This window comes from Miniopterus schreibersii (genome assembly GCF_964146895.1).
Source record: "Miniopterus schreibersii genome assembly, chromosome: 22".
Taxonomy (NCBI): Eukaryota; Metazoa; Chordata; class Mammalia; order Chiroptera; family Miniopteridae; genus Miniopterus; species Miniopterus schreibersii.
This window is the reverse complement of record NC_138124.1, coordinates 935613-1223970: the sequence shown is the minus strand read 5'-3', so window position 1 is coordinate 1223970 and position 288358 is coordinate 935613. Positions and strand designations below refer to the sequence as shown.

Below are 288358 nucleotides of genomic sequence, written 5' to 3'. Positions count from 1 at the left end.
CTCTGTGCAGGGCCAGGTGCACACACACCTACATACCCGCCTGCGCTCATGTTATCACACAATCCAGCAGTTGCCCTAAGGGATAGAGGTACATGATAGACAGATGCAAGGCTGACCCCGGGAGAAATATTGACATGGATATCTTTAACCTGAGATTCTGGGTATGTTACTCAAATGTGCATGTGATTTCTCTACACTTTCCAGGTGGAGTGGCCATGGCAGGCTCACCATTAGCCATGAAGAGATGGCCTTCCTTTCCTTTGATGGCCAGAGGTGGCCTGGAGTCCTGGAGGAAATGTGCCCTTGGGTGTGCAGAATGCCTGTGGAACATTCAGGAAGGTAAGCATCCCTCTGTTCCAGTTCTTGTCCATCACTTTAGATTTAATAGACTTGCTGGACATGGCCTGTCTGTGTATCCCCAATGGCCTATGGCTCTCCCTCCAAGAGTGGATTGATGCTTCCTCTTACTTGGTGGTGTGGATTGTGATTGTGCAGGGCATTGGGGGTCTCATATCATTGGCTTACCCAGTGGATTGCCCAACCTGCCCTGGTCAATTATACAACATCTCAGAATGTGCTCGGATCAATGATGACTCCCTCCAATAAGCATTCCTTGGAAAAGCTGAACAAAATGAGTGAGAACTTCAACCGCCGTTCTCATCGGATCTGAGGTCCAGCACGTCTAGTGCCCTAGGAAGGTAGAGTGAGGGACAGCTTGCCCTTGGTCACACTCATGCACACACCCAGGCTCTCAGGACAGATGCACACCTTCCCACCCCCCTACACAGTATCTCACACGCCTGCAGTCACTTCTAAGGGATAGAGGTACATGACAGGCAGGTGCAAGGCTTACCCCAGTGAGAAGTTGGTCTGGATCTTGTTACCTGGGAACCAGGGTAAGTTTCTCAAATGTGCATGTGATTTCTCTACAGTTCCCAGGTGGAGTGGTCATGCAGGGCTCACCATCAGCAATGAAGACATGACCTTCCTTTCTTTCGATAGTGGGACGTACGGCAGAGTCCTGGAAAATGTGTGTCCCTAGGTGTGCACCATGCCTGTGGATCACTCAGGAAGGTAAGCATTCCTCTGTTCCAGGTCTCTGCCATCACTTTAGATTTCATAGACCTGCTGGATGTGGCCTGTCCACATATCCCCACTGGTTTCCCTCCAAGAGTGTTTCTCTTGCTCAGTAGCTTGGATCTTGGTTCTCCCCTGCATTGGAGGTTGCAGATCATGGGCTTACCAGTGAGCTGCCAGCCTGCCCTGGTTAATTATACAGCATCCCAGAATGTGCTCGTATCAATGACGACTCCCTCCAATAAGCATTCCTTGGAAAAGCTGAACAAAATGAGTGAGAACTCCAACCGCCGTTCTCATCGGATCTGAGGTCCAGCACGTCTAGTACCCCAGGAAGTTAGAGAGAGGGACAGACAGCTTTCCCTTGGTCACACTCATATGAGTACCACCCAGGGTGTCAGCACAGCTGCACACCTGCCTTTCCTCACGGTATCTCACGCCTGCTGTCTCCCCTGAGGGATAGAGGTACATGATAGACAGGTGTAAGGCTTACCCTCGGGGAAAGAGTCTGCATATTGTTACCTGAGAACCTGGGTTCATTTCTCAAATGTGTGCGATTTCTCTACACTTCCCAGGTGGAGTGGTGATGAAGGTTCACCATCAGCCATGAAGAGATGACCTTCCTTTCCTTTGATGACTTGAGGTGTGCAGGAGTCCTGGAAGATGTGTGTCTCTGGGTGTGCCTGTGGATCGCTCAGGAAGGTAAGCTTTCCTCTGTCCCAAGTTCTCCCATTTGGTTGAGGATTTCATAGGCCTGCTAGAGGCAGCCTGTCCACCTGTCCCCAGTGTTATGCTGGGTTTTGCTCTATGAGTGGATTGACTGTTCTTCTGCCCAATGGCTTGGATCCAGATAACTTTGAGGTCCTTGGCTCACTAGATGAGTCTTCTCCCTGCCTCACCAAAATGTCCTGCATCCCAGAACGTGCTCGGATCAATGATGACTCCCTCCAATAAGCATTCCTTGGAAAAGCTGAACAAAATGAGTGAGAACTCCAACCGCCGTCGTTCTCATCGGATCTGAGGTCCAGCACGTCTAATGCCCCAGGGCCTGTAGGAGTGAGGGACAGCTTCCCCTTAGTCACACTCATGCAAGCACCACCCAGGGCATCAGCACCACAGAGCCTCTTGACTTACTGTCGATTACCCTCTCTGAATTGGTTGAGTGTTAATGACCAACGGTGTTTGGGTGAATTGTCAGTCTTTCTGGCTTGTCAGTTAGGACATACTTTAGTCCTAACAGTGGTATCATGTGGCTGTGGCACAGGCCCATTGACATCATTGAATGGAGTTTTTCTGGCCTGATTCTTGCTTTGGATGTAGCCCTTGGCAGTCTGTGTTTGGAGCCTGAGAGGAGAAGCTCTCATGGATTTTGATGAGAGCCCCAGGTCTTGCAATTTGGGATCCTGGTTTTTTGGGGGTTTTTTTGTTTTGTTTTGTTTTTAAATATATATCTTCATTGATTTCAGAGAGAGGAAGGGAGAGGGAGAGAGTAGAAACATCAATGATAAAGAGTCATTGATCAGCTGCCTCCTACATGCTCCTGACTGGGGATCGAGCCCACAACTCGGGCCTGTGCCCTGACTGGGAATTGAACCACAGTCTCCTGGATCCTAGGTCGATGCTCAACCACTGAGCCACGCCCGGCCAGGCTGGGATTCTGTTTTTCTCTTTTTACTCAGCGAGGATGATGGAGGTACCATGGGATTGGCAGTGTAATTCAGCTACTTGCCCAATCCACATGCACTGTGGCGAACCGTGAACTGTGCTGTGGAACTAGTTCTAGAATGATGCTCTCATTGCTGATGGTCTAGACATGAATGGAAGGTCACAGAGAGGATAGGTCATAGTGGGGTTCCATGAATTTCCATGGGACATATTGTCTTTTTTGTTGCAACCAAGTTCAACATCACCAGATTTGAGGGCCAAGTTCTACCTGGGAGGTTGGTATTTTCTTGGCATAGATGTCTCCTATTTTGTTTAGAGTGGTTGACATTTTACAGTGGAGGCCTGTGGGTATAGCACAGACTGTGGGCGCTTTGATCCCACATATACTTCTGTGGACATATTTCTACATTGGAAAGTGTTCCTTGCCTTTGTTCAGAAGATGTGTCTTATTTTAATTCTTCCTTCTGTCTTTGTGGATGAAGTATTGGAGCTGTGAGTGTTCATTAGCGATGTCCCATGCTGATGGAGGGGTCACATTTGCACCCCACGGGGTCAGTGTATGCAGTGCCTCTGCAGGACATTTCAGCCTAGTTTCGGTTGGGTTTTTGTTCTGATCCTGGTGGGTGACACTCACAGATACCCCTCCGGGTTCCTTTTACTTACTGAGAGCTCTTGGCTTAGCACAAGCAGGTGCCTGGCCTGCAGTTGCTTGGCCATTTAATACTAGGAGAGGGTACTATTGCCCTGTAGCTCATATGCTAACGGGGCGAGACCTCGTGTCAGTGTATTTGGATTTTGAGGTGGTTGGTATATTCCTGTCAAGTACGGTTTACTTGTGACAGCGAGCGGAGACCAAATGTCTAAGCTGCCTTCACCTCTGTGGTCAGTAAGTGTGTGTATGGAAAATGGCTGTGCTTTATTAGTTCAGAAATGGCTCTAGAGATGGAGATTTTAGCCTGTTTTGTCAGCCCCATGAGATCAAAGTTTTATGATTTATTTTTTTATTTTTTTATCAAACGGGTGTTCTTTCAATGGCTGTTGGGGAGTGTGGCCAGGAATCAGTGCACAGGGTTTGTTTTTTCCATTGCGGAGGCCTCTACCCACCAACCCATGGATACATATTTGCGGACTGACCTACAGGCAAGGAATCACATGCCTGCAGTCATACCTTAGGGACAGAAGTACGTGACAGTCAGGTGCAGGGCCTACTAACGGGGAGAGGATGACATGGATTAATTACCTGAGGACCTGGGTACATTACTCAAACACACCTATGATTTCTGCCCACTTCTCAGGTGGAGCTGCATTGCAGGCTTCTTCACCGGCCCAGAAAAGACCTTTGTCTGCCTGGTTGACCTGAGGTTCACGGAGACCCAGAGGAGGTGGTGCTGAGTTTGAACTGTGTCTGAAGATCACACAGGAAAGTAAGTGTTCCTCTGCTCTAAATTCAGACATTAGCTTTTGGACTTTGGAGCTGATAGAGGAAGCTTGTTTGGGTGTCCTAAATGGCGTGTGGGGTTCCCTCCAAGACTGGACTGAATTTTCCTTTTGCTCAGTGGTGGGACTTGGATGCTCCAGGTCTCTGGAAGACTCTGAGGTCATTGCTTGACCCAGTAAGCCACCCAGCCTACCTTGTAAACTTTCTAGAGTTGCAGAACATGCTTGGGTCAATGATGACTCCCTCCAATAAGCATTCCTTGGAAAAGCTGAACAAAATGAGTGAGAACTCCAACCGTCGTTCTCATCGGATCTGAGGTCCAGTACGTGTAGTGCCCTAGGAAAGATAGGAGAGAGGGACAGCTTCCCCTTGGTCACACTCATGCAAGCACCACCCAGGGTGTCAGCTTTTGAGCGCCTCCTTCTGAGGGTCAGTGGCTTCACCTTGTTGATCGTCCATGATTGAAAGTTCTGGTTTGAATGGTCAATATTTGTTGACGTGGTGACCATCGAGCGTCTCAGTGTTAGGAGCTGGAGAGAGTGGCGTTGGCCTTGGCCCAGTGACCCACAATATGGATCTGTGTTGGCCATGTTTTTTGCTACAGTGGTAGCCCCTGCAGCTCTGGCTTGGGCACCAAAGAACAAAACTTGTATGGCTTCTGATTAGATCCCACTACCCAGCAGGTAGCGATACCTGTTCTTAGCTTTTGACTTGGTGAGAAGTTTTGAATTGCCCAAGGTGTTGGGGGCAAATTGCAGATGTTCGGCCATGGAAGCTCCTATTTGTAACACACCCTGTTCACACACGTGGGGTCCAGACATGGACTGTGCTATGCTCCAAGCTGAGTTGAAGATGCTATGATTGTTGAAGGCTGGACAGGGAGGGAAGGTCCCAGAAAGGAATGGTCTGAGTGTGAATCCATGGGGTTACATAGCTCCATACTGTTTTCCTCCAGTGGTGGTCATCAGCTTCCCACAGACTTACCTAGGCCCTGATGGGGCTGCCAATTGGTGTCGCCAGAAAAGATTTAGGGCCCTTTTATATGGTCCTTTCTGGTGGGTGAATGATGTTCACTTGACAAATCCATTTTAGAGGATTGAAACTCAGTGGTTTAACTTATAGTACCTTGAGGGGTCCAATGGCCCATGCCAGCTGGCACGCCCACTCTGGTTTCGCTTGCTCAGGCTCACATTGTCTTTCACCCTTTACCCTGAGGTTTCAAGGTCAAAGTATTTCTCTAGGCTGGCCCTATTTTCTTGGCACGGTGTCTCACTGCTCCACGTTGGGTGTGGCGACGGAGGCTCCTTTCTGGGACCATTCCTCGCAGGCATGAGGAAGCTCTTTTGGTCGAGGCAGCCAAGTGTTGCGGCCTTGAATCTCCCTGGATGAGGAAATGCCCAGCCCCTGGAGGGGAATGTGGCCGAGTTCATGTGGGTTTATGCTGGGTCATGGTGGCTGAAGAGGGGCAGTTCCTGTCTGAACACCTGGTGGCCATGAGGCCAGTGAGTTTCAGTTAGCAGAAAGGTTCGTGTACGGGAACTCTTTGGTCACTTAAGATTAAGGTGGGTCTTCTTGCCCTGTAGCCAGGGTGCCAGTGCTGCAACTGGTGCCACCCATGTGGGTAACTCTTGTTATTCTGTCAGTCGCTGGTTTCTCTCAGGTGTGTTTTACTTGCGACTGTTTGTGGTGATACAATGTCCAAATTGACATCACAGCCGTGGTCAGGAAGAGTGTGGAAATAGAATAGTCGTGTGATTATTTTTTTTTTTCCAGAAGGAGATGCTGTGAAAGAAGGAGTCTGTTGACTATTATAGCACCTCCCTGAGTAGAGCTTGCAGGCTTCCTCTCAAGGCCTCGTCTCTTTTTTCCAGAAGCAGGGTATGATGCTAGGGATCTGTGCCTGAGATGTGCCTGCTCAGGTACTGAGTCCTCTGTGCAGGGCCAGGTGCACACACACCTACATACCCGCCTGCGCTCATGTTATCACACAATCCAGCAGTTGCCCTAAGGGATAGAGGTACATGATAGACAGATGCAAGGCTGACCCCGGGAGAAATATTGACATGGATATCTTTAACCTGAGATTCTGGGTATGTTACTCAAATGTGCATGTGATTTCTCTACACTTTCCAGGTGGAGTGGCCATGGCAGGCTCACCATTAGCCATGAAGAGATGGCCTTCCTTTCCTTTGATGGCCAGAGGTGGCCTGGAGTCCTGGAGGAAATGTGCCCTTGGGTGTGCAGAATGCCTGTGGAACATTCAGGAAGGTAAGCATCCCTCTGTTCCAGTTCTTGTCCATCACTTTAGATTTAATAGACTTGCTGGACATGGCCTGTCTGTGTATCCCCAATGGCCTATGGCTCTCCCTCCAAGAGTGGATTGATGCTTCCTCTTACTTGGTGGTGTGGATTGTGATTGTGCAGGGCATTGGGGGTCTCATATCATTGGCTTACCCAGTGGATTGCCCAACCTGCCCTGGTCAATTATACAACATCTCAGAATGTGCTCGGATCAATGATGACTCCCTCCAATAAGCATTCCTTGGAAAAGCTGAACAAAATGAGTGAGAACTTCAACCGCCGTTCTCATCGGATCTGAGGTCCAGCACGTCTAGTGCCCTAGGAAGGTAGAGTGAGGGACAGCTTGCCCTTGGTCACACTCATGCACACACCCAGGCTCTCAGGACAGATGCACACCTTCCCACCCCCCTACACAGTATCTCACACGCCTGCAGTCACTTCTAAGGGATAGAGGTACATGACAGGCAGGTGCAAGGCTTACCCCAGTGAGAAGTTGGTCTGGATCTTGTTACCTGGGAACCAGGGTAAGTTTCTCAAATGTGCATGTGATTTCTCTACAGTTCCCAGGTGGAGTGGTCATGCAGGGCTCACCATCAGCAATGAAGACATGACCTTCCTTTCTTTCGATAGTGGGACGTACGGCAGAGTCCTGGAAAATGTGTGTCCCTAGGTGTGCACCATGCCTGTGGATCACTCAGGAAGGTAAGCATTCCTCTGTTCCAGGTCTCTGCCATCACTTTAGATTTCATAGACCTGCTGGATGTGGCCTGTCCACATATCCCCACTGGTTTCCCTCCAAGAGTGTTTCTCTTGCTCAGTAGCTTGGATCTTGGTTCTCCCCTGCATTGGAGGTTGCAGATCATGGGCTTACCAGTGAGCTGCCAGCCTGCCCTGGTTAATTATACAGCATCCCAGAATGTGCTCGTATCAATGACGACTCCCTCCAATAAGCATTCCTTGGAAAAGCTGAACAAAATGAGTGAGAACTCCAACCGCCGTTCTCATCGGATCTGAGGTCCAGCACGTCTAGTACCCCAGGAAGTTAGAGAGAGGGACAGACAGCTTTCCCTTGGTCACACTCATATGAGTACCACCCAGGGTGTCAGCACAGCTGCACACCTGCCTTTCCTCACGGTATCTCACGCCTGCTGTCTCCCCTGAGGGATAGAGGTACATGATAGACAGGTGTAAGGCTTACCCTCGGGGAAAGAGTCTGCATATTGTTACCTGAGAACCTGGGTTCATTTCTCAAATGTGTGCGATTTCTCTACACTTCCCAGGTGGAGTGGTGATGAAGGTTCACCATCAGCCATGAAGAGATGACCTTCCTTTCCTTTGATGACTTGAGGTGTGCAGGAGTCCTGGAAGATGTGTGTCTCTGGGTGTGCCTGTGGATCGCTCAGGAAGGTAAGCTTTCCTCTGTCCCAAGTTCTCCCATTTGGTTGAGGATTTCATAGGCCTGCTAGAGGCAGCCTGTCCACTTGTCCCCAGTGTTATGCTGGGCTTTGCTCTATGAGTGGATTGACTGTTCCTCTGCCCAGTGGCTTGGATCCAGATTATCCAAGCTTTTGGAGAACTTTGAGGTCATTGGCTCACTAGATGAGCCTCCCTCCTGCCTCACCAAAATATCCTACATCCCAGAACGTGCTTGGATCAATGATGACGCCTCCCTCAAAAAGCATTCCTTGGAAAAGCTGAACAAAATGAGTGAGAACTCCAACCGTCGTTCTCATCGGATCTGAGGTCCAGCACGTTCAGTCCCCCAGGAAGATAGTGTAAGGGACAGCTTCTCCTTGGTCACACTCATGGATGCACCACCCAGGGAATCAGCATTAGAGAGTCTCCTCTCTTAATATCAGTACTTTGATGGCATCAGTGGATTTTGTTGGATGGTCATGCCTTTCGTCATGTCAACCAGCACATTTTCTAAATTTCGCATTTGAGTGTGTGGCTATGGCAGAGGTCCACTGAGCACATGGCATGGATATATCTTTCCCAGTTCTAATGTAGCCCGTGGAGGTATTTTTCTAGTAATTGAAGATCAGAAGCCTTCATGGTTTCTGATTGGAGCCCTAGTCCAGGCAAGTTGTGAACTTGTTTTCACCTTTTGTTTTATTTAGAAAATTTGATTGCAGTTGCGTTTGTGGTGGGTACAGAGGGATTTGGTCGTGGTGCTTTTGTTAGCTCATTTATTTCAAGTCCTGAATCAATCCTCATGCAAGGTGACCAACCATTGACTGGGTTCTGTATTTTGCTCTGAAGTCAACATGCTATGCTCTCTGACTCCCAGGACAGGAAAGGAAGTTGAGGGAGGTGAGGGAAGTGTGATTCCATGAGCTTCCATTGCATGTACTGGCTCAACAGAGGTCACTGGCTGACAGCAGTGTCTTGGGTTCTCGGTTTGGTTGCCAATTCGTGCCGCCCAGGGAAGCCTTCTTGGTTGTGTCCATGGTTCTGTGGTAGGTGCCCTGTGTTCACTTGGAGCTTCCATCCCAGAGTAGTGGCTCTTCTTTGTTCTTTAGCTATTGCCTTGGAGACTTGTCTGGACCCCTGACTGACCTTCTCTTTAATTTTTGTCCTCTAAGGTCATAATTTTCAAGGTCAAGGTGTTTATGTATGATGAGTTGATTTTCTTGCTCCTGGCTGCTCTCATTTTCTTCAGAAGTGTTTAGATTTCTGACTGGAAGAGTCTGGACATGGCAGGGACTTGGCGTGCTGTGACCCAGGCCCACCTCCATGGACAGATGTCTGCTTTGGAAAACATCCACGTTTCCTTGAGTGGCAGATGTGTTCTGTTTCCATTCATCCTTTTGTCTTTGTTGATAAAGTGCTTGAGTTTGTTGATGCAAAGCTGAAATCCTTTATGGCCGTCCTCCCTGGCATTCCCACCCTCCATGTGGATGGAGCTTTTGTTGCTACTTCTTGGGCAAATCCAGTGCAGGCATGAGGTTGCTCCTTTGGATGTGGCAGCCAAGTGTTGGAACAACATTTTCTCAGAGGTCAGGGCCTTGAATTTTGTTGGCTTGGAAATGCCTGGTTCTTCTATGGGCATGTGTCCTAGTTGCCATTGGGGGTCTTTCTTTGTCATGGTTGGTGAGTCTACCATTTCTCTTCTGGGGTCCCGCTGGCCCACCTAGGGCATTTAGGGTTAGTTAACATGAGCTGTCCCCTGTCTTGGACTCTTTTGGCAACTTAAAATATTAAGATGGGCTGCTACTGGCCAGTAGCCAGTGTCCCAGTGTTGCCACCCTGGACGTTGGTGGTGTCATTGGTTGGTTGGTTGGTTGCAAATTTCCCATCAAGCGCAGTCCACTTATGACAGCCTTCAGGGACACTGCGTACAGGTTGACATCTCATCTACGGTCAGGAAGAGGGTGTACTTGGTGTCGGCCTTGTGCTTTGTTCAGAAGGAGTGTCTGTGAGAGACAGAGTTCATAGACTGTTCCAGCAGCATCTAGGGGTCGGAGTTCACATCTCTTTTTTGAAGGTTCTGTCTTCCACCATTGAAGAGGGATTTGTGCAGAAGGAATACTTGTTCAGGTGCTGAGGCCTCCGCACACACACACATGCATACCTGCCTACATGCCTGGAATCACACATGCCTGCAGCCACACCTGAGGGATAGAGGTGCATGACAGGCAGATGCAGGGCTTACCCCAGGAGAAAGCTTGGCATGAATCTTGTTACCTTAGGACCTGGACACGATTCTCAATCCTGCATGTGATTTCTTGACACTTCCCAGGTGATGCCACCAGCAGACACGTGCCAGCAAGGATGTCCTGCGAAATCCGTGACGCTCGCTGGTGGGACGGAGCCCTCTGACGTAAGCGGTGCAGCGTCTGGGGAATGTTGGCGCACCCCTTGGGATGGTAAGCAGAACTTCTTTGCCAAAACCACCATTTTTTTTCTTTTTTAAGTGTACAGTTCTGTAATCCGTCTTCGGCATACTGTATTGTGTGTTCACCAGCCAAAGTCAAGTCTTGTCTCCTTCCATCGCCAACTGTCCCCCTTTCCCCTCTCCTGCCTCTCCCAACCCCTTTCCCTCTGGTCGTTTCCATGCTGCTGTTTTTGAGTTGTTGTTTGCTTAATTCCTTCATCTTTTGTACCCAGCCCCTCAAACCCCTCTGACAGCTGTCAGTCTGTTCTCTGTATCTGTGAGTCGGTTTCTATTTTGTCAGTTCATTTTGTTCATTACATTCCACATACAAGTGAAGGTAGGATTTTTTTCCTTTTTTTACAGTCGTGTAGTTAGTAGTCCATTGAGTTACTGCACCACGGCTTTGTTATCCACTCATCTACTGATGGGCACTTGGGCTGCTTCCAGATCTTGATTATTGTAAATAATGCTGCAGTCGCCATAAGGGTGCATATATATGTTCTTGCTGATTGGTGTTTCGGGATTCTTAGGATATATAACAACTGTAATATAACCACCCTACGACAGTGTGTTAAATTAGATCAAGTAGCAGCTGTCGTGATTGAAGGGTTAAAGGGGCAAATTCATTGATAAAAACTGGGCTCTTCAATGCCTAATTCTTAGTCATTGAAGACCAGTTAGACTACGAGTCAGTGTGGTTGTCAAGAACTTGAACAATCTTACCAACCAACCTGACCTGATACATAGAGAACATTCCACCCAACAGTAGCCGAACCCAAATTATTTCTGAGGACACCTGGAACACTCTCCAGCGTGGATCATCTGCTAAGTCATAAAACTGGACTCAGTGAAGTTAAGTGGATTGAAATTATGTAGAGTACACTCTGTGACCACAGGAGAATTCAATTAGAAATCAAAACTGGAATGAATCTGGGAAATGGCCAAGTATTCAAAAATTAACGTACTTTACAGAACCAATAGGTCAAATTCAAGACCATAAAAGAAACTAGAAAACATTTAGAACTGAATGGGATACAGTGAAAGACATGCCTTTGGGGAATAGAATGGCTTTTATTATTGAATTTATTGGGGTGACATTGGTTAATAAAATTATATAGGTTTCAGGTGTACAGTTCTATGATACATCATCTGTATATTGTATTGTGTGCCCAGCACCCCAAGTATCCTTCCATCACCACTGATCCCCCCCTTTACCCCTTTCTACCTCCCCTGCCCCACCCTTGTTTAAAATTTTAGTTGCCCTTAAAACTTGGCAAAGCACCGTTGATGTCAATGTTGATCTCTTGACAATATAATGCCACGTATTTAAAGTTGTCTGTGTTTCTGGCCAGTGTTTTGGGGTTTTGTTTGTTGAGTGAGTAATTGAATCTATTTTGGGGGCCCTCTTGTAGGCATGTCAGATACATACGTTGATAACATGGTGAGTTCAGTGTGGCTTCCATGCCTGTAGTCTGGGACTTTTGACATTTGCATGCTTGGCTGAAAGCATCAAGACATTGGGGATTACGAGTGTTTGAATAGCTTCTTTCTTTTCAGGAAGGAAGATGATATTGGACCCAAACAAGGTACGTGCCTGAGAGACTGTCCCCGGGGCCTCAGCAGTGTGTCCTGTGGAGTGTGCGCGTTGGAAGAGAAGGGAAACCTGCCCCAGACCCTCCGTGATGGGCTGGAACACGCTCTGCACTCCTTACACGCTTAATTATTTTTCTCAAGTTACTGTACACAACCCGTTCTCAGTATCTTTGATAATATCCTCCTGGGGTGAAAACCGGACCTGGGGGAGTAAAATAATCGTGTTACAGTGGCTCATGGTCTTCCCAGCAGCCGCTGGCCATAAGCAGAGAGACAGCATATTCGTGGTACTAACATTTGGAGGGAGAGGTAAAAATGAGCGGAAATGTCTAAAAAGGTTGTCCAAGCCTAAAAGGTGAAGAAACACTGTGGTTCACGTATAAATAAACTAATCTGTGTCTGCCCCCAACTCTAACAGTCAGGTGTGACATTGGCCAGAGTGGCTGCCGAGATTCCCTCAGTACTAGCAGGTTATTTTTTAAATACTTTCGTATTGATTTCAGAGAGAGGAAGGGAGAGGGAGAGAGAGAGAGAAACATTGATGAGAGAGAGTCATCAATTAGCCACCTCCTGCGCGCCCCCCGCTGGGGATTGAGCCCGCAACCCGGGCATGTGCCCTGACCGGGAATCGAACCCCGATCGCCTGGATCCTAGGTCGACGCTCAACCGCTGAGCCACACCCGGCCGGGCCCAAACCTTTGTTTAACTGGAACCAAAGTTCTATCGGGCATAAGTTATCTAGAGCTATCACGTGTTTGCCAATATACAGTAAAAGGTGTAGTTACAATAGAAACCACATCTTTAAAATACCTGTAGTTGAAATCTTAGGTAACACTAAGGGAAATATGTTTGAAAATAGAATTAGAAGCTGCCACACTGTTAAATATTTCTAGATTTGTTTATGGATTTGAGAGGAAACAAGAAAATGAAATAAAGATTTAATGGTCTGGTAGCGGTAGTTTATATTGAGAGAACAAGTGCACGTTTTACCAACTGTGTGGTTCTCCCTAACTTTCCTTTGATGTAAAAGTAAAAAAAAAGTAATAAAAATAATAAAATGAAAAGGTAAAAGAGTTAAGCCTTTACAAACATACAGAATTTCAAGATATTTTAATGATCGACATGATCGTAAAGGACGACCTGTAGGTATATTTGATAAATTTATGACGTGATGTTGCGCAGGTGACCTCGGAAAGAGAGTATTAGGATATTACTTAGGGCTACACACGCGGTTTCACTTTCTCACTGAGGAGTCGACAGTGTTGAGATCAGTAAGTTGTACAGACGCCATTGTTCTGTGCAGTGTTGAGGACTCTGAAAGTAATGATCAGATGTGCTCTTTATTTGGTCACATCGGACTTAATAGTCACATTGAGGTGGTTTAATGATGATGATTTACAGGAGACTCTTCAAAATCACCAGTTCACGTGTCGCCCTTTATGGGCGTCTTTTAGATGAATAATCATTGGGACACTTCCAGTTGTGTCACAGAAAAGGCGTCCTTTCCTTAGATAATTGCTTTGGGGCAAATTTTAGACTGCTGTTTAAAAAAGGGTAAGTTAGTTTCATCCAATTTTTCTAGACCCTTAGATATTATCAACATGCATATTTTTCTCAAAAGTTGGTCTTATAAAAATCGATAAGCTAGAAATGGTGTGTTTTTTTTTGGCCGATGACATTGTTAGGTGCCTCTCTGGGACTTCAGCGGGTCGTCATGGACAAAACATGTTTTCATTGATCTGTATAATAGCAAAAAACTGTTTGATAATATTTAGCCTTAGTAGGGTTGAAATCGTCGATCTTGCTGACATAATTGTCTTCCTGCCGCTCTCCGTGTCTGTCGGCCCTCGGGGGAGGCGCAGCCGGGCGTGTGAGGCTGTGCAGGTCACACACAGAGAGAACTGAGCACAGGGCTCCCACGCTTCACAGTGCTCCGTGTTAAATGAGACTCCGTGCACATGTTTATGCAGTTTATACGCATAGAGAGGTACATTTATATCTGCATGTATTTTCTCATTATATTTTGTTTTTTCCATCAGGTGATGATAGCGCCATAAGGGGAAGGAAACTGTCCATGCCTTTGCCTCGACTCTCGAGAGTCTGTTCCAGACACCGTCCATCGCAGCTGGCGGTGCCCCACGCCGGCCTGTGGGCTTCGGGACACCCTTGCAGGTATGGCCGTGCGGGCAGGGAGTCGCGTGTCTGTCAGAAAAGGGCCTAGGATGGCTAGGGCTTGATAGGCTTTGTTTTCCCAAAGCTTGGTGGCGCTGGGTTCTAGCTAAATGCCGTGGAAAACCCGTCTGAGAGCCCAGTGAGAATGGACACAGTGACTGGGAGTCACAGTTGTGGGTACTAATAGACCTTCGTAAATGGGGGTCTTTTCTCCACAATCCCATCCTGAAACTGAGTCTACCTCCCTAAGACCATTTATTAAGTTCTTTCTCAGCTCTCTATATGGGTGACTGGTTTATCACGTGGACTTTCAATTCCTTATGGCCTGATGGGCTGCCAGGCATGAAAGGTCCTCAGTAAACTTGGGTGGAGAATAGATACGTGAGTGCATTGTTTTGAGTGATTCTGTAAATAACCCGGCCAAGTCAGCCCAAAAAGGGAATCAGAAAAAGAGACATCCTTTTATGGGAATCAGGTGGTCCATCGGGTCTTGGAAATGCAGGGAGAGGAGCTCTGTGCCAGGTGCTGATGTTGGCATGTTGGGCCAAGGAGCGGGTGGCTGTGGGTCAGAGCTGCTCCCAGGGTGAGCCCCTTCCCGATGAAACCCACGTGAAACCCACGTGGGAAGGCTGACTTCCTGGCACCCAGCTGACTTGCCTTTTTCACTGGAGGTGGTGTTTCTCATTTTTCCCCCTCAGAACCTGTGGTCTTTGGGAGTGAATGCCACCAGTGAGTCCCTGAGACCGGCCCCTTTACACAAAGCCTTCACCTGCCTGCTGTCCAAGGGCCACCGGCTGCAGGTAAGATTTTGTCAGAGCAGTTCCCGCTTCCTGGGAGCCCCCACGTCCGGGTGGAAAGGTAGATGTTAGCTTCCTAACGACGGAGGACTTCGGGTTGCACTCTAGTCGACTGCAGGGGACAGACTGCATGGTGAGTGAAGAGATACCGCTTTTCCTATGTATGTTCATAGCGTTTCTACATTTCCTGTCACTATGAAGGATTTCTTTAACTCTTTTTAAAAAAAAAAAAAAATGTTTTTATTGATTTTTAGAGAGAGAGGAAGGAAGAGGGGGAGAGAGAGAAACATCCTTCACTTGCCTCCTGCACGCCCCCTACTGGGGAAGGAGCCCACAACACCCAGGCAGGTCCCCCAATGGGGACTCGAACCCGTGACCTCTTGGTGCACAGCCTGACGCTCAGTCAACTGAGCCACGCTGTCAGCAGATCAGTGTTTCTCTCTCTCCCTTTCTCTGTAAAATCAATAAAAACGTATTTTTAAAAACATATTCCTTACCCTTTCTTATCTCATAAACTGAGCTGCTTCTCAGCTGGATCCATTGTCTTCCCAGTGGATCCCGACGCAGAATTGTTTATGGATCAGATACAGTAGGTTCCCAGTAACGGTTAGACTGCAGGGCAGACAAGTGGTTTTGTCTGAAAGAATTCATCTGATGAATGAGTGACCTAGACCTGGAAGAGGGGAAGAGACAGATACCAAACTGAGATAGTTGGAGAGGCCCATGACTTTGTAGCCCAACAAAGGAGAAAAAATAGCACTGCTTTTGGCATTTTTTATTTTTCTCTGGCCACACCATGGACCCAGCGACTGAAAACGTGGTGCGCCCTGGGTCGTTTGACCCCAGCACTCGTAGAAGGGTGTGTAAGGATGTCATAGACTCCTGACACTGGAAAATGTGTTCCTCACCTCTGCCAACTTCCCCACTGTGTCCCTGCAGGTGGACTTGTCGCCCTGGGTGCCGTTGCTTCGCCATCAGCTCCGTCCACACGGCGATCCAGCCTTCCGCCTGCGCGGAGACGCCTCTGTCCTGTCGCGTGGACACCTCCTGCAGATAAGACATGCTTAACTGAGAAATGGTCATGTTGGGATGTCATCGATGAGACTTTAATTTGGGCCTGGTGACTGTTTCCCTTGCTGCCCCTTGACTCAATCCCAGGAGCCTCAGTAGAGGAAATAGCATTTGCACAAGCAACTCAAAGCGACGGAATTCCTCCGTGCTCCCGTAAATATCAGTTGAGAATTTTCATTTGCCGGGTGGTGCATTTAAAAAATTAGGATATATCACAAAGAACCACTGCATGGCATTTCCCCAAAATTCAAAGCATATCTAAATAATATGTAAATGAAGCGCCCTCCTCTCTCCTAATTCCGTCTCTATGAAGGGAGTTGTGTGCAGTTCTTACGTGCTTAGAGGCACACACAGACACAGACACACTGTTTGGGGAGGGGATCTGCAGGTGGGGCCATCGTGTTCTTCCATACACTGCCCTTCATCTAACAGCTTTTCAATGCCCTGTTCCTATTTCAGTCGCACACACCTGTGTCATCAATTAAATGCCTGCACGGCTGTTGTGTAGATGGAAAATAATTAAATATTTTCAGCATTTCTTATTCATACGTGCTTACGTTAGCCCCAGATTTCTGTGCAGTGAACCTCTCTCTGTGTTAGTAATTTTGCACCTGTCTAGTATATCCCAATAAATTACTTAGCAGCTGAGATACTGGGATTTAGAACACGCACATTTTCAATTTGGAAAACTATCACGAGATTTCCTTAAAAACAAACGTGGTAACAGCTCTGTTCTCCAAAGGCAACAAATAAGACCGCCAGCTTTCCCCCGGCCTCACAGATCCTGGGTTTTATAGATACTGACGACCTTTGCCAGTGTGATAGCCCAGACTATTGTCTTCAATTGTATTTCTTTCGTTTTTGAGTTTGGTCATTTCCTCATATGTTTATTAACCATCTGTATTTTTTAATTTCCTCTTTGTGTCTAATTTTGGTGGCGGGAGATGCTTTCGTCTGTTTCTTATTTCGAAGAGCTCGTTTACTATCGGGACAATAAGCTTTCGATTGTCAAGCATTACAGATATTTTTTCCACACCTTCCAAACCTCATTTTTGTTACGAGACTGTGTATAATTGTTATATGTCCGAGTGCAACCGTGTTCGCTTCTCTGGCTTCTGTTCCATGTCACCCTGGAAAGCTATTTATGCCGATTCCATAAAACTCACCATCTGTGTTAACTTCTGGTCCTTTTGTGTTCCTTGGATTCAAATTCTTAAATCACGAGAAACCTTTTTGATTTGAAATCTCGAAGTTGCCAAGCTGCTTGCCATGACTTGCGATTATTTGCCAATAATTGCACGTTTGTCTGTAATGCCATCCTGCCCTGTGCTGTACCGTCTCCTGTGACCGGCTCCATCGTAGTTCTGTGGTCCCTGTGTCTCTTCTGCCTCCTGTCTCATGTGTGTGCTCGTTGGAAGAAATTACAGTTTAGGCTGCAATTTCCTCAGCTCTAATAAATTAACTTGTGGGAGAATTGGCTTTTAATAATGTCAGTCTTCCTATCCATGGACAAGGTACGTCTTTCTCCTCATTTGATAATTCTTAATTACGGTTAATATTTTCACTTTGTGGTGGGGGGAGTTATCGTTTGTTTATTTTCTCACTTGATTTTTTTTTTGTTTCTGAAAGTTCTGTTTCGGGTGGGGGGGTAAGTGACCATATTTCCTCTTTCCTGTGACTTTCCAGATTCTTTTCAAAGTACATACTAGTTCCTCTACAAATACCGGCACATTTGATCCCCCCCACCCCCGCCCCAGATGATCTGGATTTGAGTTATGTTGGTAAATTTTTCACCCACCGGTACTTTCCGACACTTAAACATTTGTGGAAATATTACCCACCCTCAGTTGAATCCGATTTTCATGAAATCCTTCTTGGATTTGACCAGCCCATTATTGCTAATCTATTATCCAAAAAGACTCCCAGAACGAGCTCGAAGCAGAGTCGAGCTTGAGAGTTTATGAAACCTACCGCAGCAAGGGAAAAAAACACCACTTTGACGAGGGCGGGACTGTTCCGAAAGCAGGATGCGGTGGCGCTGGGGTCCGGGCTGACGTGATTTAACTCGGGCTTTTCATAGCCAGGAACTGGTCACAGACAGACAGAGTTTGTCACGCCGTAGTCAGGTTGGTGCAAGAGTAAGGTGAGGGCCTCGATGTGAGTCTCGATGATCAGATTTCCCTCTGATACATGAACCGTTTGCCTGCGTGAGTAAGATGTTGTCAGTGAAAGTTTCTTCCGTGAGCAAACTGTGCACGCGTTGGTTCACAGTTCTGTCGTGTTTATAGGACTTGGCCGGGGTGCAGCCTCGGTGCCTGTAGGTAAGTTATTCGCAGGTGGTCGCAGTCGTCAATGCAAGATGCTCGTCTTGAATTTGAGGTATTTTTGTGTATCGTCAGAACAGTCTCTGACCTCTGATCTGTTTCTACCAATTTTTAATCAAACTCAGGTGGTCCATCTAATCAAATGCTTTTTGCATAAACAACTATATTTTTTAGATTTTCATTATTGTGAAATAATTCATTTTCTATTATTGAAATTTCCGTTTGTTCTTTGAAGGAACAAACCTATTTGGTTTTTTAAAAAGTGTTTGAGTCCTGGCCGGTGTGTCTCAGATGATTGAGCGCATCCTGTGTATTGAAAGAGGCACAGGTTCGGTTCCGGGTCAGGGCACGTACTCAGGTTGCGGGCCCGGGTGTGGTCCCGGGTTGGGGTGCGGTGCAGGAGGCAGCCCATCACTGTTTCTCTCTCCCCCTCCCTCCCTCCCTCTCTCTCTAAATTCAATAAAAACATATGATCATTTAGTTTTAAGGTGGTGGATGTCAGGCTTCTCCACTGCACAGCGACTGTTATCTCTTTGTAATTAATACAGATTTTGGGAGGAGATCCTTTGGACCTATGCAAATGCTATTTTTCATACACTCACTCACCGTTTTACAGTCACCCGTGGATGATTCTGGCCTTTAGCAATTACTGCCGTGACGTTTGCCTAATGACGGTTTCCTGTTTCCACGACTCTTTTTATACTCATTCGTTAGAATTTGACTGTAAGGAAGGGTTGTCCTTCCCCTACCCCATTTATTTATGTATTATGTTGTTTCTATGTATGAACATATAATATTTAATTTATCCCATAGTTTTTTATATATCGCAATAATTATTTATTTTTATTCCTAACATCTTCCAAAAATGGACCATTGAGGCTGGCCCCTGTGTTCTTTCAACGTGCTCACATCATTTTTCGAGCGCTTCCTTATTTTCGGGTCCCACATGCTGTTCAAGACTTACCTTGTATTTTCCTTCCCCAAACCTGGGATCAGCCATTCCTCAAGGAACTCTGGTTCTTTGTATTAGAAAATAGTATTTAGAAACCAAAATCTGACTGTAAAGTGCGCTCATTGCTCCTGGGATGTCATTTCCTGGGAAATAGTCTAGGTTTACACAGACACCCGTGCATACGTCTAAATGATCCCAGTGTCCGTCCATCTGAGTGTGCACCTATGCACTGTTATTTCCTGCTGCAAACCAGAATCCCAGGGCTCATTTTATTTGTCCTTTCCCTTATTTGTACCTCCTGTCTTCAACAAGAAACCTACCTTTCACTACCCACAATATATTTTACTTTCTCAATCCAATATGCACATATGTAGTTTAAAAAATTGCTAAACCATACCCCTTAAAAAAAAAAAAAACACTAACAAAAGCATAGTATTTACATATAGTTCTTTTATCTTTACCCTCCCAGCATCCAGTCAATCTGCTGTGAGTTTCACTGAGTATAAACAACTTTGTAAAGGTCAGAGGATAGAATGAAGGAAGCGTATTTGAGGTGAATATCAGAGATGTGGGCGGATGTGGCTTAGAGGGCAAAGGGCCCTGACAGCCACACGCCGACTGTCCGCCCTACACTCAGCTCCCTGGAAGCGGCCGAAAGGGCTGTGCTCTCCTTGGTTCTGGTTCAGAGCCCAGCAGCGTTGGCCTGTTGCGTGGATTAGCACCCGCACGGATGGCTGAGTGGGTGGCCAAGAGCACCTGTTCCACCCCTGCTGTGGGGAGTTTCTTGTTTGCACCTCCATGAAGGAGGGAGTTCTGTCTGGAGAGAGCCCCCGGCTAAAATCATGACAAGATTTACTCTTTGAGGACCTTGTGGATCTTTTTGTTTGTTTGTTAGTTAATGCTCACCTGAAGTTATTTCTTCCATTGATTTTTTAGAGAGAGTGGAAGGGAGGGAGGGGGAGAGAGAGAGAGAAACATCGGTGTGAGAGAGACACATGACTGGTTGCCTCCTGCACGCATCCCGACCAGGGCCGGGGCTCAAACCTGCAACCCAGGTACATGCCCTTGACTAGGAATCGAACCCGTGACCCTTCGGTGTGTGGGCCAACGCTCTAACCAGTGAGCCACACCGGCCAGGGCTCTAGCACGTCTTCAGTTTGGGCTTGATTTAGATACAAAAGTAGGAGTAAATTGGTTTCCAAATTATCTCTGGACGTTTTTGGAGGAGAGGAGAGCTCAGAGACTGGAGGTCCAGGCCACCCAGAGAGTGTTCCGTTCGCAGTTCCATTTGTACAGCAGATTCCTACCTATCAAGTTACGGACACGGCATGACAGTGGAGGAAGACTGTGATTTAGGTCAAGTCAGAGGGTAATTGGTGCTAGGCCGGGATCTGGGGAACCTCTGAGGGTTGTAGTAGAAATCGGACACCTGAATACTTTGCCGTTTCTGAGGATGACGTTGTGTAACAGTGGTCGGGTTTCAAATTGATATTGTAGCCCCCATATCAGTTGTTTAAAATGGCAGGTTAATCCTTTGATCATGAAAGTTTTTCTTTTAACTTGAAGGGTAAAATGGGTGATCAGATGCTTGATACCTATTTGAACATCTTGATTGATTACTTTTTTTTTTTTTATTAAATGTATTGGGGTGACATTGGCCAATAAGATAATACAGGTTTCAAGGCTACATCTCTGTGACACATGATCTGTATATTGTACCATGTCCCCACCACCCAAAGTCAAATCATTTTCCGTCGCCATTTATTTGGCTAATTTCCCCCTTTAGATTTTCAGGTACTGCAGGACAGTTATTTTCCCAATGCTCTTAATGTTTAACGGTGTCTGGGGTGGGTGGGATGAAATTTTGTCTCTAGTTTGATTTTGCTTTTATTAGAAAACTGTTCCAAAATGTTTAGTGAGGTGCTGGAGTTCTGATAATGTGGCTGTTTCCAGTTCTGTTTTTTTCTTGCATATTTTATCTTTATTTCTGGTTTGTTTATTTTTATTCCTTTACATGACTTTTAGCACTTATCATCTAACATGAGATATAGGATTCAATTTGTTGTTAATTCTCACCTGAGGACATTTTTCCCATTGTTTCTTAGAGAAGGTGGAAAGGGAGGAAAGGAGGGAGAGAGAGAAACATTGATGTGCGAAACACATTGATTGGTTGCCTTCCTCATGCACCCTGACTGGGCCCAGGGATCGAACTTGCCACCCGGTAGGTGCCTTTGACTGGGAATTGAACCGGCCACCCATTGGTAGCCAGGCCAGAGCTCTAACCATGTGGCCACACTGGCCAGGGTGATATTTAATATTTTTTAATGATCACGAACTTGCATTAGAATGTAAAGATGCTGAAGACAGAGGTGTTTGTGTCTGTCTGCATTAATACCAATTCCCTGACTGTCAAAGAAGGAAAAAGGAACAAGTTTGAAAACCAAGAGCTAAAATTACTCTAAATTATTGCTCTGGTGAGGGTGAACCTGCGAGAGAAATTTCAACTAATTGCTTGTTGGAGAAAGGAGCAAAATAATAGAGAATTTTGAGGCAGGGTGGAATCGAGGTTAAATTTATACTAAGCAGGAGTTTGGTTAGAGCAGAGCAAAAACAGAGCAGATGGGATGGTGTTGATTTGATGGAAGCCAAGTGGAGGTGACTGGATACAGCAGAGAGCAGGTCAGTTCAGGTTCATGTGGTGGTTGCTGGCTGTGGGGGTTTAGCTGAAACCAGTTTTGGCCAAGTTGGCATCTTCCTGGGTACTGGGTAATCCTGTCTTTTGGGGGAGAGTGGTATTTGCCGCTACTTTGTACACGTGGACTGTGTCTCTCAGGCAAGGCTGACATTTTTCATCTCACCATCAAAACCTGGAAAAGCACAGGGAACATGAAAGTGCAAAGACAGAACAGTGTCCATAGCCTTCCAGATACTCTATTTGCCTTTACCATTTTCCTAAATGAAAAATTTAAAAATATAAAAAACATTTGAAGAGTAACTTTTCTGCCAGTCATTAAAAAATATTGATGAAATGGGAAAATTCCTTAAAAACGCAACTAGTGAAAAAAATCACAAAAAATAGTAAATGTGAATTGTCTTGTATTTTGGTAAAGACATTGACTCCATGATGAAAATTATTCCAAACACGAATATTCCAGGCATGAGTGTTCTCACTCATGGATTTTTTACAAATACTTAAGGAAAAATAGACCATTAACTCTCATTTTCTCAGAATAGCTTCAATCTAGTGACCAAACCTGATATGACAATGTAAAAATATGAATTTACAGAATATAGCTACTATGGATATAGATACAAACATCCTAAACCCAATTATAGTAAATCAAACTGCATAAAATATTTAAAAATACATTAGGACCATTTGGGGTTTACTTAAATAATTAAAAGTTATCTTTTACATTCAAAAAAGTTATTGAGGACAAGCCATCATTTCTTTCCTTACACGATAAAGTTGGACAAAGTGAACGATCGGTGATTTTCTTGGATCTGCCTGAGACCTGCATCTGAAGGGCAAACTGCCCCCCCCCCATCTGGGGAGGCAGACCCGTCCGTTGAAACGCAGGCGAGATCCGCTTGGCTGAAACAGCAGCCACAAGTCGGTAGAAACACTTAAATGGCCATTGAATTGAACAGGCAGACTGAATGTGGGCTGGAGTAAGAGGGAGAGACTTCTGGGGACCCCAGTTTTGTGGGCCTTACCTGCAAGAGCCTCCCAAGTTTCTCCTGGTAAAGATTTGAGAAAGAACCCCCCTCGTGGCTCTGGGGGTGTGAGGAAAGGACAGATCATTGTGATACACGCCCAGAGAATTTCCATAAAGAAGGCCTTGTCTCCTGGGAAACATTTAAGCCAGGCCTTCTCCAAGTTGGGGGAGATTCCTTCCTCTCACTTCAGCCACCTCCAGCCATCCTGCATTGCTAATCAGAAAACGCACACGCACGTCAGTAGGGGTCAGTGTTTTAAGGAAATAGATTGGGAACCACCAGAGCTAGGGGAAAGAAGAGGGCAGGGGAAAAATCAGTTATGCTGCTGGAGAGATACTGGTGGAGGTCACAGCCCCCAAGCACAGGCTCATGAAAACAGGCTTATTTTAAAAAGCTCTGGATCTCTGAATGTCCCATCAACAGATTACTGTCAAAAGAACAAGACACCAAGCTTCTCAGAGGCAGAGGACTTACAGAAGCCCAGAGTCAAGAGGAGAGACAAAAACAAACACACTAATGGAATGTGACCCTAGTGATAACTCCAGCAACAGCAAACATTAAATGGGACACAACTAGTCACATTACCATAAATCTCACACGCAAGGTCTGTTTATCTCAATTTCTAATATCAGCTATAACTCAAAGAATTTCAGTGCAAGTAAAAGAACAGTATGAAGAGACAAAACGATTAAGTGGAACCAGAGTCAGGACACAGACATTGGAATTGTCAAATAGGGAACTTACAATAACTGTGATTGATATGTTGAGGGCTCCTAGGGGAAAAGAAGACCTCATTCAAGAGCAGATGCAATGACTAGGAAAGTTGTAAACGTGGAAGATAGTTATCCAAGAAATTAATCATTTTAAGTGTGAATGGTTTAAATGAAAAGAGAGAGAATGGATAAAGAAAACAAGACTGAACTAAATGTCTTCCAGAAACCTTTAAATTGAAATATTTAGATAGGATAAGTGTAAGATGATTGATAAAGACATAGCATGCTAATCAGAAGATAGTTGGAGAAGCTTTATTAATTTTAGGTGAAGCAGACTTCAGAAGAAGGTGAATTGTCAGGCATGACCAGTCTCATTGCAGAATAATGAAGGGTCATTTGTTCAAGCAGGTATAGCAATCATCAACATATATGCCCCTAACAACGGAGTGTCAAGATCCATGAGATAAAAGTTGAAAGAAGTAACAGGAGAAATAGACAAATCCACTATTACGTTGGAGACTTCAGCACGTCTTTGGCAGTAATTGATTAAGGGGGCAGAAAAACAGGAAGGATATAAGGAATCTAAACAGAACTGTCAGTTTGTCTTTCTCACACTTATAGACGACTACATCCATCAACAGGAGAATACACATTCTTCTAAATCTCCCATGAAATAGTCACCAAAGTAGATCTTCTATATGCCATAAAGCAGACTTTAACAAAGTTAAAAGAAAGCATATAAAGTAAGTCTGTAGGCAACAATGGAATAAAACTAGAAATCAATAAGGATATAGCTGAGAAATCCCCAAATATTTGGATTAAACAATACATTTCAAAATAAAAGCTACATAAAAGAAAAAGTCATTAGAGATTAAAAATTAATTTGAACTAAGTCCAAATAAATTATAATTGTTTACAATTTTTTCCTAAATTCTAATATATTAGGAAAGATATCTAAAATTCATAAGCATACTTATGCCTTAGAAAAATAAAAAACACTTCAAGCCTATAGCATATAGAAGAAAATAAAAATAATTAGATTAGAAATCAGTGAAATTTAAAACAGAAAAACAAGAGCTAGATCTTTTAAAAGATCAATAAAATCGTGAAACCTCTAGGCAGACTAAGACAGAGAAGACACAAACATAGTATCAGAAATGAAGTAAGAGTCATCAGTTATGATCCCATGGATATTAAACAGAATACTAAGAACAACTTTGTGCCCCCAAATTGGATAACTTAGGTGAAATGAACCAATCCCTTAAAACACAAACTACCAAAACTCACACAAGAAGAAATACATATCCTGAACAGCCCTAAATTTATTAAATTGAATTAATAATTAATAACCATCTGAAAAAAAGCACCAAGCCCAGGTAGTTTTACTGGTGAATTTTATCAAACATTTTAAGGAGAAATAATACCAATTTTCCACATTTGTTAACTCATTCCATGAAAACATTATAACCCTAACACCATAACCAGGTAAAGGCATTACAAGAAAGGAAAACTGACCAATATCAGTCATGAGCATTGACATAAAAACCCTCAAAAACAAAATATTAACAAATCGAGTCCAGCAATGTATAGAAAACTATTATACAACCAAGTGCGATTTATTCCAGGTGTGAAAGATGATTTTTGGAGACTTTATTTTTTAAAATATTATTATTTTTCATTGTTGACACTATTACAGATATCCCCATTATCCCCACTTTTGCCCACCTCCACCCAGCCCCTGCCTCCCCTTCCCTCTGGCCATCACCATGCTGTTTCCTGTCTATGGGTTATGCCTAATATGTTCCTTGGCTAATCCCTTCACCTTCTGTCCACCAGTCAAGGCATTTTCAACATTCAACCATCAACGTAATCCATTACATCAGAGTGCTTCAGAAGACAAACATATGGGCAGATCGGTAAATGCTGTAAATATATTTGACCAAATTCAACACTGATTTGTGATAAAAGCCCTCAGTAAGCTAGGAATACAGGGGAAATTTCTTAATTTGATAAGTAACATCTACAAAAAATCTTATAGCTAATATCATACATACTGGTGAGAGACTTCATGCTGATTTCACGAAAAGGCAAGGAGCTCCTCTTGCATCACTCTCATGCAGCATAACCCTGGAAATCTTAGCCAGAGCAATAAGACAAGAAAAAAGACTTAGAGGCACACAGATTGAAAATGGGGAAATAAAACTGTCTTTAACCAGAGAAGACATGATTGCCTATGTAGGAAATCCTAAAGAATCTACAAATCAAAACTAAACAAAAACCTCCTGGAGCTTAATGCAGATAACAAGGTTATAGGATAGAAGGTTGATAGAAAAAAATGTGAATTGCTTTTCTATGTACCAGTAATGAACAATTGGAATTTCAAATAAATTTTAATAAACCACCTACATCAAAGAAGATGTGCATATATATACACATCACATATACGATCTAAATGCAGAAAATACAAAACTGATGAAAGAAATCAAAGATTTAAATAATTGACAGATTTAAATAATTTTGTGTTCATGTTGGCTTGGAAGACTTAATATTATTAAGAAATCAGTTCTTCACAGCTTAGTCTATAGGTTCAATGAAATCTTATTGGAAAACCCAGCAAGTTATTTTATAGAATTCAACAAATTGATTCTAAAATTTGTATGGAAAGACAAGTGAACCAACAAAATACTGAAGAACAGATTAGGAAGACTCACACCACCTTATTTCAGAACTTTTGCTATAAATGTACAATAATTGAGACAGCATGGCATTGCAAGTGACTAGACACATAGATTAATAGTTGGGAACAGAGAACTAAGAAGTAGCTACACACAGGTATAATTAACTGGTATTTGACAGGAGCACAGAGGAAATTCAGTGCATAAAACGTCTTTTCAATAAGCAATGCTAGAACAATAGGATGCCCATATGCAAGAAGGGGACCTAGACGCAGACCTTACGTGTGTTCACGATGGATTGGAAGTTAATTATAAATTATAATTGGAAGTTAATTATAAAATTACAGTTGGAAATTAATTACAAAAATTAACTCAAAGTAGACCACAGAACTTCATGAAAAAAGCAAAACCTTAAAACTTCTAGAAGAAAACATAGGAGAAAATCTGTCACCTTAGGCTTGTTTATGAGTTTTTAGATACAACACGGAAAGCACAAATCATGAAGAAAAAATAAGGTAGACTCTGTTTTGGTAGAAGACACTGTTCAGTTGATGAAAAGATGACACAGACTGGGAGAAAATACTTCCAATACATACCTGATAAAGGTCTTCTATCCGAATGTATATAAGGAAGTCATAAAACTCAGCAATAAGAAAACAACCCATTTGGAGATGGGCAAGAGGTCTGAATGTACACGTCACCACCGAAACACACAGATGACAAATAACATGACAAATAACCATATGTAAGGATCCTCTACATTGTCTGTCATTAGAGTGATGCAAATTTAACAAAAAGATACCACTACACCCCTGGGAGAATGGCTACAAGCCAAAGAACTGGCAGTTCCAAGAGTGAAGATCCAAGCAGCAGAAACTGTCGTTGATAGAAAGAAAAATGGTCCAGCTGCATCGGCAGACAGCCTGGCAGTCCCTGCACGCACCCGGCCACTGCCCGCCTAGGCCTTGACCCAACAGAGGTAAAAACTTACATCCAGCACATGAGTATTGCTAACAGCTCTATTCATAATTCCCACAAACCAGCAGAAACTCAGCTATATCCTTATATAAGTGAATTGACTGGAAAAACACACACACACACACACTGTGGTCCTTCCACATGGACAAAGAGACACAGGTGAACCCTAAGTGCATTCTGCTCAGGGGAAGAAGCCAACCCAAAAAGGAGACGTACAGCGCGTCCCCTTCAGATGCCATTCTGGAAAATGCAAAAGTAAAGAGACTGTAAACGCGTCAGCGGGCGGGTAAGGGCTGAACAGATAAAGTGCACTGGCTCTATCCTGTGTGACACTGTGACGGTGTACGTGTGACAGTGAACTTCCCCGAACAGAAAGGGTGCTTAAACATACACAGATTTTTAAAAAATTCCTTAGGGGGCTGGGGGAATCCCAGGTTGGAATAGAATCTGAAAAAAGGAATCTACTGCATTATCAGCGTATGAAGCAACCTCACTGATGGGGCTGGAAAGAAAAGGTGTTGGCTTAAGTGACCAGGGGATTCGTGGGACCTGTGAGACTAAGGGCAACGTGCGTGACTGGAGTACTTCTCTGATTGACAGAGTTGTTTCTCGTGGGCGTGTGCTGGCAACTCTGGGATCACTACCTGTGGGTACCGGAAACGCACATTCGGTAACCGGTTGGCCGAGGGTGCGTGTTTCTCGCTGTTGGGGCGAGAGGTTGTAGGTAAGCAAGGGCAGGGCAGGAGGATCCATGTGATGATGGGTTAGAGTTGAAAACGTCAGCAGGAACTCGTGTTTAACATCTATACGGATATATATTTACACTTAAATACTGGTCGATGTGTGTATAGACCCAGGGATTGGACGCATCCGCAATGACATTGCAGTAACAACAGGCCCTGGAAGCCGTATCTTGGTCTCCAGGAATACAAACCAGGGGCCATCTCAAATTAGGAGATTCTATGAATGGGCAGGAAATATAAAGGGTGAATTGGGGCTATTTTGTAGAGCCAGGAGGTGAGAGAGGGACACACACACGCGCGCGCGCCAAGCCAAACAAAAGAACTGCCAATGGCCAAAGCTGGCGCAACTTGAACAAAATAAATAGCTTAGCATTGGGATATAACCCAAAGGATAAAATCAATATTCATGACTCCACAATACTATAAAAAACTGAATAAACATATCGGGGAGAACAGGCGAAGCTCTTGTGCAGAACAGTTTGAAGTAATCTCTGTAGATACTTTGGCTTCCGGGAGGGGCAGCAGCCACGTGTGGGCCGAGCGTGGTGACCTCCAGAGAGCAGAGTGTGACAGAGGCGGGTGGGAGGGAAGGCGTGGCCGGTGCTGCTTCAGACAGGTCATCGAGGTTGACAGTATGTACCCCTGAGCTGACACGAAGAGGACACTACTTGGCCTCTGTGGTTTTCCTCCCCAGACCCACATCCCCAGTATAAAAATGAGACAATAATTAGATCCCACTCGACAATCTACAAAATGCAGGACCAGTTGTCCTCAATACTAGAGGGGCATCAAAGCAAGAGAAATGGGGAAAAGTGTCACAGTCAGGAAGATCCTAAGTAAGATGGTTGAATGTGTTGTGGCATCCTCTGTGGGGTCCTGGGACAGCAGGAGGACATTAAGGAAAAACAATGGAAATCTCAGTGAAGTGTAGACTTTATAATAATTGGTTGGTTGTGTGACAAATATGCCCATTAATATAAGATGTTACTAAGTGAAATGGGGTGGAGAATATTTGGGAACCCTCTGTGCCATCCTCACCATTTTTAGAAATCTAAATCTCTTCTGAAATGAGTCTATTTTTATTTATTTTATTTTATTTTTATTTTTTAAAAATATATTTTTTATTGATTTCAGAGAGAGGAAGGGAGAGGGAGAGAGAGAGAAACATCAATGATGAGAGTCACTGATCGGCTGCCTCCCGCACGCCCCCTGCTGGGGACCGAGGAGCCTGCACCCTGGGCCTGTGCCCTGACCGGGAATCAAACCTCGATCGCCTGGATCCTAGGTCGACTCTCAACTGCTCAGCCACACCCGGCCGGGCTATTTTTATTTTTTAAAAATATGTTTTTATTGGTTTGAGAGAGAGAGAGAAACATCGATGAGAGAGGCATCCGTTGGCTGCCTCTCGCACGCCCAGTACTGGGGATGGAGCCCACAACGCCCCCACCGGGAATCGAACCGGTGACCTCTCGGTGCCAACTGAGCCACACGGGTTGGGCAATGAGTCTATTTTCAAAAGGAATTTGAAACCATTCACTGTAATTCATTACAGTAACATACGAGAGAGGAAACATTAGTCGATCGTCTCAGACATAAAGCAAAGCATTCAATAAAATACAAAACCCATTTCTCATAAATCTCATGGGAACTAGTAATTGAGCATTAAACACACACACACACACACACAAGATAAAGGGGTATTTACCAAAGAAATTAACTGCAAAATCACTGATATTGGAGATACTAAAAGTTTTCCTCCCGAGACTGGGGGTAAAACAGAACATTTGTCGTCATTTCTAATCAACACCATACTGGGCGTCCTGATGCAATAATTCATGGGAAAGGAACAGACAGTGTTATAAGGATTAGTAATGAAAAGGGTTACATTTTATTATTTACAAACAAAGTCGTGTCCATATATACGTGTGTGTTAGTATATTTTATGCCTGTAGCTACCTACCTATATGCTTCCAAGTAATCTGAACATAATTAAAATAAGGAAGCTAATTTAGCAAAGTTATCCCATAAGCAAATAAGTACAACAAAATGTATTTCTGTGTGAAATGAGTGAAAATTTAGAAATATAACATTTTCAGGAACATCAGAAATCGTGATTACGTAGGAAAAGATCCCACAATACTATAAAGCATGAGTGATAGGAAGTGATACCTTACAAACCAGGGAATATTACATATTCAGGTCGGCAAATTCAAGTACACCTAGATGTTAATTCTGCCCCCATGTCGTTGTAAAGATTTAATGCAGTATCATTCCAAATATTACGCCATTGGGTTTCTTGGAAATTGTCAGTTCGATTTCAAGAAGCATAGGGTGTCCCCGAAAAATCTATATACACACTTTGAATGATTACAAAGGGCAGCGTTTATTAAAATACATTTTATTTTCAAAAGTGAACTATCAGCTCTTAAAGTGTGTGTACATTTTGGGGGGCCACCCTATATATAGGATGCAAAGAGCAGCCGCCAAGGTCGCCTTGATGAAAGTAAAGTTTCATCACAAAATTTCAAAGCCTTTTATAAGGTTACGGCCGTTAAGACTGTACTGACAAAAGATTGAAAATTAGCTTCATAGGGTAAAAATAGGGACTCCACAAACAAATCAGCAGATATATGGTTACTTGATTTATAATCGAGGCTCCACAGAGGGCGATCTGTTCAGTGGTTGGTGGTAGGCATGTCGGACATCAATATGAACAAAATTTTTAACACTTTTTAAAACCACACAGAGAGCCCTGGCCAGTCTGCTCAGTGGTTAGAGCTGTGATTGCCGGTCAGAGGCAGGTACCTGGGTTGCAGGTTTGGTCCCTACCCCGGTTGGGGCCCCGCTGGTCCTTGTGTCTCTCTCCCGTGGATGTTTCTCTCTCCCTCCCCCGCTTCCTTCCCTTCCTTTCACTCTCTCTAAAGATCAATGGAAAAAATATCCTCTGGTGAAGATAGAAGAAAAAAAAAAAAAAAGCACCACACAATAATTTCTAGGTGGAATGGAGACCTATTTGAATTCTTCTTGGGCATAGCACAGGAAATGTTTCCATTGTTTCAGTGACAGGAAAGGATTCCAGTTAGACACCAAGAGCACCGACCACAATGGGAGACATTGAAGAAGGTTTGCATCAGAATGAAACCTTTTGTTTGGCAAAAAGGGATATTCAATGAAAGACCATTGTCCAAAAAGCACAGTAAATCTTTACCTTTAAAAAGGGGGACAGAGGCATGAAAACAGGTGCCTCCCAAAGGAGGGTTTTCCTGGATATTAAGCATATGAAAGGTTACTAGCCAGGAGGGGAAGGGTCTTTCCAGCAACAAACACTTGCTAGAATATATATTAAAAAAAAAAAATTGAAACCTAACTATATGTGTGTTTAGAAGACTCATGCCCACTACCCTACTCCCAGGTGCACAGTAGACCAGAATTCATACATGTGCACCCTAAAATACGTATACCCGAGTGCTTGTGGTGGCACCATTTCTAACAGCAGAAAATCTGAAACCATAGCGCCCATCCAAGGTTGGAGGGCGTATGCTCACAGCGAACCAACGGGAGATGCCGGGGCGGTGGAAATGCAGAGCCTGCCGTAGCTTGTAGCTTGGGAGCCTCGCGGGGGGAGCTGTCTTTATGCTTCATGCCCTTGGCCTTACCTTGGGAATATGAAATGGTCCCAGGATGGCAGGGGTTTGAGTGTATAAGCTTCGCCCTTGCAGGGGACTTCTTGGGAAAAGATGAATGACCACAGACAAGAGTGACCATGTTAGTTGGAGCTGGACCAATAGGCAAGATGCTGCTCTGTTAAATTCTGGGGGGGGGGCACAGGGCTGGGTAAGAAATACCTAAATAGTGTAGAATGAGACACTAAAGAGCTAAGCTAAAAAATTCTTCAGCACAGGAGAGGATCATCGGTTTACAATGTTGAGTTGAAAGAGGAATCTTTGGTAAGATCAGGTATAAAACAACAGGTAGAGGGAGAATTACTAAAAATAAAATTAATCTGGCATTCCCCTCCCTTCAATGGTTAACAGAGAGAGATACACAGTTGACTCTTAACCAGTAGGGGGTTAGGGCCTCAACCTCTCTCGCAATGGGAAATCTGCATAGAATGGCCCGGCCTTGGGCCCCTTGCATATGAGGATCCTCGGCCTTGAAGCCGACTTTGAAAAACTTGCATGTGAACTGCACAAGCCAATTGAAAAAAATCCAAGTATAAGTATAAATCCAAGTAAAAACTCTTGCAGTTTAAAGCCGTGTTGTTCCAGGGTTAACTGAAATTCCAAACAGACCTTTGGACGAATAAATCCAGTCTCTACCTTATTTAGGTTTATTCTTTAAGGAAACATGGATATTATCATGGCTAATTCTTTGCGAGTGACTCAGAAGATAGGAGCCTCATGAGAAAAACTTTTATTTTATACCTGAGCTTTGCTTTCAATTGAGACATCTTCTGATTAGTTGGTATGTAATTGGTTAGATCTGAATTCGTTTCTGGTAGATGATTTTGAATTTGCTAAGGTGGTGTGGTAGTTGGGTGTCATAAATGAACTCCTTATAATCAAAGGACCTGCAGTGGGAGCCAGAAGTTTGAGATTCAGGTATATGCTTTGCTCATTTGGGAGACTGAATTAAAATGATGCACAGCCTGATACCTGACATCTAGCTTTTATTATTTCAGGAGGGGAATTTCAGGCTATGAGCAAGGCCACGCTTTTCATCTCTGGTTTACTGGAAGATCCAGCCAAGCACTGGTTCGTAGTAAGATCTTGTTTCCGTGTAAAATCTGATGTGTTCTTGAGGACAAGGAATCCGAGTTGCTCGGACTTGACTGTTGGGTGAATCGCCGGCCCGTGTACTAAGGGATGCGGCTGTTCGGAGTTAGGCAACATTCCTCATGTCGGAGCTGCAGAACCACGAGCAATGCGGACACAAGAGATGGAGTGCTCACCTTTGAGTACTGTCCTAATCTTGTCCTCGGTGACAAAAACGAATGGGAAAGAGGACCCTTTATCCCACTCCCCCGGCGCCCCCTTAACTACCTAGTCCTGTGGTGAGTCCCTCAGATCTTCAGTACCGTTGGGACCAGAGATTAAAGACGCCACCCCCTGGTGAGACATCGCAGGGCAAAGAAGGTACAGCTGTGGGGCTGCCGTGGTTTGAGTGAAGGACCAGATCTTGTCTTGAGATGTGATGACGTAAAAATCATGCTCCCCAGGATGCCCCGGGGCCCAGCCGGGGTCACCACCCCAGATGGGGGAGCAGGGAGAGTTTCCTAACTTCCTTAGAGTAGAAATTCTGCGCCTGGGCTTCAGATGATTGTCTGCAGGAAACTGTGCTTCATCTACCTCTGTCCCCTTCCCAGTGAGCGATGCTTTCATATTAACCAGATTTTCACGTTTCCTTCTCATAATTTTTAGGAGTTATGTGTCACTTCTTGTTTTAAATCTTGTATTTGTGGAACATGTGCCAGGAGATGCCCCCTTACCTGGATTAGGGCTGCCTTTGGTAACTGACAGATCCCAAATGGCCCCTCGAACGAGGAAAGACGCGCCTCTAGGGGATGTGGGTCCCTTCTTTCAGCCCCGAATGTCACTGTGGCTGCATCTCCATGGGCGATGCCTACAGTGTGACCCTTTTCAGAGGAGTTTCGCTTCGCGCCTAAGCTTGCGGAACTTAAATCCGGCAGTTTTATGATTCCATGGTATTTTTATGGTGCAGTATTTCTTTGGGTCTAAATCCCCAAGTAGATTCAACCCTGTTCCATGACTTCAGGTTTTCCATGTTATATTTGTGAATAATTTGGGGGCTGGGAGTATGCCAGGATCCTGGCTGTCACAGCCAGAGGACTGAGATCAGATGTTTATTTGCCCCTGAATGTGAAAATCAATAAACTTAGGAGCTCCCTGGTATCTTATTTATTTTTAGGGATAGTTCCCATGAGATGCAGTTGTTTTTTTTTTCTTTTTCTTAAAAAAATATATATTTTGGCCCGGCCGGGGGTGGCTCAGTGGTTGAGCATGGACGTAGGATCCAGGTGATGGGGGTTCGATTCCTGGCAGGGCACATGCCCGGGTTGTGGGCTCGATCAATGACTCTGTCATTGATGTTTCTTTCTATCTCTCCCTTTCCTTTCCTCTCTCTGAAATCAATAAAGATATATTTTTTAAAAAAATAATAAAAAAAATAAAAATATATATTTTGATTTCAGAGAGAAGGAGGGAGAGGGAGAGAGAGCGAAACATCGATGATGAGAGTCACTGGTCATTTATGTTGCTCTTTGGATCCCACGCGCAAGTGAGGTCACCCGGTGTCTGCCTTCCCCTGACCGCCTGCTTTCGCGCAGCGCCCCCCGGGCCCCCCACGCCGAGTCCGGGGGTCGGTTCCTTCTAAGGCCGAGCAGGGTCCCTCCTGGTGATGCGCGGCGTTGGCGGCCCCCGCTTCCCCCCCGTGTCCCCGCTTCCCCCCCTCCGCCGGGTCCCCGCTTCCCCCCTCCCCCGTGTCCCCGCTTCCCCCCCTCCGCCGGGTCCCCGCTTCCCCCCTCCCCCGTGTCCCCGCTTCCCCCCCTCCGCCGGGTCCCCGCTTTCCATTCAGGGTGCGCGCCGCCTCGCCACGTGGCTGGTTCAGCCGCCTCCACAGGCAGCGCGGTCCCTCCTGCGCCAGCCACGCCCTCGGGCCAGGAGGCGGGGCCCTGGAAGCCCCGCCCCGTGCCGGCCCCGCCCTCCCGCCGGCCCCGCCCTCCCGCCGGCCCCGCCCTCCCGCCGGCCCCGCCCTCCCGCCGGCCCCGCCCTCCCGCCGGCCCCGCCCTCCCGCCGGCCCCGCCCTCCCGCCGGCCCCGCCCTCCCGCCGGCCCCGCCCCGCCTGGCTGCGTGCGCAGGCGCACAGCCGCACGCTGGTGGTTCCCTGCGCATGCTCCGGGGCAGCGCCGACGCTCCTGCAGGGTTGGGGCACAGAGGCTCCGGGCACCTCAAGGTGGGGGCGCGGCCGAGTCCCTGCAGCTGGGCGCCGGCTTCGGCCGTGGGTGCTGCCGTCCCCGGGGTGGGGTGGGGGGGGCGCCGCGCTGGCCTCAGGCAGCGGAGCAGCCGCCGCGGGCCCTCGGGCCGCAGCCGCCGCAGGCCCACCTGCAGGTAGAGGGCCCCCAGCGCCGGGAGGGGGGGCTGGGGCGAGGGCGGGGGCGAGGGCCGCCCTGGGGACGGCCCGGGGACCGGGTGGAGCCCGCGTGCTCCCCGTGCTCTCCGTGTTCCCCGTGCTCCCCGGGGCCTGCGCGAGGTAACCGCGGGCGCCGCCCTGTCCCCAGCCCCGGGCCGTCGCCCCCCGGGAGCGCCCCTGCTTCCCGCCCTCTCGCCCTCGCTCTGTTGTTTCACTTGTTTTCACGCGTCGCTTTGCTCCGTGGAGGCTTTTTCGCAGGTACGACGTGGTCCCGCTTGTTTGTTGCTTTTGGTTCATATCCAAAAAAAAACCGAAAAACCCATGGCGCAGACTCAGGTCAGGCTGGGGCGCGGTTCGCGCGCTCGCAGGGTCAGGTCTTCCACTGAAGTCTTCAGTTCGCTTCGAGCTGACTTTTTGGGGTGCGGCGTGACCTGCGGGCCAGTTCCGTTGTTTCGGGCACGTGGGTGTCCCGTTTCCCAGGACTGGCTGCTGGGGAGACTTGGCCCTGCCTCGCGCCGGGGGCCCCCGGGGGAGGAGAGCGGACCGCGTGTCCAGGCGCCTGGGCCGGCCGGCCGTCCGTCCGTGCGTCTGCTCCGGGGCCAGCACTGCGCTGTCCTCATAACTGTAACCTTGTGCTGTAGTTTCAGGTAGGGACATGCAAAGCCTCCAGCTTTACTGTGCTTCCTCGATATTTCTTTAACTTTTTGGGGCCCTTTTTTTTTTTTTTTTTTTGATAGAGGTTACATTGGAGCTGGAGATCTGCTTGGGTCATTTGAACGTTTTATCAACATTAATTCTTTCATTCTTTTCATTCTTTCAACTCCTCAACTTAAGACACATTTCCTTTCTTTTTTTTTTTTTTTTCAATCCTTACCCGAGGATTTTTTTTTTTTTCTTTGTTAAATATATCTTTATTGATTGCAGAGAGAGGAAAGGAGAGGGGGGGAGAGAGAGAGAGAGAGAGAAACATCAATGATGAGAGAGCCATCAATCGAGCCCACAACCCGGGCATGTACCCTGACCGGGAATCGAACGCAGATCGCCCGGATCCTAGGTCGAGGCTCAACCGCTGAGCCACGCCTGGCCGGGCAGGATATTTTTTCCATTGCTTTTCGGAGAGAGTGGAAGGGAGGGACAGAGGGAAACATGTATGTGAGAGAGACACATCGACTGGTTGCCACCCACACTTGCCTCTGAGTGGCTTGAGGATGGAGCCTGCAACCCAGGTACATGCCCTTGACCAAAATCAAACCCAGGACCCTTCAGTCCACCAGCCGATGCTCTAACCACTGAGCCAAACCAGCCGGGGCGAGACATATTTTCATATAATGGTTTCATCTTCGATTTCTGTCATAAACATTTTACAGTTTTCAGTGTACAGACCTTTTACTTCCTTGGTTAGGTTTATCGCTCTGTATTTTACTCTTTTTGGTGCCGTTATACATGAGATTGTTTAACTTTTTTATGGAGAGCTCATTGTATAGGGGAACAGCTGATTTTCCTATGTTGCTTTGGTATCCTTCACCTTGACTGAATTCCTTTATTAGTCCTAACAGGTGTGTGTTTTGTGTGGTTTTTCGGTGGAGTCCCTGGTAGTTTTTACCTGTAAATCAAGTTATCTGCAAACAGAGACTTTTACAATTTTTCCTTTGTAATTTGGATGCCTTTATTGCTGCTGCTTGGTCTAGAACCTATCGTTGTAATGACAGGGATGAGAGGATGGCTTCTCTTCATCGCTCATGACAAATGCTATGTGTGTGTGAGGTGAAAATTGTGTGATTATAGGTTGCCATGAATCACCAGTGCTCAGCCTAATATTGGTTTCTTTCTTTATGCTATGATTTATTTATTTTTTTAATTTATTTACTCATTCATTCATTTATTTATTCATTTATTTTTGGAATAATCATGACCTCATAAATAAGCATGGTGCATTAGCTCGTGTTCCAAGAGGGAGGTAATAGGTCGTCTAGAAGTCATCTTCCTCGTCTTTCTCCAGGTCATGTTGTCCCCCAAGGGTCTTCGTTGGCCTATTGCTTCCTGGGCTCTGTGTGTCAGGCTTCTTTCCGAGTTGGAAGTATGCGGATGTCAAGGCCACCTTGCTCTCCTCACTCCCAGGAAACATCTGGTGAGCATGGGAACGTGCCACTGTACCGATACCTGCGAGGTGCCTTCGTTGGGTCAATGATGAGAACTCAAATAGTCTTGAAGTGAGATGATGACTTAAAAATCATGCTCAATAGGATTACGCTGAGGCCCAGTGTAGGTGACAATTTGGTGGCACCATGTTGGGGAGCCCTCTCCTCCCCTAGAGCAGTGGGAATGGGTTCTTGAGGCAAGCAATTGCTTGAGAGAGTCCCATGTGTGTCTCCCCGATCACCTGTCCTTGAACACAGCCTGCTCGTGTTCTTAGGTGTTTCTGGTGCCTCCTAGTTCCTCTGAGAAAAGGCCCCTTTGGAGGCCAGTTTTTCAAACGTCTCTTCTCTCGTTTTCTTGCAGTGGAACCATTTGGCAAGATGGTGGTCGTTGCCTTCATGTTGAAGGTGAGTGGATGTCTTTTGTTTTGTATAGCGACCAGATAGTACTTTAGTCTAAGCAGCATTCTTGGTCGTAGTAAAAATGTTTGTGTGTTGTCTGTAAGTCTGTCTTGATAGTGGATACATTCTTTTGCCCTTTCAGTTTTTGGGATGGGTACCTAGGATAGTCTTAATAATTTTTTATAAAATTAGTCCAAATATAAGGGGGTCATTTAATTTTCAAGGGAATTCTAGGCCACTGTAGTGTCAGATTTTATTGAGCTTGAGGCCAATAACTCCTGTATTTCTAATAGATGACAGTTTTCATTTGACTTCGATCTTTCAGGACTCTTGATGTCAGGCTTCTCTAGGAATTGGAGCTATGCAAATCTTAAGACCACCTTGCTCTCCTCGGTTGCAGGAAACATCTCTGGTGAGCATATGAATGTGAATTTGTATTGATGCTTGCGAAGTGCCTTCGTTGGGTCAATGATGAGAACTCATAGTCTCGAAGAGAGATGATGACTTAAACATAACTTTCAGTGTGAGTGTGCTGAGGCCCAGTGTGGGTAACAAATTGTGGCACCATGTTGGGGAATCTTCTTTTCCTTCAGAGCAATGGAATTGAGTTGTTGAGGCAAACAATTGCTTGAGAGAATCCCATGTTCTTCTCTCCATTCAATTCCATGTTCATACATGTTTCTGGTGCCTCCTAGTTGCTCTGAGAAGGCCATACTAGAGGCAATTATTTTAACTTCCCTTCTCTTGTTGTGTTTTGCAGTGTCAATCTGGCAAGGTGGTGCTCGTTGCCTGCATGTTTTAGGTGAGTGGATGTCTTCTGTCTTGTATAGAGACCAGATAGTACCCAAGACGTTGCTTTCAGGCAATCAAGGCATTTGTGTGCTCTCTGAAACCTCAATATCCACAGAGACTACAATATTTGTGACAGTCAGTCCACGGGCATGGGAGCAATCAAAAGCCAACAGTTTCCCTCCTATCTGAAATGAATTAGACTATTAGGGTCTAAGTTCTTATTCAGTGGGATTCCGAGCAACTGTCACATGAGTTTGTGCCGAGCTTGCGGCTATCACTCTCCTATCCTTAATGGATGCTAAATATTGGAATTTCACAAGATCTTTGTTAAAAACGTTTATTTCATGGTGTCCATTGATAGAACTGGCTCAGTGATCCCTTCCCATGGGTGTTGGTTGCCAAAAAGTGTTGACCTTTTGATAACTGAATGTGATCTCTTACAAAACGACAAGGTTTCACCCTGTAGATTGACATGGTTGTTGCCTTTTTTATACCCAGTTTTTTATTGGTTCATTGACCTCTTTTGCTCCACCATATTCAGGCCACTTGTTTAACATTGATAGTGTTTCCTCTGTGGTTATGGTTCCCCTAACCTATCCACACAGATGCACCTTTGCACCAGCAGTGATAGGCACAGTGTTGAGAATATTTCTACATCATGGTTGCATCTTCACTGTGAACTCAGTTTGCTCATAGTGAGATGTCCAGTTGTAGCTACTGTGGAGGGGACACTTGTATTGCTTCTTGAGGGATGTAGTCAGATAGGTAAGTAAGGGAACTCTGACCTGAAAGTATATGGCTGGTGTTAGGCCCCAGCTTGACGTTTCTCATTGTGGGTAGGTATTGCCTGAAATACAGCATGTGATTGAAATGGAATGTGTCCAAATGTCCCTGTGCCACAGAGGAAATCATGTATGACTTCATGGTGTCATTCTCTCTCTTAGCTCGAGCAGTAGGCTTCAGCCAGTGTTCCGTTTAAAATCTATTTTTTTAATGGCAAAGATTACGAGTGTGGTTTCTCTTTACCATTCTTGAGAAAAGAATATGTGTGTGTGTAGTAATAATTTGATGCCTACTTAATTTTTGTGACTTGAATCAATAGCACAAAGCCTTTCATTTTTTTTAATTGTTTGTTATGCATTTATTTATTCACTTTTTATATCACAATGATCTGGTGATCATTTTGGAATGCATGAGATTCAGGTCCAAGAGTGATGAAATAGGTCATTTAGAAGTTTTGCTCTTCTTTCTCCAGGTCATATTTACAAAAAAGATTTTCATTGGGCCTGAACTTCCTGTGCTGTCAGTGTCACGCTTCTTTCCGAGTTGGAACTATGCAGATCTGAAGCCCACCATGCTCTCCTCAGTTCCAGGAAACATCTCTGGTGAGCATATGAATGTGTAGTTGTACCGATGCCTGCGAGTTGCCTTCGTTGGGTCAATGATGAGAACTCATAGTCTCGAAGAGAGATGATGACTTAAAAATAATCCTCAGAATCAGTGAGCTGAGGCCCAGTGTAGGTGACAGACTTGTGGCACCATGTTGGGGAGTCCTCTCCTCCTCCAGAGCAATGGGAATGGGTTCTTGAGGCAAACAATTGCTTGAGAGAATCCCATGTGCTTCTCCCCGATCACCTGCACGTGAACACGTCCTGCTCGTGTTTGTAGGTGTTTTCGGTGCCACATGGTTCCTCCCAGAATCCCATACTCAAGGCCAATTTTTAAAACTTCTGTTTTCTCATTGTGTCTTGCAGTGGGACCATCTGGCAAGGTGGTGGTCGTTGCCTTCGTGTTTAAGGTGAGTGATGTCTTGTCTTGGATAGAGAACACATAGAAGGTGAAACTAAGCAGCGGGCTTAGTTTTATGTAGTAAAGATGTTTGTGTGCTGTTTAAAAACTCTGTATTGATACCAGCAAAATTTTTTTGACTGCCAGTTTTTGGCATGGGCACTTACAAAAATCCAATAATTTCCTTTCTATCTGAAATTAGTCAGAATATACAGTGGCTAATTTATTTTTCAACTGGATTCTGAACAGCAGTTATATCAAATTGTGTAGTACTTGAAACCAATAACTCTTACATTTTTAACAGGTGAAAATCATGGCCATTTTCAAATTTCACACGATCTTTCTGTCAAAAAGATACAAGCCCATGTCATCCACAAATTGAATAGCAGCAATGATTTTTTTCCATTGTCCTTTGTTGCCAAACGATGTTGAGCTTGGGATAACTGAATATCATCTTTTACACAACCATAGGGTTTCCCCATGTCCATTGACAGTACTGTGGGGTTTTGAAAATCCTGTATTTTTTTTGTTGGTTTTTGGCCTCTTTTGCTTGGCCAAAATGAGGCCACTGGTGCACCATTGATAGTGTTTCTTCTCCTGTTTCCATTGCCCTAACTTAGATGTCGGATCAAAATCCACTTTTGAAACAATGGTGATAGGCAGGATTTTGACAATATTTCAAATCATTGTTGAATCTTCTGATTGACTTCCAGTTGGGGAAAAATGAGGTGTCTTGTTTTATTTCCCAGTGAGGATACTTGCCTTTTTTGTTTGTTGATGTGACTGTATAGGAAAGCGATTCTGAACAGAAAGTATGTGGCTGGTGTTTGGGCCCAGGATGAAAGTTGTCATGGTGGGTAGGAATTGCCTGGAATTACTACAAGTGAGCAAAATTGAAATAGCCCAAGTATCTCTGTGCCACGGAGTAAATCACGTGTGATTTCATGGTGTCATTCTCTTTTTTAGCATAAGCAGGAGGCCTTGCACATGTTCCGTACAGAACTTATTGTTTAAATGCCACGTTGAACAGTATGGCTTCTCTTCACTTTTCATGACAAATGCTATGATAGTATGTGGTATAAATCAAATGACGTTATTTTTGTGTGTCTGAATCAATAGTGGAAAGCAAAGCATTTTATTGGATCATTTCTTTATTCTATTATTTATTTATTTACTCAGTTTTAGAATGATCATTACCACTTAAATTAGCACCATGCATTAGCTTCTGTTCCAAAAATGATATAGTAGGTCGTCTAGAAGCTGTCTTCCTCGTCTTTCTCCAGGTCACGTTGTCCCACAAAGGTCATCGTTGGGCCTGTTGCTTCCTGGGCTTTGTGTGTCAGGCTTCTTCCCAAGTTGGAACTATGCACATCTCAAGGCCACCTTGCTCTCCTCACTTCCAGGAAACATCTCTGGTGAGCATATGACTCTGCCATTGTACCAATGCCTGTGAAGTGCCTTCGTTGGGTCAATGATGAGAACTCATAGTCTCGAAGAGAGATGATGACTTAAAAATAAGTTTCAGTGTGAGTGTGCTGAGGCCCAGTGTGGGTGACAGTTTGTGACCCACAATGTTGGGAACTTTATTTCCCTTCAAGCACTGGTGTTGGGTTCTTGAGGCGAGCAATTTCTTGAGAGAATCCCATGTGCCTCTCCCCGATCACCTGCCCCTGAACACGACCTGCTCGTGTTCTTAGGTGTTTCTGGTGCCTCCTAGTTCCTCCGAGAAGGCCCCAGTGGAGGCCAATTTTTCAAACTTCTCGTCTCTTTTTGTGTCTTACAGTGTGACCATCTGGCCAGGTGGTGGTCGTTGCCTTCCTGTTTAAGGTGAGTGGATGTCTTTTGTCTTACACCAGAGTGCCTGGGAGACCAAGCAGGAGGCTTGCTTTCAGGCACTTGGGACGTTTGTGTGCTCTCTGAAATCTCAGTGTCCACGCAGGCTATGGGCCAATCAAAAGCCAAAGATTTCCATCCTATCTGAAATGAACCAGACTGATAGGGGATGAAGATTTCTTTCAGTGGGATCCCAAGAAACTGTCACGTGTGTGCAGAGCCTGAGGACAGTCGCTTTCCAATCCTTAATGGATGCTAAATGTGGTGGTCACTGTTGGAATTTCTCTAGGTCCTCCTGTGAAGGAGGACCATGCCCATGAGGTCGGGAGATAGAACGGCGCCAGTGACGTCTCCCATGGGCATTCTTTGCCAAAAGGGGTTGAGCTTGGGGTGAATAAATGTGATGTCTTACAAGAGGATGAATTGACAACATGTCCACTGACCAAAGTGGGGGCTTTTCCGAATCATGTATCTTTCTGTTGGTTCTTGGACATCTTCGGCTTGACAAGACCCAGGCCACGGGGGCGCCACTGATTGTGTTTCCTCTCCTGATCCCTGTGCCCTAAACTGAGGGTTCCGGATATGGAAATGCACTTTTGGACCAATGTCTATAGTCAGGATATTGAGGAGATTTCAAAATCATTGTTGGATCCTCACTTTGAAGTCAGTTTGCACCAAAATGAAGCATCCTGCTGCTGTATATGGTGGCCAGGAAACACGTGCATTGCTTCTTGAGGGATGTGCTCAGATAGGTAAGGGAACTCTGACCTCAGAGTGTGTTGCTGGTGTTTGGGCCCGGCTTGCAAGTTTCCACGGTGGGTGGGCATTGCCTGGACTACAGCAGGTGAGCAGAATTGAAGGTGTGCAGATACCCATTTGCTGTGGAATAAATCGCGTGTGACTTCATGGTGCCCTCCTCTGCTTCATGATGAGTAGTAAGGTCCCCCAGACTTTCTTCCAACGTGTTGTTTCAACCCCAGGAATGAGCATTGTGGCCTCTCTGCACCTTTCATCACCAATGCTATGGGTGTAGTAATAATTCTGTGACAGATTATTTTTGAGTGTCTTGAGTTGGTATTTGAAAGGAAATCTTTCCATTGGTTTATTTCTTTATTCCTTTATTTACTCCATTCATTCATTCATTCATTCTTAGAATGATCTTTACTACATAAATGAGCACCCTGCTTTTAGCTTCAGTTCCAAGGTTGAAAAAATAGGTCATTTAGAAACTGTCTTCCTTCTCTTCCTGCAGGTCATAGTACCAGAAATGGTTTTCTTTTGACCTAGAGCCTCCTGGGCTGTGTGTGTCAGGCTTCTTTCCGAGTTGGAAGTATGCGGATGTCAAGGCCACCTTGCTCTCTTCACTTCCAGGAAACATCTCTGGTGAGCATGGGAGCCATTGTACCGATACCTGCGAGGCGCCTTTGTTGGGTCAATGATGAGAACTCATAGTCTCGAAGAGAGATGATGACTTAAAAATAAGTTTCAGTGTGAGTGTGCTGAGGCCCAATGTAGGTGACAACTTGGTGGCACATGTTGGGGAGCCCTCTCCTCCTCCAGAGCAGTGGGAATGGGTTCTTGAGGCAAGCAGTTGCTTGAGAGAATCCCCTGTGCCTCTCCTCGACCACCTGTCCCTGAACACGACCTGCTCGTGTTCTTAGGTGTTTCTGGTGCCTCCTAGTTCCTCCTAGAAGTCCCCAGTGGAGGCCAGTTTTTCAAACTTCTCTTTTTGTGTCTTACAGTGTGACCATTGGGCAAGGTGGTGGTCGTTGCCTTCGTGTTTAAGGTGAGTGAATGTCTTTTCATGTAGCATTTTCCTGATTTCATTGAGTTGACTTTCTTTGTGCTCTTGAAACGCACTGAGATGTTTTAAAACAAAGGTACTGACTTCCCTGTCAGGTCATCCATAAAGCTCCATTTTGGAGGTTGGTTACTGACGCTTTATCTGTTTCTGGTGGTTTTGCTGGCTTACCTGACACTTAGTGATCTTTGTAGACTTGCACCGATGTCCACATGTTTTTGTTTGTTTTTAAATACTCACCCAAGGATATTTTTCCCATTGCTTTTCAGAGACAGTGAAAGAGAGAGAGAAACATTGACGTGAGAGAGACACATTGATTGGTTGCCTCCCGCACTTGCCGCGACAGGGGCCGTGGATTGAGCCTGCAACCCAGGTACATGCCCTCCGCCAGAATCAAACCCAGGACCCTTCAGTCCACGGGCCAGTGCTCTAACCACTGCGCCAAACCAGCCAGGGCTGATGTCTGTGCTTTTGAAGGAAAAAATACCTAATTTTTTCCTTTGCAGAGTGGTTTCAGCAGGTAAAGATTTTTTCCTTCCAGGTCCCCAGGTGCATAGGGCTGCCTCTGGAATTACAGGTGAGCAAGGCTGGAGCCGGGTCACATGGTTGCTCCCAAGCTTACAGTTGAGTCTATGGTTCGCAGATCTGTTATGAGGGTGCAGGCAGGCATAGTTCCCGCTGCCTCACCAGGCACATGTGACTGCCTCTGGGACCATCGCCAGACAGGGCTGGGTCAAGTCTCTATCCACACCAAAGCCGATGATGGGCTTGCTACCAGGGGCTTAGAGGGCATGTTTCTTCCAGATGCCCTGGTGGGCGGGACTGTCCCTAGACTATTGCAGAGTCGGGCTGGAATTGAATCTCAGGGCCACTCCAGGATCCATGGTCAAGACGAAGTTAGTGGGCTATTTGAAAAGCAAAGGATTCAAAGAGAAAACAAGTTAGTAAATGAAATGACAAACATGACGACTGCAGTGTTGGTGGCAAGGGCTGAATGGATGGTTCATTAAAACAGAACCGAGGCTGTGCTTGGATTTTAGTTAACTGAGTGCATCTTCTGATCTGATCTGTTTTGTTTGTGATGCTTTGCTGCAGGTCACCTTCAAAGTGGCTGGTCCTGCAAGTGAGCAAGTTACCTTCAGGGAGCCAAGGTAGCTAACATGGTGCTTTTGAATTTTATGTGTTTTATGACCAGTGATGTCAGTATTTCAGATTCTGCAAGTGCACTTTTTCAGAGGCTCGAGCATCAATATTTTTATGATAGCTGTTTTTTTGTGTGAGTGTCCCCATATGGTCCAAGGAATCCTCACTATTGCTTCATCCCCTTTTATATATATATAGGTTTTTATTGATTTTTAGAGAGAGAGGAAGGGAGAGGGAGAGAGAATCATCGATCGGTTGCCTCCTGCACACGCCCTACCCGGGGAATGAGCCCACAACCCCGGCATGTGCTCTGACTGGGAATTGAACCCTGCCATCTCGTTGTGTGTGACAACACTTAACCACTGAGCAATACTGGCCAGGGCTCTTCCCCTTTTTTTAAGTCACCTGAATCATGTTGGGGAATCTTTCCCATGTTTTTTTACCGTTTGGTATTGGATGAAAATAATCTTGTAGTGAAACCCAAGTGTGCAAAGCACTGATCTTTACCTTTATCTGGAACATCGGGAGCATAGATGCTTCTTGTATTTGTAATATAATCATACTATAGATTATCTTGCTACCTCATTTAATCTTAAAAATCGTGGTTGATTTAAAAATCTCTTTAATCATCTAGAGGGCTCTTGTCTAGATCAATGATGAGCACAATAGTCTGAGGATGCTGAGGGACTCCTAACAGATGGCAATCTGAGGTCCAGACGAGTGGCCCTGTAAGAGGACAAATGAGACTGTCGGAGCCTGGCCCTGTCTGGGGACCCCTCCGCCACAGCATGTGCAGCGCTGAGCAGCCAGCCTGTCCCTTCTCTCAGAACTGAGCCTAGTGTCCTACTCCAGACTTGCCTCATTTTGCTCACTTTGAACAGAGTCGAAGATTGATACTTGTATGTAGAAAGTATGTTCTTCAGTAATGAATGTGCACATTAAAAATATTGAATTGGGAAGGGGACGAGCCACTGGGCTGGATCATTCACGTTGGACTGAAACCGAGGGACTCCTGCATTGCCCGTTACGTACCAGCAATGGCACCAGCTGTAGTTTTTTGTGTTTGCCACTGGAGATTTTCTAAGACCCTGTCTTCGCTTTCCTTTTTGTCATTTTTGCTGAGACAGAGCGCTGAAATGAGGTCTGTCACTTCAGAGAAAAGGGGTGAGTACCCGACCAAGACCTTTGAAATTTATGTGGCGTCTGTTCTGCGGCATGTCCTGGGGTTTCTTCCCTTAACCTTTAGAGCCTTATTGAAAATCTTTTTGTGACGTCCCCTCTTCCTCATTAAGACCCTCACCAAGCTCTCCTGCGTCGTCAAATGTTTATAATTCCTTCTTCCATTTCAACTCCTTTTTGCTTTGATGGAAAGAAAAATGGAGAAATTGAGAGAATTTTTAGCAGTTTCATACTGGATCGAAAGTTACCGTAGTGAAAACCAAATGTGCCAAAATATCAGATTCGTCGTCTGTTTCATTATTGAGATTTCTGAACAGAGGCTTCATGACTCACAATGTTTTTGTGGTCACACTACCTTCTATTTCCATTTATCCTTTCCTCTTTGAAGATTAACATGGAGTAATTGTTTCTTTTTCCAGCATGGGACGTTGTATGTAAAATTTTGTTGACCTTAGACCGTGTAGTTTTCACATGATAAAAGTTGCATGTTTGAAATCCTTGTTTGTTCACTTGTTACTTCCAGTTTTATATCTCACATGAGTGACATTGTATGACTCTTGCCTTTCCATCCGACTTATTTCACTTAGCGTGATATTCTCAAGGTCCATCCATGTTTCACAAATGGCAGTTTTCCATCCTTTCTCATGGCTGAATAGTGTCCACTGTGTACATGTCCCACATCTTCTTTGTCTAGTCCTCTATTGAAGGGCCCTTTGGTTGTTTCCATGTCTTGGCCACTGTGAATAATGCTGGATAATGCTGTAATGAACGTAGGGTTGCGTATGTCTTTGTGAGTAAATGTTTTCAGATTTTTTGGTAGGTGCCCAGAAGAGAGGTTGCTGAGTCATATGGTAAGTCTGTTCATATATATATATATATATCTTTATTGATTTCAGGGAGAGGGGGAGGGAGAGATAGAAACATCAATGATGAGAGAGGGTCATTGATCAGCTGCCTCCTGCGCGCCCCCTGCTGCGGATCGAGCCCGAAACCCGGGCATGTGCCCTGACCGGGAATCAAACTGCAATCTCCTGGATCCTAGGCCAATGTGCGACCACTGAGCCACGCCCAGCCGGGCTATTCTTAATTTTTTGAAGAGCCTCCATATGATTATCTGTAGTGGCTGGACCAGTTTATATTCCCACCAGCAGTGACTGAGGGTTCCCTTTCCCCACAGCCTCTCCAGCACTTGTTATTACCTGTCTTATTGGTAACAGCCACTGTAACAGGTGTGAGGTGGTATCTCATTGTACTTTGGATTTGCATTTCCCTAATAGCAGTGACGTTGAGCCTATTTTCATGTATCTGTTGACTATTTCTATGTCTGCTTGGGAGAAGTGTCTGTTCAGGCTCTCTGCCCATTTTTTGATTGGATTGTTTGTTTATTTGGTGTTGAGTTGCATGAGTTCTTTGTATATTTTGAATATTAACCGCTTGTCGGGACTGTTGTTTGCAAATATCTTCTCCCATTGGGTTGGTTGACTTCTTGTTTTATTGTAATTTCTTTTGCTGTGAAAACCTCATAGACACAGACATGAGGTATGGTGGTTACCAGAGGGAAGAGGCGTTGGGGTACAGGGGGTCAAATACGTGGTGACGGGAGACGATTTGACTTTGGGTGGTAAAACACACAATGGAATATACAGATGTAGAATCATAGAATTGTACACTTGAAACATATATAATTTTATTAACCAGTGTCACCCCAATAAATTTAATAAAAACACACAATAAGGATTGATAACCTCAACTGTTGGCAAAGATGTGGTGCAGTCAGAACTCTCATAGAATGTTGAAAGGTTGTAACACAGGCCAACTGCTTTGAGGAAAAAAAGTTGCAATATTTCTTTTGAAACACAAAATAGTTCAAATGTCAGTACTGTTTGGGGTTAAAAAAAAAAAAAGGCTATGTTAGCGGTAGCAGTTGGAGAGATGTGGAAATATCATAATGTTATTTGTTACTGGAACTTGAAATATGCACACCTAAGAGCTGTGTTGAAGGCTGGGTGTTGCCTGGAACCTAATGATTAATGCCCTAAGGACGAGTGAGCTCTTTTACTTGGCCAGCTTGTGTCCTGGAATCTATCAAATAAATACATAGTGTTCACTTATTTCCGTTTATTCTCTTAGAACCTTGGAAGATAATTCTAGAGCACTGAGTAACAACTTTAAAGAATATCGTAGATCAAAGAGAAAATTAACTCTGCCAGATACTGACATAAGCTCTAGTACTCGAATCATGAACAAATCTTTGAGCAGGCTTAGGGATAGCAGGAACCGTGGGACGTGATTTTACTTAAAAAGCGTATTCTCACAAACCCCTATTTGTATGTTGGTTACCAGCTCGTAGACTCACAGATTCATGGAGGTGGGGTTACTGTCTCAAGTTATACAGCATAATGTATATTCAGTAAACGGCTCTATGCTTCCCCCGCAATAGTATGGGACTCAGACATAGAGGTGGGGTGACAAGAACCTTCCATGCTGCTCCTGGTCAGATGAAAATGTTATTTGAAACAGCAAATTTATTGCTGTAAGTTGGTTAGAAATGTACTCTTGTTATGGTGGATGTCTCTTTTCTTTGTCTAGATTCTTGACAAATATACTGATTGGGGGCCTTTTACAGTTTTATTATGTTGTTTTTTACTCTAAATATCCCTGTAGGCACTTTTCAGCTGCATTAGCCTAAGTTGGCGTTTTGCGTCTTTTCTGTTGCTCATGCAAATACGTTTTCTCATGTCTGTGTTGATTTATTTTTGAGTTATGGATTATTTAGAAGGGCATTGCTTAACTTCCAAGCACTTGGTTTTTCTGTTGGGTTTTATTACTGATTTCTAGTAATTCCATATTATGAGAAAACATACTTCAAAATGATTTTATTACTTTGGGATAATTTTATATCTCTGTAATGGCCTAGGGTATGGTATAGTTTAGCAAGTGTTTCATTTGCTTATAATTCTATCAGGATATAATTTGATCATGGTGGATACAGTGTCCTATTTGTGGGAATTAGTTCCACGTTGAAATTGCCCCACCCATCTCTGTTCACTAATCAGAGAGGGCAATGGGTATAATACCTTGAAAATATTGCCCTGACATCTCCGCTCAAGCTAGCATTAAATCAGGTCAAAGGGTGGGATTGGGGGGAGAAGAAATTAACAACTACATGAGTTCCCAGGGTGTGCTCTCTATCTCTCTCCTTGTAAAAATTAGCACCGAGACACTACTGTTGACTTTCAGACAGGTCCTGTCCTTGATCTGTGCACAAGATTTACCTTCTTTCCAAGTGATGGGCCCATTTGGGCTTCAGGCTTCTTATCTTTACGACTCTGTTTGATTTTGTTTCAGCGTGTCCTTCCCAGGGTCTATAGGAAAACCTCTCATCTATGAATAGAAAGGTGACTAAGTATTAAACAGCTGTGATTCTCTTCCCATTATGTGCCCTTCCCCTGTCAATAGGACAGAGTTTTCTTGGTGTCGATGGTTTTGTGCTCCAGTCATCAAAGTGGTGAATCTTGCCAATCACTTCCTGCAACATTGTTTATTCTGTTCTAACTTCTGTGTATTTCATCATCGCCATGTCCCAAACGGGGCCATCCCCATACAGAGATGTGTGTCTGCAGAAGTGTAGGAGCCTGCCTGACTGCCAGTTTCTGTGATGTGTTCTGTCTTCTTAATACAAATAACCCCTAGGCAGGTAACGCGGTTATAGACATGCTGATTGGTCAAGAACTGCTCTACCTAGACCAATGGTGAGCATAACCTCTGAGGACTGTGAGATTGTTGTCAGATATCAATCAGGTCCAGCCCCAGCTTGGTTCAGTGGGGTCCTGGCTCATGTGGCTCATTTGGTTGGGTGTCATCCCATGCACTGAAGGGAAACTGCAGGGCTGGGTGAAAAAGGTTAAGGGGTTAAGAAAAACACATACAAAAAACAACCCAACTCATAGACACAGACAACAGCATGATGATTACCAGAGAGAAAGGGGCGTGGGGCAGGTAGAAGAGGGTAAAGGGGGGATAAATGGGGATGGAAGGAGACTTGACTTTGGGTGGTGAATACACAGTACAGTGTAAAGATGATGTATCATAGAATTGTACACCTGAAACCTGTATAATTTTATTAGCCAACGTCACCCCAATAAGTTCAATAAAAAAGAAAAAACTTTTAAATGTAGTAATGGTCTAATCATAAGTGTGAATAAAATTATTCTTTCTCCCCTAAAAAAAAAAAAAAAAAAAATGGTATTTTGAACTGAATAAAGATGAAAACATAGCATATCAAAGCTTATGGGATGCTGGTAAAGATGTATCTAGAGGAAAATTTATAGCACTAAAATTGTCTATATAAGAAAGAAGAAAGATCTCAAACCAATGGCTTTACAGTTGACTCTTGAACAACACAGGTTTGAACTGCATGGATCTGCTTATATATAGGTTTTTTTCAATCGATGTTTTGTACAATTTTTTTGAAATTTGTGGCAGTCTGAAAAAAACTTTTAGATGAACTATATAGAAGTTTTGTTTTTAAAGTTAGGTATGTCATGAATGCATCCAGTATATGTACATACGAGTCAATTTTATTATTTAATACCATAAAATATGCACAGATAGATGTATTATAAAAAGTTAAAATTCACGCACACAAACATCTACAGCCCATACATGGTGCCAGCCCCAGCTGAGAGAAACACACACGTAAAGAAGCAGCGTTAGTCATAACGCATTCGATGACCTGTAGTACGCACTGTACTCATATAGTAATTGTGCAGCTCCCTTTGGAGGCCTTAGCATGATGCTGATCATCTGTGCATGAGCACTTTGTCTCTCTAGTACATTGCTTGTTGCAGTAAAAAGTGATCTCTGTGGTTCTCGTGTATTTTTCATTGTGTTCAGTGCAATTCCGTAAACCTTGAGTAACACCATGGGACCCACAGGAAGTGCCTGAGTGATGCTGGGAATGCGCCTGAGGGAAAAGTCACCACGTGACGAGAGGAAGTTGAGTTGCTGGCTGTGTGCTGTAGATGGAGGTGTGGAGCGGTGGTTGTCTGCGTGGAGCGGTGGTTGTCCCACAGTTCAAGGTAAACGGATCCAGTGCCAGGACCATGGTAAAGGAAAGGAAAGGAAACACGGGAAGCGGTCACAGCGGCTGCGTGAGCAGGCACGAAGACCTTGCCCTATTTCAAACTACGTTTTTATCTTGTATTGGAAGTACGTTTATGTGGGTGCAGGATTGCAATAAAAAGAGGCATACCTATCAACTCTGCCATGAATCCAGAAAAAGCGAAGTCGTTAGCTGACAACTTAAAGCAAAAGGGAGAGGAAGGATCTAGAGCTGCAAGATTTCAGGCCCGCCAAGGACGATTGGGTAACTTCAGAAAGAGCTTTGCTTGAAAGATGTCAAAGGAAGCAGCTTCTGGTGGCTAAGAGGCAGCAGACAAGTTTGGGAAAACAGGAAGGAAATGACGGAGGAGAAAGGGTAACGGCCAGGACGGGTTTGAAATGCAGGTGCGAGTATTGAGAAGGGAGACTGCCCAGAAGGACTTTATCAGTGTGGAAGAGAAGTGAGCGCCAGGACGGACGGAAGAAGGGACAGGCTACCTCTACTGTTGTGTGCAGACTAAGCCGGGTTTACCATCAGGACTGCCCTGGCCTGTGAAGCTGCTCACCCGAGTGCGGAAGGAGAGATGGACACCAGCTGCCAGTCTTTGGGTTGGACAAGAAGGAGACCTGGACGAGGAGAACCCCTTTTCTGGATTGATTCCTTTTTCTGGATTGATTCCATCGATGCTTTGTGTCTGAAGTCAGAAAGGACCTTGCGTGTGAGGGACTGGACTGCCTTGTAAAGTTCTTTGGATAGTGGACAATGTCCCTGGCCACCCAGAACCCCAGGAGGTCAACACCGAAAGCATCAACGTGTCCAATTCAGCCCACCGATGAGAGGACCTGCGAGGCTCATTGCGCACAGTGTTGTGGAAAGGATTGCCAGTGCTACGGAAGAGAACCCGACAGAGAGGACACCTTGAGAGTCTGGAAGGATCGATCGCGCGCCATTGAAGATGCCATCGTCGTCGTAGGAAAGGCCACGAACGCCATCAAGTCTGAACCTGTCAGTTCCTGCTGGGAGTAAACCGTGTCCAGATGTCGTGCATAACTTCTCAGGACTTCCAGGAGCCAATCAAAAATATCATGAAATAGATTGTGGGTATGAAACTAAGGCGGAGGGCAAAGGGTCTCGAGACGTGGGTCTTGGAGAAATTCAAGAGCAAGTAGGCGCCACACCAGGGGAATTCACAGACGAGGACCTGATGGAGAGGAGTGCTTCCGAGCCAGAGCCCGACGACGACCGAGCAGACGGAGAAGCAGTGGAGCCAGAGGTCGCCGCGACCTGGCCAGCCTGGCGACGGGTTCTGGTTAGTCGAGACTGGTTTTGCCTTGTTGTGTAACGTGGGCACTGAAGGGAAAGCAGATGGTGGAAGAATTGGTACTGTGTAGAAGGGTTTTTGGAGAAATGGAAAAGCAATATGCCAAACGGAAATGACCATGTGTTTCCAGAGAGTCACGCTGAGTGTGCCTGCCTCCTGCCTCTCCGGCCTCCGCCCCACCTCCTCCCTCCACCCCGACACCACAGCACCAACCCTCCTGTCTGGCCTCCGCCTCCACCTCCCCAACGGGAAGAAGAGATGATGAAAGACCTTGATGACGATCCACTTCCACTTCGCGGAGGGAGCGCTCACCGTGCTGTTGCAGGAGCGTCTGCACAGAAAGCCCAAGAGCTGTGTGGGACGTTGTGCGTTGCCATCGTTACCTAAGTGGTCACCGTGCGGAACATCGTGGGCAAGACTTCTAGGAGAGCAGATGGACTCCTTACGTAGGCATAAGGTGAGTGGCATTTGGTGTAAACTAGTAGTGTGTTTACTGTTTTGTAACTGCTTCCAGGGAGTTACATTACTAGACAGTAGGCTTTTGTCTCTGGTAATTGGGGAAACTGAGTATCAGTCTAGCATCACAGGCGTTTCTTCTAATGTAACAATGTTTCTGATCCTGTATTATGAACATGTCCAATACTCTAAACGCCATAAAATTTCATGACGATTCCTTCGTTAGTGCCTGGGCTCGGCTACTTGCAGCAATTGCGCCTGTTCCGCGAGGCCACCACACAGCGATCCTATCGCTGCTGCCTCACGATCAGTCATTAAGCTTAAATAAATACGAATTTTTTTCCACGCTACCGTTTTTGATGTCTGGTGTTAGTTGTGCACCTACAGTCTTTTGCACATCAGACAGTATTGATCCATAGACCGATGGCCTACCTTGTAAACAAATGGCATAAACTTGTGGCCGCAGGAAGTACAGTGCAGTGCCGTACGTGCAGCCTCTTCTGTACGAGCTGCTCAGAGCGGGTTCTTTCCAGCTCGCCGCGCTGTCAGGATGCAGTGGACAGTACACGTGACGTACAGGCTGTGTGCTAACGGAAGGGCCGCGTTCTCGGCAAGCCGTGCAGGCAACAGCAGGCTTTCAGTAGCCAAGTTTTGGGGGAGTCAAAAGTAACACACCGATTTCTGACGGCCCCTCACCCTCATGCTGTTCAAGAGTCAACTGTATTTTCACCTTAAACTTCAAAAAAGAGCAAGTGAAACGTACAGTTAAGAAAAGACAAGGAGGCGATAAAGATAAGAGCAAAATTAATAAAATTGTAAGTGGATGATTATATAAAGAGAAAAATGATTAGAACTGAAAACTGATAGGCTGATTAAGCAAAGAAGAAAGCAAAGACACAAATACCGGTCTCTAGAAACGTGAGAAGAGACGTCACGAGATTCTGCAGAGATTACAGTAATAATGAGAATTTATAAAAATGAATGTGCATATATATCCCCGTATCTGTGCTTGTACATTTGACAACTTAAATCCGATGGGTAGTTCTCTTAAAGGGCACGAAGTACCAAAATTCAGTCAAGAAGTAGATGATCTGAATAACCCTTTTTAATGAAATACACTGAATTTGTAGTTAAAATCCTTCCCAGAAAAAAACTCTGAGCCCGTATAGCTTCAGATTAAAGAAACATACTACAGATTCTACAATCGTCTAGGAAATGTAAAAGAATGGAATACTTTCCAACTTACTCTAAACGGACAGCATTACTTTAAAAGGGAAAAAACAGACAAAACAATTTTAAATCTATGCAACAATATCCCTTCTGAGCATAAATGCAAAAAATTATTATAAAAATTGTGAAGGAAACTGGACCATGTATAGAAATATCTCATGGCCATGTGGGGCTACCCAAGGCCTGCAAGGTTGGTTTAACGGGGTTTTTTTGGTTGGGTTTTTTTTTTCAGTTACAGTTGATGTACGATATTATATTAGTTTCAGGTGTACAACATTATGATCAGACATTGTATACCTTACAAAGTGATCACCCCCTTAAGTCTCGTATCCATCTGACACCGTAACAGCTATTACAGTGGTACTGACTATACCCCTCAGCTGCACGTAATTCCCTGGGATGATTTTGATAACTGGCAGTTTGTTCTTAATCCCTTTCATGTTTCTCACCCATCCCCTTAACCCTTCTACCGTCTGGCAACATCAGTTTGTTCTCTGTATCTAAAAGTTTGTTTCTGTTTTGTTTTTTCATTTATTTTGTCTTTTTAGATTCCCCATATATGTGAGATCATATGGTATTTCTATTTGTCTGACTTAACTTCATTTAGCATGTTACCCTCCAGGTCCATCCATGTTGTCACCAGTGGCAAGACTGTGTTCTTTTCATGGCCGATTAGTATTCCGTTGTATATACGTACCACGGCTTTTTCCTTTTGTCTATTGATGGGCACTTGGTTTGTGTCCATGTCTTGGTTGTTGTAAATAATGCTGCAGTGAACATAGGGGTGCATACCTGTGTCTGAATTACTGTTTGGAGAGTTTTTGTAGAAATACTGGGAAGTGGAACTGCTGGGTCATATTGTAGCTCTATTTTTAACTTTTTGAGGAACCTCCATACTGTTTTCCATGGTAGCTGCACCAGTTTACAAGCCCACCAGCAGTGCATGAGGACTCCCTTTTCTCCACACCCTCACTAGCACTCGTTTGTTTTTTTATTGACGATCGCCATTCTGACAGGTGTGAGGTGATATCTCACCATGGTTTCAATTTGCATTTTCCTCATTATTAGTGATACTATGTGTTCATGTGTCTCAGTCATGTGTATGTGTTCGTTGGAGACATGCCTTTTCAGGTCCTCTGCCCATTTTAAAATCAGATTTTTTTTATTTTGAGTGGTATGAGTTCTTTAGATATCTTGGATATTAACCTCTTATTAGATACATCATTTGAAAATATTTGTTAGGTTGCCTTTTGGTTTTGTTGACGGTTTCCTTCATGGTGCAGAAGCTTTTTAATTGGATGTGGTCCCATTTGTTTATTTTTGCTTTTGTTGTCTTTGCGCTGGGAGACATTGCTAAAAAACGTTGCTATGACTGATATCAGAGAGTCAACGATGTTTTCTCCTCGAATTTTAATGATGTAAGTTCTCATACCTAAGTCTTTAATCCGCTTTGAGTTTATTTTTGTATGTTGTTTAAGACAGGGGTCTAGTTTCTTTTTTGCTTTTATCTGTTCAGTTTTCCCAGCACCATTTGTTGAAGACGTGGTCTCTATGGAGTGTATATTTTTGCCCCCTTTGCAATCGTTTAATGGGTCATATAATCATGTGTTTATTTCTGGGCGCTCCATTCTGTTACATTGATCTACGTCTGTTTTTCTGCCAGTACCATACTGTTTTGATTACGAAAGCTTTGTAGTATAGCTTGTAATTGAGGAGCGGGATACTTCCACCTTTGTTTTTCCTTTTCAATGTTTGTCTATTTGAGGTCTTTTGTGGTTCCATATAAATGTTAGTACTATTTTTTCTAGTTCTGTGAAAAATGCCATTAGTATTTTGATCGGAATTGCATTGAATAGGTTGCTTTGAGTAGTGTAGACATTTTAACAATATTCGTTCTTCCCATACATGGTCACAGTCTATACTTCCATTTATTTGTTTGTTTTTTTTCAATTTATTTCATCAGTGTCTTACATTTTTTCAAGTACAGGCTTTATGTCTCCTTAGTTAAATTTATTTCTAGGTATCATATTATTTTTTATATGCGATTGTTTTCTTAATTTCTCTTTCTGATAGTTTGTTAATAGTGTATAGAAATGCAACAGATTTTTAAGTTATTAATCTTGTATCCTACAAATTTACTGAGTTTTGTATCCTGAAAATTTACTGAAGTCATTTGTGAGTTTTTTGGTGGACTCCTTAGGGTTTTCTATATATAGTATCATGTCATCTGCACATAGTGACAATATTCCTTCTTTTGCAATTTGGGTGCCTTTAATTTGTTTTTCTTGTATGATTGCTGTGGCTGTTTCTCAATACTGTGTTAATAATAGTGGTAAGAGTGCACATTCTTGTCTTGTTCCTGATGTTAGAGAGAAAGCTTTCAGCTCTTCTTCACTGAGTATGATGTTAGCTGTGTGTTTGTCATATGTCATCTTTAGTTTTTGATGTATATTCCCTCTCTACTCACTTAATTGAGAGTTTTTATCATAAATGGATGTTGATTTTTTTTTTATGTTGAATTTTTTTCAAATGCTTTATGCATCTATATGGTGAACATATGATTTTTGTCTCATATTTTATTTACATGGTGTAACATTTTGATTAATTTGTGGATATTGTACCATTCTTGCATCTCTGGAATTGATACCACTTGGTTATGGTGTGTGTATGGCTGCATTCAGTTTGCTAATATCTTCTTGATGATGTTTGTATCTATGTTCATCAAATCTATTGGCCCGTAATTTTCTCTTTTTTTGTAGTGTCTGTCTGGTTTTGGTATCAGTGTCACGCTGGCCTCATAGAATGAGTTTGGAAGCCGTCCCTCGTCTTCATTTTTTTTTTTTTAGAACAATTTGAGAAGGAAAAGTATTCTTTACATGTTTGGTAGAATTCACCTGTAAAACCATCTAGTTATGGACTTTTGTTTATTGGGAGTTTTCAAATTACTGATTCAATTTCTTTACTAGTAATCAGTCTGTTCATGTTTTCCATTTCTTCCTAACTCAGGCTCAAAATACAGGTTTCTATGTACTTATCCATCTCTCTTAAGTTGTTCAATTTGTTGGCCCATAATTGTTCATATTATTATTTTATAATCCTTTGTATTTCTGCAGAGTCATATGTTACTTATCCTTTCTCATTTCTTTTTTATTTATTTGGGCCCCTGTTTTTCTTGATGAGTCTTACTAAAGGTTTACCAACTTTTTTATCTTAAAAAACAACTCAGCCCTTAGTTTCATTGATCTTTTCCATTTTTTTAGTCCCCCCGCCACACACACACATCTGATTCTTACTTCTGCTCACTTTGGGCTTTGTTTTTTCTTCATCTTGTTCCATTAGGTGTAAGGTTAGATTGATTGAGATTTTCTTGTTTCTTGAGGTAGGCTTGTATTGCTATGAATTTCCCTCTTAGAACTGCTTTGCCTGCATCCCATAGATTTGGGGTTGTTGTGTTTCTATTTTCATCTGTCTCTAGGTGTCTTTTAATTTTGTTCTTGACTTCTTTGTTAACGCATTGGTTGTTTAGTAACATGTTGGTCAGCCTCCACGTGTTTCTCCCCCAATTTTCTTGGAATTGATTTCTAGTTTTATAATGTGATTGCAGAACATTCTCGATAGGACTTGAACCGTCTTGGATTTATTGAGACCTGTTTTGTGGCCTATAAAGTGATCTGTGTTGGAAAATGTTCCGCATGCATGCACTTGAAAACAGTGTGTTATCCCACTGTTTGGGGGTGGATTGTTTTGTATATTAGGTCAACCTGGTCTAATGTGACATTAAATGCCCATTTCTTTGTTGACTTGTTTGGATGATATACCTATTGATGTAAGTGAGCTGTGAAACTCCCCTAGCATTATTGTATTACTGCCAATCCCTCTCTTTATGTTTGCTAACATCTACTTTATGTATTTAGACGCGCCTACATTGGATAGATGTTAACGAGAGTTACGTCCTCTTGTTTAATTCATCCGTTTTTCATCTCGTAATGCACTTCCCGGCCTCTTGTTACAGCCTCGAGGAAGTGCAGTGCCTGTGGTTCCTCAGAGGTAGTTTCTGCCCATTACTTTCTTTTGAACTGACTGTACTTACCTGTTTGTATGTATGCCTTGGTTTTTTGTTGTTGTCGTTTGTTTTTTTGTTTTTTTTTGTTTCGTTTTGGTTTTGGTTTTGGGTTGATTTTTAATATTTTCAAAGACAGCCAGCTTTCCCAGTGTTTCAGCCCTTCACTGATTGAACTTAGGGATCAGTGAGGTGCAGCTTGAGGTCTTCCTTGAGTATGTGTGTCGCCTGTGCCTGCCTGTGACCTCCTTGATTCCCCTGCATGATACACAGCTCCTTTTGAATGTCTTAGTTTTCCAGGGTCTTACCTGGGGCTTGAGATGGTCTGTTGTATGTCTCCACCCATAACCTCCTGCCCCGGGTATCTGCACCACCAGTGGCTGCCGCTTTCCCCCATCTGGTACCCGAGTTAGGAAAAACTGACCAGTCCTTCAGGCAGCCCCAGGGAGGTTACAGGGTTTCAGCAGGTGTGTTTTCCAGATCCTGCTGTGAGGGAGGGAACTGGGACTGAGCTTTCTCCTTCCCAGACCAAGTCCGCACCCTGCCAGAGAGGCGGTGGGGCAAGGGGAGCAAAACAGCCGAGAGACTCCTGCCCATCTGAATGTGCTTTTCTCTTGGTTGGAAGTTTGCTTGGTTGCTAGGGACCTTTGTCTGTTTCTCAGAGTTCCTACAAGGTTAGTTTAGCTGGTTTCCGGTTCTTTTCCAAAGTCTCTATCAAGAGCAGCAGTTTGGGCTTTCATTTTGCTGATGTCACTGTTCTGTACTCACTTTTTAAAACATTGATACTTGTTTTATTGCCCAGAATGTGGTTTGTCTTAACCATGCCCTGCACACTTGGAAAATTGTGCGCATTCTGCTGCTGTGGGGAGTGTTCTAGAAAAGTCATTTAAGTCAAGTGGTTAATGGTATCGTTCAAGGCCTCCATATAACCTTGCTGATTTCCTCTTAGAAATCACTTTTAGAGCATTTGATTTTACTAATGAAAATACCATCTTTACCTTAAATATAAACAAAGGATTAGGCCTTGGTCGGGGAGGGAGCCACCTAAGTGTGTGTCCTGCACGATAGGACATTGAAAAGCGTTAACTGTGGAAGGAGAGCAAGCGTGGGGCTAAGGCGGCAAGGGGGCTTTGGTGGGGAAGGCGGGCTCGGTGGTCCGTGTTTCAGGGACACGGTGCTTACACAGAACAGGGTGAGGAGCTGGGAAACGAGAGCAAGCTAGGGTGCAGGTGGTTCCTGTCCTGTGGGGCGACCACCCAAGGACCCCGAGGAGGGAAAGGTTAGAGCTCGCAAAAGGCCAATGGTCAACAACAAACAAAAGCATCTTACTTTCAGAGTGGCTGGGCTGCAGGCGCAGACGCTTCCTGGTGGGACAAATGCCACAGCTGTCTCGAGGAGCCGTGCGAACGGGCCGTGTGGTCTGAGGGGTGACAGAGCCAGGGCTGGGAATCTGGGGCTTCTGCAGGCGCCCCCAGGACTCTGTGGCCCACGCTGCCGCCACCCTGACATCCAGGCGGGGCCACAGCTCTGGAGCTTGGCGTCCAGGACACCCTCAGCAAGGGTGTTGCCGCTCACACCCTCTCCTGCCTCCACCTCCTCGCCTTTGATTGGTGTGAGGTCTTGTCTCTGAATTAAATTCTTATATATCACAGTGAAAGGGCGCAGCCTCAAGCAGCGGACCAGCTCCATCCTTGGGAGCTGATACAGTGGACTGTCAAGTCGCTTTTCCCCCGCCTCAGGGTCCTGTTAGATTGTATTTCTAACCCTCATGTCGCTGTTAATAATCTTATGGAAACCGTCTCTGTCGCCCCCACCCGCCACTGGGGAGGTAACGGAGCCAACTGAAGGAATGTGCAGTGGCTGAGGAGTGGACCTGAGCCCAGCTCCTGCCAGTTTAGCTCCTGTCCCACAGAAACGGGGGGAGCCTTCGCACCTCCACCCCGGAGGAAGAGGGACACTTGTCAGGTAGAAGCTGGGCCAGCAGTCAACAGGCCCGTGGACGAGCCCCCCGGGCCCCGTGCTTGAGGGAAGCACATGGCACCAGTGATGCCCCGACGACCCACGGAGTTCTTACCAAACACTGGAGCCGGAACAGAACCCTGCGTCACAGTGCCCTCATGTCACCTACCTCCCGCACAGGCCTGCCAACAGCGGGGGCCGCCAGCGCCTCAGGTGGGCAGAGAGATGTCAGATGCCCAGGTCCAACTGGGCAGCTCACGGAGAAGCCACCGGCCGAGTGACCTTCCGGGCGTGGTGGGCAGCGCTGGCAGTCGGGGGAGCAGGCGCGGCTCCGTGTTTGGAGAGAGCGTGAAGCTCATGGAGACGGAGAAGTCCCTCTCGACTCTGTCCTTCAACTGGAAAGAGGAGAACCTGCTGAGAAAGAAACTCGGTTTCCTGGAGTCCATGAAGCAGCAGGAAGCCAGCGCCCGGCTGATGGAGCAGAGAGCCTTTTACAAGCGGTGCCTCTCCAAGCTCCAGCGGTTAGAGCTGGCGCACGCCCGGTTGCTGGGCGACAGGGACCTGGTCCACCAGCTCACCTGCCAAAACAGGCTGTCCTACTCCGCCAGCACCTTGGACGAGAGCGCCGCGGCCGTGAAGGCGATCGTTCAGGGCAGGTGGGGCAGGGAGAGCGGGGCGGCCCCCAGAGGCGGCCTGGACACGGGCCGCTGCCCCCTGCCCCGCCCCGGTCGGCCGCAGGGGCCCGAGGCCAGGGCAGCCCTGACTGTCAAGGCCGCCTGCAAGGAAGAGGCCACGATGACAGCCATGAACATGAGGTCGCATTCCGGGTGGGAAGGTGTGCCAGTTCTGCTTCTATCTTTAGACTCTCTGGGCAGCCCGGAGCCAGGGGCGCCACAGAGGCTGCTCCCTGTCGCCTGCAGGCCCACAGCGGAGGCCGGGGGGACCCCCGGCGGCTGTTCCCGTGGGCCCTCAAGCGCCACTCAGAGTCATCTCCAAGTTCCACCGAGAGGCCAGTTTCTTCAATACATAGTCCTCGGGGACACAGGTGTGGAGCAGCCCAAGAAGAAAAGGCCGAGGCCCAGGAACAGCCCAGGGTCCAGAGGCTGTGCCAAAGGCCCCGGCGCCGCTAAGCCAGGCCCCTGCCGCCCGAGCGCAGGCGCTCCCCGTGAGTGAGAGCCAAGTATCCGGAGGGCAGAGCCCAGAGTTCCCCGCAGCCCCCACCCCATGTTCTCTCAAGATCACTCTTCCAGCAGCCCCATGGAGGGGGGTACCGCACAGTGGTGCCAAATGGCCAAAAATCGCTCTCGAAGGGACTGGAAAACAAACTGGAAGCAAATGCATCCCCGTGGACACCCTGGTTTCTAAGGCCCCTTCCCTTTCCTGCCCCACACCACTCAGCGGTGACTCCCTAATGCTCAACGAAGAAAAATCCTACCCCGACCCCAGCCTGCTCCTGAGCTCAGGGACAGAGCTTGCCTTGCCTTCTACAAAACACGACAATCCAGTGAGGAACTGGCCGGGTCACGGCTGGCCCTGCGCCCCTTCGGACGGACACACACAGGCAGCGAGCACAGGAGCGGGGAGGGTTGGACAGCCCCCGGACGCCACACGACCTTTCAAGTAGAGCGACACCTAAGAGGACCGTGATCTGGGAAACGAGCATGAAGGACAGTAACTTGGGGGACGACAGCAAATCTGGTCCTTCAGCAGCTGGGGGAGGGACCAGGAGTGGGAGCCTGGCTCTGATGTCTGACCCTTTCCACAATGAAAGCCAACAGCCCGAGCCGAGTGCGCCTTTTCCCTGGGGCGAGCGCGGAGGTCACCTTCGGGGATGGGCTCCCGGCCAGGCCAGCTGCCCGTTGGCCTCAGAAACAGGTTTGGTCTTGCTGCTCCTGTGCCCTGAGCAACCACGGAGCACTGGGCCACCCAGCAGTGAGGGTCCTGAAGGTGGGCAGGGACGATCTCGGAGGTCATAGATGCCCCTTTCAGGGTTGTGGAACTTGTTCACTGGGCTGGTGAATCTTCCTGGATGATTCGTGCGGGGATGACTGTGCTGAGACGGGTGGGCTGTCGCCGGGCTGCGCAGAGGGCGGGGACGGCAGGGAGGAGCGCAGGAAGGGTTTGAGACACTGGCTGCTCTGTGGCCTCTTAGGGAATTGCTGGCCTTCTGCTCAGGCTCTGGGGACACAGCTGGAGCAGGACAGGCCCCCTCCTCATGGGGCTCGGTTTCAGGTGCAGCAGGTGAGGGCGAGAAGTGAACGGCTTCCCGTCCTGTCCGCCCCTGGAGTTCCTGGTGTCCCCCAGTGCTGGGCTCCCCAGGGACTTCCCACGCTCTCCTTTATCCCTGCCCCGCCCGAGGGTTCCGCTGTGATGTCTGCTCAGCAGCCACATCTTTTTTCTTCCGGGCAGGTGCTTTCTAGACCCGTGTGGTACCTGCCTCTGCACACCTCGCACCTCAACTAAAACACGAGCCCACTTTCCCTCCCGAGTACTCTCTTCTCCCCGAAAACCTGCTCCCTTCCTCTGTAGCCCCAGCAGCAGCATGTACCCAGCCCCTCAAATCAAACCTGGACTCCTCTCCCCCACTCAAGAACGTTGGACCCGTCACCCAGCCCGTCCCCGACTCGTCCTAGGATCCTCCCGTCCCCAGATGCTACATGCCTTTCTGGGATGTGGCCTTTGTCTCTGACTGCGAAGACCACATGGTCCTCCCACTTGCATCAAATACACATGATGCTAAAATGGTTCTTCGCTTCTCAGTCTGCAGACCAAGTCCAGAGCCCTTGGTGTGGTCGGCGAGGCCTCCGTGACAGCCCTGTTCCCTCCCGGGCCCCTTGGGCCTCTGCTGCTCTCTACTCCGCACCTGCCCATCCACTCAGGGCATTAGTGACAGGCAGGCATGGAAAGGTCCTGAGCCTCTGGGAGAGGTGGGGTCAGTGGCCTTCGGTGATCAGTTTGCTCTACTGGGAGCCCCGGCTGAGGACCTCAGGCTGGCCTGGGCCGCATGGGACGGTCCTCAGACGTGAGCGCCTGGCTCCAGCAGGAAGCCACCTGTGCAGGGAGTTTGCAGGTGGCTCGTGGGCCATCACTGTGGAAACGCACACCTCACCCATCACCGGCGCTGTGTCCTTCATTCAGCTGTCACAGCCGCTCTGCACCCCAGCCACGTCTCACTGGAGGGTCCTCTCCAGGGAGTCGGGTACGATCCCTGTGCCCCCAACGTCTAACAGCCATGGGGTCTAGGTCTCCACGGAGTTCACGTGAAACATCAAGACCAGGCAGAGACACCAAGAAAGCTACAGGCCAGTGTTTCTTATAAACACAGACACCAACATTCTAAACAAAATACTAGCCAGTTGGACAGTCTCCTGAGCACCGAGTCATTTCCAGTCACTCTTCCGGCTGACAAGGCGGCGGGGGGCCCGGGCCTCTGCTTCAGCGACGTCATTCCGCAGCTCGACAGGGAGAGGCAAAGATAAAACAGCCTTCCCCGCCCTCCTGCTCCCGTTCCAGGTAAGTTATTTTTTTAAAAATCCCAGTAACTTCTGCTCCTATGAGAACATGCCCACAGGCTGTACAGCGTGGGAATGCGGGCGGCTCTGGGGTTACAGACACGTTCTGAGTCCATAGTCTTTGTGGGTGGGGTTCTGAGGATGTTGAGTGGGGACACAGGGACACATGGCAAAACTGGAACACTAGGTGAGGCCTGGTCTCCCAGGGGCTGGAGCACCAGGCTTGGAGGTTTATTCAAAAGGGAACGAGTTTTGAGGCAGATAATATTAAAATTGGCAAACTGAGCCGAATGGAAAAGATTGGAAAGGGATTTAGGGGGAAGCTACTAGGAGCATCCAGGCCAGGCTAGGGGATGGGCCCGAGCGGGCGTCTGTGGAGGGTTATTGGAGAGACTTGAGGAGGGGGAGTTACTGACAGAGTTGAGGGGTTTCAGTGACGGGGTGAAAGGGGTGCTTATTAGGACAAACCAAGCAGCAGGCAGAGCTGCGAGTGAGCTTGGTCTGTAGGTGTCCTGGCTGAGGTGCCAGGAAGCTGTCCCACGGGCAGAGTCTGAGCAGGAGAGGGGCGTGGGGGGGAATCCCCAGGCGTGATCGAGGTTGAACACAGGACTGGGAAGTACAGGAAACCTGAAGCAAGGTGAGAGGAGCGGCCAGAGCAGCAGGCGCCGAGCTCAGCTGGGTCAAGGCTGAGGAGCTCCCGCGGGCGCGGTGCCAGGGCCCAGCCGGGTCAGCAGCACCTCCCCGGGGAGGCCCCGCCCACCGCGCCCATTGCAGACGCCAGCCCTCCCCAGGGAACCGTTTCCATCTCCAGTAGCTTTTTTTCAATTACAGTCACCACACGATATTCCATTAGTTTCAGGCGCACGACCCGGTGATTAGACATTTCTGTACCTTACGAAGGGATCACCCCAGTAAGTCTAGCACCCACCTGGCCACCGCGTAGTTGTCACCATATTGCTGACTGTTCCCTGCGCTGCACTTAAGCCCCGTGACTGTTTCGTAATGGCCCGCTTGTGCTTCCTGATCCCTTCCCCTTTCACCCATCTCCCCAAGGCCCCTCCCGTACGGCGGCCGTCAAAAAACGTTCTCTGAATCTGAGTCTGGTTCTGTTGTTCTTCAGGTTCCACGGAGAAGTGAAATCACCTCGCGTTTGTCTGACGTGTTTCAGAGCACAGTACCCTCTAGGTCCATCCGTGCTGCTGCAGATGCCAAGGCTGCATTCCTTTTTCTAAAATTTACTTTATTATGGAGAGTATTACACATGTCCCCCTTGCCCCCACTGGCCCCCTCCACCGCGCTCCTGTCCCGAGGCTCCTTGCGTCACCATTGATCCCCCCTTACCCTCTTCTACCTCCCCCACCCCCTTTCTGTCTGGTAATCACCATGCTGTTCCCTATGTCTATGAATTTGGGGTTTTCCTTAATCCCTTCACCTTTTCACACAGCGCCCCCACCACCCTCCCCTCGGGCAGCTGTCCCTCTGTTGTCTATGAGTCAGTTTCTATTTTGTTCGTGTACTTTGTTCATATCCCACATGAGTGAGATCCTGTGGTGGTTGTCTTTCTCTGACCGGCTTCTTTCGCTTAGGGTAATACTCTCCAGGTTCATCTCTGCCGTCACGAGTAAGGTGAGATTTCCTTTTTTACAGCTGCATAGTATTCCATGGTGTAAATGTGCCACAGCCTTTTTATCTACTCATCTGCTGATGGGCACCTGGGCTGCACTTGGGTCTTTTTTTCAGTAGCCTTTTATAACAAGCCTGGTAATGCTATTTTGGAATTTAGAAGCCTTTGGGACATTGCTGCATGCCAGTGAAAATGGGTATCCCCTTCTGTTTGTTAGATTTGGAAACCCTTACTTTTGAGTGCACATCTTTTTTTATAGTAATTTTTATTTTTCATTACAGTTGATGTATAATATTAATTTCAGTACAACTCGGTGATTAAACATTTATGTAACTTCCGGTCAGTCTAGCACCACCTGGCACCATGCATAGTTATTACACAATATCTGACTATATCCCCCTGCTACACGTCGCACCCCGTCACCATTCTGTACCTACCAATTGTGCTTCTCAACCCCCTCCCCTTCCTCACCCGGCCCCCCAACTCCTCTCCCTTCTGGCAGCCATCAGTTTATTCTCCGCATCTATGAGTCTGCTTTTGGTCTACTCATTCCTTTATGTTGTTTTGTTAGATTCCACGTAAAAGTACAATCATGTGGCATTTGTCTTTCTGCCTGACTTATGTCACTGAGCGCAAAAGCCCTCTCGGTCCATCCGTGTTGTGGCAGAGGCCGAGGTTTCGTTTTGCTTTGTTTTAAATGGCGCCGCCGTGTCCCGGTGTACGTCCTTTAGCCGTTCATCTCCTGATGGAAACTCGGGCTGCTTCGTACCTTGCTGTTTGTGATGCTGCTGCAGTGAACGTAAGGATGGGCATGTCTTTTGAATGCAGTGTTTGGGTTTCTCCCGATAAACACCCAGAAGTAGAATTGCTGAGTCCATTGTTATCTCAGTTTAAGGTCTCTTTTGTCTAATACAAGAATTGCTACCTCAGCTGCTTTTTTCCCCCCATTTCCATGTTCATGAAATACCTTTTCCCATCCCTTTTCTTTCCATCTGTGTTTTCATTTGAAGTGAGTCTCTTGTAGACACATATGTAATAAGGGCCTTGTTTTGTTACCCATTCAGCCACTATGCGTCTTTTGATTGGAGCATTTAATCCATTTGCATTTTAAGTAATTGGGGTTTTTTTATGACCCTCGGCTGGCCACTCCCTCTCACAAGTTCTACATGAGGCAGCGTTTCCCACGTGGAACTCACAAACGGACAAGGAATGGCCACTGCAGCCTGAGATCAGACCCGTGGGTAAGTAATTGTTTTTCTGTTTCTCAAAGACCTTTCACAGTTTCTTGTAATACCGGTTTGGCGGTGATGAACAACTTGAGCTTTTTTTTGGGAATCTGTCCTTTGGTCTGAAATGATGGCCTTGCCAGGTTGAGCAATAATGGTTGTAAGTCTTTGACATTTATCGTTTTGACTATTTGGTGCCACTCCCTTCTGGCCTGCAGAGTTCCTGTTGAGAAATCAGCTGACAGTCCTACGGGGCTCCCTTGTAGGTAAGTGCTTTTCTCTTGCTGCTTTTAAGATTCTTGTCTTTAACCTTTGGCATTTTAATTACAATGTGTCTGGTGTGGGCCTCTTTGGGTTCATCTGGTTTGGGACCCTCTGCGCTTCCTGGAAAGGTTTGTCTTTTTCCTTCACCAGGTTAGGAAAGTTTCATGTAGAATCCAAAAATGAGGATAGTTTAAGGGGCCTCTGGGACATCATCAGGTGTTACCAACGTTTGCATCATGGGGATGCCAGAGAGAGCAAGGAATTGAGAACCTTTCTTTTTGCTGTTCCGATTGGGTGGTCTCTGCTTCCCGATTTTCCAGGTTGCTGATCTGATCCTCTGCTTCATCTAATTTACTGGGATTTCCTCTAATGTATCCATTTCGGTTCATGTATTTCTATCTCCATTTTTGTTTCTGCTTTGTTGAAGGTCTCAGTGAGCAATGGGTCTCATCTGCACCTGGTAGATGGCTTTTCTCCACTTTGTTTAGGTCTTTCTCCAGAGGTTTTTTTTCCTGTTCATTTGGGACGTTTCCTTGTCTTTTACTCCCCCCTCCCCCGCCCCCACACACAAACTTATTTCTGTGTATTAGGTAGAGCTGCTACATCTCCTGGTCTTGCTAGAGTGGCCTTGTGTAGTAGGTGTCCTGCGGGTCCAGTGGCACAGCCTCCCCAGTCACCTGAGCTGGGCACTCCAGTTGAGTCCCTGGTGTGGCCTCTGTACACCCTCCTGTTACGTAGTTGAGCCTTGTTTAATGGGAGGGATTTACCCCCAGGCAGATGGGCTGTGAGAACTGGCGACACCCACTGTGGCGTCTGCTGTGCAAGCACCGACCCCACGGAGGACTTGCTTCACTAGTTTAGGTGCCCGCTGAGTCCACCCTGGAGGGTGTCACTCCTGGAGGTGGTTGGGTGGTGCCTTTTCATGGTCTCAGGCTGTCTGCTTGGTGAGAAGGCTCTGCAGCCTATGGGAAGCAGGCCAAGCTTGGCACGGTGAGTTACTGACTGTATCCCGTGACTGTTGCGTGACCGCCAGCCTGTGCTTGTCAACCCCTTCATCTTTCACCCAGCCCCCTCCACTGTGGCGACCAGCAGGCTGTTCTCGGTTAGTCCGTTGTCCTGTTCGTTTGCGGTGCAGCATGTAAGTGAAATTGTGTATTTGCCTTTCTCTGATTCCACTTTGCGTAATATCCTCTAGGTCCAGCCACGCTGCCTCAAAAGGTAAGATTTCATTTTTTATGGCCTATTAGTATTCCATGGTGTGTCCTCTTTCATGCACTCGCCTACGACAGGCACTCGAGGTGCTTGTGTCTCGCCTGCTGTAAGTAACAAGGTGCTGCTGTGAACGCAGGGGTGCATATATCCTCTCAGATTAGTGTTTAACTGCTGGCTCCTTAGGCAGCTCCATTTTTAATTTTCTGACGAACCTCCATGCTGGCTTCCGCAGTGGCTGCGCCCGTCTGATTTGTCGTCGGTCATTCTGACAGGTCTGAGGTGGTCTCTCGTCGTGGTTTTCATATGTCTCTTGGCCATCTGTGTGTCCTCTTTGGGAAAGTGTCTATTTAGGACCTTTGGCCATTTTTTAATTGAATTATTTGGTGCTTAGTATGAGTGCTTTGTAAGTTTTGGATACTAACCCTTATCAGATGTTATTACCATCGAGTATCTGTTCCCATCCAGTAGGTTTTTGTTTGGTGGATGGTTTCCTTTGCTATACAAAAACTTTTTAGTTTGATTTTGTCGTATGTTTATATTGTACACGATTTTTCGGAAAAAATATTACGTATATTTACTTCTAGTTTTCTGGGTTCAAGTTTTACATTTAAGTCTTTAATCCATTTTGAGTTTACTGTTGTGTGTGGTGTAGGAAGGTGGTCTAGTTTGTTTTTGCGTGTGCTTGTCCAGTGTTCCCAGCACCATTTGTCAAATAGACTGTCTACCGCATCGCGTTTCCTGCCTCCTTGGTCAAATACTGACCCCAAAGGCGCGGGTTTATCTCTGGGCGCTGTGCTCTGTGCCATTGATCCGTGTGTTTCTGTGCCAGGGCCATGCTGCTGTGATTACTATGCCTTGTGTACACTTTGGCACCAGGAAGCGTACCTCCAACTTTGTTCTTTCAAGTCCCCAAGGCCGTCCTTTGATGTAACTTCTGCAGATCTAGTTTTGTCGCGGTTTGAGGGAGGGTGCGTGCACCGAGTTCATCTTCTCTGCAGCGTTGACTGGAACCTAGACCAACACTGTGGGAGAAAGATGATGGAGGGACAAGTGGAAGCTGGGTTTTAATGCTTTGGGGGTCAGGGGAGGGGCTGATCAAGACTGCGGACACACAGACAGCTCGGGAGCTTTGGACGAGACTTCATCGCAGACCTGACCACGCCCAGGAACGCAGTGCACAGGGTGAGGAAGTGCGGCTCATGCGCTCAAGCTGCCGGGCTCCAGAAACGTCAGGTGAGATTTTCTATGTTTGTGTTTCATTTGAGTTTAGGGCTCACTGTTTTCTCTAGAGCTTCCTGGAGACCCACAGTGCAGGGTGGGAAAAGGACGTTTACGGTTCATGTGGAAAATAACTAATGAACTGTTTCACACAAGTTTCTGGGCAAAAAATGGCCTTTCCTAATGGAACTATCCATTATGGTAAAGAGCTACTATTCCCTCTTCCTTCATATCCTGGTGACAGTCTAGTAAACAGTAGGGAGGAGGGATGTCAGGGAAGTGGTGACCTCCCAGGACAACTATTAATTTCCAAGCAGCAAGAGCAGCTGGTCTGGATCACCAATAACTTGTCCTCTCAAAATACGTGTTTGTTCAAGTCTAGCCTCTCTGGGATAACCTGTACTCGTACCATTCAAAGGTTTCACACAGATGCTACAGCTGTGTAACCTCGATAGCACAATAAAACTTGAGAATGGAAGAGCACAGGTTTCCTCACGAATTTATCATATAAGACGCCCCCAGGGTTTCTCTCCTCGCGGTCATTATGCACAGAAGCCGGGGAGGCCGTGAAGGTGAGCGCGCAGCACGAGGTCCCTGGCGCCTGAGCTGGCGCAGCGCCCCGTGGCGCCTCATCACACCAGGGAAAGCACTGTCGTATCTTCAGTAGTTATGGTGAAAATGTCGCCGCTTTATTTAGCATTATGGTACACAACAGCTCTATACCAATTACTAAAGAATTAAAACCATTCTGAAAGACATCCCTTCCCTCCAGTGATTTCAAAGCTGTACTTTTCCTGCCAATTCCAAACAAATCTCCAGGCTGATCTGTCGTAGTGATTAAATCAATCAAGGCACAAGCCGAGCACGGGAGCTGCAGCTTGTAGTAAAAGGATATATATGTCTCTCCTTAGTTAAAAATACATAATCCTTTTATTATATTGCAGTAAAAGAAATTAACATCATAGACACAGACTAGAGAGGGGAAACTACTGCCGAGTGTCCAATAATTTAAGCCTATCTGTACCTAACACGTTTTGGAGTAAAATTTGATCTTTGGGGACACAGGTAAAGAGGACTGGGAGGGAGAGCTCCGTTCACTTGCAGGTCTGCTCACTGTGTGAGAGAACAAGGCACAGCAGCCGTCCTTTCCACGACGTTGCAGCACTGATCTCGTGCCTTGACGGGGGCAGGCTGCACAGGATGGTGCCGACACGAGGGAAGACTCTGGATTGTCTACTTAGAATGCAGGTGAGAGTTAAGATTTGTCTTAAGTGCACTTTCACATGCTTCGTGTTCACACACAGACCTAACCTTCTTGCAACAGGCTTCACTCACCATTTCTTTTGGCCAAATGCACTTTTCCCCAGTAAACTTAAAATATCGAAGAAAAGCAACCCCTGTCCTTCACCTACGGGACGGCTGGCTACGGAAGCGGTTCACTGCGGGACACACGAGGACAACACTGGCACAAGGTGCGCTGACCTGTGCTGGGGCTAAAGTAAACTTCTGAGGGCGGCAGGTAACATTCCAAGGTCTCCCTTCCATCTTTATTGATTTCAACATTTTGCACAGAAAGCTCTTTGGGGACTAGAACAGCAGCAAATGCATCACACTGTTTTCAAGACTTCAAGTTTCAAAAGCAAATTGTTTAAAAAAAAAAAAAAAATACAGTTCCTGATTTGAGTTAGATACAGGGACAAAAAATAGCACATACTTACTTGAAGGTTACATGGTCTACACGTGGCGATCTTGTCCTTAGGGGAGCAGTTTTGTTGGTATATGTTTTCTCAGTACTCAAAGGCTCAACCTCAAGCAGTAATGAACACAAGCAAAAGTGATTTAACCATTAAAATAAATATTCAGAAAAACCTCTCTGTACATACAAGTGAAAGAATAAGAACACTTTCACGCAGAAAAATAATAATAATAAAGGATTTGTTCATGAGTCGCTGAAATCTGCTGCTCCAGCCCAGATCCCCGTGGAGGAGGGAGGCAGGCACGGGACGCGGCTCCCATCTCAGCCTGCGGCGGGACACCACCGCCCTCCGTGGCGCTCGGGAAAGCTGCGGCCTCCGCCCCTCACAGCATGCCGAAGCCTTTGGCGTAAGTGATGGCCTTCAGCAACCGCTCTTTCAGTTTCTCTTTGCTTGAGTACTCCGGGAGCAAAAGGACATTAAAGCACGTATGAGATGTGGGCAACCTGCGCGGAGAAGGGAGAGTGGAACCGTGAGTGACGGTGGCTCGGGAGTACCGTCCTGCCGCTGCGTCTCACAACGCGGAGCTAGTGACGGCGAGGACGCTGCCTCCGCCAAGGCGCTGCTGTAGGCGCGTCACCGGTAAATCTACAGCGCGGGCGTCGGTGTCCCCACTGCAGAGCTCGTCACTGGGAACTTCTTGCTCTACCTTGAACCAAGTGCTCTTTAGTGCTCGTTAGAAATAGTATTTGCTGATAAATATTTAAGTAAATTTACATTAATGCAGGATACTAATAGAAATGTGTCTATATATTTAAGCCATTAAGGATACTGCTCATGTTAACTCATGCAATGGAGAGACCACGATTAATCGTTAAGATTATGAAACTGATAATTTACATAATATGACTTTAAATTTAAAAATTCTGTTCCAATGTGCAAAACTCCACAGCAAGTGAGCCCTGCAGTAACTCCTTGTGGCCAGTGTTATGAAAGAGGCTACTGGACAGTCCCCGCGGCGTTGAGTGCAAGCTTCTCCATACGGGCCACAGTGTGATAGTTACCGTTCCGTGTCTGGGCCGTTTTTGGCGATGATCATCTTGAGTTTCCCGAGCCCGCCCACGGGCGCTCTGTCGGTGCCCGTTGTGAACTGCAGAAAGAGTCTCTTCTGCTCATCAGTAAACGAGTGAACAATCTCCCAGAATTCCCTGAGGAGAAAAGAATCACAACGTTACGATCTGTAGCAACACCAGGCGCCCTAAGGATTCACTGCTGGGGATCGAGGAATCCCGCGTGTGCACATTTATCTGAAGGGAACAGCTTTAATCATGACATTACTTACAACAGTAAAAACTTGTAAACCCAAGTGTCCATCAATAGAAAATAATTAGGTGAACTGTGGTATATTCAAAATATATAATCAGTAACAAAACCAAACCCAAGTCCCATGAACTGAACTACTCACTCTGGATGTCCTCGAGTATATAGAGTTAAAAGAGTAACTCTGGCTACTTACACCTTACTTGGCTTTGGGGCGAAAAGGTGCTACAGATCAAGAAGAAAAGAAAACATACCAACACAAAGGCAAACAACTGTCACTGAGAGTGTGCTGGGGGAGCAGGGGATGGTTCTGTTTTCCGACTTCTTTCCTAATAAAACTTGTCCCAACGCTCCCTGCTACAGTTACTCTAAAAACAAAAGGCTCGTCTGAACATGCAGGTATCCATAAATTTGAAACATTTCTAACTGGTGAAAGAACATATTAAATTTTGGAAAGTCCTTTCTGGAATCCAGCAGAGCACACGGGTCTAGCTTCTCCCAGCACACACCTCTTACCAAATGCTGCATTTCTGTTGGTGCAGCAGATCCATCAGACATGTTCGCGGTGACCACTGACCTGCCTCCCCTCCCTTGGTTCCTGCAGACCTCACTGGCCCAGAGAAAACGGTGGAGAGATGACAACAGGAAATAGACATGGAACCTGTAGGTGCAGCTCAGGGAAGACTGGAAACCACACCACACGCAGCTCATTCCTTTCGGGTGGCCGGCAAGAAAGCATCACCCGTAGGCCTCTTTCAAGATGGAAGAGCCGCCCTGCAGGGGGGAACCAAGCCTGAGGAACCAGCCACACCTCAAGCGGGGCCCTGGGGTGGAAGAGGCAGACCCTCCAGGAAGCAGACCAGCGTGATGCTCTTTCTAAAAAAATGAAAACACTTACTGAAAAAGGTCGCTACATCAATCGCATCCCTAAAACCTACCCACGTCGGAACAGAGAGCAAGTCTGATGAAAATACCCAAACCAGGCCTGGATGAGGGGCGGGGGCCCTGAGGCACACTTGCCACCCGGCAGGAGTAGGTGAAACAGCGGGAACTAGGCCCACCCACAGGGCGGAGGAAGTACCCGGGGCCAGAATGGCAGTCTTGGGAGGGCACCACGCCTGGGAGGGATCAGAGGTGTCCTGTGAAAGGCTTCAGGCTGTAAGATAGCAGCAGCGATGAAAAGGCTCTTGCTAATTAAACAAGATGGAGCTAAGGAATGAAAGTGCTGGGCCCCAGAACCATATATTAAAGAAAATGCTGTTACCACAGCAACGGAGAGACCATGGAAAGCCACCCACACTCTGTACCGCCTCCCCATGGGATCTAATGGCAGGTCCTGAAAATCCAACCTCTAGGCACATAAATGGGAAAATTCAGTCCTGAAGAACAGAAACCTGTACTCCCAAATGAATGTGATGGGAAATGCAACAGCAGGTAGAAAACACCATCATCAAGACACAAAACTCAGACAGGTGGACAATATTCAAAAATCCTGGCCCAGCCAGTGTGGCTCCATCAACCTAGGATCCAGGAGATCGGGGTTGGATTCCCAGTCAGGGCACAGGCCCAGGTTGTGGGCTCCATCCCCAGCAGGGGGCGTGCAGGAGGCAGCTGATCAATGACTCATCATTGATGTTTCTCTCTCTCTCCCCCTCTCTGAAATCAAAGATATATGCACAGCAACGCGGAATAAAGGGAAGAATCAGTATTTGCATAAAAGCTTTCACTTGGCAAACAACCCTCTGATCAAAGTCAAACAACAAAGCAGGAGCAAGTATCTGCAACTTTATCCCAGTTCAGGTTCTAAGCGCCCTGACATATAAAACAAAGAAAATAACCAACAACGGAGCCAGCAAAATGAAAAAGACGAAGAACTACCATCAACTCTTACAAGAGAAGACGCCCACTTCAGTCACAGTGAGGAAACCACGAATGAGAATAGCACTGCGTGTCCTACCCGCAGGCAGCACCGACTTTAACAAAACATCAGGTTTGGGAAATTTTAGACGGTGACATCCTCTTGCTCACTGCTGGTGGGAGTCAGGTGCAAAATGCTGCACCTTCTGTGAAGGACAGTCTGGCAGGATCCTCACATGAGAAAATTCTCTTCTAATAGCACAATATTGGAAATATCCGCTGTGTCCATGAACATGAGCCACCACGCTGCAGCCTTACAGCACACGGGGACCGTGGGAGACCCCTGCCGTGAGAGGAGGGTCTCCAGGACTTAGTGGGAAAATTTCCTTCCTAGTTCTGTCCCATGAAAAAGGCCTGTAAGCAAAAATACTTAATAGCAAACATCACACTTTGTACCCACAATTGGCTTCTAAAAGCCATTCCTCAATAATTTCTTATAAAAATGGCTTACTTCACACCTAAAGTTAAGAATGTCCAAGTGAGCAAACAAAAAATTTAGTGGGGTCATGTTAAAAGTATAGTAGCCTTAACAATAATGACTGTGAAAACAATGTATAAAAATCCATGAGTTCGTACCAATTTTCAGAAAAAAGGCCCAAAGAAACCTACAAACTCAATGGCCACTGTAGAAATTACTGAGTAACTGCGTACGGTATTTTTATCATGCTTTGAAAAAAACAGTTCTACTGAAAATCAAAGTAAGCAAATAGCACCATTGATGAGAAAAAGAACGGCAGCTATGTATGTAGAATAGAAAAAAATTATTTTCCAAATCACCACTGTTTAACCCCCATGAAATAATGGATGCAGGTAGGGAATTAATAGATACAAAACCCAGTGAAAGACAGGTAAGGAATTGGGGGAAGATGAGCGTAGCAGTAAGACTGACTTGTTCCTGCGTCTCATTAATCCTGCCCAGCGTGTCCCATGAAAAAGAGCTAGTTGGATGGAAAAACGAGGCTTACAGACAATGCCTATAAGCTATCCCGAGGCCTCGCGTGTGAGTGGAGAGGACCCACACCAGCGGCCAGAGGGCCTGGCTGGGATCAGCCTCGGTGGGTGGGGGCAGAGGGAAGACGCTGCTGTCTCACAGCCGGGGGACAGGGAGCCTCAAACGAAAGCTGCTCAGGAGAGCACTGGCCAGTGTGGGCGGAAGCTGTACCGGACCCACTGTGCAGGCGAGTGCAAGGGGGTCGCGGCTCAGGCAGCTCTGGGCGCTTAGAGCTCTGGACCAGCGAATTCCCTCCTGAGCAAACCCTGCGCTTTGGACATATCTCCGCAGTCCCTCCTCACAGAGCAGATCAAGGAAAACAAAGGCAAAGCAGCTTTCAAAACAACATGGGCCAGGAACAGAGGAGCACAAGGCCAGGCTTTAAGGGATTTTGCAGAAATCAACGCATGGAGCCTCCTGAAGCATGAGACGCTCGCTTCGCTTCAGTCAAACGCAAAATGGGTGTGAGCACTGCTATGTGCACAAGAACAATGTTCCTTTAAAAATGAAAGGACACAAGCACTTGCCAACAAAACAGGAACACTAAGCAAACTTCAAGTTGAGCTAAAAATTTTTAAAAAGAGAGCAGGAGAGGCTATGACACAACCACTAAGCCAGAAATAGGGCAACTGAAGACAAGACTCTGGAAGATGACAGAACTAGGAAATAATTGGGCTTTTAAGCCCAATGATAAATACCAGAGAAATAGAAGATAACAATCAAGAAGAAATGAAGCCACCCATGCCTGAGACTGCTTCCCACCCAGGTGGCCGTGGCCTGGGCAGGGACCTCTGCATGGAGCCCACAGGCCAGCCCAGACACTCAATGGCCAGGAACACGAGCACGGGGATCGGGGCCCAGGAAGCAGTCTCCTGCCCCACGGCCTGGGACACCAGGCAGCTCACCATGGAGGAAAGTTCATTTTGCCCAACACCATCGGGGCCGTGGAGTGAAATAAACGAGGTGGACCAAAGAGCACCACAAAGGCTCCGAAACCCAGATCTGTCACTGGAACCACAACCCACAGAACGTGGGCCACGACCTGCATGCTCTTGTACCAATGACCAGGCCTGCTAAGGAAAATGTAAACAGGCCCCAGAGTCTAACATAACAATGTCCGGGACGCAGTCCAAAACCTCTGTCATACCAGAACCAGAAAAATCACAGTGGAGGGTAGAGAAAATCAAGTGACACCAACACCGGGGTGACGAAGATACTGGAGTCATCTGACAAGCACTTCAATGCAGTCACCACAAAGCGATTCTATGAGCAATTACACGGTCTATTGTTTCACAAATAAAATAATAGAAATCTTGGCAAAGAAAGATGTTGTAATAAAAAGGAGCCTAGTGGAAATTTCAGAACCAACAAATACAGTAAGAAAAATACCAGGAGAAGGTGAAAGAAGATAAAATCAGAACAAGAGAGGAAACAGATTGTTACAAAGACAAAGCACTAAGCACTGGTATCCATCAGAGGCCCTGAAGGAGACTCCGAGCAGGGCTGAAAACTCATTTTTGGCAAAAGACACAAACCTACAGATTCAAGAAACCAACCAAACCCCACAAAGCTAAATGAAATTATTCTTCAGGAATAAAGGGGAAACAGGCCAAGGAAAATGAAGAGAATTTGTCATGAGGGAAAGAGCAGAAATGCAGGCACGCACAATGGACTACCTTTCTCCTCGTGTCCTAACTGTACCTGATGACTAACCATGAACAGTCCAGACAGTAAGAGTTAAGGGCGGGAGAAAGAACTGACTGAAAGCAAGATCGCCGCCACACCTACTGGAAGAGATGCTGACAGCAGGGCCACAAATGCATAACATAAAATACCAACACCAACCAAAAGGACACTATGCTAAATGATACAGAAAACACTAAACATAAACCAAGAGCCCTAAAAAATGTTCAAGTAACTCACTGACCCACAGAAGGCAACAAATAGAAACAAAGAACCATAGAGGAAAGAAGAGAACAAAATGGCAGGCATAAGCCCTAACAGATCAATAATTACCTTAAATATGAATGGTGTAAATTCATAATTAAAAGGCAGAGTGACAGAATGGATTTAAAAAAACATGACTCAACTATGCTCTTTATAAGAAATTCATTTCGAATTCAGTGACATAGAGGTTGAAAGTAAAACTACAGCAAAACATAGACACACCAGATAAACCAGGAAGGGCTATATCTGACTGAGCGCAAACAAAGTTACAAGACGTGAAGATGGGTTTCACACAGCTATGAAGGACCAACCCACCAGGAGCCCAGGATTCTCAACAGCTGTGCACCGGTGACAGAGCTTCAAAGACCTGAAGCAAAACCGAGAGATAAAAACACCAGAAACAGACCCACACGCGGTCAGCTCATGTCTGTCACGCGTGGAGGAAGGAAAGAGTGGCATATCTGGAATATGCACAGAGCTCTGAAACTCAACAGTAAAAAAACTGACACTACTCCTGGCACTGATCCCAGAGAAACAAAAACTTGTTTTTACTAAAAAACTACACGTGGCTATTCATAGCAACTTCACTCACAATAGCCCCAAACTGTAAACAGCCAAGTCCTTAAACAGGCAAATGGTTAAAAAGACTGGTAAACCCATAAAGGAATAAATACTGCTTAGAAATAAAAAGAAACACACTGACATATGCAAAACCTTTGATGACTCTCAAAGGAAATTGGGCTGAGTAGAAAAAGCCATTCTCAGAAAGGAGACTCTACAGAATTAATTTCTATCACACTCTTGAAAGGACAAAATTAAAGAAACAGATTACAGATCAGAGGATGTCAGGGTAGGGACTGGGGTGGGGGAGGGTGTGTGTGTGGCTATAAAAGGGCAAGAGGGGGGGTTTCTCTGTGTCCTGACTGTACCTTAATTGTGACATTGTAATATTTTATACAGTTACTACTGAGGGAAATAGGGTCAAGTAACACAGGATCTGTGTTATTTCTTACAACTGCATGTGACTCTGATGCATCAATGAGGATCGAGTCCACAACCTGGGCATGTGCCCTGACCGGGAATCGAACCCTGGATTGCCTGGATCCTAGGCCGACGCTCAACTGCTTTGCCCGGCCAGGCAAAAAAAAAAATTAATTTTAAAAAGTGTTAGAGGTTTAATATTAATATCAGATACGATTTTGAAGGAAAAAAAATTAGAGACAGGCACATCACAATGATAAAAGGACCAATTCACTACAGAGACGTCCTGAGGCTCAAGGTGTATGTACCAAACGAAACATCTTCGAGTACACGAAGCAAAACCTGATGGAGCCAAGAGAAGGAACAGACAAATCTACAATGGCCCACTCGACACCCCTCTCTGAGCAACTGGCAGGACTGCTGGTCAGGAAATCAGAGAAACCACCCACCAGCCAGATCCAAAATTACCAACACAGATCCACAAATTCAGAAGTGAAGTCGGGGAGAAGTTCTCAAACTAGAAATCAGTAACAGAAAGAAAACAGGAAAGTATCTAAAAACACAGATATGAAGAAAAATGACAATACAACATTAAAATGTTTGGGATACAGCAAAATCAGGATGAGAATAAATTTAAAGCACTAAATCCTTGCATTAGAAAAGAGGAAAGGTCTCAAATCAGTAGTCAGTGTTTCTATCCTAAATGAGCCTAGTGCAAGAGCGAGAAAAGCCCCCAAATGGAAGAAATTAAAAGAGTAGAAAGCAATGTAATTGAAAACAGGAAAAGACTAGAGAAATAAAAAGCGAGCTCTAATAAAATAATTTTGCAAAGCTCTCAGGAAGACATAAGGAAAAGACGAGGCAAATCCCCACTATCGGGGATGCAAGGGGACGACCAGATCAGATGCGCAGCAGCAGGATGAGACGAGGCTTACGGGCTCAGCCTGGGTAGCTCTGGCCGTTTAAATGCAACGGGTCAGCTCTGCAACACAGTTTAGCAAAAAACATGTACTTACCACAGGACCCAGTGACTGCACTTCGGGCATCTGCTCCAGAGAGATGAACACCTACGTTCACATAAAAACCTGTGCCTAATGTTCGCGCGGCGCTTTTCCTCGTAGCCAGCAGAGGAAAACACGCCAAGTGGCCTGTGCCGGAGGCACGTGCACACCACGCACGGCACCCTACGCAGCAGCAGAAAGAACGAGCTGTGAACACTGCAACACGGCGGGTCTCGAGGAGCGGGGGACGGCGTGCGGCGAGAAGCCCTGTGCTGGGATGACGGCGGCGCTCGTGCAAACGCGCAGGCGTCAGAGGTGCTCAGAGCTACAGCCCAGACAAGCGCGTGTGTGAAAACTGATGACACGGGACTGCGGTCTACAGACTGCACCAACGCCGATTTCCTGATTCTCACTCTGCGTTACAGGGATGCAAAATGCTACTGTTGTGGGAAAAGACATAAGGGTGCACGTGACCGACCAACCTGTACTTAAAAAAATTCAAAACTCAAACCTTCCCACAAAGAAATCTCAAAGGCCCAGGCAGTCTCACTGGTGAATTTGATAAATGTATGTAAGAAAAGGAAATCACAAGTCAATATTCCTCATGAACGCAGATAAAAAATTCTCAAGATCCTAACCAAGTAAACAGAGCAACAGATTTATAAACTAAGAGGCCAGTTGGACTAATCCAGGAATGAAAGGCCAAGTTCAGTGGAATTAATCATCAGCCTTTGAAAATTAAACTCACTGTCACCTAAGCTGCAGTGCTGCCTCATCTGGAAAGTCGGCGGGAAGGGCACTGAGAGGCATCTGAGAGCTTTCTTACTAGCAACTGGAGACCACACAAACTGTGCTGCGACTCAACATTTTCACTTAATCTTTTTATTGTATTACTGGTTAAGTTTTAGTAGAACTGTATTTTTATAACATTAAAAATATTTAGTGGTGTTTTATATTACACTAGATGTTACACTGTTGATTTTTAGTTGAAAAGTTTTACAGTTTCATAGTTTTTTATTCATTTCATGTCAATGAGTTCTGGATACCTGACGTGAAATAAATCACACCAAGGTACCACTGGGGTTACAACCACTATTCTATGTCTCCAATTTCCTAATTGCAGACTCTACTTAATGAGTTAATATCTTCATACTTATGTTGACAAGACTAAGCGGCTGAACTTTGTTTGAAAGACTTTTAGAGCCCTGGCTGGTGTGGCTCAGTGGTTGGAGCATCAGCCTGCAGCAAGTGCCTCGGTTGCAGGCTCGATCCCCAGCCCTGGTCGGGGCTCATGCAGGAGGCAACCAATCGATGTGTTCCCCCCCCCCCCCGAAAAAGCAACAGAAAAACATATCCCCAGGTTAGGATTAAAAAAAAAGACCTTTAGGACATCACTAACGGTGGGACTGATCTGGAAGCGATTATATGCGTCATCTCACGGGACTAGTCTGCCCTTCAAACCATGTATCACGTGCTCTTAAGACGTAAGTATTAAGTGAGAATTTTATATTATAATAAAAGCTAGACAAAATTAAGACCTTGATTTAAAACATCATTTCTCCGTAAGGAACAGCACGCGGTATCCCCAACTTATAACCCAAACAAGCCAACTTAAAAATGGGCCCAGGCCTTGACACCTGTCACAATGGCTTTTACCAGAAAGACAAGTGCTGGCGCAGACGCAGCAGAAAGCAAGCGCTCCTGCACCACTGGTGGGAATGTAGAGGTTGCCAAAAATTAAAAATAGAGCCATCATGCAACCCAAGAATTCCACTTCTGGGTATTTATCCCATAAAAACAAAAACATTAATTCGAAAAGATAAATACAGCCCTATGTTCACTGCAGCATTATTGATAATAGCCAAGATATGGAAGCAGCCTAGGTGCCCATCTATGGACAAATGAGAAACGCGCAAGTACACAATGGAATATTACTCAGCCATAAAAAAGGGAACCTGGACACTTGTGACAACACGGATGGACCTAAATAAAGGGTATTACACTAAGTGAAAAAAGTCAGGCAGACAAAGGCAAACACCGTATGATTTCACTTAAATGTGGAATCTAAACAACAAACCAAAGAAAGCAGAAATCACAGATACACAGAACTGACAGTTGCAAGAAGGTGGGATGTATGGAAAATAGGAAGGGATTAAGTACAAACTGCCAGTGATAAAACAGCCATAGGGATGTAAAGTGCAGCAAGGACTCTAGTCGATAATATCCTAGTAACTTAGTTATCTGAGTGTAGTCTAACCACTAGGCTGTACACCTGAAAACATAATACATGGCAACTATAATTTTAATGTTTTAAATAAAGTGATAGGGATTTTTTTTAAAAAATTAAACACCTCACCTAATCAGAACAGAGTCCCTGGTATAGCCACCGTCATATTCTGTAGTTTCTTCTAGTGCTTGGAAATCTAGATTCTGCAAATTTAAAATAAAATACGTCTTAACATCCTCTGCACCACAGCACTGCAGACAGTAAGCAACACGGTGCTTCCACAGCCCCCGCGCTTACCCGGCTTCCACATATAAGCAGTTCGATTTCCTCCGGCCTGAACAGGTACTTCAAGGGAGATTCATTGGTCACCATGTGGAAACCCCTCCGGAAAGCCTTGAACTGCTTTTCTACCGACTTATTGAGAATGTAGTCAGAATAGAGGTTGACAAATTCCTGCGGGAACATTAACCACAAGAACTTCTTACATAACATACAAACCACACACAACAAGCTACTGAGATGCACAGCTTTTTTAATTATTTCTGTATTTTTCCAAAGAAAAAATATTCAAAAATATACAAAGGGAAATGCCTTTAACAATTTCACAGCTCTCTGCAATAGTATTAACCTGTAGATAGGCCATGTACATAAACTAATAAATTTCAATTTTGGTATTTATTAACTAGACTGAATATAAAGCTGGGCGTCAGCACAATTGAGGTTCCCTCAGCTACGTGTGCAAACCCGAGAGACATTTCGAGTGCTATGTAGTTAATTTAAGCAAACCAGGAAATCTCACGGTTTCTATTGCAGAATATTCGGGAAGCTGCTGCTGTATCAAACCCCAAAAGGAGAATGTACTTTTATGTTCTCAGTGTGTGTAATATATCAAAAATTATAAACACTTTTTTTCAAACGTTCATTGTATACTTATAACACTCTGGGTTATTCCGTTGTTTCCAGAGGTCAACAGAAACCACACACGACTGAAGGGCCCTGCCGCCCTCCTCGGGGCTTCTGCTGTGGGTCCCGCCAGAGCCACACTCGCCCTCCTAGTTTCGGGCTCGACCACGTGTTCCCGGACCACCTGCCCCAGGTCGAGAACTTGGTCGCTTCGCTTCTTGGGTCTTTGTGTGGGTTGGTTTTCAAACTCTGTTCAGAGAGACACAAAACACATGCCATAGAAACACTGGCTACCTTCCTGTTTTCGTTCGTGATGGGGATCTTGTCGCCGTTCTCTTTGAGGTCGTACATGGTCGGGTTCCCGAACAGGTCCGTCTGCGATATCTGGAAGGTGATCATCATGTCTTCCTCCACGTCCCCTTCGTACTCCAGCAAGTCCTTCAGGCTCTGAAACAGAACCTAGCAGCCGACGGAGGCCTGGGTTACCGGGGCCGCGAACCCCCAGTCTGGGAGGCTCTTCTCAGGAGAAAAGCAGCTCTGACAGTAAGACTTCAGACACAAGTAGCACCCCTCCTGTCCCCCAGACGCTTACAATACAGAAACTGAAGACCCCGTCCCTGACAGTGCCCCCCTGTGCGCGCCCGCCCCCCCCCCCCCCAGCGGCGGGTCTCACTGCGCTCCGAGTCTTGGGGTGGGCGACAGCGGACAAACAGACACCAACTATAGCCGCCCCACGCCCTACTCACGGCTGATCTGATTTCACCCGGCCCTCTCATGATTAAAAAACAAAATGTTTGAAGACACTGTCTACAGAATCAACCTTATAAAACCTGCTTGCTGACAGCAATATCCACAAAAAACTTCCCCTCTGAGGTTTCAAGTCTTCATGGTACTTCACACAGATGAAAACAGCATGATCTTACCGGGTGTAAATATGACAAAGACGCCAAGTGAAAGACTTACGGGGTGAGAGTCTCCCAAGTCGCGGAAAGTCCCTTTTTTGCCCATGAGCTTCCTGTAGACGACCATGGGAAAATGCACGTCCAGTATACAGTTGTTGTAAATCGCCAGACCCAGCACAATGCCAATCAGAGTGAACTGACCCTCAGTTTCAAAAGAAGATGGATTAAACCAAAACAATTTTGTAGATTCATCATAGGTGAACATACCTGTAAGAAATGATTGTTAAAAATATATTATTCATATTTTATTACACTGAATACAAATACAAAGTAATTACACATGTAGACTTGTAATAGGTATAGAGAAACTTTTCTCTATTACAGTAGTGTTTGAGAAACCAAAGTTCAAATATATGATTATTTTAAATTGTGGCAAAGGTAGTACTTATATATATTTTAAAGAAACCAAGGAAACAATGTAATGAAAGAATTTGTGGCCCGGCCGTGCCTCAGCGGTTGAGCAACCCTAGGATCCAGGAGATGGCAGTTCAATTCCTGGTCAGGGCACATGACCCCCAGCAGGGGGCGTGCAGCAGGCAGCCAGTCAGTGACTCTCATCATTGATGTTTCTCTCTCTCCCTCTCCCTTCCTCTCTCTAAAATTACAATAAAGACATTAAAAAAAAAAAAAAAGGCATTTTCATTAAATTCAAGTTGTCTAATCTAACATATATTAAGTTAATTTAAACTCGTACTTTACCCACCAAAGGGTTGAAAGAAATGCAAAAAAAAAAAAAAGGGGGGGGCTTTCATATGTTGCATTTATAAAAAAGTATTTAACCCACATGTACTGTTTTAAGAAACAACTTTGGATTTCATCATGGAAAGGTTTGTTTTTTTCAAAATTACACAGTGGTCCCATGCAGTGTGTCTAGCATCTTTCTAACAAAGCCAGATGGTGCCAAGTATACACTTAGAAAACTCAATATATTAACTCAGGTTCTGTCCAAAACCAAAAGGTGTTTACTGCACACACTAATTGTGCGCCGGTAAGTAAGACAAAGGTAGTTGGCATCTGCGGACCTCTTTCAGCGTCCTGTGATATAAACCCAAGCCTGGACACCTGTCTGAGTACCACTCATTTGAAAACAGAAATCTCTGGCTCTGCCTCACTAAATGACCTTTACTAAGGCAGAATGAGCTTCTTCCCTGTAGATGAACATCCAAATCTCATAACTGACTTTACAACTTTTTTTTTACTAAGATGTTTCAGTTGCTACCTGAAAACTAAAGTTTTAAGAATTAGATCTGAAAAAAGGAATTTCAGAAATCAATACAGCACATCAAGCAATTATAAGATTTTTTTAAAGCTTAAAAATACTTTTCATTTAGAGTTAAATATGAAAGGAACTTTAAAATGGCCCCCTTGATCATAAGAGCAAAAATTAAACTAAGACATTTTCCTGATAGGATGTAATGCTCATGAAGTAACAGTCTGAAGATTATCCCATTTGTGCTTGAAAAGCTTCATTTAGTTGTAAATACAGGATTAACGGGGTCAAAGCAGTCCAAAGTAATTACAATTAATAAATCTGATGACATCTCACACATGCATGCCCTTGGTCTCAGAAACAGCAAACTATAAGTTCCTCGTAATATTTATTGCACAGGTCACTTCGCTGCCCTCTGTGAGCGGGAACTGAAGAGCAAGGAGCTTCCACTTTGGACACGTTTGTTCCGGGAGCCTGGAAAAACCCGCTATAAAACAGGGTGTGGCTCGTCTAAGATTTCCTTTCTTGCTATTTCTATGCCATCATTTCAGTTACCTTACATCAAGTAGAAATGTGTAATGTACGCTTTTTCTTAGTTCTGTATATAACGTGAACATACTTTATAGCTAATGTTTAATATTTCTAGATACATCAGAACCTACTGCAAAGGTCTGCCAAACTTAGGACGCTTAGTAATTTTCCATCTCAAAAAGGGCATGGGGTTGTGTGCGCCTTGGTTTACTTTGAGCAAACTACATACAAACAACATGGTCTTCCGATTATTATTTGCTAGAACATACTCTTACCATAACTACTTGTCATGAACTCGAAATGTCTCATTCCATTTACACGCACGTATACAGATGACCGACTAAGAACAGAAGTCAACTCAGCGTACACACTGGGAATCCACAGGCAGCCTGCGTGAGGCGGGGCCCACTCCTAGATATTCTGGGGGCGCCTTCAGTCATTCGTCTGCAGCAGTGGAACCAGTTCAGAACTGTTCAGTCCCCTGTCCGAGCTTTCTTCCCCCCTTCCACTCTGCCTACCTTGCCTATCAGAGAAATTCAAATTCTTCAATATGGAGACCAGGTTTCCGCAAAATGTGTTCAGTGAAAGCTCTGCCAGGAGGCAATCACCATCAGGCGCGGGAACAGAAAGGCTTCCCCGCACTGTGACCTCCGGAAGCCTTAGTCACAGACCTAACTAATGGGCCACCAGCCAGCGCGCCAAACTCCGGGCACGATGTTCTACGAGACTCTTGTCTCAGAAACGCTGTGAATCTGATGACTAAGAGCAAAGAAGTCCTCCAAATGTACCACTCTCAAGTGTTTTCAACTTCATTTACCCGAGAGATAATCCCCGGTATTTAAAATACTTGGCTAAGTAATCTAAGTAAGAACCTGAGTAAACGAGTGATGGAATTCGGCCCCAAAGCCCACAGATTCCGTCAGGATTTGTAATTGTGGGTAATGCACCCCAAAACCACCTTTTCTGCTCCACTCCATAACTGAGAACATTTATAAACCTGGGTAAACAAATTCTTAGCTCAGAAAGACAGGACACGGCGACCCATCCCTGGACACTTACCGATGTCGGGATTGAAGATTTCCTCCACAACCAGCTGGAAGAATTCTTTGGAAACGCCTCCCTCGTCAACTCCCTGCTCGCCTTCGAACTCCACGTACAGCTGCTTCTTCAGGTCCGCCGGGTTCTCCATGGCGATCATCTCTAGCTGGCGAGCGAAGAGACACGGCAAGAAGGTGACTGCCAGGGTTAGGGCAACAGCAAAGCAACCGCACGCAGGGCCAGGGAGCAAATACAGTTCCTGACTTCTGGGTGGTTTCAAATGGAAAAAAGCAGCAAACTGATAAAAAGCCAGTGAAGACAGACTTAGTCTCATGGAAAAAAGGACAGGAAAGAAACCTGCGGAGAATTACAAACGTTACTTTCTGCGGACTATTTCTTACGAAATTGGCACACAGTAGGAAAAGTCGAATTCAACTTTCTGTTACTTATGTGTGAGAAACCTGGGCTATGGCATTAGGACATAAAAAGATGTCAGTACAGCTCTGAAGCGACCGCCCCAACTCAGTCACTTTAGCAAGAACAATGGGAAATAGGAGTTTGACTCAAAACTGGTAGCTACATAGTTTTTACATTAGACTAGAAAATGAAGAATTAAGTCCTGATATCTAAAATAACTTCAATTAAAAAACACACTAGATGAACAGGGAAGCCACTGATGATCTCTTAGAATAGCACTTAGTATAAATTGCTTTTTAATGGATTCAAACACATTTCACATCCACTTACTTTTAAAAGCAGACGAGACATGTGCTTGCTCATATCCTTCCTAACTTCTTATAAATTACCAAACTCTAATATCTACCATCTTGATTATAAATCTTTACCGATTATTTCTTTGTATCTATAAATATAGCGATTAATTTCAGTCATTATGAGACGAATCATAAAAATCACACTAGATTCCTCTTTAAAAAAATAAATCACACTATTTTCTAATGTGAAATATTTACACCGCAATTTGTTGTTTTACGTACCTGAAATTTACTAACAGAATATTTAAGGGTGATCAGGTTATTGGCAACTATTCAACTAGAATTTTAGGAATATTTTTGAGCAAGGCACAGACATCATTGGAATTTATTATAGTCCTAAAATAACTACTTTAGGTTAACAGCCTTAGTTTGGATATTCTTGTGTGTCTATATATAAATAATTTAATTCAAAAAAAAATACACATACACACACACTCATGAATCAGGTCGGTTGCCCCAGATGGATGTTTTTCAAACTTCCAAGGCCATTTGATAGTGGGGAGTCCAATCCACTCAGTGGTTTTCCACCAACGGGGGGAATCAGAATGCACTCCACACAGTAATGGCATCTACTGTTTTGTGAAAACCTTCGCTTTAATTATATGCACAGACAGACATGCGTGTGTGTCCTGGGATGCTGTGTAAAATCTCTCTTACTAGGGCTTGCAGTCAAAAAACATTTTAGGAACAAAGACCAACATGGTCTGGAAACCTTCAACTTTTGGGTCCTATACAGCGGCGGTCTCTAACCTGATAGAAACACGATGCCAATCTGTGTCAGCGTCATTTATTTTGAGACAGTGCTGCAGAAAGACGGAGTCGTTCTGACTATATGCCAGTCCCAACTAACCTATCTTTTAACCTTTAAACCTTATCAAGCAACTCAGTTAAGCCTCAGTTTCCTCATCTGCAAAGGAAAGGGGAACAGTACTGTTCATATGGCAAAGGAGCAAAGACTTAATAAAAACACGAGAGTTCTAGAGTGGGCAGCACTATGAAGGTAACGCGCCACGTCGTCGCCTTTCAAAACAACACTGCTCTTTGAATGAAAGAGTCAACTCTGATGTTAACGCCTAGTCCCAAGTTTTGCAAATAACCTTGGGGGGAAAAATCATCCCAGTTGGAAACCTGTTCCAAGCCTCAAGAATTCTGAGCACTAAATCAGAATTACCATCTTGGCGCGAGTGTGGCTTACCCAGCAGGCCACCCCCCTTATGGCCCGGGAACCATTCCCAGCTCCTCCTCCCCGCCGCCACCTGCCTCGGTGCGACGGGGTGTAAGTCAGTCCATGTTTATACACACCCGACCGCACGGAGACCAGCCTGCTTTTATCAGGTACGATGCATTCAAAGGGGAAAAACAGAACTACCTGAGAACTGCCTTCACAGCAATGTGACCGATAAGCTTTTAAAGGATTTGGGGTCGTTTCTACAGGATCCAGAGGCCCTGTGTTCTAGTCTTCCTTCTGCCTGAGATACTTCATATGACAATTAAAGCACATTTACCTTCATTCTTAATAAAAACAGTCCATGTCTGTGCATTCCCACCAATCCCCACCTTCTGCTCTCCACCTTAATGCCTTAAATTCTTTCGGCATTATGTTCTATTATAATTACAAACATAATTTTCTCGGCTGCAGCGTTAACTGTAAAATGAGCACCGTACTATGTTAATAAGCTGATACAGGAAGCGCTCAGGCGAGCCCCCTGCACAAGGTCTCACCCAGGTGGAAGCTCAAGAACTCGCTGGCGTCCGAGCTGGGAAACAGGAGACCCGGTAAGCCCACAGCGGGCGCCCAGGCACTGCGCCTCTCGGCGAGGACTAGCAGTCTTCTTAAAAAGTTATGAGGGGTCTTTATTTTCTTCTTTACGTTTCCCTGCATTTTAATTTTCTACAATAAATACATATTACCTTTAGAATCGGGATGCATTCAAATGGAAATATGTAAAAAGAGAAGCTTGAAAAACAGACAGCTGCATTCTGCTGGTGAAAACTTCCCGTTATCAGCTGTTCTAGATTATCAGTCTCAGACACAAATAAGCGGGTCTATAAAATACTGTATTGTTTACGTTCCCATGGGCAGCCTACCTTTAAAAAAATTACTTTTAATTGTAAGAAATATGGCCCGGCCGGGCGTGGCTCAGCGGTTGAGCGTCGACCTAGGATCCAGGCGATCGGGGTTCGATTCCCGGTCAGGGCACATGCCCGGGTTGTGGGCTTGATCAATGACTCTCTCATCATTGATATTTCTGTCTCTCTCTCTCCCTCTCCTTTCCTCTTTCTGAAGTCAATAAAGATATACTTAAAAAAAAAAAAAAAAAATATATATATATATATATATGGACCATAAAATTTAGCAACTAGTATTTTGACAAAGGCCATTATTACATAAGACTAATTTTTATTTTTCTTAAAAATAACCATTCAACCCATTGTTCAATTAGAGAATTAAAGAATTAAATTGTAAAGGTCTATCGCTTTATGTAATAGATACGTACCATTTAAAAGTGTCTTTTAAAATCAAAAGCTGTCTTGAATGCAGGAGGATATTCAGAAATTGGGAAAATGTGTCAATGAACGTTCTGAAAAGGACCATCTGTCTGCATCCTTGAACTGAGGTCATTCCGTTCATATAGACCTGGATTTTCATATATAGGTTTTCTTAAAGTTGGGCATATTTCATATTGACTTAATATGGAGACTGGCAACAGACAGACTGCTGGGGAAATAAAAAGTAGGCCGGATGTAAGGGCGTCTACCTCTCTTCATTAGATGACTCAAGACTTGATTTCATCACTTGTCCGATAAAACGATTTTCCATCTCTGAACACTTAATTGGTCATGATGATGAAATCCTAGAGAGATCGTTTTTTTGAAAAAGCAATCTGACATCAAAGCTTCCGCAGAATCAGGTAGAGAGGGGACGAAGGCTCAGTACGAAAGTGTCACTCTTGCCACATTTACAGGCGTCAAAATGAAACCCCCACTCTTTAAAACCTTACAGTAGTCTGGGCCCTTCCTCATGTCCAATCCATCCTTACCCCTAGTTGGGGGAGGGGGGGGAGAGTCCTTAAAGGTATAGAAATTTAGTGGGAGCAGTGCTGTTCAGATAAAACGGGCCTCTCTGAAGCTTAGGGATACCTGGGTCCCTAAGAATGGCTGCATTAAACTACTTTGGTTCATTTACTAGACTTAGACTCTCTGGGGAAACACTTTGCTAGTGAGTGCATTTCAATTGCTGACTACATGGGATTTTTAGACAATCAAGGTATAATTTTCATTCCTCTAAGGACAGATAAAGCAGTTTTTTTTACACCTTAAACCCCTGACTGATTTCTTCCAATTCTGCCATTAATTTCTGCAGGCCAGAACCTACCTCTCGAGTTTCACTTTCCTCAAGTGTCATATTTCTGGACTTTCCTATCCAATTCTACATCTCAGCCATGCCTTCTGGCCTTAGATCTCGACTCCAAATTCTAGGGCTCCCTGACAAATCTGAACCAAGTCTCACACCACCATTACCCCTGCTCTAAGCCTGCTATCCTAGATCATCTTAAAGCCTGCCGGTTTCCTCAGCATGTACTTGTATTTAAAAATGGCCAAGAAACGTGTATATATAAACTACTAGCAGCCATCTTCCCAAAGAGTCTGGCTTAATCAGAGTATCTGGGGTCCTACCAGAATACAAATTCCTAGGGATCAACACCAGAGCTCCTAACCTGAAATTTTCTTTTTAAACAGATTTTCCATTCAGACGTGGAGGGAGTTTGGGGCACCTCATGGATGGCAATACTGTCTTCCTCCATGACACACATACCCTCAATCTCCTAACATAAAAAGTAATTAAAAAAAAAGTTGATACCCTCTTTCCCTTGAGAATGCTTTGCCTAAGGAAAATAATAACCTACTTTTAAAAGGACACACAAATAGATTAATGTTACCAGTCAAGCACTGTAAAACCCTCACCGTCTCTGAGCTCATGCTCACCACTACACTATTTCCTAAGGACCAGTGATAAAAAATAGTGAGAACTAGTCACAGGGGGAGATACCCCCGTAACTAAGGGTGTGGGGTCGTTCTTACAATGACTCTGAGATGCCCATTTATGGAAAGGAAGGCAACTTATATTTTGTTATATTTCCGTGATTCTGGAATTCACTTTTCTGTGTCCACATCTCTAGAACCTGGACAATCCATACAAGTGACAGCGTCTTACAACTACCCGGCAGCATTTCCCTTTTTAGAAGCAATGAAGTAACAGTGTGTCCTACAACCAATGGTATCTTAGGCTCAATAAAATGCGGTAAAAACACTAATTATTCTGCTGTCACCACGGATAGTTCCTCGAAGAACTCTGGTTAGGAAACACTTGACTAGTCTCATCTGAATTACATGGTACCTGAAGGCTGTGTACATATTTTTCTTTAAAAAAATAACAAAAAAAACCTGTAATTATTCACTGACGTTACTACCCACCCTCTTCCTCCAAGCTGGCCAGTCTTACAACTAGTAACTGAAAATAAGACCCAACAGAAAGCTCGCTCAAGGCTGTCACGTACGTGGTAGCTCTTTCTCTGCCTCATTTATAAACCAACCAGGAGATGAATTCCAAGGCTCCGCTTAGCTATAAGGTCTGGGGTCCTACAACCTTAACTACAGCAGTACCTCGGTTTTCGAATGTGACCCGTTCCGGAAGCCCATCCGAGCTCTGAAATGTTCGCAAACCGAGGGATCCACAGCCGAGAGCTGGGCCTCAGGATCCTGCCCTCAGCAGAAGCCGCGCAGCATGTTCGACTTCCGAGGAGGGTTCAAAAACCAAAGCATTGCCGCCCGGGTTTACGGCGTTGGAAATCCGAGATGTTCACCAACGGAGACGTTCGAAAACCGAGGCACCGCTGCGCTTAACTACTAGTACTGACCTCACTGCCAAGTTTCTCATTTTCACTCCGTAGCTGAAAATCAACAGATCCTAAGAACGCGGTCAATAGGTTTATTCTGTCTGTCAAACTAAAATGAGCTTTATTTTGTCTGTGATATAAAACGAGGAATGGGGAGTAAAAAGCCAGGTAGATCCTTGGGGAATAAGGATCCCAAGTGCTAAAAACCCACCCGCACTTCTGACAGTTCACAGGCGAGGATGACCTTCAGCTACTTTTGGTGGTAAACCTACTTTCAGTTACCAACACACTGTGACTTTATTACATGCTATAAATAATCCAAAAAATAGGCCAATTATCAATTTTGACTTCCAAGACCTATTGTGATGCTTGTTCTCTAATCTTTTCAGTGTTATTTTTAGGAGGGAAGGAAAAAGGCGGGCGCTCGGGTGGAGTTAAGAGGGAGAGGTGCTCGGTGTGAGCCCCGGGAAGCCCCAGCAGCTCCTGGGGGACCAGCAGCTCGGCTCTAACAGTGGGAACTCAGAAGGGCCTCCCAGCGCTCTCCACAAAACCGCCCTCGCTCGGCCAAACGATGTAAAGTCAGTTGCCTGCTGCCTGCTGATCAGTTTATTAAGTATATTATTATTCATGCAGCTCAACACTACGGAAGTAAAATAAAAAGGTCACCAGGAAGTAAGCAACCGTAGTTACTGCCAGCAGTTAATGCTCCTTTCTGTCTCTGCTAAACTGCCCGAGAATCTTTCTTCAACACTCTAAACATATTTGGTACTTTTAAAAAACAGTAACAAAGAAAAGGGGCACAGAAACTCTGCAACTTTTACATTTCTGGCATCAAACAACTTTTTCTACTGGTTTAGTTTCGGGAATTCTCAGGTTTAGACAAACCCTGAACCAGAAAACTAAAATATATTTTACTAAGTATCACTACTTCCCAGCTGCCCGTGTCACGGGGCTCTCCTCCTCCATGAGCATAGAAGGCTGACGGTCTCTTAGTTTTGGGTGACATTAAATTTTACCTCAAGCGGATAAAAAAGCAGCAGCAATGCGGGTTAGACCCGGAATTAACTATGAATACAATAAAACCCTGTGATAAAGCACCCCGTGACAAATGTAAATTGTGTTACAACTGACGGGCAACTGGTTTGCCTTCTGGCCAGGCCCACATTCTTAAATGGGGGCAGTAAAACGTATTCCTCTGTGAAGCAGAGGAATGGCAGGAAACCCATCAGGAGAAACAGGAAGCTAGGTGGGGGGCACTTGTGTTCCCAGTGTGCACGCAGCTGCAGCTCCCTGGACTGGGTGGATGGTAACTGGCACCGTAAATTGCAAGATTCCTGAAATAGCTGTTTTCCCAGAAGCTCGGCCATCTCCCAGATCCAGCGTGGTCCATACAGATACTTAAGGGGGAGGAAACTACCGCAGCCAGGCAGTGTCACACAGGGACACGAGGGACCAAGCAGGCAGTCTTGCCAGCAGCACGCCCACCCTGCCTGGCCCGTCATGAACTTCACAGTAACGCAGCTCTGATGTTACGGGATGAGTGATCTGCACAGCACTTGTTACTTTCTGATGTGGTTTTATTGTACCACTCTTTTCCTCCCGTTTAAGACGACATGCACACTTATTATGGGCTATCTCCGCACTGCCCTGGTTCCTATGCTCTGGTCTTTCCCCAACATCCACTTACTTCTGAATGGAGGAACTTTTGGGGTTAGTTGTGCAGATCTAGAAAATCTATTCTTTTTCAAAGCGAGAAAGATCATTCATTATAAAAAGACAACCAATACTTTGTGGAACAGACCAATTAAGTTGAACAGGAACGACAGAAGTGTAAGACTTATATTTACAATGAAAAATGTCCGGAGACTTGACCTTGGGTGGCAAACACAATACAATGTACAGATGATGGAATTGTGCACCTGAAACCTACATAATTTTATTAACCAACGTCACCCCAACGAATTCAATAAAAAACAAAAACCATGCCCATGTTTCGTACAGTACGCTTATAAACCGAATTCACCCAACCGCGTCGCAGTGACCAGCACCTGCTCTAGCACTGCCTTCGGGCGGCGGCCCACTTACCCGGACAAGCGCGTCGTCTATGATGTGGTCGCGTCTGACCTTCAGTCTCAAGTACGGGTTCAGCTGCTGCCCCTGGACTAGGCTGTAGAGGACCGTGATCCGGCGCTCGCTGTACATGCGGATCCGGTTGTCGTAGTACAGCCCCAGGTTCTTGGTGACCGCGTTGAGGATGAAGGGGCAGGTCATGAAGGAGAACTTGTTCTCCGTCTCCACCTTGAAGAAGGTGTAGTCCTTGTCCATCTCCAGGACGTCGTTGAGCGGCTCGTTGACGAACTCCTCGAAGGGGATGAGCGGCGCGCGGCAGTCGAGCGTCTTGACGCCCAGCTCCGTCTCCAGCGGGTCCACGCGCGGGCCCTTCTTGCTGCGCCGCTCCTCGCCCAGCAGCTCCTGCAGCGTCAGCTCGCTCGACTCGGGCACCGGCTCCTCGTCGTCCTCCTCGTTGTGGCCCGTGTCCACCTCGCCGCCCACCACGTTCGCGTAGTAGACCATCTTCAGGCACTTGGACGCCGCCACGATGGCGTCGTCGTCGTTGACCAGGTTGCGCTCGCCGCCGAGCGCGCGGCTGTTGAACTCGTTGCTGATGACCTTGTAGGTGATGAGCTGCTGGAAGGTCTCGAGCATGCGGCGGATCTGCTCGGCGCTGAAGCGCGCCCACAGGCGCACCAGGCGGCCCTGCGCCGCCAGCGGCAGCTTGCTCATGGCCTTGCAGAAGAGCGGCAGCGCCATCTCCAGGTACTCGGGGCTGTGCAGGTTGCGGTTCTCCATGACGATGACGAACAGGTTCAGGTAGCTGGGGTCGCGCGCGTACACGTTGTGGTAGGTCAGGTCGCACTCCACGTTGGGCGACAGGTACACCAGCGCGTTCAGGAAGGCCGTCTCCACCTTCTCGTTGGCCAGCAGCCGCGCGTACACCCGCCGCACCGCCTCCACGTCCACCGACACGTCCTCGGGGCCCGGCGCGGGCGCGCGGCCGCCCGGGGGGCCGGCGGGGGCGGGCGCGGAGCCCTCGCCCTGCGCGGCGGCGGCGGCCGCCTCCTCCTCGTCCTCGTCCTTGTCCTCGTCCTTGCCCTGCGACTTCAGCTCCTCCTTGGAGCGCTGCGCGCCCTTCCGGAAGCTCTGCACCAGCGCCTCGGCGCTCGAGAACACGCGGCCCACCACGCGGATCAGCGGCGAGTAGTCCTCGCGCGCGCGGCACAGCTCCAGGATCTCGTAGACCACCTCCTCCGTCAGGTGCGTCACGTCTGCAGAGAGAGGCAGCGTTACCTCCGCGCGCAACTTCCGGGGGGCGCCCGACGCCCCTCTGCCCGCAGCCCGGCCCCAAGAGCTGCTGGGGCAGCCGCCCCGCCCCGCCCCGCCCCGCCCCCGCCCCGGGGACGCGAGGCCTCGGGGAGCCCCGCGCTGGGCGCCTCCCGGCCGCGCCTGCCCTGCGGGAAGCCAGGCTGGCTCCACGGGCCGCCTCCGTCCTGTCCGCGCCCCGCCCGACACAAGCAGCCCGAGCCCCGCGCGTGGCCCGGACGCCCCATCGTCTCGCTCCTGATCCAAGCGCCATCCCTCGCGGGGCGAAGCGCGCGTGGAGTCGAGGACTCAGAAAGAGGCTCAACAGTCCCGCAGCAGGACCGGCCGGAAAGCAGCCCGGGCCGAGGCTGCGCCCGCGGGGCTCCGCAGCGGGGCGTCCACCAGGACCCAGGCGCCGGGTCCCATCCCCTCGGGGCTGCGGGGGGCAGCGATCAGCGACTCTCATCGCCCCTGTGTCTCCCTCTCCCCCTCTCTCTGAAATCAATGACGACATATTTTAAAAAAACAAACAAAAAAAAGACTGCCACTGCTGGGCGATGATTCTCAACAGGCGGCGCGTGTGCCCAACGCCTGCGAGACAGTGAGCAAAACACGGGAAGAAGGTACCAGAAGGAAACCGGGGCTCTTTCGCAGGTGAGGTCACAAAGCCCCCGCCCCGTCAGACACGGAGGCCGCCGCCCCCCACAGTCACTCCACTGGGCCACCGCGTCCCAGTCACTCCACTGGGCCACCGCATCCCAGTCACTCCACTGGGCCACCGCATCCCACAGTCACTCCACTGGGCCACGACGTCCCACAGTCATTCCACTGAGCCACCGCGTCCCACGGTCATTCCACTGGGCCACCACGTCCCACGGTCACTCCACGGGGCCGCCACGTCCCACGTCACTCCACTGGGCGGCCGTGTCCCAGTCACTCCACTGGGCCGCCGCGTCCCAGTCACTCCACTGGGCCACCGCATCCCACAGTCACTCCACTGGGCCACGACGTCCCAGTCATTCCACTGGGCCACCACGTCCCACGGTCACTCCACGGGGCCGCCACGTCCCACGGTCACTCCACTGGGCCGCCGCGTCCCAGTCACTCCACTGGGCCACCGCATCCCACAGTCACTCCACTGGGCCACGCCGTCCCACAGTCATTCCACTGAGCCACCGCGTCCCACGGTCATTCCACTGGGCCGCACACGCACAGAACCCTCACGCGTCATTTTAAATCTCCAAGCTGGTTTCAGTCAGAAATTCTCTTAGAAATAGAGCATCTTACCTTTAAAATCATTTCTTGCTACCAATCCATCCTTCCTGTTCATTTTTACGTCGGAGCAGGAGTTCGCGGCGCCTTTGGAGTTTTCAAGGTACGCTGAGCTCGCTCCTTTCTTGGAGGGATGAGGGTCACAGAGTTTTGCATTAATCTTATAAAGCTCGAGGGCTTTAATAGCTGCTGCATTGTTATCCATACGAAGAAAAGACGGGCAGGAAGCACAGAACTCATTCGTGCAGGCCTCATTTCCGCAGCCCTCGGTTAACTGGTGGTAGTAGCGTTCTATTAGATGCTTTGCGGCTGCTCGCTTCCTGTCCGAACATTCAAACAACAGCACAGTGATTAGTAAGCCCCCAGGTAGAAAGCTCCACAGATCCCAGCGAGTTAGTCAAGCACCAAGTAATCAGCTCGCACACTCAGATGAGCTGTAGAAACAGAGGTCTACTGACAGGAGGCTTCTTTAACCAGTGAAATATTCAGTCAGTCTCCTGACATTATGATAAAAATACCAATGCTGATCAAAATCACTGTTTTAACAGAATCTGCATTCCTTTGGTTTAAAAGTGGGGGAGCCTGTTTGATGGTAAATGTAGTTAAACTATCATAACAGGTGAAACTCACAAGATTTATGACTAAGAGTTTTAGTATTTTATCACTTTAAAAATTAACATAAGAAATGAGAGTCTATTTAAAGTATCAATCCGGCTTTCCTTTATATAATCACCATTTTATTTCATCCGTTTGTAAAATACCTGCTTTATAGTTAACACAGAAGTGTTTCTTTCCAGAGAGAACTCAATTATCTTCCATATGGGGGATTTAAAAATAAATTTATGAATGAAATATCCAATACTGTGTTATCATAAATCTTGAACCGAAACATGCCATTAAAATTCCTCATTAATGTCATGCCATAGGAATAGGAAATACGTTAAATTCCCTTGGGGCAGAATTGTGTATTCCTCTTACTTTGTGAACTTGAAGTATGCAGGTTAATGTCCCATCATGGGCTCTTGTTCCAGCAGAGCCACCCACAACATTGAAGAAGGGACCGCGCATTCCGTCAAGCAAGGAGCCGGACCACGACCTATTTCCAGGTTCCCTCGGCTCTGAGGTCAGGCTTCTACTCTGACTCGAGGGCACCATAACCTGAGCCGAGCAGTCTACTGGATCCAGAGAAGCTCATTCACAGCTATTCCTTTTGGTCCCAAGTTTGCATGCACAGAATGAAAACTACAAATAATCAAAACTCTAAAAAAAAAATTTACCTAATTTAATTCTCAAACTGTCCCCACAATCATACTATTATGCAGGACTTGCTGGCAGATGGCATTAGAGTTTGCATCTTGTTAACTGTGAGATGCGTCTTGTTAATCGTGACAAACTGCACACTCACAAGAAGGCAAATATGCAGTACAAAAGGGGGGATCCAATGAGTCCAGTTTTCCCTCAAAAGTAGGACTCTGTCTCTCAGCTATCAAAGTGGCAAAAAGTAACAATGCAAACGCACCCTACTCATTCTGCTATTTCTACTCTCCAAATATACCACTCAGTGCATGCGAGCAGGGAAAAGATCCCCTCCCCCAAAAAACACTTAAAAACTACATGAACATGACTAAGAGGTATTTTATTACATGTAGCTATATACAAGCCCATGTTTGAAAATTAAAGACTATTATTTTAGATATATCTCTATGCAAGTATTAAAGTGACTGCATGTAAACGGAGAGACATGGAGAGGCTGGATTTATACCACGTGCTGGCACCCCACTTGGGACTCTCCAGTAAAGGTGGGAGGCTACTGCCAGCCTCTCAAGGGCAGGAGCTTTCTCTAGTGGGACTGTAAACAGGTGCGTGTCTCCTTTCTGGAGGAAAAGTAGGAACACCCATCAAGTCTTCAAAATGAGTCAGAGAATGAACCATGTAAGTGACAGATCCCACTTGTGGAAAATAATTGGAAATTTTTGCAAAAATGCACTGTTTTGAAAAACGCCCAAAGACACATGATTACTTAAAACAATTACCATTCACACAATGAAAAAAATAAAAATCACCAAGATCTGAAACTGGCAAGGACCTGTCTTCCTCACACAGCACTGACAAGACTCAGTTACAGATGAGCGAGTGTAGGGTGAAGGCATTGCTGTTTCAAAGTGTGAACAGCCATTTTCTCTGAATAATGTAACTGAGTGGGTCTCTTAAAATTCTTGTATCTTTCTACTTCTAATTTATTTTTTCTACCGTAAACATGCAACTTGCATAGTAATTGCTACTTGCAATGAATAATTATGGATGGAAAAAATGTTAGTGGTGTAAAAACTTTATATGCATGATTTAAGTGACCTCAAGGCTTACTATAAACAGTCAGTATGATTTTTTTTAAAAAGTACTGCCCTGGCCGGTGTTGCTCAGTGGTTAGAGCATCGGCCCAAGCACCAAAGGGTCACCAGTTCGATTCTGGGTCAAGGGCACGTACCTGGGTTGCAGGTTTGATCCCTGGCCCGGGGTGTCAGGGTGAGTGTGGGAGGCAACCAATCAATGTGTCTCACATCTATGTTTCTCTCTCTCCCCCCCCCTTCTTCCCTCCCCACCGCTCCCCTCTACTCTCTAAAAAAAAAAATGGAAAAAAATATCCTTGGGTGAGGATTTAAAAAAAAAAGTCAAAATGGTGGTCTACCTGAGAACTACCATAGCCGTGAGTTAAAGGAGTTAATTATGTAAAGTGTGTAGAACACTGCCCAGAACACAGCAAGCACAGGGAAGAGTTAGCCACTACTATTATTACAATTATTACAACCCTCACAAGTCTATAAATCAGTGCATTAACCCTGATTCTGCTGATGCTCACAGCAGTTACATAACAAGGCACACATCTAAAAAGAGATTTGAACCCAGGCCTGACTCCAAAACTAGGGCTTTTAATACCACTGAGGGGAGATTTAATACCAGTAAGGGAAGACCCAACGCCTTGGAAGTAGCAGCTGTCTCAGATGGGGCTGGAAAGAAGCCACACCAAGGCCTCCTATCAATGGAATCAAGCACAGTAAGTGTTTTCCTGTTTCCTCACTCCCGTGACACCCTGAACTATCTGTGTGCAATTCTGTGTCCCTGTGAAATTTAGAGCACACAGGTCAGGAGTGTGGACACTGTTCCTATACAATGGGAGTCAGCCAAGTCATCACTCAGGGGCCGCGTCTAGCCTGCCACCTGTTTTTATAGCCTGCAAGCTAAGGAAGGTTTCTATAATTTTAAATGGTTGAAAAGTCAGAAAAAAACACATTTTGTGACATGGAAAATTATCTAAAATTCCAGTTTCAGTGTCCACGGCTGTTTTCGCACTAGGACAGCAGAGCTGAGTAGTTTGACAGACACGCTAGGCCTTGGCCTGCAAAGCCGAAAATAAATAGCACCTGGCCCTTTACCGAAAAATTTCTCACGTCTTTATTTAGAGTCGTGCTCCCTGCCCTCCAGGGACACTTCCACCTAATCACAGGCCTCCGCACTCTCTTCCCCCCGGCAAATCCATGCAGCAAAATGTGTGCCCGTCCCAGGCAAAATTAAAGAAAAGGGAAGGAGGAGGGAGAGAGGGAGGAAGGAAGCATGACGTTCAGGGACACCTTCTCCGCCATTCTGAACCATGCCACCGAAGAGGAGCCGGCGCTGTCCGCCCCTCCTCACACCTCACCGCGTCTTCCTATCCCAAAACAAACCGGTCCTTTATGACAAGCTGGTTTCCTGTGAAAGGACACCTTCCCTACGGTGAATCAAGTGAGACTTGGGGGAGCGAGTCTCAAAGTTTAAGCAGACACCTAAAAGCGCTTCCGCACGTAAAAGGCTGCTTCCCACTCCGTCTGATTTCTGGGGCTGCGGCAGTGATCCGGTCCCACAAGCACATGTTCTATGGAGCGAATCCCGTGCGCAGGGCCAGAGCGACTCTAGAAAACTTGACAGAAACCTTTTTAAAAATGGTTTCACCTTAGGGGAGAATGTACTGATATCAGCAATTGACTACGAAATGCGTTTTAAAAGATGGATTACATGAACAGGTATATGATAAAGCAAAGGAAACATCAGCGGTGGACTCTACATGGTGGTGGGCTCTACATGGTGATGGACTCCAGATGGTGGTGGGCTCTACATGGTGATGGACTCCAGATGGAGGTGGGCTCTACATGGTGATGGGCTCCAGATGGTGGTGGGCTCTAGATGGTGGTGGACTCTAGATGGTAGGCATATGGTGTCAACTGTAAAAACTTTCAACTGGCTGCATGTCTGGAAATTTTCAAAATAAATCTCTGGGGGAAACACTGTTACCGTGTTGCAACTTTTCAGAGAGCAGGTCAATTGGCAAAAGAACTGGTTTTAGCATCAGTGGCAAAAAAGGGAAATCCAATGCCTGGGTCATCAAGGGCACTAATACCAGCACTGGAACAGTCCAGTACTTAACAAAAAAAACAAAAGCCCCATAATAATAATAATGAAAAAGAGTTATAAGTTGACCATAACTATGCACAGCCACTGAATTTAACGGTCCAGGTGACGAACACCAGGAAAGCGTGTTTAATGTCCCCGTATCGATGGCCAACCACGGGGGTTAGAACCATGGAAGTGGCTGCCAACAGCACAGGCGGTGAAAGCCAGGAAAGATCTTAAATTGACTCTACTAGGTGGCTGGAAAATAAGCGAAAAGTACAAGACAAAGATGAAGCCATAGAAATAGCAGCTGTCAGAGAGTGAAGATGTGTCAGCGAGCAAACAGCAACAAGATGCAGATCAGAATTAAAGATGACAGAACCTAAAAGAAATAGCAGCTGTGACATGCAACGTAAAGCTAACGGTGGAGACAGAAGAGCAGAGAGCAAGGCCAAGCTCAGAAAGAGCCTGTGAGCAGAGTGCCTTTAACTTTAACTAAGGGTGAAGGTGGGAGGATCAGGAAGCCAGAGATGCAACCCAAGGGCCCAAGCGGGTGTGATCGGCCCACAAGGCTGACCAGCAGCACTGCTTCTCTGGTGTCTCAACCAAGTGGAGTGTCTCTCTGTTCCCTCAGGCATGTTGCCTTTGTGACGCACCACCACTCCCCCAGTTACATTTAACGTAACAATTTTGGGAGCGTGAACAAAGGTAGCCTACATAGTACTAGGCCTTAGAGAAACAGATGTGACAAAAGTCATCTGTGACACAGTTCAGGTTTAAGGCTGGGCCTGTTACAACCCAACTGAGCGAATTACGTGAACTCATTACTACCACAGTCCAACCAACAAGACTTTAACTATAAGGTAAGATCTAGTTTTCATTAAAAATTTTTAATATAAATCAATAATTTTACTGTTCGAAATGTATACCAGAATAACCCCTAATTAATGATTTATTGATCTTTATCATCTCAATGCCCAGAGTGCTTGTTATACAGTAAATACAAAAATTGTAGAACTAAATATTTATAGAAAATCATTCATTTTAAAAAAAAAAAGTTTTTTTAAAAAGTGTCACATTTTACATTAAAGTTATAATAAAAAATATATATATACCCATCCACCTCCCTCATAATACAGTCGGCATCAGTGTAGTGTACCTGTAGATCTCTGGGACGATCGTGAAGTAAATATGTAAATATGGTCGGCATCAGTGTAGTGTACCTGTATATCTCTGGGACGATCCTGAAGTAAATATGTAAATATGGTCTTCGATGGTTTTTTCCAGATTCAAAGATAATCACAATAGAAAATGTAATTCTTGGCTAATTATACACTTGAGTATCTACCATGTTGTAAATTCTGTGATAAAGATCTCTCAGCTTATTATTTTGCTCAAGTAAAACCACAAAAGTCAGAAAAAGAAGACAAAAACGGGACAAAGAGCAAGGGCAACAAACATAAAACAATGGCGAACATGTCAGACATCAACTCAACTACATCAGCAATCGCTGTGAACACCAATGGTACAATGCACCGATTTAGAGACTTTGTCAGAGTGGGTCAAAAAGTAAGATCCAACTGTATGTTGTCTACCCTTCGATTATAAAGACACATAGAGATTAAAAGTAAATAGGAGAAAAATATACATGCTAACGACATATTTCTAAACATGAGTCAAAGAAGAAATCGCAAGAAAAACAAAAAATATTTTGAACTAAACAAAAATAACTTATCAAAAGTTGTGTGAAAGCAGTGTTTAGAAGAAAATTTATACTTTGAATACATGTATTAAAAAGATCTAAAATTAATCGTCTAAGCTCCCACCTTAGTAAACCAGAAAAAGAGCAAAACTTAAATCCAAAGCAGAAAAAAGGAAAAAAAAATCAGAGCACAAATCAATGAAACTGAAGACAGGAAATGAACAAAAATCAACAAAAGCTGGTTCTTTGAAAAGATCGATAAAATTAGTAACCCTCTAGAAGGCTAAGGAGAGGGGACGTGAGGTACTAATGTCCGAAACGAAAGGGGAGACATCACTACAGACCCCACAGGCACTAGAAGGGGAATGAAGGAACACTACGGAAAACGCCATGCCCACAAATTTGATAACTTGGATGTAATGGATTAATTCTTTGAAAGACAATCTGTGAAAGCTCACAAGAAGAAACTGACAACCTGGATATCTAATTTTAAAAAATTGGATTAACAAATAACTTTCCAAAACAGAAAGCACCAGAACCAGATGGGTTCCCTGGTGAATTTTACCAAAACTTAAAGAAGAAATTATACCAATTCTCTAAAATCTTGTTCAGTCTACTGATTAAAAGGCTCGGCTTGCCTACCCGATGATATGATGCATGTAGTACCGAGCACAGTGGCTTGTCCTATGCTAAGTGCTCATCAAGGTGGTGGGAGTACCTAAGTTCTCTAGGCTGTGTGCATACATATCACTGTATTTACAAATAAACTGATCCCAAAAAACGCCTACATTTCTGAAAGAAAATTAAAAGGGCAGAAATAACCACTTTGCAAAAGTTTAGTAACTTCGTTCTACCTAGAAAGGATGATGGTAGCCTGAGGACAGTGTCCTGGATCATTCCGACACTTACAGAAAACTAAGTGTTTATTTAAATAGCCCTGCTGAATACTGAACCATACATCACTCAATATATTTACCCTCGCTCCAGTTACTGTCTTAGTCACACACCTGAACACAGAGCCTAAGTGTCAGAGACACAGGTAGGAACAACTACCAAAGATGAGAAATATGGAGTTACTGCAAATTACTTTGAAATCAATAAGAAACAAAGAGTCTAAATTAATATGTTCAACAAGACTCCACTACATGGTGAGTGTGTATAAATTTAAACAAAATCCAGGAAGAACAGACATGCCACTAAATAAAAAATCTGCATTATTGTGTTACTTCTATTTTTAGGCTAAACTAGAAAATGACATGCAGTTGTTAAAATTTTTACTGTTTTTCTGCACCCTGGGAAATAGGCAACACTAAGAATTCCCAAAAACAAACAGGTATCTTCTTTAATTTCCTATAAATTACTATTTAAGATGTGCTCCGTGTTCCCTAAAGGGTGCCAAGTACAAATGTGTCTCTAAGTGCCCAAAAAATCATGCTTCACTCACTGTAAGACGGTGCCACTAATTGGACATCCCAGCTCACTTTTAGGTAAAACCAAGAATCCTTCATTCCCTGTTTTGTAAATCAGGACTCACGAGATTATGGTAAAACAAACCTGGACCTATTCAACTCACTAAACTGCTGCCTGGGTATGGTTTCTGCAGGTACAGGAATTGGAGGAATGGGGGCCGACATGAAGACTTAGAGCTATACTCCCATAGCAATTATGGTTAGAACCTTAGACACCTTTGTTGAGACACCGTGATAGATCTAATTTCCCGTTACTCTACCTTAACCCGGCCACATTGAACAATATGACAGCTGGCTAAAACTACCAAAACTTAGAACAAAAGCTTCATCTGCAAACTTGTGACAAACATCCTACCGTGCCTCCCATTCTTCCAGCCTTAGCTTCTGCAATGAAGTCTCACCTATGCTTTCCCATTCTTTCTTCCTGGTCCATCCCCCTAACCTGATGCACCAAGATCCCTTGGAACCCATTTCTGATGCAGGTTGTCCCCCATTTCCAACTGCTCTACACAGCGGTTGCTGACCTCTTAGCTTTCACTAAAGCCTGGCTCACCCCCAAAGCCTTTGCTCAGCACGCACCCTTTATGGGAAGGTTTCCTATACAAGTAAAACCTTTAAGTCCATCATTCTTCTTCTAACTCCTTGTATAAAAACAAACATTGCTCATCTCCCCAAACACCACACAACACAAACAAAACTTGTACTTTGAAACTCATGTCATCGATCTGAATACCTTCTTCCTTTCTTTCATGTTCTGGTACATTGTACACACAACTAAAGGCTCTACTTTGCCCCCAACTGCACCATCAGCATGGTGGCCCTAATGTTCGTGTGCCTGATCTAGTTCAACACTAACCCCAAAATACTTGACTTCCTTAACTTACACGGCCTTCACCTCCTCTCTATTTCAGACCATCGCTATCTCAGGCACAATAAACACACAACCTCTCTACCTCCTCCTCACCTATCCTTTTAAGAGTTTCACTTACACCATCTCTGACCTCTCAAGCTTTTTGTAATCAACCCAACATGTTCGTCTGGAACAACCTTTCTACTGGTGGCCACTGCCAATGACATAAATTTAAACCACTCCAACATTACCATCCTACACATGTGCCACCAGGGATTCTGTCCCATCTGCTCTACTGATCCCTAACCCTGAAACACCTTGCTGCTTCTGGTATGACAAGGTCTCTAACCTCAGCCAGCCACTCAACAGTGTGAAGACACTCAAAATTATTTGGTCCCCTTCTTGACCCATTCTGCTCAGTAGCTTTCCAAGTTTTCAGTCTTCTCAAATCCCCTAACCAAACCTCATGTTCCACAAAACACTGTTTTAAAAAACCCATTTCTTAAAAAGTTATATGATCCCACCCTGGCCAGTGTGGCTAGTTGGATGCCCCCAGTAGGGGGCGTGCAGGAGGCAGCCAATCAATCGAAGACTCTCATCACTGATGTTTCTCTCTCTCTCCCTCCCCCTGAAATCAATAAAAACATATTTAAAAAAAAAAAAAAAAAAAATTAACTTGGCCTTCCCTGGCCACCCGTTTCCCTGCCCTCTGGACTGGGTTCCTGCACACCTGAGTGCCCTGGTCCTCTATGCTCCGTTTCATCCCCAGCATCCTTCTACCACAAGGACTGAAATGATCTGCTTCTACGTCTTTCCCAAGTAGACTGTAAATTTCTGCAGGTTAGGAATGAATTCCTATGCATCTTTGTTTGCACAGCACCTGATGCCTTACACACAGAGGGCACCTAATAAATGACTGTTAAACTGAACTCTTTCCCCACCTCTCTCAATTCCTGGCAGCTACCTCTCGACTTATCTTTTAAAGCATTACTCTCGTTTGGCTGAGTTATTTTCAAATATGTGGTACCACTTAAAGCAGTCTAGAGAAACTGAGAAGACAGCGCACCAGCCACTTACATTCGGCTAGCTTCAATGTCGTCCGACTGCGGTTCTCCTGGTGATCTGCAAAACGCAAGTGGGGAAAGCTCAGCAAACATGCCACATTCCACAAAGGGGCAGATGTCATTGGGGAAGACAAACTTGGAAACAAGATTTAATCATTAACAGTTTTAAACGTAATTCAAGATTTCAACATGAGAAAAAAGTGGTCAGGTTCGACTGCCATGCAACACATTTACTGTAGGGCTGACTAATAATAACTCAGAGCACTTCTTGTTAAGGACAGAAACTGTACACACTACATTTAGATACCAACATACAAAACAGCGTAAGTCATATTTATTCACAAAGTCAAATATTTATAATAAAAACATACAACTATGAAACTTCCTACAACCAAGTATTGGCTATATGCAGTATTCTAGATATTCACTGGTATTCATAGTCCCAAACTTTAGGTCAGGGGTCATCCCAGGGGTTTGCCTGGGATGACAAACTGGGCCTGGGGCAGCTGCACTTGTCCAGCTGTGTTGGAGCCCAGCCACGCCCACTCATTTACATGCTGCCCGGGCTGCTTCTGCACTACAGGGGCAGAGCTGGGAAACGCAGACACATAAGGGCCTGCACACCTAAAATGGTTATTATTTGGCCCTTTTAAGAAAAAGTCTGCCTACCTCTGCTCTAGTTAAGTCATATTTAAACCCAATAGCCTTAGTGAATTTTGAGACAGGTCAGATTTACCATTCTGATCATGACCATCTGGGTTCAACAATGAAATTGGCGTTCCCTGGAAATACACTGGCAGGGTGGGTGCCATTGGAGCACTAATGCTCTGCTGTAGGTAACCACCTGTGACTTAACAGCAGCTACAAACAGCTGCCAGATATTCTCTATTAGTTTTTAATATACTGCTGCTAATGCATGTAGAAATACTCAAAATTCTGAGACACTAAGGGCCTTTTACTTTCATTCTGGGGCATGACCCGATTTTGCCCATCCCTACCACGCTGTTAAAGAAATTCCCTTTACAAGCAGCATCAGTCACTGTGTAGTAAGGTGGATCAACAGAATACTGATTAATAACACTTTGAAATTCTCAAAGTAAGTAAAATATACTTTAGAGGTCAAAAGCTCAATTTTCACAATGACATTACAAAAACTTGATTTGTGAATTTATCACTGACTTGAGGCTTCGAATTTTGAACTTCAACAAAAGCATCTCAAAATCAGAGCCCAGCAAAAAAGTGTTTTATACATTTCTTATCTTTAAAAAACTAATTTATCAGACTTTTAAAATTACCCCTCACTATAGGTCAGTCTGGGGGGAAATGGGGAAACAAGGGGCTCCAGCATCTATGGTAGATCTTCCCTGCAGTATATTTACATTTTTGCTTTCATACAAGATTCTATCAGAACTAAAGATCAGGGCGTGCTGAAGGTGGCAGTGACTTGGCAGTGACAAATGCAAAAATTTCACTCCACCCTCTCCCCCAGGGAGCAAGCAAATCACCTTGGTGACACACCTGGTCTCCACCAGCCTTGTGGGCAAGAACCCCAAGATTGCTTCCAAACTGGTGTCTCTCAGACAGAAGAGCTAAAAACTGATGATAACCCCATGTGCCAGCTGACTCATTTTTGAAAGTGCGACCCTCCAGCATCAGGTGTCATACTGTAAGGAGGCAGAGCAGGCTTGCAAAACAAAAAATAAACCTGCTGGCACTAAGGGAAGAGAGGCAGGTTAGAAGCTTTCAAACAGGTAGGCGGCAGAACTTTCCAAATGAACGGGGGAGGGGGGGAGGATGAGGGCACAGTGACAGGAAAATTAAAATACTCCTGCAGAGAGGGACAGACAGGAGCGAGACGGCAAGTCCGAGTCTGGGAAGCACAGTGAAACTGCCGCCGGGCTGGGATTCTGAAATGGGACAGAGGTGAAAGACATCATCAAATGGCAACGACATTCGACTTTCCAATTGCTGATCCCGAAACAAGAGACTATTAAATATTTGCATCGAAAAGCCTCCCGGCTATTGTAAACATACTAGGTTATCATTTAATATTAACAAATTAAAGCAAGCTACTAAGAACCATTATAATCAAACCAAGTAATTTAAACCAATTCAGGCTAACAGAAAAAGAAAGACTGAGAGACTATTACCCTAAAACAGAGCTATTCCGGGTCTTACACATGGTTGACACAGTTGTTCTTAGTATGTATCGGAATAAATGTCTAGATTCTGCTTATAGCATATTTCCACGGTATTCTAAATACTTTACCAAAAATATCCCAAAGTTAGGATTCCAAACTCTCAAAACCACGAAGCAGCTTTACTGCCAGGGTTTTGGAAGTAAGGGTCCAACCCGTGCTCGCAGTTTTACCACATTCAGGAGAGGTCATCGCAGGAGAAACAAAAACTACGGACTCAGGTTCACGTACGGTTGGTCAGAGTAACAAATCAGAAACGAAATTTAAAAACTGAAACAATAAGCAAGGAACATTAGAGAAGGAAACACAAGCTCGGAAGAGTCTGTTTTAGGTGCTGATCTGGCGGGCAGAAAACGAGGCCCCTGCCGCCCGCCGCCCCGAACACCGCCACAGCCCGAGCTGGAGGCGGCCGCGGAGGCTCCCTGGGCCGCGCTGCCTCAAGCTCTCCGGAGAGAGAAGCGCTCCCGCCAACGTCCAGGTACGACTCGCGCCACACAGGAGGCACACCTGAAAATGCTCATTGAGAACTTTTTCATAGTTTCGAGAATGTTCAAAATAAAACGCTTATTGGAACTTTTGAGGGCTACCTTCCTTTTATTCACACAGACAGGTCTGGGGGAGGGAAAGGCGCGGAATATTTTAGAGAGGAGAGTAAATGGAGAAGCAAATCAACTCTTGCCAACCATACATTTTCTTCACTTTTTACAGACCGTACTTTACTTTACAATGACAGCCTTTTAAAGGCTGTAAAATAACATTCAAAAATTACCTTTTACAAGCTGTGGCCATTCGTTGACATCAGGGTGATCACAGCTTTGAGTCACTGATTAAAAACAGGTTGTCACACCAGTCTAGCTGCTAACTTGATCTGAGCGTAGATTTAATAATTCTAATAAATTAAACAAATCTTTAGTTAGAACACTTTATATATACACCCGATTCACTGTTCAAAACATAATCTTCAAAGCTTCCAATGAGGTGTTAACGCAACATTCATCGGAAGAGTAATCACAGAAATTCTTTAAGGACTACTTCCCAGAACTTTTCTTAACCCATCTCTTCAGAAACTGGTAATCATCTCTTGTACTTTTATGGAGGGTCCCAGTTTACAAAGGATGGTCAGCAACATCTTGATTGACTCTCATGACAACTTACTTAGGCTCTTACCTAATCAGGGCAAACACGAGAGTAACAATTTAAAAAATAACTAAATAAGCAGCCTCAGAGTGATTAACTGACTTGCCCAAGATTTTAGAATTAGTGGTGGAGCTACTAAAACCCAGTTCTACCGACTTTCCATCCAGGGTTAGAATCTTCTGATTTGTTTCATTTTCCTACATGTTAAATGCATCATTTATAAATAAATGTAAATAAGTAAAGATTTAGAACATGGATTGGGACCCACAATTATGGTAATATTTAAATGGGACTAACAGTCACAGTATTTTCCAGGTAGCCAAACGCTTAATAGAAGAGCTATGTATGTACATATACACACATGTTCACCTAAGCCTAGCCCCACTTACTCTATTATTTAAGCAATTTAACATGAAAATGGGTTCAGCTCTTTCTCAACCATATACCCACCACTATTCAATTTCATGAGACAGGCAGATTATGAAAACATTTCCTCCTCCCTAACCTAGGGCCGCTGGATCCCCTTACTTGGCCTCAGCTAACTTTCCTGTCACGGTCAAACTCATCGGGCATCTCAATCATGCTGTAGTTCTGCAGGCATATGCCTGAGACGTCCAGTATCAAGAGCTCATTTCATGGAACCAGTCTTTCCCTTGATGATTTCCCTGCCAAATTGTGCATCCAGACCCATCTGAGAAGCCAACTCAGGAAAGATGAGAAAACTGGGAGAGAGGAAAAAAGGACCTTTGGAAACTCACACCTTCGAGTGACAGCCACAGAAGGTGGGTTACGTGAAAAGGCGAGGTAGCTGAGAACCCCAAGATTGCGTGACCCCACACCTCTACAGCCTATAAGCCTGGGCTTCAAATTCAGATACAGGTGAGGGTTGGCATAAGTACACACGTAACTTTCGGGGGCTGTAATAAATGGGACATAGAATACCTGGAAATCATTCAGTTTCTCAGGTTTTCCAATCACAGCTCCTGTCTCCTTGTAAGAACCTAAGAACATTCCTGAGGTCCTATGGGGAAGAGGCAATGGTGCCCTGAAAGGAACCAGGTCCCCTCTCGGGTTCCCACAAGATGGACAGTGTACTTGGACTTACAAGGACCAGGCAAGTCTCTCTCCCCCACCTGTAAGTATAAGCATGGGACACTCAAAATACCTTTTAAGTAATTAATTGAGGTGCATGAATTCACTACAGAGCCGCATGGAGTTTGAAAATTACTGAGTCGAGTCCCCTTCTGGCCCCTTCCGCACGAGGTCCAGCGCTCGGCAGAGCACAAGGCTCCAGAGCCGGCCGGCACTCGAGCCCGTGCGCTCACCTGCTGGCTGGGAAATCTCGGGAAGCGGCTGACTCTCCCTGAGCTGCTGCCTCATAGGTAGCGCTAAACGAACAGTGGGATCTATTTCTGAGGCTGTCACGAGGATGAGCAAACCAACACATGGAGGTTCGAACAGTGCCCCGCACACAGTAAGGTCTCAACAAATGGGAGCTATTTTTAACCCAGCGTAAGAGCAAACCTGCCGCCCCGTCTTCTCAGGCACACTGTCTCACTCCTCCCAGCACACTGACCTCCTCTAAACTCAGCACCCCCCGCGGGCCCCTCACACCGTCTACCTGGGAGCACAGTGATTCAGCACCTGGCGCGATGCTCCGAACCTGGCAGGCACCCACATCTGCTGCACGCATTCGTCATTACTCTAACCGTGCCACTCAGATACACATGCAATCTGGAATTCCAAGAAAATAAAACAGAAACATACCATATTTCGCCGAACTTCTGAGGAGCTGGTGGTTTCTAAAATCAGGATCTTACAGGGGTTTAACCTAAAATATAAAACATCTCACTCAATTTCTTTTATATAAGACAACTGCAAATTCATTTTTTATAATATTCATGAGCATCCAAACACACACGTCAAGAGACAAGAGCCCCTGCTGTGGTACGCAGGGGCATGAGGCTGGGTAGGCAGGCGTGGCGGAGGGCTCAGCTGGCAGACCCATGCCTCCCGCTGTCACTAGAGCTCCGCGCAGGCCCTCTCTGCACTCTCACCTCCCTCCGCAAGGGCTGAAAATACATCACAACTGCCTGACCACGTGCCTCTAATTCCCTCATGGACCCACAGCAGTTTAGCTTTTAACTGAACTCTGTGTGCTGAGCATCTATGTTAGGCACACATGTGGGCATCTATCTTTCCACTGCCTGCCTTGGGCAGGTCTGACCTGTGTGCCTCAGGTGCCAGGCTGTTGTACTAGAAAAAATGTTTTAAAAGTATGTGAAACAGTGCTGCCAGGTACATAATAGGGCCTCAACATGTGGTAGCAATTATTATTTTTTTTTAATTTATCTTTGTTCCAAGTATTACATATGTCTCCCCTTTCCCCCTCTGACCTCCTCTACCACGCACCCCCCATTTCTTAAATCAAATGTATCTATCAAAACTTAACTCTTTCAAAAAGCAAATTCTGAAGCTTACAGCATGCACCCAAATAAACACTGTAAATTCCTAACTCATCTGTAGACAGAGTGTCTCAGTGGAACAGAAACTGAGATCCATTTCCTTTTATTACATATGAAGAAACCAAGTCCCTGAGAAGCCCACCCAGTGCCCTACAGGATGACGGTAGAAAATGAACACACATGCACAGCTGACACTTGAACAACACAGGTTTGAACTACACAGGTCCACCTACATATAGTTCTTTTTTCCAAAAAATACTGTAATTGTATTTTCTCTTCTTTGTGATTTTAATATTCTTCCCTCTAGCTTACTTTATTGTAAGAATAAAGGATATAATACATGTAACATACAAAGTACATGTTAATCGACTGTGTTATCTGTAAGGTTTCCAATCAACAGGCAGCTCCTCCTCATTCATGGCCCCCTCCAAATTTCTATCGCTAGCCCCTTCTCTTAACCTAAATTAATTCTGTGCAACATCACCCATTCCCACAGCACCTCCACACTGAAGATCCTGACATCTTTTTAAGTCTTTCCCTCTTGAGTTACAAGCCTTCTACTCTGTTATCAATGGTGCACATCTACCTTGATCTAAAATCAAACTCAGTTATTCACAAAAAAACTCACTCCACCCTGAACGTGCCCAATCTTACAGTCCTAGTCACGCAAGAAAAAACTGGTCCATCCCCCTCTTTTTACTGAGCCTAACTACTGGGTAGGTTGATACTTGTTAACCTCCAAATTCTTAGCCATTCACTCAAAAAATGCCTACTAGCTAAAACTAATAGTACAGTGCTATATGTCAGTTACAACCCAGTAAGAAATGTCTACTAGCTTCTGTGTACCTGCTGAGTGGGTGAAGACGCAATGATAAAGAACCCAGACATGACCTCTTGTCCATGTGATGCGGAAAATGGGCACGAATAATAAAAACCACAATAGCCCAGCCAGTGTGGCTCAGCGGTTGAGCATCGACCTAGGATCCAGGAGATCTGGGTTCGATTCCTGGTCAGGGCACAGGCCCGGGTTGCAGGCTCAACCCCCAATAGGGGGCGTGCAGGATGCAGCCAATCAATGACCCTCAGCAATGATGTTTCTATCTCTCTCTCCTCTCCCTTCCTTTCTCTGAACTCAATAAAAACATACTTTTAAAAAATAAATAAATTATACAATTGCAATGCACAGTTAAGTGCTGTCAATGAGCAGCACCGGATATCTGCACACAGAGCTCCTACTGAGTGTGGGAAAAAGAAAAGAGTCTTCATGAAGTGAAATATAAACGAGCTGAGGCACGAGCTGGATTTAGCAGATATTAAGAAAAACCCACGTAGTGAGGTAACAGCAGCACTATCAGTCCAGCTGCACAAATGGGAAAACTGTGAGTCCTGTTCTGAAGAGAAGGCTTCCTCCCTCTCCTTCCCAGTAGGCACACGCTCGCCTAGTGCAGCCACTCTCAGAAATCCCTGAGATCCCCCCGCACGCCAACACTAGCTCCAATCCGTCCTCTGTTGGCTCTGAGTTGCTTCCAAAACAAAGCCAATCTCCCAAACACTTCAGATGAAACAAGACACAATTTGGCCAAAACCTGTCCTTCCAGCCTCTTATCTCCCGGACTAGACCAAGCTTCAGAGAACATAACATATGCAACATTCATTTTCTTTCTAGTGCTTGAAAATGGTAACATCTTACAAAAGAGGGGCATCTTCTGTTGGGCAGCTTGTTTAGGGCACTTACTAGTAAATACGAGACTGAGATTCATACAAGCTGTCTGCTTCCAGAGGCCATGCTCATTCCCTCTACACACTTCTAATTTATACTTGAATCCTGTAAATTTTAACTTTGAAACACCTCTTGCTTCCCCCCGCTGCATACCAACACTGTCAGACCCCCATTACTTCAACTGGTTTCCTTCTGTCTCTACCCTTGTTTCTGTTGCTAGAATTATCTTCCTAAAAACCTGAATTTGTCCATGTCACTCTCATGCTAAAATTCTTTTATTGCTTTCCCAATGCCCACAGGATAAACTTCAAACTTCACACCCTACCCGTCCGTGCAAGCCTACTGCCGACCACGTGCCATCACCAGCAGGTACCTGGGACCCAGTCCCGTTGCTGGATTATGGCGATCGTGCGCTGGCCACCTGCATTTCTGGCTCCAGCGCACGTGTTTCTCAGGACACGGCATTCAGAGATACTACCCTGTCCTTTGCTAGCCTCCACCTCACCTGTCAGGCCTTGTTAAAACTCTACTGGTTGTAAAGGCCATATCCTGCAGGGCTCTCTCAGCTCTTCTGTAAACAACCACTGTCTGTTTTGGTCTCACTATACGTTCCTAATATCTTAACAATAATTTATTAATTTCTACCCCAAGTTTGTCAGTGCATCTAGTCGTAAGCTGGCGGATGGGAGGTAGAGCTCATCTTACTCACATTTTTACTTTCATACTAATGGGGACTATGTTTTCTTTTTCTTTCCTCTAATATTCTTATTGATTTTTAGAAAGAGTGAGGGAGAGGAAGAGAAGGGAAAAAACATGGATGTGAGAGCTCAACGCTGATTGGCTGCCTCTTGCACACCCCCTACAGGGGATCCAGTCGCAACCAGGGTGTGTGCCAGGACCCGTGCACAAGACACAGCCCACAACGGAGTGACACCAGCCAGGGCAGGCCTGTGTTTTCTCAACACAGTGCTCTTACAGGACTGGGAGATCCCAAAGTTCTTCCCAGCCAGGGTGAAGACAACAGGGTGACCCTGGAGGCACTCGGAGAGTACTAAGAGGGGCCGGGCCTTTGTGGTAGCTACCAGCCTTAAACTAAAGCCTTCTCTAGGCACTCAAGCTGACCAGAGTTACCTGGGGGGCAGCTAAAACAAAGTTTAACACTCTAACAGAACAAAATGCAATCACTAGACTACAGACTATACAGTGCACAGCCTCCAGTAAGAAATTACTAAATATGCAAATAGGAAAATAGGACCCATAACCACAGAAAAACCCATCAATAAACTCTGAAGTGAAAGACCTGATGGATTCAGTGGACAAGGACTTTCAAACAACTATGCTCAATACGCTCAAGGATTCGAAGGAACACTACATGAACAAAGAAGTAGAAAACACTAAAACAAATCAAATGGAACTCTAGAAACACAAACTAAAATTTCTGAAAGTATCTGACACTGTAGGGGGAAAAAAACAGTGAAATGGAAGAGACAGCACAATGACCCACAGACACACAAGACTAAAAATAACCTGTCAATGGCCTGAAGACAACATCACACGGTATAACATACGTGCAACTGGAGCCCCGAGGAGACAGCGTAGTTGGAAGAGGGGCGCACATGGGAAGAAATGAAGAAATGATGGTTGACACTGTTTCAAAGTTAACAAAAGCAAACTCACAGACTAAAAAATAAGAAAGAACTCAACAAATCCTTATCAGGATAATCACAAAACCAGTGATAAAAAAATATTTTTTTAAAAGCCAGAGAAAAAAGACTTTAAGTACAGGGAAAGAAAAATAAGTATAACCACAGACTTTTCCTCAGAAACAAATGCTCAAAAAAACCCCAAACATGTCAACCTACAATTATCTATCAAGTGAAAGTACTCTTCAATCTATGAAGGCGAACCACTATACATCTACTACCAGGCTACATCATAAAGAGTGCCAGCCCCAAATGCTGGCAAGGATGTAGGGCAATGGAACACTGCTGGCAGGAGCATAAAACAGAACAACAAATTTGGGGAAACGATCTGCAAATGTATAATAACAATCCTACCACCCAATGATCACATTCCTAGGTATTTATCCAAGAGAAAAGAAATCACACATATCCACATAAAGACTGACACAACTGTTCACTGCAGCTTTCTTCATAACAGCCAGGCACTGGAAAGAGCCCAGGTAACCGACCCTTAGTAGAAGAAAGAAGTTACAAACTACTTACTGGCACATGCATTAACATGAATAAATCTCAAAAATATTACACTGAGTAAAAGAAACCTTATACAAGTACGTACGATATAACCTATATGAAATTCTAGAGCAAGTTAATCTATGGAGAAAGAGATCAGCACACTGGTTGATTTGGGGGGTGGAGGCAGGAATTGATTAGGAAGGGGTGTAAGGTTCTATAACTTGATAGAATTTGGTGCTGCAAAAGTGTACGCATTTATCAAACTCATGGAATGGCCTATGTGGCAGACTGTATTTTTCAAAGACGGCCACCAAAATATGACCTGTCCCACGTGATCTTCAGACAAAGTTAACACTCCCCTCTTGCAGTCTACGCTCAAACCTGGCAGTCAAAGTAATCTTGCTAAAAACCTAAGACCTCTTTGCTCCTCTTTTCAAGAAACTTCAGTGGCTCCCTATGACTCAAAAGGTAAAAAATCAAATACCTTATTATGGCCAAATGGTCTGGACCCTACATTCTGACTCTACTTCCAGTCACTTCCTTTCCTAAAGCCACACTGGCCACCTTCACTATTCCTCAGACACACCAGACACTCCCCAACCCCAGGGTTTCTATATTCATTACCCTTTGCCTGAAACATTTCCCCCACATACCCACAGGCTAGGTCTCTCCTCTTCAGTTCTTTACTCAAGTTACCATTTCAGTGAGGTTGTCTCTGGCCACCCTATAATGTATATCCATCCCCTCCATGCACAAACACTTTATATCCCACTTCCTTATTTTTTCCTTAAAAGCACTATGGAAGATACAATATATTTTATACAGCTTGTTTACAGTATCTCTTCCCCTACTAAATATAAGTCCATGAAAACAGGAGTCTGGGTGGGGTTTGTGCACTGCTGTCTCCACCAGCATCTAGAAAACTGCCTATGACAGAGCAGGGGCTCAATATACACTTGTTAGGGCAATGAGGTAGATGCACATGCAGCCATCCGCACAGAAATACTTCTGTAACATGTTATGAGAAAAACAAGTTATACGTGATACAAGTTCAGTACAAAAATCTATACACAAGCAACAAACAACCTGAAAATGAAATTAAGTAAACAATTCCATTAGCAATAACATTAAAAATAAAATTATTAGAAATATGTTTAACAAAATATAATTCTTTTGAAAAAAAGAAGTGCAAGACATGTACAATGAAGGCTACCAAAGAAAAAACACCAAATAAATGGAAAGACATCCCATGTTCATGGATCAAAAGACATAAAATTAAAGTAGCAAAACTCCTCAAATAGATTGACCAATTCAATATAAATCCTAATCAAATCTCAGCTGCCCTTTTTGCAGAAATAAACAAGCTAACCCTAAAATTCACAGAAATTCAAGAAACCCCAGAGCCAAAACAGTCTTGAAAATAAGAACAAAGTTTGAATGTTCACCTTTACCAATTTCAAAACTTACTACAAATGTACAGTAATCAAGACAGTTATGTCAGTGGCTGAACAACATACAAATCAATAAAAAATTAAGAGTCCAGAAATAAATTCTTACATTTACGGTCAACTGATTTTCAATGAGGGTACCAAGACAATTCAATGGAAAAGAACAGCCTTTCAACAAATGGTGCTGGGACAACTGGATATCTATAAGTGAGTCAAGTTGGAGCCCTACCTCTCATCACACCATATCCAAAAGTTAACTAAAAACCGATGACAGACATAAATGTATGAGCTAAAATCACAAAACTCTTATAAGAAAACAGGTATAAATCTTTATGACCTTGGATTAGGCAATGATCTCTTAGATAACACCAAAGATGACAAAAGAAAAACAGGTAAGATGCACTTCACCAAAGCTGAAAACCTGTGTACTTCAAAGCACACAATTCATGGAAGTGAAAAGACTACCTATAAATGGGGAGAAATACTTGGAAATCATATTATCTGACAAGGAACTTGTATCTAGAACATATAAAGAATACTTAAAACTCAACATTAAAAAAAAAAAAAACAGCCAAAGATTTTGAATATATTTTCTCCAAAGAAGATGACCAATCAGCACATGAAATGACACCATCAGTCAGTCATTAAGCAAAGAAAATCAAAACCAAAGAGATACCTTCGCACCCACACAAATGGTTAAAATAAAAGAGATGGGGGCGGCGGCAGGTAGAAGAGGGTAAAGGTCAATGGTGGGGAAGGAGACTAGAATCTGGATGGTTAACACACAATAAAATACACAGATGATGTATTACAGATCTGTACACTTGAAAACTATACAATTTTATTAACCATTGTAACCCCAATACATTCAATAAAAATAGGGCAAGGAAGAAATCAGAAAGAATCCTCATACATTGCTGATATAACTGTAAAATAGTGCCACCGCTTTAGAGTTGGGCAGTTCCCCTATGACCCAGCAGTTTCATTCCTTGGTCCTTATACAGATATACTGTCTGGTATTTGCCAGGCATTTTTATGTTTTTCTAGACTTAACAACTGTTAAGTCTTAGAACTTGGGTAAAGAAAAAGACGTTACTTTTATTCTTAAAAACATCCATTTATTTTCTGTATTTCCTCACTTTCAAAAGTAATTAATTCTACACCAGTACTTGGTGGGCAAAGGGGGCAACTAACAACAAAATACAAGAGGCTCTCTGAAAACAAGAAAAACGGTAGAATTCCTGATTTTATGGGATTAGTTAGGGGAAAACCTAACTATTACATTTGAGGCTGTGCTGGTAAATCTGGGCTGTATGGTCACACACACACACAGAACTTTGGGGTCAAAATCACTGTGCTCTGGAAGGGAACTGAACTCTCTAAATTGACCCTTGGCTGCCCTCCCCTCCATCTGTGTTCTGTGACCGTTTCAGAAAGTAACTCCGAATAACTACAGAAGACTCATGATCTGCCAATATTAAAATATTACCTCTTAATTAAATGTTGATTTCAGAGAGAGGGAGAGAAATAGGAACATCAGTGATGAGAGAGTCATTGATCGGCTGCCTCCTGCACGCCCCCTACTGGGGATGGAGCCTGAAACCTGGACATGTGCCCTGACCTGGAATGGAACCGTGACCTCCTGGTTCATAGGTCAATGCTCAACCACTGAGCCCACGGCTGGACAAAAATGCTATCTTTTTATTGTGTGGCTTAATCAATCTTATTTGAGAGAATCTTATGAGCGTTGATCTCAAGCGCCATCTATGGAGATCCTTTAAAAATTCCAATTTACTAAAAAGTTTATCTATTTCTTGGCTTTAATGATAAATCACTTATTCTGGTCAACAATTCCAGAAGCAAATGTGCCACACAGTCCCCATAACCTATTATTGTGAAATTTCCTCTGGGTTCCTTTTTGCACTATGGTTAATCTGAATTCAATCGCATATAGTGTCCACTGTCCAGGCTGCCCCTTAGTCCTGTCCTGTTCATACTCAGTCAGCCCACAGCAATATCTAAAAGCAGTCCTGACCTGACAAGGAAGCAGTTCACTCATCCAACACTTACAAGTATCTACAACTGCACATGAAAAATAAATGAATAAATAAAAAGACAGACAGCAAATGTCTATTACTGTTCCCACAGAATCTTTAATCCAGGAGTAAATCATCTCATTTTGGCTGAGATAAGTGACCTATTTAGTGTCCAGGTAAGGCCCATCTATTTTCAAGCTCACCCCTCCTACCTTTCATCTAGCCCAAAAGACGGAAATGTTCAGGGTGAGGGAGTGGACTGACTCCTTACTGAGTTGAATGAGACCTAAGACTCTTTTTCATTCTGAAGATAACTGGAAATATAGTACACTGGACAATAATTAAAGAACTATACAACCGTATGATTTGAAATGCTGAAATCTAGTTTTACAGCATAAAAGACTAAGGTCAGGTCAGTTTTTCTAATATAATACTTTCTAATATAATTCTCATTTCAACACTACAGTCAGTGTATCCCTACCTTAGCTACCAAACTTGATCCATTTAATTTTCTGTTTTCCCTCTCTAGTGTCTGAACGTGTTTAGTGTGTGTCCCAATCCATTCAGGCTGCTATAACAAAATACCACAGACTGGGTGGCTTATCAACAACAGAAATTTATTCCTCACAGTTCTGGAGGCTGGAAGGCCAAGATAGAGGTGTCAGCAGATTTGGTGTCTGGTGAGAACCAGCTTCCTGGTTCACAGACAGCTGCCTCCGGGCTGGGTCCTCACGTGGCAGAGGAGGGAAGGGAGCTCCTTGGAGTCTTTTATAAGGGCACTAATTCCCGAGGACTCATGGGATTAATTCATGAGGGCTCCACTCTCATGACCTAGTCACCTCCCAAAGGCTCCACCTCCTAATACCCTCATGCTGGGGGTGTTTCAATATATGAATTTCGGGAGGACTTAAAACATTCCATCAATTGCAATGTATTACAGACATGGCAAAATGAGCAAGAAATTAAATATGAATGAAGCAACTTAAGTAATTAGAAAAACTTCATTTCTTAGAGGATCTAAATTTGGATTATCTTGAACATTACAGTTTCTATTACCAACATGGAATATGACAGGTTATCAGCTCACTTCAGAGAACTATAAAAGAAAAGTGTTCCTCAATTATTCTTTGTGTGAAATAGGATTTATCAATTAGTATACGTGTCACATACAATGGGTGCCTGAAAGATGTATTTAAGTTTCCTAAATAAAAACTTTAAATATGTACACCAAAGGTAAATATTAATATCCCTATTTATGCACACTGTAAGGTTATCAATACTGACATATACACAAACACAGAGGTACAATAAACAGAATTCCTAAGAATAAAGCACTAAGATAATTAACCAGCTGGACATAGCCCGTATTTCTCCCTATGAGCCATCAGCTTTGTACGGAGAACACTGCGGGCAACTCACTCTTTCCCTTCTGAAGAAGCCGACTATGCTTTACATCTGATAAGAGACAAGGAAGTATTTGTCGGGAGTATGAAGAAAGCCCTGAGTGGTATCTGCAGCGCCAGAGCTATCATCTCTGAAGAAAAGCACATCAGTTTCGGAGGGAGCGAGAGTCCAAGCAACAAACCCTGTCCATACTGAAGGGTACGCACAGTGCTGTGATATTACTCTTCGTATTGTCGCATATTTAATATGGGGGAAATTCGGAATTTATTCAACACAAAGAATATAAACACCAATGAACCAGGCCCTAGCCGCTCTGGCTCAGTGGTTAGAGTATCGGTCTGTGGACTGAAGGTTCCAGGCTCGATTCTGGCCAAGGGCACATACCTCGGTTGCAGGTTCAATCCCTGGCCCCCGTTGGGGCGAGTACGGGAGGCAACCAATGGATGTTTCTCTCTCTCCCTCCCTTCCACTCTCTCTGAAAAGCAATGGAAAAAATATCCTCAGGTGAGGAGTAAAAAAAATAAATTAAATAAATGAGCCAGGATGGTGGCTACAGTCCACAAAGGCAATTCTAAGACTGCCTTCTCCCAGTCCGGGGGAAGGCCGCAGAGGCTTGAGATGGACGAGCCATCCCTTCTGATTCAAGAAGACAGAAGCCATCGAATGAAGGAACAGCACTGGGAGCACCTTCACCCAGGCCCCACATGTGCAGCACTACTTGTCTCAAATGTGAAAAGGAACATCGTGAATTACTGAGAGTATATACAATGGGCACACGTTAAGAACTAAAAAAGAGCTACAAGCCTGTATACCACAGAGACAGGTCAAAAGATCTTTCACATTTTACTTCTGCACCATTCAGGGATCTCTCTGTGCCTGACTAATCTTGATGGATCTGCATGGCACAGAAGAGCGACTTCTGGAACACAGTGAGCTGTCAAGTCACCACCCACATCGCACACCACAGTGGCCAGCCAAGCATTTCATTTAAGGGAGATTTTACCCTGCTTGTACCATTAAGTGTTCAGGGCTCATACACTGCCTCCATGCTTTTATTTGCAGCACAGGTCCTGGCTGTAATCAACAAAGGTTCACATACGCTTCTCTTCTATGGTCCACATGCAATGTCTTGTGTGAGATTCCAGCACGTTTCCTGCAACTGAACTTCTGAAATAATCTTATCTTGTAGATTCTACATCTCCAAAACCTCATTTCCTTTCAGGTCAACCCTATGATTCACTTGCCATTTACCAAATTAACAGGAGAGGTCAAAAGCAAAACAACCCCAGAAGGGATCTGACTCTGGATTAATAATACTGAATTATGCATCAGCAACTATTAAGATCTACTGTTTACTTCGAACGTAGTTACCAAATTTAAAATAAATTTGCCCTGGCAGGGTACCTCAGTTGGTTAGAGCATCACCCTGATACACCAAAGTTGTGGGTTCCACCCATGGTCAGGACACATACAAGAGTCAACCAATGAAGCATAAACGAGTTGGACACACACACACACACACACACACACACACACACAAAATCGATGTTTCTTTCTCCAAAATCAATAAATTTTTTTTAAAAAAACTTTAAAATAAATTCACACGCTAAATATTTCCCCAAACACTTTTCTATGAAAAGGTTCAGATGTTAATGGAGAAAGCATGAAAACATACCAAGGTTCCAATCACTGTCTACCACTAACCAACTTTTCTTGGGCAAGTCACTAAATCAGTTTTAATCCATTTTTTCCAAGAACAATCACACTTGGAAAGCATAATCCTCTGAAACAGACAAAGCAGGTAACACCTTCACATGATGGAAGGCACAGAACAAAGGCTCAGAAAGCTAAATGACCTGCTAGCTAAAGAGGAAGGACGAACCCACGATCCTGACACCTCCACACTAATGGCTCTCGGTGGCTTTTGTTCACTGAACCTGTTGAGGCTCTGAGGCACTTAAAACCTTATGTATAATCTCAGGGAGTTCAGTCACAAGGCTCAGCACCCAGCAGTGATAACTGTCAGCTGCATCTCAGGTGCAAGGAGCAGTACCAAAGAAAGGGACTAGCTTCCTCTCCCTCTCAGAGGCCTTCACCGTCTCCCTGACGTGTCATCCACAATGGTATTTACTTGTGAAAGGCAACTCCGATCGAAGCACGATAGGTGACATTTCTGACATTAAGTGAAAAGGAAGGCTCACAAAGAAACATGTATTTATTCAGAAACAATTTCTTAGCACCTTTAAGTATTCCAACCATCTCGTGTTTGGGGCATGGGATATAAGTTTATAGATTAACACTCTATTTACTGTAATTTTACTTCATCCCCTTTACCAGAAAAGCCCTATTTCCAGCACTAAATGTCCAGAACAGGTTGCCCCACGGCATCTTGTGAAGGCTGCCTTCTATCAACACTGCAGGAAATCATATCGCCAACAATGCGGGTGGGCAGGCGGACTCCTCCCCAGGTGGGACAGAGCACCAGCCCCTGCACATACGCAGGGTCCTCCACTGGAATCAGAGACTCGGCTCAGGCTCTGGCCCTGCCACCTGGTGACTTGGAGAAAGCCATTTCAAAGCTGTGCACTTGGATTCCCACGTGTAGAGGGAATGGAGTAACTGACCTCCAGGACAGTCGCACCCAGGTTTAAAACTTCTACGAATCTATGATCAGAAGACAGAATGAAAATCACACCTTAGGAAAATACCAGAGTATTTTCAGGCAACTATCGAATATATTTGTAATTTTATATACACATGGGCCAGACATTGGGTGGTAGACTGGGACCAAGACACTAAGCTATGAAGTATCTGACACGCGCCAGACATCTGTATAAAGAAAGGGGTAAAGCAGTATTCACAGGCCCTGGCCAGTGTGACTCAGGGGTTAGGGTGCACTGAAGGGTCAAAGGTAGAGGCTGGATTCCCCAGTCCAGGGCAAGTACCCCGGATGTGGGGTCGCTCCCCCGCCCTGGGGCGCGAGGCAACAGTTGATGTCTCTCTCCTTCCCTCTGAGAAGCAATGGAAAAAATACTCTCAGGTGAGGATTAACAAGAAAAACACAAACAAAAAATCAGTATTCTATAAGATTAGCAGCTGGGGGTGGGAGGGTGGGGGCCCAGAGATTTGGGAAAGGCACCCGAGAACGAGGCTCCCTTTCGCAAGGGGGCTTCACAGAAGATGGCACTATGTGCAGAAAGTCACGAGACTACAAGCTTCCAAAACAGAGCCATGACTCCTGTCCGAGGAGCCCCTGCCCCAGCTCAGCTCACGCCTGACCACAAGGTACCTAATAAATGCTGTCAGCCCATTTTACTAGTTTGCTGGTAACTGATTCATCCACATACACCCTGGTAGCACTCCCTGTAAACACTAGGAATCCTTGCCCTTAAGAGGAGCTCACAGCTGGTCAGAAAGGAGACAGCGTCAGGGATAACTCAGAATCCCCAGCACAGAAGGTGCTTTGGGATCATTCAGAAAACCTGGCCAGGGAGACTTCCACGGATGGTGACGCTTATTAAGTGCACCTGTGTTCGGCGTTTCACGTGCTTGACTCCTCCAGAAAGTTCTGAATTAGCTTCACAATTGCAATTTACTGATGAAAAAACTGCAGCTCACCAAGATTAAATAACTTGTCAATGGTCAAACAACTACAATAAGGGCAGAATTAAAAGCAAGATCTAATTCCAAAGCTATCTCCACTACATATACCACAATTCCTTCCATTTTTATGTTTTATCCTTACATTTGCAGTGGGGGGCTATCAAAACCAGCCAACACTCTTACTTGTCCTGAATCATCACGAAACGAGCGCCTAAGGCTTTCTCCACATGTTTTACTTGAAAAATCACTTGCGAACATGTGTCTTCAGTCATAAAAATCAGAAAACTAATTTTTAACAGCTGCATATGTACTTAATGTTTCTACATTTCAACCCTATGCAAGCCTAGATCCAAATAAAACTGCAACAGGACTGAAGAACCTAACCAACAATCATTTTGGAAATGGACATCTGTAACTACCATGCCAACTGCTTGGGCTGTGGATTATTCTACTGACTGTATAATGAGAGAAACAGCAAGTTAATTTTCTTTTTGAGGGGCCAGAGGATATTTTTGGAGGGGAGAGAGAAAGGGTCGTTTAGAGATGACCTAGAGTTTAAGAAATACAACTGATTAAGTATTACATGTCAAAGACGTTGAAGATATGCAATAAATCTTGTTAAATGGAGTGGACAAGTGGTACGAGTGTCTCTTCCTCACACTATTGACGGATAAGTACCCTTACTTAAGGAATTATGCTTCTAAATTTTAACCTATACACGCCCAGAGCTAAACAAAACTGTGCGAAACCCCTGAAGAACATAACCAGCTTCCAAAACCTCTGAAAAGGAGTCGAACGCTGCAATTTTGTATCACTGGGTACAGTTCCCTCCCCAGGAACCGACAGTGTCCGGGGGATGTGTACACACCAACTGCCACACCAACGCTACTTAGTAAATATTGACACGGTGAGACTGTCCTAGCTTAAGGTCCAGTTGTGCAAAGAGAGTCATTATTTCTTGCGTCTATTACTTTTGTTGTGTCGTGATTACCCGTTTCTTAAAGGGCTTCTAGCCGGGCTGCGTTAATATTGTATTCCTTTCATTAATAATGTGGTAAGTGGCTCAGATTTACAAGCAGGGTCTGATTCCAGAGTTGTTTCCTTTACACCCGTGACAAAAACTCTCCCTTTTTCCTCCCTGAATTCTGACGACAAGATAATCGTCCAACTCAGTCGACAACTCGCCGGGTCCCGAGCGCCTGTGAAACCTAACTTTCTAACAGCTGTACCTCTAAACTTCAGGTCATCTCCCTCTCAAGCCCTTCTCCCGCAAACATATTCCGGACTAACCCGCCGCTTCGCTCGGTACTGCGGGCGGTGCCACGAGTCAAAAGCAGGGACCGCGGATTCACGTGTCTCCGTGACTGGGGGCAACTTGGCCGTGTAAATAAACGCACGCTCCCGGTTTACACTTTCGCCAGCACCCCGGCCGCTTAAGAAATACCCTCAAGAGCCTCTACAATGATCCCATTTCGGATTTAAAACGACAGGACGTTTTAAAAAAACAAAAACAAAACACAAACACGCACACGGAGGCGAAATTACCTTTAGAGGGTGGCCGGCTTCATCAAACAGCGTCCGCGCTGAATGACTGTTACCGATTTCAAGGACTTTTTTAAAAAAAAGCATGTGCCACCTTCAAAGGCGGACTTGACCAACAAAACCCGCGCCCCACGGCCCGCAGCGAGTCCGTGGCTTTTTTTTTTTTCTTCTCAACTGCGGGCGGAGGTGGGGGTGGGGGCGGGGAGAGGGGCCAACAGTTTCGCGGGGGCTGCCCGGACCCGAGCCCCGGCCCACGCTGCGCCCCCGAATCCGCGAGCGACCCGGGAGCGCACCCCCGGGCGCCCTCCTCGCCGGCGCGCCCAGGACCCCACCGCCCAGGCGCCCGTCCCGGTGCTTCCCTCCGGGGCACGGGGAGCCCCGGAGCGGACCTGCCCTTGGCCGGGCCCAGGAGGGGCCACCCCCGCGCCCCCCGCGCCGGGCCTGGCGTCCCCTCCGGCCACCCAGCCCTCGCCCCGGCGCTGACAGTTACGGCGGCCGCGGCCACCGGGGGCCCGCCGCCCGCACCGGCCCCCAGACCACGCGCCCCCAACACCCGCCCTGGGGGTGGGGCGCCCCGGGCGACCGCGGGGACCCAGGCCCGTCCCCGGCCGCACCGACCTGTCGTGGCCCCCGCGCCGGGGCTGCGGCCCTCGCCGCTGCGGCCGCCTCAGGGGTCGTGGTCGCCCTCGCCCGCCGCCTCCGCCCGCCACCGCCTCGTTCCCGGTCGCTGCCGCCACCGCCGGCGCTCATGCGGGACCCGCGCGGCCTTCTCCGCAGACCGAGGCCGGCCAAGCGGGCGCCGGGGCCGCACACCGGCCCGAGCTCGTCGCCAGCCGCCCCTTCCGACGCCGCCCGTCCGCACCGGGGCTGCGGGGCCGGGCTGCGAGCTGCTGCTGCGAGCGCGGCTCCGAGGAGGCGCGAGGGAGGCGCCGCCGCCCGCGGCCGTGAGGGAGCGCGGGGTCGGCAGAGGTGACGCACCGGCGGGGGCGGCGGGGGGCGCGGGGGAGCGGGGGGCGGCGGCGGGGGGCGCTTCCGGGCGGGCGGGCGGGGGGGTCGCGTCCAGGCGCTGCCGTCTCCTGCAGTCACCCCGAGCCCAGCGCCACCATCTTGGAAAACGCGGATCTCGCGGGCGCGGCGAGAGCCGGGAGGACTGGCGGGGCGGGGCGGGCCGAGTATCCCGGCAGGCAGCGCGCGCCGCGGCCGGGCCAGGGCTCCGGGCGGGGACGCAGGCACGTCGCGCGAGGCCCCGCCCCCCGTGCGTGCCGCCGGCGCCGCGCAGGGGGCGTCGGGAAGGGGAAGTGGCTCGCGGCGCGCGGAGTCCCCCCCGGGGTCGGTCGCCATCTTGGCGCCGGGCGGAGGGGTCCGTGTCTCCCGAGGGTTCGTGCTGTCCGGGGTCCGACAGAAAGAAGGGGGCGCGCCGCGGGAACGCCTTGGGAGCCCATCCCCGGGGGTGCCTCAGGGTCCCCCCGCCCTGCCCAGGCGAGGGACGTGCCGAAACGTGGACGCGCCCCGTTTTGTCGGGCGGCGGATCGGGGGGCCACGGGTGCGGAGGGGTCGCGGGTGGCGCTGAGCCCGCAGCGGGCAGGACCCACGCGGCCCCCGGCCCCCGCCCTCCCTGGCTGCCTTGGAAAACGGGGCGCAAGGTCATCGGCGGGGACCGCCGCCAGCACGCGGGGTGTCGCCGTCCACGGAGGGCGCCGGTCCCCGCGGCCTGACCTTCGGGGCCGCGGGCGGAGGGACGCGACCTGTCGCCTGACCTCGGCGGGGGGTGGCGGGGAGGGCAGAGGCAGCTGGTCTTGAAACTTCACGACACATAAACCCGCTTAAAGCCACGCGTGTGCACATCGAGTCCCAAGTCCCCGTTTTATTTAAAAGGACTTTTTTTTTATTTATTTTTATTATTATTATTATTTTTAATGGCCCGGCCACCCTTACCGGCGAATCGCTGGCCCCCACGCATTGTGCTAACAGCTGGCAGCGCTGCGGGCGCGCCCGTGAAACATTGTATCTGACGAGCGGCTCATTCAAACTTCCTGCCCAGAAGGTGGATACAATGTATTTACTTAGCTCCCGTCCTCAGAGCCGGTTTTGTTTTTTTTTTTTACAGGGCTCCCCGATGGAACCAACAGCAGAAAACTGAACCCATTAGAAAAAATAAGCGAGAGGAACTGAACTTGATTCTAGGGCCACGGGTGATCAATCGCGTACAATTGTAGCTCAGTTCCCTGTTTAATCATTTCGCCCGTTACAGGTCCTCATTTGGAAACTATTTGCACTCAGAGTTTATGGAGAAGACCAGTTAAAATTATAGTCTTTTAAGGATTTACCTTTACATAGTATCAAACTAGGCCAATGAGAACGGGAAATCTTTAAAGAGAGTAATTTACAGCAACGTGTCACGACAGCATCCAGCGTGGGACCATTTTTTTTCAGCCATTCTATTTCCTATTAAGTAACAATTGTCTGAATAAGTAAAGTGTAATTTTATAATAACGTGCTTTATCAGGATGTGTCAGAAAATGCCAGCGTTCCAAGAAGGTTGGCTGGAAATAAGTAAAATCTGCTCTTGGAATCCGGAGAAGTCACCCGCAGCCCCTTTAGCTCATTAATATTAAATAGGTGTTGGTGAGTGACACTAATGTCGGGCGAGGCAAGCACCCACGGCGTTCCCTGCCTTATCCATATTCAAATCTCAAAATGTTTGCTGGCAAAAAATCACCAGCACGGATATTGTCGGGCATTCTTACCATTCTAGTAGCGTTCCGTCTCCATGTGTGTATATCCGTTTTTATGAATACATTTCTTTTCCCAAATTAGAGCCGTATTTTTTTTTTCCACGTGTTTTCCCAGGAAAACACCTTAGCATCTACTAAGTAGTAAAATTTTTAGACTTCCAGTCAAAATGAAACCCAGTTGTTTCTAATAATTTTCTTATCTCGGGTGTAAAGTGAAAGCAGTTTAAATTTATTTTTTTTTTATTTTAGCATCGTGCATTAATTCCTCGAACAAACTCTGCGCTTTTACCATTAACCCAGAACTGTGCCAGGCTTTGTGGGAAACAATAAAAGATTGACAATCCAGCCCGGGCCGGTGTTGCTCAGTGGTTAGAGCGCAGGCCTGTGCACCAAAGAGTCGAGGGTTCGATTCCTGGTCCAGGGCACCGACCTCAGTTGCGGGTTGGCTCCGCGCCCCCAGTTGATGTGTCTCTCTCACGTTGATGTTTTTCTCTCTCTTTCTGCCTCCTCCCTCCCTCCCTCCTACTCTCTCTATAAACGCAGTGGAAAAGATATCCTCAGTGAGAATTAACAAAACCAAAAAAAAAATTTGACAATCCCTATCACTGTCCTCACCTCACAGTCCAAGAGGAAGTCAACACCTGTAAAACTATGGACACATTTTTTTTTAATAACCCAACATTTCAGCGATGGTGGGAGCATTCATTCATTAATACGTACCTTCGAATACTCATAAGCCATTTTCCTAACGAAACAGTCTGCCTCCAAGTTGGTTTTTCTGACGGCCGCTTTGCTGCTCAAGATTTCTCGTTGACGTGAGTCACAACCGGCGGTGAATCAAAATGAAAAAAAAACACCGTTGTTTTTTTTTTTTATTACCGAGCATTCCCGGAGATCAGAAACAAACTACGAAACAGAAAAGGGTCAGGTAAGGTGGGATGGAAGCTGCCGTTGCTATTTTCAGTGTCTAAGAAAGGCCGTTGGAGCAGAGTGAGCTCCATGAAGAACATCGCCTGGCACAGGGTCCGCTGGGTGAACGTCAGTCGCTGCCCAGCTGCCGGCGGGAACCTCACACCCCCGGCCCTCTTCCTGCAGCTCGGCCTGGCTCTGCACTGCCCCGTCTCCTGTCTTGAACCATGAGCCATCCTTCCTCCCTTCCACAGCTAATTTTTTTTTTTTTTTGGTAGGCGGGAGTCTTCTCGACACTCGAATCCCTATCATTCCATCTTCTGCTTATAAATTCTCCCCCTGCTCACACTGTCCCTTCTGCCTGGACGAGCCGTCTGTACCCAAGTGCCGTTTCCTTCCAAGCCCGTCTTCAGCTACTGAGATCGAGCGTTTGCCCCCGTTTCGCCACACGCGTTGCTTGTCTGTTACTGGCAGTGACCGCAAATGGCCACACCGAAAGGCAGCTTCCCGGCGCTCGCGGTTCCTGACCTCGGCAGCCTCCCCCCCCCCCCCCCCCACCCCGCCAACCACCCCCGGAGCGGGCTCCGGCGGGCTCGGCCTTCCCCGGCCTCTCCCTGTCTCCGGCCGCTCTCCCTCGGGTCCTTCCCGCCCTGTTTCGGGGTGTCTGCCTTTGCCATCTGCATCACTTAGGGATCGGGGTAGAACCTTGAACTCAGACCCGACTCAGAAACTCGAGGCAGGCATTGGAAATCCACACTGGGCGTCTGCAGGCACCTCCAACTCAACGCGCCTACAGCTGAACTGCTGTTTGTCCCGTGTGCCACCACTCACCGGGACGGGGGTACCTGCGGAGAGGAGCAGGTCTGGGGGGGGCAAGGACTCGGGTTCGGGGAATGTTACGTGCTTGACGACTGTATCTCTGTGGTGGAGACTGGCTGCTAGTTGCCTCCTCTCCCCATGATGATGGAACATCCAGCCAGACGCTTGGTCGCCTGTAATAAACACTCGAGTGTGGTCATGTCCCTAGGTCCCGGCCTGTCGGATATGAGCGGAAATGACGCCTGCAGCTTTCAGACCCCGGAGCCCCGGTCCCCGTGTCCCTTTCTGATGGTTGGCATGTGGCTGGGAGGGGTCCCAGAGCAACAAGGTGGGTCCCTGAGGAAGTCACGGGGTCAGAGCCCCGGGGACCAGCTTGGGCTGGGGCGTGAGACAGCCACTACCTTCTGTAACCTGCCAGGGTCCTTCCGGATCCCTTTCACCACGGTCCACCCTGTAGCCCAGGACCCAGTGAAGGAGTCGGAGGCATTTGGACGCGGGCGCCTGCAGATAGGGGCGAAGGAAACCTACTCACCCTGCCCCCCCCCACGGTGACAGTCCCGATCGCAATAAGGTTAGAAGCCCTGACAACTAGGAGGCGGAGTCGCATGTTCCCTAAAGAACTCCCTTTAGAAGCGGGTGGCACAGCGAAGTGGTTAAGAGCACAGGCCCCCAGTTCCTCAGCAAGCGCAGAATGCCAGGCAACATCGTGAGCCCCTCTCTGACTTAGTTGTCTCATCTGTAAAATGGGGCTGTGAGGATGAACATCATATTAATGTGCATAAAGCACTTAGGACAAACGCTGGGTGCCTGATACAAGCTCAGCAGAGGTAAGCTTTCCAACACCCTGCGAATGCCCAGATCTAGAACCTTCCATTAAACCCTCAGTGGCCCGGCCGGGCGCGGCTCAGCGGTTGAGCGTCGACCTAGGATCCAGGCGATCAGGGTTCGATTCCCGGTCAGGGCACATGCCCGGGTTGCGGGCTCCACCAATGACTCTCTCATCATTGATGTTTCTCTCTCTCTCTCCCCCTCTCCTTTCCTCTCTCTGAAATCAATAAAGATATATTTAAAAACAAACAAACAAAAAAAACAAAACACCTTCAGTTAAAAAACCCTTTTTTCTCTCATCAGAGAAGGGGGGGAAATAATAGTACTGACCGCACAGGGCTGCAGGAAGCCTTCAGTCACCCACTCGGCGCATATTCATTGACTAGGTTGGGCCGCTCTGGGTCCCGAGAACCTGCGGCGACCCACGGCCTGCCCTCCTGGAGCTGATGGCCGGCAGGGTGGGCGTCAGAAGGGGGGAGGCGGTGGCAGAAATGCACGTCGAGGTGAAGAGAGCAGAGAACCCCACGGACGTGAGGTCACGCAGGTCGCCCGGAGGGGGTCCCGCTGGAAAGAGGACGTTGGAGGGGAGGCAGCGAGGGAAGGAGCCGCGGGCACCCAGGGGAGGAACACTCGGGCTGAGAGGGCCCTGGGGGTGCCTGAGGCCGCCTGGCACCACCCGGAAGGCCCCCGGCCTGCTGGGCCCTGCCCCTCCGCCCAGGGACTCGGGTGTCTGCGCGGGACGAGGCGGGAAGGCCCCAGAAGGGCCAGAGGGCGACCGCAAGATGCACCTTGCGGGAGTCGCTCTGTCTGCCGCGGGGAAGGACAGACGCCCGTGTGGGGCGTGCAGTGCCTGACCTATGGGAGGTGTTCAGTCGGCGGTAATAAACACCATTACTGTTATTATATTAGCTGTCGCCACGGCTGTTATCGTAACATCTGTTTCCGTCTGTAGAATCCCACTGCGGCTTCCTTCATCTAGACCCTGAGGGTTTCTTTCTTTTTGAAAGGACAGTGTATGGATTTTTAGAGAGAGACGAAGGGAGAGGAGAGAAACACTGATGTGCGATCGCCTGCCTCCTGCACGGCCCCTGCCGGGGATCGAGCCCACAGCCCAGGCACGTGCCCCGACCCGGAACCCGCGACCTTTCCGTGCCCAGGGCGACACCCAACCAACCGAGCCACACCGGCCAGGGCAGGCCCTTAGCATTTACTTGAGCTAGAATGTACGCTCCAAAAGGACAGGGTCATAGGACCTCACACATTCTTGTGTCCCCAGCAGCCGACCCAACGCTGGTCCCTGTTAGAGCAAAACAGTCTTAAAGAAACACGATCTCTTGCCCTGGCCGGTGTGGCTCAGTGGTTAGAGCACCAGCCCACGGACTGAAGGGGTCCCAGGTTCGGTTCCGGCCGAGGGCACGTACCTGGGTCGCAGGCTCCATCTCGGCCCTGGTCGGGGCTCATGCGGGAGGCGACCGATCCACGTGTCTCTCTCACATCGACGTTTCTCTCTCCCTCTCTCTCTCCCTGAAAAGCAATGGAAAACATATCCTCGGTGCCCAGCGGGCGTGGCTCAGCGGTTGAGCATCGGCCTAGGATCCAGGCGATCAGGGTTCGGTTCCCGGTCAGGGCACATGCCCGGGTTGCGGGCTCGATCAGTGACTCTCTCATCATTGATGTTTCTATCTCTCTCCCTCCCTCTCCTTTCCTCTCTCTGAAATCAATAAAGATATATATAACAAAAAAGAAAAAAAAAAGAAAAGAAAACATATCCTCGGGCGAGGGTTAAAAAAATAAATAAAACAGTGGTTCTCAAACCATTCAAGAGTGCTCGCATCCGTCCATGGCTCTGGACAGCTTTCTGGGCCTTGTCCGAACTCCAAGAACGTGGGGCCTCGGATGTGGGCCGGCCCCCTCCCCGCCCCGTCTCCGGGCTCTCCCCGCGGGAGCCCGCTGCTGGAGCCCTGCTTACCCCACTGCGCGCAGTTTCTTCTGCCTTTTAGACGCGTCCAAGCAGGGCCACGGCGGGGCCTCTTCTCCACGTCTTCTCGACCCGTCCCTTCCCATACACTGTTGGTTGATGGGCTGGGTTTACGCTTCCGTCCCCCCTTAGTTTCCTTGAAAGAGGAGAGGGCCTTGGACTTGCTGTGTGTCCCCAGTACCTTATCTCGATGGCTGAAACCTGGTCACTCCTCAGAAAGCGTCTGAATGAATTGAGCTAATGGCTCTCTCGCTTTTCAACGATGTCCATCAGAGGGGCAGACGCCTCTGTCCATCAGGGTACAGAGACGCCTCTGTATCCAATTCAATGGGGACAGAAAAAAAACAGGCAAATTAATTTACTGTAAGAAATTTGATCTTGTTGTGAACCCCAGCAACCAAGCAACAATGTATAAGGCCTTAGGATTACGATGTATAAAACCAAGATACTGAACAAGGTGACCCATAAAGCCCCCTTAAACCTATGATTACCCAACCAGTAATTTTCACTAATTGCACCGATATCCAGGACCGCATAAGAAGTTGCTCAAGCAAAAACCCTGGAAGTCCTCTCAAATTATGCTTTGACCTTGGCCATCTCGGTCTCTTTGTGCCCGCCCGGCCCCAGCTGGGGAGTGGGTGGAAAGGAGGCGTTTCGCTGAACGCCAGCTGCCGCGGCCGCTAAGCTGAGCCGCTCTGAATAAAACAGTTCCACTGCGATCAATGAAGCCACCCTTAGAAACGCTGCCTCCCCGCAAACGCGTCGCCGAGTCTTTGGAATCACTCACACTGCATTTGTATGTCTAATGCCATTTAAAATACAGATCCTACCGATTCTCCTAGGAATTCTAACAAATTAATTTTTTAAACCTAAAGAAGTGCGTCGGTTAAATAAAATCTCGGTTATTAAAATGGTGCAGACAACTACTCCCCACCCCCCCTTTCTTTTTCCCAAGGCTATCTCAGCTAAAGAAAACATCTGGCTGGGGAAGAATCATGAATATTATTTACAGTTGATAAGAAACATTGTATTTTTTATCCTTGCTTGACACTAAGAATACAAGATTATCATTTACTGCTGGTTCGTTTTGAGATTGCTTGAAACAATTTGATACCTAATGGCTGCCTTTTTAAATTGTTTGTTTTTATTTTTCTCCTGACAGTTAACTACGATTACAATGTAGAAAGACCAAGGGTTATTCAGAGACTAATTTAGATATTCATGACATAAAATATTTTATACTGTTTCTTTGGTTAGTTAGTTTGTTTCAGTGGTACTGGCTGCATCTGTCAGTCTCTAACATGACAGTTTTCTTCCACACATTGCATTTGTGGACCCATTAGGTGCTAGTTGCTTGAATGAATCTCATTAATTTTTTTTTTAATTTTTTTTTTTTTATATATATCTTTATTGATTTCAGAGAGAGGAAAGAAGAGGGGGAGAGAGAGATAGAAACATCAATGATGAGAGAGTCATTGATCGGCTGCAGCCCGCAACCCGGGCCTGTGCCCTGACCGGGAATCGAACCCTGATCGCCTGGATCCTAGGTCGATGCTCAACTGCTGAGCCATGCCCAGCTGGGCCTGAATCTCATTAATTTTTACAACAATTTTGAATGTTACCCATTTCGTGAATTAGGAAATTGAGCTTAGAATAAGTAACTTGCCCATTCTCACAGCTAAAGCTGGTAGAGCTAGGATTTAAATCCAGGTGTGTGTGTGTGTGTGTGTGTGTGTGTGTCTTCTTCTTGCTGCTTTCCAGAAAACAAAGATACATTTTTTAAAAAAATTTAATCCTTGCCTTGCTGGGATGGCTCAGCAGTTGAGCATTGACCTAGGATCCTGGAGATCACGGTTCGATTCCCGGTCAGGGCACAGGCCCGGGTTGTGGGCTCCTGGATCCCCAGTCGGGGGTGTGCAGGAGGCAGCTAATCAATGACTCTATCATTGATGTTTCTGTCTCTCTCCCTCTCCCTTCCTCTCTCTGAAATCAATAAAAATACATATATTAAAAAAAAAAGACATAGGAGCTGGGGAGCCTATGAAATCCTTTGCCTGGAGGGCCATGGACCCAGAGATCACTCTTTAAAAACAAAAAATAAATTTAATCCTCACCTGAGGATAAGTTGTTATTGATTTTTACAGAGAGAAGAAGGGGGAGGGAGTGAGAGAAAGGGAGAGAGAGAAACATCGATGTGAGAGACATCAATCGGTTGCCTCCCCCATGCACCCTGACCGGGAATCAAACCCACAACCTTCTTGGTGTCCTGGGGGGGGGGGGGGAGAATGGCGCTCCAAGCTACTGAGCCACCCAGCCAGGGCAAAGATACATTTTTTGAATTTTGAAAATATGTTTCATTAAAATGTTTCTTAATCATGCAGTCTTCCCTTTTATTCATTGCTTCCTAACAGTATTACACCAGATTAATATTGTCCAGTTGTTACCCAAGAGAAAGCTCCTTTCCCATGCTGTTTGGGTCAAGGCTGGCCTCTGAGAGCCTCAGCTGGCCTGCTCCACCCCGACTCCCTCCAGCAGCCAGTCCTCATCACGTGATCATCTTTTTTTCTTTTTTAAAATATATCTTTATTGATTTCAGAGAGAGGAAGAGAGAGAGAGAGAGAGAAACATCAATGAGGAGAGTCATTGATCGGCCGCCTCCTGCTCGCCCCCTGCTGGGGATCGAGGGGCCCGCAACCCAGGCCTGTGTCCTGACCTGGAATCGAACCTCAATCTCCTGGATCCTAGATTGATGCTCAATGGCTGAGCCCCGCCAGCCGGGCCAATTCTCCATTTTTAAAAGTGACTTATGCCAACCTCCGCTCTGGTCCACTTCATGTCTAACCCCAGAGAGGAGGTCTTAGTCTTCTCAGTCCCATCTCACTGTGCACACCAACAATATTATACCCCATTGCCTGGGCACCTGCAGTCTCCTCTCATCCAGAAGGGATTTTTTTTTAACGTCTAAACATCTTCAGGTCTCTGAAACTGACAACCCCTACTAAGCTATCAGTACCTTTCCCCCTATTTCTCTCCATGTCAAACACTTGTCACACGAAACACGCCGCAGTTGTTTACTTCCCCATTTCCCGGTCATTCTTTAACCCTAAAGAAAAGTCTAAAGACCAGTGCACTGGGCACACTATTTGCTTTGTCCAGATGTCACAATAGCTCATATTTTGCTTCATTTGCTCAGCCATCTCTTGTCTCTAACCACGGAGCCAGTCTGACACAAATCACAGGTTTCATCACACTCTCCCAAAGGTCAGCATGCTTTTCCTGAGATCAAGGGCATTCTTATATGTTACGACACCATACAACAGTCAACATTGGCTCGCTAATATCTCACACACACTCCATATTCGTTTCCCAATTGTCTCACTAGGATTTTTTTATAGAACTTTTTCATCCGAGGCTCAATGAAGTAACACACTCCTGTAGCCACTATGCTTCTTTTAGTCTTGATTTATCTAGAAACATCCCAGAACCATTTTCTTTATTTTTATGAACTTGATTTTTTATTTTTTTTATTAAGATTCCAGGGCAGAACTTTTTTTTTTTTTTCTCAACTGTTGATTTTTAGAGAGAGAGAGAGAGAGAAACATCGATGTGAGAGCGCGACATCGATGGGCTGTTTCTCTCTCTCTCTCTGCCTTCCTCCCTCTCTAAAACCAATTTAAAAAAAAAAAAAAAGACTCCTCAAAATTAATGTTGGTGAGATTTATCCATGTTGCGACCAGTATCTGTAACGTGTATCTGTCGTCGGTTCATTTTTGCGGTCACCTAAGGCTCACACCTCATCGGTCCCTTCTCCTACCCATGGCCTTTGGGGCTCCCCCCTGGTTTTGGACATAATGAATGATGCTGCTGGGTGAACTCTCGACGTGCAAAGAACCTGCTCCTGCCTGAGTCACGAACAAAGGCCTCTCCCGCCCCAGAAACGGCTCTCCAGGCTTCCTTATTACCATTCGGTCTTATGATCTTAATAGCTACTCGGTGACTGTATTTTCCCACTGGACAGTCTGATTCACCCGCATACAATAAGCTTCATGTTCTGTACTTTCCTATGAATACGTTTGCCACTGGAGAGCGTGATGAGAATTAATGAGCTTTGCGATCGCCGAAGCCCTCTGAGCCCCTCTGGAGCCACGCTCGCTTCGTGCTTAGTCATAGTTAGGGGGCCCGAGCACGGCGCGGGTAAGCGACACCGGCACCCCGGTAGGCCTCGCCTCGGTCCTACGGTTGAGTCACAGGCTATAGATTCTCCGACTTCCTCGGTAAAGCTTCTGGGAGCGAAACTAACAGTCAAAACTAGCAGGGATGTTAAACTGTCAACATCCACAGACTCGCCTGGGTGGAGCGTTGGCAATCTGCTTCCCAGGCTCCCCTCCGAGAATCTCGATCAACGGGTCCGAGGTGGAGCCCGGGAATCTGCATTTTTAAAAAATATGTTTTTATTACATTGAGAGCGAGAGGAAGGGAGAGGGGGAGAGAGAGAGAGAAATATTGGAGCAAGAACCTGCCTCCTGCATGCCCCCCCCACTGGGGATCGAGCCCAAAACCTGGGCTCCATGTGCCCTGACGGGGAATCGGACCACTGAGCCACACCAGCTGGGCAAGGAATCTGCATTTTTAACCTGCACCCGTTTGGGCCTTTCTGTGGCAGAGCTGCCAGTGAGCAACAGGAAGGAGAAATGAGGCCATGACTGCAGAAGAGACGGGAAACACACACACACACATGAATGTGGAGAGATTACAGACCAGCCAATCAGTCGTGCTCTGTGCTGGGGACAGTGCTGAAAATCGGGCTGTGGGAGGTGATCAGTGCCCGGGTTTTCCCTCGGGGCGCACCTGCCTCCCATTTCGGGGCAGCTGGGACTTCTTTCTTGCCCACGTGGGGCAGAGAACAGCAACGGGGGCTGCAACACCCGCGCTCCTAGAAGGTCACGGAGGGGCTGGGCCATGCGAGAAAAGAACAGGCCCTGGAGATGGTCTGTGTCCACTCCGGCTGCAGTCAACGTGTCTCGAGTGTCCCTAGAACTACGCAGTGAAAGGCACGGTCCCCTTTTCAAACAAGTGGGGGAGCCCCACTCGAGGACAGTACTGCCCTGGGGGAGCTGCAAGGCGCAGGATTATGTTACGAGATCTAGAAAGCCTCCTCTGAAAACGCTTAAGTGTAACCAAACGCCTCCTGCACCCGCTCAGCCGCCCCACCCCCAGTGCCTGGTAACGCCCAGCAGGCCGCAGTTTGGGGGCCTCTGGGAGGGACACTCTCAGGCGGCCTGGCTGGGTGATCGAAGACAAGGCCTGAGGTAGATCTGCTGTTCCACGGTTTACACACTGACCGGCTGATTCTTATATGTGCCCTGACCGGGGATCAAACCCAAAACCTTAGCATAGCCGGACAACGCTCTACCCCACTGAGCTGCCTGGCCAGGGCCAGGTATGAATTACTGTATTATTTTCCATATGAACAACTGTAAACCGACTTTTGCCCCACCCAGTGCGAAATGTCCCTTCAGCTGCATTTGACCCCGATGGAGAATCAGATCCGAGTCCCCAACATATATCTTAGGAAGCAGCAGGTGAGGCCGCTGAGTGTGACATGTGGCTGAAAACAGCTCCCAGGAAATAAACCCTGACATCACCGGCCAGCGCCGCTCCCCGAGAATGCCCCACGTGTCCCTGGGCCCGGGCCCAGGATCACGGCCAACCTCTGACACAGAGCCCGGGAGAGCAGGCCCGGTGTCAGATGTCCTCCCCAGCCTCGGAACTAATCCCGAAAGAATCCCAGCGGCCCGGCGTGGAGCCGCTCACAAAACAGACGGGACGGGCCTGCGGGAAGGGTGTGTCTTTGGGCACGTTCCCTGGCTCCTTACTCCTGGCCTGGCTGTGATGGCGGAAGAGGGCCAGCAGTCCAGCCACTGGGGGATTTTGAAACGGAGGTCAAGGGGTCAGTGGAATTGTCAGAAACAGAAACCCTTTTCCTGCACCCCGCCTCCTGAATGACATGGCAGCGAGTGGCCTGTGAGGCTCCAGTCGGCACAGAGCCTACAGCTTGTCTAAATCCAGGACGCTCTCAAACAAAACTCGGGCCCTGGCCGGTGCGGCTCAGTGGTTAGAGCATCGGCCTGTGGCCCGAAGGGTCCCCCGTTCGATTCCCGGTCAAGGGCATGTCCCTGGGTTGCAGGTTCGATCCCCGGCCGGGTCGGGGGACGTGCAGCAGGCAGCTAATTGATGGGTCTCTCTCACATCGGTGTTTCTCTTATGAGGACCCACCAAGACAGAGGCAGGCCCCCAGGCCCCGGGGCAGGACAAAAGGCAAACACGAGTGACTCAGTAAACTGCAGAGGGTGGAGGCGGTTCCAGGAATTAACTTAAACCGGTGGGTTTGACAAATACCAGGTGCATTCCGGCTTCAGGCGCCTGTGGTTGAGAAACATCCTGAGCCCACCCTTCCTGAAGAATTTACAACCCTTGCAAGGACAATGATTGCTTGCTCACTGTAACCCTATATAAGCCTGTTGTAAATGTGGATCCGGGTTCGAGTCAGAATTCCACTGCGTTGGATACGACCGAACCCCAGCCAGCTGGAATAAAAGTCCCTTTTGCTGTTACATTATCGGCTCTGGAGTGATTGTCTTTCCGCCGCATAGGGGATCTCATTCTCGGACATAACACTCTCTCTCTCTCTCCACCTCTCCCTCCCTCTCTCTCTAAAAAATCAATGGAAAAATTAACAACAAACAAACAATACTTGGAATCAACAGATCTCAGAGAAGGAAACTGAACGGAGGCAACAAGGCTGGCCCTCAATGCATCACCGCCCCGAGGGAGACGCTGTAAGGACAGGTGTCCCGTGGCAGGGACACACGTGCCTGGGGACCTCGCTGTGAAGGGCCATGCTGGTCATTTTGATCAGAATCTACTAGGAAGTCATCCTGGCCTCTGTTATTGATCAGCACAAGTGTCCATTAGAACACGTTAGAAGATGTGGCCCCGGCCAGGTGGCTCAGGTGGTTGGAGGGTGATCGCGTCCAACTGAGCCGCCCGACCAGGGCCACACGTGTCTTGTATTTTTTCCCCCCTAATCCTCACTAGAGGATATTTTCCCCGTTGATTGTTTTAGAGAGAGTGGAAGGAAAGGAGGGAGGGGGAAGGGAGAGAGAGAGACACACACACACGTCGATGTGAGAGAGACACATCGATCGGTTGCCTCCCGCATGCCCTTGACCGGGAATTGAACCCGTGACCCTTAGGTGCGAGGGGTCAACGCTCTAACCACCCGGCCACACCAGCCAGGGCCACACGCAGTTATTGAGCCCTCGAAATGTGGCGAGTGAGACCGAAGACCTGAATATTATTTTTATTTTCAGTAATTTCAGTTTAAACAGCCGCAAGCGGCCAGTGACTACTGCACTGGACGAGCAGCTCTAGAGTCGGGGTGTGATTTTTCTGTATCATCTTTACCAAAAATAAAAATAAAAATAAATGTTTTCATCCAAAATTTCCAAGGATGACTCTAAGAGTACATATTCCATGCACTTACAAGCAAAACACACATATCGCTATCGCTCCCCTCCGTTAGCAGGGAGGCCTCGGGAAATAGTTGAAAATGCCTTTCGCTTACAGAATCGCACTGATGGAAACTGTTTGAAACTGAGGTTGCTAAGGAGTAACGCCTGCGTGGGGAAAATAAACTTACATTTCCTTTCAACTAGGTAGTGCTATCTGTGGCTTTTAAGGCTCGCTCCGCACACACAGGGATACTGTTTATCTCTCCATTTAATAAGGCTGGTGGTTTCTAGGAGCCCAATTACAACAGTAAATACATCGGAACCCAAATGCTCCGGGAGCGGAGCGAGCTTGCAATTACCCCGCGCGCCGGGCTCGAGGCGCTGAGCTAAAGTGCACTCACGTTGGGCTCTAAAGGGCGCGGGCGGCGAATTCCTCCCCGGGGAGCCGTCCGTAGAGGGCCTCTTGCCACAGGGAGGCTGGCCACACGCTTGCAAAGACGAGTTCACAGGAAAGCAACCTGTCCTTTGTTTTCTAATATTCATCCTCTGGTCGTTTTTAAATACTAACTTTTAGAGAGGGAGGAAAACCAGGGAGAGGAGAGCTAGGGGAAGTTCATCGAGGAAAATGGGCTACAGCCAGGGCTCAGTGGCTCCGTGGGTTGGAGCATGGGCCTGGACACCCGAAAAGGTCCCAGGTTCGATCCCCGGTCCGGGCACTTACAAGAATCAACCAGCGAGTAAGTGGAATGACAAATCTCTCTCTCTCTCTCTCTCTCTGTCCAATCAATGAAAAATAATTTAAAAAACAAAAACCTTGAAAACACGCTTGCTTCTGGCTCCTAAGACACTAAATCTGCAGCTCCAGCCCCACAGCCCTGCCTTAGGCCCCGGATGTGTAGTTATAACTTTCAAAGCCGGGTGTGTGGAACAAGGCAGTTAGTTGCCTTACTTGTAGAAAAAGCGAATGAATGAATGAAGCAGCCACCTGAGACCGTGCCCAGGAAAGTCAAGAAAAGATGGACGAAGCTGGGACCTGGGCAGTGGCCCCGCGGGCCAAGTCACAGGGCACGTTTTGAGACTCCAAACAGCCCGGCTTTGCCACGTCCCCTGGAAATTCTTGGCACGAGAAGAGGGTGGTCGTTTGGGAAAGCGGCAACTGTAAGGCCCTTGATGACGGAGCGTGGGGTCCAGCCCCGGGGGGGACGTGACATTTAAGACAGAAAGTGGAAGAAAAGCCAGAAAAACAGGAAAGGTTTTAATTACAGGAGCCGAGGCACTGAGACCAGCGCCTCTGCTCCCTGGGAAGGAGCCAAGGCCAACTCAAGGGCCAGCGAGGCCCCCTGGCCCCTGTTCCCATAGGTGCTGCTGGGCCAGCAGGTCATCCGAGGGAAGCCCATACTCCCGGGGGTGGGGTGGGGGGGGTTTCCCTCGGGTGCCGGGGCCCCCTTGCCTCATACCAATGTCACTCCTGCTCTAATGAACGGGCGGAATTGAGTAACCCGTATCCCTAACGTCCGTCAGTGTCAAAAAGCCACCAAGCGCAGGAAGGTGATTAATAACAACGCTGTGTCCTGGCCGGTGTGCTCAGCGGTTAGAGCACCTAGAAGTCGAGGGGTCGAGGGGTACAGGGGTCGATTCCCAGTCCGAATTGCAGGTTTGATCCCTGGCCCTGGTCAGGGTGCGTGCGGGAGGCAACCAGTCTATGATGTTTTTCCCCCTCTCTCTCTCCCCCTTCCACTCTCTCTAAAAAAAAATCAATGGAAAAAATATCCTCGGGTGAGTATTAAAAAACAAGCACAGAAAAACCAAGGCTGTCCTGCCGTGGTACGATATTGCGCCATAGAAACCCGTAGCCAGGCGCCGGCCTGACCTGCTAGGCTTCTGGAGAATCTGCGTGGACGGCCCCGGGGAAAGCCGAGCCTTCTGCGTGCGTTAAAAGGCACGTAGGTGCCCCGGCCGCCCGCGGTTGAACGCAGAAGGCTGTGATTCATCACAGAGATGCGGCTGAACCACGGGGCCTCCCTTCTGTTGTTCCTTTTTTTTTTTTTTTTTTTTTTCATTATTGATTTTTTTGGGGACAGAGGGAGAAACATCGATTTGCTGTCCCACTTATCTAGGCATCACTGGTTGATTCCTGTAGGTGCCCTGACCAGGGATCGAACTCGCAACCTTGGTGTATCCGGACAATGCTCCGACCCCCTGAGCCTCCCGGCCAGGGCTCTATGTGTGTTTTAAAAACAACTCTGAACATGCAAAATAGTTTTAACTGAAAATCTTACTGATACGGCCATAGATTCATATGCGATTATGAGAAATAATGCAGAGATGCGATACGCACTTTTCCAGCTTTCCCCAGCGGTGATCACACTTCGCAAAGTTATAGCAGAATATCCCAATAGTATCAATTAATACTTTTTCAAATATTCTTTCAGCTCCTCTCTCTTTTCTTTTTCTGGGACTCTGATGACAGAAACATTACTGTTGTGTGTTGTTTTTTTAATAGTACCTTAGGTCTCAAGACTCTGTTCATTTTTTTAAAAAATATATATATATTTAAATATATTTTTATTGATTTCAGAGAGAGGAAGGGAGAGGGAGAGAGAGAGAAACATCAATGATGAGAGAGTCATTGATCGGCTGCCTCCTGCACTCCCCCAACTGGGGATGGAGCCCACCCCCTGGGCATGTGCCCTGACAGGGAATCAAACCCCGATCGCCTGGATCCTAGGTCGACGCTCAACTGCTGAGCCCCGCCCGGCCGGGCAAGACTGTGTTCATTTTTTAAGTCTATGTCTCCCTCTCGATCAGATCGGCTGCTCAAATTGAGCGAATTATATCCTCAAGCTCAGGGATTCTATCCATTGTCATAACCATTCAACTCCTGAGCCTGTCCCGTGAGATTTATTTTTTTAAAACTGCTGTTGTATTTTTTACTTTTCTAATTTCTATTTGTTTTGGGTTTTGTTTTGTTTTTTTTGGTTGTTTTCTGTTTGTTTTTTTGGGGGGGGGGCGGTAATTTCTATTTCTTTGCCGTGATTATGGAATGGTATTTATTTAATTTTTTAATTACAGCTGACATTGAATATCATTTGGTATTAGTTTCGGGTGTACAACATAGTGACTAGACAATCTAGACAATCATATATTGTACAAAGAGATCCCCCTAATGTTTTTGGTACCCACCTGCCACCACACAGAGTTACTACATTATTACTACGTCCCCTGTGACCCCCAGTCTGCACTGCTCAGTCCCGTCCCCTTTCTCACCCGGGCCCCAAACCCTCCCCTCTGGCAGCCACCGGTCTGTCCTCTGTCTCTCTGAGTCTGTTTCCGTTTTGGTTTATTTTGTTTTTTAGATGCCACCTATAAGTGAAGTCATACGGTTTTCGTCTTTCTGTCTGGCTGGCTTCACGTAGCATCATATCCTCTGGGTTTTATTTGTTTTAACACATCGTTTGGGGGTAGTTTTTATCGCGCGCTCTACCACCAGTCAACGTAAAACGTATAAATACGTTTCCCGCATACAATGTGTTAAGAGAACCTGTTATTGATTGTTGCAACGTTTTCATAAGAGCTGTTTAAAAATCCTTCTCGGATGGTTCCAACATCTCATCTGCCCCGGTGTTAATGTCACTAGGTTGTCTTTTCTTATTTGAATTGCGGTTTTCTTGGTTCTGGGCAGGGCGGGTGATTTTTAAAAGATTTTTATTATTGGCCCGGCCGGGTGTGGCTCAGAGGTTGAGCATCGACCTAGGATCCAGGCGATCGGGGTTCGATTCCCGGTCAGGGCTAGACAGCTGATCAATGGCTCTCTCATCCTTGATGTTTCTATCTCTGTCTCTCCCTCTCCTTTCCTCTCTCTGAAATCAATAAAGATATATTTAAAAAAAAAAAAAATTTATTATTGGCCCGGCCGGGCATGGCTCAGAGGTTGAGCATGGACCTAGGATCCAGGCGATCGGGGTTCGATTCCCGGTCAGGGCACATGCCCGGGTTGCGGGCTCGACAGCTGATCAATGACTCTCTCATCAGTGATGTTTCTCTCTCTCTCAACCTCTCCTTTCCTCTCTCTGAAATCAATAAAGATATATTTTTTAAAAATTTTTATTATTGCACCCTGGGCATTTTGGCTATTGTGGTGGGAGATGCTGGGTCCTACTTACGCCTTGCATTTTAGCAGGCCGTCGCTCTGTCTAGGGGGGGGCTCTGGGGTCCTGGCTCCCCCTTTTCCGGGCTGTCCTTCCTAATCAGCTACATTTCAGAGCCTTGGTCTGATGGATTTACCTGCTGGCTCCCCCGCTCCCTGGGCGAGGGGAGCGGGTCTCCCCAGGTTGGCTACCCAGGGTCTGCAGCAGGAGGAGGGGGGTCTGGGGCCCATGGGGACAAGAGGCCTCCTGGGCTGGGGCCTGGGTCAGGGTGGCACCCCGACCCTGCCCACCCGCCAGGGGCATTCCTGGCTGCTATTTCCCCCACACTGGGGCCCTAGAGAGGAGCTGGCGGGCTCCTTGAAACTCCTGAGTTTCAGGGCCCCTTGAAACTCAGCTCACCCATGCAGGTCACCCCCACGGTCGCCAACGCCCAGCGCCCCGGGCAGCTGGAGCCCCGGCGGCCACGAGGGTCTCAGCTGCGCGCTCGGCCACCGCCCGGGTCTCAGACGGTGGCTGCCCATCGGCCAGTCTGACCCCCGCAGACCCGGGGGCGAGGGCGGGCTCGTCGCCAGGGCACCGCCTCGCCTCGTGCGCGGGGTCTGAGCCTGGAGGCAGATCTTGGGAGCCCGGGCGGGTGCTGGAGACGGGTCCGAGCCCTGATCTCAGGACTTCCCGGAGCCAAGCATCGCATTAGCTCAGCCTGCGCGCCCGGCTGAGCAAAACCAGCGCAGCTTTGCCCGGGGGACGCGGGGCTGCGCGCCCGGCCGGGGTGCGCGCCGGGGCGCAGGGTGGGCCCGGGGACCTCGCCGCGCCGCGCGCCCTCGGGTGGGCGACAGCTGCGCCCGGGCCCCCTGCTGCGGCCTGAAAGGGGGGGACTGGCCCCCGGGGGGGGGGTCTGCGTTAAAGACGCGGCGGAGGCTCTGGAGACGCGGCCCCCTCCCCGGCCACCCCCGGCGTCGGGGACTGGGGCGCAGCAGGGGACCCGGGCAGGGCCCCACCCCAGGGCGCCACCCCACCCCAGCAGCGCCACCACGCGGCACCCGCTCTTACATTCCCAGCCCCCAAACCCTGGCACATTCATTTTTTGTTCTTTACGCGCCACCCAGTGTTGGGTAGGTCGATATACCAGCCAGAACCAACGGAGACACCACCTCCAGGAGGGCCTCCGGCATTCACCATGATGGATTGACTTCGCCCTGGCCAGTGCGGCCCGGTGGGTCCGGCATCCTCCTGGGCACAGAAGGGGTCACAAGTTTCCTGCCCTGTCAGAGCCCATGCCCAGGTTTTGGGGTTCAGTCCCCGGGTCGGCATGTATGGGAGGCAGCCGATCGATGTTTCTTTCTCTCTCTCTCTCTCTCTCTCTCTCTCTCTCTCTCTCTCTCTCTCTCTCTCTCTCTCATCAATTTTTTAAAAAAAATATATTGATTTCAGAGAGAGGAAAGGAGAGGGAGAGAGAGAGATAGAAACATCAATAATGAGAGTCATTGATCGAGCCCACAACCTGGGCATGTGCCCTGACCGGGAATCGAACCCCGATCGCCTGGATCCTAGGTCGACGTTCAACCGCTGAGCCGCGCCCGGCCGGGCTCTCTCATCAATTTAAAAAAATACAATAAAATATTGGCTTCGTGGCTCTGTGCTTATCTCTCAAGTTTTGGTGTCTGTAACACTGGCAATTTTTGGTCTTGTGCGTGTGTGTGTGTGTCTCCATCCCAGAGCCTCGCCCTGGGGTCTCCGAAGGTCAGTAACGGGATCCCTTCGGCTTGTACCAGGTCACAAGTGCAGCCTCCAGGTCGGAACAAGGCCACAGGCAGGGGACCTGGACCCCATCCTGGGGAAAGAAATCCAGTTCTCTCTCACGCTGAGGCCTCTCTCTCTCTCTCTCTCTCCGACCCCTTCCTCTCTCTAAGATCAATAAACATATCCTAAGGTGCGGATTAAAAAGAATAATAAAATATAATACTATGTGCAAACTGAAAGCAAAAAATAAGACTTTAATTTTATTCTTAACCGCTTCTCTCACTAAGGGCACGTGGGTGCACCTATGGGTACCAACAGCTCCGAAGCGCTGGCATTAGACTGGACACTTTCTCTCCACATCCTCCGGAGCAGCTACCCAAACCCAGCTTTGCAAAGACGTGGCGTCACGGCGGGGAACATAGCCATCTAATGATTTAACGTTCAAGGTGACTTACCCGGGCTAGCGGGTCCCCAGGCGTATGGCATCCTTGCGTCGCTGTGTTTCCCTTGGAAATCTAAAATATCCAGGAGTCCCGCGAGCCCCCCGAGGTGGCCGTCCCAGGACGCTGTTTGTGCAAAGCAGCGTCTCCTTGCTGGAGAAGAGGCGTAGGTCATCCCTTTCAGCTGCGTGATGATGGTAGACAAGCAGAAAACCCTTGATTGGGGCAGAGCAAGAACAAAAAGGGGGAATGAAATTAGAATGAAAAAAAAAAATCCAGAAATTTATATTTTATGCAGTATTACAAAAATAAGCTTATTTTTTTACTAGGTATTTGATATCAGAATATAATTACCATTGAGATAAATTGCATTATCGATTTGACTTTTCTATAACTTAAATACTAAGTTTATTATTAATTATTATGAATTTGTTAACCTTCATCCGAGGATATCTTTTCCATTGATTTTTAGAGGGAGTGGAAGGGAGGGAGGGAGAGAGAGGTGAGAGAGAGACATTGATTGGTTGCCCCCTGCACACCAGGGATCGAACCTGAAACCCAGGTACTTGACCCGGAATTGAACCCCGGACCCTTCAGTGTGCCGGCCGATGCTCTAACCACTGAGCAACACCGGCCAGGGCCAGCCACTGTTTTTTTTTTTGTTTTTTTTTTTTAAAAATATATCTTTATTGATTTCAGAGAGAGGAAAGGAGGGGCAGAGAGAGAGATAGAAACATCCATGATGAGAGTCATTGATGGAGCCCACAACCCGGGCCTGTGCCCTGACCAGGAATCGAACCCCGATCGCCTGGATCCCAGGTCGACACTCAACCGCTGAGCCCTGCCAGGCCGGCCAGTCACTGGTTTTTAACATCAGTGCTTTCTCAATTTGAAAACTAGATTTGTAGTAATGACCAAAAGCGTAATACATCCCAACAGTTAAGTGGTGCTTAAACAATTGTTATCAACTGAGGGTTCAATTTTTCTTTCTTCAAGAAAGCGGATACGTGGGAAACAAACTATATTCAACTACTCACTTAAGTCTAGTTAAATCCAACAGACAAGAGGGAGAATCCTAACAGATGAATGATCCTTCTAATAAAACACAGAATTGTCAGTTATAATTCGCAGTCGGTAGCATGTGACCGGTGGGCTGACAGTTGATTTTATCTAGCATGCTCAGGTAGGTGGTTTTTGTCGGATTTAACTCCATATAACTGCCAGAAGGATGGCTGGGTAACTTGGGTTTTGACGAGAACTGAAAGATGTTACAACTCAGCCCTCCGATTCTTTTTTTTAACTCTGGATTTCAGACTTCTAAATGCTTATTTAAAAAACATGTTGCTACTGCCCTCTGTTGGATGGAATGTGAGTCCTACTCAGACACATGGATCCTTGAAACACTCAAATATCTGTCCCTCAGGGCTGCTGCTTTTTTAAAAATTGATTTTAGAGGGACAGACACATCGATTTGTTGCTCCACTTATTTATATTTAATTGGTAGATTCTTGTATGCGCCCTGACCGGGGATTGAACCCGTGACCCTCCAGTGCACAGGACGATATTCCAGCCAACTGAGCCACACTGGCCAGGGCTGAATTCAAGCTTTTTTTTTTTTTAAGGTCGAGACTATCTTATTTCTTCCTTCTGGCTTGGTAAAGAAAGAAAGACTGGGATCGTTATTGAATTCAGTTCTACTTGTAGCTGTAGTTACAATTCTAGTCCCCGCTCTGTTGAAACTTACAGGCTTGTTAGCCTAATGGTATAGATACAGCCTTGATGTAAAATATATTCATTAACCACTTCACCGTTATTCCAAAACAATATTGCTCTAGTATACCATCATAAGTAGTCTCTTTTATTTGTATGTCTGGAAATCAGATGTATTTTCCTGCATCCTGAGAGAGAACAACTTAAACAGATAAACACTTTATTAATTTATCGATCCATCCATCCATCCATCATCCACCCATCCATACATTTATCCATCCATCCGTCCATGCAACCAACAAATATTTGTTGATTTATACTTAGTGCCAGATACCCTTTCTAAAGATTGAAGGCCATACAAAGGTATATATATTTAAATATATCTTTAATGATTTCAGAGAGAGCAAGGGAGAGGGAGCGAGAAAGAGAAACATCAATGATGAGAGAGTCATTGATCGGCTGCCTCCGACAAACCCCTGACGGGATCGAGGGGCCCACAACCCGGGCCTGTGCCCTGACCGGGAACTGAACCAAGATCTCCTGGATCCTAGGTCAATGCTCAATGGCTGAGCCACGCTAGCTGTGCACAAAGATATTTTTTAAAAGGCACAGCTTCTTCCCCTGGGGTGCTGAGTCTAGCAAGAGGAGACTCTTTCCACAGAGAATTATAACTAAGGGAAAAAAAGACAAGTGTTGTGGAAGCGGATGAGTTTGCAAGAGAAGGAGCCGTCCCTGGGGAGCCACAGAAGTCTTGACGGATGGGCGAGGCTTTGAAAGGGGCGGTGGGCTGGTAGAGAGGACATTTCAGATGAGGAAAGGGGCAGGCGTGGGGAAGCTGGGCCTGGCGTGGGGCTTGGGGATGTCAGTGGAGGGGAAGGGCTGAAGCAAGGTTGAAGAGGCGGCTAGGACGGGCATGGAGGGCTTGGCACCCGGGTGGGTGGCTTTGGCTGAGTTTAGTGAAAGAGGAATCTGAAAGCTTTTAGACCAGAGGAATCCGTGACATGAGTTTAACGGGAAAAGCATGCTTTTCAGAGCCAGGCAGATCCTGGGTGGGATCCCGACTCTGTCCGGTCAGCGGTGTGCACTTGGTAAGGTGCTCGCTGAGCCTCAGTTTCCACACCTGCAACCGGAAGGAAACGATGCCTGCAGTCCTGTTTGGAGGCCGATCTGAGACACGGGGAGGAATGGATAAAGCTGAAGGCGATGGGAGGTGTGCTTGTCCGAGGAGGGCGCCCCGGAGGCAGGTGTAACCCACAGGGATTCTGGGGCCGCCTTCCCGGGAATAGTCCTGGTGCCTGGTGCCTATGTGCTTAGAACAGTCCTTGCGTGGAGCTGGGCTTTTCCTTTCAAGCCGCAGGAAATTCCCGGAGTCCCTATTGTCACACAACAGTCCTGATGTCTGGTGCCAGGTTTGCAGCTTGTGGCGGCAAAGGATTTCTGTTTTCCTCAGGGCTCGATCCACACGACGTGGCCTGGCATCCTCCGGAGCAGCCAGGTTGGCCAAGAGAAGCAGCCTTTGTGTGACTCTGAATAGGCCACTGGGAGGCACGCGGCCCCCGGCGCCCGCTTCACCCCGAGCGAGCTGCATCTTGGCGGGCGGAGGGGGGCAGACAGCGCTCAGCAGGCCTGGGCTCCGCGCTTGGACACGGGCCCTCTCCTCACACACTTTGTTCCCTGGTGCAGAGCCATGCAAAACTGAACCGGGGACCAACATTAACCCGTGGCCACTGGACTGCGATGAGGCGGACGCTCCTAAGCGCTTCCCCTAGGCCTGGGGGAACTAAGCTGACATCTACTCCACGAAAAATGCACCAAGGGAAAGACAATTAAAAGTTGAAGCCAGGGCCCGGCAGGGCGTGGCTCAGCGGTTGAGCGTCGACGTAGGATCCAGGCAATCAGGGTTCGATTCCCGGTCAGGGCACAGGCCCGGGTTGCGGGCTGCAGCCGATCAATGACTCTCTCATCATTGATGTTTCTAGCTCTCCCTCTCCTTTCCTCTCTCTGAAATCAATAAATATTTATTAAAAATAAAATAAAATAAAATAAAAATTAAAAAAAGTTGAAGCCAGGGTCCTGGCCCGGTAGCTCAATTGGTTAGAGCATTGACCTGATACGCCAAGGTTTTGGGTTCTATCCCCAGTCAGGACACATACAAGAAACAACCAATGAATGCATAAGTAAGTAGAACAGCAAATCGATATTTCTCTCTCTCTAAAAATAAATAAATAAGTAAAAAAAATGAAAAATTAAAAAAATCAATTTTAAAAAAATTGGAAAAAATAAAAGCTAGATTAGTAAATCTGCTAAAGAAAGTATCAATGTATTGTCTGGTTAGACTGCATGATGCTCCAGCGGAGTACTGCTCGGCTGAAAAAAAGGAAATCTTACCCCTTGCAACAGCAGGGATGGACCTGGAGAGTATTATGCTAAGTGAAATAAGCCAGTCAGAGAAAGACAAGTACCATATGATTTCACTCATATGTGGAATCTAATGAACAAAATATTCTAACAAACCAAACAGAAACAGACTCATAGATACAGAAGGGAGGGGTTGGAAGGCTGGGTGACAAACGTGAAGGGATTAAGCAAAAAAAAAAAAAACCCAAACAAACAAAAACCCTCATAGACACAGGCAACGTAAATATGGTGATTGCCAGGGGGAAAGGGGAGTTGAGGGAGGTAGGAGAGGGTACAGGGGGGATAAATGGTGATGGAAGGAGACGTGACGTGGGGTGGTGAGCACACAATATACAGATGCTGTGCTACAGAACTGATGATGTCTTATACCTGAAACCTATATAATTTTACTAACCAATGTCACCCCAATAAATTCAATAAAAATTTAAAAAATAAAAATAAGCCCCCTCCTCCAAATTCAGTGATGCTTCAGACTAACGCTCGTATGGACATCAGGTATGAACTTCTATTCTGGGGTCTCACCAGGGGCCTTTGGGTGTCATGATGAAAAGGCTCAAAGGAATTCACCCCAGAGCCTGCGTAAAAAAATGCTTCTATATTTTCACCAGCAGATGTCACTGTTCACATATGAAATAGAAAAAGCCATTTAAAAAAAAATTCCCCCCCCCTTTCTTTATTCTCATACAAGACAAGCTTAGCCACGTTTTTTCCCCATAAAACCTTAATACGTGGTCATTTTTGTTCTGGAAGAGATGATACTGATCATCCCTTTAAAGAAAACTGTATATGTAAAGGGACTGGCTTACAGGAGACACACACATTTCATAGAGTATGCCATACTGCGAAACTCCATTAAAAATAATTGATTGAGCCCAGCCGGGCATGGCTCAGCGGCTGAGTGTCAACCTAGGATCCAAGAGATCGGGGTTTGATTCCCGGTCAGGGCACATGCCCAGGTTGTGGGCTGCAGCCGATCAATGACTCTCTCATCATTGATGTTTCTGTCTCTCTCTCCCCCTTTCCCTTCCTCTCTCTGAAGTCAATAAAGATACATTAAAAAAAATAAAAGATAAAAAAAATAAATAGACTACTACTTTAAAAAAATTAATTGATTGAAACCATCTTATGTGACAGGGACATCCAAAAAGAACTGAATGGCCAGGCCTGGCAGCTCAGCTGGCTGGAGCATCAGCCTGATACACCAAGGTTGTGGATTCGATCCCGGGTCAGGGCACATACAAGAATCAACCAATGAATGTGAGTAATAAACCTTTTTCTTTTTCAAAGTTCCCTGATGGCTGCATCTGGGGTGCACCCTGCAATTATAATAAGGAACACAAAAGCTGTCCAGCCACAGTGTCAGCTCAGGTCAGTCCGGGAAGTGACTATGGGGCTGCCTTGAGTCCTCTGGGTTCTGCTGAGTGCCCCAGGCTTTCCTAGCGGATAGCATCACCATCGACAGAATGAGACCAACACAAAACTAAATGTTTTTCTTACGTTAATCCTTACAGGGTTCCTGGGAGCTAGACATGATCATCTCCCCATTACGCAGAAGAGAACACTGAGGCTGAGAGACGTCACAGCGGTAAGTGACAGAACCAGGACTCAGGCAGGCGGATTGTCCCGACGACCCTGTACTTCAGCTCTTCAGCTCTCCTTCTCACGAACAGTGTGGGAACAGTTCAGGTTTCTAGCAGGGCCTGGGAGCCGATTCAGGTCTGCCCATTTCTACCAGGGCTGTAGGACACTGCCCCCTGCTGGTGCCCCTCGGAATTAACTTTCCTGAAGAAAGGCGTCGGTTTCCATTGCCAAGTAGGAAGCATAAGGCAGGCCCGACGCTCAGGAGGCCCCTGTTGAGTGAACTCCCGCCTGCACGTTTTCCATGGGGCTGCACAGTCTTCACCAATAAGTGAAGCTCTTAAGTGAGGCTTGGGTGGCCCATGTGCAGGTAAAACCCCTGAACTACACAGATCACCACTTCGAAGGCTCCTTAGTCCTGTAACTGAGACAGTTCACTTCCCGAATCCTATGAGAAAGGATTCTGTTTTTCTTTTTTTTTTTGGGGGGGGGGGTGTACTATTATAGGTTCCATTTCCCTGGAGGCCGTGCCTATGCCTCCCCTTATTTGAGCATGAGTTAGCGACACCCACAGACAGGCAGGGAGAAGCCCACAGTCGGATCCTGTCTCAGAGGAGCAGGGAGACAGGTAAGCGGATGGATGGCGGTCCCCATCCCCGTCTCCGTCTCCCCCCCGTCCCCATGGTTACCAGACCCTGGCTGTTGGGCAGGGATGCTACGCCTCCATCCCGAGGCACCTAATGCTTTGTTGGTGTTTCATCAGCGTGAGCGGCCATCACCGACAGGGTGCAAAGATAACGCCGGCTTCCCCACAAAACGCTCATAATTCTCTAGTTATACCTCCAGGTTTTTTTATTCTGAGCAGCCCTGAGGTCTCTAAAGGCTCCCTGAAATAATACACTGTTCCTGGAGCATCAGGCATATTTCCTGTTCTAGACGGAACGCTTTCTTCAGCGGAAGTGAGGCCGTGGGCAGGCTGGTCTGCTCAGGGAGAGGAGCCGATCTGAGTTCCCGTGTTCTCATCACAGGTCAACAGTGTCATACCCAAGGGCTTGAGATGACCACGGATGACCGGGGAGTAAGGGCTGATGGTTGACAACCTGGCCTTCCGGCCACACAGAGCTGGGTTGAAATCAGGCTCAAATCCTGCATTTTCCACCGACTTGCTCTCTGAATCTGCAAGTTTCTGAATGGATTGGTGCCTCAGTTTACTCAACTGCAGAAAGGGGAAAACAATGCCTACCTCTCGGGGTGGGGCAGAGGGCCCAGTGGGGGTGTCCGGTGAGTGGTCCTGCTGGTCAGCACCAGTCCTGTGGTTTTCACAGGGGGTGGGGGTGGGAACAGGTCTGGGGTTCGTAAATGACAGAAGCCCAGAGCGAGTCCTCTTCAGATGGCACAACTGATGACTTATTTGACCAGAGATAAGAAATTCACAGGCATGGCCCTGTGCCTAAGTGGTTAGAGTATTGGCCTGCACACCAAAGGGTCGCAGGTTGGATTCCTGGTTAGGTGCATGTACCTGGGCTGCAGGTTTGATCCCTGGCCCTAGTAGGGGTGCTTGCAGGAGGCAACCAATCAATGGGTCTCTCTCACATCTCTCTCTCCCTTCTTCCCTTCCACTTTCTCTAAAAATCAATGGAAAAAATATCCTCAGTGAGGATTTAAAAAAAAAAAAAAAAATTCACGGGCACGAACGCTGCAGCTCTGAGCACTTTGCGGATCGGTGTGCAGTAAGAGGCGGTGTTTCTTTTGTTTAAAATCCTGTGCGCTTAATTTGCATTCAGAGAAAGGTCATGCAATGTTCCAGGTCTGCTGCAAACAAGAAACCGGGATGCCAGCAAGGCCAATGTTTCTGTGAGAATGTTGAGCTATTAATCATAAAACAGCAAAACAGGGCACTCTTATTTATAGCGAACCGTTGCTAAGCAGATAATAGACCCCTTTCGGTGCTGCCTCATTTTTTTTTCGCTCAGAAGTGCTTGGCTTGGGCCGCGATTTCTCCGATGCAATAAAACCCCCCCGTGTGCACCAGCCCTGAGTGTCTGGGGTTTTAGACCAAGGTCACTGGCATCAGCGAGCCCCTGGATGGGGCACGAGATTGGAGCAGCCCTGGGAAGGGAAGCCGGGTCAAGGCTGGCTCACTTTTACAGCCCACTGGGTGATGAACAGGTCCCTTTAGATCAGAAATGAGTGAAGAACCCCCTGAAAGTCCAGATGAGCTATTGCACCTGCTCTGCTCGCTGGCTGAGACTCCCTGGGTCACCTCCTGCTGTGCTGGGAGGTGGGCCAGTGGCCATCAGTCCTGCGACTTCCCTTTCCCGGCCCCCCTAGAGGTGGAAGTTTGGGAGGGGGGGAGGTGTTCCAGTTCCAGAAAGTCCCCTTGTCCTACGTCCCTAGTAGGATGATCTCCGAGTCCTTTGAAATCCAAAGGTTGAGCTTTCGCAGCTCCTAAACAGAGCGGTATTTGTGGAATCGTACAAACACCTTGCCCCCAGGCAGCTTGCCGCCAAGTAACCACAAAGATCACAAACAGAGAGAGGGCAGTCACCCCGCAGGCACCGTCCTAAAATACTCTATTCCTTTATCCAGTTCTCCTGTTCTTTTTTTTTTTTTTTTAAAAAAAACCCCTCACTCAAGGGTATTTTTTCCATTGCTTTTTAGAGAGAGTGGAAGGGAAGGGGAGAGAGTCCCATCAATTGGTTGCCTCCTGCACGTGCCCCAGGGATGGAGCCTGCAACCCAGGTACGTGCCCTTGACCCGGAATCAAACCTGCAACCCTTGGATGTGCAGGCCGAGGCTTTAACCACTGAGCCACACCGGCCAGGGCATCCAGTTCTCCTGTTCTTGTCCCATGTTTCAGACGAGAAATCTGGGGCACAGGGAGAGGTCGAGTGACTCACTGGAGGTCCAGGCGCTAGTGAGCGGCAGAGCCAGGTGTCAACCTGGGCCGGCTGCCTCCTGAGCCCACCCCCGAGGAAAGGCAGGCTCGGGCACCTCCCGCGGGAGCGCAGCGGCTGAGAACAACGGCAATCTTTCAGTTGTTCGTGTCTCTGCGATGTGGGCCGTGCTCGTGACGACAGCTCATCTTGGCAGAAGCCGCCATTTCCAAATAATCCCCGGTTTTGAAAATTCAAGAACATCGCTCCCCTTGCCTTCATTGGGCTCCCAGAGATTGCAAACAAGGATGGAGGGCAAGACCGGATTTCCCCCTGCCTCACCCTGTGAACAACTCCTTCTAGTAGCCAAGCAGACGTCTGTGACAGGGCCCCTCGGCATGGCCGTGACCCCAGATCAGCGCTGGGTGGGCTCCGGGGCCGACCGCGCGCCCTCGGAGCAGCCTCCGGGCCCTGCACCCGCGGCGGAGGGGGGGGGGCCAGCTGCTGCGTCGCATCCCCCAGTAATTACAGGAGGAATATGCTAATGAGCAGATGCCCGCGATTAACTTGCCTTTTCTGTTGCTTGTCAAACCCAGGCTGCACTTGTTGGAAAAGATAATTAAACAGGAATCAGCGCCTGCAGTAAATATTTTACGCGCAGTTCCACACGACAATAGAGGAAGTTGACCGGGAGGTCCAGCTGCAAATTCCCGGCCTGGTCCCAGCCTGGGCGGGCCTCAGGGGGTGGCCTGGAGTCTGCTCCGAGAGCTTCTCGTGAAACAATCCCGAGCTCGGCGGTGCAGGTCACGCTTACTAGCTGATTAACGCTAGAATATCAGGGTAATGCTTACTTGCTCTCCTAAGAGTGGACAAAACTTGGAAAGTGTGAAATTCAGAGCGACTAGGCCAGCCCAGCCTTGTCCCTGCGCCTCCTGTTTGCTCTGGGTTGATGGGGAACTCGGGTCCATCTCTAGTAATTCTACAGGTTTCCCCCCACATGCATTGTTATATCACCTCACTCCGCTGGCTCCAAATTCTTGACTTTGTGCTTGTAGCATTGCTTGTAAGTCGTAAGATCCCTTTGGATCAATTTTGGAACAAGGAGATTATAAATGAACCCAACTGGCAAGAACATAACACTCTTTGTGGTGGTCTGGAAACCCTGCCTTGCCTGCTCTTCGAGCTTTCATAGGCTCCCCATTTACAAAATTAAAAAAAAAAATCACACTGTCCATTGTGTTCCAAGGTCAACACTGGACCTCTGCCCCCCAGGAAGATGGTGTAGACATACACCCCCATTCCTCCTGCTGAATACAAGTAAAATCCCTGGACATTTTATACAAAATATACACAGGAAGACCCTTAAAGGTGGAGAGAAGAGAGACTGGTTAAAGACCCCAGCACACAAGGAACAATATCGTGGTCAGTCCCCTTGGACTTCTTTTTGCCTCATATATCACAGCATTAGAGCTGGGTGCACCCAAAGACTTCCTTCTAGCGAAATGATCCAAAACAGGCAGTCTAGCCAGAAAGAAAACATTAAGATAGCAACCCCTCCACGACAGACAAACACCGTGGAAAACTGTGCCCCACCCCAAACCATTCCATCAGAGGCCTGGTGGGAAGTCTACTCTCCCACCTTTTCAAGGTTGTGACCAGATGTTCCAGCACCAGCACCATGGTGGCGTTAACAAAGGTCAGGTAGGGGATGGAGACTTTCGTATCTCCTAGGTGGCCACGCGCACCCCCTTCAGGGTGTCAAGGAGACCACACGGGGAGCAGTTATGAGTCGCTCCTACCTTTCCCAGTGAAGGATATGTGAGTGGAAGCCTAGGTGGGAGCTCAGATTCCTATCCTTACCCAGCAGTAACAAGGAGTCATTCCTTCCTTGGTTGTCAAAAGAGGGTGAGTGGGGAACACAAACTCCTACCAACACCTGTCAATAATGAGGTGGCACCTCACCCTTTCTCCTACCAGAGTGATGTCAAAGAAAACCATCTAAAAGAGGGTTTAAATAAGAACCAAGGTCTCCTAATAACCAAAATATCCAAGTCCCAGTGAGAAATCACCCATCAGACCAAGAACCAGGAGGATCTCAAACTGAGTGAGAAGACAATCCACAGACACCAACGACAAGATGACAATTCATGTTAGAATTATCAGACAAAGGTTTTAAAGCAGCTGTCATAAAATAATGCTTCAGTGAGCAACTATGAGCAGCCTTGAAACAAATAAAAAAATAGAAGATAGTGGCAAAAATACAACAAATGAAATAAAACATTCCATGGGCCAGCTCAACAACAGGAAGGAGCAGAGAGAGAGAAAAAAAAATCAAAGACTTGAAATAGAACTGAAACCACCCAGTATGAAAAAAGAGAGAAAAGTAGGAAGGAAAAAAAGAACAGAGTATCCAGGCTTTAAGGTCAAACGTTTGTGTCATCGGAGTCCCAGAGCAGAGAAGAGAGAGCGCAGGACTAAAAAAGTAATTAAAGAAATGATGCTTGAAAACTTCCCAGATCTGGAAATAGACATGGCCTACAGATTCAAGAAGCTGGGGGAATTAAAAATAAAAATAAAAAATAAATAAACTCAAAGAAATTCACACCAAGACACACCGAGTCAAAAATAGAACTAAATAGAAAAAAAAATATTTAAAAAGCAGCAACAGAGAAATGATATCCTGCCTACAGGGAAAAGCGGCACCGATGACAGCAGATTTCTCATTAGAAATCAGCGAGGCCAGAAGGAAGTGTCACAACATTTTAAAGTTCTGAGAGGAAAGACCTGTCAACCTAAAATCTTACATCCAGTGAAAAATGTGCTGTGGGAATGAGGAATTAATAAAAACACTCTCAGATGAAGAAGACAAAGACAATTTGTTGCCAGCAGGGCGACTGGGAAATGACAAAAACAGAAGGGAGCTAATGAAAGAAGGGACCTTGGAACACCGGGAAGAAAGACGGCAGCCGTCAAAAATAATGGAGTTTCTTCGTGTTATTTTTTCTAAATTATGTTTAATGGTTGAAGCAAAAATTTTAACACTGATGTAGTTCTTAATTACTATATGTATATTATAATTATAAATTATATTATAATATATATTATATATTATAAATGCCAGGGGATATGGGGATGTAAAGGGATAAAAGTTTTCTACATTTCGTGCAAACTGGTAAAATGTGACAATGACAAGTTATGTGTGTGTGTGTATATATATAAATATATATAAAATGCAACATCTGAAAAATTATACAAAGAGAGGCACTCAAAAACAGATAAATAAAATGAAATTCTACAATATGTTCACATAATTCACAGAAAGGCAGGAAAAAACACACAGAGAAATTAAAAGTAGAAAGAACAAACAGAAAAAAATAAGTTTAATGGCAGACTGAGGCCTAACACATAAATCATTACATTAAATGTAAGTGGTCTAAATATGCCAATTCAAAAGCAGAAAGTGGATTTAAAAAATGGACTGTCTGAATGAAACTCATTTCAAATATATAACAATATAAGCAAGTTGAAAATAAAAGGATGGGATAACATATATATAATGAAAACATTAGTCAAAGAGGAACAAGAACAACTGTACAGAAAATCGGGTAGGACGTAAGAGAACTCAATAAAGCCATCAACAAAAAGGAGAGAACACTCTGCCCTGAAAGAGCAGAATTTATATTCTTTTCAAGCGACGATGGGAAATATACCAAGAGAGACGGTAACCTGTGAAATGAAATAAACCTTAACAAATTTAAAAGAAGTGAAATCATACAGAGTGTGTTTTGCAACCACAAGGAATCAAACTAGAAATATAGCAGGAAAAATAGATGCAGTAGAATATCAGAAAACTCTCTGGACCTAATCCCTTGGTAGTCCTTGAGTTAAAAAGGAAACCTCATGGAAAATTTTAAAAAGTGTTAGAAAATTATAAAAAAATGGATTAGTCATGACAAAATAGTCACGGGGATGTAAAGTATAGCATAGGGAATATAGTCAATAATATTGTAATAACTCTGTATGGTGCCAGGTGGGTACAGGAACTATCAGGGGGATCACTTTGTAAAGTATAGGATTATGTAACCACTATGCTGTACGCCTGAAACGAATACAAAATAATATTGAAAGTAAAAAAAAAAAAAAGTACCCTCAATAAAAACTTGTTGAATGAAAATAAAATAAAACAAAATAAATAAAATTGCATTGAATTTAATGAAAATAAAAGTACAACATACAAAAATCTGTGAGGCTAAGCTATAGCAACACTGAGAGGGAAATTTATAGCACTAAGAAATGTTTTTAAAGGCTAAGTAAATGCAAAGCAAGTAGAGGGAACAAAAGAATCTGATAAGTTTGTTCAGGGTTTGGGGTGGGCTGTATTTATGGGCAAGGAGTGCAAAGAGGGCGCAGTCCAGCCAGGGTGAAAGAAGCAAGTTCATTCGCTTGAGGCTGGGGAAAGATTCTTGGCAGACGGTCACTGGTCAGGAGATAAGTCTCGTCTTTTGTAAATCGGGCATTTACGGGAAATCACTTACCTCCCAGTCTAATATTAATCGAATTCTATTCTTCTGAGGGCGCATGCGTGAGGCCCTCTGTGTCCTGTGCTCCAATTCCACTGTAGATAGAAACCCTTTCATACTCGGAGGCGGATATCTCTACAATACGGGACCATAAAACCGCTCTGCTCCGTCTCTGAGCTCCAAGGCTCCTTACCAACAGCCTTCCAAGGGTAGATCCCAACCAAGGGAGTCAGTCCCTCTGCTTGTAAATCACGCAGAAACCCCAGAGACACGTGGGGACTTATCTGCCAACCAGTATAACATTCAAAACGCTTTTGTGAGATTGTTTGCTTTTTTCGGGGCGGGGGGGGTGGTGGGCGGAGAGGACAGTTGAAGCTTTGCACCGAAAGGCTTGGCACAGTTCCTGGAACGTGGCGAGGACTGAATAAAAGTGAGTTGCCAACTGCTTAAAACATTTCACAATCATGGAAGTTTCTTCCAGACAGCTGATCACGTCATTTATCTTCCCTCCTGCACTTCCGTCAAATGTTCATGTCTCTGGCCTATGCCCAAAATGCCAGTATTCCAGCCGCCAATGTTTCAGCCCTGGCTCAATGGTTGGGCGTCTTTCCATGCACCAGGAGGTCACTGGTTCGATTCCCGGTCGGGGCACATGCCTGGTCTGCGGGCTCCATCCCCAGTAGGGGGCGTGCGGGAGGCAGCCGATCACATCGATGTTCCTCTCCTGCTCCCTCTCCCTTCCTCTCTCTCTCAAAAATCAATAAAAAAAATCTTTTTAAAAAACTGCCAGTAGTGTCTAGCTCCCCTTTCCTTCCTTCGTCTGCTGGCTCGCCGAGGAATCAAGACGTTCCAGAAAATAGCTGCAAGCGGTGTTAGGAAGCTCTGTGCCGTTCGCGTCACTCCCCAGGATAAAGCTGGTGACATTATCTGTGATTCTCACGGCTTTTCAGACTGCTGAGGATTCAATTTCATATATACGCGGGCCAGTCATAGCTGTAAAAACTCCGTGTTCTGGTTTATTTTATTTTTTTATTTTTATCTCGACCATTCTTTAGAGGTAGAGATTTATGTATTTTTCAAGATAGAATGAATAACACAGTGGGATTTGCTGTGAGAATTCTAAGAAAGGGGCTCGCTGGGAAATGGGTTTGGCGCAGAAACGCGTCTTTCATGCCCTTGCATTTCAACACTTAAGGCCAGGGGACCCCCCGGGAAAGGCTGGGGGGCGTTGCTGAAACTTGGATCGTAAACCAAGGTTTCTCTTCCGTCTTCGGGTCTCTTCGCTTTGTACAAGCAGAGACTTAGGGCGACACCGAGCTAGCAAGAGCCGCGTTCTTAGAACAATCTAGTGAAGGTGGGTTTTTTTTGTTTTTTGTTTTTTAATATATCTTTATTGATTTCAGAGAGAGGAAAGGAGAGGGAGAGAGAGAGATAGAAACATCAATGATGAGAGTCACTGATCAGCTAGCCCGCAACCCGGGCCTGTGCCCTGACCGGGAATCGAACCCCAGTCGCCTGGATCCTAGGTGGACGCTCAACCGCTGAGCCACGCCCGGTCGGGCGAAGATGTATTTTTTTAAATTTCTCTCCGAATCAACTGTCTCTGCTATCCTTTGCGATTCTTCCAGCTGAAGATCCAGGCAGAGGAGAGGGTAGAAATCACCAGGACAAAAACCCTCGAGGACCCAGGACCCAATCCACCTCTCAGCTACATCCCCCCCCAAACAGGCCCAACACCCCCTGCTTCTGTGAACCTTGTTAACCCTAAAGGGACACTATTTTCAGCTGGTTAGAGTTTCCTTTTACTTATTTAAAGTTTTATTAATTTGAGAGATAGAGAAACATTGACCGGCTGCCTCCCGCACGCCCCCTACTGGGGATGGAGCCCCCAACCCAGGCACGTGCCCCGACCGGGAATCAAACCGGCGACCTCCTGGTGCCCGGGCCAAAGCGCGAGCTACACGTCGGCCTTCATTGCCTCTGTGCGTGTCTGTGGGCCCTTCAGGGTCTGGCGCGTTGCTCATGGTGAGCCTGGACTGACGCAATAACCAAGCGGGTGTGACCTGAGAGTGTGGCATGTGGTTTTCATTTTTCAGAGGAAACAAGCCACACACTCTCTGAATCTACGGCCTGGTCTATTTTCTGCTCCGTTTTGCTCCAGGTGCTGCCTGGGGGTGTTGAACCCCCCCACACCCCAGGTTTCAGAAGTAAATATATCCCCTCCCAGCCACACGTTCCTGCTCACATTTTCAGGTGGTTACAGAACTTAAAACGGGCTCCTGAAAATGCATGAACCCCACACCCCAGATACGGAGCCACGCGCGGCTATTTTAGGGAGCGGCTTGAAATCTGTCCCGTCGGAGGGTAACCTTTCTCTTCCTCCCTGGCCCGCTGCATCCTATCTATTTGTTTCCGTCCTTGGAAAAAGGGGTGAGAGCTCTTCACCAGCAAAAGATCACCCTTGCCGGGCCGGGAGAGGGGACAAGAAGCCCGCAGGCCTTCAGGGGGAACAGGCCGGGCTCCTGGGCTGTGCAGACACAGTGCAGCCCTGACCGAGCTCTGCAGGTGCTGGGTGACCCGTCCGCCTCCGAGGGCCACAGCTCTGGGGTTACTCGGTGTTTGCGCCCTGGCCTCCCCACGCCCCTGCCATTCACGGAGTCCTCACGGCAGCCCACAGGCTTCTTTCTCCTTCAGAAACCTTAAATGTCTTTCTTGCAGGCCCCCTTTTCTTCCTTCCCTCCCTCCGGCCCTCCTCCCTTCCTTTAAAATTTTATTTTATTACGGTAGGAACGCTTCACATGTGCTCTTCGCTCTGAACATACCTTTTAAATTTTTTTTTAATCTTTTTTTTAAAATTTAAATATATCTTTATTGATTTCAGAGAGAGGAAAGGAGAGGGAGAGAGAGAGAGAGAAACATCAATGATGAGAGAGTCATTGATCGAGCCCACAACCCGGGCCTGTGCCCTGACCGGGAATCAAACCCCGATCGCCTGGATCCTAGGTAGACGCTCAACCAACCGCTGAGCCATGCCCGGCCGGGCTGATTTTTTTCTTTAAATCCTGACCCGACCATATTTTTTTCCACTGCTTTTCAAAGAGAGTGGGAAGGAGAGAGGGAGAGAAACATCGATGGGAGAGAGACACATCGATTGGCTGCCTCCTGCACTGGAGCCTGCTAACAGAGGTACCTGCCCTTGACCAGAATCGAACCCGGGACCCTTCAGTCTGCGGCTGACGCTGTAACCGCTGAGCCAACCGGCGAGGACTGAGCACATCTTTAACAGCACGACCCATTAGCGTTGGCTCCAGGTACAATGTTATATACATCGGGCCCCTAGGACTTACTCATCTCACGGGACCGAATCCACATGCCTGCTGACCAGTAACCGGCCACGGCCCCCTCCCCGCAGGCCCTGACAGCCACCGGCCGCTCCTCGAGTCTATGAATTGAACTATTTTAAATGCCTTATATAAATGGAATCCTGTGATATCTGTCTTCCCGTAACTGGCTTACTTTACTCAGCTTAATGTCCTCAAGCTTCACCCATGTCGCTGCAGATGGCAGAATTTCCTTCTGTTTTAAGGCTGGATAGTCCATGATATCCATTAAACTTTCTTGTATTTATTTACTGATTTTAGAGCGACGGGAAAGGAGAGAAACATCGATTTGTTGTTATTTACGAATGCATCCATTGGTTCACTTTTTTTTTTGGTTAATCTTCACCCGAGGATATTTTTTCCATTGATTTTTTGAGAGAGTGAAAGGGACGGAGGGAGGGGGAGAGAGAAACATCGATGTGAGAGAGACACACCGGTTGGTTGCCTCCCGCACGCGCCCCAACGGGGGCTGGGATTGAACCTGCAGCCCAGGTACCTGCTCTTGACTGGGAATCAGACTCTCGGGCCCTCGGCTCGCAGGCCGAAGCTCTAACCACTGAGCACACCGCGCAGGGTCCACTACATCTGTATCCTTTATCATTCATCGGCCTGGACATTTAGGTGGGTTCCATACCTTGGCTGTTGTGAGTATGTTGCCGTAAACATGGGCGTGCCGGTCCCTCTTTCAGATCCCGTAGAAGACATCACGGAGGGGCCTGAAAAAGAAAACTTGGGTTATTGTACGACCCAGCAGTCCCACGCCCGGGTGGGCCCCGCATTCCCTTTCTGTAGGAAGCACATTTAAAAACACCTTGCCCGGCTGGGCGTGGCTCAGCGGTTGAGTGTTGACCTAGGATCCAGGCGATCGGGGTTCGATTCCCTGTCAGGGCACATGCCCGGGTTGTGGGCTGCAGCCGATCAATGACTCTGTCATCATTGATGTTTCTATCTCTCTCTCCCTCTCCTTTCCTCTCTCTGAAATCAATAAAGATATATTTAAAAAAAAAATAACAAAACACCTTTACTTTTTTTTTTCATAAGACATGCCAAGTACCCCGTTAGTATTTTTGGTCAGTTTAGTATCGTGACCATTGTTGAGCTCCTACTATGTGCCTTCACGATGCCTCCTCAGCTTGCCTGGGGACTGGGAAGGGACGCGGGACCTGGTCCACCCACACGGACCAAGTCTGAATTTCCACAAGGTCATTTTAAATCAAGACGCGGAAATGTCCCAAGTGTTCTTTGATGGATGACTGGATAAAGAATACGTGGCACAGCCCTGGCCGGGTGGCTCAGGTGGCTGGAGCATCGCCTTGTACGCCAAAAGGTTGTGGGTTCCATACCTGCTCTAGGCCTGGGAGGCAACTGATCGATGTTTCTCTCTCTCTCTCTAAAAGTCAATAAAAACATATCCTCGGGTGAGGGTTTAAAAAAAAAATGTGCTACATGCCCGGCCGGGCGTGGCTCAGCGGTTGAGCATCGACCTAGGATCCAGGCGATCGGGGTTCAATTCCCGCTCAGGGCACAGGCCTGGGTTGTGGGCTCGGCCAATGACTCTCTCATCATTGATGTTTCTATCTCTCTCCTTTCCTCTCTCTGAAATCAATAAAGATATATTAAAAAAATAAAATAAAACATATGGTACATATATATACACAACGGAATACTACTCAGCTATCAAAAAGCTAAACTATCACCACGAGCTACAACATGGATGGGTCTTGAGAGTATGATGCTACGTGAAATAAGACGGAGGAAAAAAACACCAGAACCGTACGATTTCACTCATAATACGAAATACGAAATGAAAATTAAACAAACAAGCGACAAAAGGAACTCTGGTGGTTGCCAGAGAAGGGGGCTGGAGAGGGGACTAAGATTAAAGGGCGTCAAAGACATGGCGATGGAAGGAGGCTGGACTGGGGGCGGTGAGCGCGTAATAGGATATACAGAAATACTATGAAGTTGTACACCTGAAATATAGACAAGGCTATTAACTGTTCTCCCAATAAATTTAATTTAAAAGGCTGCTGCGAAAAAAGTGGAGGGGGGTAAAAATGAATCTTGAGACGGCTGATCTAAGAAAGAAACCCCCCCAATTTCCCACGTGTAACGTAGTGGTTACTGCCCATGAAGTTCCCACTGTTCCCCCTCAGCCTTTATTTCTAAGAGGACCTGGAGATTGCTGGGCTCTTCCCTTTCTGATCGGTGCTCTCGCTTCCAGCTCTTAGGAAGGAGCCGGCCGCAGGCGTTTTGCGGGCCTCTGGGCCCGTACCCCACCCTCCGCCCTCGGCCCCTGATTTCCCCGAGGCAATCGTGCCATTAACCGGACAACCAAAGGGCAAGCTGGCTTTAGGGGGCCTTCATTTCCCTGCAGGAAAAAACAGTGTCAACATATTTACAAAGCAGCTCTGCTGGCCTGAGCGTGCAGTAGCCTCTTGTCCCCTTGGCCGCCTGCTGTGTGGTCAGCGTGTGCGGTGGGTTTACTTGGAGGCAATGGGCCAGCTCCGCGGCCAGCACATCCCTCTCCGAGTAGGTCCCAGGTGATACAGGCCCTAATTCTTTTTTTTTTTTTTTTTTTAATATATCTTTATTGATTTCAGAGAGAGGAAAGGAGAGGGAGAGGGAGAGATAGAAACATCCATGATGAGAGAGTCATTGATCAGCTGTCTAGCCCTGACCGGGAATCGAACCCCGATCGCCTGGATCCTAGGTCGACGCTCAACCGCTGAGCCACGCCCGGCTGGGCCCTAATTCTTTTTTGTGCACCAAAAATAGAGAGAGCAGCCTGGGCCAAGACAAGCAGATGTTTTACCCCCAAGTTCCCCAAAGTTATTTAAATCCTGGAATTAAACAGCAAAGGGGGTGGTGGCCGGGATGTCACTCCCATCGGGTCCTTCATGAAGCTTGACAGAGGACATTGCATGGGACATACGCACACCCTAAATACTCTTTTGGTTGTTTTTTTTTAAAAAAAACAACACTATTTTTATTGATTTTTTAGAGAGAGGAAGGGAGAGAGAGAGAAACACTGATGTGAGAGCAAAACATCCATCGGCCGCCTCCTGCAGGCCCCCCCACCAGGGACTGAGCCCCCAACTTTCACATGTGTCCTGACTGGGAATCGAACCGGCAACCTTTTGGTGCCCAGGACGACACCCAACCCACTGAGCCACACCGGCCAGGGCACTTCTTTTTAATTTAAATATTTCGACTTAAATTATTTTGCAAGAGGGGAGCTGATTTTTGGAGGAATCTTACGATGAGATCTCTTCGTAAAGCAATAAACCCTTTGTTTGTTAAGCTGTAACAAGGAATATAATAGGATTATAGGAAATATAAAAAAATGAGTTATCTGCAAGCTCCTAACTCATTTCAGCCTGTCCGTTTTTGTAGCTTTGTGTATTAGACACACATGTTGTACTTTATCCGAAGATTAAAGGGTTTGCAAAATATAACCTTTCTTTACACTGGTCATTAGCAGAGCACCGCCCGCCCCCCGGCCCCATTAAGCAAGAATTTGGACCCGTGAGCAGCTCTGACCCAGTTGGCAGCAACCCATTCAAAGAACGGACCGTCTTTCCTTCGCAGAGCGGCGTCGGAGGGCGCGGGGTCGCCGTGCACCTGCCGGCGTGGGGTTTGCAACACGCACCTCACAGCGGCTTGCAGAGTGGCAGCCTGTGCCTGGTGGGGACGGGAAGTCAGGGCGATACCTCTTTTCCCCATGAAGCGAGTGACTGATAGTGGGGTTAAAACACACAAGTTTTCCATGAAGAGAGAGAGTTGATTAACTCGGAAGGAAGGAAGGGGGGAGGGAGAGAGAAAAACAGAAAACCCCCCCAAAAACCCATAGCTTAGAACTGAGGAGCCCAATCTCCTTTTCTGCTCTCGTCACTAATTATATAAACTTTAGGCAGAGGCCTCCACCTCCCAGTGCCCAGTGGAACAGGAACAGGAGAGCTTCTGTCTGAATGTGTCCAAAGGGGGCAGGGCTCTGACCTACCTGGAGGGAAGGGTTTCATTTAACATCTATCTATCTATCTATCTATCTATCTATCTATCTATCTATCTATCTATCATCTATCTATCATCTATCTATCTATCTATCTATCTATCTATCTATCTATCTCTATCTATCTCTATCTATCTATCTATCTATCTATCATCTATCTATCATCTATCTATCTATCTATCTATCTATCTATCTATCTATCTCTATCTATCTATCTATCATCTATCTATTTATCTATCTATCTATCATCTATCTATCTATCATCTATCTATCATCTATCTATCATCTATCTATCTATCTATCTATCTATCTATCTATCTATCATCTATATCTATCATCTATCTATCTCTATCATCATCATCTATCTATCACCATCTATCTGTCTCCATCCATCCATCCATCCATCCATCCATCCATCCATCCATCCATCCATCATCTATCTATCTCTATGTGCCGCAGGCTCCCGTTCCTCGGCTGTGCCTTTCTCCCGCCCCCTCAGCCCCGCTCTCCATCTGCAGGCTGCGCCGCTTTAGCAGACACGGCCTATTTTCAAATCCGGGCTGCGCGCCAAGGCCGGGCAGATGTGACTCGGGAGGAAAGCCTCCTTCCTCTTGTTTCACGTGGTCAGGCTGTAGGGGGCTTCCAAGGCAAAGGGGACACACTTGTCCACTGGCCTGTAGGCTCTGAAACAGAGCTGGCGCGGGACCCCGTCTGCTCGGGAGCCAATGGGACCTTCCATTCAAGCCTCCTCTCCGATGTTTTCTGTCCCCTCTCCCGTCAGGTTTCAGCTTCTCGCCTGTCAAGCCGATTCTCGCCTGTTTCCCTCTTTTCTCCTCTGAACCCACCCTGTTCGGTTCCTTTCTCTTTGAACTTTCCCTGTGTTTGTGCCTCAGAACCGCTGGTACCATTCCCGGGCCTCAAAGGACACGCAGAGTCTCAGAACAGGCGGGTGCTGACCTCCAGAGCCAGTAAACCAGCCTCCCCTTCCTACCGAAGGTCGTGAAGCCGGGCGGGCACCCCGACCGCCGCCCCGGGGGCATCCTGCGGCTCAACCAGAGCGGAGCTGGCGCCTGCATCTCTGCTCATTCACTCCCTCGCCCGGCGCTGGGCCCCGGCTCCCCCAGCTCCCGGATCAGGCGCTGGGCCCAGGCCCACCCTGGCCAGCTCTGCCCTTCCTCCCAGAGTCGTCCAGCAGGCCTCGGGCTTTTCACAGAAAGAGGAGCAGCAGCCCTGGCCGGTTTGGCCCAGCGGTTAGCCCGCTGGCCCGAGGCCTGAAGGGTCCCGGGTTGCAGGCTCGGCCCCGTGGGGGCGCGTGCGGGAGGCGACCAATCGACGTGTCTCTCTCACATCGATGTTTCTCTCTCTCTCCCTCTCCCCTCCACTCTCTCTGAAAAGCAATGGAAAAAATATCCTCGGGTGAGAATTTAAAAATAAAAAGAGCAACAGATTGGGATAGCGCAGGGACACATACACTCATTAAATGACTTCCTCCAATGCTCAGTGATTCAATCAATATCACAGGCGACAAAAAGCTGCTGTGAGCCCGGCCAGCGTGGCTCAGCGGTTGAGGATCGACCTAGGATCCGGGAGATCGAGGTTCAATTCCTGGTCAGGGCACAGGCCCGGGTTGTGGGCTCGATCCCCAGCTGGGGGCCTGCAGGAGGCGGCCGATCAATGACTCTCTGATCATTGGTTTCTATCTCTCTCTCTCCCTCTCTCTGAAATCAATAAAGATATATTAATAATTTAAAAAAAAAAGCTGTTCTGAGCCAACTAGATTACAATTAAATTAGGAAAGACAAGATCCAGATGGTATCCCAGTTGAATGACATTCTTGCACAGGGGACCTGAGGCCACCTTCAGAAATGTACATAAAATTCTTTTAAAAATTTATTTACTGATTTGAGAGAGAAAAAGAGAAACGTCGATGTGAGAGAGACACATCGACTGGTTGCCTCCCGTAATCAGCCCTACCGGGGCTGGGGATCGAACCTGCAACCCGGGTATGTGCCCTTGACTGGAGATTGAACCCGAGACCTTTTGGTGCTCCGGCCGACGCCCTAACCACCGAGATACCCGGCCAGGGCGTGCATTCATTTTTTATTGTCCAGTAGCACTTTGCTGTCTGGATGCACCACAATTTATCTGATCGCCTCCTCTTGGACGTCTGGGTTGTCTCCAGCTTAGGGCCGTTACAGAGAAGCTGCTGTGAGTGCGGGTGTGCGATTCTCCGCCTGAGCACGTGCTGTGGTTTCTCCTGGGCAGACGCCTGCGAGCTGGGCTGCTAGGTCATAAGGTTGGCGTGTACTTAGGTTAAGAAACAGCCAAGATGTTTTCCAAAGTGGCTGTTTCAGTTTTCATTCTAATCAGCAATGTAGTTGTGGCGGTTTCCGATCCTCGGTGGCGCTCGTGACGGTCAGATTTCTTCCCGTCTGCTCTTCTATTGAGAACCTGGTTTTTATTTGCATTTCCCTAATGGCGTGTGATGCTGAGCGTCTTTCCTCGTGCTCGCTGGCTATTTGCATATTTTCTTTGGTAAAGTGTGTGCTCAAATATTTTGCTCCTTTTAAATTGGGTTGTTTTTTCTTGTTATGAGTTCTTTATATAATTTAATAAAAGGGTTGCGTTAGCTGCAGGTCTTGCATAGACTTGGATGGCATTTTTGTAACTGTGTCTTTGAAGAGCAAAAATATTTTTATTTTGAATAAGTCCAACGTATTGTTTCTTTCCCTTCCTTCCTTCCTTCCTTCCTTCCTTCCTTCCTTCCTTCCTTCCTTCCTTCCTTCCTTCCTTCCTCCCTCCCTCCCTCCCTCCCTCCCTCCCTCCCTCCCTCCCTCCCTTCCTTTTTAAATATATCTTTATTGATTTCAGAGAGGAAGAGAGAGGGGGAGAGAGAGAAACATCAATGATGAGTCATTGATCGGTTGCCTCCTGCTCGCCCCCTGCTGGGGATCGAGGAGCCAGCACCCTGGGCCCTGACCAGGAATCAAACCGCAATCTCTTGGATCCTAGGTTGATGCTCAACCACTGAGCCACACTGGCTGGGCTGTTTTTCTTTCTTTTATACTGGGACTTCCATGTTACATCTAATATATCTTTGCCAAATTCACAGTCACTAAGAATTTTTCCCCCCTCATGAAGCTTTGTAGTTTGAGCTCTTACACTGAGGTCTAAGATCCATTTTGAGTTAATTTTTGTACATGATGTAGCAAGGGCCAAGGTTCATGTTTTATTTGGATGCCCATTTTTTTTTCTGGCACCGTTTGTTGAAAGACTCTCTTTTTTCCTGTTGAGTTCCTTTGGCATCTTTGATCGATCAGTCTCAATAAACTGACGGCTTCCACTTCTGAAACGATGGAAGAGACGTGCCTTTCTGTAGTTCTCTGGCTAAGTACTTAAAACTCTGGAAAGGTGACATGGCGGTGAGTTCCATGGGTTTTTTTTTTTTTGCCTCGTATCTCCCAGACTAGAAGCTGGAGAAACCAGCAACCCAGAAAACTAAGAGGCATGGAACAAACAAAAAGTCCCCTAAAAGCTTTTTTAAATTGATTTTTAGAGAAGCATCGATTTGTCGCTCCACTTATTTATGCACCATTGGTTGAGTCCTGTATGCGCCCTGACCAGGAATTGAACCCGCAACCTTGGCGTATCCGCTTGGCACTCTAACCACTTAGCCCCCCCACCCCACCCCTCTGCCCAAAGCTTTATTTCTAGGCACAGGATTAGGAGAGAGGCAACTGTGCCAGATAAAATAAGGTTTAGACAGGAAACACTCTACGGCAATCATACATTACAGGAAAAAAAAAATGAGGCCCCACCACTACCCTTATCAGCAGATACGGAATAAAGAGTCTGGATTTGCCATTTGCATCAGGACACCGAGGAGGAAGCTGGATCCCCACGGGCTTTATTTCTAGCTGTCGCTTTCCATTTTAATTTTAGGTCATCCTTAAAGCGTATACTTTTACCTTTACTGAGCTGACGATTGCAAAAATGTAACTAAAATAAAAATCGAATCCTACATTTTTCAAAAAGGTAAATAGGTGTTAAAGAAAGAAAAAAGCAAGAAATTCAGACTCAGCTCCCGGTTCCACCACCTCCCTGGTCCATTGACTCAGAATAGCCTCAGGTACCGCTTGGCTAATTCCAGTCCGAGCAGCGGGGTGCTAGCGGCCTGTGTTGCTCTATCATATAAATTCCACATTCACTCCCTGTGATTTGACCAGATCCTGAATGAGCTCTAGTTAAAGCATGAATGAAAATCCTTTTGGACAGCAGATCTTGAAAAAAAGAAATGGCGAGGGTGTAAAATTTTATTATTTTTGAATGCCTGTGAATACCGCATTCTAAAAGGGGGTGCCGGGGGACCCCCAGGGTTGTGCTGGGACAGAGCTGGGCCTGGGGATCTGAGCCATGGTGATTTCCAAAAGATTGAGCACCTGAATACTTGTGATATTGTAGAGCACATGGACTTATGTAAGCAAGGATTTAAGTTATTTTTTCTTAAGCTTCTTTCTCCTAGGCCTTTGCACCCTGCACTCCCCTGGATCCAGGCCTGAAGCAGTTGAGGAGGTGGTGCAGCTGCGAACAAAGGGTTAAGATATCACCTTATGGAGACCATCCCCCAGGCAAACAAGATCAAAGGAGTGAAGATATCACCTTATGGAGACATCCCCCAGGCAAACAAGATCAAAAGAATGACTTCCTGCGCTGGCTACTTTCCATTCCCAGCCTCAGTTTGCCCTATTTCCCTGTATAACCCGATCCCTCCGGCCACTCCTTAGGACAGGTTTTGGATGCTCCTCTGCTCCTTGTCTTCTTGGTTGGCCGGCCTTATGTGATTCAACCCTGCCTACGTTGACTTGGATACAGCGACAGGCAGCCCAGAGCCCCACGGGGGTTTTGGTAACACTGGGAGGGTGCTCCTGAGTCCGGAGGGGGTGCCCAGGGAGGTAGGGGCTCCGCTCCTACCACATCGAGGATGCGAGGGGGGCGTCCCCAGGTGGATCAAAGTGACCCCACTTGTAGGAGTGAAGTTGGTAGAGTCGTAGAAAAAATAGGGACCCTGGGGCTGGGGAGGGCGAGCCCCCAGTGATAAGTAACCCGGCTCCCAAGGCAGGGGTGGGGGCGCCCTCCCTGTCCCTGACACCCCCCCCTCTTATTCTGAGGCCATGCCCTTTATCAGCACACCTGCATTTGCACAGGGGCCCAAGGATGGGCGGCAGTGGGGCTCCGGGAGCGCAGGCAGGACGGCAGGACGCCCTCGGTCCCCGCGGGCCTGGGTGCGGCCGGGTGCACTGCGCCCCCGCCCCCCGCAAGCTGGGCTAAAAACAGCAGCGCAGCTGGGGGAGCCGCGGGGGCTGTGCCTGGGGACAGGGACGCAGGACCGGGCGGGCGGGGTTCGGAGCTCTGCGTCCCGGGTGTCACAGGCCTGATGGGCTGCTCCTTGGGGGACGCTCTGGGCTCATGGGTCTTGACACTCTTCTTAAAAGGCTAATGGCAGCAGACAGAGGCAGCCACCCTCTCGCTCCTGAGACGTGTAAAGGACAATTCAGGCAGACACGGGGCGCCCCGAGCCGCAGCAGCGGGATTTAGATGTTAATTTTACCGTAGTGGATGCAGAGTGAGGGTAAAGCCCAAGCCCCGAGCATCCCGCCACATGGAGCGCGCGGGGCCTGGAGCAGCAAGCGGGCTCCCGACGGCTGGGGCTCTGTGTGGTTCTGGAAGAGGGGCTGTCCGTGGGGCCCCCCAACAGCCCGCCGAGACAGAGGTGTGGGCCTGTGTCTGTATGCGTATGTGTACGTGCATTTGCGTGTGTCTGTGTGTCTGCCTGTGTATGTGTCTATATGCATGTGTGTGCATGCATGTGCCTGCTTATATGCCTCTATATGTGTATATGTGTATGTGCGTGTATGTACATGTGTCTGCATGCACACATGCATGTTTGTATATGTATATGTGTGCATGCATGTGCCTGCTTATATGCCTCTATATGTGTATATGTGTATGTGCGTGTATGTACATGTGTCTGCATGCACACATGCATGTTTGTATATGTATATGTGTGCATGCATGTGCCTGCTTATATGCCTCTATATGTGTATATGTGTATGTGCGTGTATGTACATGTGTCTGCATGCACACATGCATGTTTGTATATGTATATGTGTGCATGCATGTGCCTGCTTATATGCCTCTATATGTGTATATGTGTATGTGCGTGTACGTACATGTGTCTGCATGCACACATGCATGTTTGTATATGTATATGTGTGCATGCATGTGCCTGCTTATATGCCTCTATATGTGTATATGTGTATGTGCGTGTACATACATGTGTCTGCATGCACACATGCATGTTTGTATATGTATGTGTGCATGCATGTGCCTGCTTATATGACTCTATATGTGTATATGTGTATGTGCGTGTGTATATACATGTGTCTGCATGCACACACATGTTTGTATATGTATATGTGTGTATGCATGTGCACGTGTGTGTATATATGTGCAGGCATGTGTCTCTATGTGTGCATGCATATGTATATACACACGTGTTTGTGTGTCTATGCGTGTTGATGTGTCTGTGTGTATGAGTGCATGTATGTGTGTGTGCGCTTATGACAGTTGGGGCTGGTGCCAAGGATTCTTGCTTTTCCTTCTAGCTCCCAATTCTATGGCTCTGACCAGCATTTTCACATCGGTGATTCCCAACCGAGAGACTGAATATAAAAGGGAAACGTCCAGACCATATATAAAGCTAGAGCTCCGCCGCCTAACCCGCCAACCCCCTGCTCTACAATAACCAGCAGGGAAGCCGGCCTGCTCTCAGCCAGACCCACCAGAAGTCAGACTGCGACCTCGAGTCACCATGACAACCCAGGAAGCTAAACAATCATTTCGGCAACAATCGGCTAAAATTAGCCGGGACTCCATTAACAGCTAACAGCTTCCCCAATGTTTGCCCCCCTCCGCTTCCAACGTAGAACCAGCCAGAGAAAACCAAATAGACACCCCTAACCAGTCACACAGGATACCCCACTTCCGGTCGGCCCGCCTCCAGCCTCCAATCCAGTTAACGCCAAAAGTCTTCTCTTTTTTCCCATTTAAAAGCTTTCCCACTCCCCTGCCTGCCTTTGAGTCTCGGCCAAGCTCAAGGGACGGTGCCTGACTCCCTCGCTCTAGCCACCTAGAGAACCAATAGGTGGGAATAAATAGGCTGTCGTGTTTGTCTGGTTGGTCTTTAGTTTCACAAAGCCCACGGCTGAAGGACTCAGCCGTCATCTGGTCTTCTCCCCCCACCCCACCCCGTGACGTCAGTCCTGTTTACATTCCTTCTGCTTGTCCGAGGCCCAGGGCCCTCATGTCAGCCTCAGGTGCGCAAGGAGCGAGGCTCTTCTCCGAACACGTGGTTGCTTGGAACGCTTGGGTCCACTTTCTGGTTTCAGTGGGCATGACCTGTGGGCATATGTGGTCTGAAACCAGGCATTTCCCGTATCGATTTCTCAAGAGGTCTATAATTCTGATGGATGGAAACGTAAAAGGCAATAACGAAAGCGACTTGTTTGTCCCTCCCCCGTCTTCGCCGCCGGCCTGTGGCCCTAAGGGCTCCCACGGGTCTGTGCAGCAGTCGCTGGTCTTCGTGGGACAAGCAAAGAGGAGGCGGCTTGCATGCCCTTCAGGGCGGGGCAGCCGGGTCCCCCGCCCCGGAGGTCTGCTTCTCCGGTTCCAGCCTAGCTGTGAGCGCCGGCAGCGGGCAGAGTCCTTGCTGACACCCTCACTGCACATTTCCCCCGTCGTAACAGTCCCGACACATCCCTGAGGTCGGGCGTCCAGGGAGGACGACAGGAGTGGGCCGGGATCTGAGGTAGGTTGTGCAGCAGTGAGAGCCACGCAAACGGGGGCCGGGAGCCCGGCCGGTGGGGCTCAGTTGGTCCTGGGTACCAAAGTGCGCCAGGAGGCCGCCAGTTCAATTCCCGGTCAGGGCACATGCCCGGGTTGCGGGCTCGATCCCTAGTACGGGCCATGCAGGAGGCAGCCGATCGATGATTCTCTCTCATCTATGTTTCTCTCTCTCTCCCTCTCCCTTCCTCTCTCTCTAAAAGTCAATAAAAACATTAAACAAAAAAAAAAAGCGGACAAAGAGACGCCGTCTGTGATGAATCCCACATCAGTGAAGGCACTCTACTCCTGGTGAGAATTCACACATTTGGGGCCTCTGTGACTGCCCCTAATTCTGCGGTTCTGTTCTTTTGCTCACTAACAACCAATGGAACCTTTAAAAATTAACTTTAAACACCGTAGGCTCGGTTACAATTCCTGGGAAGTTTGGGAGGTGGTATTGGAGCAGGGCACTGGCAATGGGCATCTTAGATCTGAAGGGTGGTTGGCCCTTCCCCACTGGGCATCGAGACACACTGCCGCCTGTTGGAGGCCTGGGCATCCGGACAGAGACTCGAACTTAAACCTAACGAGACAAAAGACAGATGGGTGCCTTTTGACGTGGAAATGGCTCCATTTGGCCTAATGGGGCTGCTCAACTTACAATGATGTGAATGGGTGAAGATGCCACGGGGTGAATTCCAGGAGCAGAAGACCCTGCGGGCAGCGCCCTGTGTTCCTGCAGGAGGTGTCAGCTCCTAAGGAGGAAGCCAAGCATGCAAGCTCATCCCCAATCAGTGTCCTGCAGGGGAGCACGGGACACCATGCAGAAGACGGTGGCCGCGTTGGAGACACAGTGGTCGTTTTCATGGCCTGAATTCCACAACACACCCATCGCTTACATACGCCGCCGCCTGGAGAGCTCATCACAGAATCTCCCTCCTTTTAAGGCAGGTTTGCAAGGGCCTACATATATTTCTGAAGCTAAGTGGGAAGAAAAGGCATAGGGGAGAATCCCAAAAGACACTTTCACATGCTCCCTGCTACGCATTTCCCTGGCAGCACCGGGAAGAGAGTGTCCCACTCGGAGCCAAGGTCATTGCCGGGACAAGGCCAGTCTTGGCTAGAAGGGGGCACCGGTGCCCAGATATACAGGCGGACAGTGTGTCCAGGTGCCTTTCAGGAGAGACTCAACCCAGCCAGCAGACACTTCACCTCCAACAGAAGGGGTGTCTTTTAAATCTTGATTTGGAAAGTTCAATTCCTTGGCTGATCACATACAAAGTAATTCGGGGGGCGAATGAACTGCTGGGCCGCATTCAGAGAGGGGCGAGTGACTGATCGGAGGAGCCAGTGTGTATTTCTGAAGCTCGGGGCCCTGCTGCCAGGACTTTATTTAAAACACGTCTCAGAATAGGCCGACGTGGGCGCCGGCGAGACCCGCCTGAGAAGGCTCTGGAAGGATCCCGTGCTTTCATGGCCAAGGCTGTACATTTTTGGACGCGGGTTTCTGTTCAAAAGGCGTCACTGCGACCTGCAGGCCATGCTGGCTCGTGGCCACTGCCGATGCCACAGTGGCCAGGTTTTCTCCCCGCTTGGGAATCCAGAAACGGGCGCCCAGCTGAGCTGTGAGCATATTGAGAAATTTCTTCACCCTCTGAGTGAAAATGGTAGCAGTTGTTTCCATTGAGATATAAGACACTTTCGGTTGAAAGTAACCACGTACGTCCGGCTTTCAGCTGCATAGGCCATAAACGGGAGTAAATTGGCTTGAGTGACAGCCTGGGGGTTAAGGAGAGCAAGAGACATTCCTAGCACGTAATTTTCCTTTCCAGACATGTGACCTCTTGGTGTGAGGCATGTCACATGAATGACAGCAAATGTGATGCATGCTTACTCCTGGAGGAACATTTAGGAAGCCTCACGCTCTCTCCACGTGCCAGGCGACTGTGGAATGACGTGTTCATAGGGTGGTTCTGCCACCAGAGGATGGCTCTCCTGGACTATGACCTAGACCCACAGCCGACTGTGAGTGAGAGATCAGCTCTGGCAAATTGGCACAGAGATTGTAGTTGAGGATGAGTCCGTATTCTTGCCCAGCCTGGCTGGGACAGTCAGTTTTGAGGGTGGGCTTAATCCAGTGACTCAACAGTGTCATCGTGGCAGAATGCCTGTTGGAGTTCCGGACTAAGTGCCACCACCCAGAAAGTCCCTCCCAATAGCCCCCCTTCCATGGCATTGGCACAAAATGGGTTGTACACTCATTCCTGAACCAGGCTTGTTGTCCTGGGGATGCCATAGGTGACGGCAAGGGGCCAAGCCCTAGGCAGGACCCATTCTACTAACTGTTAGATTAATCAAAGCCAGCTCCTGGAGCTGGGCATGCAGAGGCCCTGAAGCATGCGGGAGACGGAGGGAAGGATAAAGGGAAGGCGAGGGGTGAGCCCGAGTCCCTCGCGGGGTACATGCCTGGTTAGCGTTTAGTCCAAGGTCTTCCTGACTCCCCTGTAGCACATACTGATTTTTCTCAATATTCATGAAACAGCAAACTTCTGAGTTCACAGTACAGAATGGAACTAGAAAAACAAATGCTCTCAAGTCTGTTAAGAAAATGAGAAAAGCCCGGCCAGGCGTGGCTCAGCGGTGGAGCATCGGCCTAGGATCCAGGAGACCGCGGTTCGATTCCCGGTCAGGGCACATGCCCAGGTTGTGGGTTCGATCCCTAGTTGGGGGCCTGCAGGAGGCAGTCGATCAACGACTCTCATCATTGATGTTTCTACCTCTCTCCCCCTCTCCCTGAAATCAATAAAGATATGTTAAAAAAAAAAAAAAATTGGGCCCTGCATGTTTTTGAAAGGGTGCCATATGATAAAGTCTTAACAGCGGTGCCCATTTTAAGGTACTGGTGATGTAAAGATAGGAAGGATAACAAACGAGAATTATTCATGTAGCACTGTTATACCCATTGAGTGCCTTGGCATAAAATGAAAGATACTTGTTTTTAGAATACTACCGTGAATACCTAGACACCAATAGGAATTTCTCAGTTTTAGTCCTGTAGGTTCTCTCTCTCTATACCCTTCCTTTATCTGCAGTCTATCAAACTCTTCAGTGACTCCTTTGCTAGTGGTCTGTGTTCTGCAAGGATCTTGAATTGTACATGAACTCACATAGTAAGAGGTGTGGATGGTTCCAGGGTTGGTTCAACTGCAAGTTCAAATGCAGACAAAACCGGATCCTGTCTCAGAAGCGGGACACTGGGCGAGTGCGTGTGTGTGGGCCTGTGTGTGTATAGAGTGGAAATCATGCCATCATGGTGTTCAGATTCTATGGCCCAGGGTTGGGTCTCATGCCCGTGGTCTCGCTGCAGTGGGGCAGTGAACACGTGGTATTTGTATCCTTTCTGGTAGAAGGTGGGCTCTGGGCAGAGGCAGAGAGCCCACCCTACTAGCATTTTAATAGGAACCCCTCACTTCTAGGGGGGAAATTATAAGCAGGGGAGGGAAAGAGCATTGTTGGGGGGGGGCCTGCCTTGCCAGACTTACACTTCTGGGCAACACCAATGGGTCAGAGCTCCACGTCAGTGGGAAAAGTGATACGTTCCTTTTCAAATTGTCCCCTTCTGTACTCAATACCCTCTTTGGTCTCAAAGAACTCCTAATGTCCCCCAGATCTCGGTTCCCATAGGGCTTTTAGGATCACGCAGGCTCAGCGGAACAACCCGACCGCACCTTCCTGGCCAGGCACGTGCGGCTTCACGAGGTTGGGTGGCCGAACGTGCCAGTGGCCTTTGGAGGGCCTGCTTTACCTGTGGTGACTGTGGCCCGGGGAACGTTGGCACTCCCTCCCTTGCCTGCCTTGGCTCATTTTTGAGGTCACCACATTTAAATGTCTCAAGAATAGCAAGTGCTTAAAATATCAAGATCTCTTTTCCTTATATCTAAGGAAGGGAGGTGGGTGGCAATGCTTCTCTCGGTGCGTCCTTATGTGACGTGCACCATTTCCGTGGGATCCTGAGTCCCTTCTTGGCCGCCCAGCTGCTGCGTCTGATCAGAGCTGTCCTGACGTCGCCTTCACGTGCAGGTGCAGAGGGAGACAGACAGTGTGGGGGTGACAGCCCACGGGAGCATCTTCAGCGGGCACTTACCCCTATTACCTGCTTCAGCAACACTGTTTATTTTTTAGCCAGGGACGTGGGATGCAAGACACGGAGGTCACGTGTGCCCTGGATGTCGCTCTCATTAGATGGATGGAAAAAACCACGATCACAAACTGGCCTCAGCACATGTCCCCAGCCTGGGACGCTCTCTGTGGAAGCGGTTGAGTTAGTGCATATGGGCCCTGACTCATCAGCAAGTCTGGGGGGGATGAAGGGGAGGCCACAGGTGTCCCCTCAGGGCCGCTGGGCACAGAGCCATCCATGCACCATAGTCCGAAGCTGTCCCTGACACGGGCTTAGAACTCGAGGACGTTTTCCAAATAGAGAAACAACTGCAGCCAGTGGAGGCCGTGCCCTCTCTCTGCTCTGGACACAGGATACGAGCAGAGGTCCTGGGATGGCTCCAGCCACATTGTCACCAAGAACGGGACCAGCCTTGGGCCAGAACTGACCCCAGAAAGCCCAGGGCAGGGAGAAGGGGGAAGGCCCGGGTCGGAGACGCTGAGCTCAGCCACCCGAAGCCACCCTCTCTCCCGCTTTGCAGGCAGTGAGCCCTGCCGGGCGCGCTGGGCGCGGGGACGGCTCAGTCCTGAGGTCCTCCGCCCTGTCACGGCTGTTCTCCAGGACAGGCAGCCACGGGGGCCCTGCGTGGGGGGCACACCCGGCTCCCGGCGGGCCCCCCGGCGGCACTGAGCAGAGAGGGGGCTCTGAGGGGAAGCGTGCCTTGGATTTTTATCAGCTTCCCCTCTTTTTCTCTGTTTAGAGGCACAGGAATAATGACTCCCAAAAATGCCTAAAAATGCACATTTTAAGAAGCCTAGTCTGTTGGCAGGAGGCGTCGGGGGCGCTGACGGCCAGGCGCAGGGAGCTGTGGTGACACTCAGTGTCACCGTGTCACAGCCCGCAGCCCCCACGTCCATGTCACCAGCTGTTTCCTGCATGGCGTCTAAAAGGGGTCACACGTGGAAGGGGCCTGCGGTGCTCAGAGCCTGCTCTGCGGGGTCACGCGTTCACAATTTCACGCAACAGGGGCGGCAGGACACGCTCCCTTTGCCAAGTGAAGGCCGTTTATCGCTTGTTACGGTGCCGACAGGCCCGCAAGGCGATCGTCAGGGAAACGCCTGCGCAGAACCGAGCGTGGCAATGAGTGCCACGCGGCCGTTTTCCTTCAGGTCTCACTTTTTCCCGGGTGAAGCGGCGTCCCCACCCCCACAAGCTGTGCAGATCGGGGACAGGGCGTGGGGGACCCGCTGCCGGGGGTGCATCCCGGCCCCGGTCACCTCCCCTCACTGCGCCCGCCCGGGTCACCACGTGCACACACGTGGCGCGAGCCACGGTCACGCATGCCGAACAAAACCAGTCACGCCGCGCTGGGACAAAATAAAATCGAAACACGCTTTTCGAGGGTCGTTCTTCTCCAAACCTTTATATACTTTAAAGCTCTGACTCTTCTCTTTCCATATATTCTAACTTAGAACTTTTAAAAAATAAACTTTTGTTTTTGGTACCTCTCGTTTCCGGCGCGAGCCTGGGAAACCTATAAAATACATCTCACCAGGAAACCTCCTTCTGCGCAAATAATAAACATAAATAATATCAACATCTGTGTTATAAAAAAAAAAAAAAAAAAGGCCATCTGAAGGTTTTCGCCGCCCCCGCGGCCAGCTGCAGCCCCGGACCGGGCTCCTAGAAGTAGTCGGTGGCCCGCCTGCCCACGCCACACAGGTCCCGGTCGGGCGGCGGGGGGCTGGGCAGGAACTCGGCCTCCCGCTTGTCCATCTGTAAACTATTCCGGGACAGCTGCAGGACGCTCCCCAGCCCGCTGACCAGCGACAGGGAGGAGATCCAGCTGAGTGAGCTGAGGTTGGGGAGACTGAGGATGGATGACAGCGGGGCTGTCCTGCTGGTGCCGGCGGGTTTCGCCCCGGGGTCCCCAGGACACGTTTCCAGAACGGCATCCCCGTGGGCAGAAGAGCCCGGGGCCTGGGTGCCCGACGGCTCCCTCAAGGGCATGCCCACGTCCACGGCGCCGGGCTCCTCGCTGGCCTCCGGGGAGCTGGGCGGCCGCGGGGTGCTCCAGGACACGTGCGAGGCGCAGTCCCGGGAGGCGGGTCCCGAGGCGCCGACGCAATTCCGTTCCAACGGTTCGGGCCTCAGTTCTCCCGCGGGGCGTCCCTGAATGTCTTTGGGGGCGCTGAGCTTCTCGGGGGATCTCTTGGCCGACTGGCGAGCCAGCTGAAGCTGGGTGGGAAACAGGCTCCCCTGCAGGGCTTTGAAAAACAATCTGCAAAGAGCAGACACGACGCAGTCAGCCGCCGCCAGGGGGGGGTCTGCCTTGGAGCTTTCGGGTTTGCACGGGGCAAGGACGCAGCGGCGAAAGATGTTCCCCGGGCTCCCGGAGGGCTCGGGGGCAGCGTCCCTGACACCCACCTGGGCAGCAACGCCGTGACGGGCGCGATGAGACAGGTCAAGTAAAACACGGGGTCGCCCGTCAGCGTCTGCATGGTCCAGTAGGGGTTGGAAGGGGGATAGCACGTGGCGCAGGAGCCGTTGTAGATGAAAGCCACCGTGAAGAACAAGAGGGTGCTGAAGCCACACGCCGTCCAGTTGAGCCAGGTCTGAGGGGAGGGGGAGGGAGAGAGAGAGAGAGAAAGGGCCATGGTTTCAACGAAAATGCGCCAGTCGCCGCGAGTGGCTGTGATGTACGAAGGGCTCAGTGAAAACCGGGCTCTTCGCCCTGGCCGGTGTGGCCCAATGGTTAGAGCACTGAAGGGCCACGAGTTCGATTTCTGGTCAAGGGCACATACCTAGGTTGCAGCTTTAGTCCCGCAAACTGGAGGCAACCAATCTATCTGTCTCTGTCTCATTGATGTTTCTCTCTCCCTCCCACTCTCTAAAAAACCAATCAATGGAAAAATATCCAAAACAGGGCTCTCTGGTGTGGGTGGTGGAGGGGGCCTGGGAACCTGTGGACCAGCCCGGACACAGGTGGGGACACGGAAGTCACGGGGAGAAGAGCAGGTGGGGAAGGAAGGAGCCAGGTGCTGCCCGGGAGTGCGGGGCGTGGGCTGGGGCAGGGGCTCAGGTGCCCACGGCCGGCCCCGGATCTATTTTGCTTCTTGGCACGGCGAGGCCGGCTTCAGGGCCCCGGTTGCTCAGAACCTTCTAGATCTCACGGGCCTGCCTGGAAGCGAGGGGGCCGGGCCCGCAGCTCTTACCCAGGTCTTGGTTTCAATACCCAAGTGCAGGAGGAAGGTGAGCAGGGCGATGGCCGTGATGGGCGTCCCCCAGGTAAACACGTCGGCTTCGGAGTCGTAGTAGGCCTGAAACACAGCGGCGTCCTGAGCCCGCGGGTCGCGCCGGACGGAGCCGAGGGGCAAGCCGGCCGGGCGCCCGCTTCGCCCGCTTACCAGGTACGGGATGAAAAAGCAGACCAGGCTCTGGAAGGCGGCATCGGCCATGTTCCACCAGAAGGTGCGGGGCCGGTATTCCTGAGACACAGAAGCAAGAGCGGGTCGGGGAGGGACTCGCCTCTTCCCACGGGGCCATCGACGACGTTGGCCCAGGTCAAGCTCCCCGGGGGAGACGTGCTCATTCGGGACTTTTGCAGAGAGGTCCAGGGGGCTGGCGAGAAAACACTGCGCAGACGCCAACGAGAGCAGCTGCGGTGGCCCTGGCCGGTGCGGCTCAGTGGGCGCAGAGGCGGCCTGTGCGCCGAGGGGTCGCCGATGCCATTCCCGGCCAAGGGCACGTGCCTGGGTTGCAGGTTCGATCCCTGGCCCGGCTGGGGCGCATGCGGGAGGCGGCCAATCAATGCGTCTCTCTCACATCGACGTTTCTCTCGCTCTCTCCTCCCTCCCTGCCTTCCCCTCTAGAAAACTAGCAAGAGTTGTTTTCTGGGTCAATCTAGCTCTTCCTTAGCGTAGGAAGAGCTAGGAATTCGGGGGGTCCTCCCCCGTGAGTTCTTCCAGTCCTCTTGCCTCAGGGTTTTGCCTCCCTCGGTGGGTGGGTCCCCCGCGTTCCTTCCAAGTCGCCTCTTAGCACTTGATCACTGATGTTTCCTAATGTCGACGTCGAAAAGCTGTCCGCCAAGGGCAAAATGACCCCGATGGGGACCCAGTGAGTCTTTGTGACCTGGGCGGCCCTGTGGACTTGACCCTGTGAGCTCCTGAGCCGGGAACGCAGAGCAGACGGGAGGAGCGTTTACCGAGCACTTGCGTGGAGGGGGCAGGCTGGGCCCTGCCTGCCGGAGGCCTCACTCCACAGGACAAACCCCTGCGTCTTAGTCCCACGGGGGGGCGGGGAGGGGAGATGAGGCCGGGCTGAGAACAGGAATCCCCCAAGGTGACCGGTGCGAGCAAACAAATTCTGAATTAGAGGCCACTGCGCGCCCAGCCGGGGCGGTTCCGTTGGTTGGAGTGTCCTGTGCAACGAAATGCTGCCAGTTTGATTCCCGGTCAGGGCACACGCCTGGGCTGCAGGTTCGATCCCTGGTCGGTCCAGGCACATACGGAAGGACGCCAATGTTTCTCTCATACATCAATGCTCCTCCCTCTCTCCCTCCCTCTAAGTCCTCAGGTGAGAATTAAAAAAAAATAATAATAAAAAACAGAGACTACTGAACACACACAGTAACTCGGCACCTCGAAGGCTCCCTCTGCCGGCTGGATCTGGGCAGCTGGCCATCAGCGCGTCAATCCACACGCCGCATTTACATCTATTTACATCTGTTTGCATTCGCCTGTTCTGTCAACAGCTTCCCTACGCATTCATCTTCCCGTTAATTCCTGAGCAAAATAACTCACATTTCTGGGGGGTTGTTTTAGAAAAAAACCCCGAGCTCGGGCGGCTGTCACCGCGACCCTGACTTAGATGCCCAGTGGGGCTTCTGGAGACTCCGGTGTGGAGACAGTTCTGCCATCGCCACGCCCGTCCCCGCACTTAATGCGACGCACGGTCAAGTAGACAGAATTCGTCTTCTCCTCGCACCGTCAGGCTCTAAGACTTTTTTGTTCAGTACGTTTTTATTGATCTTTTAGAGAGAGGGGACCGGAGAGGGAGACGGGAATAGAAACATCGATGAAAGAGAAACAGTGATCGGCTGCCTCCCGCACGCCCCCTACTGGGGGATCGAGCCTGCAACCCGGGCATGGGCCCCGACCGGGAATCGAACCGGCGACCTCTCGGTGCACAGACGATGCCCGACCCACTGAGCCGCACCGTCCAGGGCAGAGTCTAGAATTTGAAGAATTGGTCCCAGGGAGGCCCGGGGACGGGCCCTTTGCAGAGGTGAGTGGACGTGGGGGGGGGGGGGGAGCCTCACCTCCATGTTCTGGCCGCTCCTGTAGAGCTGCGGCCTGGCCAGCAGCACGTGGGCCGGCACGTCCTTGTCGAGCACCCCAGTCACGAGCTGGGGGAGCGACGAGAAGAGCAGGTTAAAGAAGATCAGGTACCACTGGTCAATCATGGCGGACGCCGAGAAGCCGCAGTAGAACTGGAACCAGAACAGGAGGCCCACGAACATCTGGGATCAAGAAGGAAGAAACGGCGAGCGGTTCACGGGCGCCCCTGCGGGTTCCCGTCCAAGGGGTGCCGGGGTTTCTCCGCGTTTCACGGCAAAGGCTGGATTTATAGGCAGCAGTTTCCTCCCGGGGGCCCCAATCTCGTTGCCCTCGGTCTCTCCCTCCTCCTGGGCCTTTCTTGGGCTGACCCCTTGAGCCGAAAGGATGGGCCGCGGGAGCCAGGAATTCCCAGGAGTGGCCCTAGAAGGAATGAGGTCTGAGGCAGGAGAGCCACAGGTCATTAATCGAAAACAAAACCAAGGCCTGGCCGGGCGTGGCTCAGCGGTTGAGCGTCGACCTAGGATCCAGGCGATCGGGGTTCGATTCCCGGTCAGGGCACAGCCCCGGGTTGCGCGCTGCAGCCAATCAATGACTCTCTCTCTCTGCCTCTCCTTTCCTCTCTCTGAAATCAATAAAGATCTATTTAAAAAAACAAAAAAACAAAAAAAACCCCAAAAATATGTTTTGCCCGGCTGGGCGTGGCTCAGCAGTTGAGCGTCGACCTAGGATCCAGGTGATAGGGGTTCGATTCCCCGTCAGGGCACATGCCCGGGGTGCAGGCTCCTCGATCCCCAGCAGGGGGCGTGCAGGAGGCAGCCCATCGATGACTCTCATCATTGATGTTTCTCTCTCTCTCCCTCTCCCTTCCTCTCTCTGAAATCAATAAAGATATATTTAAAAAAATAATAAAAATATGTTTTTATTGATTTCAGAGAGAGGAAGGGAGAGGGAGAGAGAGAGAGAAACATCAATGATGGGAGAGAAACACCAATCGGCCGCCTCCTGCACGCCCCCTGCTGGGCATCCAGCCTGAAACCTGGGCATGTGCCCTGCCCGGGGAATGGAACCGTGACGTGACCGCCTGGTTCATGGATCGATGCTCAACCGCTGAGCCACACGGGCCGGGCGAGCCTTCCTTTTGATGAGGAACGGCGGGCAATTACTGACTCCCACGGGGGAAGGACACACGCAGGCATGGTAGCCAAGGCGATACTGGCACCAGCACCCTATCCCTGACCGATCCCAGGTATCCAATGGGCACTTGGACGGCGGGTGACCTACAGGTATTGCCACTGGTCCTTACAGCTCCCTGAGTTTTGCCAACAGGGGGTGAGGCCAACAGCCTCCTCAGGCCCATGCTCAGTAGAGCAGGAATTGGGTGGGTCTCTTCCTACTACTGCTTGGCCACCGATCACCGGGGGCCTGAGTGCTCTTACATGGGGGGGGCATGGCAGTCTTGCAATGGACAAGCACTCACAGCCTGGCACGGGCCCTGAGCCCCTCTCTGCTTCAGTGTCCTCACCTGTGACCTGGGCACAGAGCGGGGGTCCTTCGCCATGGGGCCGTCGCGAGGACTACTGAGCTAACACACTGACAGGGCCCACGAGCGCCCCGGGACACGGTAGGAGCCCACCCACACTGTCTGTGTCGCCGTTTAACAGCACAGTCATCTCCTTGGATTGTACATCAATTTACCCCATTGAGAGAAAAGGAAATTGCCGGCCAAGATCTTCAATGACTTGAGGACGGTCATCGTATGAGTCACAAACGGAACTCGTTCAACTCCCAGTGGGTCTTAGGCAGTCCCAGGAGGGAACATGGGGAAGGACGGTTCCTCGCTGGGCACCGCGGATGCTGGCTTAGGCTTTGGAGACGTGTCACTATCTGTCACCATCTCCCACTCTGACCTTGACTCAGCCCCTTAACGTCTCTGAGCTTCAGGTTCTTGATCAGACAATGGCCTGTTCTGAAGACCAGATAAAATGGTCTGTACTGATGCAGCCTCTAAGGACACATCCTCCAAGCCCTGTTCCCACCCACGTGTGAATGTGACTCCCCTCCGACAGGGAAAACCAACACGCTTGGCCTTTTCATTGACTCTCCCCTCCCTCCCTCCCTCCCTCCCTCCCTCCCACCCACCCTCTCCAGCCTGTCACCCACCAGCACAGGCTCGGCCTCACGACTCATCAGTGAGAAAGGAGCCCCAAGAGAGGGAGGGGAAAGAGCACTGAGAGAATGGAGGGGTGACTTTTTTCCCCCTGTGGTACCAAACGCTTTCTTCCCAAGCCACTGTTGCTATGGAAACGTAGGAAGGCCAACTACTCCTGAACCTGATGCATTCCTCCCTGTGCGAGGGAGCGCGGTTATCCCCGGACTTCTCAGGTGGATCAAGTGCTTGTTAACAGGGATCCTGCGTCTTACTCGGAAAAAAGACAGGGGCCCACCCCTTCTCCTCCCCATGCCTGCCCCCCGAGGGGACAGGGTCCTGGTGCCAGGCCGGGGTCTGTGCCCACTCCAGGTGGCCTCTCTGGCCCTCCTTTGCAACTGAGCTGCTGAATACCTTCCCCTCAGTCTGGGAAATTTTTATTTTTATTTATTTTTATTTTTTAAAAATATATCTCTATTGATTTCAGAGAGAGGAAAGGAAGGGGAGAGAGAGAGATAGAAACATCAGTGATGAGAGAGTCATTGACCGGCTGCCTAGCTCGCAACCCGGGCATGTGCCCTGACCGGGAATCGAACCCCGATCGCCTGGATCCTAGGTCGATGCTCAACCGCTGAGCTATGCCCGGTCGGGTGGAAATTTTTATTTTTTGTTAATCTTTGCCCGAGGACATTTTCTCAATTGATTTTTAGAGAGAGTGGAAGGGCGGGGAGAGAGACACACGTCGATTGGTTGCCGCCTGCATGCTCCCCAACCGAGGCCAGGGGATCGAACCGGCAACCCAGGTACATGCCCTTGACCAGGAATCAAACCTGAGACCCTCAGGTGCAGCGGCTGAGGCTCCAACCACTGAGCCACACCGGCCAGGGCCAGTCTGAGAAATTTTCATTAGCAATTACAGACAGCAGAGCTCAACGCTCATGCCTTCAGATGAAAACCACCACCACACCGCACACGCCAAGTCCACAGAAAGCAAACGACTTGCTCCGGATGGCACGATGAATGAGTGACAGACACCGGGCTGGGGCGCCACCCCTCCCGCCCATCTCACCTTTGCTCAAAGCTCTGTTCACCCTTCTGGGAGCCGGGTGCAAGGCGAGGCCAGGACAGGGCAGCCTGCCTTGGACAGAGTCCCCGGGCAGAACCTAATCTGATGAATTTCCCGAGACCCGCGGCGCCCAGCACCTACCGTGTTTTTGTAGAAGAAATAGAGCACCATGTTGGCAAGTCGGGAGTAACACCAGTGTCCGTGAACGATCAGCAGTCTCTCGAGGTAGCGGAACCGGGGCACCGCGAAGTCGCTGGCCATCACTGCCTTGAGAGGGACAGGACGTCCGTTACTGGTGGCACCTCGCTCTGCCGAGTCTACCTCCCCCCCCAAATACAAGGCAGAACCCCCATGGAGAAACCCAGTTTTGAGCACAGCGTGGGTGACTACCACCCCTCTTTTATCTCCTTCAAGGAAAGAAAAACTCTCTCTCAACAAGTACTCTAGTTCAGGGGTGTGAGTTGACGACTCGTTTAAGATTTTAAATATATGTCACGGACGGATTTTTAAAAGATTTTTTAAATTGATTTTTAGAGAAAGGAAGGGAGAGGGAGAGAAACAGCGATAGGCTTGCTTGTTGCAGGGCCCCTGCTGGGGATCGAGCCCGCACCCTGGGCACGTGCCCTGACCGGGAATCGAACCTGCGACCCTTCGGTGCCCAGGAGGACACTCAACCACTGAGCCACACGGGCCAGGGCTCATTGATGGATTTAAAAAAAAAAAGTTTGCCTTTTCTTTCCTGCACTTTATTTACTTATTTATTTTTAAATATATCTTTATTGATTTCAGAGAGAGGAAAGGAGAGGGGGAGGGAGACAGAAACATCAATGATGAGAGAGCCATTGATCGAGCCCGCAACCCGGGCCTGTGCCCTGAGCGGGAATCAAACCCTGATCGCCTGGATCCTAGGTCGACGCTCAACCGCTGAGCCACGCCCGGCCGGGCCCCACAATTTCTTTAACAAGCCAAAACAAACAAAAATACGGGGATACACGCGGTCTCGGAGCTGTTCTCTGCCCTCCCATCCTTTGTCCATCAAAATCACGTTGGGATCTCAAACCATCGATGGACCACAGCGGCCCCTTCTGTAGGAATGAGACAGCCGGCTGGCCTGGGAGGTGGGTTTTGGGTCCTCCTTGGAGCCGCTGGTGAAAAGCAAGGCCGGGCCCCCTGGATATCACCGGGGCGAGTGGGGGACACCGGGTGTCCTCCGTGGACAGAAAGATGACTGGGGCGGGGGAGCTTGGCTTTGCTGCATTAAGTATCATTCTGCACACAGTTAGCTAACGGGGCCGGACACGGGCCATCAAAATGACACCTTTGGTGCCCAGAATAGCTTGGAACCCACCATATAATAAATGGCTCTATTTGGGGGGGGGGGGGAAATAAAAAATTAAAGAAAACGTCAGGACAAGATACACGTCTGCTCGTCTTCGGAGGAAAATTCCCCACAAATATGTACGTCTGTGTCGAAAATGGAGCTGATTTCCCTGCATTCAGCTGACACCCAGAAGAGCAGGGCAACGTCCTGTTGCTGCTTCGGTGAAGGAGACGAATGTCATTCATTACACGGGACCGGAAAGCCTGAACCCTGAGGGCGTTCGCTTTCTGGGTCACAAGGACCCTTTTTTTGTTTTATTAATCCTACCCGTGGTTATTTTTCTCCATTGCTTTTCAGAGGGAGTTGGGGGGGATGGAGAGAGAGAGAGAGACATCGATGGGTGGCCTCCGGCATGGACCCCAAGCGGGGTGGGGGATCGAGCTTGCACCCCAGGTCCGTGCCCTTGACCGGGAATCGAACCCGCCTGCTCGGGCCAACACGCTAACTGCTGAGCCGCACCCGCCGGGGCACAAGCTAAGGGTCTGCAAGCAAATACTGTTTCTATACTCCTTCCCGCCACATATAGGAGGTTGACGGGCATCGAACGTTCTTTAATCCCTCCTTTACTCCATTACTGATTCCCTCAAAAGTCACTTATTCAGCCCCCCTGTTGCCTGGAACAGACTCTAGGACACAGACACCAGCAGTCAGGGTCCCATTTCTCAACAGAGTCCTTCCAAACACTCCGCCGAAGGGACAACTGTCAGAAAACGCCGAGAGGCCTACGAGGGAGACCCCAGGCTGTCTCTGAGGAACCAGCCCCAACCCTCGAGAACCAGAGATAACCCTCTCCCGGGGGGTCCTGTCCGCCTCCCCAGCTTTCTGCCACCCCCCTGCTCCCGCCTCCAAATCCAGGCCCCAAACCCACTGCTGTCTCTGTGTCAGGGTGGTTTGTCCCAAATGCTCCCAGCTCGGGTGGATCCTCCTGCGAAATACTCAGCGTAGGAACTCGCGTTTCTCAGCCCGGACCGGGTATCTCGGTGGTCAGAGCTTCGTCCCAATACGCCAAGGTTGCGAGTTCGATCCCCAGTCAGGGCACATACAAGAGCCAACCAATGACGTATAAATAAATGGAACAAAAAAAATCAATGTTTCTCTCTCTCTCTAAAAAAGAAAAGAGCCAGGCCGGGCGTGGCTCAGTGGTTGAGCGTCGACCTAGGATCCAGGCGATTGGGGTTCGATTCCCGGTCAGGGCACAGGCCCGGGTTGTGGGCTTGATCAATGACTCTCTCATGATTGATGTTTCTGTTTCTCTCCCTGTCCTTTCCTCTCTCTGAGATCAATAAAGATATATTTAAAAAAAAAAATGTTTCTTGTGCTTCCCCAACGTGGAGAGGCAAGGAGGGGTCTCGCCTGCACCCCATTGCCAATGGAGGAAGAAAAATCCTACAAATAACACAGTGACCCAGCTGGGACCTTCCACCTGACTGTTCTTTTAATGCCAAGTGAGAAAAGGAATGGGCTGTGCATAGGCCTGGCCCACGCTGGTGCTAATAATACACAATTCCTGACTCGGTGCATCAGCGAATGAATGAGTCGATGACAACTGGTGACCACGTCCTGCTCGTTAAAGCGAGAAACCTGCGCAGATGGCTCCCTGCTGTCTCCGCCAAGTTAAAAAATGTTGTGACTCCAAGTTGATCAAATGTAGGCAATTGTCGTAATCACTAAATGCAGAAGCAGTACATTTAAAAAAAAAAAATTACCCGAGGATACGTTTTTATTGATTTTTTTTTTAGAGAGAGAGAGAGAAACTGATCAGCTGCCTCTCGCATGTGCCCTGACCGGGAATTGAACTGGTGCTCAGTCAACTGAGCCACCTGGCCAGGGGGAGAAAAGCAGTCCTTTCTTCTTTTTTTTTTTTTTTAAATATATCTTTATTGATTTCAGAGAGAGGAAAGGAGAGGGAGAGAGAGAGACAGAAACATCAATGATGAGAGAGTCATTGATCGAGCCCGCAACCTGGGCATGTGCCCTGACCTGGGAATCGAACCCCGATCGCCTGGATCCCAGGTCGACGCTCAACTGCTGAGCCACCCGGCCAGGCAAAAAGCAGTCCTTTCCTAATGAACTCATTTGTTCAGCGTCTGGATCACGTGTTGGGGTGACACAGTGACCAAGGACAAGGGCAGGGGCGACTTTTCATGAGTCAGGATGGCTACCTTCCCGTTTATAGAGCTACCAGGTTCAGCTACAGGGAGCCCGTTTCTCCAATGGTCTCGCTCGTGTCAGGAACGGTCAATAGTGCCGCCCGAGGGTGAGGCAAAAACAGCCGCAGAGGAGGCGGCGACTCACCTTCACTCTCGGTTCCACTATAAATGTGGAGTCACGGTCACCTTACCTTTTCCGATTGGCCCAGCATCAGCTGTGTCGACGGCCGACCCTCTAGCTCTGAGCCCAGGGGCGGCGAGGGTGAGCCTCGCGGCCCCCTGGGTCCTTACCTGCATGCCCTCCTGGCCCGAGATGCCCACGCCCACGTCGGCCACCTGGATCATGCTGACATCGTTGGCTCCGTCTCCTGAAACAGCACAGGCAGGAAGGGTCGTGTGAGTTGAGACGCACAGGATATCGAATCCGAGGGATGGGCCTCCGGGGGCCCCACCGGACCGCGTCCTGGGGAAGGATCATGGGAAGAGCGAAGGGAGGCCCTGGGAGAACGGGGTCAGGGGGTCGGAACCGCCGCGGGCTGAGGTCCGGAGCTGCCGGCTGTGCCGAGAGACGTTTCAGAAAACGGGCTGCTGAGTCTTTTTTTTTTTTTTTTTAAATATATCTTTATTGATTTCAGAGAGAGGAAGGGAGAGGGAGAGAGAGAAACACCAATGATGAGAGTCACTGACCGGCCGCCTCCCGCACGCCCCCAGCTGGGGATCGAGCCGCACCCTGGACATGTGCCCTGACCGGGAATCGAACCGCGACCTCCTGGATCCTAGGTCGATGCTCAATCACTGGGCCACGCCGGCCGGGCGTGGCTACCTTTTTCTTTCGTATTAACTCTGCGTGACTGCCTCCTACACGGACAGAGCCCCACAGAGCCCGCAACGCGGAGCCTGGGCCAGTGAAAGATGCTCTCCTCCTTCAGCATCACTATTTCCCGACCCGGCGCGGCCTTTCTCGCACGGATGTCATCACATCAAGGCTACTCCAGGTCACACGCGCCCGGAATGAAGGAGGGTAAGTTCTGCCCAGGACACCACTGAGGTCCGTTTGCACGCACGACGCTCCGGGTCACCTCTGCGCCTCATCACGGTGCCGCAGAGGAGCCTTTTTATTCATTGAGTCAACTGCTGATGGAAAATGCTCAGCCACACGGGCCCAGGCTGGGGCTCCTGAAACCCTCGGGGAAAGGCAAGCAGGGACTCGGCCGCTGTCACTCGCCGACAGGGACCATTTTCGGAACAGGACGCCAGAAGGGCCTAGACCACGGAGCGGTGACAGGTTTCAAATACGCAGACAAGCGCCGATGCACCAGGTCCCGCGACTCATCCCGCGGCCGCCGGACGCCTCTCTCCTGCGAGTTTTCTTTTCTTTATTGCTCGGGGCCCAACGCGGGCCGTGAGTCAGTATTTGTGGAACTGAAATTCTCTGTGGCTTTTCCCAGAACGCCCCGATCAAAACGAGACGCGGCGGACAGCGACGCTCCGGGACTAACCTCGGGACACCGAGACCGGGTCACACGGACGCCTTCATCACGGTCCGAGAAATGAGCTCCGGTTGTCATCACGGGTCACGACTTTCTCTTTTGATTCTGTTTTTCTTTTCTGTTTAACCAGCCAAAGCTTTACCCCTGCAGCCCGGCACCGACCGGGCTGTGCAAACGTGGTTTATCATTCGCGCCTCGTAGCAGCCTTCCTAGGGGACACTGTCCTCATGCCGCCGAGGACAGGAGCTCAGAGGGGCGAGGTCGGTGCAGAGGGTGCAGAGCTCAGGGAAATCCGAAGGCCACTCCAGGCGCACGGGGACAAGGGTGGTCCTGAGACTGTCTCCCTTGGGAGGGGCCCGTCCCTGGAGGGGCTGCCTGTCGTCCCGGAGCCTGGACCAGGGAGCCACTCGGCAAGGTACCCACTGCTCAGGGCTGCGCCCACCTCCGTCCCCTCCGCGGTTACCAAAGCCCTCAGGATGTGCAGGGGGGTCTCCACGACAGCCAGGCTCAGGCCACCCCACTTTCTATACCGGCCTCAACTCTGTCCCTGGGGCAGCGAAGCAACCCCCACGTCACCACCAAGCACGGCTGCAAAAAAAATACTGTCATCATGACCGACTGGCGAGGATGCTTCATCTCAGAGCCAACGCTCACCCACGCGCGGGTTCTAGATGCAGGAAAACCAAACGGGTGCCTGGGGGCACGGGGTCGCCCCTTCCCCCCGAGCGACCTGCGGTCCCGCCCGGTCCTCACCAGCAGGGAGCTGCCGAGTCCGAGTCCGAGCCTGGCTCAGGCGGGACCAGAGCCCGACGTGGGCGGGGATGGCCCTGGGAGGAGGCGGGTGAGAACCAGGGAGCACCGGAGAGGAGCCTAGAAGGCTCTCCAGGCCGAACATGCAGGAAAAACCCTCATGGGTCCTTGGGAAATTACGTAAAAATTAAGCAAGTATTCGTGTCTTACGAGGAATTTGTTTAATTAGATGCTCTCTTGGGATAGTAAAGTTCAGCTGACCAGAGGCAACGGGCATTCCGATCACGCCCTAGTCTCTGGGTCCTCCTGGCACGATGGTGCCCTGGCCCCCAGGCAGCTGGCAGAGCCCAGGGCCCCTGCAGAGACCTTCTTCCTGAGTTGCCTGGGCTAAGGCTGAGCAGGGCCTTAGCTGCAGCCAGGACTCCCTGGGACAGGCCGATGCTCATCGGTCTCCCGAAAAACAGCGTAAGTCCATCTTCTTAAACCACCACCACTGTGTGACTGACCTAACACGTGGCTATAACCGTGGCCCCCATACTCGTGGCTTTCTAGCCTAAGCGTTCACTGGGGACACGTTACCGCTTCATCTCGCTGGGTGTGATTTTACAAACAGAATAAAGGCCGGGGAAGCCCTTCCCCATCTCACGGCGCGGCGTGGACAGGCGGGGGGCTCGGGAAGCGGTGAGAGGGGAGCAGGCGCGCGAGACCCGCACTTACCTATGGCCAAGGTCATGGCCTTGAGCTTGCTCCTGACCAGCTTCACCACCATGCTCTTCTGCAGGGGCGTCGAGCGACAGCAAAGGACCGACCGGCACTGCTTGGCGAGGAAGAGGAACCTGTCCTCCAGGCTTTTGTCCAGGGCGTAGGCCAGGCTTCTCCCATCGATCACGAGGCTCAGGCAGGGGCCAGGGGCGACGGGCTCGGCGGGCGGGCAGAGAGGGGGGAACCCCACGCTCACGCTGCCCGCGGTCTTCTCTGGGGCGCTGCGGGGGCCCCAGGCCTGCACGTAGTGCAGACACTGGTCCAGCAGGGACGCACACGCCTCCTGAAGTGGACACAAGGGGGCAGTGCTGTCACTTGGCTCCAGTACAGACCAGGTCACCCCCCAAACACACGTGGGTCCCATGGTCTCCTGGGCGCCAGGCTGCAGGCTCTGCCCAGGTTCCCTCCTAAAACTGGGTTAAAGAGAGTGACTTCTCTGCCCTGGCCGGTGTGGCTCCGTGGTTAGAGCATCTGTGGGTAGCGGGTTCGATTTCCGGTCAAGGTTCAATCCCCCTGGCCCCGGTCGGGGCAAGTTCAGAAAGCAACCCATAGACGTGTCTCTCTCACGTCGATGTTTCTCTCTCTCTCCCCTTCCCTCCCTGCAACTCTCTCTAAAAATCAATGGAGAAAAAAATCCTCGGGTTGAAGATGAACCAAAACCAAATAAAAAAAAAACAAAAGAGGACTTTTCACAAGAGAATGAGCGCGTCTCGCGTTTCCGTGAATGTCCACTTGGCTGCGCGGAGGCTGGAGCGGGGCTCGGCACGCTGGGAGGCCCGGCCGCTTGTGGCCACACTGCCGGCTGGGGCTGGATGGGAGGAGCCCTCCGCGGCTCCCGAAGGCCCTTAATCAGCCCGTTTCCTGTCTCCTAGTAAGGGACAGACGACAGGGCGGAAGCCTCTTTCAAAGCCTCTGCTACGATTGGCCCCTAAAGAAATGTAATTATCAGGCCCCGGCCGGGTGGCTGTTGGATGCAGCATCGCCAAGGTAGCGGGTTCGATCCCCGGTCAGGGCACATATAAGCAGCAACCAATGATGCATAAAAAAGGGACCAACAAACTGGTCTATTTCTCTTAAAAAAAAATTAAAAAAAAAAATCAATCAATAAAAAGAAAAATAAATGTAATTATCACTGCTCTTCCTAAGCTCTCCAGTTGACCAGGAAAATCAAGTTTCAAAAAAAGGCGTAATCGCCGGGACTTCTCATTGGCAACGCGTTGCAAAGCTGGTCTGACTTCCAGAGAGAGCGGGAGGCCTGCCGGGGAGCCTCAGGGTCAGGGGACGGAGCTGCGGGGGCCACGACTATCCAGGAGCAAACATGCTCTGTCCGTGGCACGCAAGTGGCTCCGGGGCCTCGGCGACCGCTGTCCTGCAACGCACCACGGAAATCGAGTTGTGCTCCACACACCCTCACTGGGGACCTTTCGTATTTAGAAAAGCGGGCGAGACTGGAGGGAAAAAAGGCTGACACGACGCAGCTGTTGGCCTTGGGCGGAAGGCAGGCAGCTGGACACAGACTCACAGCCTCGTGACCGCGGCCAGCCACAGACCCGGATGAGCCAAAGTGTCACCAGATACAAAGAGGGAGCCGCAGAAACTCCCGACACACAGGGTTTCATCCATACACGTGACTGGATGGGGACCCTCGGTGCCCACTGGGACATCCCCAAGTAGCCCAGGCCACCCTGAGGATGTTGCTGCTGCGAGGACCTGCGGCCCTGGTCCATCCTCGTGACCTCACGAAAAAAATTCCCATACTGCCCAGCCGGGCGTGGCTCAGCGGTTGAGCGTCGGCCTAGGATCCAGGCGATCAGGGTTCGATTCCCGGTCAGGGCACAGGCCCGGGTTGCGGGCTGCAGCCGATCAATGACTCTCTCATCATTGATGTTTCTATCTCTCCCCCCTCTCCCTTCCTCTCTCTGAAATCAATAAAGATATATTAAAAAAAAAAAAAAAAAATTCCCATACTGTTGACGTGGACAGTTTGTCAGGAAAAAGCAGGTTGAACTTTGCGCCGATAAAGCCCATCCCTGGCTGGTGGCTCCCTTGGTTGGAGCATAGTCTCCAACACCAAAAACGCTGTGGGTTCCATCTCCAGTCGGGGTGCATGTGGGAGGCCACCGATCGACGTGTCTCTCTGACATCAATGTTTCTCTCTCTCTCTCTCTCTCCTCAAATCAATAAAAACATTTCCTCGGGCGGGGATTGAAAAACGAAAAAAAGATCTCCCAGCTGTGCGTTCCTGCGAAACTCAGAAACCCCAGCAAATTCCACACGTTCCCGGGTGGTGACAGGCACGTACTAAGTGCCGGGAACAGAATGCAGGTGCCGAGAGAGGCCGACCGAGCACAGTGGCCGGTCTCGGCCGATGCCAGAAAACAGAAAGCTCCTGGCAGCACCTCGCTGAGCTCGGCGCGGGGCCCCCGGGCGGAGCAGGATGTCCCCGAGACGGGACAGACGCACGCACCTGGGACTCGGCGTTGAGGGTGATGACCTCCTCATCGTGGTCCAGCAGCTTGCAGGCGTACGCAATGTTGACGGCCGTCTCCTGTTTGTCGCCCGTGAGAACCCAGATCTGCAGGCCTGCCTGGCGCAGCTTGGCAATGGTTTCGGGGACTCCCTCCTGCAGGCGGTCTTCGATCCCGGTGGCACCTGGTCAGGGGCACAAGAGTGTGGGTGAGTCCCTCCGCGTTGTCCCCGGATCCCGATGGGGCAGGAGGTCAGGCGTCAACACATCGACAGGTTGTGGGTGGGACCCGCAGACCGGGACCTGCTGAGGGTCCAACAGGACAGCGGGGGACACGCTCAATGGCTCTGTCCGCTCGACACGGCCCAGGGTGAGCAGGGATAGCTGCGAAGCCCTGACCCGGACGCTCTGTGCCTACAGCAAAGCGCCCGACGCTTTCAAACACGCAGCCGACTTTTACCTGTACAGGTAACTTGGAAACTGTGCTGGCCGGGAGAGGGTGGAAATGAGCTCCCCGCCGCTCTCAGCCACACTACCCGGCCGCTGTCGCAAAGGACCCCACGGGCCCCCCTGTTTCTTGAAAACATATCCTGGATATACTATTCCCACAAACGTAATGAATCAGAGGCGGTTTCCCCGTGTAGGTCTCAGTATATTGGGAAAAACCTACCCCCTCAGGGCTGCCTGTTTTGTCCTGTTTCCAACCTGGTGAGATGGTCTCAACCTTCCCTTCTAGCGCAGGGTCGGCCGAGGGCTCCTTCTCAGCCCTGCCCCTCTTTTAGGCCACGCTGTTCCCTGTGCTGGGACACCAGGGCGGACCGGCGTTCGTGTCCTTCTCAGGTTGAGGCCCTACACCCCCGGTGGATGGTGCTCGGGAGGTGATCGGGTCATGAGGGTGGGGCCCTCCTGATGGGATTAGTGCCCTTGTAACAGAGACACTAGAGAGACGACCTCTCTCCACCACGGGAGGGAGACACAGAAGGAAGGCAGCCCGAGTGACAGAGGAACGTGGCCTAATCGGAATTCTGAAAAACCGCAGGAATCGGGAACCCGACCCGACCCCGAATATAAAACTCTGCTTTTACGTTTTTGCCGAAGTGAAAATGACAGGATCTAAGCTGGGAGGCAAAATTCCTGTGCAAAAAAATCCAGGAAGGTGAATGGATCTCAAGTTCAGTGTGAGCCCAGGGCGGACCAGGACATGTCAACAGAGATAGAGCTTGTGGGCCGAGGGAGGTGATGGATGCCTGACCACCAGAGAGTCTGCGCAGGAGAGGCCAGCCAGGCTGTAAGGGGCGGGATCAATAACACGAACCATCGCGGGGCTGCCGCTGGACCCTGTGCCAGTGCCTCTATCAGCCCTTCCCTGGAGCCCCCGCTTTCACCGTCATCATTACCCCCCACCTAGCACATGAGGAAACTGGGATGCCAAAGAGACTGAGCCACATGCCCGGGCTGGTAAGTGGCAGAGCCAGGATGGGACAACAGACTCAAAACTTCTAGGCTCAGAAAGAAGGAAAGGTGGGCATGTCCGAAAGGCCAGGTGGAGAAGACACAGCTCGGGGACTCGGAGCCCTGTCCCCCAGCGGTTAAGGTCTCCTCCCGTGGAAAGGGGAGGAGAGTCTGTCTGCCTTGCTTTGAGGATGGGACCAGCGCCCGCTGGAAGGCGGTACCAGGAGGCAGATTTCAGTGCATTTAAGAAGACTGGGGCCCTGGCCAGTGTTGGCCTGAGCACCAAAGGGTCACAGGTTCAATCCCTGGCCTTGGTTAGGTGTGTGCGGGAGGCAATCAATCAATGTGTCTCTCTCACATCAATGTTTCTCTCTCATCAATGTTTCTCTCTCTCTCATCAATGTTTCTCTCTCTCTCTCACATCAATGTTTCTCTCTCTCTCTCTCTCTCATCAATGTTTCTCTCTCTCATCAATGTTTCTCTCTCTCTCATCAATGTTTCTCTCTCTCACATCAATGTTTCTCTCTCTCTCTCTCTCTCATCAATGTTTCTCTCTCTCATCAATGTTTCTCTCTCTCTCATCAATGTTTCTCTCTCTCACATCAATGTTTCTCTCTCTCTCTCTCTCTCATCAATGTTTCTCTCTCTCATCAATGTTTCTCTCTCTCTCATCAATGTTTCTCTCTCTCACATCAATGTTTCTCTCTCTCTCTCTCTCTCATCAATGTTTCTCTCTCTCTCATCAATGTTTCTCTCTCTCACATCAATGTTTCTCTCTCTCTCACATCAATGTTTCCCTCTCTCTCATTAATGTTTCTCTCTCTCTCTCTCATCAATGTTTCTCTCTCTCTCTCCCTCCCTCCCTTCCATTCTCTCCAAAAATCAATGGAAAAAATATTCTCAGGTGAAGATGAACAAAAACAACAAAAAAAGCATCCCTTTCTGGGGCTCAACATAGCTTCTTTTTGTTTCCTGGAGGGCAGGGGGCAGATCCTTTAAGCATCCATGGTCGAGAAGCCCGGCTTCTGTTTCTGGTGGGAAAGCAGGGGTAAGGGGAGGCACGCAGAGGGTCCTGGTGGGGGACAGAAGGAACCCAGAACTGGCCAATGGAGAGGACATTCCATCGGGGCTGGTCCCACCTGGGGGTCCCACGAGCCTGGGGCCAGGAGGTTCATTAACCAAGCCCAGCGTGTGCAGAGGTGCCACTACCTAGAGCCATGTCACCTTCCCGTCCAGGGACATCTCTGCAAACTCAAAACTCTACAATATTCGGAACCTAATTTACCCAAAAGTTGCAGATTCGTCTCCAGGCGAATGGCCGACTGGAAGAGGAGCTCCTCGCGGTTGTCCACAGCAGATTCCGCTTCTAGGTGGCCCTGCAGCCAGCGGGTGTACTCCTCCTGACTCAGAACCTGGGAGGGACAGAGAGACAGACAGACAGAGAGACAGAGAGAGAGAGAGAGGGAGAGAGAGACACTGCCTGCTGAGTCCCAGCTCAGGCGAGTGCGTGTGCTCGGAGCACCTGGGGACACGTGCGCCCGGCGGGCCTCCGCTCACCCTCTTGGCGATGCACAAGGTACGCAGGCCTTCCACGGCGTACAGGTTGAGATAATTCTGAGTCTTGCTGCGGATTTTTTTTTGATGTCTTCCCCTGGCGTTATCTGGGTTGGAGTAGAAGCAGAAACGCGGGTGAGCCAGAGCCCAGTGGGTGCCCCGGAGCCGGTCAAGGACCTTGAGGACCGCCACCCGGTGTTCCTTTTATTTACTTGTTTATTATTTATTTATTAAAATGAAAACATTTTTTCTTTCCTTTTTTTTAATCTTCACCTGAGGATATTTTTTCCGTTGCTTTTCAGAGAGTGGAAGGGGGAAGAGAGAGAGAGAAAGAAACATCGATGTAAAAGACACATCGATTGGTTGCCTTCCACACCCGCCCCCTGCAACTGAGGCACATGCCTTTGGCTGGAATTGAACCCAGGACCCTTCAGTCCAAGGGCTGACCCTCTAACCACTGAGCCAAATCAGCTAAGGCCAAGATGGCAACTTTTTTTTTTTTTTTTTAAATATATCTTTATTGATTTCAGAGAGAGGAAAGGAGAGAGAGAGAGAGATAGAAACATCAATATGAGAGAGTCATTAATCGAGCCCGCAACCAGGGCATGTGCCCTGACCGGGAATCGAACCCCGATCGCCTGGATCCTAGGTCGATGCTCAACCGCTGAGCCACGTCTGGCCGGGCCAAGATGGCAACTTTTATGTTACATATTTTTAAAAAGATTTTTTAAAAATTGATTTTTAGAAAGAGAGGAAGGGAGAGGGAGAGAAACATCGATGGGAGAGTGAAACATCGATCGGTTGCCTACGGGGGATGGAGTCCGAAACCCAGGCATGTGCTCTGACTGGGAATCAAACCAGCAACCTCCTGATGCAAAGGATGATGCCCGACCCACTGAGCCACACTAGCCCGGGCTATGTTATGTATTTTTAACCACAAAAAAAAAAAAAAAAAAAAAAAATCAGCTGTCAGCTAGTAAGAGTTCTCCAAACATCCACCCTTTTCTGTTTTCTGTGGATAAAGACAAGGAGTAGACTTGCTGGTTATTACGAAATGAAGGGCTGACGTGAGCCTGGCCCGACTGCGGGATCCCTGCAAAGGGACACACACCTCAGCTCCTCCTGCGCCAACAATTACGAGCAGGAAGGCGGAAGGCGCTCGTTTGTGCCTGAGGACAGAATGTGGTGAGTGCGTGCGTTTCGGGCCACCGAGTCGTAAGTGGTCCTCACCTTTCCGCTCTGCTCTAGCCGGTGGCATTGGGATTCTGTCGCGATTCATCAAGCAGGGATGTCACCGAACATCCTTTCGCGGGGATGTGCCCCAGCCACCTCCAGTAAGTGCCCTCAGGAAACACCTGCATCCACCCCTAGGTTCTGTCTATCTCACCACTTGTAAAGAGTACAGAGTTTTCATATAAAATTCACAGCGAAAACTGTTCCGTAAGCCCTGGCCAGTGTGGTTCAGTGGATAGAGCACCGGCGGGTGCCCTGAATGGTCTCAGGTTCGATTCTCGGTCAAGGGCACGTATCTGGGTTGCAGGTTTGACCCCCCACGTCCCTGGTGGGGGCGCATGCGGGAGGCAACCGATGGATGTGTCTGTCTCACATCGATGTTTCTCTCTCTCTCTGCCCCCCTCCCTCTCACCCTTCTAAAAATCAATGGAAAAAATATCCTCACTGAGGATTTACAACCACCAATAAAAGAATCTCATCAAAATGTGTATTATACATATTTTTGGCTGTATCCAATATCCCCGAATGAAATGAGAACTCGTATAGACAAAAACCCCACTATTCCCAGTTGGGGGCATGCAGGAGATCAGTGGCTCTTTCATCACTGATGTTTCTCTCTCTCTCCCCCTCTCCCGAAAGCATGGCATGTCCTGTCCATTGAATGGAGGTCTATTCCTCCTGTTTATGAAAAATCACCCTTAATACAAAGTCCAGTTTCTATCCCCAGAATATCCCTCACATCTATTTGCTCTGCTAGACAGAAATAAGGTGCCCAAATATTGCATAGGACACACTTTTACTAAAAATATTAGTTGTTTGTTTTTGAAATTTATATTTAACTGGACACTCAAGACATTGTCTTTGCTAAATCTGGAACCCGGCTAACCAGTCTCAAGGAAGGCTGTCTACTCTCCAGTCAGCCCTGTGGCATCTGGGGCCTGGGGGACCTGGGAGAAACACTCCGTCTCCCAGGCCCTGTTTACTCCAGGGGAAGACAGCGCCCTCCAGGGACCAAAGATGGTCCTTTAAGGCAAGAAAATATTTTCATATAGACAGATATACATACAGTATATGAACAGATACACAGCATGTCTGTGGCATTAAAATGTCACGTGGGGGCTCTGGGCGTGTGGCTCAGTTGGTTAGAGCATGATCCCCATATACCAAGGTTACGGGTTCAATCCCTGGTCAGGGCGCATAAAAGCAGCAACCAATGATCCATAGATAAGTGGGACAACAAATCGATCTCTCTCAAATCAATTTTTAAAATATCATGGGGTCCCGGCTGGGTGTCGCTCAGCGGTTGAGCGTTAACCTAGGATCCAGGCAATCAGGGTTCGATTCCCGGTCAGGGCACATGCCCGGGTTGTGGGCTCGATCAATGACTCTCTCATCATTGATGTTTCTCCCTCTCTCCCTCTCCTTTCCTCTCTCTGAAATCAATAAAGATATATTTAAAAAAAAAAAAATATATATATATATCATGGGGGACAATTAGAAACAAAAAGTCTAAAAATACTCTGTAAGCGGTCACTAATGAAAAAAATAAAGAGTTGGAGAACATTGCTCTAGGTTACATTACTTTAGGGAGAGGGAGAGAGAGAGAAACATCAATGAGGAGAGTCATGGATCGGCTGCCTCCTGCTCGCCCCCTGCTGGGGATCGAGGAGCCCGCAACCCGGGCCTGTGCCCTGACCTGGAATCGAACCGCAATCTCCTGGATCCCAGGTCGATGCTCAACCGCTGAGCCACGCCGGCCGGGGTCCTTGTCCAGATTTAAAACCCGATGCTAGGTCTCACCCCAGTGACCCCCAACTCCTCTGTTCCAAGGTGAGTCCTCACGGACGCCCCACCCCGCCCCCTCGCGTTCTCGCCACAACCCCACCGAGGAGGACGCGGGGAGGCCCATCTCCGGGCACTGCTTTAAGGAAGCACAAATGAAAACTGCTTCACCCACGGGAGGGGGCTGGGAGGGCTGATTTCTGGGGACTGGCGCCCGGAGCCGGGGATGCACCATTGCCACGGGAGGGGGGGCGCGAACCTGAGGAGCAGGGCAGCAGCAGGTCCATGACCACCGAGTCGGCCCCCTTGGTGTAGACGCTGATCTCGTCGGTGAGCGGGTGCCGGATCACCACCGACATCCTCTTGCGGGTGGAGTCGAAGCCCAGCGTGTGCAGCAGCTGGAAGGTGAGCCTGCCCAGGTGGGGCAGCTCCACCGCCACCTGGTCGGGCAGCCGCTCCACCAGGGCGCAGCTGTAGGCGCGGGCGGCGTAGACGAGCGCGGCCTCGTCGGGGCTCTCGGCCTCGTAGCGCAGCTCGGGCTCCGGCTCCGGGTCCAGCTGCCGCTCCCGGGGCGGCTCCGGGGCCCAGCCGTCCTCCCTGCTGCCGTAGCTGGCGATGCCCGGGGCCGGCGGGCCCAGCTTGTCCTCCAGCCTGAGCAGCGCGCTCTCGGGGGACAGGACCGACAGGAAGCCGGACCCGGACTTGTGGCTGGACTTGGTGGCGGCCAGGCTCCCGGTGCTGCTGCTGCCCGAGGTCAGGCGGCTGGGCGAGAACTTGCGCAGAAACTCTTCTATGGTCTTCACCGGGGACTTCAGCTGCTCGAACCGCACCCTCACCTGCAGGGGACGGAGCCAGGGGACTGGTGAGGTGTGGCCCCCGGATCCCAAATTCGGGGCGTGCAATGTAATTTGCAACCAGGGCCAGCACGTCCGTCTTTCTTTCTTTAAAAAGAATACCCCACCGTGATATCTGGAGGCTCTTCTGACCTTTTTAAAATATGTTTTTTACTGATCTGAGAGAGAGGAAGGGAGAGGGTGAGAGAGAGACACGGATCTGCTGCCTCCTGCATGCACCCCAACTGGGATCGAGCCCACAACCTGGGTACGTGCCCTGACGGGGAATCGCACTGCTGACCCCTGGTGCACAGGAAGATAGGTGCTCAACTGAGCCACACTGGCCAGGGCAGCATCTTTCTTCTTTCTTATTTTTTAAATTAATATTTTAAGTATTTTTTTTTAAAAAATACATTTTTATTGATTTAAGAGAGAGGAAGGGAGAGAGAGAAACATCAATGATGAGAGTCATTGATCGGCTGCCCCCTGCACACCCCCTGCTGGGGATCCAGCCCGAATCCCAGGCCTGTGCCCTGACTGGGAATCGAACTGTCATCTCCTGGATCCTAGGTCGATGCTCAACCACTGAGCCACACTAGCCAGGGAAGCATTTTTTTTCTTGAGACCACCCTTGGGCCTCTGCAGTTAAACAAAGGCCGTGCCACCTGCATTCTTTCTGGACGGGATCACCAGGGTCACAGCACCCGAGGCCCGGAGGCCCCGGTGACTCAGGGGAGGGTGTGGCTGGTGGTGTCTGCAGGCTCGGGGACTGTCCCCTCCCTGCGCTGTTCCACAGCTTTGCAAAAAAGGGTCAGAGGAGCTGGCTTCTCATCGCCTGCCACAAAATCCAGCTTTTCCGACCAACGATAAAACCACTTAACCAAAGGCCAGTTTATACGTTTCTCTGAATTTATGTCCGTAAAAATTTAAATATGCAAATAACGTTCCCAAACCCCAAAGAATCTTTCTAAACAGACGACCAGCTGTTCAGCCGGGTGGTGAAGTCAGGATCCTAGCCCAGGTGGCTTGTCCCAGAGTCACGGTCCCCAGCCTGTCCTGTCCTCTCTGTCCAGTATGGAGCTTCGGGAGCCTGAGGCTTTGGGCCCCTGCCCCTCCTGTCCAGGCTCAGAGGGTGTCTGTCCTCTCCCGCTCGGCCCCGATCCTGGCACCCAACTGCTGCAGCCTGGGGACCGGGGGCGTCGTGAACTCTCCAGGGGCAGAGTGGGGGGCACTTGCCTTTTGTCGTGGATGGTCTGGGGACGTGACCACGACCGTGTTGCAGATGGTGAGCGCGATGAAGAAGTCGAACACGTCGGACAGCTCTGGCGACAGGTGGGCCAGCGGGTGCTCCTGGTGCCTCGCGATGGCCAGGCGCCTGTCACACTCGCTCACCTTCTCAAGCAGCTTTGGGTCGGGCGTGATGTCTTTCTCCTGGAAGATGCCAGGGGCCGAGGGGTGAGTCCGACCCAGGGACCTACTAAGTGTCTTAGTGGTTGGCTGTTTAAGGCACTTTGATTTTATTATAAGCTGTAAACACACCTTCATCTCACACACACACGTCACACTGTAACAATGATAATGATGCATCATTTTAATTGTGTAAGAATACGAACCTTACAGATGAAATGAAATGCATATATTTTTTAAATGCATATATTATTTTTAAATGCATATTTTTTAAATGCATATATTATTTTTTAAATGCATATATTATTTTTTAAATGCATATATTACCTTTTAAATGCACGTATTCTTTTTAAAAATATATATATATCTTTATTGATTTCAGAGACAGAAAGGGAGAGGGAGAGAGAAACATCAATGAGGAGAGTCACGGATCAGCTGCCTCCTGCTCGCCCCCTGCTGGGGATCGAGGAGCCTGCACCCCGGGCCTGTGCCCTGACCGGGAATCGAACCTCGATCTCCTGGATCCCAGGTCGATGCTCAACCGCTGAGCCACACTGGCCAGGCAAATGCATATATTCTTATAAATCTGTATCGCAGCACCTCATGGTAATACAGGGTGGGGCAAAACCAGGTTTACTCTTGTGAATACATGAAACACAGAGTTAATTCTTATATTATTAAATTGTTATTAGTTATTGTATTATTTTCCATATGAACAACTGTAAGCCTACTTTTGCCCCCACCCTGTATATACTTTTTGAAACACGTGCTTCGTGTTTTCTTCCAGGCTTTCTCTATACATTTACATTTCTATCAGCAACATATTTTTATACATTTCCTTTGGGTATAGACTCAGAAGTGAGACTGCCAGGTCTTATGGTAGTTTTATTTTTAATTTTTTTAAAATTTAAAATAATTTTAAATTTATCCGAGGATATAGTTATTGATTTTAGAGAGAGAAAGAGAGGGAGGGAAGGAGAGAAAGAAACATCGATTGGTTGCCTCACAGGGGATCAAACCCACCACCTTTTGGGGTACAGCAGGATGCTCCCACCAACTGAGCCACCCAGCCAGGGCTCTATTTTTAATTTTTTGAGGAACGTCCTTACTGTTTTCACAGTGGCCGAACCAAGCAGGATGGAGCGGGACGCTGTGAGATTCCATTACTCTACCAGGAAGGCTTAACATTTAAAACTTATGAATTGTTCATTTCTGGAATTTTCCACTGAACGCTTTCAGACCACAGTTGACTTAAAGTGAAACCATGGGTAAGGGGGGGGACGACCGTATTTGAAAACACAGCTTTGAACAGCTTCATAAATGGACTTAGCATAATTCATTCGACCACTCCCTTTATCACTAGGTACATTTTTCCCCAAGGTTTTGCGGAGGAATGCACTGATAAACTACTGTGCATGTAAATCTTCGAATCACTAAATCCCTGGGTCAGAAGGTCTCAACGTTTCAAATCCTCTTGACCCGTATTGCTAAATCAATGTCCGGAAAACTGGTCCAGTGTAACCTCCCTTCCTCCTGCCAAGGGTGACGGCCCCTCCCACGTGCCCCATATAAACCCACCACAGTTCCAGGTCACCTCTAGTTCAATGGGTCTCAGAGGGTATAAAAAATGAGGCCGCCGCAGAGTGAGCAAAATGGGTTCTTCCTCTCTGTTCTTTTTTTAAAAATTATTGTTTTTTAGAGAGAGAGGGAGAGATAGAAACATGTGTGAGAGCGAAACATCAATCAGCTGCCTCCTGCACGCCCCCTGCTGGGGGTCGAGCCTGCAGCCCAGGCATGTGCCCGGACCGGGAATCGAACCCGCGACCTCCCGGTGCCCGGGATGGCGCTCAATCCCGAGCCACACCGGTCAGGGCTCCTCTCTGTTCTGAAACCATTTTCAGTATGAAAGGACCTTTTAGCAGCTGTCACTCACTCAATTCCCTTCTGGACATGTGTGTGCAGCTGACAAGGCCGGGGAGAAACGTTTGACCGAATCTGAGCTCATCTAATGAAGACTATTTTTTTTTTCCTTCCATTTGGCTTCTCTTTTTCACAGTCGTCATCTTGCTCTATGTTTTATATTTGTTTTATTTGGCAAGGCAGGCTTCCTCGCCTCACCCATCTGGGCCGCTCACCGGAGGTCCCCCGGCCTCGGAACCCCAGCGGCAGAGGGGCTGTGTCAACAGCCGTGGGGAGACGGTGTTGGCCAGAAAACCTTGTGCTAACTGAGCAGAGCCAACCTGCCCAGCAACGGCGTGTTTGTGTTAAATACAGAGGCTTCTGGCCCTGGCAGGTGTTGCTCGGTGGTTAGAGCATCAGCCCTGGCACCGAAGGGTCGCAGGTTCGATTCCCAGTCAAGGGCACATACCCGGGTTGCAGGTTCGATCCCCAGCCCCGGTTAGGGCGTGTGCGGGAGGCAACCAATCGCCGTGTGTGTCTCTCACATCGATTTAACAACAATGAAAAAATACAGAGGCTTCTGACGGATGGCAGACGTGACAGAGAAGGGAAGGTGACCGCGCTCCGGCAGGGGGCACTGTCCTCGGGGACTTACCATGGGGCTGCTGAAGGCCGTGTGCTTGGACAACATGCTGGCCCACTTGGCCTCGGCCCGGCTGCTTGTGCGCCGGTGGGACTTGGTGCTCTGGGTCCTGTGGACCATTCGGACGCTCTGGTGGCTCCCGATGCTGCTGCGCCGGGACGGCGAGCCCCCTCTGGGCAGCGCGTCCTCCGAGTCCGAGTCCGCCTCCTGGTACCTGGCCAGCCGCTGAGCTGTGGGGAGAGAGACGCGAGGGGCACGTCACGGGCAGACGGGGGTGAGTCTGCAGAGCCCCTGCCGCCTCCGCTCTGATGGCGACGCTCCAACCGGGCCACGCTGGCCACGGCGATACGATGGCTTTGGTTTAAAGGGTGGACGCTCGTGGACCCTTTTTAAATATATCTTTTTAAATATATCTTCATTGATTTCAGAGAGTGGGAGAGGGAGAGAGATAGAAACATCAATGATGAGAGAGTCACTGATCGGCTGCAGCCCACAACCCACCCGGGCATGTGCCCTGACCGGAATCGAACCCCGATCGCTTGGATCCTAGGTCGACCCTCAACTGCTGAGCCATGCCCGGCTGGGAAAAACATACATATATATATTTATATATGTTTTAATATATATTTTTATATATTTAATGTATATTTTATATATTAATATATATTTTTATACATTTAATATATATTTTTATATATTAATTAATACATATTTTTATATATTTAATATATATTTTTATATATTAATTAATATATATTTTTACATATTTAAATATACATATATATATTTTTTAACTATATCTTTATTGGTTTCAGAGAGAGGAAAGGAGAGGGAGAGAGAGACAAAAACATCAATGGTGAGAGAGTCATTGATCGAGCCCACAACCCGGGCCTGTGCCCTGACCGGGAATCGAACCCCGATCGCCTGGATCCCAGGTCGACGCCCAACGGCTGAGCCACGCCCGGCCGGGCGAAAAACATATTTTTAATAAAATCAGCAACCCCTGAAGGGCATGTGTGTGTGAACACAAGCGTGCGTGTGCGTGTGCGTGTGCGTGTGCGTGTGCGGGCACCCATGTGCGCGGCCTCGGCCAGAGCAGCTCCCCGGTCCAGCCCACCCCGGGCGCCCCCAGCCCGGCTCACCATTCGCGTCGTGAGAATACTCCATGCCCGACACGGTGCACCTCCGGAAGACCATTTTATTCTCGGTCAGAGTGCCCGTTTTATCGGAGAAGATGTACTGGATCTGGCCCAGGTCCTCCGTGATGTTCAGGGCACGGCACTGCAGCTGGGAGTCGGTCTCCGGGTCGTACAGGTCCAGGTCCTGGTGGATGAAGTACACCTGGCACACTTTCACGATCTCGATGGAGACGTACAGCGAGATGGGGATCAGGACCTGCAAGACCGCACAGCGCCGAACGCGCGGCCGTGAGGCGCGGGGCGCGGGCCCGCGGGCGCCGGCTAAGCTACTCGCGCGAACGACTACGCGGCCACGAGTAAGTAGGAGCTGTACCGTACCTTCAGGGGCTAACAGGGCTGGCTTAGATCGCTATTGGGAGGGGATTAGGACATTGGCAAAGGGTTTAACTAGGACAGCCCGTTGGCACTGCAGAGCGGGCGGGCATCCGCTATGGTGGCCGGAGTATGGTAGCCACGGCTGGGGCAGAAGCAAGCATTTTCGAGGCACTAAGTGGTGCTCGAGAGAGGCTAGGAGAGGAAAGAGAGAGAGAAAAAAAACACAAAAGACACGCTCAGTCAGAGTCCCCGTAAGCAGAGTCACCTCGGCCCCCAGGCGGCCCCGGGCCCCCGACCCGCGGACACACCCCACAGTCTCGGGGGACGGAAGGCTCCAGGAAAGCGCTCAGCTCCGCCTGCCGATCTAAGAGCAGCCTCCGTGAAATAACCGACGTTTAATTTTCTCCTTGTTTTAATTTCCTCTCTTTGTGGAGTAACAGCCCCGAACGGACGTGGGCGGGCTCAGAGCACTATGCGGATGCCCCGGGCCCCTCGTCGGGTACGTATGTCCGCGCAGCGCACCCAGGACCAGCTCCGGGCCCGAACGGGACTCGCAGTTATAAAGTGAAATAAGTGAAACGGGTCGGGCAGAGAAAGACCAAGTTATAAAGTGAAATAAGTGAAACAGGCCAGGCAGAGCGAGACCAGCACTGTCACCTGCAGAACTGTGACCTCCCCTGTACGTGGAATCGAATCAAAAACCGACGTAGAGAAACAAAGACCAGACTGGTGGCTGCCAGAGGCAGGGGGTCAGAAAGTACAAACCCCCAGGTCTAAGATACACAAGTCCTGGGGGTGATGCAGGGCACGGTGACTCTAGTTACGAACACCGGGCTGTACGTTTGAAATTTGCTCAGAGTAAATCTTGAAAGGTCTCCACACACACAAAAATTACAGCCCCGCGAAGCGACGGGCCTTAACCTTATTGCGGCGATCATTTCTCAATATAGGCAAATATCAGATCACGTCGCACGCCTGAAATTAATACAGTCTCACGTGTCAGTTCCATCTCAGTGAGACTGGAAAGACATGTTACAGGGAGGAAAGAATAACATGAAAAATTCCTGGAGTAATTCGAAACCTCACAGAGTCATCAGGATAGTCTCAATCTCTTTTTTTCCATCCAAGTATTTATAAGAACAACTAGGAGGTACGTGTCCACACTGGGTACCAAGCCAACCCCTGTAACTTGGAGCGTTAAATAAGGCTGTTTCCCAGTGTATGGAGCACATGTGGTAGAAGACAAAGGCTGAGCAAAGGTCCTGTGGTCGGTGTGTGTTCCCAGGGAGGCTGGCAGTGACACCCCCTGTCCCTCCTCACTTGGGCACAGATTCTCCGTTAGGGACTGGGAGTCGCTGAGGAGGCACGTGAATTAATAATAATAACAGTAGTAGTAGTAATATTAACAATAATAAATAATGTCGCTAAATGCAATGTGATCTTCTGAATTGAGCCCTGGATAGAAAAAGTACATTATGGGGGGAAACTAGTGGAATAAGCATGAGGTCTGGAGCTCAGCCCAGGGCGAAGGAGCAGAGCTGGTCTCTTAGGTTTTTTTTGTGTGTTTTTGTTGTTGTTTGTTTGTTTTTTAATATAGCTTTATTGATTTCAGAGAGAGGAAAGGAGAGGGAGAGAGAGAGAGAAACATCAATGATGAGAGAGTCATTGATCGAGCCCGCAACCGGGCCTGTGCCCTGACCGGGAATCAAACCCCGATCGCCTGGATCCCAGGTCGACGCTCAACCGCTGAGCCCCGCCCGGCCGGGCTGGTCTCTCAGTTTTCACAACGAACTACGGTGACACGCTCACCTTAGGGAAAGGGGTGAGGGACGCATGGGAACTCTCTGTCCTAGTTTTTGCAACTTGCCTATAAATCTTAAATTATTCCAGATGGGCAGCTACAGAACAGCCGTGGGGCTGTGAAGTATAGCGCGGGGAATATAGCCAATAAGAGCGTAGTCACTACGCACAGTGCCAGGTGGGTGCTGGAAACACCTGGGGGGAGGGGGGCACTTTATAAAGTATATGGTCATCTAACCACGGTGCTGTACACCTGCAACTAATATAAGATAATTCCGACTGTAAACTGTAATTTAAAAAAATTATCGCGAAATAAAATTTAGGGTCTTTATTTTAGAAGTAACGGAATGGAAAAGCAAATTAATAAAAATGGTCGAAACCAACCCCTGCCAGCTGGTGTGGCTCAGCGGTTGACCGTCGACCCGGGAACCAGTTCGATTCCTGCTCAGGGCACAGGCCCGGGTTGCAGGCCCGATCCCCAGCTGGAGGCCTGCAGGAGGCAGCCGATCAAAGATGTTTCTCTCTCATAGAGGAATAGAGACCCTCTATCCCAATCCCTTCCTCTCTCTAAAAATCAATAGAAACATATTTAAAACAAAACAGAACAAAAAAGCCGGCCCCCGAAAGTCTAAGCATCCTAAGAGCGAAGGAGCATTTAAATTTGAAAACCACCCAAGAACACGCCCTCCGGATAAATGAGGTGTCCGCATAAAAGGTAACCGTTCGGAAGGTCCATTTGCGGCCTTTCCTCCGAGCGCAGAATCGACAGGCAGGACGCAAGGGGCGCTAGTTAAGTTCCGGCCGGAAGAGTCAAGCCAGGACCGCGCGGTCCTCGGTGCTGTTACCTGCAGGACTATTATCATTGTCAAAAACGAGTAAACCGCAGCTGTGACCGGGGACGGGGCGCCGCCGTCAGACTCGGGGACTTCGAACAGGGCTCTCTTCTCCTGATATCTCCGCACCCACACTCCGTGCCCTGCAGCAACGGTCAGAGAGAGACATCACTCACCCGACGGAAACGTCAGAACGCTGCCAAGGGCACAGTCAAGCCTACTGCGCGCAGCAGGGACGTGTGGCCACAGGAGCCTGCTGGTCACCTAAGAAAGCAAAGCATCGCCCGGCCGGGCGCGGCTCAGCGGTTGAGCGTCGACCTGGGATCCAGGCGATGGGGGTTCGATTCCCGGTCGGGGCACAGGCCCGGGTTGCGGGCTCGATCAATGACTCTCTCATCATTGATGTTTCTATCTCTCTCTCTCTCCCTCTCCTTTCCTCTCTGAAATCAATAAAGATATATTTAAAAAAAAAAAAGAAAAAAAAGAAAAGAAAGCAAAGCATCGCTGGTGCCCGGGACGGGGCTGCAGGGAGGCTCAGGGGCGGGGATTCCTCCTCGTGCCTGGCGTTTCCCGTTGTTGGCACCAGCAGCACCCCTGGTCATGATGCGGGAACTGGATGCGCACTAGCAGCCGCGGCGGGGAAGCCTCCAGAAAGGAATTTCCCAGCAGGCGCCTCACGCAATCCCAGTCCCATCCCCAGACTCTGGAGACTGTCCCTTCTTGGAGATTCAAAATTCACATGTGCTGGACTCCAAGACGCCAATGCAATGCAATGATTTCGCCAACCGCGCCCACAGCTATCTGATAACAAAAGCCCCGCATTCCTGTGTGTCACCGCTGAGCTCCAAGACTATGTAAACCCACCCGCCTGTCAAGGTGAAGGTCATTGACCCAGAGGTTCAATAGCCTTCCCTGGGAGGCCAGGAGGCCACAGGGCTGGAGAGCCCCAGGGCCCACATGCCAACTAACTGCCCACCCCTCTCAGGCTACATGCATTTTTTTCTTCCCTTTTCATGGAATCCCCATTTAGGAGCATTTACGCTTCTGCTTCTCCAGTTCTTATTCCTCCCAGGTCATCACCAGGTTCGGGGCACTGTCCACTGGACTCATTACTGCTGCAGTGGTTAAGCTATTCTCCCGTCCAGGGGGTTCCCAAGGGGAAAAGGGGGCACCCGGGGCCACGTCCACTCGTCTAGGCATCTCCGTGGCCCCTGCTGATGCAAACATCCCACGGGTCCCCGCCGGCGACGAGTGTGCCACTTAACTTCAGGGCCTAAGAGTGAGCTGTGGGCAGCCCACCAGGCTCGCCCAGAGGCCGTCCCGGCGAGGAGACTTACCAACCGCTGAAAACAGAGACATACAAATGAGGAGCAGGACACACCAGAGCACGTCACAGTTCATCTGCCTCTCCAGCTGGCTGCGCTTGTAGCGAGGCCCACTGTTGTTCAGCAGCGCCTTGGTTTCGTGTCCTGTGGGGGTGGTGAGGGGTGCGGGCAGTCAGTGCCCAAGCCGGGAGGGGACACATGGTGCTGACTCGGGGGATCAAAGTACGTCCAATGATACAGATAGGACAGGCGGAGTCAAAAGAGCAGGGTATAAAAATAATCTGAACTAGGCGTCAACCATGGAGATACACGGAATCTAACAGGCTAACATGCTAAGAGGGGACACTTTTGGTCAGGATGTGATTAGATATTATGCTTCTTTCTCTTTTCTTCATTTTCCAAGTTTTCTACAATGGGTACGTGCTACTTTCATAGTGGGAAAAAAAAAGCACAGAAACAAGGAGCGATGCTCGAGAGCACCCAGGACCGGACGCAACACGTGTGCCCACCTGCGTAGATGACGATGCCGACGACGGCCTCCGTGTTCCTGACGGTGCAGCCTCGCAGCAGCAGGTTCTCCTTGTGCAGCCCAGCCTTCTTCCCGTTGTCGTGTGTGCTGCGGAGGGACATGTGTCACGCGTCACTCCACGCCTACATGGGCCTCACATCCAAGGATCGCTGCCGCGGGGAGGGAGGCGTGGACGCCGGGCCGGGAGGGGGAACGGGGACCCCAGGGGGCAGCTGGCCTCAGTGGACCTACAAGAGCTGGGATGGAGCTTGTGCTCACTGGTTACTGGGCTTCTAGAAGCCTCTCCAGAGCCTGACATCTACTCGGCCAATGGGCTTAGGGAAATTTTAAGAAATATGTGTGGCCCGGCCGGGCGTGGCTCAGCAATTGAGCGTTGACCTAGGATCCAGGCGATCGGGGTTCGATTCCCGGTCAGGGCACATGCCCAGGTTGTGGGCTGCAGCCGATCAATGGCTCTCTCATCACTGATGTTTCTCTCTCTCTCCCTCCCTCTCCTTTCCTCTCTCTGAAATCAATAAAGATATATTTAAAAAAAAAAAAGAAAGAAAGAAATATGTGCGTTGGTCTCCGCCCTGGTTCCTGACACAGGGCTCATGAGAGGCTTGTAAACAGGGTGCTGGGAGGTCTTCTGTTCTCATATTTCGTCTTTGATCCAGCTCCCAGCACAGAGCTCCCGAAACCCTGTAATTTCCCGAGTGGTAAAAGCACTGGGACCACCTTTTTTTCCTAACATTTGGCCTCTGACTCTGGTTCTTCCTGAGAGAGAATACAACATGCTTTGGGATTTCCTGGGTGATAAAAGTGTCTTTTGTCCTAATCATTAGGTGGCTCTGGGTGGGCTCCTGGATGAGGGCTGGTCACCAGAATGACCTCCACCGAACACATGGGGGAGCCAGAGAGTGGGGGGCTCGGAGGGCGTAAAGCTCCCCCTGCCCCTTCCCACACCCCTTGCCCTACACATCTCTCCACCCGGATGTTCATCTGAACCCTTTAGCATACTTATTTTTTTGGGGTAATCCTCACCTGAGGACATTTTTTCACTGATTTTTTTTTTTAGAGAAAGGAACAAAGATGTGAGAGAGACACATCCATTAGTTGCCTCCTGCATGCACCCCGACCAGGCTGGAGATCGAGCCTGCAACTGAGGTACATGGCCTTGATCTGGAATTGAACCCAGGACCCTTCGGGAACGGGCCGGCGCTCTACCCACTGAGCCACACTGGCCAGGGCTAGAATTTTCTCAGTAATATTTCTTTTTTTAAAAAATATATCTTTATTGATTTCAGAGAAAGGAAGGGAGAGGGAGACAGGGAGATAGAAACATCAATGATGAGAGAGTCATTGATCGGCTGTAGCCTGCAACCCAGGCATGTGCCCTGACCGGGAATCGAACCCCGATTGCCTGGATCCTAGGTAGATGCTCTCAACCACTGAGCCAGGCCTGGCCGGGCTTAATAACATTTCTCTAGCTTACCTTTTGCAAGAATACAGTATGTAATGCATATAACATATAAAATATGTGTTAACCAACTGTTCATGTTATCGGCATGGCTTCCAGTCAACAGTTGGCTTATTACCGGTTAAGTTTTGGGAGAGTCAAAAGGTATAGGAGAATTTTCGACTGCGTGACGCTCAGCGCCCTAACCCAGTGCTGCTCAAGGGTTGACTATACATATATACAGACTGTCAGACAGAGAGACAAATGCAGACAGAGGGACAAATGCAGACAGAGGGACAATACTCACATGCACCCACGGAACCTGCTCAGGTCGTTGTTTGGCTTCTCACACTCGATTACGCTGGTGAACGTCAAAGGATTGAATTCGGAGACCTGGAAGAGCAGCGTGGCTACGTTAGAGGGCCCCGGGCTCAGGCTGCTCCGTCCCAAAGGCCCTCACCTGCCTGCCTCGCACCCACGGCAGGGGGGGTCCCGCGTCAGAGTCGGCCTGGGGACCTCTGCAGGTGCCAGCACACGTGTCTCCATTTTTATTACCAATAATCACTAATCACTGTACAACGGTGCTGGGGAGTGAGTGGGCCAAAGCCTGTAGCTCTAATGCCAAGGAAGAGACTCTGAGATACAGCAAAGGAAGCCCCTCGCGGTGGAAAGGGGGGCCGCGAGAAAATTCCGTCTGGAAAAAAGAAACTCATCCGAAGATCTCTCTTCAACGTGCGCTAAAAATTCGTCATGGATATCTGATGAAAAACGTTTAAATCACCAACGTCCAAGCCAACAATTTCTGCATTATTCTGCTCAATTAAAAAAAAAAAAGCTCAACACAAAGTCTTTCATTTCGAATTTTGCCCTTGAGAGATATGACATATGATGGGACGGGGGTGGAGAGAGGAACGAGGGGGGGGGGGGAGACAGGAGGGAAATACAGGGATAAACCTTCAGTATAAAGGACTGAGTACAAAAGAGTGGATTTTTTAAAAAGACTTTTATTGATATTTTTCTTTCTTTTTTTTTAAGAGAGAGAGGAAGGGAGAGAGAAACTTTGATCGGCTGCTTCCTGCACGCACCTGACTGGGGATCAGCCCGCAATCCAGGCATGTGCCCTGACCGGGAATCAAACTGGCGACCTTGCCCGGCCGGGCGTGGCTCAGCGGTTGAGCATCGACCTAAGATCCAGGAGATCTGGGTTCGATTCCCGGTCAGGGCACAGACCCGGGGTGCAGGCTCCTCGATCCCCAGCAGGGGGCGTGCAGGAGGCGGCCGATCAATGACTCTCATCATTGATGTTTCTCTCTCCCTCTCTCCGAAATCAATAAAGATATATTAAAAAAACAAACAAAAAAACCCCCCAGCAACCTTTCAGTTGCTTGGGAAGATGCCCCACGGACTGAGCCACCCTGGCCAGGGACTGAACGGATTTTTAAAATCAGCTCTTCTCGATCCTGCTTGTCAATTCTTTTCTCTATGCTAAAAAAATGGAACTGGCTTTCACGTCATCACAAAAGTAGTACAAGTGCCCGGCTGCCATGGCTCAGCGGTTAAGCACTGGCCCATGAACCTGGATGTCAGGGTTCGATTCCCGCTCAGGGCACAGGCCCGGGTTGTGGGCTGGATCCCCAGCAGGGGGCCTGCAGGAGGCCGCCGACCAATGACTCTCTCACCACTGATGTTTCTCTCTCTCTCTGAAATCAATAAAAAACATATATATTTTTAAAAAGTGCAAGTGATTAAAAGGCGCAGGAGTGGCACCGATTGCTGACGCCACCCCAGGCCACGCCTAGCCCCTGGCACAGACGCGGCCTAAAGGGAGTGGCCGCTTGCGCAGGGCGGACACCTGCAGATACGGCGTCCGGATGGCCGGGAAGGCAGTGGGTTCCAGGACACGCCAGACTGCTCTGGGCAGACAAGGAGGGGAGCTGGACGCATCTGTGTCTGTTTATTATTCTAAGAAAAATGTGGCGTATGCGGCTCCGAAATAGAAGGACATTCTGTCCCTGGGGCTTGGGAGCCGACTGGCAATGTTCTACCCATGACCACGTGCCTTGGGGACAGGGGGGGCAAGCACGGGGCGCCCGGCTACGTCTGCTTCCGCCGGAACCGGGAGGCTTTTGAGGATTCTCAGAACTGGAGGCGTCTTTAGAGACTGTGTGGGTTGAGCTGTGTTCCCCCTACCTGCACCCCCAGAGTTCGTATGTTGAGACCCTAACCCCAATACCTCAGACTGTGACCATATTTAAATATATAGTCTTTTTAAATTTTTTTACATATTGATTTTAGATAAAGAAGGGAAAGAGAGAGAGAGAAATATCGATTTGCTGCTCCACTTATTGATGTATCACTGGTTAACTCTTGTATGTGCCCTGACTGGGGATCGAACCTGCAACCTTGTGTATCGGGGCCATCTGAGCGCCCCGGCCAGGGCTGCACGAATAGTCTTGAAAGAGATGATTAAGTGACAATGAGGTCATTCGGGTGAGGCCGGGTACAATCTGGCTGGTGTCCTTCTAAGAAAAGGAAATCTGGACACAGCCACAGAGCGGCGATCGCGAGGAGAGAAAGGAAGGAGACAGCCGTCCGCGAGCCAAGGAGCGAAGTCACCCTGCCGACACCGGGGCCTTGGCCGCGCAGCCTCCGGCACCCTGAGAAAATAAACCTCCGTTGTTTACGCCACCCGGTCTGGGGTGTTTTGTTCCGGAAGCCCAAGCAGACTAATACAGAGACCGCCTTTTTTTCAGAAAAAGAGAGAGAGAGGGAGGGAGGGAAAGAGAGAAACGTTGATTTGTTGCTCCACTTACTAATGCATCACTGTGCCCTGCCCGGGGATCGAACCCGAAACCTTTGCATAGCGGGACCACGCTCTAACCAAGGAGAGGCCCGGCCAGGGCTACAGAGTCCGCCTTTGAGTTTTTAAATTTATTTTTATTTATTTTATTTTTATTTTTTAAAAAATATCTTTATTGATCTCAGAGAGAGGAAAGGAGAGGGAGAGAGAGAGATAGAAACATCAGTGATGAGAGAGTCATTGATCGAGCCCACAACCTGGGCCTGGGCCCTGACCGGGAATCGAACCCCGATCGCCTGGATCCTAGGTCGACGCTCAACTGCTGAGCCACGCCCGGCCGGGCGAGTTTTTAAATTTAACAAGGGCTTCCCAGCTGGAGCACGTCTTTGGATGAGAAAACTCTTACAGACTGTTTCTAACTTACTGGCGATGTAATAATACCCCCGCTTATGAAATATATTTATTGAGCCTCCCACTCATCTACCCGCCAGCTTCATTCCAAACTGGCTTCAAGGTCATGCCCTAGTGACCCAAGAGCCAAACTCCTGTCCACCCTGGGCCCTGAAGCCTGGGCAGAGTCAGGGGGTTCCAGTGCACCCTTCTATCCTGAGCATGACAACTGCATTTATTATTATTTTTTTAAGAGCGAGTGGAAGAGAGACACACATCAATTGGTCGCCTCCTGTACGCACCCCGACCAAGGCCGGGGATCTAACCTGCAACTTAGGTACGTGCCCTTGACCAGAAATCGAACCTGTGACCCTCCGGTGAGGGGGCCAATGCTCTAACCACTGGGCCACACCAGCCAGGGCTAACTCCTTTTATTTTATTTTATTTTATTTTATTTTATTTTATTTAATTATTTTAATTTAATTTTATTATTTTATTTTATTATTTTAATTTTTTAAAATTTTATTTTAGTTTAAATCCATTTATTTTAAAGCAGAGACACAGTTGGGGAAGTGAAAAAGTTCTGGAGATGATGCCGCACAACAGCAAAATCAACACCACAGAGCTGTAAGCCTAACACTGCTTAAAACGTTATGCATATTTCACCACAGTAGAAAAGCCAAGTTAAAAAAAGCAGATATAAGCAAACACTGAGAACTGGCTGTGAGGACAGCAATTAATCACCAAGCAGGACACAGCCCAGAATTCCAGGACCTCCCAGGACAAACACAAAGAGCCCCATGTGTAAGCAATTCCTTTTCTCGTTTTTATTACCCCGCGTTACATAATTAGAAAAGCACAACCCCCTGGTACCGACACCAGTGGCTCGCGGCAACAAAGGTGAGTGAGACTTTATACTTGGAAAGGTTTTGTTTCTCCCGTCCCCAGAATGAACTGGTCATCCCCCTTACCTCCATCTCTTCTAGAAATAACGATTCTGCTATAAAAAAAAAAAAGATTTTTAAGATGAGAAGCGTGTTTCCTTTGACCGGGCTGGTGTGGCTCAGCTGGCTGGGCGGCCTCCATGCGCTGAGGGGTCAGGGCACATGCCCAGGCTGTGGGCTCGATGCCCAGTAGGGGGCGTGCAGGAGCCAGCAGATCGATGCTACATTCTCACATCGATGTTTCTCTCTCTCCCCCTCTCCCTTTCTCTCTCTAAAAATCAGTAAACTATATATATATGTAAATATATATACATGCATATATAAAACTATATTATATATAATATATATAATTTAAAAAAAACCACTTAAAAAAAAAATCTTTATTGATTTCAGAGAGAGGAAAGAAGAGGGAGAGAGAGAGAGAGAGAGAAACATCAATGATGAGAGTCATTGATCGAGCCTGCAACCCGGGCCTGTGCCCTGACCGGGAATCGAACCCCGATCGCCTGGATCCTAGGTGGATGCTCAACCGCTGAGCCACGCCCGGCCGGGCTTAAAAATACTTTTTTTTTGGCTTCTGGGCATCCCATAGCTCTCTGGGTATTTCCAGATTTTTCTGATTCAATGCCGCCGGCGGGAGTCATTTCTAACGCCTCGCTTTAGAAGAAACGAGACGCCGCACCGGGAATGTGTTTTCAACATCCCGACTCCAGTGAGTTCTTAGTTACCTCCGGTTACCTCCGGGTAAGCAGCCGCCTAGGGGCCACGGCTACCTGAATCACAAGGACGTTATTTGTATGAAAAATAGAAGGGAATTCAAGGGACCCAGACGGCGTAGCGCTGAGGGAGCGAACGAATGAATGGACGGGCGCATTTACTTACTTGTTGCAAAGGCTCCTTGGCCAAATCTATACCGTCGATCAGTTCACCTGAAATGGGAAAGACACTGCCTTGGGACCACAGGGTCCCCTGGCTCACGGTACTGACCAGATAAATAAAAACCCGAATGAGACCGGGGGGGGGGGGGGGTGGTGTTTTGGTTCAGACGGCGGCAGGCGTCAAACGTAGGAGCCTTAAATCCAAGTATCTTTTCTCTGGTTTCGCGAATTCAGCGCCACCTGGGAGTTTAGGCCCCATGCAAATAGACACAGAAGAGAAAGGGTCACAGAACCCGTCTAAGTAACTATTTACGGTCACGGCAGGTGCAGGTGTGTTATTTAGCGTGTCCTGGATGTGCAAGTAGGTGTGCACAGCAGGCCGGGACGGAGCTGGGATTGCACGTAACACAGCACATGACGGTGTCCGTGAGGGGACAGCCACCCCAACGGTGTCACCATCTCCAGGGAAACGAGGCGGATGGACACCCCGGTCCAGGTGTCAGGGCCTCGGCGGGCCCGGCAGGAGGCGTCTGGGAGCCCCAGGCCCTTGACGGCTCATAGGAAAAACCGATCAGAGGGTGTCTGGGTGGCCGTCTTTTCCTAATTGCAGATTCGCCTGCCAAACGAACACGTTTTCTCCTTAAACTTGACCTGGAAAATGAAAAAAGCCAGCCTGCCCTTTCCTCCCATCCTTTGCCTCCCTTCCAGCCAAAACGCCCTGCGGCTGTCGCTTAGCCGGTGGCACAACTCAAAGGCTCAGAGCGCAGGGCTGGAGCCTGAATTCGCTCTGCCCTGGGCCCCGACTGCCAGCCGAGCCCTGTTTCCCCTGGGCGCAGGTGTGGAAGGGAACCCAAGGGCCGGCTCAGGCCCCAAAGTAAGACCTGATTTCTACAAAACCGACTTCAAATCCTAAACGCGAGCTGTTCTTTAAAACGGCCCTTTCCAGAAGGTCTGTGCCTCACGTAGGCCGGAGCCGAGCGGGAAACGTGCCGAAGCAGCGCTGCTGAGCTGAGCTGACCCGCGCCGACCCGCCTGGTTCAAGGCCACGGCCACCTGGCCCCTCGTCCACCCTCGACGGCAGGAGCCAGACAGGGCCGCGAGTGCGAATCTGTCGCTCCCTGGAAACCACGGAGAGAAACAGCGACCTCTTCTCAGCAGGCGCGTGGAAGGGAGCTGGAGCCCCGGTACCCTTACGGCGAAGTGGCCCCTGAGGACGGGTCCCCGGGGGGCCGACGCAGGGGAAGCCAGGTGCTGGTGCGAGAGGAAAATCAGGACCAAGGAAATAAAGAAGAGAGGCCGGCGGGGACACCTCGGCACCCGGAGAACGAATGAGGCTACGAGGGCAGCGGGACTGTGGCCTCTGCAGGCCAGACGGGCTCAGATGCAGAAGGAAAACCGCCCCGCGCTACGGAAGGACAGGGAACTCGGACCAAGCCTCCAGCCGAGGGCAAAGAGAAACGGGCGACCAGGCAATGGAAACTGTCCCAGAGCTGTCGGAGACGCTTCAGAAGGTCAGAAATCATCCAACCGAGGTCTAGAAAGGACAGACGGGGGGGACCAGGTCGAAGATGGAAGCTCCAACTTTCCAATAACGACACGTAGAGTAAACCCAGCAGAATCTATTAACGAAATTATAAAGACGGTCACAGGGAATAGACACGTGACGTTTATAAGAAATATGCCGAAAACGTACAGATACCAAAAAAACCCTGCAATGTGAAAAGACAAAAGAGATGCATCTGGGGGAAAGGAACAGAAAGCTAGTGCACCCACACTAACGTCAGATCCGCCAACTTCACCCCGCCGGCGTGGCTCCGTGGTTAGAGCACCGGCCTGCACACCAAAGGGTCACGGGTTCGAGTCCCGCTCAAGGGCACGCGCCTGGGGTGCAGGTTCGATCCCCGGCCTGAGTTGAGGCACATGCGGGAGGCGGCCAATCGGTGTGTTTCTCTCACGTCAATGTTTCTCTCTCTCCCCCGCCAAAAAGAAAAAAAAAGAAATCAATGGAATATATTAACAAATACATTAACAACAAAAAAAATAAAAAAATAAAATAAAAAATAAAAAATAAAATAAATTCCCTGTGTGCCCTAGTTTTCCCAGCTCTTTATCTTTTGCATGATTCTTGCAGAGCCGCGGAGCACACCTGCTCAGCGAGTCCCCCGTCCTATAGTCAGGACGGCGCCGTCTGACTTCTCCGAGGCGCCTTGCACCTTTTCGGAAAGAGCAGCTTATTTCTGCAGGAAAATAATCCCTCCTCCATCTGTGCCGGGTTCATCCCCGAGCAAAATTAATCTGCCCCGAGCGAGGGCTTTGCTTTCACAAGCCCGAAGTTGCTTGCGCATGGAATTCTTGAAATAAATCACGTTCATGGGGACTCGGTGTCCTGTTCGTTCTAGATCGTTCATTTCTCACCGGCTTGTTTGTCTCGGGAATGTTAGCGACTGGAGAGCCCGGGTGACAGCAGATGGCCCGGCTCCCGCTGGTGGCCGCTCAGTCCCGTCTCAGGATCCACGCGGCCGCCGGGGGCTGGCTCCCAGCATCGCTCCGAGCCCTGCGTCCTCTGGGCCGCCGTCGCCAGCTCCGACGCTCCCTCGCTGGCCCTCACGTCCAAAGCGTCCCATCACCCCGAGCAGGTCCCCACGGGCAGTGCTGGTGTCACTGGGCCGAGGTGGGGGTGTCCACCTCCCAGGGTCTGTCCTCACACACTTCCTGCCTGGCGGTCAAGGCTCCAACGCGCTTGCTAAAGGCCGGCTGAGCAAACCGACTATTTGAAGTTCCATCCAAAACAAACCCCAACCCGTAAGCCTTTGAAGTTGGCTGCTGTCAGCATCCAACTTTTTTTTTTTTAAACATAATTTTTAAAAATATGTTTTTACTGATTTCAAAGAGAGATAGAAACATCAATGATCCATCAGCTGCCTCCTGCACGGGCCCTGCTGGGGATCGAGCCTGCGACCCGGGCACCTAACTGACCTCCTGGTTCACGTGTCGAAGCTCAACCACTGAGCCACACCGGCCGGGCTTGGCTTTTTAAATTTTTTTATTTATTTATTTTATTTATTTATTTTTTAAAAATATATTTTTATTGATTTCAGAGAGAGGAAAGGAGAGGGGGAGAGAGAGAGAGAAACATCAATGATGAGAGAGTCATTGATCGGCTGCAGCCCACAACTTGGGCACGTGCCCTGACCGGGAATCGAACCCCGATCGCCTGGATCCTAGGTCGACGCTCAACTGCTGAGCCACGCCCGGCCGGCCTATTTTATTTTATTTTATTTTAATTTATTTTATTTTATTTATTTTATTATTTTATTTTATTTTATTATTTTTTCATTTTATTTTATTTTATTTTATTTATTTTATTTTTTAAGCCAATGGCAGATGCAGCTGTTGAAAAGTCAGTCATCGCAGGTGAGGGAGAAGTATTTTTACTTTTTTCTCAAAGACACGAGTCACGCCTAGGCATTTCCGTTGGCGAAGTCTTGTGTGGGCGTATGCGACAAAGAATGATTTTTAAGCTTTGGCCCGATTCTCTTTCAATAATTACTTTTTCGTTAATTCTCACCTGAGAATTAACAAATCTCTCTGTTGATCTTCAGAGAGTAGAAGGGAGGGAGGGAGGCGGAGCGAGAGGGAGACAGGAACGTCAATGTGAGAGAGTTACAGCGATTGGCTGCCTCGCACACGTGCCCTGATCCGGCTGGGGAGCAAACCTGCAACCCAGGGACGTGCCCTTGAGCAGGAATCGAACCCGCGACCCTTCGGTGCGCAGGCCGGTGCTCTAACCACTGAGCTACGCCAGCCGGGGCTGGCCCAGTTCTTATAAGTGACTACTGACAACCCACAAACTAAAGAAATCTGCTTCCAGGCTTGTCCCGGTTCGGTGCAAAAATTAAGCCACTTCCTCCGCCTCTTTTGCAACCCGAATTAGTCATTAGCAATGGTGAAAAAAATCCCGAGGCTATTTCAATCGTTTTTATCCTAATTTGGGGTTAAAATTTAGACTCACCAGGAAGCAGGGCTTCACCCACGTCCCAGAGTGTCGCAGTGTTTACTGACGTTTGCTTCCCTCGCGGGCCGATTCCCTCGTGAGGTCTGGTTTTGGTTAAACACCACACCACGATCACGCAAACGCGGACACGGACCTCTGCCTCCGTGTCTCCCACTCGTGGACGAGAGACTCTCCCAGCAACACTAACCCCGAGTGAGGGCCGATGTGCTGCCTCCTGGAAACGGGGACACTTGCTCTTGTTGGCGGCTCCGCTCACAAGCGGGATAAAAACACACAAGGCGCAGGCACCCTGTTAAGGGGCGAAGTGTCCCACCGTCCCCTGCGCACAGGCTGGACCGTGTCACCTGATGCATGAGGCACACAGTAGGTGCTCAATTATCACAGGGCACACAGTAGGCGCTCAATAACCAGACTGAAAACTCCAGGTTAGCCTGGGGACACACAGTTATCCTTGCCTACATGGAAAGGTTATAGGAAGTGATAACTTTCGCCCGGCCGGGCGCGGCTCAGCGGTTGAGCGTCGACCTAGGATCCAGGCGATCGGGGTTCGATTCCCGGTCAGGGCACAGGCCCGGGTTGCAGCCGATCCATGACTCTCTCATCATTGATGTTTCTCTCTCTCTCTCCCTCTCCTTTCCTCTCTCTGAGATCAATAAAGATATATTAAAAAAAAAAAAAGTGATAACTTTATAAAGCAGAATCATTTCGCTTCCTTTCGCGTCTCGGTCATACTTACACACGCGTGTGCAGCCACACGCACACACAGCCTCAAACCCTTTGCAACTGCTGATGCCATTCAACTACATTTAGAAAAGTTGGAAGTTGATTAAACTTTTTTTTTAAAATTTTATTATTGTTTAAAATATTACAGATGTCCCTTTTTTTCCCCAAGGACCCGATTAAACTCTTTAAAAAAAAAAAAGAAAAATACAAAGACAAAAATAGCCTTTCACATCGCACACCACCATAAATAGAACAAAAAACTGTTTTTTTCTTAGGGGAAAAAAAAAAAAAAAAAAAAAAAAATGACCCCTTTGCCCTGGCTGGGTGGCTCAGTTGGTTGGAACATCGCCCCGTCTGCCAAAGGGTTCGGGGTTTGATTCCCGGTCAGGGCACAGGCCTAGGTCGTGTGTTCGATTCCAGCTGGGGCCCACACAGGAGGCAACTGATTGAGGTTTTTCTCTCTCTCTCTCTCAATCAATAAACATGTCTTTGGGTGAAGATTAAAAAAAAAATCACTTTCGCCCGGCCGGGCGTGGCTCAGCGGTTGAGCGTCGACCTAGGATCCAGGCGATCGGGGTTCGATTCCCGGTCAGGGCACATGCCCGGGTTGCAGGCTGCAGCTGATCAATGACTCTCATCATTGATGTTTCTCTCTCTCCCTCTCCTTTCCTCTCTCTGAAATCAATAAAGATATATTTAAAAATAAAAATAAAAAAAAATCACTTTCAACCATGCAAAATACACGAAATGAAACGCACACGAACAATTCCCAAGCTTCCACATACTGCAAGAAAACGCTGTTGGATAAATACTTCGGTTTAGCTTGACACCCTCGAGCTCGTGGCCCTCGGCGGCTTTCAGAAGCTTTACCCCTGAAAACACTTCTCTGCTGTTCCACAGGTTCAAGGAAAAGCATCTGAGGCCAAGTCGCCAGGGTTAGACACCAAAAAAAAAAATAAAAATCTGATTACACCACCAAACCTACACTCCCCACGAAGCAAACACAGTTGACCTTGAAACGCACGGTGGCCCTCAGGTAACCGCACTACCCACCTAACCACCTGCCGGAACGAAAATCTGTGTCTAAATACAGACTTTCCAAGTCCTCCAAGTCATTTTCTTTCTCAGGCTTCCCTGTGACACAGCCAACAACCCCCAGTGAAAGTACGCGATTGTTAAACCGGACAGTGCAAATGCCCTCGGTATAAATTACGGGCTCGGTGCCCAAACGTCAACGGGTAAAGGAGTGACCGTGACATTTCTGGGAAGGCTCCATCCTGGGCCATCCGACGGCCACAGCCCCTCCGGCTGCTTTTGTTTTCTTGTGAGAAGATAAATCGCTTCTTCCTTCAATCCCACAGCCCGGAGTGGAGCTAATTTAATTAAAGGCTAACAACCCGAAAAGCTTAAGGGGGAGAAAAGCAAACCCTTGGGTGCAGGAATCGCCTCGTGTTCGAAGCACAGGAGGTCTGAGCTTAATATGTGTTGAAAGTATAAAACATCACAAAAACGGGTCTCCGAAAAAATTGATTTTTATGTAAAATTCTCTGCCCAGGGAGCTCCTGACTCCGCAGAAATGACTGTGCGGATGTTAGATGAACTAGAAACTTCTACCCCGGCAGCGGCCGAGCACAGGGCAGGGCTGAGTGGACGTGCGTTGCCCCGGGGGAGACCCGGGTGCTGGGGGACCCCCTCCCCGCCGTCTCAGGAGGTGACAGAACCCAGAACTGGCTCCCGTCTCCACCCTGGTGCAGGGGGGGCCCGGGGGGGCCTCTCCTACTTCTCGGTTAATGCCAGTTTGAATCCAACTTTTAAATCAAGTTCATTCTGAAGTCCCCATGTCTATGTTTCCTTTGCAGAGGCCAGAGGGTGGGTGGTTTAGGTTCCTGGAGCCGTCGGCCTTGACCTTGACCTTGGGGGGGGGGGGGCTGGACGGGCCGCCTTCCCGCCTCTAGCCCCGCAATTCTGTGCGGTCTGTCCAATGCGCTTCGTGAAATACAATCCCATTTCCACCTTGGACGCACCTTCTGACCTCTGTCGCTGCCTAAAATACCTGGCACCCAGACCCTCCCCACCCCTTCCGGACTCAACCCCTCCTCTGGAGCCTCCCTGACCTGCAGGACCAGGGCCTCAGAAAGGCCTCTGGAAACAGACGGGGTGAGGAGAGAAGATCCGCTCGGCCTCATCAGTAGAGGGCGCTACAGGGACGCGGCAGGAGGAAGGGGCCCAGGCTTCCAGGGGAGGGCTGGGGTGGGTAGGGTGGGGGGGATAGGGTGGGTAGGGTGGGGTGGGTGGGGTAGGGTTGGGAGGGGTGGGTACGGTGGGGTGGATGGGGTAGGGTTGGGTGGGGTGGGTGGGGTGGGATAGGGTGGGATGGGTGGGGTGGGTGGGGTAGGGTTGGGAGGGGTGGGTAGGGTGGGGTGGGTGGGGTAGGGTCGGGTGGGGTGGGTGGGGTGGGATAGGGTGGGATGGGTGGGGTGGGTGGGGTGGGATAGGGTGGGATGGGTGGGGTAGGGTCAGGTGGGGTGGGGTGGGTAGGGTGGGGTGGATGGGGTAGGGTTGGGAGGGGTGGGTGGGGTGGGATAGGGTGGGATGGGTGGGGTAGGGTCAGGTGGGGTGGGGTGGGTAGGGTGGGATGGGTGGGGTAGGGTCAGGTGGGGTGGGGTGGGTAGGGTGGGATGGGTGGGGTAGGGTCAGGTGGGGTGGGGTGGGTAGGGTGGGGTGGGGGTGTTGATTCCTCACTGCATGGCCCAGCTGGGTTTGTGCAGAACAGGGACACCCGGGCACAGTTAATTTCCTCAAGGACTCCAGAAGCCACGACGTGACCCGGCCTTTGTCCAGTGCCACGTGCAGAGGGTGGGATCTAGACCTAGTGCCCAGCTCCAGTGGTGCCCGGGGACCAGCAGCTGCCCTGACATCCCGCAAGGCCCCCAGCCTGGCACCTCCCTGAGGGTGGCTTCCCTGCACCCCATGGGGCCCACTGCTGGCCGGCACAGCCCTGTGGCCTCCCTGCCACCCTGTGAGCCCAGCCTGGACCCGGGGGGCTCTGCCCTTGGAGCCGGCGCAGCCCCAGGGCATGGCCCTGCCTGCCTTCTGCAGAGCCCGCTTCAGCCCTTACTGCCCGCCGCCCCCAGAATTCTCTCCATTCGACCGGCCCTGAAGGCCTCACGGGCGGTTTCTCTCTCGTTCGTCACCTAGGTTTTACAGACCGCGTCTAAGTTCCCGTTGGTTCCCACGGACCCCTCATCGGGGCGGCCACGCGGGGCGCTGAGGGCGACAGGAACCAGCTCTGCCCCCGCCTGCGACATCCGCTGACCGTCCCGAGGAAGAGACGCCTGAGCGTGAGGACTGACGCTCCTGACGCCGACACACCGCGGTCCGGACCTGGTCTTCCAGCGGCTGGGCTTTAGGAGCCGGGGATTTCCTCTCTCTATTTTCATATATTTAATAATAATGATATATTTCGGAATAATAATGAATGAAGGCGTACCAGAGAAATGGCTTTGGACATTTAGGGAATGAGGGGAAAAAAAAACACAAAGTGAAAAAAATACACCGGCACCAGGGACTAGAACGTGCGTGCGTACCGAAGAATTTGGGCGCCGATAATATATTTTTTTAAAATCGGAAGAGCTTTGGTTGTTCATGTTGACCGTTTTGACCCAGTGACAGCTCAACTGCACGGACTTCCTCGAGCACCCATGGGGCCCGAAGGAGGTGACGCAGGACGCGTCTGTCCGCAGCCCTCCTGGAGCTTTTAAGGTTCGACTTTCAAACAGCGTCTCCATAAAGCATCACTGAGCTTTGACGGGATCCAGCGGTTTGGGTGGAAACGTGGGCAGGGAAGGCTTTTAGATATTACTGTTCAGCTGGTGAATAAAATGATACGGCCCTGGCCGGTGTGGCTCAGTGGTTAGAGTCGGCCCGCACATGAAAGGGTCGCGGGTTCGATTCCCGGTCAAGGGCACGTACCTGGGCTGCAGGTTCGCTCCCCAGCCCTGGTCGGGGTGCACGTGGGAGGCAACCAATGAATGTGTCTCTCTCACATGATCCACTTGATCTAAAGGCAATGGAAAAATAGCCTCGGGTAATTTAAAAAAAAAAAGAGACGATATGAAACAAGGAATTATTGTTGAGAGGTGACCAGGGAGACACCTGGGTGGCCTCCCCGAGACCTTACTCCGAACAAGCACCCTCGGACCTCCAGTTCTGACACGTCCCCCGATCCTCCCACGGTGTGCAGTGTCACCCGTGACGTATTTACACGTGTTCATGTATGTGACAATAGTCCCCTATGCACGCCTGTGCGTCCCACTGTTTCCCACCGACCCTGGGCCGAGACCACGAGAACTGAGCGGGTGATAGTCTCCTTGCCGATTCCAGGCTGGTCTGCACCCCGATCTGTGTCCCGGACAGGAGTTGGCACCTGTGGGTTCTGGGGACTCGCGAGGAAACCCGGGAGTGAGGCCGACCTTCGGAGAACATGCGACATGCAGGCCCGGGGGTGGGGGGGGCGGCGAACAGGGAGCCCAAGTTCATCACCAAGCCCTGGAGCGCAGTCGACGCAGAAGCTGGAGGCCGCCTGCGCTTGGCCTGGGGGGGTCCCCTACACACACTTGCACCAGCTCCCCTACCCTGGGAGGGTTGGGACCCGTTAAAAAAAACCATAACTTAAAATTTTTTGCATCTTCGGCTCATTCCGAGAAAGACCTGAGGCAGCTCACAAACCTACTTAGCACACGGAAGGTGAAAAATGAGGAAACTGGTGGGAGCGAGTGGGGGCCCAAGGGGAAGCCAGGTGGTAGGGCTGAGCCCGAGCACACGCAAGGAGGCCGGGGAGCGACAGCTCAGAAATTCCCACCAGCCTCGCGGGCGGGACGCTGGCCGCGGGAGTGAGTGCGTAGGGGCGCTCTGGCCGCCCGGGTGACCAAGCTGCATGCACACTCACGAGCGGGAGGCAGGGACGCCAGCCCCCAAGCGCGCCTGCCTGAGGGACACTTGCCCCAAAGGCCGGCAGTGTCCTGATGACACCCCCAAGCTACAGACCAGGCCCCTGCTGCAGAGATGCCACCTGGTCTCGATTCCAGGGCCTGGCTCTCCAGTGGGAGCTCATGGACAGGCTCATGGCAGAGGGGAGAATTCCCAGGGGGGACACCGACTGACACATAGGAGGTCCCCGGGGACATCCTTCCCGAACCACAAAAGCTCACTGCCTTGGGCATGTCTTTTTTTTATCATCCCCCGAGGATATTTTTTTTCCAGAAACTTTTAGAGAGAGGAAGGGGGTCGGAAAGAGAGACATTGATGTGAAAGATGCATCGATTGGTTGCCTCCCGCAGCAGAGGAATGAACCTGCAACCCAGGTACATGCCCTTGACTAGGAATCGAACCCAGGACCCTTCGGTGCGCAGGCTGACGCTCTAACCACTGCGCCCACAGGCCAGGGCTGCCTTGGGCATTTCTTACGCTTCCTTCAGTACACGGAGACAGGGCAGAGCGGGTGCTGGGAGCACAAGTGACGACCAGACCGTGTCCCTTCCGGACACTTCCTGATCCCCCAGGGCTCCTGCTCCTGGAGTTTGCTCCCCGGCATCCTGCACAGACCCGGGGGGGTGAGGGAGCAAGGACAGATGGCTAGAAACCCTGACAAGGTTTGAATTTTGCGGCCACAAGGCGGTTAGCGAGTGCAGGTGGTCAGAGCTCAGTTCCCTTCCTCCTCTATCTCCAGGGACTGTGCTTTTCTGAGCTGTGGCTGACGCTGGCTGTCACCGAACGCAGTGACAGATGGCTTGATGCTGAACTCAGAAACACCCGAGGAGCCACATGCTGGGAACAGGCCGCCATGAGAGCAGCAGCTGGGCAAGTGTCGGCAGTCAGCTGTCCAAAGTGCTCCTTGTAACTTTAAAGCGACCCCAAATACCGGCCTGAGAAGCTCAAAAGTGAACAGCGGACATTGGAATCATGAACACTGGGTCAGGGGTCCACTCTGACCCTCAGTCCCGCCTCCATCTGCTAGGAAAAGCAGCTTGGCCTGATGGAGGGGGGGACGCTCTGACACCCTGAGGACCAGCACGTGGATGCCCTGGGAGCCCCGGTCACTTACGAGCTCCGAGAAGCCGCGGACCACCTGCCGCCGCTTCAGGTTGGTCTCTCCGTCCAGGTTGGCGGTCTCGATGTGGCACAGCCCGTCGGGGTCGCTGGAGGACAGCAGCAGAATGTCCGCAGGGATGATCTCATTGCAGCGGAGACGCACGAAGTCTCCCACGCGAATCTCTTTCCAGAATCGGTCCACGTACTGCTTTTCTTCCCTGGGAAAGAGACTGTTGTTAGCAGACGGGCCCGAGGTCGACGGTGGTCGAGTCCGGGTGACGGGCACATGGAGCTGAGTGAACAATTCTGCCTGCTTTCCAGTATGCTGAACGTTTCCATAAGAGAAAATGCTTTAAAAAGAACATTCTCAGCCCCGGCTGGTGGCGCAGCTGGTTGGAGTGTCATCTGTACACCAGAAAGGTTGAGGGTTCAATTCCCCGTCAGGGCACATACCTAGGTTGTGGGTTCGATCCCAGGTCAGGGCATGTATGGGAGGCAACCAATCAATGTTTCCTCTCTCCCATCCACGTTTCTCTCTCTCTCTCTCTCAAATCAATAAAAACGTATCTCTGGGTCAGGATTAAGAATAAAAAAAGAGTAAAGTAATAGTCTTGAACTTGTATACTTTCAAAAAAAATTATACTTGACTATATGTAATGAAACAATTATGCCAATATAATTATTATGTATAACGCATTATATATATTACATATAACACATATATAGGTAGCCCTCCATTTCATGGGGAGGGTATTCTATTTATTTTTTCCCCAGCAAACTGCATTTGGAAGTAGGGTTTTTAAAGAAGGGGAAATGAGGCCTTAGGGTGGGGCCCTAAGCCAATATGAGTGGTGTCCTTTGACGAAGAGGAAGAGACACAGGGAGGCGGCATGCAGAGGGAAGACCACGGGAAGTCACAGTGAGGAGACGGCCAGGCCAAGGAGAGAGGCTCCGGAGACACCAGCCCTGCTGGCACCTTGACGGTAGAACTTCATGGCACACGGCTCCGGCTGGAAGGATGGGCTCCCAGGGAGAGGGTGATGGGCAGCAGAGGAATGGGGGGCACAGGATCATTGCACCAGGCATGTTCCACACATCTACACACAGAAAAGCATGATGGGAGACAGAGCTGAATCCCAGACAACACACACATGGGCCTCCTAAGGTACCAACACGCTCTCTGGATTTTTATACCCAGCAGTAAGTGACGTGAGTGCTTTCCACTTCCTTGGGTCATTGTGGATACAGTTTGGGGTGGACAGGACAAGTGACCCTTCCTCTTTCCAGAGAAGTCTCTGGAGTGTAACCACCCCGAGGCCTCCCTGCGAACTCCAAGTTCTAACCCCAGATGCCCGACTCCTCCACGAACCATAGGCTTCTCCTGAGATGCATGGGTTGTGATTTTTACAGTGTCAAGATTGAAAATCATTCCAGTCTTCAATGCTATGGGTTTGTTCACAGAAAAGTGAGGAAGCTACACTGTTTAGTTGCCCATGTGATATTCCTCCTAAGGACAGGTGCCACCCCAAGTGAAAGCTGACTCTGAGGTGGCCTGAGATCCCCAGCCATGGTTTCACGCCCCTGCCAGCCCTGAGTGAGGTGGGGGCTGTGCATGGTGGGGGTCAGTCCTGCAGTGTGACAAAGGTGGCTAATTGGTGGACTAGCAGACAATGAACAGGGAGACCACCAGGTAGGCCTGACGGAGCCACAGCAGCCCCATCAACCTGGGCCTAAGGTCAGAGACAGGAAGTCAGACACTGCAGGTGCCAGAGGACAGTGCAGGCGCCACATGGCCAGGGCCAGATGCTAAGAGCGGGCCCCTGGCGATCAACCAGCGAGAGCACGTGGCATGGTCCGACCACCACTGGACCTGAATCCCACCAAGACCTTGAAGGAGCCTCAAACAAGATCTGAGCCTCAGGAGACCACAGTCCTGGCCGAACCCTTGACTGCAGCCGGGTGAGGGCCCAGGCAGACGCCAGCCAACTGCACCTGGACTCCTGAGCCCAGGAACACGGATAACACATCCTTCCTCTCTCTCTCTCTATTTTTAACTGCTGAGTTTGTGGAGATTTATTACACAGCAAGAGAACGACACAGCATTTCCGTTTTCTGCACAGAGCTCGGTCTTCCCCAGCGCGCAGCAAACAGCCTACTGGCTCTCTGCTTTGTAACACGCACACCTGGGAAAAACCACATTACCGGGAAAGGACATTAAAACCCAGATGTGTTTCTCTCCCCACAGAGTGGAAGCTCATCACAGGGTCTGAATAATGCATTAAAATGTGAACCACCAGCCCTGGCTGGTGTCCCTTGTTGAGCGTAGCCCAGCGCACCAAAAGGCTGCTGGTTCGATTCCCGGGCAGGGCACATAGCTGGGTTTTGGGCTTGATCCCCAATAAGGGGTGTGCAGGAAGCAGCCAATCGATGTTTCTATCTCATCGATGTTTCTCCCTCCCTTTTCCTTCCTCTTTCTCTAAAAAATAAAAATAAAATAAAAAAATAAAAGGGAGGAACCCTGAAAGTGTGCAGTCTGGAAATATGGGCTATGGCACAAATATTGCAAATAGGGCCGAGGGTCCCTCCGCAGAAATGACACCTGATTGGCAGGAATCCTGAAGAGTCTCGACGCTGAAAGTCGATTCAAGAGTTCAGAGGTCACTGGGAGACACGTGTGATTTTGTGACACAGAGAAAAAAAATTTTTAAGGTCTGTTCTTAGGCCAAAGGGAAGCTTCTATGATCAGCTTTGTTCTTCTGGGAAAACGCGTGAACCACATTTTACAACTGGTCACGTTAAGCTTTGCGGTTCTCATCTGAGCCTTTTTCGTCCGAAACAACACAATGCAGGGGTGTAAGAGAAGGAAACGTCGGGAGGAAGGTGACACGTTTTACTGACAGACAAGCAATAAACAGAATTTTCAGATCCCTTAAATTCATCATGTCACCCGGCCGGGCGGGGCTCAGCGGTTGAGCGTCGACCTAGGATCCAGGCGATCGGGGTTCGATTCCTGGTCAGGGCACATGCCCGGGTTGCAGGCTGCAGCCGATCAATGACTCTCTCATCACTGATGTTTCCGTCTCTCTCTCTCCCTCTCCTTTCCTCTCTCTGAAATCAATAAAGATATATTAAAAAATATATAATAATAATAACAGCAGAGCAGAAAGTGCAGCTTCCCGGAGGCCGCACTGTGGACCCGCCTGTGCAGAGCGTCGACCTCCTGTATCCCGGCGGGTCCCTCATACACACAGACGCCACGTTCCCACGTACTGAGGTGGACGCTGACACGGAGACCCCCATCTGTCCCAAGTCACACACCAGGAAGCGCACAGTGGGGACCGAGCCTGTCGGACTCGGGACCACGATGCCGGTTTTGAAAGCACATCTGATCCGTGGCCCAGAGGAGGTCAGTGCTGCAAATTCAAAGTAAAAAAACGCTTCATTTTTTCCCTTTGAAGTCACGCATCCTAGAAGCCGCTGTGGTCTGAACATAACACGGCTGCGCCTGAACAAGGGTGGGAGGCAGGGAGGCCCAGGCCCACGCCGTTCGCCACAGACACAGAACCACCAACCTCAGTCCAGCTGCCCAAACGCCGGCCGTGTGCAAACTGCGGGAGCCATGCCCAAGGTCAGAAGTCATCCAAGTGTGGTTTCTGCTACAGACTGGGAAACGCGCCCTAAGTCAGCCGTGAGCTCAACGAGAGCGCCTGCGGCTGGGACCCCGAGCTGCAATAGTGACACCACCTGCCCCAGGCCTCAGGCCCTCGGGATTCCCTCTGGGGTGGTCCCTGGAGCAGGACAGCCGTTAATTCTGTGGCTTCGGGGTGACCCGGTAGCTCAGAGAGGTGCTCCCAGCGTGGGCAGGGCACACGGACACTTCTGGAAGCGAGCCCATGGGCCAACTGGCCCGTTTTCAAACATTTCCACAGGCCACTTCTGCAGAAAGCTGCCCAGCCTTTCTCAAAAATCCCTCCTCCGGGAAATATGTATAAACAGTGCAGAGAGGGCGGCTCTGGAATGATCGATCGTGACGAAGCTTCACATCTGGCCGGTTTCTCCTTGAGGGTCACAGCCCCGGGACACGCATGGTCTCACCGAGTTAATAATTCAAGCTCAGTAAGAGGCGACGCAGGAGAGGGCTCAGGGGCCTCAACTCCAGCACCCTGGGTCCCTGGTTGGCACGTGGGGGCCTGAGCACCTCTCTAGTCTCCACCTGCAGGCACTGTCCACAGTGAAGCCCCAGGGGCCCTTCCCACTCTCCGTGGGCACCAGACAATCCACAGGGCCACTCGGGCCTCTGTTTTTGTCTTCCCTCTGTTTTTTGTGTGCATGACTTTCCCCACTGTATTTTTTGACGTGGGTGTTTGAATTTGACGAATAAACTCAGAAATACAGTCATAAGGCCCTGGCTGGTGTGGCTCAGTTGGTCGGAGCACCATCCCGCACATCAAAGGGATGCAGGTTCGATTCCCGGTCAGGGCACATGCCCAGGTTGCAGGTTTGATCCCCAGCTGGGGTGCTGTGGGAGGCGACCGATCGGTTTCTCTCTCTCTCCCTCAAATCAATAAAAAATTAATACACTCTTGCCCGGCCGGGCGTGGCTCAGCGGTTGAGCGTCGACCTAGGATCCAGGCGATCGGGGTTCGATTCCCGGTCAGGGCACATGCCCGGGTTGCGGGCTCGATCCATGACTCTCTCATCATGGATGTTTCTATCTCTCTCTCCCTCTCCTTTCCTCTTTGAAATCAATAAAGATGTATTTAAAAAAAAAAGAAACGTTTGCTCTGAACAGCGGCCACACGCATCGCCTGCCCACCACGCGTCCCGATCGCGCCATTTTCTCCTGCGCTGATTGAACCCCACGCTGCGTCCCGGGTGTGCAGTGACCGTCCCACCCCGCTGGGCGTAGGTGCCGGCCTGCTGTTCGCACAGCGACGGGATCACCCAAGGACACGTGTCTCCCGACGCGTCCCAGTCACCCAGCGGCACGGGGCTGACTGAACAGCACCTTACATCTTACATCTGAGCTGCGGTTTGGGGTTAAAGCGACGGCTGCGATTCTTGTTTTCTTAGAAAGATGGTCTAACTGTCACCCATGGGTGGGGCTTCACGTGCAGCCCTACAGAAAATGAGATGAGCCCTGGCCCGTTCGCTCAGTGGTCAGAGCTTCAGCCCTTGGACTGAAGGGTCCTGGGTTCAATTCCAGCCAAGGGCACGTACCTCAGTTGCAGGCTCGATCGGGGCGCATGCAGGAGGCAACCAATCTACGTGTCTCTCACATCGATGTTTCTCTCTCTCTCCCCCTCCCTTCCACTCTTTTTGAATAGCAATGAAAAAAATATCCTTGGGTAAAGCTAAAAAAAGAAAAAAAAAGAAAAATACGATATTACAGGGTCAGGGCCATTCTACGCTATTTCACCGGCTCGGACAAGTAACCCCTGCAAAGAGACGCTCTCTTCCAAACCTCGCCTGCTGCTGGCCTACCGGTCGGTTTACCCCCTTTCCTGCCGGTGAAACTCGCCCCAGGAAAGCCAGGCACCTTCCCGCTAAAACCGTGTTCCATGCACTGACCCAGCAGAGACAGAGGTGGCCAGAAGCCTCTGGGGGCCTCGTGCGTCACGCACAGGACAGCGGAACACAGGCCCTTTTCCCCCAGAGGCTCAAAGGCAAGGGACCTAGCAAGGCCCGCAGAACAGAGGGAAGGCGTGGGGGAGACACAGCCCAACCTGCAGACCACGCGGCCTGAGACCCCCAGGCCCCGTCGGGCGGGAGCGCGCTTTCGGCCCACGACGGGGGCCTGCACAGCGCCTGTCTCAGCAAACAGACCGACGGGAAACCAGGGCCCGGCGAGGCCAACCCCAGATGGGAGGTGCAGGGCGAGGCGGCCAAGAATCTCGCGGAACAGTCATCGGTGCCAGGGGGTGAGAACACGCTTCATGGAATTTATTTTCCAGATTGTGCACAAATGGAGGAGGGTGTGGCCAGGGGCAGAGAGAGAGAGAGAGACACAGACAGGGAGGCAGAGACGGGGAACATTCTCACAGCCCTCGAAAGAGACCCTTGAAAACTCTAAAATGAGCCCCAATTTAATACACACTCATCACACACCAGGCAGAGACCAGCTCTAAGGCAGGCTTTCTCCACCTGGGCAGGACCGGCAGCTCGGCCAGGTCATTCTTCGTCCTGGAGGGCCTGTGTCCATCGGGGAGCATCGCCGGGCCCACACGGGAGACGCCTGCAGCCCAGCCAAACAGGGGCCCCCTGGGGAGCCCCACTGCCCCAGGTTGGGGAACCGCTGCTTGAAAGCATCCAGGAGCATCATTCTGGAAAAGGGACTTTTTTAAAGTGCACATTTATGTCCAGCGGGGAGTGGCTCAGCGGTTGAGCATCGACCTGGGATCCAGGCGATCCGGGTTCGATTCCCGGTCAGGGCTCGGTCAATGACTCTCATCATTGACGTTTCTATCTCTCCCTCTCTCTCCCTCTCCTTTCTTCTCCCTGAAATCAATAAAGACATATTTAAAAAAATAATAAAAATAAAGTGCACATTTATGCCCTGGCCGGGGTGGTTCAGTGGTTGGAGTGTCAGCCCAAGCACCAAAGGGTCACGGTTTAGATTCGAACCCGGGTTGCAGGCTCGATCCCCAAGCCCGGTTGGGGTGGGAGCGGAAGGCAGATCAACGCGTCTCTCACATCGATGTTTCTCTCTCTCCTCTTCCCTTCCGCTCGCTCTAAAAATCAATGGAAAAAAATATCCTCGAGCGGGGATTCACACACACACAAAGGGCACGTTTACAGGGCCAGCATATTTTTAAAAACCACGCGGGGGAGGGCTCAACGCCGAATGAGAAACGGCAGGATGTGCAGCACGAACTTGACCCAAATATGTTGAGAAACGCCCAGAGCGTCTCCTTTCCAGCCCTAAACCGAAACATCTGTCTCCGCTGACACACGCTCACGGCCGCTGAAGCCAAGGCCGGGAGTCCAGGCGGCGGGAGGACAGCGAGCGACCGTTCTGGGTGGAGCTCAGCACAGCCAAGCGGCCCGAGATCCGGGGCTTGACACCACGATCGTAAAGTGCACTTTTTCCGAGACGCTTTCCATTTCAGGGGTCTCCTAAAAGCTCCCCGCGCTCTGGAAATGGCCCTGATGGGTGTGGAAAGCACATGGTGCAGGCAGGAGGCTGCCGAGAGGAGCCAGACGATGGAAAACGCCGATCCATCCGCGGGGAGTCACGGGGGGCTGCGCACGGTCCTGGCAGGACCCTCCCCAGGGCCCTGGCTTCTTCAGCACGTGGTCCAGGTTCACCAGCCCACGCTGCTTCCCCTGGGACCACACGGTTATCAACACAGCACGCACCGCGCACCCCGAGAGTGAGTTTCCCCAGGACGGACTAGCCCGGGAGAGCAAAAGGATTCCCAACAGCAAGACAATTTAGAAATCTCTTTGTGAGCCCGGCCGGGCGGGGCTCCGCGGTTGAGCGTCGACCTAGGATCCAGGCGATCAGGGTTCGATTCCCGGTCAGGGCACAGGCCCGGGTTGTGGGCTCGGCCAATGACTCTCTCATCATTGATGTTTCTATCTCTCGCTCTCCTTTCCTCTCTCTGAAATCAATAAAGATTTATTTTAAAAAAGAAAAAATCTCTTTGTGATTAAAAAAAAATTTTTTTTTTAATGTTTTATTGCCCTAGCTCGTTTGCCCAGTGGTTAGAGCACCGGCCCTTGGACTGAAGGGTCTCTCAGGTTCGATTCTGGTCAAGGGCACACACCCTGGTTGCAGGCATGACCCCGACCCAGGCAGGGCACGTGCAGGAGACAACGAATTGACGTGTGTCTCTCACATTGATGTTTCTCTCTCTCTCTCTTCCTCTTTCACTCTCTTTGAAAAGCAATGTAAAAAGTATCCTTTGGTGAGAAAAAAAAAAAATAAAAAAAAATATATATATATATATTTATATATATACACATATATATAAATACACATATATGTTTTATTGATTTCAGAGAGAGAAAGGGAGAGGGAGAGAAACATTAATGAGACACTGATCGGCTGCCTTCTGCATGCCCCCTACTGGGGACTGAGCCCACAACCCGGGCATGTGCCAACCAGGAATCGAATGGGCAACCAACTGAGCCACGCCGGCTGGGCTTTTCGTGATTTTTAACATAATTTTGGGGGACAAATCATCCACCTCTAGTGCATGATCAGAGGGAACACTCTCCACAAACCCTGGTGGACCTCCAGACGAGGGGCCTGGGTCGTCACCTCGACAATAATGCCCATTCACAAAGCAGGGAAACGTCTTGGGGGCACCCTTAGAGTCTCCAAGGTAATTTCTCCACCATGAATTTGCTTGGTATGACCTCACCAAACATGCTTACACGTCTGATCCACACGCCTACGGGTGAGGCCCTAACCCTCGGACAGGTCCTGTGTTACTAATTTTTCCCAAGACGCTCTAATTTCTCCCTTGTTTTTGCAAGCGACAGCGGCTGCTTGTCGCAAACGGCAGTATTTCACCCTTTTTTAGGGCTGAGTAGTATTCCATCGAATACATGTGCCGCTTCTTCTTTATCCAAACACCCACTGAAGGACACTTCGGCTGTTTCCATGTCTTAGCGACGCTGAGATGAACACAGGGGGACATGTATCTTTGCAAGGAAATGTTTTCAAATGTCGGGGGCCGATGCCCAGAAGAGGGGTGGCTGGGCCATAGGGCAGCTCCATTCTTAATTTTCTGAGGCCCCTCCAGGTGGTTCTCCACAGTGGCTGCACCCGTTTACATTCCTGCGACGTGGCCGTTTTCTTTGGGAAGGTTCCGGGCCCCTCTTACTGCGTCCCGACGTTTCATACAGTTTTTGTTCCTATTTTCAGTGGCCAACAGGTCCCCGCTTCCTCTCTGGTGCTCAGGGCTCCCTGCAGGGCTGTCAGCGCCTCTCCTCCCTGTGGTCAGTCTCCTTAGCAGCTGCTTTTTCTCTGCTCAAACCGCCTTCCTCCCCCAGAGGCCAGGTCCCTCGGAGGAAACGGTCACTTGTCCTGGTCAGCACGTGTGAGCTCTGCCCGGCTTTCTGAAATGAGGGCAGGTCCTCTCCTATGGAAAGTGAGGTCCCCCTCAATCCCCCAAGAGAGTGGGGAGCTTGAAGTCTCCCCCAGCATCAGAGGTGATCAAAAAGCACCCCTGGGACCAGAATGGTCCCCTTTCCATGCACCGGTGTCCACCTTCCCCAGGGAGGCCTGGGGATCCTGCAGGCCCAGGCTAATTTCCTAGATGCCATGCTTTGTGGGACACCCCTCACCCCATGGCTCTCGGATGCTGTTCTCCAAGCGCCTGTGGCCCATGGGTGGGGGCTCTGCACCAATGCTCTCTAGGGTCCCAGACGAAACCCAAGGCTTTCTCCAGATGCCCAGAGAGCCCAGGGGCAGCCACTCAGCTCTGGAGCGTGGGGCTGGAGGTGGAAGGGTTCACACCCAGCCCGCTGTCTCCCGGGGGCCCCTGCTCCCTCTGATCAGAACCGGGGAGGTGACAGGCTTCGCTGATGAGCAGGCCCCTCTGTGTCCTACATTCTGAGGGGACGGGGAGCCAGGACGGCACCTGCGTTCCTACCCACAGGGGAGGCCGACCCTGCACTGCCCGAGGGTGGCGCCCCTGGAGTAGCAGGAATGTTCAAACCCGGGTCAGCCCTGGCCGGCGTGGCTCAGCGATCGGCGCGCTGGCCCACGGGCTGAAGGGTCCCGGGTTTGACTCAGGTCAAGGACAAGTACCCTGGTTGTAGGTTTGGTCCCCCGTTAGGGCCTGCGGGGGAGGCAACCAATTGATGGGTCTCTCTCCCATTGATGTTTCTCTCTCTCTCCTTCCCTTCCACTCGCTCTAAAAACCAACGGAAAAAATACCCTCGGGCGACAAAATATCTGGCTCAAACCAGGCTGTGGCTACACAGCGCCTTCCGCCGTAGCTCCTGTGGTGACGCCGGAGGCCGTGGGAACTCACGGCTCAGGACTCAAGGGCCACGGTCCTCCAGGAAAGCAGCGAGAGCAGGAAAAGGGCTTTCGCCCAACGGTTTTCTGAGAACCATCAGCAAGGCTGCAGTCGGGACACACAACGAGCTCTCTGCTTTCCTCCGTGGGCACGAATACGGGGAGACACAGCCGTCGCTGTTTCCATCACGTCTTCGCAGCGTCCCCAGGGGGTGGCGGGATTCCTAAGTTAAGGCCGAAGACGCTGAGGGTCAGGGTGGGTTGAGTCGATGCCCAAAGACTCCCGGGCAGAGGTCAGCAGAGCCGCTCCCGAACCAGGCGCGGGAGGAAGGCCCCAAACCGCTCGCGCTTCCGGCGGCGGATTCAGGGAAAACGCCGAGAAACGGGAATGGCGACATCAGAGGTGTTCTTGCCTCTATTTAGGGGGGAAAACCCAACACACACATTTTTTTTCTTCTTCTTTGGGAAATCGAGCCAGTTACGTGTCTTCGTTGCCCCCCAAACATACAAAGATAGAAAGTGAACCACGTCAGAGGAACCAAATCAGCCGGGGGTTCAGCCGGGCCCCCCCACGAGGCTGGATGCCCCAGGTGACTGTCACACAGGGGCACACATGGCCCACTGTGGGGAGGCCTGCACAGCCCTGTCACCTCTGGTCCCATTTTATTTTTTATTATTATTTTTTAAAAATATGTCTTTATTGATTTCAGAGAGAGGAAGGGAGAGGGAGAGAGAGAGAAACATCAGTGATGAGAGTCATTGATCGGCTGCCTCCTGCACGCCCCTGACTGGGGGTCGAGGGGCCCGCAACCCGGGCCTGTGCCCTGACGGCGACTGAACCGCGACCTCCTGGATCCTAGGTCGATGCTCAACCGCTGAGCCACCCCAGCCGGACTGTCCCTGGGTTTCTGCGTATGTTTCCAACAATCTCAACACCGCCGACGTAGAGTCCTGATTTCACTTCAAGTGAAATGTTATTACCCTCGTCACTATTATTAGCAAAAGCAGGATTTATTGCCCCAGGGGGTACCCCCACTAAACTGCGTGAAAAGAGCTCCTTCGACATCTTATTCCTCGGCTCTGGAGTCGTGCGCGGGAAACCCAGTGGGAGAAATCCGACCTGTGCAAGCAGCTGGTTTCTGAGCCAATAAATAGCAGCTGAGTGTCCGGAGCCGTGGGTCTGTCGGGACCCTGTGGGCACACAGGCCGGAGGTCCCTGCAGCCGGTGCCACCAGGGAGCGTGGAAGACGCCTCTTTGTTCCTATGCACACTGGGAGCTGACAGTTGTCACAGAGCAGTGGCCCCTCTTTCTACTGTGACATCCTTCCACCAGGGGACACCCCCCGGAGTAATGGATCCACCCACAGGCGGGCACCCTGGGCGCGGCCAGAGCCACGTATGGCCCGGACTGGTGTCCTCTGCCTGGAGCCGGCCTGGCGTCCCCTGGGATGGGCCAACGGGGCTGCAGGACAGCGTGTCCCTGGGCAGAAGGTGGCGGCAGTCGTAATTCGAACTCGCCTTGGAGAGGCCTTTGGCGCCTCGGGCGGCTGTGGAAACTTTAGCGAGTGGGGAACGTGACTTTCGGAACAGGACTCACCAGGCACAGGCCCTGGGTACTCGGGATCCTCAGGGGTGTGAGGAAAGGCTGCCCCCACCCCGGGGTGGGGGGACCGAGGCCAGCATGGTGGTGGCTGCTGCTTCCCCCCAACCCTCGCTGGACACCTTCCAGGGGCCCCGTGTCCTTCGAACTCCGGTCTCTCTCTAGATTCTCCATTTTGTGCTGGGATTTGTCATTTAAATCACGGACTCTCCCGTGATAGACAAATGCCCCTGGAGGGTGAGCCGGTCGTCAGGGTCCCCCACCCTGGGGACAGCTACTCAGCACCCATCTTCCCTCCTGGGGCCAGGGCTGGGCTCTGTGCCCTTCTGTCCACAGGGCAGGGGACAGATGTGCCGCCTGACCTGCCCCTGGCCAGGTTCCGCTCCAGGTCATGACCTCTGGGGACGCCACCGGACCTGAGTCACACAGAGATCGTTGTCACCCCAGCGGGTTTTCTGAGAACAGTGGTGAACTGTGACATCTGCGGCTATCACCTACCTGGGTGTACGCTTCAGGCCGTGAGACGGACCCCGGGGAGTGCGTCTGGGCCACGGCCTGGGGTGGGGCTTGGTCGACGGGCAGAGAGGTCCCCGGCTGCCCCCTTCTCTGCCTCTAATGACCTACTAATAGGCTCCTCCATCTCCCCGACACCGGACCCTCTTCGGGTGGGGACAGCCCTACCCTGGGAGGGAGGACCGGACCCCACAGCCAAATAATCAGAGTATCCTGGACGCAAATACAGGCTCTCATGGCGTCAGTCACAGGAGTGCCCTGTGCCTCAGGAACCTGGACTAGCTGTGGGGGCGCAGGGATCCCGGGGGAGAAGGGGCACAGGTGCCACCCAGTGGCCCACGGTCCCTCTGTCACCGGGATGGGCACCCCGAAGGCCCCAGACACCACCTCAGGTGCTGCAGAAAGGGGGGTGACAAGGTGGGCACCTGAAATCACGGCGACCCTCAGAATGCACCGGGGGGGGGGTCAGGCTGCCCACTGTGGCCCGTGTGTCCTACAGAAAGGCCGGGGACACGGGATGGAAGCCCAACAACGACAAGATTCAAATCAGAGGGAGAGAAGGGGTTTTTCTCCTCCTGATGACGTGCCTCGTGGTGGCCGTCGGGGGAACCAGGGGACACGCAAACACGGAACCAAAGGACGCTCTCCAGATCGGGGGTCGTGGCTGATCCCGTGGGAGCCTCTGGACCACTCTGACCACCGGCCCCTCCTTGGAATCGCAGGGCGTGTCCCCGAACAGGGACACCCCGATGAGGTGGCTCCGTGACGCAAGCCAAGCCCAGGTCAGCGCAGCGTGGACGGGTCACCGGCCGCCTGTCTGAGGCTTCCCGCCGTCCCATAAAACCCGCCCAACTTCTAAATCCATCCTCGCGGGAACCGTTTTAACCATCCAGTCTCACTGCATTTTCATTTTCCGTCGTATTTTGCCACCCACGTGGTGACACTGGAGACGCGTGGAGTGAAACCTGCGCATGGACACCCCCCGGGTGTCGTGACGTAGGTGACGGCACTGTCCCAACGCGGCCCATTTAGAGCGTCAGCCACGCGGCGCAGGGTCTGGTGAGTGACTCTGGGTTTCCTCCGAGGTGACTAACTTGGAAAAAAGAAAGCCCTATGGGGGGAGGAGGGCGGTCCGTGCACTGTCCCCCCCGGGGGGAGCGCCTTTGGGGCCTCAGCCCGTGTGTCCAACCCACAGCGGGTGTGCACCCCGGGACTTTTAAAAAATATTTCATTTTAGGACATGGTTCGAGAGAGGATGGGAGAGGGGAAGGGAGAGAGACATCGACGTGAGAGAGAAACGATCGCTGGCTGCCCCGGACCGGGATTCGAACCCACAACCTTTTGGTGCTTGGAACGACCCTCAACCAACTGAGCCACTCCGGCCGGGCTGCCTACTGGGATTCGAGGGGGCCGCTGAGCCAGCAGCCCCGAGGCAGGACGCCACACACAGCCAGCAGGGGCATCTGGTGCCACTCGGGGCCACCTGGGCACACGCATGAGACAGGTGAGCTGAACGAAGGCGCCCAGGCGGGGGACAGACCCTCGGGTTAGACGCTACGCAGCCAGTCACGCCCTGGAGCCTTAGCGTCCCCATCTGCACAGCGGGGTAACGTGGCAGTGCCTGCCTCACGGGGCGGGGCGGGCGCAGTGCTGGTCGCTGATGGTCTTGGGCTGCTGTGGGCCCATCTCGGGTGCGATCCCTCAGCCCAGGGATGTTGACCCCTGTCCCCTCTGGGCAGCCGACGCCTGTCACCCTTCACCGCCCACTCCCCCCGGCCTCAATTTTGCTCCTTTTGGTAAAATTTTTACTCCGGCAAAGAACTACGGGTCTGTCCCACCACTGGGCAGGAAAGCACCACGGTTCCCCGGGGACACGCCCCTGTGCTAACCTGTGAACCCCAACACGTCCGACAGAACACAGCAGCCGTGTAGCAGCAAATCCCGTTATTAACTCGCCCCTCTGACAGCCACCCAGCGGGGTGGGGCGCAGCTGGCCCCGGGCCCGGGCCGAAGGCTGCAGCCTCCCGGGCCGGCAAGGGAAGGGCCGAGTCTGTGACTCACACCAGCGCGGGGACCCCGCGCGCCCCGTGACGGGCATGCGGTCCGCTGCCGTCCAGGACCGTGCACAAAGCCATCCTTGTTCACCGGAGAGGCTTTCTCAGCGATCCGCCTGTTCTGAGGCAGGAAAATGTTGCTTTTGGACCAAGACCTTATTAGGGAAGTCTCCGTCTGCATGCTTTTCTTCTTAGAACAGAAACCGGGCAGAGCGGGCCGTGGAAATGCTGGCTCTGCCGGTCCCCACAGCAGGCTGTCTCAGCACCGCGGGCACGGGCTGGGCTTTCCTCTCCGAACACGGAGACGCCACGATGACCAGTGTCCGGGAGGACGCTCTGGGCCGAGAGCCACGTGCACGGTCTGAGCCAGATGGCGAGAATCTTAAACCTATTTCTGTGGGTGCTGCCACAGGTCACCCTAAATTCTGAGGCTTCCCACCACACGGATCTTATAATTCTGGAGGCGGGAATCCCAGCATAGGTCTCGCTGAGCTAAAGCCAAGGTCTTGGGAGTCCTGGCCGGTGTGGCTCAGTGGTTAGAGCGTCGGCCTGCTCGCCGCAGGGTCTTGGGTTCGATTCCCAGTCAAGGGCACGTGCCTGGGTTGCAGATTCGAGCCCCGGCCCTGGTCGGGGCGTGTGAGGGAGGCAACCAATCGATGGGTCTCCCTCTCATCAATGTCTGTCTGTCTGTCTCTCCCCCCCCCCCCTTCTACTCTCTCTAAAAATCAAGGGAAAAAATATCCTCCAGCGAGAATTATTATCACAACAACAACGGCCGGGCTACTTTCCTTCCCCGCCCCCGTCTCTACCAAACACGTCACCATCCGCTTCGTGAAAACATGTTTCTCCCTTTACCTAAAATGAAATTAAAAAAAAAAAAGGCCTGTCATCCCCACACAGCAAGCGACGGAGAAAAGGTATTTTAGAACCAAAGGTGGGAGGCGCACGTGCTGTTTGTTTCGAATAGTTTCCCCAAGACGTTTGCCTCAATTATTACAAAAGGCCCTCCCTGCTCTGAGACGAGGCAACGGCGAGCCGCCGACCACGGCGAGTCTCTGATTCAGAAGGTTAACCTTTAAAAGACGGCATTTAAAACAGCATCACACAAACTCCATATATTTTCCAGGATCAACTGTACAAATAATGGTTTCTTTCCTTTTGCCTATAAAAAGGGACGTATATGCTTAGGTTTCTGAGTATTTAAACGTCCTCTCGGCCGGCCGGCGAACAAGTGGCTTCTCATTCGTGCCACGTCCCCCACGAAATAGCCGCCCTAACACATTTCTCTCCTCCCCACATACGTGTCCCTTGTTCCAACCGTAATTCATCCGTCCCCAGACGTAACAGAAGGGCAGACGCGTGTTTTTCTCTAGCGACCATGACTTTCACCTCGACTCCCGTATTTCTGTCAAACGAATGAGCCTCCCCCGCTCCTGCCGGCTGATCGAGCAGCTTTTTGGCCACTGAAGAGCAAACGGGGGGGAGATGAGAGTCAGTGTCCCTAGCTTTCCAGTCCCTGGTCACCTGGTCCTCCAGATGACGGAGCCGGGAGGAAGGCTCAGGTGAGCCGTCAGCCTGACCCTTAGGGTCTCCCGTGGCCACACCGCTCAGCGTCCGCAGCTCCTCGCAGGCGGTTCTAGGCAGACCACCCCCCTGCCCCCTCATTTTACGGTTCCTTTAAATCCAAGGATATGCAGGGAGCGGACACTGAAGCGTTTAATTGTTCGATGTTTCCAGAGCGGAGTGCAGAGATGCCAGAGGGCTCTGGGCACACGACTGTTTTGCAAAAGTTAAAAATACACGACGAAAGACGGCCAAAGATAACAGGAGCCACGCCAGACCCAGATAACACGTCCAACAGCCTTTACCTGGTACCTGCCTGCAACAGGCACGCTTGTGTCGCAGTCTGGACACCCCGCACACAGCCCCGGGCGGGACGCTTGAGGCACAGACGGCCGGGGTCTGACGGAAAAGCCTCCCATAGAAAGTTCCAGAACCGGGACTCGGCGGGCGACCACTGCGCAGGTAGCAATCAATCAGGCAAGACGGGAAGGCGAGGGGCTGCAGGGACCCAGGCGCCATCAATGAGGCCTGGAAGCTAAGCGGAGGAAAGGGGATGACGCCCGGATCTGAGATCTTGTAGCTACGTGGCCACGTTTGTGTTTCAGCATCCGTATTGTCCAGCAGGGGTGACAGGTGACCTTGTCAGCACCTTAAGGGGCAGTGCTACTTCGCCGGATTAGTGACAACACATTAGTACCCTAAAGCCACCAGAAATAGGGGCCAGGGGAAACACGTTCTAGATGGTCCCAGTGGTGGGCCACCGTCAGCATCAGGGACACTGCCCAGCCCAGAGGGTAGCTGCATAGATGTCGTAGGTAGTCAGGGTCAGCCCCGGGGGCAGCAACGCCCTCAAGACGTTGGAGCTGGGTGATGGAGAGACAGAAAATCCAGGCAAACTTTGCTGATGGCCAGCTGTTGGCCACCAAGAAATAGGACACAGCCCTGGCGGGTGTGGCTCAGTGCTCAGAGGGTCAACCCGCCCACCACAGGGTCACAGGTTTGATTCCCGGTCAAGGGGGCACGTCCCTGGGTCGCAGGTTCGATCCCAGGCCCTGATGGAGGCCCGTGCAGGAGGCAATCATTCCATGTGTCTCTCTCACATCGACGTTTCTCTCTCTCTCCCTCCCCCTTCCAGTCTCTCTAAAATTCAACGGGAAAAATATCCTCGGGGGATGAACAAAAAAAGACTGATTCTTTTTTTGAAAAAGATCTGAACACCGGCGCGCAAGGAAATGAAAAGCTCAGAGAAACAAGATGGCGGCGTAGGTCACAGCTGCGCCCACGGCCTCCGCAACCACGTCAAAATCACAACTAAAATACAGAACCACCAGCACTCGGAGCCTCCTGAGATCTGGCTGCACAGAAGCCCCACAGCCAGGGAACTAGAAGCACCGAGACCAGGAGGAGGGGCGGAGACGCGGGCAGGTCGGGGCTGAATCGCAGAGACGGGCCCTGGGCCCACACCTGGTGCCGTGGTTGAAACCCGGGAGGGAATCTCGGCGGTGGGAGGTTTCCCGGAGGAGTGAGGGGTCCCAGCCCCACAGCAGGCCCCAGCCCAGGGCTCCAGGCCGGGAAGAGACATCCCCACAACTCCGGGCTGTGAAACCAGCGGGGACTGTCCCTGAGGGTCGCGGAGGCCGCGGGAGCCCCAGCAGCTCCTCCTAAGGGCCCGGCTCGGACTCACCCGGACGCTCCCTCTGAGAAAATCGATGACATAATAAAGGACCAATTTGAAATGAAGGCTACAGGAACTGAAATGAATAATTTACAGGGAATCAACAGTAGAGCAGAGGACTCTGAGAATCAAATCAGCAATTTGGAACATGAGGAAACAGAAAACACCCAACCAGAAGAGCAAAAAGAAAAAAGGATCCAGAAATATGAAGATAGCATAAGGAGCCTCTGGGACAACTTCAAGAGGCCCAACATTTGTATTATTGGGGTGTCAGAAGGGGAAGACAGAGACCAAGGAATTGAAAACCTATTTGAAAAAATAATTACAGAAAAATTCCCTTACCTGGGGAAAGAAATCGACTTACAAGTCCAGGAAGCACAAGGGTCCCAAAGAAGAGGAACCCACAGAGGCCCACAGCAAGATGCATCATCATTAAAATGCCAAAGGTTAAAGACAAAGGGAGAATCTTAAAAGCAGCAAGAGAAAAACAGTTAGTTACCTACAAGGGAGCCCCCATAGGACTGTCAGCTGATTTCTCAACAGAAACCTTGCAGGCCAGAAGGGAGTGGTAAGAAATATTCAAAGTGATGAAAAACATGGAACTACAACCAAGATTGCTCTACCCAGCAAAGCTATCATTTAGAACTGAAGGTCAGATAAAGAGCTTCACACATAAGAAAAAGCTAAAGGAGTTTGTCACCACCAGACCAGCACTACAGGAAAAGTTGAAGGGTCTTCTTTAAGAAGCAGCTAATGGACAAAAGAATCTGACGAACTAAATAGATCCAGAGACATTGATGCATGCAACAGGTGACCATATTTCAGAGGAAAGAGGGAAGGGGGGTGGAGGGTGGGAAGAGATTAACCAAAGAAGTTATATGCATATATGCATAACCTATGGACACAGTTAATAACGGGGTGAAGGCCTAGGGAGGGGGTGGGAGTGAGGTGGAGGGGACCAATTGGGGGGAAAAATGGGACACCTGTAATACTCTCAACAATAAAGATAAATTAAAAAATAAATTAATTAATTAAAGAAAGAAAGAAAAAGAAATGAAAAGCTCTGTGACAATGTGGGAGGTAAGGGACCCCACAGGCCAGTGACCGGACACTCGGGGACCCAGCTCCTCGACTGCAGCTGGTCCCCGCCAGTCTCCGTGTGTCTGTCCATGTCTGTGCCTGGCTGTACCTCCCTGCTCCACCCCAGAAGACCTGGCCTCTGGGAGGCCAGGGGAAACTGAGGCGTGTATATGGCAGTTGCCAGCAGGCTGTGCCGAAGCCCTCGGTGATCCACAGCATCACACAGGATCTGGGCATGTCTGTCCGCTGTGGCCCCACGTGGCATCTAAGAAACTGAACCCTGGGAGTTAAAACCAAAATGAGTTTGAGTTCTAGCTGTTTTATTATTTTTATTATTATTATTGTCACTCAAGGAGTGAGGATATTTTTTCCATTGATTTTTAGAGAGTGGAAGGGAGGGGGGAGGGAGAGAGAGCGACAGAGAAACACTGATGTGACCGAGACACGTACATGGGTTGCTTCGCACACACGCCCTGACCCGACCAGGGCCAGAGATCCAACCTGCACCCGAGGTACGTGCCCCTGACCAGGAATCGAACCCCTGTCTTGTGCCCAGGCTGACTCTCCAATCACTGAGCCACACTGGCCAGGGCTTAGCTGTTTTTTTGGTGTGTTTTTTGCTAACAGTTTCCTTTGTATCTATTTGGCTGTTGTCCAGTGGAGAGCGTGGTATCAACCACTTAAAAACAACAAGTCAGGTAACAGGACCTCACCCGATTCAGGGCAGGGACTCTGCAGGGTGGACCACGCCCGGGAGCACAAAGCCGCCTTCTCTGGGCTTTGTAATGCAGACCGTTCTGTTCCGAGCCTGCCACACAATCGCTAGGAGGAAACCTTACTACACAAATAAATAAGTTTCTTTTTTCATTCAAAGGCAGGGGACATAACAAGGGCGCCTCAGCACACCCACCGGCCTTTTCCAAGAACACTCCCGTCTGTTCCCCGCTGGCGGATGCTCTGCCGATGGTATCAGAGCCCTTCACTTTATCTGCCATCAACCTGCCCTGAACACAGGGGAAAAAAAAAATACTCATTTTGTTCCAGTTTCAATTCAAACAAGCTATTTTTTTGGTCGCCGGGCTTGTCTTTATTTTCCTTTGACCCTCAGGGGAATAGGCTATTCTGAAACCTCGCTCGAGTGTCCCCTCCTGGCTGAGGAGGGTCAGCGGCCTGTCAGCAATCCAGAGCTGGATGTTTTGAAACAAGGCAGAATTCTATTTTCCAAAAGGCCACCAACGTCCACTTCTGACCAAAATGAAATAAAGGTACAGGATGGACCCTCTTCTATGAAATAAGACACAGAACCAAATGCATTTTTTAAATTTACTAATTTGAGAGAGAGAGAGATGGATTTGCTGTTCCACTTATTTATGCATCACCGGTCGCCGCTTGCACGGGCCCTGACCGGGGATCGAACCTGCAACCTTGGCGTATCCGGACAACCCACTGAGCTACCCGGCCAAGGGCTGGACCCTTTAAAAATCACATTTTTGCAGAATATTTCATGACACAGGGAACATAATAACAAAGTAAAAACCACAGACAGGAAGCTATAGATAAGCAATGGCAAGAGGATCTCTGAGTGGCAGAAAAGGTGACAGTTCATTTCTTCTTTAGTCCCAAACTCTAGGATTATAACTGATTTTCCTCCACCCGAGCTGTCCCATGAAGGCACGACACTTTCAGATTCTCTCTCTCCGCTTTAGCGATTAGACCCTTAAAAAAAAAAAAGATAGATTTAGGCCCTGGTCTGCATGGCTCAGTGGTCAGAACATTGGCCTGTGCGCCAAAGGGTCTCGGGTTCAATTCCTGGGCCAAGGGCTCGTACCTCGGTGACAGGCTCCATCCCTGGCCCCAGCAGGGGTGCATGCGGGAGCTCTCACATCGATGTTTCTCTCTCTCTCCCTCTCTCTCTCCCTCCCTCTTTCCCTTCCACTCTCTATAAAAATCTATGGGAAAAATATCCTAGGGTGAAGATTAATAACAGGAAAAAATAGCTTTAGAGAACTTGTCGCCTTCGGTACCTAACAGCTACGGCAATCAGGACTTCAGATCTCAGGAATCCATGTCCTGGGACTCACAAAAAGGCACCACAGAAAATGAGCTGAGCTGAGGGTGCTCACGGGGACCCCACAATGCTCCTCCCAGCCTCGGCGCCTCCGGCCGTGCCAGACTCCTGCTCATCAGATGGCCCATCCGCGCTGCTCAAAGCCAAAGTTATATTTGGGCTGAATGACGACGCCGCCGTGAAATGCAAACAGGACTCCCAGCCACCCACCCAGCTTCCCCACCACGCCCACCCTTCCCTGCACTCCGTCTGGATGTCTGGAGTCCGTGCCACGTGTGCCCACACCCTGTCCCTTCCAGGGAGCCCAGTCATCCCAAAGGCTCGTGCAGCTGGGGCCTCCGCGGGCTCCTCCCATACAAGGCACTGGGCCTGCGGAGGGGCCGTTACTGTGACTGTGGGGAATGCTGTGTATGCTGCTCGGAGAGATGCTGGGTTTATCCAAGGACACGGTCGACCTCCCCGAGAGCACCTTCCAGGGAATGCGGAGGGCGGGGACGCCTAGCAGGAGCTGGGCGCACATCTGGATTCTCTAACCGGCCCGCTCCGCGTGCGGAAGAGTGACTCAGGCTCTCCCAGGGTTGAAATGACCACTGTTCATCTAACAATAACCTCACATACTTGGCAATGCATTAGAGCGTCTTCAAGTATTTTTTCCCCCAAATGCCCTAGGGATTAATGGACCATCTTTTCTGAGTTCTTCTTTATCCGCAAACTCTGAGGTCCTAGGATGTGCCAGGCACGGTGACAGCGGGCAGGGGGAGTCGTCACACCGGCTCCTGGGTGCGCTGCCTCCCTGCCCGGCCTGGGTGGAAACATCTAGAAAACATGCAGGATTTCCAAAGAGCCACACAACCTGCTGCTGTTAATAGTCATTAGTTAGCACCAAAATGCAATCCTTACAAAAAAAAAAAAAAAAAAAAAGAGCTCTGGCCGGTGTTGCTCAGTGGTTAGAGCACCAAAGGGTCATGGGTTCGATTTCCAGTCAAGGGCATGTACCTGGGTTGCAGGTTTGATCCCTGGCCCTGGGCGGGGCGCATGCAGGAGGCAACTGATCGATGTGTCTCTCTCACATCGATGTTTCTCTCTCTCTCCCCCCCTCCATCCCCCCTTCCACTCTCTCTAAAAATCAATAAAAAAAATATCCTCAGGTGAAGATTAACAAGAAAAAAGACTGACCCTATGATCAAATAGTTTTATTTTACTTAAGTATGAAAATTACCTTCCTCCTTACCCAGAATCTCAAAACCTACTGTTCTAAATGGCTGCAGGAGGGGCCAACAGCTTAATGTCGGAGAGAAGGCAAGAAAGTAAACTGTGCGCCCCCATGTTCATCGCAGAGTTACTTACAATAACCAAGCGACGGAAGCAGCCCAAGGGCCCAGCAGTAGACGAATGGATAAAGAAGGGACATTCGCACCATGGAATACTACTCGGCCATAAAAAAGAACGAACTCTTACCATTGGGGACCACACGGAGGGACCTACAGGGTATTATGCTGAGTGAAATAAGTCAGACAGAGAGAGACAAATACCATGTGATTTCACTTATATGTGGAATCTAAAAATCAAAACAAACAAAACAGAAACAGACTCACAGAGACAAAGAACAGAATGACGGTTGTCAGAGGGGAGGGCGTTGGGGGAATGGGTGAAAAAGGTGAAGGGGAGCCCGGCCGGGCGTAGCTCAGCGGTTGAGCGTCGACCTAGGACCCAGGCGATCGGGGTTCGATTCCCGGGCAGGGCACATGCCCGGCTTGCGGGCTCGATCAGTGACTCTCTCATCATTGATGTTTCTATCTCTCTCTCTCCCTCTCCTTTCCTCTCTCTGAAATCAATAAAGATATACTAAAAAAAAAAAAAACTAATAAAAGGAAACACCTCTAAGCATGGGGAAAAAAAAAAAAAGGTGAAGGGGTTAGAAGTACAGACTGGAGGTGACAGAACAGTCACCGGGATGTAAGTAGAGCACAGGGGATACAGTCAACGATACGGTAACAGCTACGTATGGTGCCAGGTGGGTACTAGATTTATTGGGGGCATCACTTTGTAAATTATATAAATGTCTAACCACTATGCTGTACACCCGAAACGAATATAATATTTAATGTCAACCGCAATTGAAAAATTTAAAAAAATTAGATTGTGCAAAATCATGTTCAATGTGGGCACCCCACAGGCTCCTCCCTCCTGGTGCCAGAGCAGAAAGGGACCACAGGGGCGGCGGGCCCTCCGCACCCACCGACCGGGCGTGGCTGGCCGCCCCCCCCCCCCCCCCCCCCCCCCGTTCCATCGTCTCATCCCTTCCCTCACCCACAGCAGTGCGGGGAGGCTTTCAGGGAGCGTGGCTCTGAGATGCTGAATTTCCAAACAGAAAACTAGAAACGGGAGGAAACTCCCTCCAGGGGGAGTGCAGAGATGGGATTTTAAATGGCAGAGAGTATAACAGATTCTCTAAGAAACAACCTCAGCTCCGTATCGACCGAATGAGAGACCTTCCCGAATCAATGCCCAGATTTGGGGCAGAAAGACGCTCCTGAGAAAGACAAGTATCGCCCGATCTCACTTATAGGTGGAATCGAGTGAACAAAATAAACTAGTGAACAAAAAAGATCCAGAGACATGGAAGCGTGGAACAGACGGAGGGATCTCAGAGGGAAGGGGGGGGCGGGAAGAGATTAACCAAAGAATTTATACGCATATGTGCAAAACCCATGGACGCAGACAGGGTGGGTGGTGAAGGCCTGGGAGGGGATGGGTCCAGGGTGGAGGGAGTCAATGGGGGAAAAGGGGGACATCTGTAACACTTCCAACAATAAAGATAAATTAAAAAAAGATTGGTCATCAGCACCCCGCATTATAGCAAACGCCGGCACACGCACACACACGCGTATCAGCTCTTCTCTGCATGAATGTGCTTTTCCCCTCCCTACGCCTCCCAGATCCCTGTCTCTCCAGCATTCATCTCGAAATGCTGAATAGAAAAGTCCCTTTGGGGATATTCAAGGGGACTCACCCCCAATAGAAGGACGCAGCCATGGCCACCAATGTGCCCCCCCAGCATTTGAGCTGTCTGGGCGAACCAGACCATGCCCACAGCTGTTGCTGCAGATCCCACAAATTCTAGCTGTTCCTCGAGGCTCTTTCTAGATGCTAGAAGAAAGTCTAAATTGAAGAACACCCAGCAGGCACCGTCAGAAAGGGCTGGAGTCCCCTTGGCACTATTTCCTCCTCGCGTGGTCTCCAGGCACAGTTCTGTGGTATTTGTCTAAAATGACAATATCGCCCGGCTGGCGCGGCTCAGGGGTTGAGCATCGGCCTAGGATCCAGGAGATCGAGGCTCGATGCCAGGTCAGGGCACATCCCGGGTTGTGGGCTCCATCCCCAGTTGGGGCATTCAGGAGGCAGCCGATCAATGACTCTCATCAGTGATGTTTCTCTCTTTCCCTCTCCTTTCCTCTCTCTGAAATCAATAAAGGCATATTTTTTTTTTTAAAATGACAGTCCCACCCTCCACCAACCTAGGAACTCCTGTTCACGGCAAGCCAGGTGGAGAAGACGCCTTCTTCTACTCTCCCACCAAAGAAGAGGAAAGAGCCAAGCCATCAGAAACAAACGGTACAAAGTCACAAAGCACACAGGCGTTAAAATGCCTTTGTCACCTACTTGGATGACATTTATTATTCCCAGCTGGCCTTTTGTCATTCCACGGCACTCCCAACGTCTTCCAAAAGAGGGGAGGGCCCTGGCTGGTGTTGCTCAGTGGTTAGAGCACCAGCCTGGGGTCTCGGGTTCAATTCCTAGCTCAGGGCAGGTACCTGGGTTGCAGGTTCGAGCCCCAGCCCCAGTTGGGTGCATGCGGGAGGCAACCGATCAATGTGTGTCTCTCACATCGATGTCTTTCTCTCTCTTCCCCCCCTCCCACTCTCTCTAAAAATATCAATGGAAAAAATATCTTCGGGTGAGGTTAACAAAAAACAAAAAAAGAGGGGAGGGAGTTGGCTACGCAGTGGAAATGACCTTGAGATAAGACGACAGGCTTCTCTCCATGTCCCAGGTCTGAGCCAGCTGGCCCCTCTACAAAAGAGAGGCTCATAAACAGCAACCTCAAGTTCAGCCCCGACACCATCAAAGGGACTTTCATGGGCCTTCCTAACCAAGCATCCGGCCCAGGGTCACAAAGCTCGAGAGAGATTTTTCTACCGATCACCATGTCCCCAATATATTCACTTTTTTTAAAGAAACTTGGTGAGGTCTTGGGTGATCAGAGGGAACTAACAACAATTTCTGTTTCTGAAAGGCTTTAACATGTCGGGAGAGCAAACACGCCTTAGCAAAGAGCAAAAACCAGCCTCTTTCAGGGGCACCTTGAGATCTACACAGTGAGAGTGACGGTGAGGTCCCACCTGTCCCTTGGCCGTGTCCCCCCATGTATCCTGGGTGACCAAGAGAAGGTGAGGCCTCCTGGCCCATCCAGGCCTTGACTGTCCCATGGGCCGTGGGTGTCCGGCGGGGCGGGCAGACCTGGCTCGGGCCCCAGCCACCAAGCAGCCAGCGTGGTGGACCCGAGGACTCACCCTCTGGGGACATGCTCAGCCGCACCTGCAAACTGAGACGAGGAGTGGGGCTGGGGCTGTGGGGCTGGGAGCTGGCGACAACCTGAGCGACACAAGACTTAACTCCTATCTTCCGTGATGTCCCTGCCCCTAGCATAGCCCTGCACAAGGGCCCTGTCAAAGGGTTGAACCGACCCAGGAGAAACGCCCAAATGCAGGGAGAAAGTGGCACCTTCGGGTGACGCCAAGCGAGACCTCAGTCCCACCCCCTCGGCAGGCGGCTCTCGGGAGCTGTGGGATACGCCAGCAGGTGGCTTTCCACGGAGGACACAGGCTAAGAACGGGCGAAGGAAGACAGAAGTGAAACAGCTGGCAGAAGGTGACAAAGACCAAGGAGAAGCCCGCATGGCCCGTCTTCCCGTGTGGGCGACAGGCCACCTGGGCAATGAGGCCGACGGTGACAGGCCCCGCTTCCTCCTCTGGCGTGTGCTTAGCCCCCCACGCTGCTCCTCACTCTGTGGTGAACCCACAGCTGTCCCCGTGCAGCCAGCTGGCAGGGCTGCCTGGCATCGCAAAGTCAAAGATAAGGGGGGGGCATATCTAGGCAACAAGACCCAAAGGAGCACTCGACCCCGTCTAAGTTGATAGCAGCTCCCTCCAGCTCCGAGGGGGGACAGGTGGGCTGGGTAAACACCTGGCCAGGGCCCCTGGAGACGGGTCCCTGGCAGTGCCACCCGATGGGAAAGGGTAAGAGCAATCTTCCCGGAGTTCCCAGAGCAACGTCAGAGTGGCCCGGGCACCACTCCCGACCGTGCCATCTGGATGCAGCCCCCGGAGAGGCATCCAAATGAAATCCGTGCACCGCGTCCCCATCGAACAAAACATGAGACACCCAAGCCGAGAGGTGCACACCCGGGAGCCAGCGCCATCGAGGGGGACGACCCGCGGGCCCGCCACCAGGTGAACGAGTCAGCGAAATGAGGTCTATCCATGGCCCCGAGCATCATTCAGCCTCAAAAAGTTAGGAAATTGGCCCTGGCCGGGTAGCTCAGTGGGTTAGAGCGTCATCCTGAGATGCCAAGGTTGAGGGTTCGATCCCCGGTCAGGGCACATACAAGAGTCAACCAGTGATGCACAGATAAGTGGGACAATGAATCCATGTTTCTCTCGCCCTCTCCCTCCCTCTCTCTGTCTCTCAAATCAATGAATAAAAATTTAAAAAGAAAAAAAAAAGACACTTTGTGAGTCACAGTTCCCCAGAGGAAGGGCCACGGCAGGACACAGGCCACGCTGGGACGCTGGAGGGTCCCAGGGTCCCTCTTGAGGCGCAGGAAGGGAGCTGGGGGGACCTTTACTGTGGTTCCCCCGGGAAGGAGCGGGTTTAGGAATAATTTCAGTGGACTCTGGGGCCTAGAGGCTGTCACTGTCCCCAGCTGTCTGGGACCTGGCCCTGGGGTGATCAGGGCTGGGGTAACGTCCCTGAGCGTGAGAACCTGACCAAGGGGCGTCTGGGGTTTGCACCTGAGAGGTACGCTCACAGGTGAGTCTCTTAGTACCTCTAGGCAGTGCCAGTCCTGGGAGGGGCCATCCCCCCAGGGTCAGCAAGGCCCCCCATGTCCAAGCAACACCGACAAGGAAAGGACATGGCGTTAACAGGACTGGAGGCTGAGGGATGGACTGAGGATGTCACTGGGTGCGCTAGTGGGGAACAGAGCCAAGAACTCCAGACGCAGCTCCCCGGCCCGTCCACACCCCTCTCCCAGCCCCCCCCAGGGCAGGCGGGGAGTGGCACAGGAACGGGGTCCCCGTCAGTCCCGCCAGGAACGGGGTCCCCGTCAGTCCCGCCAGGAACGGCACAGAGGGATTAGCAGGATGGGAAAACCCCAGGAGGAGAAAGAAAGTGAGACCTAAGCAGGGAGGTTTCGGGGATGGGCGGTGTGTGTGTCTGCGCGACCCATGGGCTCAGCTCCGGGTCCCAGGCCCCGAGAGCCCCGGGGCCCTGCAGGCCGGGGTGCGGGCCAGAGCTCGCGCACTCCGTGATCCCCCACTTCAGAGCAACGACTTTCTTTCCCCCCAAAAAAACCCTGTAAATGAAAAAAGTGACAATGCAAGTCACCGGGCCGGTCAAGTATCAAGAAAAAGCACACGTCTGGTTGGGTTAAAGCCTGTCACGCAAACGGAATGGAGAGAAAACGGTGACAGTGACGACAGCTGCAGGATGGACGTCCCCGCCGAGGTTTCTACCAGTTAGTCCCGAGGAGCGAGCGGCCCTGATGAGATCCCACGCAGGTTAATGAAAGCACTTTCTTAGGAAACGCGTAACCGCCACACGCGTCCCCAGGCCGCGGAACGGACAGGGAGCTGGTGGCCCTGGCGCGTCTGCAGGAGACCTCGAGCGAGTCACTTGGATTTAGGGGGAAATGTGGCCTGTCTGCTCCGAGAGGGGCGGGCCTGAGGGCGTCCCAGGACAGCTGCCCTCACCCTGCCAGCTCCCTCCTTCGGTGTGGACCCGAGTTTTATGAGTCCACAGATTTCCTGAGTCGCTGTGCATGAAGATGACCGGGACAGAGGATGGACGGATTTGTAACAGATGAAAGTGATTTCCAACTTGGCCGCGAGCAACAGGAGAGGCCCCACCCGTGTCTGTGTCTGTGCCCGGGCTCCGGACGGAGCGGCTCAGCCCTGGACGTGGCCACCCCCTGAGTCATCACCAGCACACACCCCACCCATCAACCTACTTGGAGAAATGGAGCTGCTGGGTGAGACCCGGGGTCTGGGAGCCACCCCGGTGGGGAGCCAGGGTGGCACAGATGGGACACCACCCAGCACCGAGCACCGGCGACGTCCGCCTCCCGCCCGCCCTGACACACTGTGCCTGTCCTATCAAGAGTCCCAAGGTCTGCCCTGGCCGGTGTGGCTCAGTGGTTAGAGCATCGGCCCGATCACCAAAGGGTCGAGGGTTCGAATGCCGGTCAAAGGCACATACCTGGGTTGCAGGTTCCATCCCCAGCCCAGTAGGGCATGTGCGGGAGGCAACCAATCGATGTGTCTCTCTCACATCGATGCTTCTCTCTCTCCCTCCACTCTCTCTAAAAAAATCAATGGGAAATATCCTCAGGTGCGGGTTAACAAAAATAAATGAGGGGACAGGGCTGAAGAGACCCACCTGCCCACAAGGGTTCAACCTCACCGAGAGGTTTCAATGGTCTCTGATTGACAGAATGAGCTACAGAATCCGTTATCACCTAACGAAAATAGACTGGTTAGCAAAGTATTTCAAAATACAGTATCCCCAAGGGAAAACTAACCAGAGGGTAGGCGGAGGGCAATGTATACAAACTGGACTCTGGGAAAAGGCGAAACAAGGCAATGTGGAAAGCCAAGAGGAGAGTCTTCTGGAAAAGCAGGAATCAGAATAGCCTCTCCCCTTTTCCTGTGAGGTCTCCCAATGCACTATATATAGCAAGGCGAGCCTCCTACAAATCAGGACACAGAGCTCCGTTATGGGAATTCAGCAAGGAGCTGGGCCGCCCCACAGTGAAGGGCAGGACTCTGGTGGTCACAGGGACCCCGATGGTCACAGAGCCCCTTCTCAAAATCCCCAAGTCAAGAAATCCAGAAACGTGGGTTAGCTTTGACTTACATGGTCTTTCCAAAGTGTGTTTTAATGAGGGCCTGACTGGCCTTGGGGACAGGGGGGCTCCTTATGGGGACAGTCCAGGGCAAGTCGAGGACATCACGTAACATTTAGAAGCCTGGCCCAGGAGCACCGGATACTGGGAAGACCAGCAGCCACGGAGATGACTCAGTTTCCCGCCTGGAGGCAGATCTACCCCGCAGGTCCGGGAAAGGTGTGACCTGCGGGATTGATGGTCACCACAGTGAATGACCATCAGATAAGGATCCAGCTAGACCACAGTGTGGCAACCGGGAAGGTCACTGAAAGCTATGAAGGAATTGTATGAAAAACAACAAGGTTTCTAACCCATTTTTAAAACGGGCGAAGGTCCTGAATGTTTCTCAAAGAACATCTGAATGGCCAAACAGGTACATGAAAAGATGCTCAGCGTCACTAATCATCAGGGAAACGCAAGTCGAAACCACAATGAGATACCACCACACACCTGTCAGGATGGCTATGACCCGAAAGACAAGAAATAGGAAGTGCTGAGAGGAAATGGGGAAAGGAAACCGTGTGCACTGTTGGTGGGAACGTAAATTGGTGCAGATACTGGGAAAACAGTGTGGCGGTTTCTCCAAAAGTTAAAATTATCTGAGTATGTATCCAAAGGAAACAAAAACACTATGCCTGCCTGATCGGAGTGGCTCAGTGGTTGAGTGTCGACCTAGGATCCAGTAGATCGAGGTTCGATTCCTGGTCAGGGCACATGCCCAGGTTTCAGGCTCGATCCCCAGTAGGGGGCGTGCAGGAGGCGGCCGATCAATGGCTCTCTCATCATTGATGTTTCTCTCCCTCTCCCTCTCTCTCTCTGAAATCAATAAAGATATATTTAAAAACAAAACAAAACACTATGCCAAAGAGATATCAGCACTCCCTTGTCTATAAAGCATTATTTACAATAGTGACATGGAAACAACCCAAGTCTCCATGGACAGATATAGCTGTAACATATATATTCCACATCATATATTACATATTAACATTCCAATTATATATAATGGGATTTTATTCAGCCATTCCAAAGAAAAAAATCCCACTGTCTGTGACAAGATCCATGGACCCTGAAGGCATTATGCTGAGTGAAATAAGTCTGTGATCTCACCTATGTGGCCTTGTCCTGGCCTGTTCCTGTCCCCTGGGTCTTGTCCTGATGTCTGCGTTTGCAAGTCTTTTAGTCCAAGTCAGATGGAGGAGCCGAGCCTCCCAGGGACAGGGCTCTGCCACCGGCCAGGACAAGCCAGGCTCCCTGGGAAACGGAGGGGAGGAGAGGAGACCCGAGCAAGAACAGAAATCAAAGGAGAACCCTGCCAGGTCTCATTTCAGGCTCTTCTGAAAAAACCAACCAACCCTAAAGCTTAGGGCAATGACGCAGGTAGAGCACTGATAACCCGGTGAGCCTGGGAAAGGGAGTGAGAGTCACAGGAAAGGGCAGGGACAAAAGTGACAGTCGGTCCGAGAGAGCAGGAGAGCACCCCGATGGTGTTTTCCCAGAGTCGACATAAGGACACAGGATGCCACGCTCGAATACAAGTACGGAGCCCAGGTTGTGGGAAAAGTCACTGTGTGTTATTTCACGCATAAACGCTATGGTCTCCATCATTCTAGAGAGACAACGAGAGGTGTCACCACAAAGCTATGGAAGCCAAAGGCGAAATATTACACAGTAACCCAGACAGGGTTTGGGGCAGAGAGAGGGGACTCTCAAGATAAGAGCGCTGGCCCCTCTGGGGCCACGGGATTAAGTCCAGGAGGGGCGCGTGGACCTGGGCCCAGCACCCACTTTACAAGTTGGGAAACTGAGGCAGTAGGCATGTGCAGGTCTCCCCCAGGCAAGCCCAAGCCCAGCCACCTCGGGCTGTGCTTTCCAAGATCCTCCCTGTTTCTGGGAGCATACGTAGCAGGATTGGGGTTTGCTGGTGTTACCTGTCACCCGGTCACCCCTGAGGTTCAAGAGGGGGACGGCGGGGCTTTCAAGGCACAACTCCCTGCCTCCTCCCTCCGACTCCCTTGGGCAACATATCCTTATAGGAATGATGATTCTTCAACATCCCTCCGATGTCCCCGATAATTACTCTGCTTTCCTGCCACCAGAACCCCTGCCCCCTAGGCCGATCCTGTGTTCTGGTCCCTCTCTTCCTCCAGCCCATCAGCCTTGCGCCCTTCGGTCACTTGCTGCCCCTTCCGCCCTGGGCCCAGGTGGCAGCAGCCTGGTCCCCCTGGACACTGTGCTGGAGGCCGAAGCCTATCAGTAAAGAGACATCCAAGCTTCCTACCAACAGAAACCTGTGCCGAGTCACCCTCGACACCCTCCCTTGGGAGCTCCAGGCGGGTGTGTGTGTCAGACTCAGACACCCCTTTTCTTTCCACCTGTGGCCTCGAGGGAGGTGGCTCCTCCCACCAGCCTCACCCAGCACCAAGGAAGCCCATGTGACCAAGAAGGGCTTCCCAAGCCAGAACCGCCCACTAGACCACAGCCCAGGGATACAAGGGCTGATCTCCCTACTGGGTGGGGGACACAGGCAGGACCTGACCCCCCCCAGGATCACCCAGGCGCCCTCTCATTCCACTGGGCGTGACTCAGGAGGATGCTTCTGGAACCCCCTGTGCAAACGAAGCCGTGATGTAGACCCCAGCTGCCACCTCCAGAGGCTCGCAGGCCAGGGCAGGAGGGGTGTCCGCGAGGCTGCATTCTGGGTTCCCACGGAGCGGGGACCCACAGTGGTCTAAAGAGCTGATGCTGAGAGAAGCCACCATCCAGAGAGTGTCAGCGGGCGAGGCTTCCCCGACTAAAGGGCGCTCTCACTATGCATTCCCACGAGCTCTGATGGAGCAGCCCTGTCCAGGGCAACGACGCAACACAGAATAGACGCCAACTGTCTGCACCAGGCTTCCACGGTCTCTGTGCAAAGGCACTGAACACATTTTGGTCTGGCAGACAATAAGTCAGTTCCCAGGCTTCTCTGGCCGGTCCCCACGCCAGCTCCCCCGATCCAGGGCTTCGAGCCTACACCTTGCTCCTGCACAGGTTATGGCCCAGGTACAGTCCCAGGGTGCCCTGAGCCTGTCACACGCTCCGCCCTTCCGGCCCCTTGTCTGGCCACATCCTTTCTGGTTCTCAGAGTTAAGCCCACCTTCGGAGAGCCTCACTGGGCTTGTATCCTGCATCCTTGGGCTGCGAGCCCCACTAGGGGCCCCTCCATGGACACGTCCTGCAGTGTGATCAGTCCCTAAGGTCAGGTCCATAAGAGGCGCAGCCTCCTCCTCATTTCCATCTCCAGGGCTGGGCTGGGGCATGGCTCAGTGAGGAGCAGCTTGGGGCACTGGTTTGATCCAATGGGCAGGATCTGGGAGGCAGCTATACACAGCCCGGGCTGCAACGGGCACACAAGTCACTCACGTCCAGAGGACCGGGAGGGCTCAAAAACCCACATGCCTCCAGCCCAGTCCTGAAAGTGCCAACGCCAGGCTTTCTGGGCCTGGAGGAGATAACTTACACCCAGGCCAATGCACCCACGGACCCACCCCAGGGAGAATGCCAGTCTCTCCCCATGAAAGCATTCAAGGAATTTTACTTGGGAGCTGGGAGGTGTCGGGGAACCCCTGAAGGCACCCAAATCCCTGAAGACCCGCCCAGAAGACTGTGCTGGTCCTTTGAGACAAGAGGTCGGGCCAGGGTGGAAGGGGAAATCACGGGTGGGTGTGATCGGACAGGAAAATGTGGGGTTCCAAGTCCCAGGAAGCCTTTCAAGGTGACGGATGCAAGACAGCTGCTCTGGGCTCCCATCCTCAGGCCCCTGTGTGCACGTTGGGGGGTGATGGTTGCTACAAGCGGCAAACGACATTCTGGGTTGGAAGCATTTTGCCTACTGGAAAAGAAACTGTATTTGCTGAGGTATAAGTCTTTCTAAAAAGGAGGCCACAGGAGCCTCTGGCTGGTGACAACAGGAAGTGGTACCGGGGTAAAGTTAAGCCCGTGGTGTAGGAGGCAGACACGTGGCTGCCTGGAGCCCTCATTCTGGGGACACAGGGCGTTTGTATGAGCGGTCACCCCTCCCTTCTCGGCTTCAGGCTCCTGGGGAACAGGAGCCAGGAAATCCCACAGCCCTGTCCAGCAACGTTGCGTTTGCTGACCAGCCAGCCAGTGGGTGCCTCCGAGAGCAAGCAGGACAGTGTTGCTCAGCCTAGGAGCCATCACATAAGCATCATCTGTGTGGGAATCAAATATGCAGATTCCTGGGCCCAATCTCAGCCAAGCTGAGTCAGAAACACTGGGGACGGAGCCTGACAACTGTAAGTTTTAACAAGCTTCTCATGATTCTCAAGAGAAATCTGAGAAACACCATCAGAGGAAAAGCTGTGGAGTCAGGAAGACCTGGGTCAAATTCCAGTACCACGACCTAGCAGCTGTGTGGCCTTGGGCAAATGACTTAACCTCTCTGAACCTCTGTTGACTCATTTGTAAAATAAGTAGGAAGCACAACCAGCCTGGCAAGGAGGGTTAGAGATCCGCAAAGGCAGGAAAGGGTATGCATGGTGAAGACCTATCCTCAGAGCCATGAACAATCTTGACCCCCATCTTTGGGAGGGGGGCAATCTGACACTGAGAACTCAAGGGACTTCCTAGAGTCCCTCACAGGTGATGAAGGCCCGTATGAGCCCCTATACCAGGACTCAAGCAAAGGGAACAGGAGGGAGACATGGGCTAAGCTTTGAATGGAGGCCAAGGCCATCTGCCTTCCTAAGGGGTGTGACCTGGAGGTGGGCTCGGCTTACTAGATGGACCTGCAGTGACTCCCTTTGGGTAAAGGAAGAAGGAACAGCAGGCGTCCTGGGCGGGCCCAGCCTGAGTGTCCACAACTCCTGGGAGGTGCAGGGAGAGAAGGGACAGGGAGAGAGAAGGGACAGGGAGAGGGAAGGGACAGGGGAAGAGAAGGGACAGGGAGAGAGAAAGGACAGAGAGAGGGAAGGGACAGGGGAAGAGAAGGGACAGGGAGAGAGGAAGGACAGAGAGAGGGAAGGGACGGGGGAGAGAGGGACAGAAGGAGCCCAGTGGAACAATGCTCCCTGTTACTAACCATGGGCAGGACTCACCAACCCCCCAGAGCCTCAGTCTTTCCATCTGGAAACTGGGTTAACTTTCGGAAACTTAAACAGTCAGCTATGGGAAGGTGCCTGCAGAGTGGCCTGCTCACAGCTGGCATCAAGAGGCAGGCGCCGCTGGGATCACCCCACCCGTTATCTGGGGTGCGTGGGGCACAGAGGAACTTGGTGGCAGTTGCACCGTTGTCCCAAGACGAGATGTTCTCTAAGACTGAGATTTACAGCCCGTTTTGGTTGGTAAAGTTATCAAACATCCTGGCGCACCGGGTCTAGCCAAAGCCAGAGGCAGGAACTTTCAGGCCAGGGCGCCTGGGAATTGGTTTCCCTCCTTTTTACTTAAAAGGCAGGAGCGGCCGGAGCGGAGGACGCCTGGGGGCCGCTGGAGTCCAGCCCTGGGATCATTCTAGCTCAGTGGCCAGGTCTGGGTGACACTGAGAGACAGGGCACCCCCTGCGCCCGGGCATCTAAAGTTCCCCCGCTCTCTCCTCCCCGCCGCAGAGGGGCCTCCTGCGGTGCACTGTTCCCCTCCGGCCATCGGCCCCTCGTGTCCAGCCGCTCTCCCGGCCACGCCCGCCCAGCGCCACCCACCGCGCGCCCCACACCAGGTGCCAGGAGCGACCCACACAGGGCCCGGGAGCGCCCCACACGAGGTGCCAGGAGCGCCCCACACCAATCCTGGGAGCGCCCCACGCCAGACCCCGGGAGCGCCCCACGCCAGGCGCCAGGAGAGCCCCAGACTAGGTCCCGGGAGCGCCCCACACAGGTCCCGGGGGCGCCCCCCACCAGGTGCCAGGAGCGCCCCAGACCAGGTCCCGGGAGCGCCCCAGACCAGGTGCCAGGAGCGCCCCAGACCAGGTCCCGGGAGCGCCCCAGACCAGGTCCCGGGAGCGCCCCACGCCAGACCCCGGGAGCGCCCCACGCCAGACCCCGGGAGCGCCCCACGCCAGGCGCCAGGAGAGCCCCACACTAGGTCCCGGGAGCGCCCCACACCAGGTCCCGGGAGCGCCCCACACAGGTCCCGGGGGCGCCCCCCACCAGGTGCCAGGAGCGCCCCGGACCAGGTCCCGGGAGCGCCCCACACCAGGTGCCAGGAGCGCCCCAGACCAGGTCCCGGGAGCGCCCCACACCGGGTCCCAGGAGCGCCCCAGACAGGTCCCAGGAGCGCCCCACACCAGGTCCCGGGAGCGCCCCAGACCAGGTGCCAGGAGCGCCCCAGACCAGGTCCCGGGAGCGCCCCAAACCAGGTGCCTGGAGCGCCCCAAACCAGGTGCCTGGAGCGCCCCAGACCAGGTCCCGGGAGCGCCCCACGCCGGGTCCCGGGAGCGCCCCAAACCAGGTGCATGGAGCGCCCCACACAGGTCCCGGGAGCGCCCCAAACCAGGTGCCTGGAGCGCCCCCCCCAGGTCCCGGGAGCGCCCCCCCCCAGGTCCTGGGAGCGCCCCCCCCAGGTCCCGGGAGCGCCCCACGCCGGGTCCCGGGAGCGCCCCAAACCAGGTGCCTGGAGCGCCCCCCCCAGGTCCCGGGAGCGCCCCCCCCAGGTCCTGGGAGCGCCCCCCCCCAGGTCCCCGCGCCCCGCCCGCGCACCTGCTGAAGACCAGGCAGCCCAGGTGGTTGATCTCGTGGTCCGAGCGGCGGCGGCTGTAGTCCTCCCACAGGTCCTTGAAGGCCGTGACCGCCAGGATGAACAGCACGGGCGCCAGCGCCAGCCCCGGCTGGAAGGCGTTCAGCGCCGGCACGAAGTTGAGCAGCGCGATGAAGACGAAGTAGACGTTGGCCAGGCGGTGGAACTGCTCGAACAGGTTCTTGGGCAGGAAGGACAGCAGCGTGTACTTGGTGGTCTTGAGCCGGTTGTCCGCCAGGGGCCGCGCGCCCCCGCGGCGCCGCCGCGCGCCCTTGGCCGCGCCCTCCGCGGGGTCCTCGGCGCCGGGGGCCGGCAGCAGGTTGGAGCGCACGGTGCGCGTCCGGCCCTCGCGGCGCCCCCGCCGCCTCCGCCGCCTCCTGCGCGCCCGGGGCGCGGGCTCCCGCTCCATGGCCGCGCGTCGCCGCTCGCGCCCGGCCTCGCCAGCCTCCTAGGTGATCATCGCCGGCGGCCCGGGCGCGGCGGCGCGGGCTCCCCGCCTGCGGACGCACGGAGACGGCGGTCAGCGCGCCCCGCCCGCCCGGCCCGGCCCGGCCCGGCCCGCGGGCCCCTCGCTCGCGCCGCCCGCGCCGCTTCCGCCGCCGCCCCGGCCCCGCCCCGGGCCCGCCCCGCGCCTCCCGCGCCCGCGCGCATAGCGGGAAACGCCAAAGAGCCCGCTGCAAACTTGGGGCCGCTCGGGCTCGTTCCCCAGCCGAGCGCGCCGTCTCCCGGGCACCCTGGCTTCCCGCGCGCGCGCAGGGCTGGGGCCTCTAGCGGGGGGACCCCCCCCTCCTGGAACCGCCCGGAATCCGAGTCCCCGCGAGCCACGCACCCCAGCGCTCGGGTGCCTCGGTCTTCCCGGGACAGCTGCTCCGGGGACCCCCGCAGAGGCGATGCCCCCGCGTCCCCCCCGCGTCCCCGCCGCTGCCCAGCCTCCACCTGCCTCCAGGTTCACTTCTGGGGTGAGCCAGACTTTCTGTAACCTCCCTTCTGCAAATACGAGTTTTTAAATGTTTATTTGAAATCGAAGGGAGGAGTCTGGCACTGTGGCCAATACAGGCTCTTTTTCGTCTCTGGTGAACTCGGAGGGACAAAGGGTCCCTTGTGTGCGGGGCTCTGGGGTGGACTCTGCGACCCAGACCCGGGGCAGGGAATTGAGGGTGGCTGTTGGGGGGTGGGAAGGACCAGGAGGGTGTCTCAGGTGGCAGAAGTGGCTGTTGAGGCGAAGGACTCCCCGGAGTATCCACAGGGAGTGCGGGGACAATATCCCTGCCTGGGAGAGGGGTGGGGGCTCCGGTTTCCACAGTAAGACCCCCCCAGATGTGCCTCCCACTGCAGAAGTACAAAGGGGACAAGGTGTCCAGGGTGTCTAGCCCTGGAGACCGTGGCTGGGGATGTGGGTGAAAGGCACAGTTTGGGGTGCCACCTGTCTGGATGTGGGGAGCTGCTGGCCCCCTCCTTTCTCTTCCTGCATCAGGACCCTCCGTCATCTCAGCACCCCAGCAGCTTCTGCTGGCCCGGATTCCTCCCCGGGGTGCGTGCTGGACTCACTTTTCTAACTTTGTTCAAACCACTTGTCGCTTCCCCGTGACCCGCTCTCAGGATGGTCCCCGCCTGCGCCCCGGCTTACACCCCATCCGGCCCTGTCAGGGAGCCTTACCACAGACCACAAGAGTTACCAGAATCCATCCCAAGGAGGGTGGAGGGACAGGTGCTGAGAAAATGCCCCCCCCCCCCCATTGACCTGTGAAGGCCCAGGTCAGAGGAGGGTTTGGCTGAAGCTTCTGGCTTCCCAGGGAAAGGGTCAGATCTCCCAGGGGACCCACAGCTTCCCCGGTTTCCGTGACAAAGGCCTCCTGGATCACGTTTTCCTCCATCATCCCACCCCGGGAGGCCTGGGGCCTGCCGGCTCCTCCATGTCCACTGCAGCCTGTGTCCCCAGGGTGTCCCCAGGGCCTCAGGTCGGCGGGTCTCCCTGCCTCCCAGTCTCCTTGCTCCAGCCAGTCTGGGTGTTGCCAGAGTGGTTACCAGACCCTTGCGGTTCTTACCCTGGAGCGCACAGGTGTCCCCTGGTGCTTACAAGGTCAAATGCTGACTCCTCAGGCGGAGGTCCCTTGAGGCCCTCAGGGGACTGGCACCAACTTGCCGTTTTAACTCCGCCCCCCACTCCCGGCCTAGCCCCAGGGCGGGAGGTCTCCTTACCCTTCTCAGAACAGGCCTTGTTTCCGCCCATCCACATTCCGCCCTAAGGTTCCGAGGTTCCACGGGTCACACTGCTCCTTACTCCTTACGCTGGAACCTTTCCCCACCTGCCCTTCGCCAGTCCCGTTTCCCGCTGTGTTTCCCGCTGCGGCCTGGCTCCTCTGGCCTCCGGGAGGAGTGCGAGCCACCCAACCTCGTGGAATTACTTCTGTTCTGACCCACGTGCCGTGGTACGTAAACCTCCTTAGATTGCTCCACAGCGGGCTGAGCTTGGATGCTCTGACTCTGCCCACTTGGGTAGACTCTGGGCTCCCCATCTGGACCACTGGGCTCCAACGAGGCCTGGGTGCGAGTCACTTCTCCTGCCCTCTTTAAGCCCCGAGTCCCTTCTCTCAGGAACATATGTTGTCCTCGGGGATTTCCAACCGGGGGGCACAGGGAACTGGGCGGGGAGGCCTCTGCTCCAGGTATTGTAGCTGGGGCTGTCGGAAGGGCGTGGGCAGCCCTGAGCAGAGGCCTAAGGAAACAAGCCACCTGATGTCTGGGGAAGGCAGTGAGTGCAGCAGACCGCGAGTTCGGGGCTCAGCCAGCGGGCAGCAGAGACCTGGCCCTCCAGGGCTCAAGTAGGGCCTGGCAGGTCATGATGAGGATTTGGCTTTTAGCTTCAGGAGAAGGGGAGCCTTGGAGGGGTTTCTTGTTATTGTTAATCCTCACAGGAGGATATATTTTTCCCATTGATTCTAGAGATAGTGGAAGGGGGGGGAGAGAGGAGAGAAACATCCATGTGGGAGAGAGACATTGACTGGTTGCCTCCCACACACGCCTTGACCAGGGCAGTGACCCTGCAACCTGGGTACCTGCCCTTCACTGGGCATCTAACCCAAGACCCTTCGGTGCACCAGCTGACGCTCTGGCCTTGGAGGGTTTTGAGCCGAGGAGCCATGTGAGCGACCTTCTGGCTGCTGCGTGACGAGGATGCTGCAGGATCGTGGGGAGAGGGCATGGAGGCTCAGGATGCAGTGGCCACGGTGCGGGTGGGACATGGCCTCCTTCAAGCCTGCGGGATCTGTGGTTGGACCGGGAGGGGGGATGACAGAAGACACGGAGTCAAGGACAGCCAGCAGCTGAAAACGCGAGTTTCTGGGGCAGAGAGACAGAGGGAGGGGCAGGCCTGGAGGTGGCATGGGAGGCAGGGGTGCCCACATCTGAGCTCAGAGGGGAGACCCAGCGGACGGCGGCCTGGGGTCCGAGCGGATCTGGTGGAGCAGAGCGAGCGGGACCAGGGGTGGGGCTGGGCAGCGTGAGCAGCGCAAGGGCTTGTCTGGCCTTTGGAAGGGACAGGCCTCTGGGTTTGCTCCGGATGCAGCAGGAAGCTGTGGTCTGCCCCAGGCAGAGGCATAAGACCGAGAATCTGATTTCCTTTTGAGAGAATGAAAGATGGTTTTCTTCTAGGAGTTTTATGGTTTCTCAACTTACATTTAAGTCTTTAAGCCACTTTGAGCTTATTCTTGTGTGTGGTGTAAGTTGGCCGTCCAGTTGCCGTCTTTGGCGTGTACCGGTCCGCTTTTCCCAGCACCATTTATTGAAGAGACTGTCCGCTCCATTGTATGCTCTTGCCTCCTGTGTGAAATATTAATTGACCGTATAGGTGTGGGTTGATATCTGGGCTCTCCTGTTCCACTGATCTGTATCTCTGTTTTTATGCCAGTACCAGGCTGTTTTGATTCCTGTGGCCTTGTAGTGTAGTTTTATATCAGGTTGTATGATCCCTCCAACTCTGTTCTTCTTTCTCAAGGTTGCTGAGGCTTTTGGGGGTCATTTTTGGTTCCATATACATGTTTGGAATATTTGTTCTAGATCTGTGAACTGTGCCATTGGCATTTGTGAACCCCAATAAATTCAATTTTAAAAACAAGATTGGAAGATGGATTTGGAGCCCAATGGGAGTGGGTGAGGCAAGGAATTGGGGGGTGGCTCAGTCCTGGGCAGTGGATGGGAAAACTGGAAGTACGTTTCCCACAGGTAGACTCAGCGTGATTGGCCACCAGGTGGAATGCTTGGGTGAGAGAAAGAGCCGACTCGAGGGTAACAGTCAAGAGTTAATGACTTGGGGACATACAAGGGAGCTGGACATGCCACCCAAAATATGCCACTTTGGCCAATTATTGATTATTTTGAATTAAAGATACTTGAGAAACAGCCAGAGCAGAAAGGACCCTCTGAGCCTCCTTTGTCCCCCCTGAGAGCAGGAGACACATCCTCACTGTGAAGGGGACCCTCCCTGGACCAGGAGGGTGGAAGGTTTCCTTTATCACCAGAAACAGGAATGTAGGGCACAAGGGCCGTATACACAAACCTTGAATGTCTTCCCTAATTTACTACCATAGCCCAAACCCCTTTGTCTTGTCAATTCTTCACACATTGATTGTTTCCATATCTAAAAGTATTGCCCTTGCTGGTGTGGTTCAGTGGTTAGAGCATCAACCCGAGCACCAAAGGGTTGTGGGTTCCATTCCCAGTCAAGGGCGCCTACCTGGGTTGCAGGTCTGATCCCCAGCCTGGTTGGGGCACGTTTGGGATGCAACCAATCGATGTTTCTCTCCCCCTCCCTCCCACTCTCTCTAAAAAATCAATGGTAAAAATATCCTCCATGAAACAAGATGGTGAGTAGGTAACAGCTGCACCCGCCGCCTCCCGCAACCACATCAGAATTACAACTAAAATCCAGAACCACCAGCACTCAGAACCTCCTCAGATCTGGCTGCACAGAAGCCCCACAACCAGGGAGCTGAAGCAGCACTGAGAGCGGGAGGAAGGGCGTAGAAGCGGGCGGGTCGAGGCTGAATCGCACAGACGCAGCCACAGGCCCACACCCTGTGCCCCGGTTGAAACCTGGGAGGGAATCTCGGCAGCTGAGGTTTCCGGGAGGAGCGAGGGGTCCCAGCCCCACACAGGCCCCAGCCCAGGGCTCCAGGCCGGGAAGAGACGTCCCCACAACTCCGGGCTGTGAAACCAGCGGGGACTGTCCCTGAGGGTCGCGGAGGCCGCGGGAGCCCCAGCAGCTCCTCCTAAGGGCCCGGCTCGGACTCACCCGGACGCTCCCTCTGAGCCCAGTGCCGGGAGCAGCCTGAAGGGACCCGGGACACTCGGGGGGAACTGACCTGCCTGAGATCCGGGCAAGAGGCGGAGGGCGGCTTCCTCCCGGGCAGAAGGGCTGGCGGAGGCCCTGGCTCCTGTGGCGAGTCCTCCCCGCACAGCCGGCAGGCAGGCGCCATGTTTGAGTCGCCAGCGCCTGACGCACACCGTTGGCCCCGCCCCGTGGTTCCCGGAGGCCCCGCCCCTCCCACCTGCAGGCTCACCCAGGCCTTTTCCAGGGGCTTTTCTGTGCAAGTGGCCTCTTGAGCCCCATGCTTAGGACTTTCCTAAAATCTCTCAAACAAGCAGCAGTGGGCCCCATACAACTTGATAAGCGGCCCCAGGCCTGGCACTAGCGGCAGCTGCATTGGCTCATAGCTGGGCCTCTCCTGGGCACCTCCAAGCCCAGCACAAGCACCAGCCATCTAGGGACTGCTGTGTAGCTCATGCTGGGTGGCCCTGGGCAAGGCGCTGGCACAGGCTGACTTTGCACCTCCCGGGAGGCCCCAGAGACAGTGCACCTGGTGTCAGACTCGACCACGCTGGATTACAACCCTACCACATCCACGAGTGACACACTCAAGGGGCACACTTGGTGAACCAAAGCTCCACTGAAGTAAATCCTGCTCCATAGGGGTGTCTCCAGCACAGCAGCTCTCTGGCTCTAGTTGCAGCTGGTCCTCACAGCCAATTGGTCTGGGGGTCATTTCCTCCCAGTGATGCCAACAGCAACCAAAGCTCAACTACAACAGGACAGTGCACACAGCCCACACAGGGGAGCACCTAGAAGGCCCAGCTCAGGTGACTGGGGAGGCTGAGCCACTGGGCCCTACAGGACACCTACTACACAAAGCCACTCTACAAATTCCAGGAGACTTAGCAGCTCTACCTAATACACAGAAACAAACACCTGGAAGCAGCCAAAATGCGAAGGCAAAGCAACATGTCACAGAGGAAAGAACAGAAGAAATCTCTAGAAGAGGAACTAACTGAAATAGAACCAAGCAAGCTAACAGATACAGAGTTCAGAATTTTGGTTTTAAGGATGTTTAAACAGACTATTAGGGAAATAACTGAGAAAATCGATAACATAATTAAGTACCAATTTGAAATGAAGGCTACAGGAACTGAAATGAAGAATAATTTACATGGAATCAACAGTAGAGTAGAGGATGCTGAGAATCAAATCAGCAATTTGGAACATGAGGAAACAAAAAGCACCCAACCAGAAGAGAAAAAAGAATCCAGAAAAATGAAAATAGTTATAAGAAGCCTCTGGGACAACTTCAACAGGCCCAACATTTGTATTATTGGGGTGCCAGAAGGAGAGGAAAGAGACCAAGAAATTGAAAACCTCTTTGAAAAAATAATGACAGAAAACTTCCCCTACCTGGGGAAAGAAATTGACTTACAAGTCCAGGAAGCACAGAGGGTCCCCAACAAGAGGAACCCACAGAGGCCACAGCAAGACACATCATCATTAAAATGCCAAAGGTTAAAGACAAAGAGAGAATCTTAAAAGCAGCAAGAGAAAAGCAGTTAGTTACCTACAAGGGAGCACCCATAGGACTGTCAGCTGATTTCTCAACAGAAACCTTGCAGGCCAGAAGGGAGTGGCAAGAAATATTCAAAGTGATGAAAAACATGGAACTACCACCAAGATTGCTCTACCCAGCAAAGCTATCATTTAAAATTGAAGGTCAGATAAAGAGCTTCTCAGACAAGGAAAAGCTAAAGGAGTTCATCACCACCAGACCAGCACTGCAGGAAAAGTTGAAGGGTCTTCTTTAAGAAGCAGCTAATGAACAAAAGAATCTGACGAACTAAATAGATCTAGAGACATTGATGCAGGCAACAGACGATCATATTTCAGAGGAAAGAGGGAAGGGGGTGGAGGGTGGGAAGAGATTAACCAAAGAAGTTATATGCATATATGCATAACCCATGGACACAGTCAATGATGGGGTGAAGGCCTGGGGAGGGGGCAGGAGCGAGGTGGAGGGGGTCAATTGGGGGGGAAAATAGGACACTTGTAATACTCTCAACAATAAAGATAAATTTAAAAAGAAAAAGAAAAAATATTCTCCAGTGAGGATTAACAAAACAATAAAATATAAAATAAAATAAAATAAAATAAAATATATAATAAAATAAAGAGGTCGATGAGAAGTTCCTATAGGATGCTAACATTGCTGCTCTCAATTTACTTCTGAGCTGGGGGAGGGAATAAAGGATCAGGAAGCAGGAGGGCAAAGTATTTAGGCTGGAATGGAAATGTTTATTCGCACTGGTTACGAGCTGGGTGGATCAAGCTCTGAGCCAAGGCAGCCTTCATGGGAATTAAAAACGCTGGGATGGTGAAACTATGAAGCTGGCATTTTTATATATCACACCTCCCATTCGATGAGCCGTTAATTCCTCCAGGACTTTCTGTTTATAAACACGTTTCGTTGAGTCTGATCCATGGATTTGCAAGGCTGGTCTCCAGGGCTGCCTGCGCGGGGGGTGGGGCTGGGCTGCGAACAGTCCCCCCGACCCTCGTAAAGGCCCTCACCCCTGGGTGCTGCTGCGTAGGGACAGACAGACAGACTCGGGGGCTGTGACGTGCTGAAAAGCAGAGGTACCTCGAGCTAAGCAACCACATTTCTTCCCACGGTGGCGGGCGGGCCGCTGACGATGCCAACAGGAATTCACGCGGCGGGCGGGAAGCCGAAGGGCCGCCGGGCGCATAAACCGAGGCGTGGAAAGCAATCGTGATGGTAACAAACGATTTCCCTGTGGAGGGGCCAGGCAGACGTCCCCGCCAGCGATCGCCTTCAGACCGGGGACACCCTCAGCACGCCCCACGTACAAGGCTGTTGTAAGCTCCCGACGAGGCACAGGCCACGCGCAGGTCTTTGCTTTAATGAAAGAGATCTTTGGGGTGAATCATTGAAAAATCACCTACTGACCTTCCCCCAGGGCAAGTTTTGGGGGGAAAGGAGAGGCACAGTGGGAAACATTTTTTCCCCTTTTCTTAAGATTTTGTGTGTTTTTTTATTATTAGAGAAGAGGGAGAGAGAGAAAAACATCAATGTGAGAGCAAAACATCAGTCGGCTGCCTCCTGCATTCCCCCTACTGGGGTCGGAGCCTGCAACTCGGGCATGTGCCCTGACCGGGAATCGAACCTGCGACCTTCCAGTGCCCCACCACCTGAGCCACACCGGCCAGGCCAGGGCAGTGCTTAACGTCTTACGAGTAAACACATTTTAAGGAAGAGATGTCACGAGCGTAACGACCCTGCCCAATCCTTCCTTCCTTTTTACCATTTCATGGTACATGACGTATAGTGCCGTCTCCTGCTGTTTGGACGTGTGGGCTGTTTCTGCTTTTTTCCGCAACGAATACCCTTTGGCCTTCTCCTTCGCACATTTTCGCAAGTGTGTCTTTAAGCCGGACTCCTAGACGAGTGACTGTGGGTCAAAGAGTAAATGCATCTGTGGTCTGGCTCGATTGCCAAATTTCCCTGTGCTGCAGGATCACCTCCAAGCCTCTCCAGCACCGAGTCTTACCACTCCTCTGTATTCTCGGACACCTGGAAGGTGAAAAACAGTGTCTCGGTTTAGTTTCACTTCTATTTTGAGTGAGATTGGTCATCGTTTTATGATTATTATTTTTATTTCTCACCTGAGAGTATGTTTCATTGATTATAGAGAGAGATGAAGAGGGGAGACAGAGAGAGAGAAACATCAATCGGTTACCTGCTCCGACTGGGGATTGAACATTCAGCCTGGGTATGTTTAAGGTGATCACAGATGCTCCTGGAGTTAGGAGGTGGTTATGTCCCAATAAACCCATCGCGAGTTGAAAATATAAGATGAAAAATGCATTTAATACATCAAACCTACCAACAGCACAGCTCCGCCGGGCTGACCTGAAACGGGCTCAGACGCTTCCATTAGCCCACAGGTGGGCCATGATCTTGAGTTTCATCTCAAGAGGAAATGTCTTCTTCTTCTCACCAGAAACAGGAGACGCAGGTGGGTATTTTGTAGACAAACACACACGGAAAAAAAATCCAAAAACGCTGGCAACACAGCTCACTGTGGAGTGTCCGTTGCTTGCCCTCGTGATCGCCTGGCTGATGGGACTGCACCTCACTGCCCTGCCCGGCATCACAACACTGTATCTTACCCAATATCACCAGCCCGGGGAAAGATCCAAGCTCAAAAATTTTTTTTTAAAAACATATTTTTTTATTGATTTCAGAGAGAGGAAAGGAGGGGAGAGAGAGAAATAGAAACATCAATAATGAGAGAGTCATTGATCGGCTGCCTAGCCCGCAACCTGGGCCTGGCTGGGCCCTGACCGGGAATCAAACCCCAATCTCCTGCATCCTAGGTTGATGCCCAACCGCTGAGCCACACCCGGCCGGACTCCAAACTCAAAATTTAAAGTAAATTTTCTTCTCACTTTCTTGCATCTCGCTTTCGCACAGTTGTGAAGCCCAACTATTGTAACTCGAACCATCGTAAGTCGAACCATCGTAAGTTGAGCCATCGTAAGTTAATACATAAACTATACATTATTTACTTATACATAATTATACTTTATTACACATAATACATCGTCATAATGCAATCTATTACATACACCACATATGCACGCATGTAGTGTGTGTACATACACACCGTGGGGAGATACAACTTTAAAATGACAGTGAGGGCTGTGGGAAAGGAGCCTCGGAGAACTTGAATGGGATTTGGGGATTTAGAAACATAAATGAAACAGAAGTAAAAGGGAAACACGGGGCAATAAGCTGGGAATGGCTGAATGCGGATCTGGAAGCTGCAACTGTGGAAATATCCCAGGACTTAGAGCGAAATGACATAAAGGGAGATCCCTTGGAGCGACTCTGTTGCCAATGGTGCCCCAGGAGAGCGTGGCCGGGGGGGGGGGCGGGGGGAGAAGACACAGATGCCACTTAATAAAAAGGATGGGCTAGCTCAGCTGGTGTGGCTCAGTGGTTGAGCATTGACCTTTGATCCAGGAGGTCATAGTTCGATTCCTGGTCAGCTCCATCAGGGCACATGCTCCATCCCCAGTAGGCGGCGTGCGGGAGACAGCCGATCAATGTTTCTCATCGATGTTTCTCACTCTCTACCCCTCTTCTTTCCTCTCTCTCTCAAATCAATAAAAACATATTTAAAAAAGAAATGATGGGTTGGACTTGCCATCCCGTGGGCCGGGGGGGGCTCTGAATAGGAAAATTTAATCAAACTTGGCCAGTGCTTCTGGATTCGTGTTAACAACAGACAACAGGAGTCCAGTCTCACCGAACGTTCCCTCTGTCCCCTGGGGTCTGCATGTCTGTACCTGTCACAGGATCTGCGACATGGCAGCTGAGGGACATGGCATCTGTGGTCACAGCCCCTAATCGGCGCCGTGTGAGTTAATCCAGAGGGAGCTGACTCTGGTGGGCCTGACCTGAGCAGGTACGTCCACAGAAGAGCTAGGAAGCAGCAGCAGGCGGTCTCCTGCCCGTCGAGAAGAGGTGAGATGTCGTGTTCACATGGGCGGGTCCGCGCTCAGTGACCCCCCAGCTGACAGCCCGCGCAATCCACGGACCACAGTCCTCCAACCACGAGGATCTGGGTTCCACCAAGAAGCAGTGAGCTGGGAAGACAACCCGAGCCCTGGATGAGACCACATCCCGTGCTGACACCCACATCTCAGGGGACACAGCAAACCCACGTCCAGGACCCCAACCTACCCAGACTGTGGGTCATAAGTAGCTGTTGTGCATGTTTGTTTCGCCACCATAGAGAGCTCGCCCCGGTGAGGTGCTCGGCAGGTCCTTGGGGTACAGGGGTGGGTCCTCCGGCTGGGAGGGGCTGCACCGGGTGGGTTTGTTATGTGTCCCCCTGAGCAGAAGGGTCGATGTCTGAGGGACACCCCTCAGTGAGGGGTCCTTAGGGATCTGCCCTGAAGGGTGGTGCTTGGTTCTGGACAGCCCTGGTTCTGTGAGCTTCAGGAAATAGCTTCACCTCCAGGAGACTCTCTCACCATCCGTCAGTGTGGACCGTGTGTCCCCCCACCTGGGGGACAGAGTGAGCGCTCATGCCCTGACCGGTGTGGCTCAGCGTCGGCCCGCGCACCAAAGTGTCGCAGGTCCGATTCCCAGCCGAGGGCACGTACCTGGGTTGCAGGTTCGATCCCTGCCCTGGTCAGGGGCATGTGTAGGAGGCAACCACTCGATGTGTCTCTCTCTCCCCCCTCCCTTCCACTCTCTGTAAAAATTAATGGAAAAAACATCCTCAGGTGCGGATTATCAACAACCACAAAAGCAAGCTCTTGTTACCATACTGGTAAGCGTTGGCGTGTCACCGTGCCATCTCAGAGGCCTCGTCGGGCTGGCTCGGAGTTAGGCTGAGCCTGTGGCGTCTGCCACCAGACCAGGGTGAACGTGGGGGCCGGTGGTAAACGTGACCAGCAAAAGGACCACTGATTGTAATGATAACCCCCGTTTTTAAGTAAAGGGTAAGGGAAGCGTGTGGCCCACTTGCGGACGTTCCTACACGTATGGACAGAATGGACACAAACAGCTGGTTTATGGTGAGAGATGGGTGAGTCGGCTGAAGGTGGGACCCACATCCGGAGACTGAATTAGGGGTCAGAAGCCCGTGGCCAGCGCCGGGGGGCAGGGACTCGGGCACGCCTGGAGGTGGGGCTCCACTGTGTGACAGCCAGACAGGGTCAGATGCCGGCCTGGGCTGAGCAGGGTGACCACAGGTCTGTTCGGAGGGACTAAAATCTATAAAAACACACAAAGAACAAACTTGTCGCTCCCCAGCCTCAGAGAGGGACAGGCCCTGGCCAGCCAGGGTCGATGGGTCGGGTTATGGTGGGCAAGACCCAACCCAACCGAATCCAGAGTGTCAGAGATCAACAAAGCCGGACACTAGTGAAAGGGGGCAGGATAGATGTTAATCGGACATATACTGTGGCCAAGGCCCTGGCTGGGTAGCTTAGCTGGTCAGAGCATCGTCCCGATACATCAAAGTTGTGGCACATACAAGAAACAACCAATGATGCGTAAATAAGTGGAAACAGCCCACCCTGGCGTGGCTCAGCAGTTGAGCGTCGACCTAGGACCCAGGCGATCGGGGTTCGATTCCCGGTCAGGGCACAGGCCCGGGGTGCGGGCTCGATCAATGACTCTGTCATCATTGATGTTTCTATTTCTCTCTCTCCCTCTCCTTTCCTCTCTCTGAGATCAATAAAGATATATTAAAAAAAAAAGAAAAGTGGAAACACATTGATGTTTCTCTCTCTCTCTCTCTCTCCCCCTAAAAAATCAGTACATAAAAAATTAAAAGAAAAATCCTACAGGTAAGTGGCTTTGAATTAGGTGGTCAAAAGAATGCAATCACCCTATTCTATAAAAGAAACACGCCCTCTTTTGTATTTTGTGAGTAGGCAGCTGGCGGGGACATACAGAGCAGTGAAGACCCTGTTTCCACACCAACGCTAGGCCTGCTCAGGGAGCCTGGGACCTTGGAGCCGAGGAAGTTGGACATAAAGAGATTCTCCTCGGGCCCTGGCCGGTTCGGCTCAGTGGTTGGAGCGTCAGACCGAAGGGTCACGGGTTTGATTCTCGGTCAAGGGCATGTACCTCGGTTGCAAGTCCCCCGAGCGGGAGGCACCCGATGGATGTGTCTCTCTCACATTGATGTTTCTCTCTCTTCCCCCTCCGCCCTCACTTCCACTCTCTAGAAATCAAAGGAGTAAATGTCCGCGTTCGAAGATTAAAATAAAAAGAGGTTCTATTCTGCACCTGCACCTCCGCAGGGCTCCCTGGGATCCCCAGTTGTTTCCCAGCCCCCCCAGCCCTGGGCCTGGCCAGCCCATGTCCCTGCAAATCAAAAATGTTTGCCTCCGATGCAAGAAATCAGACCATTCAGGGAGAAAGTTAAATATTGGCCAAACCCTCAAAGGACCCTCAAAAGGAGCTTTCTCTGAAAGTTCCCAGCATGTTCGGGGCTCTGGGAAATTTTAGTTCTTAAAATAATACTCTCCAGGGTGTCACGTGTTGAGATCCGGAGGGCGGAGTGGCTGTCCCTTCGGCAAACCCCACTGAGGGCCGCGGCTGGGCTTCTCTGCGCACAGGCCGCCTGACTCCCCTCATAGAACCCTCTTCTCTCCAGGACTGAAAGGGGGGACTGTCCCCGTGCAGGGTGGGTTGTCACAGACGTGATGTCCCCAGACTTCAGCAAAGCACAGGGCTGTGGGAGTGAGTGTGGGCCACTGCACAGCGCGCCCGGCAGGCTCCCTGGCACAGCCGGGGGGCCGACCCAGGCCTGGGCCTCTCTCGGGCACCGTCACCTCCCCGTGTCCTTTATTTTTATTTTTATTTCTATTTTTTAAATATATCTTTATTGATTTCAGAGAGAGGAAAAGAGAGGGAGAGAGAGAGATAGAAACATCAATGATGAGTCATTGATCCGCTGCAGCCCGCAACCCAGGCATGTGCCCTGACCGGGAATCGAACCCTGATCGCCTGGATCCTAGGTCGACGCTTACCCACTGAGCCCCGCCCGGCCAGACCTCCCCGTGTCCTTTAATTCTCACCCCAACGTTGGCACACGCCTCAGGCACGAGCCCAGTAGCCGGGGCAGTGGCTCGTATGTTTGAGCAGCTACTGATGCTAATATTTGCCGGGAGAGGGATGACTAGTTCATAGCAATAGATCCATTTGAGAAAGCGGTCGAGGGACGTGCCCACGCGTTTGGCCGCAGTGGGGTGGGTGGCATCGGTCCCCTCACTCTCTCCGCCCTGACAGCTCCTCCTGGGGATACTCTCCTGGGCCTAGGCTCTTCGGGGCCTATAATCCCATTGACTTTGTGTCTCACCCCCACTTTAGAATGAACAAGCTCACAGGGGATGGGGCCCAGGGTTTATAATTCGCTAGAGGATCAGGCCTCCACATTTGCTTTAGACGCTGCGTTTTAAAGCGGGCCACGCGGAGAGGGTGCTGTGCCACCGAACCCGAGGCTGTCCTTCCCTGGGCTTTCTCTCTCTCGGCAAACGCCTCTCGCGGGGCGTCCACCCGGCCCAGCTGGGCATGCCCTCGCCCTGCTTCTCCCTGGGACAACTTCCAACGTCCTGTTTGCAATGATCCTGTCTGGATCCAGCCCGCGGGTGGGATGGTGCCCCATGTGGATCAGCCTGAACTGGGGTCCAGCCGCCACCCCTCTCCCAGGCCCCCGGGCGGGGCTGCAGAGGGCACTGAGCTGCCAAGGCCTCCGACGGGTGGGGCAGGACCCGAAGGCAAAGCTGCACCGTGATGTTTTCAACGCGGAGCGCAGGACACCGCCTGGGGGGCCAGCTGGGGTTCTGACTCGCCCCCATCGGGGAGGCCAAACCGCAGAGGGAGCGAGAGTGCCCTGGGCAACACTGCCACCTGGTGGCACGCGCCGCGCCTGCACGCCCAGCGCGGGACAAAAGTCACCCAGAAACGTGGAATCAGAGCATTGCAGTGGCCCCTGACTTCAGCTGCTGGGGGACAAACGGCCGAACCCCAAAACACTGCTTTCCTTTTCATTTAGAGCCTTTCCCTGGACGTTCCACGAAGATGTAGCTTTTACCATCTCTCTAGTCCGATTCTACCTATTCCCCGAAAATGTCCTGTTTACTCAAAGCAGCAGCGGCTCATGTTTCTAAAATGAACTCGCCCTTCAATCGCGTTCCCCAAACCCACGCTTCCGTTTCAACGGGATATTTCATGAAGAAAAACCTCTCCTTCCACATTTGTATTGGATCCCAAAGTGGTCTAAGACACGGGCGAGCTCTGTGTGTACGTCTAATAGTCAATCAACAAACGTCGGAGGCGGCTGAGCAAGGCTGAGGCCGGGGCTGACTGGCAGGCACAGAGGGGGTGGGTGCCCGGGATTGTGGGGTGCCCTGGGCATGGATAGTTGAGGAAAGGCCTGAGGATAACAAGGCCCAGATGGTCCAGGTATCACGCGGGGAGGGGAGAGGAGGGCAGGGGAGAGCCTGGCAGCAAGCGAGACAGAGAACAGAGCCTGACCTTTTAAAACAGGGGCCCGCTTCTTTGAATTTTATTTTCAGGAGGCAAACTGCACCCCCAGTCCATTGTGAGCTGCATTTTTCAGCTGCTTGATGCATAAAGACAGCTCTAAGGCCGATGCCCAAAACAAATCGAATTTCATGGAGCGCACTGGGTGGGTTGGACACCGAGGTGTCCTGATGACATTTCTTTCTAATAACATCGCACCCTCAGCCTGGGTTTGCAGGGGGAGGGTGAGATCCGCGCCGGCTGGGGAATTCCGGAGGCGTCCCGGCGGGCAGCGGGAGGGCGCCCTGTCCCGATGACACGGCCACGTGGCAAAGACCCCCGAGGGATGTTCCTGGCGTTCTAAACGCATGACTCCTGTGCGTCATGATTCCATTCCACGGAAACCTGTGACTTTCTGATGAGCAATTTCTCTTCCTAAAAATAGATCAAACCGGACGCCCTCCACCGCAAAGCAGCAGACTGCTCCGTGCGCGGCCTGGAGGGGCTCCTGGTCTGCGGGAGCCGTGGACGCGCAAGAGCTGGCATTTGGACACTCACGAGTGAAATGTCACGCCGTCCAAGGTGGAATTTTGTGTGTGTTTGTTTGTTAATCGTCACCTGAGCATATTTTTTCCATTGATTTTTAGAGAGAGGAAGGGAGGGAGGGGAAAGAGAGAGAAACATCGATGTGAGAGAGACACATCCATTGGTTGCCTCCCACATACACCCCGACCAGGCTGGGGATCGAACCTGCAACCCGGGTACGAGCCCTTGACTGGGAATCGAACTGAGCCTCCGGTGTGGGGGCCGACGCCCTAACCCCTGAGCCACACCGGCCAGGGTGCTCCTGGTTCGTTTTCGTTGGAGGCCACAAAATCGCATTTGTTTGAAGTGGCTCGGAGCCAGCGAGGTCAAGAAAGCTCGGTCCGGATGCTTCTCCCAGCCCCCTGCCCGACATATCTGCAGCCTCGTGGATTCCATAGTCGGGAGCATGTTCCTCTTTCAAGATATGTGACATTGCCCGGCCGGTGTGGCTCAGCGGTTGAGCGTCGACCTAGGATCCAGGCGATCGGGGTTCGATTCCCGGTCAGGGCACGTGCCTGGGTTGCGGGCCCGATCGATGGCTCTCTCATCATTGATGTTTCTATCTCTCTCCCTCTCCTTTCCTCTCTCCAAAATCAATAAAGACATATTAAAAAAAAAAAAAGATATGTGACATGTGGGGGGAACCAGGAGACGTTGCCCCCGAACTGGGAACGGGCCCCTTTCGAAAGGGAGGCGTGTCCGTGGCTCTGCGATGCGCCGGCTCCGTTCAGGGCCCGACCTCTCCGAGTTACAACCGAGCAGCGAGCACTGCTCCAGGGACAGCGTGTTTCCCACGTGCAGTGGAGTCGTCAGAGGAGATTATATAATGTGTGTTACATACATGGTGTATATATCACACGTATCACACACAGCCATACATATATCACACCCACGTTACACACCCGCAGTGCGCACGGGCCCGTGGCACGTGGACTGCCCGTGGCTGCACCGGCGGAGCCGACTCGGGCTCGTTTCCCTGAGCTACGAGTTCCCTAGGCCGACCATCCGGCTTCTCGTTCGTCGCAGGAAACGGTTTCCTCTCCCATTTGGCGGCCGCGTTACATCGACTGTGATCCTTTTGGCCCCAGTAACGGTTTCCTCCCAGGCGCGCTGCCTGGCGCCGGGTCAGCGCCCCGCGTTGTTAGAATGTCATCACCATGCCCCCATCCCGGTCCTGATGTTTCGCACGGTGACCACAGCTTAGGATTTAAGTGCAGAGACGCCTCCCGACACCATGGCTTTGACCAGCACGACTGTGCCTCCTCCTCAGGCCACGTGTCTACGGGTCCGGGTCTAGTTCACGTCACTGTCACCTGGCCCCCGGCTCCCAGGGGGGCGGCACCTGGCCTGTGGATGGTTTCCGCGGCAGAGGACCCTTGGAAAGCTCACCTTGGTCTTTAAGGCCGTGTCCAGCCGTGACACAGGCCACTCCCGCTCACACTTTGGGGCATGCCCGTGGCCACACCTCCCTCACAGAGGATGGACACAAAGCTCTCCGTGTGGCCCTGAGGCTTTTAGTGGTGACTGTCCACCGAGAAGAAAACAAGCGAGGGAGAGTTTGAGGACTTGGACGTGGCTCCTGCTGCGAGGCGACCGCGGGCCCTGCCCTGGAATATCCTTCCCACGCAAAGCCGGGGCGTCTGGCTTAGGGCTGTCGGGTCTGGGCCTGAGGGGGAGCAGGGGACAGCGAGAGAGCGAGCGGCCAGGCCCGTGGGAGACAGACGCAGCCCGGTGGCCGGAGCCTGTGGTCCTTGCTCCCAGCCTGGCCCTCTCTCCACCGCCCCCTTGTGGCGAAAGCTGTGGCTGGGCCGCTGCAGCCAGTTCAGGCGAAGCCTCAGGATGACCAGGGCCCAGTCGGCTGGGGATGAGCTTGGGCTCCTGTGAGGAGCTTCCTTGCCGTTCAGCACGTTGACTGTGTAGCAACGGAAATATCCGGTGCCTCGCCCTGGCTGGGGTGGCTCAGTGGTTAGAGCGCTGGCCTGCGCACCAATTCCCAGTCAAGGGCAAGTCGTATACCTGGTCCCCATCGGGGCGCGTGCAGGAGGCAACCAATCCATGTGCCTCCCTCTCTCCCCCTCTCTTCCACTCTCTAAAAATCACTGGAAAAAATATCCTATGGTGAGAATTAACAAAAAAAAAATAACTAAAATAAAATAACAGTGTAGGGTGCCCCATGACATTCGAACTTCAGAAGCAGGACAAATAACGTTGTAGTCTAAGCGTGACCCAAATATTTCCAATGTCACTGGGCATCCTGCGTTAACGGGCTAATATTTCACCGTCAGACACGGAGAGAATCAGAGAGCTCGGGGGGGGACCTTTAGCTGCTTTACTCTCTCTGCGCCTTTAGTCCAAACATACGTGCCCCTGCCCTGAGCAGGATTAGACTCCACCCGCCTTCAAGGGCCCCTGTACTTCAGAGAAATGCTGGTATTCGTCCTAAATCCGCTCTTGTGCTATTTTAATCCATGCGTGTGTGTGAGTGTGTGTGAATTTGTGTGTGCGTGTGCATGCATATGTGGGCATGTGTGCGTTCGGGCAGGTGTACACGTTTGTGCAGGTGTATGTGTCCGCATGTCCACGTGGCCGGTAGGAAGAAAGAGCATCTGAGGTCCACCCTCTGCAGGAGAAGGAAGCGTGTGCGGCAGACCTGGGTTGGCCTCGGTCCTACGAGTCCCCTGTCCTCTGTGAGCACTGGGGACACGGATGAGCCAGAGGCCCTGGCAGAACAGGGCACCCCGTAACGGGCTCAGAGAACAGACGATCTTAACAAAGATCTATTCATTCCAAACCCAAGCAAGGTTTTTTTCTTAAAAAAAAAGAAAAAAAGAAAAGAAAGGCAGGGTGGTAAAAATACGCCAAGTGAACTTAAAGACAAGGAGAACCGCGTTTCTGGCACCTTAGCCTATAATTAATTCACCAACTCGGTCCTTAAAGTGTTTGGTGTACTCTCAATTCACAGCCCTGACATTTGCATCTCTATTTTATTATATTATGTTGCTTATTTATTTTACATCTCTTTATTTATTTTATTGTTTATTTTTATTTATTTTATTTTATTTTATTTAAAAAATATGTCTTTATTGATATTTGAGAGAGGAAGGGAGAGGGAGAGAGAGAGAAACATCCATGATGAGAGTCATTGATCAGCTGCCTCCTGCTCGCCCCCTGCTGGGGATTGAGGAGCCTGCACCCCGGGCCTGTGCCCTGACCGGGAATCGAACCCGGATCTCCTGAATCCTAGGTCGACTCTCAACCACTGAGCCACGCCGGCCGGGCTCATTAATTTTTTTTTTTCTTTAGAGAGAATGGAAGGCAGGGAGAGAAGGGAGGGAGGGAGGGAGGGAGACACATCGATGTGAGAGAGACACATCAATCCGTTGCCTCCCAAACACACCCTGATCGGGGCCGGGGATCGAACCTGCAACCCGAGGCGCATACCCTCGGCTGGAATCGAACCTGTGACCCCCTTCAGCGCGCGAGCCGAGGCTCTAACCACTGAGCCACACCGGCCAGGGCAGAATCACGAACCTCTAACGGTAGCCTGGGGTGCGTGTAAAGAACACTGACCACACGTCGGGCTTGACGGAAACCTTCGCACAGTGAGCGATCCCGGCCAAGAGGCTGTGCTCTCTTCCCATTTCCAACCCACTCGGCCGACTGAAATGTCTATTTGTTAAAACTGCGGCCGGCTGTAGCCTCCATCCCTGTTTCCGGGAAAGAAGCGCAATTGAAAACTTTCAGTTGCTGTGGAAACGAACCCTATGTCAGGCGGTACATCAGGTTTAAAAGCACCCCGAAAACACCTGCAGTCATCTCTCGCTCCCCTTCTGTCCTTGCACACAGGCAGAATATCGGGGTGATTGCGCCGGTGAGTTAGAGACGCCTTAAGGGGGGTCAGGGTGAGCAGCAGACGGCGCTGGAAGGGGCCCTTGGAGATAAGCTACAATCACCCTCTCTGTGCGCTGGGGTCTCACCAGGAGCGGCTTCCCCGGGGCCCCCAGCAGCGGGACCCTCCCTCTCACACAGCCTGGGGTTCCCATAGGCATCTTTTCCGATGGTCAGGGATAGATTTATAGATCTGAGAATATTCGCTCGCTCTTTCTTTCCTCTTTGATTTATCCAACCTCTCCACCTAATTTAAATTTAATAAAAAAAAAAGGGGGGACTTGGCACGTTGCTGCTATTGAGGCCAGATCCGTCATCTCCCCAAACACCGTGTTCTTCAGAATCAGTGCAAAAAGTGGCCATAACTGCTACCGATTTAATTAAAAACAACAAATCATCGGGGCGGCGGGAAGGGAGGCTCCGAGCAGCCCATCGGATCCGGGGCTATTTAAGGAGCCGATATTTTAATCTTAAAACATCTGTTTAGACAAGAGATCGGGGCGCTGGCGGCTGTGGGCTGGAGGGGGGGCTGCCTGGCCCGGAGCGTGGACTTGGCTGGAGCCTCCCTGCGATTTTCAGTGTTAGGAAAACACGCAGCAGGACGCGTTTTATGGAAGAAGGTCAGGAACACAGAGGCATCTTCTGGGGAATTCATTTCCTGCCGGTTATAACACACGCGGGGCAGTCTCCGTGGGGCCGTGAGGCTTCCCTGGCTCTTCCACGCAGCGCAGAGTCGGCTCAAGTGCGGTGAGATGTCCCTGCAGCCGCCCACGGTGAGGCCAGCGCTCATCTCTCGCAGTTTTCAGAAGACACAGGCTCTCTCAGGCACCCTTCGGTCCCCTTTCCCTTTTTAAATTTGTATTGATTGACTTTAGACCGATTATTTTACTTAAATCGGGCCTTGCCGGGGAAGTTTTGCTAATAAGCTCACGCAGACACAAGGCCGTTTTGTGACGCGCTTGATCCAGAACGTGCACTTGCGCTGCTCTCAGAACAGCCAGCTTCCAGGCACAGGGGGGACGCTTGTCCCTAGGATTCCAGCCACCCTTTCGCACTCTCACCCTCCATGTCACCTCCCGGCCTTCAGGTGTCCCTTGGCACTGCTGCTTCCTAATTTCCCATCTCAGCTGTGAATGTTTTAGCTCACGTGGAACCTCTCCTCGGGAAATTCACTATTACGCGGATATGTAATTGCTAAATAAGTGATGCCCTGATTTTATTTTTTATTTTATTTTAATTTTTAAATATATCTTTATTGCTTTCAGAGAGAGGAAGGGAGAGAGAGAGAGAGAAACATCAATGAGGAGAGTCATTGATCGGCTGCCTCCTGCTCGCCCCCTGCTGGGGATGGAGGAGCCTGCACCCCGGGCCTGTGCCCTGATCGGGAATCGAACCGACATCCCCTGGATCCCAGGTTGATGCTCAACCTCTGAGCCACTCCCAGCTGGGCTTTATTTTATTTTATTATTTTTATTTTTTTAAATATATCTTTATTGATTTCACAGAGAGGAAAGGAGAGGGAGAGGGAGATAGAAACATCAATGATGAGAGAGTCATTGATTGAGCCCACAACCGGGGCATGTGCCCTGACTGGGAATCGAACCCTGATCCCCTGCATCCTAGATTGACGCTCAACCGCTGAGCCACGCTCGGCCGGGCATATTTTATTTTTTTAAATATTTTTTTTATTGATGATTCTTAGAGAGCAACATTGGTCGATGTGACAGTGAAACATCGATGAGCTGCCTCCTGCACGCCCCCTACTGGGGATGGAGCCCGTAACCCAGGCCAGTGCCCTGACTGGGAATTGAACCTGCGACCTCTTGGTGCCCAGGATGGCGTCCAACCAACCGAGCCACACGGGACCAGGGCCGATGTCCTGTTTTAAAGATATTTCAGGCATGTTCCTTGAGCTGGAGACAGGGCCGGAGGACAGGAAGGGC

General features: G+C 50.0%; 2 protein-coding genes and 1 long non-coding RNA gene across 7 annotated transcripts in view; 1 reads left to right on the top strand and 2 right to left on the bottom strand.

Moving 5' to 3' along the window:
• LOC308550527 overlaps nucleotides 1-12976 on the top strand; it is a 15048-nt gene extending 2072 nt beyond the window's left edge. Inside the window, exons 2-10 of the long non-coding RNA XR_013997915.1 lie at nucleotides 205-339; nucleotides 933-1074; nucleotides 1653-1779; nucleotides 4038-4166; nucleotides 6314-6448; nucleotides 7042-7183; nucleotides 7762-7888; nucleotides 10224-10350; nucleotides 11916-12976. This is a non-coding gene — a long non-coding RNA (uncharacterized lncRNA). The remainder of the gene's footprint in view (nucleotides 1-204; nucleotides 340-932; nucleotides 1075-1652; nucleotides 1780-4037; nucleotides 4167-6313; nucleotides 6449-7041; nucleotides 7184-7761; nucleotides 7889-10223; nucleotides 10351-11915) is intronic.
• A 58048-nt stretch (nucleotides 12977-71024) lies between these two features.
• UBE3A (ubiquitin protein ligase E3A) lies at nucleotides 71025-126784 on the bottom strand. Of its 5 annotated transcripts, none has more exons than XM_081124783.1 (14): nucleotides 126763-126784; nucleotides 111139-111202; nucleotides 109004-109123; nucleotides 107542-107700; nucleotides 106050-106094; nucleotides 96545-96849; nucleotides 93983-95223; nucleotides 86248-86392; nucleotides 83449-83654; nucleotides 82780-82944; nucleotides 81880-82035; nucleotides 81712-81785; nucleotides 72263-72406; nucleotides 71025-71704 (listed from the first exon to the last, which is right to left on the bottom strand). In XM_081124783.1, coding segments are annotated over exons 5-14 (2559 nt in total). In that variant the 5' UTR covers nucleotides 106052-106094; nucleotides 107542-107700; nucleotides 109004-109123; nucleotides 111139-111202; nucleotides 126763-126784; the 3' UTR covers nucleotides 71025-71583. The 5 variants fall into 5 exon arrangements, with proteins under 5 accessions (XP_080980909.1, XP_080980907.1, XP_080980908.1 ...); XM_081124781.1 differs by lacking the exon at nucleotides 126763-126784 and adding an exon at nucleotides 126403-126754; XM_081124782.1 differs by lacking the exon at nucleotides 126763-126784 and adding an exon at nucleotides 125788-125882.
• Nucleotides 126785-180830: 54046 nt separating this feature from the next.
• Nucleotides 180831-266959, bottom strand: ATP10A (ATPase phospholipid transporting 10A (putative); the record flags this gene model as incomplete). The annotated part of the gene is made up of 21 exons (XM_081124546.1): nucleotides 180831-181713; nucleotides 181860-182047; nucleotides 182648-182752; nucleotides 182840-182920; nucleotides 184753-184953; nucleotides 188125-188250; nucleotides 191806-191882; nucleotides 194472-194799; nucleotides 196984-197168; nucleotides 199721-199847; nucleotides 199993-200096; nucleotides 203264-203840; nucleotides 205074-205268; nucleotides 207799-208016; nucleotides 208929-209181; nucleotides 211946-212076; nucleotides 213271-213402; nucleotides 213768-213874; nucleotides 215533-215618; nucleotides 231079-231283; nucleotides 266514-266959. 21 exons carry the CDS (start codon nucleotides 266957-266959, stop codon nucleotides 181116-181118), a joined length of 4470 nt encoding a protein of 1489 aa, XP_080980672.1. The 3' UTR covers nucleotides 180831-181115.
• Nucleotides 266960-288358: the final 21399 nt, after the last annotated feature.

Excerpts from the sequence above, each read along its gene's own strand:
- UBE3A (XM_081124784.1), bottom strand. The coding sequence starts at position 109,023 with ATGGCCACAGCTTGTAAAAG. Across the intron at positions 96,850-106,049 it reads GACATTGAAGCTAGCCGAAT|GAAGCGAGCAGCCGCAAAGC; the intron begins GTAAGTGGCTGG and ends ATGTTCGGACAG. Across the intron at positions 82,036-82,779 it reads TCACGAACGAAAACAGGAAG|GAATTTGTCAACCTCTATTC; the intron begins GTAGCCAGTGTT and ends ATGTTCCCGCAG.